At 36.1% G+C, this 269,540-nt stretch overlaps 1 protein-coding gene and 1 long non-coding RNA gene across 3 annotated transcripts; one reads left to right on the top strand and one right to left on the bottom strand.

Annotated features, from left to right (window-relative positions):
- The first annotated feature begins 12,947 nt into the window (after window positions 1–12,947).
- On the top strand, window positions 12,948–199,522 carry KCNH8 (potassium voltage-gated channel subfamily H member 8). 2 transcript variants are annotated; one of them, XM_021538123.4, is made up of 16 exons: window positions 19,208–19,607; window positions 75,476–75,709; window positions 90,145–90,276; window positions 108,146–108,273; window positions 110,558–110,798; window positions 125,397–125,554; window positions 130,737–130,944; window positions 152,859–153,056; window positions 157,739–157,938; window positions 159,675–159,924; window positions 164,253–164,467; window positions 178,424–178,462; window positions 180,161–180,516; window positions 184,355–184,461; window positions 185,530–185,606; window positions 196,948–199,522. In XM_021538123.4, the coding sequence occupies exons 1-16, from the start codon at window positions 19,532–19,534 to the stop codon at window positions 197,656–197,658; spliced, it is 3,330 nt and encodes a 1,109-aa protein (XP_021393798.1). In that variant the 5' UTR covers window positions 19,208–19,531; the 3' UTR covers window positions 197,659–199,522. The 2 variants fall into 2 exon arrangements, with proteins under 2 accessions (XP_085425097.1, XP_021393798.1); XM_085568971.1 differs by lacking the exon at window positions 178,424–178,462 and having other exon boundaries at window positions 12,948–19,607.
- On the bottom strand, window positions 102,294–108,151 carry LOC146768192 (uncharacterized). Its single transcript, XR_014951958.1, has 2 exons — window positions 104,481–108,151; window positions 102,294–103,257 (listed from the first exon to the last, which is right to left on the bottom strand). It is a non-coding gene; the product is annotated as an uncharacterized LOC146768192 (long non-coding RNA).
- Window positions 199,523–269,540: the final 70,018 nt, after the last annotated feature.

Below are 269,540 nucleotides of genomic sequence, written 5' to 3' on the forward strand. Positions count from 1 at the left end.
TCAAAGGCCGGATGGCGCTGAGCTTCGCCCGGCTCCGCGGCCCTGCGACAAGGAGCGGCCGCGGGGCGCAGTGCGGGCAGGCGCCGCCAGGGGGCGGGCGCGCCACGCCGGCCGCGGGAGCGCCGCGGTCGGGAGCGGCGCTGGGCTGCTCGGCGGCACCGAGAGGGGAAAGCGGTGCAAAAACACCCGCCGAATGTTATAACAAGAATATTGTTTGTTTGTTTGTTTGTTTTTCCTGGTCGCATTAACCCTGCCTAAATAAGAAGTTCTGCAACGAATTATTGGAGAAAATATTTCAGGCGTGTGCAACAGGAGTTTATTCGTCGTGAGGCGCAGTTTGTAACCCAGGGTTTCTGAGCGGGGTACTTAAATATGTGTTAGGCTTGCTGGTTCTCTGCTTCTGTTATTGGCTTGGTTTTGTGCTTACAGCGGAAAATAACATTTGTCAGTTCCTGATTGATAAATAAGGCTTGTGAAAAGAATGATACTACAGAACCAATTAAAACACTTGCTCCTTTGATTTAAAAATCAACACTACTGTACCTCTAGAGGGAGTTAACCCTATGCCTGAAACGGGTCAAAATATTTTTTAAGTGCTGGAATGCTGTATCTAAAAGTTAAGTCCAAATACGAATTTCTGATTTGGGATCATTTTTTTTATTTGTAGGATATTTGAAAGGCCATGCTAAGTAATAGGTAAGGTGGGTGGATGTGAAAGAAAATAATACAGTGAAGGGATTATCAAATAGACATCTAAAAAAATTCTGAGTTCTACTTCAAATGAGGTTATGAATGAAGGATTCAAAGTATAAATATTAGTGAAATATTCTGTCTCTAAAGAGCAACAATGTTGAAAATCTTCTTTAAAGCCTTAGAAAATCTTGTTATGGAGTACTTCAGTGTTCAGAATACCTAATTTTGCAAGGAAAACCATCTAACACTAGATAAATATATAATTTTCACATTTGAAACAGTAGGTTTTACAAGACAAAATTGGTTTTTAGGTAATGAGGCAAAGTATTAAAGCTTTAGGGTTTTTTCCACTGAAAATCAGATTTCAAAGGCTTTCCTGGAAATGGTTTATAATGTCCATTGGAAGTAAATGCATCAATTCATTGCCATAATGGCTGTTAATTTCAGTAATTAGGATTGTGCGATTAAACTTCTTTCTAGGCTTCTTCTTTCAGTCTTCCCTCTGACAGTCAATATTCAGAATTCTTCCACTTGCAATCTCAAAAAGTTCACTCCATGGGCTAACATAATGTCATGGTTTGATGCTGGCCAAATGCTATGAACCCAGGAAAGCCACTCATTCACTCCCCTCTGCAGCTGCACAGAGGAGAGAAAATCTAACAAAGGGTTCATGAGTTAAGAACCAGGAGCAATCACTCATCAAATACCATCACAGGCAAACCAGGCTCAACTGAGATGTGAAATTAATTTTTTTTATAACTAAAAAACTCAGAGTAAGATAATGAGAAGTGCAAAAGACCTAAAAAATACCTTTGCCTCCCACCCCTCTAGTACCTCCTGCCCCTCCTTCTCCCCTGACCTTGGTGTCTGCAGAGTTGTTCTCACTCTGCTCTTCTCTAGACACAATTGAAACTGAGCCACAACTTTTATTTTTATTTGTTCTCAAATCTTTAATCACAGAGGCATTGCCACCATTTCTAATTTGTCCAGCCTTGGTCAGCAGCCTGTCCATCTTTGGAGCCACCAGCAATTGCCTCTGCTGTACATGGAAGAAATTTCTAGCAGCTTCTCACAGGAGCCACCCTGTAGCCTCCCCTCTGCCAAAATCCAGGCCATGCAAAACCAATACACATAACTACCCATAAAAGTGGGTGAAGCACAGGAGGCCTGTGCTGAGTTTTTGAACTCTCACATTCACAGAGTTGTGACTTTTGGGCCAACTCTAGCTGTCACACATCAGAGTGGTAAAGTTGTTTCACTGAACAGTTTCACACAGTGTTTTCCTGTAGGTCACTTCTGGTCCCTTTATGCATGTGCTTATTATGGTGTTTTCTTGATAATATCATCAGAAGTCACATTTTTGAGCAAATTCTGAGGAAACACCTATGGCCAGCCCCATCCAACACAAAAATTAGCAGGCTGTGTCTGAGTAAGACATGGAATTATGCAAATGTTCCTTTTTTATCTCTGAAGGAAACCACTGTAGGCTAAAGTAATTCTGTAAAGAACCAGAAATATGAAGTTTAATTATTGCAATTACACTCCTGAAACAAAAAGTTCTCTAAATGACCTGGGGGACTGGGGGTTTGGTGGGTAGATGATTAGATGCTAGACTAATCATGGTCATGTCTTGGTTCCTTAGAGAGCTGATAATTGCAAAGTGAATGACTTTGCAAAGTGTTTGTTGTTGCATTTACAAGTTGTGGTGTGCTTAGACATTGCAGTACAGCTTGATCCTCACACAATTGTCTGCATGCTTTTGAAACTTGTGTGATTGCCTGGTGATTAATGTATGGAATAGATGGAAGATTAGACATACGCTTAATACACTCCTTATGTATAATGTAGGAGATAAGACTTTGTTTGTATTTTCTGAACCATGCTGTTGGATGGCTAGGAAGTACTTGGTATTACAGCCAGGCTGTAATGTGGTGCCTTTCTTCCCCCAAAAGAGGCTTTGCATTCTGCTTTTAAGGTCTTGATTAATCACACAAAACAAGCTGGTTATTTTAATATATGGTATGCTAATAAAACTTCATCCTGTTGTATCTGAAAAGTTAACTTGTACAGTGAATGATAGGGCTTTTAGATGAATTAAAGACATTCTTTCAATATCCATTACTTGCTGACTGTGGTATTTTAATTCCAATAAAATAAATTGTCTGATTTTATTACAAAGGTGGCACAAACCTAGTTTAAAACTAGTTAAGGGTAGTGGCAAAGTATTTTCCTGCTGGCCTAAAGGTGTGCAGGAAGCTCAAAATGGTCTCAACACCCTAAGAAAATCCATAATTTCATTCTCTAGCCTCTAAATCAGTATGTTTTTCCATTATAAACCATCATGTCTGAAAAATGCAAGTGCTGCACTGAGGAGTTGCATGCAGAAACACAAATGGAAGTGGAGGGTGCCTACGCTATTTGTGTTCTCTGTTCAGTACGTGTGAAAAATATAAAGCATTTGTCCAATAACTGCAGCTCTTTCCTGAATTGGTCACATGTAATTTAAATGCGATAGAAATGTCTTGTTTATTTCAATTTTTGAGCAAAGGATGACTTTAAGAAACTTGCAGACAGAAATCTTGTCACGAGACCTTCTGCTAGGGAACCATGTCCCACACATGGTGCTGACACAGATTTTGGCAGGGCTACAATATAACCTGAATCAGAGGAAATATACAGGCTGGAATAGGAATTTGATTCCTGAAGGTAACTCTGAATCTAGAAGAATTTGCTGATTTGATTCATTGAGAAGCTATTAAACAAATTCCACTGCCAAAAGTAGAGGTAGAAACTCTTCCAGGGAAGCTAGGAGCACCAAGGAAGGAGCTTGTTAAGTTGGTTTTGTTTGCTTTAGGTTTCTTTTTTGTTTATTTGTTTGGTTGATTGTAGTGGAAATGGAATTTTTTCTTAGATTATATGAGAGAAGGCAAATTTGATTATATGAGAGAATGCTCTGCAGGTGGGAACATTGGAAACATTTATGTACATTTCTAGATATGTTTCTAGCCAGGTTTGAAGCATAAGGTAAACTGCCTAAACTGAGTAGATAGATTACTTTTATTTCTTATATCCTTTTCCTTTTTCTCGCCCCAAACTGTAACAGACTTAGATATCAAAGCAAGAATCACAGAGTTGCCAACTGAGCAACCAATCCAGAGCTTTTGAGCCAAAGACTACCTCTGATAACTTCAGTAAACTGGAGAAGAACTTGGCAGACAAAAATTAAATTTATGTCACAAGGTTTATGCTACTTTCCGTAAGTATAACCTTAACTTTGGAGTGCCTGTGCTCTTTCAATTAACTGTAAAGAACTCTGCTCCTCCAGCAGTAGAGCACCAATTTTTACATTATAAGATGTATGTGAAGCTCTTTTCTGAGAACTGGACTTTTGCATCAGAATCATGAAACATTAGTCATGATTGCTTCCAGGTTACTTTATGTCATTAGGAAACTAGTTTCTCTTATATTTAATTCAGGCTATTTAGCAGTAGGTGGCATCCTACTTTAAGATTAGAGTGAACTGTAGACTTCCTAGCATGTGTTGTCACTCAGTCTAGAAAGTTCTTAGAATTTCTTTTCTATTTGTCATGTGCAGTATTACCAAGGAAATACTTTTTTTTGGCTTAAAATAAACGGGAATGTATATGAGTTCTGATGTGAGTACTATATACTGGAAGCTTGCTAGGACCATGCAGTGAAAGTCCTAGTTGAAACTGAATTTGGAATTTGTTTTGCAAAACTGGAGGGAGACCTTTATAAATCAGGAGAGATGAGGAAAATCAAATTATTAAAGGCTTTTATGGGAAGCTGGATTGGTTTCAGCCTTCTCGGATGCTCATTGTGTTCTGTCTGCAGTACCAGTGGGAAGTGAAAATAATTAATCCTGAAAATTAGATTGAACGGCTGTTCAAAGCAATAAAAGGAAGGAAATTAATTGCTAGTATTGATACACTATCCTTAAGTCATCTCACTCAATATCACAACGTGTCAGATTATGTGCTTAGGTAGAAGCTAGTGAAAAAATATAACTCAGATGTGTTTAATGGAAAAAAATCTAAAACAAAGTTTTGAAAGGAAAATAGTTAGTGATGGCTCTAAGTGATAATGCAGAAGGAAATTGGGAATGGTAAGAGTCTTGGGAGGTGGATGACATGGAAATCAATCAGTAAGTGAAGCTGGTTTTGTGGGATCTTAATATGCTTCACCAGAAGCCCTGTGACTTGGATTAGCTATTCTCTTTTCAGACTCAAAATATATTATCAGAACTGTTTTAGCAGCATCCAGAAATGTTCCTAACTTCCTTTTCCTTCCTCCTAATCCTCCTCCCCCGCCCTGAGGTTTTTGTGTATAGAAATACACTTTCAGTACAATTTAAGTATAGATTGCTGAGGTATTCCTGAGTATTCTTTGAAATGCCAGTGCTCAAGTTTGAATGGAAACTACCAGAAGTAGGTAACATTTGAGACTCAGTGTCCCAAACTGGGTGAGGTACCTCTTTTATTTTAGTATATATTTATTTGTGTGGATTTTGACCAGGACAGATTTACCTAACAGCTGCTCATTCTCTTTCTAATATGATAATTGTATCATGCTGAAAAGGAAGAATACTCAGTGCTTAAATGTTTTTGTGTATCTGGCCCTTGTGATGCAAATAAGCAGCTTTTGTAATATTCAATATCACATGGGTGCTCAACACAAAAAATATTTCATTTATTGTCTAATCTTTTCTCTTTAAGCTGATCGCTTGATTTTGCATAAGCGAGCAGCTCTGTTTTAATAAGTGGTAAAAGATTTAAGCCTTGTTAAATGTTCCATGAAAATGTACAAAGACATAAAAGGTTTTTAAACATTAGTTTGATATGAATTGTGTCTTTAACTTCATTATAATAACTCATTTGCTTAACATCATTCACGTACTTATGTAACCACCTGAAAGTGGGCTGTGAGAGACAGGTTTATGAAAGAATTTTTATGGCACACACTTTCATCTCAGTATTTATATTTCTGAAAGAAAAATATTTCAGTAACATGATAGGTCTTGGGCCAATGCACCTTGGGTATTGTTGTCTCTAGAGCCTTCTTCCTTACTGATGTATTTGTGAAATATATCACTTGCACATTTAATAATAAACAATAAAACTGAGTTACATGTAGTTCTGTATTGCAGATGAAGCCTTGTAATGTTAGAAATAGTGTTTGGTGAATGGGAATGGTACTCCTCAAATAAAATAATATCTTCCTGTTTATGTTGAGCTCTAACTAATTTACCATCCATAATCTAATTACAAAATAGGCAGATATAGTTAGAAAACAGGACATGGGATTTCAGTATGTGTAGGCTGTTTAAAAAGTGAGACTACTAATGAAGGAAATATAAAGAGCTTCTGTGAGACAACACGTGTGCAAAGCATATAAGGGAGGAAACACCCCCCCCAGTTTTAGTGTCAATTTTATGTTTAGATCATAGCTGGAAATATTATGTTTATCTTTTGTCAATTTCAAATGTTACATAACAGTTGTTGAAACACTTTCTTAAGGTTTTTAAAGAAAAAGAATGGATTATTGACTTAACAACATCTAAATGAAACTGCTAAAACAGATCCTTCTTTGATAAAAGTAATTCTGTGTACATATAAAACTTCATTTTTAAAGCCACATCAAAATAGCCAAGTGAATTAACTAATCATGTCTGGGTAGTATTATTTCAATTTTTAGGGGTTTTTTTAAATGTTCATCTTATCTGGGTTCATGACACCTGCAGTGAAAGCAATAGATCCTGTGGGATCTCACAAAATGTGTATGTTGTACAATGTTTAGAGCCAATGACTGGAAGCTGTGTTGTATCTCCAGTGCCATCAGTATAATTACACCAGCAGAGACCTTGACTTTTTGTCTATTCAGGCTTTAAAACATATAAATAATCAGGTCATGCTCTGGCTGGAGGCAAACATTGACCACAGTCCTGGAAAAATGCATGTTGAGAGTTTAATGCTCAAGTATGCTTATCTTACAAAATACACTGCAGCAAGTGCTAAAGGTATTTCACTAAATAGAGCTTAATGTTAAGCACATTACCAGTCCTATATTAGTATATGTTTTAAGTGCTTTGCTGGATTAGCTCTGGAGAACATTAAGCTTGTGCTTACAGTACTAGAGCATTGATTCCAAGTTCTTTTTCAGAAAAGTAAATTTAGGAAAAAAAGCATGTACTTACTTGAGCACATGTTGCATTCACAATATTTGCAACAGTTGTGTATACTACTGAATTGAAGTGTGCCAAAATATGCTCATACAAGCTCCCTTCCTGTAATTCAACCTGTAGTCAGTAAAAATACTAATTTGAACAAATTTCTGCTTGTTGTAATATTCAGAGTAGCATATTGCCTGACTAAACTAAGAAAATGGAGGCACATCTAGCTGTGAAAATAAAATCCAACTTCTTCTACCACACTTCTATAACCCAAAACCACATGAATGATGGAACTGGTTAACAATCAGCAGGTCGTTAACTTGTATTTTCACCTAAGGAAGCAGCTGGTCCAAATTAATACTTCAAAGCTTTTTTTTTTTTTTTTTACTTATTTTTTTTCCAGAATCTTTAATGTGCTTTTTATATTCTCATTAAAATTGCTTCATTCTTTGTGGTAAGGCTTCTCTTTTGGTGATGTAGCTACACTGGAGGATAAGGGCCCAGATTATGCATGATGCAAAGGCCAGACTTCCAAAGAGTTCAGAGTCTGACTGAACAGCTTCTTCTCCTTCAGCAGCTGCTGCTGGATGGCTGAAGAGGTTCCTGCCCCTAATCACTCATCTCTGCTCCCTGCTGACCTGTCCCACATTGCCTGGGATGGTGGTCCTTGGAGCAGCCTGCCTCATTCATATTTATCAAAATGGGCTGCGTAAGCAAAGGTGAGGGAATGATTACAGGGAGATATTAAGACTGGGAAGAAGGAGAATTGGAGTCCTGATGGCTATAAATAATTTGCTTCACGCACAGTGGAGGAGAAAGTGAGAACAACTTCTCATGCCTCCACTGGGACTTAAAGAAAAAAGCAAGTGGTCCTCGGGAGGCAAAATTACACAAAGCAATTGAACATTTTTGTAAATCCTCTACCTTTCCCACCTTCTTTTTTAATCACCTAAAAACCTTTTAAAATTAGATCTTTAATTGTTAGTACCTTGAACTTAGTTTTTTACCTGACCTTAATTGAAATTTGAACAGGCTGAAGCTGAACCTTGACCTTTATTTTACTCTATGTGATATTGCAATCTCAGCTGTGATATGACAAGATTCTCTATTATAATTCTTGTAATTCTCACCTATTAGTCACAAAATGTTTTAGTAAAGATACAAATATTCCAAAGACAAACAAAAATTAAATTGCAAAAATTATTTAATGACCTCTTCAGAGTAAGAAAATGTGTTAATACTTAATGTGAAATGCAATGCTTGTCCGTGTTTTGGTTTAAAGAATGTGAAAATCCAAATGCAATCTTACATTTTGTGCTGTTTTAGGTAGGATAAGAGGCCCAAATATCAGAGGTGTTAGAATAAGCTTGTTACTATGTGAAATTGAATGAGATGAACTTTTAAGAGAAGGACATCAATACTTAGCAGCTATGACAAATGTAGAATATTCATTTCAGAGTCTGGAAGTGTACTCAAATATGCAAATATTCCAAATTTGGAAGACACATTCAGAGTTTTGAAATTAATTGTTTGTGAAGGACAACAGGATTAGTCAAAAGTTATTACAATAAATCTGAGAACCACAGTATAAATTCATAAACTTTGTGTGTCTTGTCAAAGAGGAAAGAATTAATTCCAAAGGCAGATTGGCAGTTGTTAGATGACAACTTAGACATTGTATTCTGTTTTTCTCAGTTCTGTACAAGGAAAACACTAAATGAAAATGATAGAATAAGGCAATATGACTCTCCTTTTACTTCTCTAATAACTTTCTATGGCCTGTTGATTGTCAAATGCTTGTTTTTCTTGTTTACCATATGCTATAACAGTTATATCACTAAAAACCTTGGATTTTTCAGCAGGAATTTTCATGGACTCTTCACTTATTTATTATAATAATTCCTTTTGTCTTGTAACTGAAATAAACTTCCTAAACCCTGTTTTTTGCAATAGTTATGATTACGTTTCAGTTCTTTGCAAGTTGTTCAAGTGTTTATTCTGCACATAGTTTACCATAAAATATAAGCAAAAAAGTATATGTTTTGAAAATTAGGGAGGAAATAGCAAAGTGCTTATCTCAACTGCTAAAAGATTATCACAAACAAAAACTACTGTAACTAATTAATAAAAGATAATTCTCAGCCCAGGGCAGTAAACTCTAGAATGTTCCAGATGTAAATTTATCTTTCCAACCATTTACATAGCATAGATAATGTCTGTTTCTTAACTTGTCTAATAAATGCCTAAATTTTGAATGAAAAAAACCATCTGTCTAGATTGCAGGAGCCTAGAAGTATATATTTTAATAATATTAAATTTACTTAGGAAAATTATTAGCTAATAGCAATGAGATAACACCATAAACTGCATCTACATGTTTACCTGTGTATATATAGCTTCAAACAAATTGTATAATAAAGGTTCCCTTAATTTTCCATGTTCATCTTCTGACAGATGATAAAGAGTGAAAATAAACATAAAGGCCGGTTCATAATATTCATATATATCTTAGTGCACGTGATGAAGTCTGTGATGCTTATGATTGTGAGGCTTTTAATTGTTGTTTCCTGTGGATAACCTGGTAGAACAATTTAAGTAAAAAAAATGGTACCAAAAGGTGGGAAAATTAATTCTGTTCAAATCCTGAATTCCAACCTGAATGTTTCAGTTCACTTTGAATTTGATTCCACATTATTTGATCCCACTAAATCACTAGATAGAATAATTCCCATCTCTGCTGTTTGACACTAGATCAAATACTTGAATATGATCACAGGTTTCTGTTCCTTAGTATGAAAAACATTAATTTAAATCTTAATCTAAAGAGGTTTTTTAGTACAAGCAGCAGAATAAGATATTATTCCTTGGAAAATAAATGTGCTTCAGAAGAACACCTGTGAAACCATTTCCATGGCCATAGAATCTCAAAACAATACTTATAAAGTGCCCATGGATTTTATATTGTTCAGTTATTATGAGCTTGGAAGGAGCTGTGAGCTTTTTTCTGGACCATTATCTACTTTAATGTTTTAATTTCAGCTCTTCATGGGACAAAAAGTGCTGACACAAATTCTGTACTGAGCTTTAAACTGCACTGTAACAGCAAATGCCATCCTAGATAAAAGATTAGTCTTGAAAATTGTACCAAGGATATACCAACTAGTCTATGCAAAAAGGATAAGGATATTAATTCAACCTGACTAGGGAGTAGATTATACTATAAATAGTACTCTGAGGCTGCATCTACTGCAAGGCTGGTAATTTCCTACAAAATACATTGCATGTATATGTGCCCTAATCCTGTAATATGATTCTCAGTCTAATCCTTACATCTACCTCTTATGCCATTTTCCTGTGCATACCTGAGGCTTTACTTGCTTGGATCCATTGTAGGATCAGAGCACTTCTTATAGATGGAATATATGAAGTATAAGAAAGATTTTATATAGAAGCTAAGCTAATAGAGGACTGATACCACTGAAATCCCAAATTCTTTGAAATATTGAAAAGAAATTGGGACAGATCAAAATTGAAATAAAAACAAGAGTTCTTCAGGTTCAAAGTGTCATGCAGACTATTTTGCAGTGTATTTTGGATCTGACTGGAGGTCAAGATTCATTTCTTCAGATAAAGTCCAAAAGGAACCTGTTTCTCTGTTTCTGCCCTGTTGGGGGTTTGCTGAAAGAAGAGCACACAAAAAGTAGATGGATGTGATTGCAGTATAAAACTCCCCTTAATCCTGATTTTAACATTCTTACAACTGTTTCAGTTACAGACAAAAATGCTGTATTTTTATTTTTTCTTTCTTTTTTTTTTTTTTCCTGGCCTCTTTATGATTAAGCATTGCTTGAATCTTCCTCTTCATTCTTAGACTTGGTATGCTGCCCACTCTCCTCTCCCTTGATTTCATCTCCTCCTACTTAAACTCTGTTTTGCCTGTTGTCACGAGTGCTGCACAACAGATTTATTCCAAACCTCAGTCCTGTGCCAAACATGGTAACTTTCACCTATTAGATGTTTCTTTAACTGTTTACTTCCATAGAACGTCTTTGCCAATTCTTTGCCTTAGTCATTGACATTCTTTTTCTCTGAACAGTGAAACTTCTTTCCTGTAGTCTTTTTTGTATATCTCTATCCTTTTGCAGTGTTCCTCTTTACAAATGTCTAACTCGAAGTACACATTCAAGGAAGACACATCAATGAAAATATCTCCAAAACAAGGGAGTAAGTTATACATTTTTCTAAGAAGGGTGAAAATAGGGTTGTTCATATGATTTATTTGTGAAGACTTGGAGTATCTTCCAGACAGAGAAACATTTCTTCTGACTACTGAAATATCTACTGGTTCTTCTGTTTCAATGGCCTCATGAGAAGAACAACTAATGAAAATCTTATTAAAATGGAAAAGAAGTTGATGAGTTGGAGAAGATTAAAAAGCAAATCAATCAGTATTAAGGCTGATCTGTAACAGCCTTGATGGATCAAGTTAGACTCTTTTTCCTTAATTACTTACTGTTTAACTGCTGTCTTCTGAAGAACTTGTTATGTAGAAGTAAGATTTACTGCAAAACAAAAGGTTGTTGAGGACTTTTTGTGTTGTAGGGGTTTTAAATTTATTTTTAAACAGTCATGCAATTGACTTAAGTAGAAGAAAATTCAGTTATCACTGTTATAGTCAAAAAGTCATGTAACCTGAACTGTAGTTAACAAAGGTTTTATCTAAAATCTGTGGAGATGGCACTTTTATTCCATTTCTGAAAGAATGTATGTATTGCATTATCTTTACCAATTTTACCTAGTCTACTGATGCAAGGATTCTTGGAAAAACTCTAACCCACTTTAAATATTTTTAAATCAGTACTTCTTTTCTTTCCTTGTCCCCTTCACTCTCTTTCTTTAATTAGAAAAAGGTATTACTGCATTCACTGGCCTGACAAATTTATTATTGCTTCTATGAACTCTTGGCAAAGCATTTGATCTTGGTGAGTCTGTACTCATACTAATAAATCATCTTGGGGTTTTTAAGTGCATTTAAACTTTATAGACAAGTATTTTGGAACTATAGTAATATATTTTTGAGTTAAACACATTTCTCTCTAACAATTTGGGAATTTTCTTACACTAGTGCTCATGACATTTTAATGATACATCAAATATACTTTTTTATCTCTGTGCTCGTTGTAGTTACAATCTTCTATGGCAAAGATTAAATGCCTCAAGATACCTTAAAGTACATGTCAATTAAGGACACTTACTATATGTATTGAAGTAGAAGGTACATTTGACCAGCCATAAGTATTGATCCTGAATTATTTCTGTGTAAAACAATGCTGAAAGAATTAAGTTCACATCATCCAGTTATTGCTCAGATATTATGAAAGGTACTAAAAAATATGCTGATTACACTTACGTAATGGGAAGAACTTCAGTTTTCTCTGTTGGGAGCTTTCAAAAGCAAAAATTAGTAACTGACTTCGAGTTATTGCTGACTTCTGCAAAGCTTGCCAATTGCACCTTAGAGAAATGTGCTATTACTGTTAGCACCCAAACAAGCCATATAATTGAGTGGTATTCATATTTACCATCAAAACCCCTAAATATACGAGAATTTTCATCTATGTCTCTCTAGGAGGATGTTTTTGGTAGATAAATTAGATGTCAGGCCTAATTTAGATATTAATATAAAGGTCTGTTAAAAGTACATCATAGCATTAATTTCTGTGTCTTTATGATATGAAGTGATTAAAAGTACTTGTACATTATGAGCTTGGAATTTTCCAATGCTTTTAACTTGTTTTAAACATTAATCTTGTATTTTAATGTTAGATTTTTACTTTTTAAAATGCAGTAAAATCTAAGAGAAAAGAAGGAAGAAGACCTAGTAATGCCACTCAGGATTTTTATTAATGAATTCTCTGTCAAGGCAATTGCACTGATAAATCTGAAGATGACATCTAGTGAAGTACTATTCTATTTCCTTTTGAGTATTCTTTATCTTGGTAGTCTTTCATGACTTGCAGTGATTTATAACAAACAATGTTGCTCTCACTTCCTGCTCTCTTGTCATTTCATGGATGGTCACCAAAATCTTAATTCACATCAGCACTACAACAGTGCTAGGGACCAGCATAGCTGTACTGCTTAATTCTTTCAGCATTATCCATGGTGCTTTGCAGGTCAGAAAAATTAATAAAGTCAAACCAGCTGGTGTGTCTCATCCTGCTCTTTATTGAACTGGTGCAAATCGGGAAAAATATGGCTGAGTCATGCAAGTTATTTTGGAGATGTTGAAGATGTTTCAGCACAATATAAATTGTGCTCAAAATATATCGGGTAAGGTACAGAAGAAATTATTTTAGACTGATCTGATTTAAAGATTTTTTAAAATAGGTGTACTTATGAAGGGATTCTTTTCTGTCTTTGGAGTTGCTTTTCAATAATGACATTTAGAATGTAATCATGAAATTTAGATAGCTATTTCCCAGTATTCAGGGGATATCTGTAGAAGCATGGTAGCACAAATTCTAATTAACTTGGAGGGATCTGTGGGAGGAATCACTTTTTTCACCTGCATGTAGGAAGATGATGTTTAAGGCTTAAGAGAAAATCCCATAACTAGAGCTGTGCTTGCAATTATTCTGTATTCAAAGCATCCCTCCATGTCTCTTGCTCAATCAGTATCAACCATTAAACTTTTGGACTGAATTCTCCTTGGTTTTCTCTGAGTACAATCTTACCTTGCAAATAATTCCGGTATTATATTCTTTGAATTCAAGCAAATAAATGGTAATGGATTACATTTTATAATGAAAGTATTTTAAACTCTAGGTCATAAAAAAGAGAAGTTCTCATATTACTGCAAAGAATATTGTCAACAGCTATTTTGATATTCATTAAGTGAATTAATTCCTTTTCAAAAGGAAGAATTTGGAACAAAATTAACTGAAATCGCCACTTTTTTGAGATGTGGAATAATCTAAAACATCCTTTAAAATCAACATTGCCTCTAATGCCACAATGAGGGTGAAAGGCTTATGTCTTTCATACCCAGTAAATACAAAATAAGCAATTACAATGCCTCAGTCTCTTCTGAATTCAACTTTATTTTAATCTTTATTTTATTGCAACATTTTTAAGAAGAAAACTTTGTTTCTATTTAGTTAACTATGAGGTTTGTCACCAGAACTATAGTGTAGCTATTTTATTTCACTTATTATTTAATAATAATAGTATTATTTTGGAGGGCTTTGTTTTTAGTTTGCTGGGGGTTTTGGTTTTGTTTTCTAATGAAAACCAAATTCCACCCAAAACAGATATTGTTTATTCAGCTTTGGATGCAAATTTTGTGCATAGAGGTACATATCTCCTTTATATAGTACTTTTTTCTGATAAACAATGATTTTTTCCCCACATGATGGTGCTCAATTAATGTTAGAGCAATTGAGTGTCTTCTTAATTCGTTCTTGTTTGAAATATGATTCAACAACTTTCTGAATGCTATCCAATCTTTTCAATAGCAACTGCTAATTTGTTACTAACTTTATCAGAGCTTTTTGTGAAATTTTCTTGTTTTGTGAACATTAACAATATCCACATAATCTTTGGAGGTGAAAGTATGATCCTGCTTTTATAGAAAGGAAAGTGGAAAACAGAAATTTTATACTGTTATTAATTTTGAGGTCTGATAGTTTATTTATCATTGAATCAATTTTTTTGTTTGACTACAGAGCTACCTTTAGATCTTAATTCATTTTCTACTTTGTAAAAAATGAGACAGCATCTTCTCTCCTTGTAAATCCTATGGACACATGAAACCTGGGTCTGTGAATGTATGAAGAGCTTTCTAACCATACAAAACACAAATCAATATTGTATAAATCTTTAATCTATTTAGTTGAACAATATGTATAATGGAATTAAGCATCCATGATTACCTATATATATCAAAAGAAAGCAAAGGTATAAATTGCAGCCTAATATGATAGTGATATCAGTATAATTAGAACCTTGTGCATCCACCACAGTGCTTTTTCAGTATATTAGTGAATGGCATGTCTCTGAACATTAGGTTTGCATCCTTTAACACCAGTATTAAAGAGAAATTAGGCTTTTGCCAAAATGTTTAATGGGTGTCTGCCAGGAGCAAAGGAAAAGTGAGGTTTGAATCTTTAACTTCATTCAAAGTACCACCAGATAGGGATTCTTCTGTTTGTTTGCAACTTCTTCTGGTTTGCAGGAGTTTAGTCTCCTCCTGAGCCACATGTGCTGGCTTTGCATTGAATCTTCAACACAAACTGTCCCTTGTTTGTCAGAGTTTTAATTATGCAGCTGTATTCTTGAAAAATTTTCTTGTTGGCTTATGCACAACAAAAGGCAGGGGCCAGCATTTATTGAAGCACAATAATAATTTATCAGGATAATATTAACACACACTACTTCAGACTAACTTAATCTGTTCATTGCAGATAGCAGGAGGTTGCCATTCTTTGCTATTTCCTAGTGTTTTCAGGCTTTTTCATGATTCCTTTTTTTTTTCCACTGGACGCCAGGGTTAACAAACAAATAAGTGGGTGGCAATTTCAAGCACAAAAGTAAGCTACAGGCAGTCCTTGTTAATTTGATTTTCACGATCTGCTTTGATTTGCATAATTGTAGCAGGTAAGTTGAGCTCAAATGGTTATGCCAGGGAAGCAACTCCTGACTTCTTGCTTCATGAGGTAATTCATCATACTGTGGAATATTAATAACAAAATTTGGGAAAAGTTATATTGGTTAAATTGCAAATGAAGAAAAGTTATGAGCAAAAATGCTACAATATGCTGCTCCTTGCTTGTATTTTATGAAAAACTCTGCCCGTGCCCACATTTCTGGGTAACAAGCAATAATACAGATGATACCATGCCTCACAATGTAATGTGCTGTGTTGAGTGCCCAAGTAGCTGTGGATAAGTAGCGGGAAATATATGGTTGAGATTTTGTTAATATACTGTTGAGTAATTTGAAGTGGCAAACCTTATTTTCTTAGATAGTCCTTCTGGTCTAAACTCTAAGACCCTGAGAAAATTTAATTTGCAATCTCTGGATGCTAATGGCATCCTGAAGAATAGCAGCAGTGCTATCAGTACTTAATTCCTCAGCTTTGGTATTGTTTATCTGTAACTCTTATCCATATATTTTTACATATATTTATGCTTTTTAATTCAGAAAAATGCGCCACAGTGAAAAAGAAAGGAATATGGGGAGCGGGCTATTTACATAAATTGGATATAGATTTATACACAAAAATCAAAGTTAGATTCCAACTCTTGCTTACCTGTCTTTTCCAGCAAAAATAAGTATTCTATTAGGTACTATGTCCAGATATTCCAGATATTAGAAATTAATACAGCAAAATTGAAAGCTGGTTTCTTGAAACAAGATAAAAATCACCTGAGTTTTTAATTTAATTTTCCTTAAACATTTATAGATATAGATATAGATATAGATATAGATATAGATATAGATATAGATGATATAGATATAGATATAGATATAGATATAGATATAGATATAGATATAGATATATATGACTATTCAGAGTCCCTAGTTTGCTTTCCATTTAAAGGTGAAAAATAATTTTTTAGGACTTGACTGCAAACTTTCAGCTGCTCCTTTTACCTCCTTTTTACATATACTCAGCTCTTGTCTGCTTTTCTTAATTATTTTGTCTTTGCTCACTGAAATTTCAGCCTGTTAAATTTGTCTGCTTTGAGGAACTTCTGTGTTTTGCAGTAAACTTTCTGAAGTACCAGTTTGGATTAAGGAGGATTTTACTTTTATGAATAAAAGTCTCTAGAATGTGCTCAATACAAGTGCAAAATAGGATACTGCACTTTAATTTATCATCTTTTGTATTTCGAGCCTTTTTATGTACATTATTTTTGTAATATATTTTATTCTACTTCAGAGGCATTTGAGTGGTTGTCTTGTGATACACAGAGCACAAACACAATTTTTAGGAGCTTATTACTAGGTGTTCATGGCATGTAGCCATTTTCATAAGCAATTTATTACAGTATGGCATGATTGTGAGTACTTCTGAAGAACAGCAAACTTTCTTCCTCTTTCCTGAAGTTCTCAGTGATGAAGAGGCTTTCAGCAGCAATTGGTATCCTTCCCTCTTGTGCATCAGCAGAATTTCCCTACAGGTAAAGCTTTCACTGCCATGGCTATCACATCTCCCTGGCTAGTGTTGAATTACAATAACTAGTTTGTGTTCACCCCTATCAACATGGAATATGCCATGTAACTACTATGGCACTTACTCATTTTTTCTGAGCTGTGTGTTTGCACAACTATTTGGTATTCTTTGTTAAAGGTAACTCCTAAGGCTTTATTAAAACATTTTTGTCTCATGATTAAGAAATTTCCATGAGTTCTTAATAAAGCTCTGAACTTACTGAAGCTGTTACATCATACAGCCATTAAAACATGATTACAGCTCAGACTCAGTGTGGCCATTTATGGGCTTGCAGACTTTCCAGGCAACAACTTGACTCCCTTGGAAAATTGTCTCTTTTCCCTTTTGTGATGAGCAAAATTGAGACATACACTTATATGTTTAAATGTACATACGGGTTTGCTTCTCCTGACTGCCTGTACTAGGACTAAGAATTAATTCCTTTCTCTTTCACTGCATCCCTACTTAAATGGTGTTTGTGCAGGCCATGGAAAAAAATGCAAACTGAAACACAATTACAGCACCACAGGCTACAACATAGGCAAGTCTTTTGTAAGGTTTCAAAGGTTTGGATTTATCTTAACAATGTTTGTTGCTGAGCACTTTGGCAGAAGTAAAAACCTGATCATGCTTTTCAGGTTTTTCCAGGTATTGAAACAGAATTTTCTTTATTTCACTAATGAGTACATGTACCATCAAACCCAAATAGCCAGAGAGAATAAATGGAAAACTAAGACTAGAAATTAATTTTGTGACTCTGCTTATATTGAACTAGAAGATATTAGAATAATAATGAAAAATTTAAATTGCTGGCATTAAAAATTGTATATTTTAAGGACAAAGCTTCTGCTTATATACTTTAAGGACAAGGTTAACTCAAAATTGAAGATTATCAGGTAGCTAGAAACTGATAGTACTTTGAGACCTTGAAGACTTCCAAAGTACTGTACAGGCAGTCTCTCAGTTCATGTGCTCCTTCTGAAAACTGATCTGGCAGCTCTATATCAACTAGTTTGTGAAAGGCTTCTAGTACAAGGGCAACTGGACAGGTTCATGATCTCAGCAAAATACTGCTACATTCTCCAGAGCCAAGGTGAGGTTACCGTGGGTAGACTTTATATTGTGCTAGAAACCCTATGTATCAGCATTTTCTGAGGTTTGGGGGGGTGGGTGGGGGGGTGGGTGTTTATGTTTCATTATCTAAGACCATTCTTTTCTCTTTTGTAACCTCTCTCTGCTGCTTATGCTAAAAAATGAGAGTCAAAGTCTTCTAACCATCTGGAGAAAGAGAGAATCCTAAATAAACAGGAATGGCAAAATGCACAAATATCAGTACTCTAAAATAGCAAGAACTCAAAAGGCTTCCTCTGCACAGTGACTTTGTAGATTAGGGTGTGTACCCCCGCTTCTTTTCTCTAGGGATTTATAATCCTGAAAGAACATAGGGAAGTTTCCCATTGCTGCTACAGTAAGTGAAATGACTGTACTATGGAGTTATCTGACAGTATTTAAAGAACCATGGTATCAGTCTGAGCAGGTTACTCATCTGAATATGGAATGTCACTTCTTCATTACTATTGTTACATATTTATTTATTAGAATTTCCACCTTAGACCTTCTAGGCTAGGATATGTATTCATTCACCCTTTGGCTGGCAGAAAAAAAAATTGGGAATTTTTCAGGGAAGAATGTTGAAAGAATGCTATAGGATGTACTAAAAATCACAGAAAAATGCCTATTCCTTAAATAAATGAAATAGCCTAACCATGCAAATAATGCCTGGGGCCACACAGCTGGCGGAGAATCATCCATGTCCCAGACTCACTGTCCAATGAGCACCTCCAGAGGCATTTGCTATCTACCACGGGTGTTTCTTCTCCTTGCAGCAAAGTAAGCCTGTGCTTCACCCTGCAATATTGTTACTCATATAAGAAGGTCCCTGTGAGCTGAGATGCTTGGGACCCTTCTCAGATGCTAGAGCCGAAACGTGTCTGGGTCTGCCGGGGGCTGAGGACGCTCCGTAGCCCCCGGGGCCGCCAGTCCCTGCGCTGCCCCGCCCCACCCGGCTCGGCTACAGGTGGATAAGGGTGGCTCTTTCCCAGCTCCCCGCTCTCCTGCCGCCCGTCCTTCCCCACGGGGCTCTCCACAGGCGCCCCCCTCCCCCTTCCTTTGGAGGGGCGCGGGAGGGGGAGCGGGCGCGGCTCCGCACCTGTGCGCGGCTGCCCGGGGCGGGAGCGCCGTGCGGGGCCGCGGCTGACGAGCGGGGGGCTCCCGGCGCCGGAGGCGGCGCGGCGGCATCCCCATCCTCCTTCTCCTCCCCATCCCTCCGCCTCCTCCCTCCCTCCTTCCCCCGGGCGCCCTCTGCACTTTCTTCTCGAGCCACCCTCGTAGACAAACTTTGATGGGGAACCTCGCACCGCGCTGGAAAAATGCCGGTTATGAAGGGATTACTGGCACCCCAGAACACCTTCCTCGACACCATCGCCACCCGGTTTGACGGCACACGTGAGTCCGGGCAGGGGCTCCGGACTCCCGGAGAAGGGGATGCGCTGGGGGCATTGCGCGTACGGGGGGAGCTTCCTCCTCCCTCCGCCCCGCCGGGGTTTCCCTGGTACCAGAAGCCGGCAATGAGGAAGGCGAGGCGAGGGAGCTCTCTGCCTCTCCCGCTCGCCTGCCTGGCTTCTCAGCAGCTTTGCAGACGAGGAGGGCGCCAGGTCCCCCCGTCTTCGCTCCCCTTCGCGGGGGCTCCGAGGAGGCAGAAGCCCGGCTCCCTGCAGGAAAGTTGCGCGCTGGACTGGGGCTTCCCCCGCGCCCCGGGCAGCCGAGAGACCGCCAGGGAAAGGCACGCTCAAAGCCTGGGCAGGGCTTTGGTAGGAGGTTTGGGGAATTTATTTTGTTAAGTATCCCCAGCCTTGAGGGGGTTGGAAATCTCCCCAAAAGCTGAATTTCTGTAAATCGGGCTCAGCAGTGGCAGCAGCTGTTGCAGGGCGTTGGCGGAGGCAGGCAGCCGGGGAGGGAGCGGAGCCCTGGGCAGCGGCTCTGGCAGCGGCGGGGCCGGCTGCAGGACCACGGACAGGGACAGGTCCGGGCTGGGCGGGCCCCGGCCCGGCTCCGCTCCGCTCCTCCCGCTCGGCCCCGCCGCGCAGCTCCCCGGCCAGGCGCTGCCTTCCCCGGCTGGCCTGCTCCCCCTCCGGCCGTGCGGGAGGACCCGCCTGTTTCTTGACTTTTGTTTCTTCTTTAACGGGGCTCGTGCATAATAAAAAGAGCAGGGAGATAGCGGATTTGGGCCAAAATGGACTGCCTTCCCTTTAATTCCCTTCTAAGAAATCTAGACATCGATAGTGGAGAACAAACTCAGATTTGAGTTGCTGTTAGCTGTTTCTTGACTGAAAGCATTGCTATCTTGTTGATTATTGGCATTCTCTCCATGGTTCAATTACCGTGTGATTAAGACAGCTGAACTGTGATTACTGAATCAGCAAGTTCTAAAACGTCAAGAAAATGATGCAGTCACAGAGATCAATTGCAGAGAAGCACAGAACAGCATTGTAACTGCTCTGCTAGTCTGAGGATACACAGATAATTATGATCCAGGGTTGTGTGTAACTGATACTTCACTACAAAGCAATCGCTCATAAGACTACTTAGATGTACCTTTAAATTCCTTTAATACAGAACTCAAAGTCCTTTGCCCCGCATCCTCCAACCTTTTATTTCGACAAAGTGTATGAGTATTATTTACTGCATATTGAAGCATGTGGCTCTTATTGGACTTTTGTTGCTGATACTGCCATTTGCCAGAAAAGCAATTCTTCCCTTTGTGCTCAGGACCCTCCCCCTTCACAATGGTTTCCTTTCAGAGGATGGAGCACACAATCTGTGAGCTGCACACACAAACACTTCACATATTCTATACTGTTCTTCAACGATTCAATTTAGCAAGTAATATTAGTGATGACATCCAGGTCTCTTATTAAAGAAAACACCAGAAAAATGTCTAATCCCCATCTTCTCAGGGACACCAACAGGCGAGTGTGGTAGAAAGCTTATTTCTTAGCTGGATTCTACATCCATATTGAGCTACCCTTTTAAGCCAGTGATTTTACTGACTTCCATGAAGTGAAGGACTGACCTTTTCTTAAACAAAAAACAGACCCCGGTGTCTTACATTGAAATTTAATGCTAGCAACTAATCTACTTTTTCCTGGGATATAATTGAAAAAGAATGTAATTAGGTGTTTAAGTTCACCAGAAAGTACAGCACATTATCTATTTATTAGAGTCATTGAAATATTTCTTTTTAGTAAGCTTTCCAGAATCTGGCTTAAATATTAAACAGGTGTATTCTAGAAGTTGTCATTGTACAATTATTAGTATGTGAAATATTCCAGGACATTCATACAGAAAGATGCTTTATGTACTATGTGGTTTTACACCTAGAAAAACTTTGCAGAAAGATGCTATTCTATGGAAAACTGCTGGCATGTCTCTTAAAATACAGAATAGCGTAACATCTCCTTTAGAGTGTTAAAGTGATGAATCAACTTCATGTCATCTGAAACAAAGTTTCAGAAATAGAAAATAGTTCAGAAACAGCTCATCTGCTTTGTTGCTTTGGAAATGCTAAATTTAAATATAAAATTAATACTTCTTTAACTGCCCAAAAAATTAAAGAAGCACAATTTTTCAAAATGTGTGTACATATGTGACCATCAAGTTGAAAAATTAAAACTAATTTATCTTTCTTTTAAATTGCCCGTGTGGCTGGTATTCCTGAGCTTGCTCAGGTGGATAAAGCTAGAAGTAGTAGGCATGGCTAATCCTTGCAGGAATCAGTCCCATGCTTTACTAGTTTTACAGGTGATACAGCCTGTAGAAAGAGTAGGATTGACCCATGGCACCGAACCTGAGGCTATGTTTCACTAACTTGGACTTCCCACATGATGATATTTAAATGTTAAAACACGGTATCATATCCAATGTCCTTTTTTTTCCTTCTTTTTCTTTCCTGTTGTTTTAATACGGTCTGTAGTTAACAGACCTCTTTCCAGTTTAAGCCTCTGGGAAGGATATATTATGTTGTCATCAGCGATAGACTAATCCACCAATGCATCTTTAATCCAGAAGAGGGATAATTCTAATTCCGGGCAAAAGTGCAAGAAGGGATTCCAGATAATATTAGAAAATATGCTTTGCTTTGCACGAAATTGTCAAAATTTCATTGACAGAACTTTTTAAACTACACTATTGCAGTGATTTATGTCTAATTAGCACCTATAAATTACACTATGAAATACTACATATCTCGGAAAATGTATAAAACAAGTTCTTTGCAGGTGCTCGGAATTCTCCCAGTAGATATTTTTTTTTGCACTACGGTACACATAAGTATTCTTTACATATAAAACCAATAACATGTGCTAAAGAAAGCAATTAGTTTAATTTTGGTGTTACTATTAGTTGTGCAGGAGATTGCAGAAGTCTCCTGCAAATTTCCCACTACCTGTGTTGCACATGTGGAAGAGCAGCATTAAAGGTTTGCTTCTCTGCATTTCCAAATCAGAGCACTTGGCTCTGCCTATGTGCTTTTATGCTGACACCTTCTTCCAACTCAAAAATAACTTTTGTGCACCTGACATCACAATTTAAGTTAATGGTTTCTCACAATGTTTCCCTCTCTGTGCAAAATGTAAACACCAAGTCATCCAAAGACTTTTTGTCCCCTCTGTTAACAATGTGTTTATTGCATACTTGGAAAACAAACAGAAGTATTTTCAAGTGAGTGGTGTGTGGTTTAAGGCTTTTGCTTGGTTTAGTTTTGTTTTTCTTTTTATATTTTTAAAAAAATAGCATTTTCAAGTGTGGAAATATTTCAAATATAAACCTATAATTAACTCCACCACCAAATATTATGAAACTGAATGTCTGAAGTGAGTTATTTCACTTCAAATTTTGAATGGGAAATTTGCATGTTGTTGCTTCTTAACCCTGTTTAGATTAGGCAAAGCATTCAGAAATGGTTGCATGGTAAGAAATTATGTTCTATTGTTTTCACACACACACACACACACACACACACATATATATATATATATATATATGTACAAAAATATTCTGCATGCACTATTTATTTATTTAAATAGATTAAATATACACTAAGGTGGTGGTTTCTGAAAATTTGTGACTTTCTCAGGGAGAAAAGTTAACAGAGATTCAGTAAATAGCCTTATTAATTTATATTTTAAAAATAAAAACAATTCTGTATATGGTTATACTATGAAATGACAGCTGAAGTTCTATAATTATCTCCTGTCTGTCATATGTGATCAGATTCCAAATTAAGCATGTACTTCATATTTTTATTGACAATTTTACACTATCCATCTAACCTGAAGATCAAGCTGAGTAAATTCCTTCTTGCTCAGTGTCAATGGTGATAATTTGTTAATTCTCTATTTACTGAACAACTTCTACATTCAAATATGTTTTCCAATTAAAATCATGCTCAAGTACTATCAAAAGGATCTTTGCACCTAAGCAGCAATTTTCATAACTGGTGTTTTTTTCCTTCCTGATAAAATGGAATCAGTTTTCTGATTGTTTTAGTTACCTTGAGGTGTGATTGAAAGGTACCTGATGAGAACATACAGATTTAAGCATTCCAAATGTGATGTCAGCATACTTCTGCTGGCACTGGTGGGTAGAACCAGGTTGTCTCTTTTGCATCATTGTCAGTTGGTACAGACTGAAAGCCTTTGTATGCAGTGATCTTTCCAGATTGCAGGGTCAGATTCCTCCCCCACTCTTTCCCAGCTACCCTCAGCACTTGCTTTTCTGTCTCACAAACAAACTGGTGATGTCTGCTAAGTTGAGCCAATGAACTAACACTTTCTGCAACTTTGTTGTCAAATTCTGTCTCATTCAGGATGAATCTGTCCTCTCTACCCCAGTCAATGTGCTGCTTAATAGTATCACAGAAACTTCAAAAGCAGAAAAGTGCTTCTTGGCTGCCTGGGGGTTCTCTCTCAAACAGGCTCAAGAATTGCAGCAGTGTCAGATGTAGAAAAGCAACAACTGAGTTTCCAGGGGTGGGGGGAAAGCTTTTGATCAGACTCCAGGATCAGAATGGTCCACCTGACAAAGACAAAATATGCTCCAATCACAGACCAGGAGCAGAGTGACTGGAAAGCTGCCCAGCAGAAAAGTCCTTTGGGGTGCTGGGTGGCAGCTGGCTGAACATGAGCCAGTGTGTGCCCAGGTGTCCAAGAAGGCCACTGGCATCCTGGTCTGTATTAGGAATTGTGGGGCCAGTAGGACCAGGGCAGTGATCATAGCCTCATACATGGCACTGGTGAGGCTGCAGCTAAAATACAGTGTCCAGTTCTGGGCCCTCCAAATCAGGAAGGTCATTGAGGTGCTGGAGTGGGTACAGAGCAGGACAATGAAGCTGGTGAAGAGTCGGGAGAGAATGTCCTATGAGGAGCAGCTGAGGGAGCTGGGTTGTTCAGCCTGGAGAAAAAGAGGCTCAGGGGAGACCTTATTACTCTCTACAACTGCCTGAAAGGAGGGTGTAGCCAGGTGAGGATTGCTCTCTTCTTCAGGCAGTCAGTGACAGGATGAGAGGACACAGTCTCAAGCTGTCCTAGGGGAAGCTTAGGTTAGAAAGAAATTCTTCACTGTCCCTGGAGGTGTGTAAGAAAAGACTGGATATGGCACTTGGTGTAAACATGGTAGTGTTCAGTCATAGGTTGGACTTGCTGATTTCAGAGGTTTTTTCCAACTGAGTTGATTCTGAGATTCTGTAAAATCCTGTGACCAAGGAAGGGTGACTCAAACTATGATAAGCACTAATCAAAGTCAATGAGACTTCAAAGCAGTGACAGTGTAAAATCTGGTGGTCTGTCAAACTGTCCCTCTGAAGGAATAAGAGAAGGGAAGCTGGTCAAGTTCTTTGTTGTAGGGATGGGGTGAGTTGGCCAGAGGGAAATTTCCAAAGATGCTTCTGTTGTTGCTCCTATCTTAATGCAGAATTGTTTAGTGCTTTTACTCATGTCCTTGAACAAGTAAATAATGGGGTGTTGTGAATTAATCATTTGTCACTGGAAAAATATATGGTCAACAACTGGAAAGAATATTGCCTGTTCTCATCTCAGAGCCCCAAAAAAGCAGACCTTACCTCTCTCTACTTTTCTCTGTGAGATGTGACCAGCACTGCACCTTGCTGTAGCTCCATTACTAAAAAAGGCCAATATGTGTTTTAATACAAAACAGGGATTGGATGTTGGAACCTGTGTTGTGACGTTGCTCTTTGCTGGAAGTAACCAAGTGGCTAGATTAGGCAGCCAAATAGAAAATCTTCTTTTGGCACAAATTTTGGGGGTGTAGAACTTCATAATTTAAGGTCAGTTTATCTGGTTTTCTTCACTTTCAGCAGTTAGAGTAACTTCTGATTCTAACTTGAGCTGAAATTAGACCTGAAAGATGGAATTGGAAAGGTTTCAAGGCATCATAAGACCATGTTTTGCTTAATTTTTGAGTTCTAGTCCTAAGGATCTGATTCAAGCAAACAAAAATGTATTCAGGCATTACTTTTAATGTGCAATCACTTTAAAATAATGAAAAATAGTCATTACTGTATATTGTATTCAGAGTCCATGTTATTGCTAGAGAAAATACTGATGTATTCAAAGTTTTGGGTGATGTTGTCTTATTTTTTACTAGACAGAAATAAGACAGGATTATAATTTTGTAGTTCTTCCATTCAGAGGCTATATAATTCAGTAATCACACTAATCTTAGATTAGTATTATAAATATAAAGTTGGACTAATAGCACACATCATTACTTGAGAAATAAACCCTACATTTGTATTCAAGGCAAGCATTTGAGATAAGAGTGAAAATATTCTTTAAATAAGGGACTTTTTTTCCTGAGTGACAAAAGAATATTCTGTATTGATTTTGAGTAGAAACCTGATACACAGTGCAGTAATCAAATCAAGTCTGTATATTTGAAGTTACATATATTTGAATGAACATGTACTTTGTGTGAGTGGAAGAAATTTTTTAGGGTTTCCAAACCATAGATGATTATCTGGATTCCCATTAGAAAGTTTCTGTATATGTCCCTTTATTCCCTTCCCCAAACATTACGTTTTTCTCTGTCTACGCATTTCAATGAGTAAATAGGTTTATCCTGAAAACAGATTTCTCTTATTGTTATAATTACATTTGTACATTCAACTTCTATTTTATGAATTTTAATTTTATTTGTGCAGGTAGCAGTTTTATACACATTCCCAGTCTTTTTGGATGTAAAGGAAAGACACTCAGAGTATTTTTCAGTGCAATAAAGACAAAAACAGTGCCTCAAGCACATTTAGAAGTGTAATCAAATAGATGTATATGAATATGTTAAAATAAATGAGGTAAGATAGGGGTTTACAGAGCATTCACTGCTCTTAGTACTAGTCTGAGGAAATGAATTTTTGAACAAAAACCACAGTACATATATTACATATTCTGTAGCCTGCAAAAGTTTAACAAAGGCAGTTGCTACAGCAGTTTTGCATTATCACAAGCAAACTCATCTTACCTTGTGTTAAAGTGACTAAAAGAAAAAGCAGGTAAGGAAAAACCTGCTCACAGAGTAATTCTGTTTCTTGCCCACTCAATCTAAAAATATATAAATAAGAAACAAGGAAAAAAAGAAAAGGTGTCAAGGGAAAGAGGTGGAGGATGGGGAGGCACAGTAAAATAAAGAAACAAATGCAATATTCTCAAATCCCAGACAGCAGAGAGATTTTATAAACAGTAAAAAAATAAGTCTTCTTTTGGACTTTATCTTGCCAAGAGTTTCTGGCTCCTTCTGTTTTCTGGGACTGATAGTAGTATTCAAAGACTTTGTAACAGGTGTTGTTCTTAAAATACAAGCACATTCAACGTTGAATTTGACATTAAATATCGTCTGAGCATCCCTAAAGCTTAATGCTGGCTGTCAATCATTTCAGGGACAACTGAAGACAATTGTCTTATGGAGAAATATGTCGTCTTCCCTGTTGATCTTTTGAAGAGGAAACAGCTTCCAGTGTGCCAGCACTCAATTCACTTTCTCCTCAGGCCTTATTTCTGATGACTAGGAGTATAGGATTATTTTGCTTTTTTCTCTTTTTTAAACATATAGAAATACAGAAGGATTAATCTGAGCCAAATAGACCTGAAATTCATTGTTACAGCTTTTTTTGGTGGCCTTTTCTTTTTGCCTTCCATCTCACTCAATAGCTAGTTATGATATGTGACTAGGAATCTTATTCCAAAGGTATGAAAAAGAATTCCTTTTGTCATTTATTTGAGGTTTAGAATGAGAAAATTTTCCTTGGACAAATAGCTTGATTTCCCCCCTGCCTCCCCCCAAATGTCAGATAACTCCTGGACAAGTATTTATTTTTTCAAAAGTTCTGTCTTTTCTCATATTTTAGTTAGGAATTTCTCACAATTTAGTTTAGGAATTTATAGTGATAGAAAAATAATGGGGAAAGAATATTATTTTAGAGGAAAATATTTTTGCAGCAAAAACAATCTTCTTTGGGGAAGATCAAAAGAACTCTTGGAGAGTAAAAAACCTTCAAAAGTCAATAATAATCAGTGTATCAGTGACAAGCTGTTCTCTCTTCTTTTTTTGTGTGCTTTTTAATGGTCGAAATCAAAATACATGGTATTTTAATCCACATATTTCTTTTCACTTTATGCATTATGTTTGTGAGATGATAAGATATTCACTACATTTATTAAACTGGATTGTTTCTCTATTGTGTGGCAAGATCTTGAGGTTTGGAATTTGGACTTAATATTTTATTTTTTTCACTTTTAGAACAATGGGAAGAAAAATGCACCTCATAAAACCTGTAGTTATAGAATTATATGTTAGTGATTTAAATAATTAAAAGCTCAATGTAGAAAAGAATAGTTAATAAATATTAATGAAAGGTCTTGAGCTACACATTTGCCAAGATTAAAGAAAATTAACAGGATCCCTGATTTACAGGGGAATATATATATATAGCTGTAAGTTGTGTCTGCTTCAGTGCTGTAATAATTGGGTGATGGAATGGGAGGAAAAAGGTGAGAGAATAGTGTGGTTATGCACTATATTTTGGGGGCCTTTCAAGGTCTTACTGTAAATTAGTGTTTGGGATTTTAATGGCCATGGTTTTAATGGCCTTCTTTGAAGCAGAACTATGACTAAATTATCTTCTTAGTCATGCTCAAGAGTTGCTTCTGCACTGGAAACAGAAACCAGGATGCATTAGAAATCCTGACTGTCTTTGCTACCTCTTTGTATGTTTACAAGAATATTTACCCAAAGCTATTGGTGTGTTTGGGGGTTTTTTAGTTGACATATATGAGATGTTTAGACTTCACGAGGAGAGTGACTCTACTGCCATGCCTTGCAGAGCATGCACCTGAGAGTGGTTAGAGCAAGGCATGGTCCGTGCATCTGTTGCCAAAAACTTCTTGCCTGGAATTAGGCAGGTGATGCTCTTCCCTTGTACTGCACTGAGTACTTTCCCTAAGGAACGGGGTGGGAGGCTTGGCTACCCACATCAGTCGTGTGAACTCACTGCAGTGCAGTGTGGGACCACAGACAGGATCCACCCTTTACATGCTTATAGATTAAAGATTTTCCTTTGATAGGGTGGAGGTCTGCATCCAACTATTTTCAATTCCCTGTAAAAGCTTGCCATTTCCCCTTCTGAATCAGCGATTTTTTTTTTCCTCAAATTCATTTGCAATTACAGTTAATTTTTAATTAACAAATTTTTGTACATGTAAAGAGTAGCCATACGTGATGTCTGAATTTTAAAAAAGCAGTCTCTCATCCTTTGAGAACCTTTAAAAAACCCAGATTATAAGAAACCTTAAACACAAAATTGATTATTTTTTTAAAGTTTACTTACAGGATGAACTGCAGAGGTGATTGATTTTTAGAGGTAAGGGATAGTCCTGGGTGGTAAAGTGTGCAAGTGATGTTTGGCCAAGAAAGGAAAGAGGAGGGAGCAGCTGTGAAAAAGCAGAGATGGATTGACTGATGGGGTTGCTGAGTGAGCAGCAGGTATTGCTCTGGAATGAACCAAATGCTTCCCCATGCTGCTGATCGATCCCTGCAGCAGAGGCAGTGATCAGCAAGAGTCAGATGGACAGGTGGAAATTACTGCAGACATTTAAACACATCAGTCGTGATTCTTATATAAATAAGACAGACAGGTGTTGAACTGAGTTCATAGTGCTGTGAGCAGGATCCAGATGGGGATTTGGGATTTTGGTTCCAATTAGAACTCAGTTTTAATCATCAAATTAGATAGTGGGAGCAGTAAGTCTTGGAGAAATGCAGACACTGCTGCCTGCATCCAGTTGGAGCTATCTGAATTGCAGTTTTTTTTCTCCTGCTTTTGTTCTGATTAAATAAGACAGTTATATATCAACAATGTGCTTCCTTTTGACACCAAAGTATCTTCAGAAAAGCAATTATCTATCTGGACATTGCAACACTTTGTATTTCAAATAATTTTATAAATAGAGAAACATATAGGCAGGTGATAACCTGCTTTAATTACAGAATAAGTCATGCTTCAATAGGATAAATAGTTCATTTATTAATTTTTCTGCTGATGTTTGTCTCGTGGGAATGATTGATTGAACTGTCAGGGGAGATACAGACCTTCTGTTTGTGTCTTTTGTAGTGAATTATTGTAATTTTGCTAAGTTCTGCTGGGTTTTTAATGGGTATGCTTTTTAAAAAGAAATAATCACCACCTGATATTGTATCAATCTCACCTGGAATATATCAAATTACTGAAGCAATAACTTTATATATATAGATATGATCACTCAAAGAAAAAGGTGGAAATAAAACCAGCCACTTTATGCATCAAAAAGTCAGATGTGAAGTACAGGTAAATAATTCAACTGGCACTCTCACAAATGATGAGCATGAGGAGTGTCTCTTCCAGGGGAGCAGCAGACTAAGTTCACGGAAATAAAAGTAATTTAAATAAATAAATGATCTGGAATTATAGTAATTATTTTGCAGTTTAGCTTTATTCTTTATTTTAAAGCAAGTTTCCCTTTTATGAGTTCAGTGTAGGCAAGGTCCTCTCACTTCCTCTCACAAGGAAGACAAAGGCCAGAAAGCCCAACATTAGAAATACTGTGTGACCCACACCATGATGGATGGATCTTAATAAGCTGAGTTTTAGGAGCTGAGTGAAATAATTGCAAGTAAAACTAAGAGGTTAGAATTAATTGGAAGAATATTATTAGGTTTTTCCCCAGCCTGTTATGGTTGATATGTCAGTTTATATGAGCTGTCATTGAAAATAATGTTTCCAGGTGCTCTATTAAAGGTTATGAGACATCTTCTGCCACCTTTACATATTCTGTTTTATGGTATGACTTTCTAAGAGAAACAAGAATGAAGAAGGAGGAAGTTTTTTACATTTATAGAATTAAGACATTGGCTTCTAACCTTTTTGATGCTCAGAAGTCTATAAAATTGATTGTATGTAATTAAGATGTACATAACTATTTATTCAAGTAAGTATTTTTCTAAAGTGAAGTTAATGAGAAAGAATCCTTATTATGGTGTTCCATAGTTTGATAGTAGCTGTTTTTCTAGCTATTAAATTTTGGCATATTGCTGTGCTGAGAACAGTGATTTTATTTCATCTGTTTTAATGCTTAGAGTATTGTAGCAGTTTGCACAGCACTTGAATGTTTTTGTGTTCATTTATCATGTCTAATTCATGGTTTCCAGGGAGAATCTGTGAATGGCACAATAAACTAAATGTAATAACAGAATAGTTTCCTCTTGAAAGCAGGTGCTTCCTGATAGGTTTTTCAGGCTTGGCAAGCAAAGTTCGTGGCACCAAAATAATGCAGTGAGTGTTCTAATAGTTTGGCTGTGCAAAAAAATGGGATTCTTCCTTTTTGACAGACCAGCATTTTCTTTGGCACATAATACAATGCCATCTTGGGCCACATGATGCAGAATATCTCTGGGGGTGGTGATGAAAATTTGGCTATATCTTGCAGCCAGGCTCAGTACAACTGTAGGGCTTGCTGTTCTGCTGCAGGGAAGCACCAATACTTCCCTTGTTCTGGGAAACTCTTTTCCAGATAAGTCCTTGAATAAAAAATCAAGTATCAGAACTGGCATCTACATTAATAATTTGCACCCCTGACAGGAAAGGGTCTAAATTACAGCACTGTCTGATAGTCACAGGCCTGTGTGTTGGGATTATGAGGCAAAAGTCAAGAGTTTCTCTCTGTATTATCCAGAAAGTAAAATAGTCCCCAGAAATAAATCAAATTTTCTACAAAAATTTAATTTCTTTCTGGTAGCACTGCTGCTCCACATTAAGGGATATGTTTGTACATTTGTTAAATCCTCAATAGTGCCTACATCAATTTATGCTTGCACTTAAAATCAAACACGTGGTGTAATTATAGAAGATAAACTAAAACATATTTATAAAGCAAAAAAAATTCTCTTCAGTTTTTAATATCTGAAACTTTGGATCAATCCTGAAATTTTATCAAGTTTTCAGCTTTAGAAGTAATTTTTAGTCGCCTTTTAACATTTTACTCAAGAAATGTCATGACGACCAAAATAATTTTAAGATCTCTTGTAGCATCTAGGTATTATATGTTAAAATATAGTGCTACAGAACATAATAGCTACAGCAGAAGAGAAATAGAGAAGTAAAAACAGTGAAGGCTGTATTTTATTTTCAGAAGTCCAAATTACTATGAGAGTTACACTTCCTATGAGACATTCACCACTAAAAACCACTCTTGTACCTTATCTATCCTATTCTTGCCATGAAAGGGACAAGTTTCACACTCTTAATCCTTCCAGATAGTTCCTTTATATGAATGGATTGTTGCAGATGAGAAGCATATTTCCATCCTGACCCTGTGTTTCCAAAATTACTCTTATAAAATGATATCCTGACAAGACCAGACTAGCTGGAAATATTAAACTTGGCTGAAACTATACTGATGACAAGCAGGAAGGAACAAAGCATGGAACTAGATAGTCTAGGCCACAGAAACTAATCTTGCATTAGAAACAGAAAATATCTCACTTTTTCTAATCTTGTAATGGTCTCAATCACAGACTTTGAAGAAATGAAGAGGATTTTTCACCACATGAAATTTGTAACAACCTACACTATGATGAAACAGCATGTCTATAAAGAGCAATTCTATCTTTACTTGCAATGTGTATCTTTCAGAACATTAATGCTCAGTCAGCAAGACAAAAACTTTTCATCTAAATGTAGTTTTAAATGTCTAGGAGGAAAAAACTGTTCCTCTACTTTCCAAAAAGTTGTTCTAATGACACAGCTTTCACACAGCTTTCAGACCAAAATGAGAAAGAAATTGCATAAATGTTTAAAAAGAAAAAAATGCTTAAAAGTAAAAGAGGAACCCAAACAAACTTACATTGGTGAAAATGTGGCAATGATTTATGTGTTTTATCACATTGATATATTTTTATTTCAGAACTTCAGGATTGCAATATTGTGTTCTACCACATTTTGGGAAGCATCAAAAACAGAGTGGCTTTTGCTGGTATTAACTGCATTTTCTGAGGGACAGCTGAATTTATTTTCAAACTACTGAAAGTAAAAATAGAACTACTATGAATAATCTAAGGTGTCATGGTGTGTTTCCTGCTTTAAAAATCATCAAGACCAGAACCTCCTGGCACTTCAACCAAGTGCACTTAGCTGTTTCTTCAATGTAGTATCTTTCCCAATTCCTTTCATTCCAACTGGATGCCAGTGACCCAACCTGACTTTCTCTCAAGACCATTCTTGACCCAGCTCAGATCAGTAGGAAAATTTCTTTTGCCAAGTGTGAGAGAGTTGTCCTTGAAGTGTGGGGACATTGAGTTACTCCCTCATTCACCAGGCTAACTGTAAAAGTTCTGTGAGGTTTTATTTCCATAAATAATTCACAGGTTCCAAACTGTTTTGTGAGAACAGCAGCACAAACCCAAGTTTTTCTCCATAACCGAAATATAAAATCATTGATGAGAAATGAAAACCTGTAAGCCCTAGACCTGGACTGGTCAGCTTTAATATGCAGTGAACATGGTACCAATTGAAATGGACATCTAGAAAATTTCTTTGGATAGTCCTTTTCTCTTTGTTTTTAATTAATAATTTTTGGTTCCTAATTTCACATAGTGCTGAAATTCTAACATTTAATATTTGCTACAGTATCAGAGAAAAAAAATCTCTTCAGCTCTTGCAGTTGCAAGAATTATGAAAGGGATAAAAAATGATTCTATGTGCCAAAGAATCCTTGTTTACTCTTGCAGTTGAGCTGCTATATGAATATTCTGTAATCCAAGACTGTCAAACCGATGCTAAAATTTTGTGAAATTGGGGCACAAGTAATTTTTCTCCTGGCTGTTTTATAAAGCTTATTGTATCTCTTCTTCCCTGATAAATATTGCTGAAAATAGGCAGGGGATTTAGTGTTGAGAAGAGAGAAGATGAGGAGAAGAATCTGAGGTGTATGGGAAATGCAGTCACTTCAGTCCTGTTTGCTTTATTACAAAAAGCAGCAGTACATTAAAACTTCCTTGAGAGATTCAGCAAGCATGAGCAATCCATAGCAGCTCAAATATCACTCTTTAGAATACTCTGAAATAGACATCTAACTGATTCTGTACTGAAGCTTTCCAGTTTAAGGCTTTTTTGGCTTCAGGAACCTAAAGTAAATGTGATGCATTAACTCTGTGTCTATTGCAGTGAGGGAGAAAATAAATCAGTTGAAATGCTCGGAAGATAGTCATATATGCTATTTGTCCTTCTTACTATTTTAGACAGGAGGTTTTTTTAGCACTGAATACCTCTGAAAGGTATGGTGAACATGGCACTATTTTTCTTTGCTGAACTGGTTCAAGTTATTTGCAGAATGGAGTACAGGAAAGTGCTTTTCTTTCTTTTGTCTGCAGAGGGAATCTTGCATTCCAAATCTTTAGTGCTTCTTGGATGCACTCTAATTAGAGGTCTAAAATAGACTGTATAACTCCCCTTCATAACTGCATAAAACTTATAAGAATCTCATAATAGTGCCTCTCAAGTCTCTCATATCTGGAAATAGTGAAACCAATTATGTTTGAGAGTTGCCTTTTTCTGCTTTTATGGAAGGATCTTGCATAACACCCTGAGAAGCACACCTCTAAAGAACTGATGCAGAAAGTGAAAGAGTGGTCAAAAGCAGAGCTACCTAATTTCTTGTCTTGCATTTTTTTCCATGCAGATGGACTTGAACTAATTTCATCCATACAAATTACTGCCCAAGTGGAATAATTTATTTGCTTGAGACAATTTAGAAATAAATGACACTTAAATGAGTTTTCTAAAAACATTCATTTTTACACTGTTTCAGCTAAATCATATATTAGCACACAAAATGAAGCAGCTGGAGATAGTTCTGACATTTGAGAAAAGACCCAAATTTATAGCAATAAATTTAACCCGTCTGGGTATGATGAATATTTTTTCAGATATGTGTGATATCAGTACCAGTCTTAATATGCACAAAATGGTTTAATTATCAAAAAATACATTATTTGAGTATATATTTAGTTATTTAATATCTCTAATATTGCTGAATAGTGTTTTGGTTTTGCCAAAAAATGTACTTGGGGAGCATGAACTTATCTGGTTTTGCTATTAGAATCAAAGTCTGATTACTGTTTGCTTGGAGTTTTTTATATACTGAAATAATCACTAATGTAACTGCCAGTGAATCACACCTTGCATGATACTCCAAATCTTTCATGCAGTCTTTTGTGGTTTTCCCATGAAAACAATTTCTCCTTAAAATAACAGCATTATCTGGTATGGAGTCTCTGAATATCATGTACTTACTATGTTCTCTGCTGTTCTATGCAATGGTAAAGATTATATCAGAGTAGTTTCCATATAAACTGAACCATTGATTTATAATATTTTATGCCATTAAGTATTTCAAAATAGTTTCATCCACTGGTAGGAAGAGTTATGAAGTTATGCATTTATAACACAAAAATCAGCAGAACAGAAATACTTTAAAAAATTCATTCAGAACCAATGATTGCAAAAGGCCTGAGCTTTATCATTAACAATGAAAAATAACTCTCCAGTTTGGTTGCCTTGGCCTGCATTCATATTTCCATGAGTAGAAATTGGGTAATAAGGAACTAGGCCCCCTGACAGATATCAAAATACAGATACAAAATTATTTTATACGTAATCATCCAAGTCTGATGAGTCACCATGTTCTATATAACTTGCAGTGCATTATTTTTTATAAATGACTTCATTCTTGGAAATATAATTTTCAGATAAGTCTAAGGAATGAAGTAAATTTTAAACTAGAATTTGAAACTTCTGGATGACCAAATGTTTTAGTGTCTTTATTAGGAATACACTTACTAAATGGATTTCCAGACATAGGAAGGGGACAGGTGAGTCCAGATGGTGTTTTCACCATCTGAAAAGTGTCCTTCTCTCCATTGATTAGAATACAGAAATACAGAATAGATGCCTGAAATTTGATAAGACAAAGGGACCACTAGTGGTCTTGTTCCACTGTGTTTAAGTGGTCATAATGGCCACAGTTATGAAGTTCAATAATTGAAGACTATTGATCATTTTAAATAATTTAAAATATATTTGTATATATAAATATAATATACATATATATATATATCTGCTGTTATATATATCTATATAAACAGCAAGTCCTAATTGCTGCAGTGATTGAATTCAAAACCAGTTCAGAGATAAAATTTCTTTCTGACAAACCTAGTGTTGATATTTGAACTTAAGTCTACTGGCTATATTTATCATCACTAGTAGGTTACATCTGCAGAGCAATGTATTGAAAGCTATGTGCCAAATTAAAACTGGGAATGTTATTTCACAGGGTTGCCCTGATTTTACTCTAAGTCTGAACTTAATTCTGTTTTTAATGAAGCTAAATTGCAAATTAAAACTCTTGTATAACTCTTGGCTTTTGATGCTGAGGTAAATAGAGTAGATGTAGAAACAGATGACCATGAGAAGCTGCCCACTCTAGGTTAAAAGGAAACAGGCGAGTCAGGAGTGACTGGGTTGTTGTTTTCCACTTACCTCACATTTATTCATAATGCTGTAGGCCTTTGGGTGATTACTGTGGAACTTAACAGTCCTGTAACAATGCTTCACATTTGGTAGTAATCAGGAAAATGTTTCCCAGTAAGCAGAATGAGCTCTGTGCACCCACCAAACCATAATCCTTTTCAGAGTAAGCCCTCTCAAGCTGGAAATACTGGCTGCTTGCCACTGCATGCTCCCCTTCACTGTTCCTCAGGAACTTGCAAGACCAGATTTCAAAAAGGAAAGAGGGCTGAAAATGTCACTCCACAGATCAGATTGTTCACAGATAGATTTTCCATGGGAATGTTATCTTCATCTCTCTTGATACTGCTTGCAGCTGTGCAAGGTGTTTCATTGAATAATGGGAAAATGCACAGGCAGTAGGTCTATAGGAAGTACTTGAATTTGCTTTGTAATATTATTACTTTAACTCAAACTAACATACATCATTGCCTCTTATTAATGAGTTTGCATTAAAAATGAGGTGTGGTCTGAATAGCTCATAACAGTGGGGCTGGAACTTCAAGGTCCTTTTGAATCCTAATCATTCTATGATTCTAAAAATAGATCTCCCGTTTGTCCTTTAATTTAGATAAAACCTGTATATGTGATCCCTGTATGGTATCTGCAGCATGTTTCACATTTGCTGCATTGATGCATTGCACCAAGCACAGTGCCCTGCTAATTCCCCACAATCTGTGAGACAGGAAGAGTGGGCATGGAGACCTGGTTCATTCCTGGTCTGGAATAGCAGGAAGCATCACTGACACTGTGCATGATGTCCTGTAGCAACATGCCACACCCAGTGAGACCACAGTAATATGCACAGTAGACTGCATTTCTGCAGTTTTCCAAAGGTGATGATCCACATGTTGCATTGGTGCTCTGTCCCTCAGTAAAGGCTTTGCCCATTATTTCTGGGTGTCCCATGGTCATGCTTCCTTTCTATCATGTTCCTTCAGAATGTACTGCACAAAAATATAGGAAATTAAATACTTTCCAAGTAGGAAGACTGAGTGTGGTATGAGGGCAAATCTGAGGGGAAATTAAGATATGTGATAGTTCTAGATTTCAGTATAAATGTAGCATCTTGGATGATTTAAGTTATACCTGCATTCTGGCTCTTGAGGCAGTTACAAGGATGAGTAAATAACAAAATTCCCTAAATCAGTTTTCTTCCATCCTTGAAATAAGACTTTATGTACACTTAACTTGCAAGTGAACTCTGAAGAATAATTAATGCTTTTAAAATATCTTCAAGATATGCAATGATCTGCAAATATTGGCTATCATTCCTTAATTACTATGAAATTATTCATTTCTCAAATCCATTAGCACTTAATTTTTCTTTGATTACTGCTCTGAATGAATGTTTTTTCAAAAAAAGATACCAATTAAACTTAAAAAAGGGAATTGTTTTTACTCTGGTCCAACCTAAACTTCCTTTGGGGTGAGTGGCCAATTCCATGGAAGTCCCATCCCTGTTTGGCAGAGCAGTAAGGTTGTGCTAAGTTCCAGCTGCTGCTGGGTATGTCGTTCACCGAGTAATACTGACTTCATAATATTGTTTGTTTAACTCCAGCTTAACCAAAATTTTGGGTTTCTCAGTTATGATGCCAGTTTTGTTTCCAGAAGATTTATGATATCTGTGCAGTTTCATGCTCTCCAGATATCATTGCCAAATTAACTGAAACAGAAACATATTGTAGAAAAAAGGTTTATTTATATGTTCTTTGCAAAGTTTATATATAATGTTGCTATTTCTTCTTATCATTTTGTGCCTCAAATACTCCCTTTTTGTTTTCTTGTACATTTTTTTCAGTTGGAGTTATCCAGTCTTTCTTAATGCAATGTAATTTTTTTTGAAAACATCACAAGAAACAAATTATAAAAGATTCTTATTTTTTTTCTTCTTTTTTTTTCTAGGTACTTCATTGTCATTTTAAAGTTACAGTAATTACATTTTCTTCTTTTCCATGTGTTAGTGCTCCACACCCACTTTCTAGGAGTCAGAGTGGCCCATAGATGGGACAGATCAGAGAACTTAATAGCTGGAAGACCAGAGATTCTATTTGCTAAAGGCTGCTGAGTCTTAAGCCAAAAATGCATATATATTACTCTTTATATTACTCTTTCTGAGACTCATTGAAGAGAAATCCTACTATCATGGACCTATTAGAATGCCTGTTCTTGGAATTTCCATTTTCTTCCTTTCCTTGACTTCCGAAAGTCTCTTATTTTGGTTTGTTTTGGGTTTGTTTTTGTTTTTGTTTGTTTGTTTGTTTTTACATTCTTATAATGCCCTTTTTGCTTTCCCATAGAGACTGGGTGAACCTGGGCAATGGAGAGCATGCTCACAAATGCCCTCCTCTATGGCCTTCACCCTTTCCAGCTGCACAGCTGGCTGTCACTCCAGTTGTTCAGTTATCACATCCACTACTCATGTTTAGGAAGAACTTAATTTTCTACTGGCTCATAAAGAAGTGTACTCAACCCTGCTGACTCCTGACCTATCACGGGCCAGGGCTCAGTCTCTTCTCCTTTTTCGTGCTCTATGAGCTTTTTCAGGCTCACTCTTTAACTGTTTGTGTATAAATCACAAGAGTGGTAGCACTTGATCTTAATGCATTCTTTAAGATTTCACAAAAAATAGTCTTTGAAATATATCAAAACAAGGTTTTATGTAATCTTAGCAAGAAAAATATCTTCTGAACTATAAAGTAAATAATTATTTCATGGGGATAAATTCCAGAAGTTCACGTTTATTTGAATCTTAACATTTAAACCCTTGGGGGAAGGAAAAGTATCTACGGGACACTACAGCTCAGCAGTTGCTTACTGTTCAGACTCAAATATTTAAAAACTTCTATACCTATGTGCACTCAAAAAATATATATGATAAATGGTGAACCTTAAAGCAGATTTTTATTTACAAGATGATAGTAGAAAAAACATTTTTAAGAAAAAAACATTATAAGTGTTGCTTGCCATCCATTTTTAATAATAGATTTTCATGTTATGTGCTAGAGTTTGTGTTGTTTCTTGAACAATTTCATACAGACTTTCAGATCAGGATGTGCCATAAATATCAGAGTATAAATAATCTATCATTATACAGACATTTCATAAATAATGTATTGCTGTGACAAGAATGAGCAAGCATAACTTCTAAGGCAACCTTTTGAAACACTGATAAATATATTAACAAAAATTTGTAAAATTTATTCTCAGATTGTGACCGATGTAGTAAGGAGATGAAGTGAATGGTTAATACGCAGAAGAAAAGAGTATTTTCAGACACTGTTAGTTGTGAATACAGATTATAATTTTCTTCTAGGCTATTACAGTGTTAGGTGAGAATATTACTACACTATTAGTAAATTAACTAAGGAAAAAAGCTGATATATACCCCACTTCCAAACATCATGATGTTAAGTAATGGTGCTCTGTGCTATAGTCTATAAAAACTTTTTTGGATGTATTATCATCAGATGATAAACATATCAAAATGCAAAAGTATAATAAAAAATATTCTGCTAAACTATTGATTAAAAATGAAAATTCATTTTTCCCCTACTGTTATTGATTTATCACAGAAAATAATTTTTTCTTTTTGTGTGTGAATTTGAATCCTGTGTACTTCTTTGTAATTAACTACTTTGATTTCTTAAGCATATTTTATATGTAGAATTTCTTGATGAAAACCTTTCTTTTTCCTGTTATCTCTTCCAGTGATGATATGTTCCATTCACTTCTTAAATTTTATAGACTGTAACATTTTCTCCCTGAAAAGCTTTTGATAATTTTAGTAGTTTATCTTCATATTTTCATTTTTGCTTTGAAAAAATACGCAATTTAAAACTAGAGGCAGAGGGAAAAATAAGTGGGAAATTTATTATAAACTGAGTTGTAAGTTAAGTTTTCCTAAATATCACATATGATTATGTCTTAGGGTCTCTCAGCCCCATTAGATGACATGGAGATAACTGATTTTAGTAGAGAACAAGAAATGTTTAAATATCTTGCATTATGCATGTTGTTAAGTAGGCATTTATTACACTTTTATTTAATCAATTGCAGTTACCAGCAAATGATGTCATATCTAACTTCTGGTATAATACTATGAGGAAAACTATGATCATGACATACTTTAATGACATGCAGGGCTCCAAATGCTCCAATTGTTTATCGATGTTGGCAGGATCATTCCTCTTCCTTTTTTATGTGTGATTTAGAAGCAGTAGGTCAGATGTGCTTTTGAAAAGTGAAGCAGCACTAGGCACCTTCTACTTTCCTGTACAGTCAGATTATTAATTTAGATTAATTATTGTGTAGAAAAGACACTACAAAGATATTCTGTTTATTACTAGTTTTTAAATGCTGAAAGGAGTAACAACAACCAGCAAAAAGTGAAATTATCCTTCTAAGTGTTTCTAAAAGTTGTAGCAAAAAGTTGCCCAGATGTACATGTGGCTCCTGAATGTAACAGTATTTCTCTACCAGGGTGTGCTATGCGTGCAAAATCAATGTTGGGGGAACACTCATCTGGGATTGATTGCACTGAAAAGCACAGTGAAATCCTGCATTTTTAGGGGGAAAAAAATGGGGCTCTGATTATTTTGTCAGAGGATAAATTCTTTGCCTATGTTCTGTGTCCCAGTGGCTGGTTTTATATTCTGCTCAGCAATTTGGTTCCTTTGATAATTGGCCTTGTTATCACTGACTTCTCTCACAGAGTTGTTTTTCTTTTTGTTCTTGATGCTTTATCATCACACAAAGTATCTTCCAGTCTTCTCTCTGTAGGGAGTTTAAGAATAGGTTTCTGTACATATATCAGATCCCAAGGGAAAGGGGACATCTTTGGGATGATAAATCACTTTTTTTGTTTAAATTCCTTACCAAAACCCTGATTTAAGAAAGGACTGAAGCAGAAACTTGAGAGGAAATATATGTCCTGATCTAGAGTCTTTATTTTTTTATTTTCTCTTTGTTTTCTTTAATTTCTGCTTGAGTGGAAAAGGAAGAGCATTACATTAATTTATAGGCATGTTTCTTCTAATTGTGACTCAAGCTTTTGGTTTACTACTACTATAATGTCCACTCAGCTTTTTTACATTTGTTTTTTTGAAATGTGGAAATTCAGAATATAGGTAATGCATCCCTTTATTTCATCAAGAAAATGATAAATATTACTCTTGTGGCCATTAAGTCTCTATTTTTTACCCCACAAAATAGATGATCCTCCTAATATAGGTGCCTGATTTTTCTTTTTTTAACTTTTCCATATTATTGAACTCAATGACCTTGGGTGTTTCTCAGTTAGTCAGGGTTTGTATTGCTTTGACCACGATCACAATTTGATTCTATTTATTGTGTATAAGCCTATATGCATTATGTATAAGCATATTATGTATAAGCATATATGTGCATTTCATAACTTCATTTTGTATAACGGAATTTATATGAAACACTAGAAACGAGCCTATGTAAAGAATAGATTTTTTTATTTGGGGAGCCTAATAAAATTAAACAAAAAAGGAATTCTGGGGCTTTTTTGAAAAAGCTTCAGAACTATAGTTATCTTAAATGCTTTCACAATATTTTGAACAATTTTTGCCTTTTCAGTCATAATCTCTGGGATGAAACCAACAACAGAATTCAACCAATAAGTGGTGATAACTCATGAAAACATGGTTCAGAGGGCACTTGTTACTTAACTTACATTATTGTTTGTAGTTCAGTTCTTGTTCAGCCTGGTTTCAGTGACAGAACATGTCAGAACCAGTTTCCTGGCACATGCTTCATCCTAGGGTTATCTTCTGCACTGCGGTGTGTCTCAGTAATGATGGAATAACATCCCCACAGCAATTACACTAAGTAGTGTTGCCACTGTATTTAATACTCTCTTATCTATTTTAATAGAGTGTAACAGGTGGAAATTGGAGGCAACCTGCCGTCAACACAGCAGCCCAGCATGATGTTTTAGCATTTCTGTGAGAGCGACATAGATGGTAGACAGATCATAATAAATGCAAATAATTATAGGAAGTTTAAGAAACTCTGTCAAAGCGGAGATAAATCAATAACATGATGGTTGTTTTTTGCTTCAGATATGTTGAATAGATATGAAACTAAAGTGTCTTAAATGACAAAGGTCTCCTCAAGCAGGAAAAAATCTTATGATTTGGTTTAGTCCATGATGTATGATTATTAGTTTCATTTAGGTGTAGATCCAAAGATTTGTTTAGAAAATTAACATGTGTACTTATGAATATATAACTTGAATTAGATTATATTTTTATAATCTACTTTAAAACCCATATTTAATAGACAGTAGTCTGTCACAAATATTCTGATTTGGTTAGATAAACTTTAGAAGGAGGTGCAAAGTCTGTGAAAAACAGACTTTAAAAAATATAATCATGAATAGTGGTTATAAATTTGTATCTTTAGGAAGGTTCTAAATGCTGATAACGATTAATATTATTTTCTTTTCTATCCTGTCTATATTTTAATTCTATTTTCTTTTTTGTCTGAATATATGAAATTTTCTCATTTTGGAACAAAGTTTCCTTTAAATTATTTTAATTTGTTTTTTTTTTCTTTCATCCCCTTTCCATACAGTTCTGATTTTTGAGTTGTAAGCTAGCCACTGCAAGTCATTTACCTCAGCATGCAAGCTAGCTCTTTAAAGGTTCTTCACAGAACTTTCCCTGTCAATATGTGGTAAAAGGGGCTATCTCAGCACACTGCTGGTTGTAATTTCAGCTTCAGCTTGAAGCATGCATGGCATTTCTACAGAAAAGGACAAAACTTACTCTTCATGTCAAGTCTGCATTTCATGTACAATTCCAGCAAGCTAACTCTGCTGGAGAATGGTTTTAAATTAATTCCAATTTCACTAATAGTAACAACAGGGCCAGAGTCTGCAATTATTCCCTTCAGCCATGGTCTAATGATTATTTCACAAACATCCATGTTGATTTATAATGCTTGTACTCTCTCGGGGGTGATTAGTATCTTCACAGTGCAGCCAGTGTAATGGATATTATTAGTGTTCTTGATATGTTTTTGTGCAAAAATCAGCCAACATAGATTAATATAATTTCTGCCTTCTTTGTAGAGAGGTGGTGAGGAATACTCAGGAGAAATATATGGCAACTGAGGCCAGAGATCATGGTTTCACCAGGTGAAGACAGATTCAAAGAGGAAGGCAGAAACTGAGTACTGATCATCTTGTAATGACTGTTTACTACCATATGCCACTAAGAACTCCTTTAATTTCTGTTTTTCAGAAAAAAAAAAAAAGCCATTTTCAGGGCAGATATACCCCAAGACAGAAATTATGAGGATGGACAATGGCAGTCAATTATCTATGTGGGACTCAGTTTCTACCCATTGTGATCTCTTCCATTATTCCCAGTAGAATCCCGGAGGAAGAAAAACAATTGTTTTGCTGGTGCTGCTCTTCTTCAGCAGAGGCAGGCAGGCAGGTAGTTAGAGAAAAATAGTAAGGAGCAGCTGAAGCCTTGAAAGCTCCATTCTCTGTCATACATCATCAACTGTAGCTGAGGGAGAAAAAAGAAAAGGTTTGACTCCTCTTTCTTTCCTATGCTCCATTTCCTTTTATAAATCCCAAAGAGAAGAGGGGATAGAAACCAGGTTTTGTATACTGGAAGGAGCACTTACTAAGTTCTCTGACTTATTTGCTGTAGAAGGAAAAATGCAGAATATGGTCCACTGGTTTTTAATTTTGGGGAAATAACTAAAGTAAATTTTTTGTGGTTTTCACCCTTCTTTAATTACAACACAGACTGCTTCAAATGTAGTTGTTGCCAAATCTTTTTGCATATTCAGTGCAAATTAAATTAATCATCCTGATTATCGGACAAGATCTATGTACAGTGATTAGAAAATAGATGGAATATAGTATTAATTTTCTTACTATAATATGTTGACTAAAACAGAAGTGTTGTGGTCCCTGGAGTGATGTATGGGTAAATATTAATCTATGAACTTGATATTACTTTTCCATACCATGCTTGTAAGTCACAGGAAAGTACATAAAATATTTCCTTCTGTCTTTTTCAATTTTGAGCAGAAAGGTTATGAATCTGTCACTTGTCATTATGATCACTAATAAATGAAGACTGTAGTTAAGAAAGAGTTTTGGAGGAAAGTAGTCCTAGAATAGTAAGATAAACTTGTAAGAGCTTTCTTTAAAGAAAGCTGAAAATGTGAAATGAAAGACATATTGGTTACATACATATTTTAAGAGGATAAATAAGGGAATTACTCATTTTCCATCTAAGTGTTTGGATGTATCATCACAGAGAAGAATCTGGCTGTTGAATGATATAGTCATCTGAACTCTTCCTATTTAGATTCCACACAGTATTTAAGAAACTTAGCACTTTTTTTTTGCTTGTTTTTGTAACTTGAAGACATGCTCAGCATTAAAATAGTATTGCTGAAAATGATTCTATTGGGCAAAACAAAGCTAGTTGTGTCATTTTCAGCTGACTAAAATGCTATGTAAAAAGGGAAAATAATTATTTTACATAATGTAGATATTCTGATGCAGAAACTATGTTTTTTTCCCCACTGTCTTTATTACCTTCTTTAGTTCCTTCTCCATTTCAACCCAAATTTTTTTCCGAGAAGTACACAATCTAAATTTAAGGCATGGAAATATCTTTCCTCTATACCTGTCCTAAAATTATTGACTCAAAAAAGGTAGGAATAAGGACTGATATATCCATTATGCTGAACAGCAGACTATCAGCAATTATGTAGTTGCAAAAGATGAAGGAAGAACAGTGGAAAAATACATTATGAATTACATGCTTTGGTGAATCTTTCATGTCAGTTTTATTTTGGTACAACTTAATTATTTTTCAGTGGAACTTGTTTACACAGTATTAGAATAAAATTTATTTTAAAATTCTCTGTGAGTACTGAGTAAAGTGCTTAAATCAGCAAGCTGGCATGTAAGATGTTCACGCAAATGAGATTTTGTGTCTCTAAGTAAACACCTCTACACATATTCGTAGGTTTACAACATATGCAGCTATGGTTACAAGTATAATTAATGCAAGTACTAGACAAAGCACAGATATTCACAGTTCCATTGAAGAAAATGGGAAATCTGTCTGCTGTTACCAGCAGGATTTGCCTATTCAGATTTCATTTAATTTCTTGTTGGCAATGGTATCAGTCTCTGCTCCTCTTCAAATGTTAAACCATGTGCTCCTGGCATAAGTAGGGGAAATGAGCAGCAACTGCAATGGTCAAACACCTGCTGGCAATGAGAGGAAAGAGCTACTGGAAACTGCCTTGGTAAAAGCATCATGAGGTGCCTAAAACAGCATCAAAAACAGCATCATGAGGTGCCTAAAGTAATACCAGTGAGGCACCTTGAGATTTTGAGATAGGGCACTAAATTTAAAGACTTTATAAGGTGTTATGCTGAGATTTTTTTAAAAACTATAAGATTTACATTTTAGCTGAATTTTAGGACGTTTTAATAGGTAACTGAATTGTGTTTAAAGGATTTTGGTAGATTTTATTTAGCAGAAATTGCTAAATTCACATATTTGTCATTTTTCTAAAGCACTTAAGATTAAATATATATATATATATATATATATATATATATATATATATATGAATCTGTACACCTCTTCCTTCAACCAACAACATCATCAACCAATTCTTGCAGAGCTGCTTCATCAGGCACAAAAACATTACTTAGTTTAATGTGAAAAATCTGTTGTGCTGGTGCAAGGAACACTGAACAGATAGATTTGAGTTACTACATCTCCTACTGTGCTATTAGAACCGGGTGGAGAGAAAGAATTAAAATTGATTAATGTTTGCTCTTGGGGATAGTCTTTCTTAGCAGATGTTATATGACAGTGAATAGACATGCTAAACATTATTTTTGATGAAATTTGCATCGTAGTGTCAGGTAAATTGTGCTGGTGTCACTAGGAGATCTTGTGTTCCGAACAGAGCAATGGGCAAGGCTGACCTGGGTTTTGTTTATAGAGGTCCTTTCAGTCCTTTCAGAAGTTCTGTAGACTCAAGCATTGCCTTTCCAGTTCTGCAAGCATTAATAATCACTCCATTACAGATCTTATACCATGTCTTTTTTGCTTTTTCTTTTTTTTTTAGCATTGACTACTTAATTTAACATAACAAAATGCTATACAAACAAGAGACAAAACAATAACCATACAAAGAATGAAGAGTCTTGCAGATGTAAGTTTTGCTACCAGTCTTTAAAAGGTGTATTTGTGAGATTTTATCTTTACTGCTCCCTCTTCATAGATCCATTTTTAAAAATTACTTTGAATTCTTGTTAACCCTTCGAGAAATCCATAATTATAACCTTTCTTATTAACTAGTGTCTTGAAAGATTTAGTATATTGAAAAGGAGGAAAAATCCTTTGATATATTTTCACATTATATAAAAATGTCTTGGATTTGACTTGGAGAGCATGCTTTTCTTTTAAAAAAAAATTGTGAGTGACTTTGACAGATTACATCATGCAGAAGAAAGAAAATATTACATGGATTAGAGACGATGGAAAGTTTTCCCCATTGTAAAGATGAGAAATGTTTATAAAACAATAGTTTCTGCCTCTCATCTACATATAATTTAGTGACACATGTAGTAAAGTACTGTCCAGTGAAATATTTAGAAGTGGAAGCATTGGTCCAATTAAATTTTTTAAGAAAGTTTAAGTGTTGACAGACTGGTCAATTTTAGCTGTTGATCAGGAAAAGATGCATTTTACATTAAGGCATGGAAACTCTGAACCACTGTGGATAACTGTGATTAAGCAAATGCAAATGCTCTTGGAGAGGTTTGAATAGAAAAACACAAAGCCCAACAGCAACAAATCTACATCCGATTTTAAGGGTCAATCCTTTCCCTAATGCCTTTCTGTTAGGATAGCAGACCCATTTGGAAAAGAGGTGCTGACTTCCTAAAAGAAAATTGAATAGCTTGACTGTCCAAGATTGCACTACATCTGAAAACTCCTTTGGCTGGTGATTCAGCCTGTAATAAACCACTTAAAACAGATAAGATTAGGCTGTGAACCAAGAGTAATATTCCACCAACCCAGCTGATTGAATATGCAACTTGCTATAAGCATTTTGTGTTTATTCCTCTATGTATTCAAGGAAATATATATGGGAGAGAAATGTGAGAACAATCCTATGTGTTTAATATAAATAGAGAACAGGATTGGATCATGCTAATTGAACGTTCCAGTCATGTTCCAGACAGAAAAATGTTCAAATTGATGAGGGAAGAAATTTGCAGGAAATTGCTACCTAATAAGATCTTTCATTAATTTGTTCATTCCAGGCAAACCTTTCACTGTGCTTCACTTATTAGTAATGAATTTTTCTACCATATGCAATAGAATTTGGTCTGGGTTTAGGCAAAAGATTTACAACAGAAATCTCAAGTCATGTCTTTGAAGTTCTTTCCTTGAAGGTATAAAATGAAATTTCTTCTGAATCCACACCTCTTTCATAAGCAAAAATTCACTAAGGAAAACATTCAGTTTAATCTACTGGTGTCTATCAAACTCCTACATTTCTTCCTCTGTTGCTAGCTGATTCTTTATAGAGTGTGCAAGATTAAATAAAGTTTAAGGTATCTTTTGTAATTAAGTAAATTAACTTGCAAAGGAAATAAATACATTAATAAACTGCACAGCTAAAGGACTTTTCTTTTCTTCTTTCCACTATGGTTTTTGATGATAATGATCAGGTAACAAGGAATAAGGTAGGGCACTGTGGTGTAACAGTTGAGTATTGACTTGTGACTGTACATGTAAGTAAGATGAGCCTCTGTGTCATGTTGGATAATATCAATTTAAGAGCCACAGGGATAGAGAGAATCATTCCCTTTTAGAAAGAGGAATAAGGAGGGTTTATGCAAGTCCAGTATAGGAATGAGTCTGTCTTTTTGTCAAGAGGGTGAAATGAAAAGTATAAAAGTCAATGTCAGATTTAACAAATACAAATATTAGAAGCAAAACTTTTGTTTAAAGTAGATGACAAAATCCCTTCTGTCTATACATATGAGATATTAATGTGTCTTACTATGAGCCAAAGAGTGGTTTTGGATAAATATTGAGTTTGGGATCACTAAGTTAAAATACTCACTGTGACCCTTGGTATAAACTGCAATTTATACATTTGCTAAATTACTTTATGTTTCTAGATAGTTAAGATTTTTCTAATTCTTCTTCTTCAGAAAAAATTGTATTTCATTAGGATACTATGAATGAGAGTTTCGAATTTTCATCTTTCATCCTATATCAAACTCCTCTTCAAACTATTTAATTTTTTTAAATTATCATAAGTATAGTGAATTTTCCTGGTCATGTGTCTTTAGGAGCAAGAAAGGATTTGTCATACATGAAGAACGTTACATAAAATTGACCTATTTTAACATAAGTAATAGCTATGCAGGCAAGTCAATTCATAAATATGAAATTATAACATATTTCAATGAAGTATTTATTTTATGTGCTTGTAAGTAACTACACTTACTAGGAGATAATCTGTGACTAGAGAGGTATTTCCAAAAGTATAATTATTGTTAAAGTTTTTTTCCCAACGCTTAAGAGAAATAAAATTACACTGACATTCTGAAATAGGAAACTCAGGAAGCTATGACACAGCTATATCTTCAAATGAGTCTCCAGGACAGAAATACCAGCCATATATTTCAGTAGTACAGCATAATAAATTGGGAAAGATCTGTTGTATAAATACAATCCAAGCATATTTAAATGGAACTGGCATGACCCTGTGAAACTTGTAGTTTAAGCAATTTGAAGGAAAAAGAAATGGTATTATAAAAAGTTGAAATCACCTATGTTTGTCATCACAAAAAATATTTGGTCATAATTATCAGAATGGAGCAGTGGAGGCTCTTTTTGTCTTGGTTTGCCAGTTTGGCTGCATTCACCAACACTATCTCTAAAAATAACTCAGGAACAGTATAAAAAGACTTTAAAAACAAATAGAAATCCTCTTCAATGATATTCTGCATTATGTATTTCATGTAAGTGGTATAACATTTACTGTTAAAAATTCTGTATTTATATGAAAGAGCACACAACTACCCCTTTGTACTTCATGTGCCATAGAGTGGAAAATTCTGCAGGATGCTTCTGAGTTCTTAGCACCTGACAAGTTCCATGTTCAGTTTTCAGCATTGGATTTTAATGTTGCTGCTCTTGTTTCCAGACCATTTTCTGTCAAGGAAATGGAACACAGGTCTGTAGGTACTTGTTTGCAGAATCTTATCTACATTTGCTTTTATGTGAATTATATAATTACTTCACTGAATTGAAGGAAATAGGATTATTTTGGTTTTGATTTGTCACTTTATGTGCAGTTATTATTTTCCTGATGTCTTGTATTGTTTTGCAGGAAAATATAAGGCTGAGGAAAATCTTTCACTCATTTAAATCTGAATTTTCTTGATACATAAGGGTAAGAAGTAAAATGTCTGAGTATATTAATTTGAATGCATTAGAGTTTTTTCTAAATTACTTTTTCATTCATACTTTTTTGACATTTTTCTTTTCAAGATCAAGGAGTTGATTTAGTTGCCTTTAGGAGTTCCTCTGTGGTGCCACATAGGTGCCACTACTTTTCTGAACTTTGCTTAGGTCTTGTGGCTACTATCTGAGTTCAGGACCAAGGAGATGGATTAAGGAAAGCTACATGCTGACTTCTTTCATAATCAAGCTCACTGTAAATGTCTTAATTTAAAAGGATAGCATATAGTATTGTCCCATTGAAGTTTATGGCCCAATTCCCACTGATCACTTTCAATACAGCATCATCTCAAATACACTTTCAATTTACTTACCAGGCAAAGAAGTGAAAAAAAAAAAAAATCAAGTGGTATTAAAAAAACCACCTTAAACTTTCAAGGCAGCTATGGTCCATTAATGAGTCAGAATGTTACAGGAGGCTGAGGTACCTGCTGTCTTTTCCTCTGTTGCTGCTGTGGTCCATTTCAACTTTTGTTGGTTTACTCTTGATCAAGTTCTTCAGGGGCAGGTAAGACTGTATAGATTCTTGGACTAGGTATTTTTCTGATTGTTGAAGCTTTTTTTTTAATTTAGCATCTTAGACTATTTCCTAGAATGTCTCTATTTTTGATGTATTTGTGGGGGAAAAGAGATATCAATGCCTTTTTTCTATAAGTAATGCATTGGCCTTTCTTGTCATTAGAAATGATATGAAATTACTACAATAGTGTAAGAACATATTCAAAATAAACATAAACCAGAAACAGCTGAAGATATCAGACATATTCAGTTACAGAACCTTTTGCAGATAATTAAGGAAGATAAATTATCACATTTTTTGTCTTTTTCACTGGGAGTGGTTTAATCTGAAGATGGAGCAATCATAATTTATAAGCCATATGCAACCTTCTAATTCTGAAAGCGTTGTTTTTGTCTTGGTGTAAAATAAAGCAGTTAAAAGGATGTTTATGTGAACTTTACAACACCTGCTGAAAATTAACATCACATAGCTGCAATCTCCACTTTATGCTCCCTTCAAACACTTTTTCTGTCCAGGGTCGAAACCTGTAACCTATCAATACTGACCCTGTTAATATTTGCTTGAGAGTCAAGAGAGAAAATCTTGCCTGGCCAGCATTAGGCAAAATCTGGTATCTTGTTGTAGGCTGCATGTTAAGTAAACAGGGAGAGAATCTCATTCAAATATGAATAGGTGATGATCTTCCATAAATGTTTTAGTTGAGAAATTAAATTTTGAAAGCTGATTGTACTTAGGCTCAGTCATAAACCAGGAAATGCTTTCTCAGTGATTTTCTTTTAACACTGAAACCTTCTAATCCAGTTGATCTAAAAAATGGCATTGTTAAATAACACAGGCTATAGCAAACCTGTGGCAGGGTGCAGCCCCCAGTCAGAGGGCTGAGGTAGAATCTTTCTGTTCAGTTTGTGTATGTATATTCCTTAGGTTAATGGTAAACTTATGCTTTGTGATATATAACCAGGAAAATAGGAATTGAACATATATGCAGATATGCATGCCTCTTAATCCTAATAAACTTTACATGGATTTTATTTGCTTTCATTTCCTTTTCATTTTTGAACAGTAATATAACTTAACAGTGGCATTTCACTTCATTTTAGAGGATTCTTTATAGTCTTTCACTAAAATCATTATTGCTACTGTACTCTTACATTGAAAAAAGAATTGTCAGCAAATGTGGAATTAATTTCCTCCCTATAAATCTGGACTCAGGATGACATTAAAAGAAGAGTAACTTATAATAAGTAAGATTTTAGATTTTTATTTCATTGCAATATTTCAGTATAATATCACAAGCTACTACAACTGCCTTGACATTTTCAAATATTATTTTTATGGATGTAAAGTATTATCTCTAAGAAAATGTGTGTGAATCATTATTTCACTGTTTTTTTTTTCATTCTTGGTTTATTTTTTTTTGTTGTTGTTCTAGATTAGATAAATCCAAACCAAACCCAAAACAAACAAACAAAAAGCACTATCAAAAAAACCTGCCTGTATTTTAATCAGACTGCAATTAATTATTCCTCATAAGTATTTTAAGATATAGTTTATTTCACTAAAATTCCTGAAAGGTGTTATGTTCAATCATTACTGAAAAGCGAGAGGTTTCAGAGGATGGTACATAATGTCCTGAGCTAACTATTTGCTGAACATGATTCATCCAAGCTCTCCCTCCTCTTTGGTTTGTAGGTGTAGAGAGTTCTTTCCAGAGAAGACAGATCTTAATTCAGGATGCTTGGTGTATCTCACAAATAGCCTTATATGTTAAAAGTATTTGAGGACAGAAAAGGAAATGTGTTTCAAGTGTGTTCTCAATAGCCCATATACTCTCTAGACTGATGGGAAAGCCAAGATATTGTCAGTGAGCACAACCTGAAGTTTATTGCATGCTGTAGGTGACTGTGGGAATCCAAGGCATAAACCTGATTTTGTGTTGCTAATGGAATGTGTGATGCTAAACAAATGTAAGGCATGTTTTTTTTTTGTTCTCCTGTCTTCTTTTTTCCATATCTAGCTGGTTTATATACCAAAGCTCTAGGTTCTTTAAGGTCAATCTTTTAAATTAACTTATTTTCAGAGACCTTGGTCAAGATAAATCACAGCACATAGCAAACAAGGCCATATATAGCTAAAATTGAGTCCATTGCCTTTTCAGGCCTCATACTGCCTGTAAGAAACCATTTTCTGTAGGACCTGTTCTGCAAACAGTTTTACACAAGGGCACATTCAGAATTTCTACCCCTATTTATAAACAACCTGAATCATACGAGATGACTCATGAGAAAAGCTGCATGTGGAAGTGTGAGACTGTACTGGGTAAGGTTAGGCTGCTGGCTCTTGCTCAAGGCAAAACCCTAACTTGTAGATTATTTGTGTGCTCTCTTGGCAATGTGAAGCTGTGTGCTATGCCAGTGTGGAGTCTGCTGGACAAGAGGAATCAGGTATCCAGGCCAGACAGGCATTTTCTTTCCAAAATATCAGGAAATCACTATGAACCAGCAAGCTTGACCATGCATATTAGCTGGTGCATCTCTATAGATTGCATTGAAGGCTTGTTCCAGGACATAGTCAGATGTGACCTCAAGTCAGAAGATGTTTGAAACATTTTTGTGTTTATAGTGGAGTAGAGGAATCCTGAAATGATTGTGCAGGTGTCTTCTGTAAACAAAAGTAGGCACAAAATGGAACTTAACCTTTCAATGGATTGAATTAAAATTGCTTTTAAGTTTCAACAGATTTTAAACTATTTCACTCTTTAAAAATTTGTTATCCAGATTTCCATAGACCATGTTTTACCTTCTAAAAGAGTAGTAGAGTGGAATAATAAAAGGGAGGTGACTTCTGCATTTCCATGACTTTTTGGACTGTATCAAATATGTTGCTCCTCTTATCTAAATATCCACCTTAAGTTAAAGCCATCTTCTCCCTTTATAATTAGTGGACAGAAATAGACAACTTCAGGGCATTTGACCTCTCTGAGACATCTACATTAAAACAGATGAATAGTGACCAGGAAACACCCATCATCCTTCTAGATGTCTTTACTAGACCAGATGTCTAATTCAGATTTGAAGTATATCTTGACAGGTGAGACTTCACCAAGGTTTAAGGAATGGACTTTTTTTTAAAATACACTGAATATATACAGTCTACCTTTTCTTTCCTGTATGTGATCTGTTGTCTAGGTATCTCTGGGGAAAAAATAGCTTCAAAGACTCTGCTACGCAAAAATGTCAGAACATACTCTTAGTGGGTGGCAAGGGCATGGAATCCTGAAGTCTCTGTTCATAATACTTATTTCATAATACAAAAATTGTAAAAAAAATAATATCAAAACTAATAAACTCTTAAGTATTTGCTGTTTCTGTCTTAGATCTTGCAATCAATTTTATAGTGTCAGACCTGTGAAGGAGAAATAGGAGTCTAGATTGGCAGACATGTCACAGTAGGAGGTAATTTAAAAGAAAGATAGCTAAAAGTTTCCTTTGTTCCAATTAATAGTACATTTAAAACTATGGTGGTGTCCATCTTCTTAAAAAGAAGGCAGCTTTTTCTCGTGTACACTTTAAAAAATTCAGTCAGTCTATTAACATTAGAAAAAATTTCTGGAGAAAGAAGAGTTTGGGGTGACTAAAACCCAAAATGTGTAATATCCTGGGATATTGGTGACTGTGGTCAGCTCAGTCACTCTCTGACTCAGTGAATATTATCTTTCACGTGGGGTAGAAAGGACTGAGAGACAGAAATTGAATATGAAAGTCAATAATCTGGGTATTTACAGATTTGATCCATTTGGGATTAAATCCTGCATGCTGGATAAGTGTCCAGTCTTCTTAATTTCTGATTACTGGTAAAAAAGAAGGAAGGCAACAAGGACAAAGATGCTCCTTTTCTATTAGGAAGACAAGGCACCTCACATTGAACAAAATCTGTATTTCCAGACTACAGAATTTCTGATTAAATTGGTTCTCTGTTCTCAGGCTGCTCAGTTCCATGGGGCTGTGAGTTTAAATCTTGTTGCAAGCTTGCTAAAGTTATAATTGACAAATACTGCTGAGACTCTTCTATGTATGCCTCATGTTGCCACTCAAGTTTGTGCTCCTACAGTATAATAAACTTGAATCACTGCATCTAGAGACCACTTTCAAAGCATGCTTAATAAATGCAGCCCCTCCATAAACACTGCTTTTAAATTGGGACTGGCAGAGTAGAATACATAATAAATGTTTGCTTAGTTGATGGAATTACTCTGATTTCATTCACTCATAGAATGAAATCCAGAACAAATAAATGTCAGTTTTAGAGTAAGGAAGTCCTGTTTGCTTGCTCTTTATCCATAATGGGAAGTCTGCTCATTTAGAAATATGCTGCCTTGTCTGACTCAGTTTATTGATATTTCTGCTTATATCACTCATTTTACTTCAGATTATTGTTGCATTCCTACATATGTCTAGAGTGTATCCAAGGAAGGCCAATAAAGCTAGGGAAGGGTCTGGAGCACTAGTGAAGGATCTGGAGAGAGGCAGCTGAGATTGTTTAGCCTGGAGAAAAGGAGGCTGTGGGGGGACCTTATCACTCTGTGCAACTGCCTGAAAGGATGTTGTAGCCAGGTGGGGGTCAGCCTCTTCTCCCAGGTAACAAGTGACAGAACAACCAGAAATGGACTCAAGTTCCAACAAGGTTTAGATTGGTTGTCAGGAAAAAACGTCTTCACCAAAAGGATTGACAAGCAGTTAAATGGGCTGCACAGGGAAGTGGTGGCATTATTATCCCTGAAGGTATTTAAAAGACATGTAGATATGGTACTCAGGGACTTGGGTTTGTTGTGGATTTGGCAGTAATGGGTTAATGGTCAAACTCAATTTTAGAGCTTTTTTCCAACTGAAACAGTTCTATGATCTAAGCTTTTATTCACTGATTTGGAAAATATAAATAATTGGTAAGTAGTTGTTGCAAGTGACATAATGACTGCTTAATTAATACTTATTTTTTTCTTGTGCTTGAAGAAATATAAGTACACATTTTCAGTTTAAACCAACTTCCTTTATTCTAGATAGTATGTTTTTAATCTTGAGGCTGAGCACTATGTCTCAGCTTAAAGTAAGTTATAAAGTTCAGTCAGCTTTTCCCAGTCTTGGTGAATCTCTTCAAGATGACAATCTTCTTGCAAGTCAGAGGAGGAGGTTAGTATTGACAAGGAAAGCTGCCACATGTCCTGTGTCTATACCAAAGATAGTGGATTATAAAGTTGGCTGTCAGGAAGGCTACTTACCCTTTGCTCTCTGAAACTGTAATATTTAACATTATAACTGGCTGCATGAACAGGTCACAAACAATTAATTTCCAAGCTCAAAAATAATACACAAAAACTAACTCCCATCTTCAACCTTTTGTCTTAGTTGCAGGCAGCACCTTTGCATCCTTTTTCAGTAATCTTCTGACTGAGAATGTGGGACTAGAAATGGCTTGTACTGAGCTAGAGAAATTAGTCAGGAAAACATAAATGAGAAAAATTAGAGAGGAGAAAGGAGAGAGATGAGAAATCAGAGAAGTAAAATAAACATGAGAGGGAAAGATGAAGCATAACACTATCCTATGTGACAAAAACCCAGAACTATCCTTGTCCCTAGTATAATAATTCATATGAATCCAGTGAAGTGTTTTTGGGGAAGACTGAAACCCATTTTTACATAATTCAGTCTGTGCACTGATTCTCATTAACAAATCTACTATAATTGTTTCTGTGTTTTGATTAGTTTTGAATTTCATGTTTATTCAGGTTTGTTTTACTTAACTTCTGGTCAGATGCTAAAATTGCAAAATAATTTTTAATAACCAGACTTGTGCAATGAGTATTAAACAACAGTTTCTTCCAGCAGGCTCTGTATGCTGAATCAGGATCAACTCAGACAGCAGTTTCATGCAGAGGCAGGTCACATAACAAATCCATCAAAAGTTCTCTTTTCTTTTAAAAGTAATAATGAAGGTATTGTTTTGCTCTCTGAAGTCTCTTCATATTTCTGCTGTTAGTGATTTTCAGATAGATGCAAAATTGCAGAACTTTGACATTAATGAATCTTGAATTAACTTCTGATCTGGCGTCAGGGAAAATCCTGATTTTGTTACAGTTCTTATAGAGAAAAAAAATGGGGATTTTTAAGGAATTGAATCAAGGGAGTTGATACTCAGTATGCAATTCCAGGACAGACCTCAGAAGACACAAAAACTTCATTCTAAAATTTATATAATGCTCTGTGCATTTATTATTGGAAAAATCATGTTATAAATTAAATTTCAAAATTTGCAGAACACTTCTAATCTCTCTGGAATATTCTTTCTATGAAAAATCTTTTGAACGGTCTATTAATGTATTGTAAATGCAGGTGAACCCAATGGGAGGAAATGACGATGTCTGACTCAAATCAGAAGGCTGAATTATTTCTTTATTATAACTATGCTAAAATACATTAATATGTGATATAAAGGAAGATACTAAAACTACATACTACTTTCTCTGACTCTAACACAACTCATGACCCTCTCTCGAGAGTCCAGCACAGGTGGATTGGATTGGCCATCAGGCTCAAACAATCCTTACTAGAATCCAATCAAGAACTCATTCCAGGTAAACAGTTCTCCAAACACATTCCACATAGGAAAAACAAGGAGCAGAAATATAAATTGTTTTCTCTTTCATTTCTCTCTGTGCACCTCTATGAAAAGTCCTGAGAGAAGGAGAAATGTGTTGCCACATTAATGCACTTTTAGAGAGATACCATTGACATTGCTTTTCTTTTATAGTTTATAAATATTCTAATTGTATTAACTTATCAAGCAATTAGTCCTTTTGATATTATTGTAATATCTCTCTTTAACAGATAAATATGAAAAACCTATTAATACATGTTTCAACCTTTTCACATATTTTCATATTGACAGTTGAATGCTGTTTGGCACCCTTGTTTTGCAGGGAGAAATAATTTTGAAAATGAAACAACATCACACTAAAAATAGCAGGAGAATAATAATGTAACATCTGTTGTAAAGTGGAACAAAACAGTTTATAAAGGAGAGAATGTGGAAGTTTAGAAACAAATTCTATTTATTGACAGTAAAACAGCAACCTAAAATGATTATTGCCTTAGTTGGTGTTTCACTGGTTCTCTTTTATAACAATATTGCAATTCAATAAAATTGGTTAATTGCTAGATTGTGATCCCAAAATCATTGTCTCTCCTTTAGTATGCAGAGAAAATATTTTGTACAAAATGCAAATGAATATTATTGAAATCAGAATCTAATTTGCCAGCTGCCAGGGGAAAAGTGCTGGATTCAAATGAAATGTCTTTCAAAAATACTAAAACTTAATCCAAGTTTCCAGATTTCCATCTCTTCTACAATAAGATAAATTTATTACTGTTAAATGAGTTGCCCTGGAGATGTACCAGGGTAACTGAGAGCATGGAGAATGTGATTTTAAATATATATCTTTCTAAAGATGAAGATTTGAAAGTTAAAAAAAACCCATATATAGATTAAAATGACATTAATTCCTTCTCATTATGAACTGGTTTTTAGGGAATCAAGGAGAGGAAATTATGGTCCTTATCAGGAAAGGGTTTTAGTTTGGTTCTCCCCTCCCACCTTGATTCTTACCTTTTTATTAAGTAGTAAAGTACATTTCAAGTAGTACAGAGAACCATGGAACCACAGGATCACAGAATGGCTTGGGTTGCATGGGACCTCAGATGGAAAGATTATTTCATTTTAACCCTTTTGCCATGGGCAGGGTCACCTTTCACTAGACCAGGTTCTCAGAGTCCCATCCAACCTGGTCTTGAAGCACATCCAGAAGTGAGGCATCTACAACTTCTCTTTGAAATCTGTTCCAGTATCTCAGCACCCCTTAGCAAAGAATTTCTTTCTAATATCTAAGGGAAACTTACATTCTTTCAGTTTGGAGCCAGTCCCACTTGTCCTGTCACTACATGTCCATGTAAAAAGTCTCTCTCCATCTTTCTTGTGGGCTCCCTACAGTTACTGGAAGGCTGCAATTAGGTCACCTTGATCCTTCTTTTTCCAGGTTGAACAATCCCAGTTCTTTCAGCCTTTACTTATAGGAGAGGTGTTCCATCCTTCTAATCACCTTGGTAGCCTTCCTCAACAGGTTGATGTCCTTCCTGTGCTGGGGACCCTAGAGCTGGATGCAGTGCTCCAGGGGAGAATTGCCTGCCTATCCCTGCTGGACCCTGGGCAGCACCAATTGGCACAGAATTGGCTTTTTGGACTGTAAGTGCACCCTCCTGGGTTGTGTCCTCTCATCCAGCAGCACCCCAAGTCCTTCTGGACAGAGCTACCCTCGATCTGTTCATGCCCCAGCCTGTGCTGGTACCAAGCATTGTCCTGACCCAGGTGCAGTGCCTTGCTCTTGGTCCTGTCAAACCTCATGTGATTCCCAGGGGCCCACTTCTCGAGCCAGTCCATCTCTCTCTGGATGGCATCCCATTCTTCAGGTATGCCAACTCCACAGCTTGGTATCATCAGCAAATTTGCTTTATTCTTTTTTTGATAATGTGATTTTGGTCTGCGTGTTCATGACTCCAAAGAGGCATCATGGAAAACCAGAGAGGTTGCACTTGAACAAGCTTTTATCAGGATCCATTCAGGTGAGTGTTTTCAAACAGATTCAGAATCTATTAAATGGAGAGTAACTATGGGAAGAAAAAATATAGACTTTAACCTTGAGTTGCTAATATCACATTGACAAGAATAATCTTTTAAAATGTATATTGTGACAGAAAAACAAGATGATATGAGACAGCTTTTGCATACATTTGGAATCAAGGTAAAGAAAAAGAAAAAAAATGAGGGAGAAAAAATGATAATGGGAAATAAAGGGGACTTCGGTGCTTTCACAGCTCCTGCAAGAATCTTATGAAGAATTGTAACTACAATTTACATATCTAGTCAATAGCAAGCTTGAGAGTTTCTATTCTAGCTAACTACTTTTTAGTTATGGATATGGTGTCTTGGTCAATGGTATTTAGTTTTGAACAGAATAACCATCCAGAGGAAGAATTAGGTCCAAAACTTCACATTTAAAAAAGCAAACAAGAGACACCACCCACAAACAAACAAAGGACAAAAACCACAAAACCAAATAACAACTACAAAAAACAGGGAGGGGGTTTTGTCTAAAAAGTCACTGGCTAAAAAGCCCAGTGACTGAAATAGGAGAGCCACATTTGATTTGGGCTCTTCTGCCCAGTAAAACTACAAAAGTATATACACTGGACCATTATATTGTGCAAAACATGGTACAGCGGTGATAAATCTAACACCTCTGGATGAGCAAAACCAGCGTATTTTAACAATCCCAAACAAAAGTAAGCATACTCTTTATCAATGACTTTACTGAATCTGAATTGACCTAAATCTATATCAAGAAAACAGTGTTGTTTAGAGATTTTCACTTTCATCATTTTCATTATGCAATACCATTGTATCATCTTACAATTCTGAGTATTAAAATTAATATCATAATGCAAACACTTCTCTTTGCCTTGATTCCAAGAAAAAAAGATGCGTACTGTATTATTCTCTGTCAGTTCTCTTTCCCCAGGAAGTAATCTTGGGAACTTGCTGGATTAGTTAAAAATATTAAGTTTGTGCAACTGGCCTGCAGAAGAAACAATCAGAAGCAACAGAAGCAACAAAAAATATTCCGAGCCATTTGTTTGGCTCTCAGTGCCTGAAAAGTTTGACTTGGCTTACTCACCTTGAGATAGGGACCTCAAGAAGACAGGGAGGAGATGGGGGAATTGTTATGGGAGCATGTAAGAAAGACTGCAATAGAGAAAGAAGAGGATTTAAGTACCATGGCATAAGGAAAGGAATTAGGAAGATGTTCTTTTCATAGTGGACTGCAGTTGCAAATTCTGTGGCTAGGAGCTGCATATCCATATACCTGATGATCCTAGGGTCTTTTCCAATCTAAACAATTCTATGATTCTATTATTCTACATCCCATTAAAGAAAGCCAAATTTTTGTTTCACAGCTAATCATTAAGGAAAGTCTATAACTCACTTGCTATAACTCTATTGCAAAAGGCCACCATAGGATTTTTTTTCCCCTTGCAAATATTCCTGAAATTTGAAATCAACTCCAGGAAACACAAGTGCAAAGTAGAAAGTTTGCGTGGACCTCAGTTTTCTTTCAAAACAAACATTGTTTGGGTGAAAGCATCACTGATGGTGCAGTCAACCATCAGTAATTCTGTGTTCTGAGATGGGGTTATGAACGCAGTGGAATATCAGTGGGGCACATCTGTTTCACAGCTGAGAAAAAGGCTTCTTGTGAATTATCATGTTCCTGAAAAGTTTTATAGATTGCATATTAATCTTGTTATGAATGTTGTCTCTGTTTATTTGTGACTTTGCAGACAAAAAAAATCCTTTTGGACATGAAACACCTCAGTCACAAAAATAGGATGTCATGATCAATACAAATCTTGCTTACATGTCCATGTAGCAACAGAAGTGTTTGGCTAGATATGGATTTTTATTTTTCTCTAAGTTTTTTTTAGAAACAACTCATACCGGTTTGGAAGGGAAATAAAATAAATAGGCCATTTGTCTCTTCTAGTTTGGTTTGAGTTACAGAAAGTGAAAACTTACTCTTTAGTTTCAGCAGCTGAATAGGACTGAGTCAATTACCATCCGCTCCCTCTTCTTCAGCATAATTAAGACCAGTACTTGAAAATGTCTGGCATGTCAGTAAGAAATGGAGAAATTAATAATCAGAAATTGAATATTCAAATAATTGCAAACAAATATATTGAGAAATGTGAATGTCACTGGATTTAATTGAAAATGTTGTAACATGGTGTATACTTGTAAAGTGAAATCCTTAACATTGCCTCTTTTTACAAAGGAAGATGTTAAATGTAAGTTTTATAGTTTCCTTCACTTCTTGTGGAAGCTGAAATATGTACAAAAGATTGTTAGGTTACTCACTTTTCTACTGTGGGCATGCAGTTGACAGAATAATCTGGTTTAGTTGTATCTCTTGAGGGCTGGGATAAGATCAAGGGATTCAAACTCTGAGGCTATTCATTCTTTTCTAGGAAAGTCAAAATGGAAGGAAAGCTGTTCAGGAAGAACATTAGTTGTTAAATGCTGCAAAGGCAAAGGTCCACATGACTAACCTTTGTGTTATAACCTTTTAGTAACATAGATTGAAGATCAAGAACGTGTGATTCTCAGATCCTTGCTAAATTCAAGTTTGAGGCAAATGCTATTTCTGTTCCACTCTCATTATTTCCTATCTCCTAAATCCAGTCAGAGAGAGGTACCATAATAATCAACACAAAGCCCCTTTCCTAGGGATTCAGACCACCCAAAGAAATAGTGATAGTTCTATGAATTGCAGTTGTAGTGGAGGCCAGAACAGCTGGGTGAAGAGATTAGAAATAGGTTTGACCATTGTTTAAAGCAGAGGGCCTGGATGACCTCTACAATGGAAATAAACTGCTGAGGATTTCATTCCTCAGAGAATTCCATTCTCTGAAGAATGAAATTTAGTGCCTATGGCATTGAATTTGGTCCTCTAAATGCCATTCATACATTGCCAATTTTCTCATTCATTAATATGTGGGCATAAAAAGCCAAACTGAAAATCCTTTACTGAAATATTATCAATGTACTACTTTCCAGAGCTCCAAACATATTTACTTTCTTGCATGCTACAAAAATGTTGGTTAATGCATTATTGAGGCTATATCCTGAGAAGAACAAAAGCTTTGGGAAATGGTTTTCTTTATTTCTTTTCTTAATTGATTTTTTTTCCCTGTGTGCTGTTTTATATTTTCAGTACCATGGTGCATGAAATGGTAAAATCCTTATTACCTTTGGTTTCTTCTTATTTTTTTTTCATAAAGCCATTTTTCATAATAAAAATTCATTTTCTTGAAACTTTGATTAAATTTTTATTTCATTTAGTCTTAGTTTAAAATACATGGATGCATTTGAATAATTTTTTGAAGACATGCTCTTGCAATGTAGAGATTATATGACAAGGTATTTTTAAAAGCAAATTTAAATGTTAATTAAAAGCTAGTTAGTAGTACTTCCAGAAAAAATACATAATACGCTGCCTGCTTCTGAAGAACCCTTTAAAATATAGTCATTTAGTTGGTGGGCTGGAAACATGGGGAAACACTGCTCTGGGACAGGTCCAAAACTTAATCCTGTGACAGTGTTCCAATTAATTTTGAAGGATTCTAATCAATCACATATTTTTATATAGTGAAAAATAAACATCAAGATATTATTTAAAAAAAATACCTCTTATGATGGCTTCAATAATAAGAATATCTTAATTATATCTAAAACTCACTGTTTTTACACTTTCTCTTTGGAATATCTGTAATGAAGTGGACTGAGGAAGTGAGGCCAAGAGGTTAACAATCTGACCTGTGCAGACATCTGTATCTCACAATGTCCTCTGGAACTGGCAAGCCAATTATGTCACTAACATTTTTCCTGATTTCACCCTCATTTTTAAATAATTTTTCCCCCTATTTCTATTTTTTTTTCCCCTCTGTGTTCTCTTCTTTAGTGTCTCTTAATTTAAATTTTGGTTCGTGATTAAAGCCGCTCAGAAGACTTTTTTTTAATTTTTGTGTGGATGTGCTCATAAAGCACCCTAGAACACAAGCATCTAACAAAGTGAAGGTATTTAGTAACACTGACAAAGCAGCCACCTTGGAAAGCAGTGACAGGATTTATTGAAGAGCTCTGGGCAGTTCTCTAGTGCAGTGGTTAGCAGTTAGGTAGATTTTTCACCTGTTTTTTCTCTATTGCTATTCACTTTTATCAGAATCTTGTTTAACTCTCTCTTTGTGGTTATCGTTAAGTGATGGCATTAGTGCTGATTGGTGAATTAGCCAGCAGTGATGTGTATTTATTACTTCTTAAGTTTGTGCATGTACATTTTACAGGCTAACATTCATTGGTACATAGATCAGTATTAATTACTTGCATGTGCACAGTGTTTCAGTTCTGTCTAATAAACTGATATCTTACAAAGTGAGATAATGTGGTAGTTGGAATGGAGGGATCATTCTTAAACCACTGTTAGGTGCTTACTGTGAGAGGCCATAACTATTCAGCCTTGCAGCAAGAAGTGTGGAATAAGAACTTCAGTATGTGGAGAATAAAGTTAAAATAATACTACAGAGGCTGAAAACTGCCTCAGTAATGCAAGTAGAGGTTACAAATCCATGGTTACTGGCAAGGCTACAACTATGGTACCTAAGATACCACAAAATATTTGTTCTTATTTCTGATGCAAATCCACTGTGTCATGTTTTCTATGCTTGTGTTAAGGTTATTTGACTTTAAAGGTCATCCTTCATACCTTTTGTTTGTTATTTTTGACCAAGACTTGTAGATTTTGTGAAGTTTTGCCCAGAGTTTTCTTTATTGCTATTATAACTTAAAAAAGTTAGTTTATGCTGTTTAGCACAGTCTGTATAATTACCCTATTTACTTATATTTACAAATATGGAGTGGTCTGAAATCGAATAATTTTGCTACATCACAATACAAGCCACAAGTTCAGACTCCTACTTCACGCACTTTATTCAATTAGTATAAAAAGAAAATCACCAAAACCAGCAACAAAAATGCACCTTTTATCTATTTTCTCAGAGTAATTTCAAATCAAGAAATTAGTTCTTCAGTATCTCCCCTACAGATGAACCTACAGATGTTCTTTGACTTTTATTTGCAAGAAGGAAAGGCATGGGCACAGTCAGGTGCATTTACTCAACATTTAGATCCTAGCTGTGTAAATGTAGTACAGAAGTGTTCTGATTTCTATACTGGCTTGATGTTGATATTATCCACTTCCTGTGCTTTAAGATGATGCTAGACCTGAAGGATTTTGGGCATCACACCCTCCACATATGATAAATATAAGTACTTATTCTGAGCAACGCCTTGAAGATGTCACTTCCTACCATTGCAGTGGAGTTGAACCTCCTGACCCCAATACTGAGGTTAAAGGAGAGGTTTTACACTGCTTAGATGGTTTGGCCACCTGTTTTACAAATAGCATTTTTTGCTGATGTAGAAGATGCTGTTGGTTAAGTTCTCCAACTGATTTTTAGTCTCTGAAATATTTTTTTACTTTCAAAACAGTATTTAGAGCAGCAACGAATTTCCACATTTATAGCATCAGATTGCATAGGAAATGTGGCAGTATAATCATGTTGTAATTTATAGCTTTCTTCTACTTTTGGTGTTTTTAGTAAGTGTAATTTGTGGAACCTTATTTTCGTATTTTTAGTATTTTTCGCTGTTTGCTCAGTGCCACTTTTACTTGATGAGATAAAGATATGAATATCTATCTTTCTACAAATAATTTCCAAACACTCAGAATGAAAAAAAAGATATTCTCTCTAGCATGAAAACTTTGCAACCGGATACAAGAACCTGATGCCATTTGGAAAGATACTTTTCATCATGTTCTTCAGATTTGGCTCCAGAAAAACTAAGCAAGACTTTGAACTACCTCCCATAACAACACTGGAATTAGACAGCAGCATTCTTATACCTTATTCCTGTAGCACAAAAAAGTTGTGTTGCTTTTATATAGCAAGTATAGTGCCAGCAACTGGTTGTTTTTTGTTTGGTTTTTTTTTTACTTTAAAATATTTTGAACCAGTTAGAGGAATTTCATTAAAAACCCTAGTGGAATTTGTATGTTTTGACTGATAGAAATCTCAGAAACATTACCTGGTTCCCTAATTATACTGATTCACTGAAGTACAGTTAATAGATAACATTTTCCTGAGATTTTGGAGGTTTGGGACTTGCATTAATTATTGAGCACTGGCCTATTCTCCTGAGAGTCTCTTTCTGAAATAAGGTTTGGGTTTTTTTTGTTTAGGTAGCACTTTGGGGAAAAGAGGTGGGAAGGGGTATTGGTTTTTTTCCATGGCAGAATAAGACTTTTGCTTTAGAAATGCCAAAGGTTCTGTGATACTTAGTCTCTTTATTTCCTGTAAAAAATAATTAGAAATAGGACAAAGCAAGCAGACACAAAAAGGTCTAGATCTGGGTAACTCTCCTCAGTCCTGTCATTATTTTGGTGTATTTCTTCTCTTGTCTGCACTGTTTAAGCCCTTAGGAGTTCGGTTCATTGGGGTTTTTTTATAGCAATCTCTTTCTGTACCTGTTTTATTTCATTGAGAAAATACTTAGTCCAAAGTTGTTCTTTTCTTCTTCAAAGGTGCTCAAAACCCTTACAATTCCACTGTGTATTTATATAGGTACTCCTTTATTGCAAATAAGTCCCAGATGTTTTGTATCTTCTGATCATATTCATTTCTTCAGCCAAAACCTGGATTTTTCTCCAGACCATCTTATGGCAGTGTTCACTTCAAGACTTTCAGGTTCCCCAAGCAGCTTCTTCCATAGTTATTTGTGTATCTTGCATAAATCAGGAGGTCCAAGCTCAGGTACTCCTGATGTAAACTGTGCCAGTCCTTCAGGAGGTCCGTAGAAACTTTATTGTAAGAAATAATAGCCCATGTCTACTTCCCACATCTGCTTTTCCATTAAGGTTATTCTACTTGTTTATTCTACAACAAAACTCATCCTTCCACATATTTTCAGCATTTTTCCTCTGGATTTTTTATGAGATCATTCTTAGTTGAGAAATCCACTATAGGACAATTAGTTTTCCTTTGAATATGATAACTTAATTACATTCTCACCTGTAATCTCTCTCTCGTAATTTTCCACCTTCAAAGTACTGGTTTTTTACAGATCTTGCTCAAGACAATGCCAGTGATCCCTATATTGAAATTCTTAGGATATTTTTATTCAGAAAGGGTGAGTTTGAGATATACTGAGTAATTCTTTATTATGGCAGATAGTGCGGTATGCAGCTCTCCCCTCTGGAAATGGCATTTCCTGGACACTGTTCCTTATTTTATGTACCATTTTTAATATGATTTGTGTCAATTTTTCAGAAGAGCATTCTTGGAACGGGCTTTTTTTCCACTGCATTATTTCAGATTAGTATTCCTACTCTCTGTGTTCAGAAATCCTTGCTGTTTACAGAGAACTCATTTCGCTGGAATAGGCACAAGGGAGTCTGCTTTCTCTCCCCATTAAAATTAACTCAAGATTATCCTTTAATTTCAGGGATTGAGAGATAAGCATATAAACTACAAAGGTTCAAAATGGTTACTATTAAAGTTCTGACACCATAATATTGAAGTACAATATTTATAAGGGAAAATCAATAAGTAAAACTCACCACTACCTGTCATGAAATTGTCATGGGAGTCATAGGGGATTATAAATGAGACAGTGAAAAGCCCAGAACTTATGTATAAGGGCTAGTATACATGAAAATCAGCTTTGAGCCTCTTTGAGTAACAACTTCAGGTTATTGTAGCACTTGTATAAAATAGAAAAAAGTTTCTTATTCAGAGAATATAATAGCAATATATGGTATCTGAAAGATAGTGGTTTTGACATTTTCATTTCATTTTATCAGAGGATAATTACTATGTTTATGATTCGTGACTCACTGGAGTCTCTCCACAGGGGATAGCTTGGTCTCTTTCTTCTGTGGTCAGTTCCAGGGTTGCAAGTGGAATTTCTCCTCCTTCATTCTTGGGAATGGTGGCTGAAAATTCTCTTTGCTCAGCATATGAACAGTTACTACCTTCTGGCCATGCATGGTAGAAGCAAATGGAAGATATATATAATAATAATAACAATATTATAATTATAATATATATAATAAATATTTTCCAGTCTCTTTGTACTAATATCTTTTTATATTTCTGTGTTGAAAATATTTGCTTTATATACTTACTGATAACATTATTTTATATAGGATTTATAGAAGCCACACTTTTTTTAACAAGGTCACTTTAAAGGGGAAACAAATTTCCATGAAATCTCAAAACTAATTTCAAAACCCTGGCAATTTTGCTGTGTATTCATAATATGTGATTCTTTACTGAAAAAGTTCTGGACACTTTGAGTCTTCCAGACCATATCCACTTCAAATGACAAGATGAAACTTTCCCAATGATAGGTAAATAGTCCTTGAACTCCACATCATCACATTATAAAGAAATTTAGTTTCTGGTTCCAGTATAGATGGCATCAAGATATTTTCCAAGCCCCTTAGCTACCACTCCATAATTAACACAGTCTCATAAGAAGAAAGAAGCATTAGATTTCAAAGAGCCAGGAACATGATCTTTCAAAACTATTTCACACTGGCTTCAAAATGTCTAGCTTATGTTCTTCCTCTCAGTTGTGCAAGAATAATGACTGGTAAGTCTTTTTTCTTGTATTCTTCCACTGGTTCTCTTAGCAGAATTTGTGACATATGGCTGGTCATATATTGCACTATCAGTAGCAGTGCATACATTGAGTGCAGATATTCAAAGGGTTATCCACTGCAATTGCACTATAAATAGGTTCATCAGGCATGTGTGTAGTAAAGGCAAGTGTAGAATACTAAACCCACAAAATATTATGAAATGGTGAAAATTTAGTATGCCTATAAACTGAGCACCAATTTTGAGCAGGTGACATAGTACTTAGTACAGCTGTAAACAAAACAGCTTTCCACTCCTTATTTCATTTCTACTCAGACAAGTGACAAAGGAAGGTATGGACAGATCACAATAAATATATCTTGATGTGGCCCTTGACTTTGAAAATATTTCTATTCAGGAAAAGTATTGTCTGCACACCTTTTTCTCAGTTGAACACTTGGAAGCAAGTCATGGTCCCAGGCTCTTAAATCATTGGGCTATATGATTTGAGCTTCTGAGGACCCTAAGTGTTAATTTGATTTATAGCAATTCCTTTTCTAAATTCCAGGTAAATCTTAACACAATGGAACAGTTGGGAAAAAAACCAAACAGCAAATCAAATATAGCTGTGCTAAACAAATGGTTCTTGTGCCTGGGGGATGGACTTAAAATTTCCATGTATTTTAGTGGAGAAATTCCAAAACATGCTTCTCTTGGAAATGTGAAACTGTGCACCCTGCTGTGCAGTGGGCACTCACAGAAAGAACTGAACAGCAGCTGAACTCCCTCATGAGGGATATAGGCTTTAGTTCTGTCAGAAAAACAAGCACCCAGCTAGTAACTTCTGGATGACACTGTGCATTGTCACAACATGCTGGTGACACGTGAGTTGCTGTATCTCTTGATCGCTAATGTCTTCGTTTTTCTGTTTTTTTCCCCAATGCCATGTGCTGTTTTACCTGCAACATGTCCATAAAACTGGCATTTAAATATTTGACATCTGCAATATAGCATTTTTAGCTATATCTGCACAGTGCATATGCAGTCCCTACTCAATCAATAACACAAATAAAGTTCATCAAATATAATGTAATAGTCTTTTTACTGAAAAATAAAATTTTGTTGATATCCAAAAAGTTTAAGAATGGGAAAAGAAATATATTGTTGCAACCTTGATTTAGCTGACATATGTAAGTTTGTAATTCCAGGTAAATAAAAAATCAAAAGCAAAGATTTACTTTAATTAATATTGCCTTCTGAGAAAAAGATGTAGCTATTTGCTTCTGCTAATTGAGCTTAATTTTGAAGAATTTGAAAGTCATCTCTACTGAAAGTTTTTCTCCTTTACTATAGTCCACCCTTTACAATTGCACTGATTGTTTATTTGAAAGGTGCTCTGTGATGATAAATGAGCAGCCACAGCAATACTACTATTCCAACAAGTCCTTCTCATTCTTATAAATCAGAGTTTAGGTAGATTCAAATGAGATTGGAAAAGCAGTAGGAACATGCACAAAGATTTCTAATGGAGGAACAAATTATTTTTTTTTCCTCGCTAAGATGCCAGAAGCCCATTTCACCATGAGGTTCACTTTCACTGCTTTTGTTTTTCACTTTGTTTCTCTCTGATACAGTCTATCTTTTTGGTCTGCTTTCTTATAGGAGTAGGTAATTTTACAGGTCATGCAGAAATCTGCAGTCATTATTCCAGTATTGACCTGGTGCATTAATGGCAATGGAAGCTGGGTTGGAGATCGCTAAATACCAAGTCTCTTAAGTGGCTTATGATCTTGTGTTTATCAATAAGACTGGGAAATTATTTAGCAACCAGATGCCCAAAGTGCGCTTAGGTATCTCCATGCTGAACTGCATTGCAGATTAACTCTTGTAGCTATAAATATTGTATACTGTAAAGCATTTTCACTGTCAGACTAAATATTATTTTGTAAATACAAAGTGAAAGGTTTATTTCTTAGCTGCTGAGCTCAGAACTTTTTTACTTATTGTAAATTATTCCTGTCAGCTCAGGTCAAGTCGGAACTCTGGAAGCTCACCCCTTTAGCTGAGTCCATGGGGCTGGGTACTTCAAATACTGATTCATAACTCCACATTTGTAGCTATTACCCAATTTTATGAATCCTTATAATGAAATCAGTAAGCTAATTCAATCAATTATAAAGGTTACAATAAGTTACAGTGGTAGGTCTTTTGTTCATCAATCCATACTTGTACTTTATAATGCAATCGTTTTTCCTCTCACTGTACTACTATAATTTCATTGGAATATTAATTAATTTTCAGAGAAAAGTGGGAGAAAATATCAGTATAATCAGCATTTTTTCTGACTTAGATCTATATAAATCCTCACCTCACATTAGTGACCCAATCAACTGTACTGAGATTTTTCAAAAGGAATTTTAATGTCTAGAAGTGTATGCATTATAAAAATCATCTTGATCTTGATCAGATTCAAAGAAGATAGCTGGCAAATGATTTTGAGCTCTAATTAAATTCACTTGCATCTAAATGTGCTGACATAAAGCTAAATGTTTTCATGCACTTTAATCATTCAATTAATCAGTAGTCTTAACTGTTAATGTGGTTGTGTTCTCTGTCATGGTAATTTGAGTGAACCTGGAATGAGGTTTCCCTTGTTAAGTGGACTGTGTACAATCTGTGGAATCAAATCTAAGTGTAGTACATGCTTTCATCTAGAAGAATTGTGGACTGTTCTACAATATGTAGAGTAACTATGTGAGTCACTTGCTTATTTAATGCAGCTCTTTCGATTACTGAGGATTTTTTCTTTTGTAGGATTTTTTCTTCCTCTTTAATTATTAAATAATTTAACATTTAAATTTAGAATGGTTGTTGGCTTTTCTCAGTTGCAAAAGAAGTCAGGTGTTCTCTTCACGAAAACTTCTGGACTTTGAAAAGAACTGTAAAAAGAACTGGGGAAGCACAATTATGAGATTTATAGCAGACATAGCCACAGTATTAAAGCAAAAATCCTTTTGTCATTTTTTGCTGGATGTGACAGTAGGATTCATGAAGGGAGTGCAGAGTATAAATGTAACACTGTCATTACAAACAGTCAGATAAATTGTGGACATTAATTAGGAGGAAGAGTATTGCATAAAGCATTTTTCTTTATCTCATTTCTAAAACTCTATCATGGGATGTTTGCTGAATAAGATTCTCTGTATCAGATGTCATGAGATCTAAATCTCTGTTGCTCCAGTTATGATTTTTGGGTATCACATCATTGAAGCAGGACAACATGGTCTAAGCCTGTGATTGAAGGTATAGTTGTCATGGTTCTGGTTTGCCTTATTTGATTGTCTCTGGCTTTATGCTGTGTTTCTGGCAGAGATTTCTGAAAACCACATGAGTCTTCCATTGATCAATGTCCTGTCCTCTCCAGTATGTTCTATTTCTGAAATGAAGGCAGGCATGCAAGCTCCTAATAGTCTTCCTTCAAACTTTCATGTGAAAAAGTAACTTGATCTTCATGGAAAATGAGCTTAAAGTAAAATAATCACAATTGAAAGAAATCTCCTTTTAAGTAGTACTGGCAAGCCAGAGACCTCTTTCATATTCCTCCATCTTTGCTGATTTGGTGCTAAAGAAAAACCTCGTGAATGTTGGATATTTTGTGTTTAGGCTTCTTTTCTCATCTTAGCAGAAGCACTTTTAAATCATCCTTCACACTGCTCTCCCAGGCTTGGACAAACAATCAAGAATTTTTATCCAAAGCTATTATACAAACATCCAATTTGAATTTTTAAAATTTATTTTGCAGAGACTTTAAACACTTATTTTCTGAGCTGAAAACCTAGAATCGAGTGGTTAAAAAAACATCCAGTCTGCCCATTCTCTGGAGTCTCTGTCAGTCTCACTCCCAGCTCAGAGAATTTCACTGCTGGCACCGCGGCCCCTTCCCTGTGGGTGGCTGCAGTGACCTGACAGGTGCCAGCTTGACTCCCCACACGCCCACATCCACACAGCCAGACCAGGTTTCCCTCCCAGATCCACCCCAGCTTTCCCAGAGCAGAGCTCAGCTGACTCTTTCCATAAAGACTTTTATTCATGGCACAGCAGCACAGAAACAGCCCCAGCTGGTGCCTCTGGGGAGGACCCTGAGCAAAGGAAACCCAAGGATTTTATATCCTCACAGTCTCTTCTCACACAAGTCTCTTTCTCCTGAGTCCTCTGCTCCTGCTGTGTCTCCCAGAGTCCATCCACCCAGCTGGCACCACCCTTCTTTACACAAAGGGTTGGCAGCTCATGGTCTCTTGTTTCGAGTTCCCACCTAGAGCTCAATTTGCATCTCAGTGTGCAGTTGGCAAACTAAGTTACCTGCACCAGATTTATTCCTCAATACTCCAAATCCGTTCTTTCTTACACAGATTTTCAGCAGCTCTACTCTGTTGTTGTAAAGGCTCAGGGTTACATCTTTCTCAATAGGTCAAATATTTTGCTTTGATGTATTTTCTTATCTTAAAATAAAATTAAAAAGAAACATTCACCAGTAATCTAATATTGTCTGCTGATCAACCAACCTGATCAATAAAATAACTTAAAATTCAAGCCAATGTGCTGAAAGTATAATATGGAATTCAACAACTTCTCTATTATTATGGAAGTGTTGCAATCTACACACAAACATATACCAAAATATATACACCAACAGGTTTGTATCACTCATTGCAACTGTCCTATTACAAGTTCAAAAATAAAAAAATGTGTTGTCTTCCAGTCCATAAGTTTCTTATAAATTATTCTCAAGAAAATGTAATTTATTTTTCTTTTTGAAATATTTTATAGCATTTTACATATATGAATAATAGCAAAGGTTATTAAGGATTTGAAGGCATAAAAAATTACAGAACTAAACAAACTTTTAACAAGAATATTTTAAGGTATGGGCTTATTGGGCTTTTATTTAAATTTGCTTTATGTAATAGGTAAATTTTAATTACTTTATAAATGTTACTGAAGAATTGGATGATACATGGAATTACTGGGCATAATGTTTCTTGGTCCTTTTTAGTATGACAAAAAAATTTTCAACAATTTAGATATGTCCCTTAATTTGGGATTATAGGTGCATCTCTCATTATTTTATTTGAAATTCAAGCTCAAGAAGAGCAGCAAATATAATTCTGATTGTATTTTCCTGTTTCTTTGCTGTTGTACTCAAAAAGTTCAGTAAAATTAGGCTTACAAGTCTTATCAGACACGTGGTGATATTAAGAGAAAGATTGGCTGTTATTCTAGCTTGTACTGGATTGGCATTTATAAGTAAACTGGTTTATTCCATGATTGTTAAAGCAACCACAATTATTCTGGGTTCATTTTGGTGTAACTGACAATAGAATTTAGCTTCCTTATATTTTTCATCGAACCATGGTATGCTTGGTAAGCTCCAGTGTGTTCCTGTTCATAATGACATTCATTCACAACTGCACATCCTCCCCACCTTTTGTGTACTTTTGGTGTTCCTTATTCTGCTTCATATATCTCACAACAATTAGAATTATAAAGAAAAACAAAATCCCACAGCAGTCTTTGCATCACATAATTGTATTGTAAACAACAAGAATCAGAGAAGTAAATTAATTTACTAGCTACAAATATATTTGATATGAATGATCTGCTGGTCTTGCACCGTCACACTTTCATTATGCACTGCAAGCATATGATTTTAATTCTTTTGGCAGTGTGGAGATTTAGTTTTGTGTTGACAGGGGGAGCAGCATGTTAGTGCATGAATGGTAATGATACTTATTCCCCAGTTAGGCAAATGAAAATGACAGGCTAAGTCAAGCACTGCACTGAACCAGAATGCATTTTAGAAACACATTATTTGGTAAATTGGAAAAGACTCTTTTAACATAACAATCATTTATTGAAAGAATTTAATTAAATTTGTACAAAATGTGGATAACTAAAGGAAAGTCTTTATAGAAAAACTGATCACTTAATAAACCTCCATTGTCTTTAAATACTGAAAGCAGTATAAGACATAGTATTTTATCCCTTGGGTAATTAAAGAGTAACATAGCTGGTTTTTGGGATTTCACAGATGTAGAACTCTGTGACAGTTCAGATTGAAAAACAGACTTATTTTTCCTCTATTTTAGTGTATGGATTCTGTCTCTCCCTTCCCAATAATAGATAATATATCCCTGTATGGGGATTAGGTATAGCAACCTGAGTTTTCCATTAAAATAATTCATTTCTTTCTCTTTAAATTTATGAATATTTATCAAGGGATTACAGGTTAGTTAATAGTATTTCCCCTTAATACCCTTAATACATATACATGAATTCACTTGCACATAAGTCTGAAAGATGAGAGGTGTCTGTCTTGGGACTACACTTCTCCTAAGCTCCTGCTAGCAAGCTGCAAGGTAAACATTTCTTAATGAGCAATGGACAAAAAATAGTTTTTCCTCACTCAATGTGAAATGTAGACAGATTCTGCCCATAAAAGGTTTTGGTTTTTTGTTTTGGGTTTTGTTGTTGTTGGTTTTTTGTTTCTGTTTTTTTTTTTCACTTCAAGACAAGGAAACACAGGCAAAACACCTGTATGAGAAGTTCATATGTTATCTGGAAAGGGTGTCCCTGAAAACTGAAAAATACTCTAAAGGGTAAGAGCCGTTGATATGGGTTGAAGATGAAGTTCTGAGGTGCAAAGCCTTCAAAAGCATTTCAGAGAGGGATGGGAATAAGCTATTAGGCTGCCAATAGGTTAAATTTTTAGATTTGCCAAACATTTGAAATCAAATTAGGACACTACATTTATTTGATTGATGTCCATGTCAATATGCTACTCTTGAAGGTATCATACATTATAGGTGCAACTTAAACAGACTGAAAAAATATAGAGCATTAAGTATAACAGAATGGTGAATCTTTGATGTACCTGTTTCATATGGGAGAAGTATGGTGTGGCTCCAAATGACAGGGACTGATTTTGAATGAAATCTTTTTTCCTCAAAAAAAAAAAAAAAGGAAAAACAAAGAAAACAAGAAAAACCAAACAAATGGACAATAAATAAAACAAACAAACCAAACAAAAATACTGTAAATCAACCCCACCTCCCATAAAGGACAAATAATTCCTTGTAGTTTAGAATGTCCCTAATTACATGTAGCCTGGTGTGTCACTCAACTGTGTTTTTAAGGATTCGCTTGCAAAATTATATAGAATAAATTAGTTTGTTGACATATGTCAACATTATCTTATTGAGACCATGGAGATTTTTGTGTTTTTATGATGTAGCTCTGTCTGTTCAGACTGCAGAGTAGTCTGAGTGACAGCATAACTTTAGAATTTTTTCCAAAATTTAGATATATTTCACCAGTCTTTGGTCAAGTGGTTGTTTTAGTGTGTTGGTATCCATCACAGAGGCTACTATCAAAAAGTATTCCTTGAGAAGACAATGAGGCAAACTGTACAAAGCCATGAATAACTATTGAATATGATCTGTGGACTAGATCCTTGACTTAATTTCAGAATACTAGTCTGAAATCAGAAGTTGGATCCTGGTTTGCAGGCGGCTGGGACTTTGCTTTTAAGTATCTGTCTGGTTGCATCTGTCTGTGATGCTAAAGAAAGTACTGTGTCAAGCAGTGTAGATTTTATACTTTAATTCATATTTTACTTTTGTGTTCTTCTGCAGATAGTAACTTCATCCTTGCAAATGCTCAGGTGGCTAAGGGATTCCCTATCGTTTACTGCTCTGATGGCTTCTGTGAACTTGCTGGATTTGCACGGACTGAAGTCATGCAGAAGAGCTGCAGCTGTAAATTCTTACTTGGTGCTGAAACAAATGAGCAGATGATTCTTCAAATTGAGAAATCGTTGGAGGAAAAGATAGAATTTAAAGGAGAAATCATGTTCTATAAGAAGAATGGTAAGTCTTTCTTTCCTGTTCTGTTAGTCATAAAGAATGAAACAGCATAAATGCACATAATATATACTGATAATTTCTAAGTACTAATTTAGTGTGTCTATCATCAAGTTTAAAATAGTAGATTTGAATAATGACAGTAGGCTACACATTACGACCATGTTTATATTGATGTTATTGATTTTATATAAATATGTTACAAAGCTGAATAGATGAAATTCAGGGTGTTAAACTGCATTGTGAGACTTTTTTGCAGTCAATATGACACTGCTTTTTCTGCTTTTTCTTATACTGAATTTTTTGCCTCTTACTGCTAAAGCTGGAATGAAAATATTCATGTTCACCACAAGAAAAGCTGCATAAATTTTTCAATGACATCAGTAAAATGCTCAAATATCTGAATGAGCCAAGTGATTTCTTCTCAACAGCTACTACACATAAACATAATAAAAATGTCTTTCAAAAAGTAAAAAAAATATATTCAAGTAGGTATTGTCACATAAAGAAAATTTACAGGCATTAAGCAACTCCATAGACCACAGGAAATTTCAAGTTGCGCCAGCAAAGTTTTCACTCCTATGGTAAGGCATTTATAAGGACATTTTCATAGTCAAGATGCATGAGGCATGGAAGAGAGCAGCCCATGATGCAGACTTCCCAGCTTCTTTCATTTAAATCAGGCTCCTTCAGTCTGCCTATTCCATATATTCCTATTGCCACATTCATGTGATCTTCAAACAGGTGACACTGAGATAATGGCAGGATTTTAACCAGGGTAACAGAAGCAGAGTGATCCACGGACTCAATGGATCCATGGGTGTTGAGTATCATTTTCTCTTTTATTATATGGCTAGAGTTTATAGGCATATGTCTAGACCACATCTCTCTCATATGTCTTCTCTTCTTAATTATTTATTAATGAAACATTTTCCTTTCAAATAATATTAATGTAATTATATGCTTTAAGAAGTTATTATCTAAAAGTGATAACTGCATAATGACAACAAAGTGATTTGGAATGTTAGGAGAAGGCAGCTTCAGTTTCACTAACAAAGAAAAGGAAGAATGTTCCTTAGCTGGCTGGTGTTGCTTGCTGCTCCTCATAATATGAAAGTTTGAATTTAATATGGAAACTTCTGCTAAATGCTTCCTTGCCTTGACTTTTTGGTGAGGTTTAGGAGTATGTGAGTGTGTTTGGTTTTGTTTATTAGCATACAGAAGAGACTCACACAGTTTCTTGAAATGTTTTAAGGAAGGTTATTCAAATAAAGTAGTTCCAAGTTGTAAAACATGTCTGAATATAGGGGGGAAATTGTTTTAACCTGGAAGGATAAGAGCTGCTTTTTTTCCACTTTTCTATAGTGATAACTGGGTATGATAAGAGGATATTTCAAGGTATTTAAATTAAAGAAGCTAAGACATTCATTTCATTGTCTTTGTCCTGAATGATAAATTGTGATTACATTTTGAAGGGGTGCTTCAAATCTGTAATAGGTATGATTAACACAGGCAGAAAGAGATTGCAGGTCAATTATCAGAGAAGTAGCTGAATCACAAATAAATAGATAAAGAGAAATTGTAGAGGCAAAAAGAATTCCCAGTATACATCGTACATGCATCCCTCTGTATAATTTAACTGGAAGCTTCCCCAATACATTTTCTGAATAAGAATAAATTTCTCCGACTGCCCATTATATTTTTCATTTCCATGTGTTTCTGTACTACTGGGAAACAGAAATGAATAGGTATTAAAATAACGTGAGAGTTTCTTATATAAAAGCTAAATTTATCCTAAGAAATAATCTTGGTTTTTCAACAGAACTGCAAAGAGCAGGCCCTGAATTTGACAAATCAGCCATTTTAGCTAAATGTCTTTTGGGTTGGGTTTGGGTTTGGGTTTATTTTCAGAGGAAAAATTGAACTTCTGGATCTGTTAAGCTTATCCAACTTTTTTTTTTTTTCCAGAGAAAGTTTTAAAAATATTTTAAGACATAAGAACTTTGGGAATAATATCCCTGAAAAGATAGTATGGATACATTCCAGTATATCCAATATGGAAAATTGTTGATTTTTTTGGGCTGGTATAATCCCAGGAGCATGGGTCAGTGGGAGACAAGTTGCTACTAATGCCTAGTTATCACAGGGCCATATTTCAGTGTCCTGTTAGGGCCTTAGGGTGTCAGAGGGGAACCCCCATCTGCCTTTAATCTGCTATTTAGAGCAGCCTTGGTTTGTAGGCCTAGCTACAAGACCAAACGAGCACTTCCAAGCCTCAAGGGTAATTCTGAGCTCACGAAATTCTTCTTGAAATTTTAATAGTTAGTAAAACATTATCATGAAAAATTACTATTAGGGACATGGGTGTATGAATACAATAATTTATTCTCAATTTGTTTTTCTGGATTTGGTCATGCATCTATTCCTCAAGTGTCACAATTTTCAATATTTTAAATTTGATTTAAACTTATTTCAAAGCTGATTCAGTTTTTATCATTAAATTAGACTGTTCATTCTAAACAAGCAGCTTTGATATGAATTTATTACACTTGAATATGGAACTTTCACAGCTATTTAACCATCATTAAAGAATTCACATAGCACCTTTGCTCAGTAATTGTTAATTAAAGGAATGATTGCTATAACTAAAGCAACCCCAGCAGTCCACATGCAATTTCATGGAAATTGCAATCATGCTTTGAGCTGATTCTGCAGCAAGAGTGGTGTGCAAGGAGTTGCATGAGAATCTGAGTAAAGTGGATTTTCTGTTTGTGTTGGATGAACCGCAGTATTTCCTTGTCTTTGTCATTTGGGTGTAGATTTCAAGAGGAGAATGATCTTAAGAAGTTGTGCTCTGACCAATCCTTTTGAGACCACAAGTGGATAAGAACTTTTTTCTATGTGTGTCTCATTTGGGAATTTTAATGAATTCATAGTACAGGATAAACTGGTTGTAACTCCTCATCCTGAACATTTTCTGCCATACTAGCAACAGAGCAATATTAGAACCATGGCAGCAGATACAGCAGCTTCAGAGAGGGACGTCTTTTGAAAATTCAACTCAAAATATACTTTTCATCATAGTTTTAGTATTTATTTTGGTTCCTCAGAAAGTTTCTTGCTTTTTCTTTGACAGAACTATAGTAGTTTCTTGAAGACAATCAGAAAAGGAGACTATTAAAAGACAAGGAATTTTATGATTTCTGCATTCTTCAGAAAGTTTGAAAATTATATTGCTTAGGAGTTGATTTTTAAACTTTTTTTCTCTTACTATTTCCTCATTTTCTTTAAAACATCTGCAACAAATTAACTTGTCAATTATGATAATAGAAATGCAAATTAACCTTTTGGAATTCAAATGAGTTGTGAAAAAAATGCTCATTCCTAGAACTCTTGTTTAGAACAATCTAAATGCAGTTGGACACTATGCTGAGGAGCTATATTTAAATAAACCCTTCTTTTTCTCCCTGTCAGACCTCTTCTGAAATATGTCAACAGCAAGTACAGGTAGTTAAATGAGGTCTTCACATTCCCTCAAACTGAAGTACAATTAAGCAGCTGTGTGGAATTTTTCCTTTTCTGTTACAGCCTAAGATAATGCTACAATAAGCCCTATAATCAGTGACTTAGTCCAGTCTAAGCTCTCCATCTTCAGTCACTGAGAAGGTCACAGCTTGGGTCCCCTATGACCCCATTAGATCTATTTTCTTTGTCTCAACATTACCTTTGTAGTGTTTGAAAAGAGGTCTGTACTTACACACAGCCCTTTAAAACATGCAATAGCTCCACAGCCCTCTTTCACTGAAAGGAAATTGGCCTCTTTCTGTGTATGTCTAAGCTGTGTGAAAAACAGTGTAATCAGCAGTGGCCACTTGTAATCTATGGACATTTAAGAAACTCCACTGTGTCGACCATCATATGTGTGCATCCCAGAAAAAAGGCTGTTTGCACAAGCCTTTGTGCACAGTTAAAAATCCCCACTGTAAGAGGGCTGGAGCAAGTGGGTATTGCTGGGACTATCTTCACAAGGTGCCTTAGGACTTTGTTGGAAGAAGAGTTTGCTTTGTCTGTGACAGTTAACAGGACTCAAGGGACATTTTGTCAGCTTCTATGTGTACAGTGATTTAAGCACTTTCTGGGTTATGTCTTAGGCATGTTCTTGGTCCCTAAAGGTTTGGTAAGTAAATTATAAGGTCAGGAAGATATGATTTCTGCATTTATTTATTTATTTCTTCATTTATTACAAGTCAGTAAGATTAAATCAAAGTATTTTATCCCTTCTCATCACTGCATGAGAATATTTTTGATAAGGCTGTCTCCATATCTGGAAGGTCGGGATTAAGGTATTTCACATAGGCAGAATATGAGTAGAGAAAGGGTGGAAGTCAGACCCTCTTACTGAGCTCCTGGATTCATCAGGCTGTTTGAAGTCTGAGTGTTCTCACATGAACAGCAGTGACAAACATAGGTAAATTAAATAAGGCTCAGGCCATGAGACATCATCCATTGCCTCTGCCATGTTTGTGGCTGAGTAACATGGCTAAAGAATAGCAAAGGCTACACAACATCATTTATATTTAATGCATTTCTTGTGTGAGGAAAACAAAAAAGGTGGTTTTTTTTAGAAAAATAATTCAGTGTTATTTAAAACTGTAGAAGAATTATGAAGACATTGAAGAGAAATTAATTTCTTTTAAAAGGAAAGAAAATCGGGTTTTCCTCAAGCTTCCCTACAGAAAGTATCTGCCTTCTTTAATAAACTCCTGAAATACACCATGTCTTTTGGAAGTTAAGCCCAGCAGTAAGAAAAGAGGCATTTATTGGAATTTTCTGACTGTAAAAAAAAAAATCTGTACAGACACCTCACTTTTTTTTGTGACTACTTTCTACTATTTTTAGTGACAATTCTCTACTTACTAATGTAGAGAAAGCCCCTTGACAAGTTGCTTGACAGAGCAGTTTGTAGCAATGTGGCCTCACTGCTGCTTCACTGCTTCTCTGCCTTGAAAATCTCATCTAAAAATAAGAAAGCTAAAAAGCTTTTGTGGTTGGCTTGCTAAATTATAGTACGAATACAAGAGGAGGGAAATAAAAAAAAGCAAGTAAGACCGAAAGATTAATCTGGAGGTAATATCTAATTGCAATTAACTGAGCCATAAAAAAATTTGTAACTTTATAAAAGAATATTTTATATTTTCTTCTTTCTTTTTCTCTTTTCTTTCTCCTTTTCTTTTCTCTTCTCTTTTTTTTCATTTTTTTCTTTTTCTGTTTTCTTATTCTTTTTCATTTCCCCCTTTCATTTAACTCATTAATCATTAAGAAATTTCATTGCTTTTTGGGAAGTCTTCCTTGTTAAAAAGCCTCGTACCTTATATAGACAGAAGACATGTCCTTATTTTCCTCTGTTTCACAGAATAGGGAATTTTTGTCTCCTTTTCTCTCCAAACCCCTCATTTTCTTGGCCCATGGCTTCTGATGAGAGGCAATGTGTATCTCTGAAACGTTTTGATGTTTTAGAAACAGACCCAGCTTCTGCAGCACAAGAGGAAGACAGAGCAGGCTTGTGCTCCTCTGTGGTGCCCTGGCTAAAACTTTACAGAGCCTGGGTGAAGTGGTCAGCAAAAGCCTGAAAGACAGAACAAAGGGATAAATTTCAGTAACAAGAAAAAAAGAAACGCAGCAAAATTCCATGTGCAATGTGATCTAAGCCATCTGAGAACCTTTTCTAGAATCTAACAAGACATCAGAAAGACTCACTGACAGTGCTGATACTTCGTTCTGATACATTCACAGTGATATTGGCTAATAGCTTCTTTCAGCAGCAACATGATGCATTAAAAGCATAATTCACTGGGACAAGACTTGTTCTTCTAGAACCACATTGATATGTAAATAAATCTGTATGAAATTTTCCTGTTCCTTGTTATATTGCTACAACTTGATGCCCTTCACTGCTAACAGATGCAATTAGTGTTTCCACACAGTCTCCCTGGGCTTCCAGCTGCACCTAACATGAATGGCTGTTGGTACTTCTGAATGCTTCTTTTTTTTTTTTTTTTTTTTTTTTTTAGATCTTTTTTTAGTTTTTAAAAGACATTTCATTGTGCTACTTCTTATACCTCCATTTTTAGTAAGGGATAATGGTATTAATTTGGCGGTAGGATGTTCGTAAGACATTTGACTAGTCATGTTTTTCTTTGAATTTTTCTCACAATCTTATGACCATACTGAGTCTGCTGTCTTTTATTTTTTTATGAGATTTAAATCAAGCTTTGACCAGAAGCTGACTTGGGTGCCTGTGCTTCACCGTGAGTTAGGCTGCTCTTGGACAAAGAAAGTTCGAGGTGTCATTTCTCAAGATGGCCATATGCCTCTCTTCTGCTGCCATTTCCTTATTTTGTCCCTGATCCCTAAATCCACCTTCTGGATTATGATGCAGACTATTTGCCACCTCCTGGGCTGACCACCATGATGGCTTCTTGATTTAGCTCCACAGTTTTTTTGGAAGGTGATGGGAGGCTCACCTTAGCACTGCCTGCTGAACCCTCTCACTGATTTGGGCAGGGAATTGCAAAAGCAGCTTGAGTTCATAGAGCAGTTGAATAACTAGAAGGTTAAAACCTGCTGCTTTCCAGCTAGTGAGGTTACTATAATTTGTTTCATTGGCCAGGCTCAGAGACTGTTTACAACAAGTGCTCACATGACTGAAGTGGTGAATTGGGAAGATTAATCCTCTCTACAATGTTACATAATTGTTCAGTGTGTGTTTCGAAACCCTTCTGTACAAAAACCTCAAACCTGATAGGATGGAATTATCTGCTCATATCCATGACTCAGCTCCATCTCAGGTCCCAGCTTTATCTCCCTCTTTCCAGAAAGGTGCCCACAGACTGCATATGAAGTACAGGTTCAAGTTCTTGAATCACAGCCTCAACAGAAAATCTCTAAACTTGCTGAAATGTTCTGAATAATATTAACAGATAGGACAAGGATTACAGACAAGTATTATAAAGCAAAATATTCTCTGATCTAACCCTGTGGGAGAAGCAGTGTAAAATAAATTGATCAGTTTCTAAAATGTAGCCTTTCAATGTAAGTGGATGAGTAACCAGCAGAATCCCCGTTTTCTCCATGTCATGCCTTTAGAAAACTTTATGAATAAGCATGAGGTTGCAGCCAGCATCTCTTCCAGTGCTGGGTGATCTCCCATTGTGCAGACTCCAGACTTCTGTTTCTAGTGGCTGCCACTGCCAGAGACACTAAAGTGAGAATCACAAAAATATTTTGCAGATATTATAGTTTATATAATTATCACTTGTTTTTTAAACCTGAAAAAGTGATTTTTTTTTTTTTCATAGGTGTAGTGGTCTGTTTGGTGATTGCTGGGTTTTTTGATTGCAGTAAATGTCACATAATCTTTGAAGTCTCTCTTTTCAGATTATAAAATAATGAGCCTAAAAGCAAAAGAATGTAATTTGGAAACATGGCTATATTTAGGTGAATGTGTGCTTTAACTCCTTCAGATGTGAAAATATAAGATGAAGTTTCAGAATAATAAATATGTTTTTATTTTTTATATTTATATTTTATTTTATATTTATATTTTTATATCTATATCTATTTATATATATATAAATATATATCCAGATATACATAATTTATATGAGAGATCATCCTGTTTTAAAAAAAAAAATTCTTGCCTTCTTTTCAGAAGTGCATCCCTCCGTAGGCTGAGAAAACATATTTACTGCTGTGTTTATATCTACATGTTGACTCTGAAAGTAATCAATGGAAAGAAAATTTGGCTTATTTGGAAATTGCTTGAGTGAAAACAATGAAGTAAAGATTAAACTGATCAGGAAGGATCAAGCCTGACTATTTCTGAAGCAGTCTGTATAAAGCTATTGAAGAAAATGCATTTTGTTTTGTTTTCTGTTGCTTTTGTTTGGTTGGGTTATTTTTCATTTTAGCCATAGATATTGTATATTTGTTTATATAAGTACATTGTCTCAATTATTATTTTCCCATGAGTTAGTTGACAAATGCTGAATGTCCTGTACTAATATAACTGTGACAAAGTAATTATCATTGGAAGGAGAGGGAAAGTAAGTTGCAGACTGAAAATGTTTATAAGTCTGCCCTGAAGCTTTTTGCACTTAAACAGAATACATCTCACTGACTTAACTTAGTTTTTAGATAATCCTGTGTGTTTTGCTAATTGTCATAACTGCAATCCAGTAAATGTATTGCATCAGGGCAGTACTTATTTCCCTAAATGTCATTTTTTTTCTAATCTGGATGGAGATAGGAAAAGGAAATTTGGGCAGACAAAAAGAAAGTGGTACGCTTAAGGAAATGTATCTCATAAGGCATTAAAAGCATTGCTTAGTTCTCTGCTTTTGTTCAAGGAAACTCAGGGTAACTAGAGGATTTTGAAATGGTTTTATTAACTGGGGAAGATAGTGGAGCTATACAAGGAAAGACCAGAAAGCTGAGTAAACAAAGCTGAAATGTAGATGTGCTGGAGCTCATAAATCAAATTGTATAAAACATTCACTGCAGATTGTACTAGCTGTTGCATGCAGAGACTGTCCCATTAAGGCTGGAAAAAACACACACTCAAACTAGGAGCTGCCATAACACTGACAGTCTATGTCCAAAAAGTGACAAACAGAAACTCTGGGGGTGTGAATTAAGCTTCTCTCAGCTTAACATTGGCAGTTAGCAGGAGAGGCAAGGATAGGAGACTGCTGTGTTGAAAGGGGTGTTCTCTTAGGGCATCCTTTCCCTCTTTTCATCTCTCCGTCATGGCAGCAGTGGAAGAGAAAGTTGGACATGCAGGGCAATGTGAGACATATGGCACACGAGGCACTGGATTACCTGGGAGCAGAAGGGACAGAGCATAAGTTGAAGCTAGGCACAGAAAAGGCTGGGGAGATATGGAGGGATGGATTTGTGTATCTCTGATGAGATATAATAGATTTGAACAAGTGCACATGGTACTCCATAGGGTATATTATCTGATTGGGGAGCTATTTTTAAATCAACTCCACAGGATTATTAATTCCATACTTATTCATACTGAAATAGAATTTTTGCTTCATTATTACAGAATCTTACTATCATCTTTCATTTACCAAATTCTTGGGACACAACTGTATTCTGCTTTGAGAAATAAATTTTCTAATGAATCCATTTTGGATGCATTAATAAATTAAAAATATATTTTGGAATAGATCTACATTGACTGTTCAAACTTGTAAGGAGACTTATTTCCAGGATACAAGTGTGATCTTGTGATCACACAGAAGTAGGGGAAACAAGCTCTTGAGTCTTCCTTACCACTCATATGAAAATGTTAACACAACCACCTGTTCCCATATAAGTCAGTTTCATCATTGCCCAGATGAGTTCTTAATTTTGCAATTTTTTCTGATCAAAGACTGTCATTAGGTGTATCAGATAAGGTAGCATCTGCAATAGCAGAATTTAAGAAAAAATAAATAAATAAATTTTGTTAACTTATAAATTTGATTTTTGCAGAGATAATGGAGAAGAATGAGGTGATCATTTTTGCTTAAAGCAGCAGAACTTTGCATTAGCTGTATTAATTAATCATAGTTAAGGTTATGATATTTACAAAATAGAAAGTACTTGAATGTATAGCTATAGTTTTTGCAGCTCATTTCCTTTCCTGTTCAGTCCATTTGCAATTTTTTAAGCATTGTTTTCTTTGCACTTTGCTCTCCTCAACAAAATGTTGACATCTTGTCAAAAACACTTAACTTTCAAAATTATATTTTATCAGTGAGGCTGGGAATTTTTGGGTAAGCTGATAAAAGAGAGAGTTTGGTTACCTTAGACAAAGTCTTTGGCATTCTAGTCTGCCAGTCTTGAAGTGCACACTTTCTGTCATGGAAAAGTGGAAATGATCAGGCTCAAATATCTCTGGTGTTATGATGCAGGTTTATTTTGCTAATAATTAGTAACCACCAATGAGACACCATTGTAATGCTGAGGATTTAGCATCAATCTTGTTGACAATTTATTACAGCTATCTACATGAAAATATCTTTATCTTTGTCTTCTACATAAATCCCTGGAAATAGGTTGATATGTTTTAATAATTTTCTTTAAGGCTTGATTTGCATCTCCCTACAAAAGCATTTAGTTTACTAAATCACCTACTTAAACAAGAAGAAATATTACAGATTTATGATGGCTTGTGAAGCCTAATTCTACCCTCTTATGCATATATATAATTATTCCTTGAAGAGCTATTGTTTTGTGCCACAAGAATTTTACATCTAGTATGCAAACCATTTTAACTTTCTTTCTTCAGATATTTGGGCTCAGTCTAGGAACCATTGCATTTAGTTAATTTGATGTATTATGTGCAGAGTCAGAGCTTCTCAAAAGAGCATAATCCCTCTTCCTTGTGCCACAGAGAAATGGAGATAAATCACAGAAAATTGTGTGTTTCTTATTTCTTACCCTGAGTGATGGAAGGGACTGCATAAAATATCTCAGTGTCCCTCTGGAGAGCAGTGGGGCAAGAACATCCTGAGGAACTGAGGGTCTAGAAGTGGATATAATCACACCAGTAAAAAGAAGCCTTAAGCTTTTCTTCCTGGACAAAACTACTCCCAGACTGTCAAGAGCAAAAGCAAAAGGAAGCCACAGCTTGGGATGAGTAGCATTCACTCCAAGTATTTCTTAGATATTTGTATCATTAAAAAAATATGAGGTAAAATTTTAACAAGATGGGTGTAGAGTTTATTTATTTTGTTAAAGAATTACATAAACTTTGCAACCATCATCCCACATCATATCTCTATTATTAAACCTATGCGATACCCAAATATCCACCAAAGATATTTCTGTTCCAAGTATTTCATTGGGCTCTGGCTGGGGTGGATCAGATCACCTATTATCATATGGTGAGTGCACACAGCTCATCAACAGAGCTAATGGTCTCAGTCTGTCCCATGGTTCAAGCAGGCTTTATTTTCTAGTGAAAAGAGTGTTTGATTTTGAAGGCTACTAGCATCCTAATGACAGGGTTTTGTATAAAATCTCCCTTTTAAATGCCTTGGTCTGTTGACCCTTGTTTTGATTTCAGTCTGAGGACAGACTTCTAGCTGTCAAAACAAGGAAAGGTAAAAAGGGTGGTTGAGAGAGTGACCATAAAGCACTCTCTTTTTTTATATATATATAAAAGGTGGACTATGACCAAATTGCCTTGTGATAAGATTATGCTTCATTTGGTTTCTTTTCTCCTTCCCTATGATGTGCTTATATAAGCCTTGAGGATATTAAAATATATTTTGACCCTTCATAATGCAAGATAAAGATTAGACTCTTTCTCCAAGAGTGGTGGCTTGAAGCAATAAAAATAGTCTGTATATAAATAAACCTCCAAAAGAAATTTCTTTGATAGGCGACTCTTGAAAATACAGAAAACCTTTGTATGCACCATCTGAAGCAGGGAAGGAATTTCTGTCTCACAGACAAATGGATTCAGAAGAACTGTAACAAAATAGGGCAGTACTTTTTTTGATGAGGAGAAAGTTCTGCTTTTGGTTTATAGAATTATGTGATTCTGGCTTTTAGTAAAACTATGTAACAGATTTCATTGCAGTTTATTTTTCTGAGGATGCTCCTCAATAGTGAAAGAGAGAGAGCTCTTCTCTTCCTGACAGAATGGAATCTTATATTGGCCTAGTCCTGACCTAAAACAAATCATCTCACCCAGTCTAAAAACTTCATATTCATTTGCTCCTTTCAGAGAAAAGGCAGGAAAACCAAATAAAATTAAAACACAGAGAAACCACCAAACCAACCAGTTCTGATTTAGAACTTCTAAAGATTCAGTGTATAAATACAGCCAGAACTGACAGCCCACCACACGGGGTGTTAGCCTGGAACTCTTCACAAGAGAAGTTGCCTGTGCATGTATTGGATGTGTGTTTTCTTTAGAGGCACACACCATATTTTACACATATTTGCTTTGCTTAGTCAAAATATTTTCAGATATATTTACAGAGAAGGAGAATAAGAAAAGAAAACAAAAGAAAATATGATTGAGAGAAACTAAATGATGACAGGGTGTGGAACAATTTCAGTAACAAACCTCTAAAGAATTCAAATGCATTTTGATTAATCAAAAGAGCCAATGCATTAAATAATTAAATATTAAATTGATTTTTCTCTAATGATTAAACATGTTGTAATAGCTCCCTTAAACCTACAAATTACCATTTCTGACAATATTACTGTAACTGAGTCAGGTTTGTTTGAAATACCTGATGTCTGCAACTTTCTTTCAGGCCTTAATTGCTAATGTGTGTATGTGTTTGTAGAAAAGACATGTAGCAGTTGAAAAGAGTAAGATATTCTTCACTTCTGGAGGAGATAGAAACATCTTCTTAAAAGACCATTGGCCCTCTTGGTGGTGTTTAGAAGAAGGAGTAGAGAGAGATTTCTTGCCCACTGAAACAACTGCTAGAATGCAGCTGGGTAGAAAGTAATTTTACCAGTAGGAGTTTGGACAGTTTAGAAGTTATGATGTATTTAGTAAAGATTTATGTTTCTATTTTTAAGCAGCAAGGTTTCTTAATGCTTCTTCTCCTTGAATGGACCACTTCATATTCGGAGAGTGTGACTCTAAAACATTTCAGTAATGCCACTGAGCAGTTTTTCCCAGAATTTTTAATAGAGTCAAATCTGTACAAAAAAAAAAAAAAAAAAAAAAAAAAAGAAACGGACAATGGAGAATGGGAGAAAGAACAATAGAAATGCCTGGCTTCTGATTCTGACATGTGTTACCTTCTTTCAAAAGAGAATCTTTTCTTGCTTTGTCTTCAAAATAAGAATATTTAAACCCAATACAAAGACAGTCTGCTTCTTTCCACTGGTTTTTCTGTCCTCTACTTTTCCTTTCTCTTGTTCCAATTTCTCCATGTCCATTCTTTAAATACCTTAAGTGGAAGTGCTGCCAGATTGCTGGACTAGTAATGTTAGTCTCCAAGGTGCCTGTGTGACTCTTGGAAAGTTTGATCGGGGCATAGAGGGCCAGATGAATTTCTTTTGAAGCAAATTTTTTACCTTTAACTGTCATGGTCCTTCAAAAGAAAAGCTGCTCTTTCACCTATCATGCTCATCTACAGTGTTCAAAAGGCAGCCAGGGAACTTCCACTTGAAAACCTAAATTATAAACTTAACTGTGATCTTACTGTGCCCAGTTCTTTTTCAGAACAGGAAACTTCAGAAGACAGCAGAGCAGGAAGTGGCTGGTCTGCTTGCTGTTCCCAAGGAGCCCCCCAAAGCTCAGCTGATCATTTGGCAGTCAGCTGGGGCAGGAGTGGTCCAAGGAACCAGTCCTGGGCTTTTTTATGAATTTAAGTAGATTTTTATTTGTAAATTAATGCTAAGAATAGGATGTTGTGAAGCAGCAGATTGTGGAAGTGTAAAGATACACAAAAATAAATTTTAAAACCTCTAGTAGTACTTTAAGTAATATTTGTGGGCTGATGGTGGATGGAAGTAGTTAGACTTGATACCTAAAACCTGAAAGACACAAAAGTCTGGTACTGGGCTGAGTTACCCCAGAATGGATGGGAGTGAGATCTAGGATGCTTGCATTTAGGCATTAAATATTTTCTTCTTCCAAGTGGACTTGATAGGAAACTTATGAATATTGGAATTGAACAATATATCCTGCAAACAGGACATGTGACACAAACAGTAAGAATTTATTATAAACTGCATCATTATGTAGCAGGCGTGGACAGAGAAAAGTTGACAGGAGTTAAAAATATTGTCAAACTCAGTTTTGCCCAGCTTCAGTCTTAAAAAGGTGAACATTATGAAAGTAGATAGCTGATATTAATTTTAAAGCTGATGTGTGGTATATATCTCACTGTCTGTGCAATGCGTTTATTTGAGTTTATATGAGTTTGTCTATTCTAGGTCTGATATCTAATTAATTTTAATATCTTTGAATTAGTGAAATGATGCTCTGACTATCAGGTCTTCTGTCAAGAGGTTTTAATGAGTATCAAGTCAGATGATTAAGGTAGAATGATTCTATAGCAGGCATGAATGCTTTAGATGCCAAGTTAACAAAGTGAAAGCTATTCCAGGAAATAAGCAAAATCAGTTGAGAGTTCAAAGGAAAGCATGGTTTCACAGGAGTAAGCAGCTTCATTAAACTCTATTAATGATCCCTGTAGATAAATTTTGCATTTAAATTAATGTCTTGTGTCTGAAGAAAGCAGTATTACAGAGCTTCAACCAATGATGCAAAGTGATTTACATGAGCTGAACATCTGTGATTCCCAGACTACTGACCTCCTAAATCAGTAGTTCACTTCCCTCCCCTCCCCCAACCTCTGCTAAAAGACAGCTGTTTGAATTAAATTCATTCTTTATCCTTGCAGGGTCTTCATTCTGGTGCTTACTGGATATTGTTCCTATAAAGAATGAAAAAGGAGACGTAGTGCTCTTTCTGGCCTCTTTCAAAGATATAACAGACACAAAAGTGAAGATTGCTGCAGAAGACAAAAAGGAAGGTTTGTGAGAATTGCAAAAACATAGATAAGAACCAATATTTATATGTTTTTAAGAATTGTGCCTGCATGAGCATTCTCTCACATATACACTATTCAATATAGAAACCTCCTAGGCTTTCCAAAAAATAAATTAATATATGACATGGAATGATAAATTATCTGTTTGGGTTTTTTTATTATTTACATACTGCTACAGACTCTGTAAACCTGAAGCAGTATGTAAATTCAGGAGGCATTTAGGAGACAGAGTATTTTGTCCTAAAAGTTAAAATTGTTTTCATGTACCATGATTTAATGTATTTATTTTCTGGATTTACAGAATTATTATTTTGGTATTTTGGAGAAGCTTTGGACCTTTACAAAAGTTCCATCTACAAATCTGATTTCAGCATGGCTGAGAGTAAATGAATGTATTTTTTCATGTTTTCCAATAAGCAGAATTTAAAACAGCTTTAGAAATTATTTTGCCTATTGACAAGGATATATTTTCTTGTGTCATCTCATTTTCATTACACTTTAAGTTATAAGACTTGTTATGTCATCAGAATTACCCAATAGTATAGAAAATAATTTCTCAATTTTGTTTGCTTCTGAAAGGAAACACTGCAAAGATTCTGTTCCATGAATTTGGAAAATTGTTTTATGGTAATTGCTCACAACTGCCATAAAATAATTTTGACTGTATAGTGTAATTAAGGTTTGCTAAATTTTGCTAACACAAAACAAAGTCAGTGTAGGGGAATGAAAGCTGTGCAGTGAGCATTGAGTTGTGCATCAAAAGCAGTGAACTTATTTCAGATTTGCATTTTGTAAAAGTATAGTGAACCAACACTTTAGTTTTGTAATTTTTCAGTCTCTAAGGAGCTGCTTAGAAAGAGTTTATCTGTAGACAACAAGAGTGGGTCTCAGAATTCTTTAAAATGCCATTTATGTTGCATTTTCCAACCTGGTACTGCTCTGGGATTGATTGAAGTTTTTCACCCTATGACAGCCATTGATCTCTACATAGCTCAAAAACTACACAGTTATGGCCCTTAGAACACATTTATCCTCATGGATTTCTAAAGTAGGGGAACAATTAGTATTCAACTTTTTCAGGTTTTAAATGTTCATTTATCAACAAAAAAGTTATATTTTAGTTACAGAGGTGTGTGATTCAGTATTCTTTTATGAAATTTTAGTACTTTAAATGGTAAAATATTATGCTCTCTTGTGCTAATTAATACTTATAAATTAACATTTATGCTTATGATGTCTGCCTCTTGTGTACATTTGGACAAATAATTTCTTCTTTTACTTACTTTTCAAGCTCTGAATATTATAAGGTTTTTTTTTTTTGGGGGGGGGGGGGGCGGATTTTGCATTCTTCACATTTTGCACTGAATATGTTTGACAATTTCAAAGCTGGAAGACTGAAAAAGGGTTTTGAAATAATACACAAGTACATTTTACTGCTTTTCCTTACACTCAATTTCAACAAATTGCTACCTCTTGAAGTAAGAAAGATATTAAAAGTATGAAAAATATTTTACTTTTTTTCTCCTTAAGCCTCAGAAAACCTTACTCTTATAAAAGTTTTAGGAAAGTAATTTATTAAAACCTGATATATAGAACCAAGTAGGAGAGAGATTGTCAGAACATCTGTGCTCTAAAGGCTGATGATTTACTTACAAGTGATATAAATTTTCAGGATAGATTCAGTGAGAAATCACATTAAGTATGCCAGTGATGACTTGAAATAGGTATGTTGCTGATTACTTGCAAAATGACAGCTATTGTTTATCTGATAAACATTTTGTAGCTGCGAGTTTATTTTAGGATGGATTAAGATGGTCTTTTGACGTGGTTTTATGTCAAATTATAAATCTAAGGAGATTTTAACTCCTGTTTCCTGTAGCACATTTACAAATTAATATGATTCTGCTGTGTGCTGACACAGGAATGCACTTGTGCAGGGCTGAACTACACCAGCAAATGCCCATTCAATTGCCAAAGAATGAATATCTATACTTGGCTTTCTTCCATGATATAAGTTTTGGAGCACCATCTTGAAACTTGGTTGTTCCATCTCTTCATCCTAATTTTAAAACCATGACAAGCATTTCATGTTATTAGCATCATGGAAGCAGAAAGTAGCACTTAGTGTGGGGCTTTGACAATTATAGTATTTTATTAGAGTGAGAAAACAAATAGAATTTAACCATTTATTCAATTTTTTTCTGTTAAATTCAGCATTTTAATTTTATGTACATCTACTTGACTATATAAAAATAAATATAGGGGTATACCAGCTCTTTTTAAATAACATTAAATTTCTTCCTCTGCAGAGTGGTTTACTAATCCTCCAGTCATGAATATAATCTCATTATTTTTAGAAAATAACTCCCAGTACAATCTGTGCAACTCATTCAGTAACTGAAATTTCAGAATGTTTAACTTCTAGAAGTAATTGGTGCTTCTTTACTTAGACCACAGCTACTATCAGAAATGTACAATGCACCTTGCATTAACAAAAACTTGAGTTGGTGTTTTGTTTGGATGTATGAAAAAGCCTTTTTAATGTTCAGAAATTTATTTCCTTTTTCAAGGATTACTGAATTTTTCCTTTCAGATATCTAATATTTTTTTTAACTTGTAGCTGAAACTGAGACATTGCTACAATGTAATTGCCATTATGCACAGTTTTGTATTGCCTTTTTAGCAAATTGGTTGAGGTTAGACTGTGTATGGAAGGAGAACTTAGATACAAACATTCTCAGTGTGAAACTATTCTGCCCATGCAAGGCCCCTTACCAATGTTTTTGTTTCAGGCTCTCTCTTTTGTTTTCTGCCCAGAACTGACTTTTATAATTTACATGGGTCTTTAATAGTTATATTCCATCTCACTGTAATTTCTAAACTCCTTAGAAAACTTATCTAACACAATTCTTTCATGTTCCTCTTCTCCTAAGTCTGCCCCTTTGACATCCCACCAGCACTTTATGGTAGCACACTGTCGCTGGTTGTGCCTCCCAAAGCCTTATCCAGACTCCGACTTCCTCAGGTCTTTCCTACTTTTGAAATCACCTGTTTCTTCTATAAAATCTTGTTCTCTTTGTACTTTTACAATGACATCTTCCTGAACTTTATCTTCTGATTTTATGGCCTCTTTCTTCTTGCGCATTGTGTATTTACTCTTGCAAATCTCAGGAGCCAATTCTGTCTGATTTTCTGCAGACATTTTCTTATCAATTTTATCTTATCTGTTCACACAACTTCAGTTGGTCCTTTGTGCCAATGTGCCTTGCAATAGTCCACTTTTTTACCTTATTTTCCTTTACCCAACCCAAATGTCAGATGTCGTCTGTGACCTTTTCTTTTGAATGTGTCATTCTAAATACAAATTTAACAGGGTTTTTACCTGCTTTTCTTCTCTCTATAAAAGTTTCCAGTGAAAAGAGCCCTATCAACCAATGAGAGAAGCAGACTTTGTTCTAAGACTTTCACATAAGAAAAATGGAAAAAGAAGTTTGACAGTCATTAAGAAGTGCTGTGACTGTCAGCAACTTTCACACTACTTTGGTTTGGGTTGGGTTTTTAAGTCAATTTAACAATATTCATAAAGGCTTTGGATTTTCAGTATTGCTAATTTGTCTTCAACAATACATGTTTGCCCTACCTGTTAGTTTACTGTAGAAATATGCTCTGCTTTCCATCTGCTTAATAGTACCTGTAATCATTTTGCTGTTGTGAAAAGCAATTTTTCTTTTCTTCCTAAAACTGTGCACTTTAAGCACAGTTGTCTTTTCAATATACAGGAAAAGGTTTGTTTGGTTTTTTTCTAAACTGTTTCTTAAGTAGATTTATGGGAGTTTTATTTTAGCATCCTAACTTACAATGAGCTACTTTTTGGTAAACTGTTTTGAAGTTCCATTGTCCTTTTGGAGGAAAAGTGATTAAACTGAAAATTCTATTCTCCAAATCTGGACTCCAATGTGGCATGGCTGGGTCACTTCTGCATATGACACTAGAACATACGCAGGAATTTAGTGGGAATACAGGAATCCAGGTAAGAAAATAAGAAATTATTCTGTGACTACTTTTAGCCCTCTTCTCTGTGTGCTAAGGTGGAATAATTTAGATTACATGGATGTAAAGTTCCACTGCAATAGTCACTGCTAAAATTCCCCTGATTAATTTGATTTATTTCACAAAGCTATTGGTAATCTATTTGCTTTTGATTTATTTTGATTTTTTTATTGTGAAAATTTTGAACTCTTTGTTTGAAAGCAGTTATTTTAGGACATATTTTCTTAACTTCATTCCAGAATTATTATAAAAATGTGTGCAATATATAGTAACCACAGAATCACCCAATATTTGAGGTGGTAATCTGGAGATTATCTGGTCCAATGTCCCCTTCTCAAAGCAGGGTCAGATTGAGTGAATTGCCCAGGAACACATGCAGATATGTGCTCAATAGCATGAAGGGTGGAGATTCCACAACTTATCTGGGCAGTCTGTTCCAGTGTTTGACTCCTGATAAAAGAAGAAATAATGTTTTCTTAAACAGAATTTCATGTTTTAGATTGGTCTGCCTGTTGGCAAAGATGCCTTCACTCTTGAAATAATGTGAATTAAAAGTTGGACTACACCTTCTGCCACAACAGATTCAGCTAAGATACATGTTATGGTTCAACTGTCTGGCTTTTTTTGGCTTCTTAGTAATCCTTAGGTCCATATGAATTTCTGAGGAGACAGATTTATTTTGATTATAAATCATTTGTTGGAGGGAGGAGTTGTTCTTTTTAGCGTGCCAGAAGTGAAATACCATGTGCCAAACATTTTACATTCCAGACTTTTTATATTGAAAATGTCTATTTGGAGCAGCACTAGTCTCTTGTAAGAAATTCTGCAATGTGCACTTTGATTTATTCTGCTTAATTAATGTCTCAGCTACTTCATGATTGCTCAAGCTACTGCAGTGAATATTCAGGAGACAATTTTTCATTTTAAAGCTTGTTATACCTGTCAGTATGTTGGGATGGCGAACATAACCATACAGTCACCCAGACTTACAATAACCAAAGCAGTTAAAATTGTTTTCAGGATGCACAGGCACCATTCAGTTCTAGGGATGGAGGATGTGGGATAGAAGCAGAGTTTTACTCCAATATTCCTGCTGCCCAAAGGAAGAGCACATTGAGGAAGGTTTTATTCTGCAATGACTCAGTTACATCCCCCCTAGGATGACTTTGCTCCTGGTTCACCATCACAGTCAGAAGGGTCTGATACACTTCTGCCATCATTTAAATTCCTTTCCTCCTGGTCTGTGGGCTATAGTTTTAATAATTAAGGGACAAAAATAGAGCTGCCTTTCTCTCCCTGTTCCTTTTTGCACATAGATTCTCTCCCTCTCACCTTTTCACCTTCTTATCCAAGCAAATAAGTTTTATTTGAGCCTTGAATCTTTAGAGATGTATCGATCTTTGTAGCTCTTGCTTTAGCCTTGCACCAAGTGTTAAATGCAAGTGGTAGTTCCATTCCAGCAGCTCTCAGAGAGGCACAGGGCATGCTCTGGAGCTAAGGGAAAAGTGTCCTTTATGATATATGGAGAATGAAAATGACAAAAGACAAGCAAAACCTGATTCTTGAGCAAATGCAAAGCAGCAGACTATTCTGGGATATCCTGGAAGGTTGAGAGAATATATAAATATTAGCAACCAAAAAGTTCCTAGATAAATTTATGCCATTGCTTCCAGATTTTCCTTAGAAAACAAGGTTATCAAGGTGCAGGGAGAAGGGAGAAGTTTTTTTTAGGTTTCTGTTTTGTTTTGTTTTTCATTTTGCTGGCAGATTATTGAAAAGTATCTTCAGACATTGCTTTTAAAGTTTAAAAACTCAGCCATGTAAAACAGACCAAAAAAAGCATGGAAGAAACAGAGAATATCTTCAGTACATATGTTGCTAAAGAACTTTTCAGAGTTGTGTGTGTATGGTACGTGTTTTTTTTATTGAGTCAGACAGTTTACAACCTTCCTACACAATTTACAACCTTTCTTATTTCTATGGGGAAAAAAATTTGAAAAGGGAGAAATATCTTTAAAGAGTTTTACTGGCCTAGACACAGTCTGGTATCTTACATTTTATTAAGAGACCATGAGGACTAGAATGCATATTTCATGTGTACTTTGTGTTCAAACACATTTAGAAGGCCTTGGGCCATTTGCAAAATTTAATTGTAATTACAGTTATAGGGCATGTAGTTTGTGCTGTAGCTCCTCAGAGCAATTCTGAGGTCCTGTAATGACACAGCAGGTGAGATCTCTTACAAGTGAGTTTTACATAGCTGTAGAACAGACAAGTTTACAATATCCATCCTAAATTTTGTACTTACAATTTTAAAACAGGTTGGGCTTAGGGCCAGTCACTCTCAGAGTCTGAGAATATAATTCCTTGAGGGATAATCAGAGATACTTGCTGGGTCTTCAAATGACCACTTGCAACATATACACATACACCATAGGATTTTGAACTTATATATTTCTTAAGTTTAAAAATTATTTTTAAAAAATCTATTCCATTTCCCCCTGCTCTTTTAACTCAGGGCAAGTTACATTGACCACAAAATATTTTTATGAGTGACTTATCTGGTTCTATATTGTAAATAAATCTATTAGGAACACGTCTTCATTCTCAAAAGACATGCTGCCATTACAAGATAGGAATTTTTCGGGTACCTATATTACTATTTCTGCTTAAGTGAGCAAAGTGTACTTTAACATCATCACCTGTGTAATTTTTTAAAATTATTTTTGCAATTAATGACTTTGAAATTATTATAATCTTTTTCTGAATATAAAAAAGGGGAAAATATCAATAGGTAAAATACATTCTTGAATTTTATGGAACTAAAGGAAAGAAGAAAACCCTCAGGTTCCATGAGAGTATGTGCTAAAATACTACACACTTGCAGAGGAAGAGATAGTAACACTTGCTGAAGAGAATGAAAAATTTCTTGGTGACTTAAATAGTTGGCATTATTTCAGTTCTAGGGGTTCTTGAAAAATACTTCAAATATTCTCTTCATTATTACAGTTAAGTTTTTATTCATAATGATATATAAGCATATCATTGTCCCATGAGCTTTGTGGGAATTTGGAGGAAATGCAAAATGTTCCAGGAAAAAACAGTCACTTTAAAAAGAGCTGGAAGTGAGCGATGACCCAGCTGTAAATTCAACACTACACTTTATTCTGTAAGAATAATATATGACCACTCACCTTAGTTGAATCAATAGACATGTCTCAAATTTGATGACATAATAAAAATTACAATCTTCCAATTTGTGAGAAAATTCTAGAGTAGTAACAGTAGAAAGCTGGTAAATAAACTACTTTCACACAATTATAAAATAGCTATTTTTGAGTTGGAATATTTTACTTCATTACAAAAATTATGTAACTTTTGGCAGTACTGTTGATAAATGAGAAAATAGTTTAATTCACTTTCAGTGTTCTTCTGGTGAAACTATTAGTAGCAGTTGAAGCCTATTGGATGCAGTTGAAGAAAACATTGTCTTTTGTAAATTTTTTCCCAATTCTTTGTATGAGTTTTATGAGATAGACCCAAATACAGGTATCTAAAAATGAAAACTTATTTATTTATTTAGGGGTATACACCCATCAACCAGCAAAATGGAAGAGGAGAAAGAACCTTTCATTTGACTTTGCGTGTCTCTTTCCTCACAGCTTTTTTTTATTCATAGTGGAAGAATCAGCAGACCAAAATGTGGTTAAGGATTTTTATCTCATAAACTGTTTAAAGGTCTTTCTAATTCATAAAACATTAATAGTTATGTATAATATTCCTTCTTTTCTTTTTCTGTTCAAAGCTGAATTTTCTCTGAAGGCGAAATACTAAAATTATGATAATCATACCATTGATTCTGTGTAAAATTTGCCCCTTTAAATAATGTTCTGTAATAATGCTTACAGTGTATAGCTGGTATGTGTGTTAGGTACATCTTCTTATTGAATCAATTAATCAGTTAACAGAATTAAAGAAGCAGCTAGAGGCTAGCCTGGATCCACCATACAGTGAAGAATTTTGTGAATTGTTGGCTGCTGTTGACAGTGAGAATGTGTCATACAACCAACAGAACTCCTACAACCTATTGCCCATGGTAGTGCTTTTATTCTGTCATTAGAAGACTTTTATCAGTTTTCTATTTATTGGCAACTGCTGATGTGCTGTCCCCTGAATAATAACTGAATTTTTTTCTAGATTTTTTTAAAGCCTAGAAAAAAATTATACCAACTTTCCATATAATCTGGTTTTAGTGGGGTTTTTTGTGTTCATTCAGAGTTGCTTTACCCTACTTGTCTCCTTAAGAATTTCCTTGCTGGTCTGCTTTTCTTGAGGGCTGCCTATGAAATGTCTTTTGTGTCAATGATAGTGGATATGTTTCAAAACCATTGTGTTTCCTGTAGACAACATTTTATATATTTTATTGCTCATGGGTTTTCATGGGGGCCTATTTGAAGATCACACTTTCTGTTGGGCTATTCCTTACTTTATGATGCAATTGATGAGGGTTTCTCAAGACATATTAAAAGGACAAAAAATCCTTTATTGCACTTCTTATAGGAAGCCTTTTATAAATGGAGTTGTAAGACAAACAAACAATGGACAAATTCTTTAACAAATCATTCACTGAATCTAGGTTCAAAAAGAAACAATTCAGTATTTGTAAGATACTCCATGTAAAAACATCTCTCTGTGTGACTGGGCTGTGTGGTTGTGACAGCATAAAGATATACACAGGAAAAGTAATGGGAAGATTTATTTCCCTGCCTGATTTCAGAATAGAGCAGCAGGAGAGACCACACAGGTATGATAATATACCACTGTGTCTTGAGCAGGGAAGGGTCCAACCAGCATTAAAAATCACAACATTAACCTGGTTACTATGCATTTTCACAGTGCTCCTTCTAGCGTGTACAGGGAGCAGCATCATGGATTTCAAGTCTGTCTATATCTGGATACCTTTTAGCAATGGAGTCCATTTGTCCTGTTTTACTCTGTTGTTGGTGTTATTGTTCAAAAGGAAATCTAGTTTACACACTCAAAATGATGTTATTTCTATGATAAATTTTCTTAGGTGGGAGTTGGCATTACTTGCTGTTTCCTCTCATAATTGACTTTAATTTTGTAAGCAATGAAATAAATGAAAAGTTCTTATCTACTATGCCAACTTACCTAGTCCTTTGAGTAAAATGCTAATAAAACAAAAATTTTATCTTTTTATTCCTCATACTCTCTCCTGGCTTAGCTTTCAAAATAGCTAAAATGGAGTAATCTCATTATTTTATGGAATATATTTATAAAACTGTACACCACGCTGTTAAATAAACATAAAATTTAGAATTTTCACAGAGAACACCCACTATAGAGTCCATGTAAATCTGGAACTTGCTGTTTTTCCTCAGGACTCAGTGCAAAATATTTAAAGAGATCTATATCTATACTGCCTTTCCTACTTTTACCCAGTCAGGGTTATTGAACCTCATTACTTCAGATGGTCATATTTGCACTCTTTGAAGGGGATAGTCAATGTGCCTGAATAAGTCTTGCTCTAAGCCTAACAATCCCACCTGCCAAGCAAACAGGACAGTGGTGGCAATCAAGTAGTTGGGGCTGGAATATAATTTTGAGCATGGAGCTAAAATTCTTGTGAAAATATAAAAAAAGCAGTGAAGAGTCACGGTCCTGTCACTTAGTGGCATCCCTTTCCTTGGCTACTGTACTGCAGAAATACTGCTTAGAGATCCAGGTCTGCAGCCTCACAGCTTTTAGGATAACTCTGTCACACTGGTTATTGGTAGAGCTGACATCTCTGAATAAAGTTACTCAGTTATGCATGTGTTTCCATAACTAAACTCCCAAACTAAGCTTTATGCATGTGTTTCCATAACTAAACTTCCAAAACTAAACTTTACATCATCCCTCTCTTATTTCATTCACATATTGCCAGTATATTGTATTCTGGGTTAAATTTGAGAGGTGCAGGTTGCTTTTATTCATTCTCTATGTTTTAAGTAAACACAGGCAAATCTCTTGGATTTTCCTGTGTCATATGAATGAAATGATAGGTCTTAATTTTCTGTTTTGTGTCCATGCACACTTGTATTGAAAATTTTCAGTACAAAATCATGGGTAATGATCCATGATCAGACTGGGAGATGTATCCATACAAGAGTATGTTGGGTATGTATCACACCAGAGAGAACTATAGGCAGTGGTTTTAATTAATGCATAAATGAGAAAAGTGAAAGGAGTTCTTTTGAAAGGATACAAATGAATGCTATGAAGAATAGGGAAAAACTACCAAGGCTGAGACTTTTTTAGTAAATAAAGTGCAAACCTTCTGACCAGAGTAGGTTAGTTCATTCTGGTATTTGGAAAAAAATGCATTTCCTGGTCACTCTCATGCCAAGGGTTGTCTGCTATGGAGTGAGCATAGTGCTTCTGGGTCATATCACGGTTACTCAGTCTTCACTAAGTAGGTGGGGAGGCATTGGAACAGCTGAGAACTGGAACAGAGAAGTGGTGAATGTTCCATCCCTGGAAGTGTCCAAGGCCAGGTTTGATGGGGCTTTGAGCAACCAGGTCTAGTAGAAGGTGTCCCTGCCCATGGCAGGAAAGTTGGAACTAGATGATCTTAAAGGTCTTTTCCAACCAAACCATTCCATGATTCTGTGATTCTATAAATGTGTCAGACTTTACCTGGAGAATGAGAACATTATAAATCATAAAAAATTCTGGACTCTCTCTAATGCTATGCTCTGACTATTCTTATGTTAGGAAATAATTCTTCACCAAAAGTGCTATCAAGCTTGGAACAGGCTGCCTAGGAAGCAGTTGAGTAACCACATCTGAAAATATTTGAAAGATGCATCAGAGTGGCACTTGGGGACATGGTTTAGTGGTGGAGCTCACAAATTAGTGATTGCAAATTGGTGATCCTGAGGGTCTTTCTAACCTAAATGATTCTATGATTCAATGAACTGCTTAGAAGGAGAGCAGACAAGCATTTGGTCTCAATTTAGTCAGTAAAGCTGATTTTCCAGTTCTTCTGCATTGCTAGAGCAGCATATACCTATGAAAGCTTGTCAAAAGTTGTCAAGGTTTATATTTCTGATTTATAACTAAGAAGTGGATCTTTTGTGTTTTTCCAAAGGGACAAGAAAAGAGTTATGCCTCCCCTTTCTATTAACCTTAAATGGATGATTGAAGCCTCATGTTCTTATAAAACACAAGAAAAGACAAGCATTACAAAGACATTTTTGTCTGGCTGTGCTTTCTTTTACTGCAACCTTCCCTCACAAGAAGTCTTAAGCTGTTAGGAAGCTAATGTTAAGCTTAGCAAAGTGTTATGTATTTTCTTTTCTTAGAAAATATTTTGTAATTTTTATGTCTGATGGCTGTGGTACTATAACTATCTTCATTTGAAAGAAGAACAACCAGGACATCAGTCAGAGTTGAAAAAAATATTATCACTTCTCTGATAAAAGGGAGATAAGGCTAAATTGCAAGCATCCTTTTTAAGAGCTATCTTGGGGAGGGGTTTACCATTACACAGGGAGGCGTGTGTAGAAGCACCAGGAAATAGACCCCAAAATCTGGGATTTTTCTAGAACAAGATTTCTCACTGTATTTGGGTAGATAAGAAATCCTTTTGATTTTAAGCATAAGGCAAAAATAAGCCAGTTGTATTAAGGTGACTTTTTGTTTATGATTGATTTTATTCATGGATCTTTTTTTCTAAGATCAGCCATGGGAAAAAAAAATTGAGTCTGTCAGGTACCTAAATTTTTGAAGAACTGAGAGAAACAGATGGGAGTTTATAAAAAATGAGCTGTCTCTTTGTCATGTTTTGACACTGGCACAATGCCAGTGCCCCCATGAAAATGTGATTTTTACTTTGAATGCTGTGAAGTGGAATCTAGAATAGAGTAAAGCAGGTCTAAGCTTAATAACAGGAAAAAAACTTTATTAAACTACTACTACTAAAGAAAAGAGAAAACTAAAGAAGGGGGGAAAAAAATTACACAAAGATTAAATGAAAACTTTGCAAAACATTCCTCCCCCTACCACCCAACTTTAACAAACCACAGTGAGATACAATTTGGACCCTAATCAGGTTTCTACCCTCCAAGCAATCGATACTCAGTCCATCGAGGGAACAGAGTCTTTCTTGTGCTACAGACCCCCCCAAGAAACACAGCTCTACATTCTGTGTTTTCATGTCACACATGGCACTGCCCGGAGAAAAAGTTTGCCATGGTGACCCTTCTTTTTTCCATGTACAGTGCTCTCACTACTAATGTATGGATGGTCAGACTGCCTTTAGGATTTTTCCTTTCAAGGATGCCCTGCCAAGAGGGGAGAAAACAACAGTTCAGTTTTTTATTGTTTGGGACCACAGTCCCCCCCATTTTCCCCTGGGGCCGAGGGCTTAAGAACAGAGATTTTCTTTTCTTTTTTTTCTTTTCCAGGGCAAGGGGGCGCTACCATAAATCCCCTAACCTTTTCTCTGTTCACTCCAATTTTGTCTTTTTCTCAGCTGAAGCAGGTTTCTTGACTCACTGGCATTCTCTCAAAACACAGTCCCTCTTGACGGAGAAGATTTGGTTCAGGTTGTGGCTAACACGGAAAAGTCCAGCCAAAGCCACTCTTTGTCCCCTTCCCATCCAGAATTCTTCCTTCCAACATCCCATCCCAGGGTCTAAGGTGTTCCTCTTTCTCTCTTTCAAACTGAGGAGGGGAAAGGAAAATTTACAAAGCTTTTATTTTCTCAAGAAAGGGTTAAAAGTTCGAACTTCCAGGATGGCTCGATGCCCGGACATCTAGCAACTCCCACACAACTGGGCACTTTGCAGCAGCTCCCCCCGCTCCTCCTTCCTTGCGGCTTTCTTTCTCCCTCTCGGGAGAGGAACTCTGGGGGGGGAAATGGAGACATTTCAGATTTCTTTCACCCTTCCATCTGCAGGGGCCAGCCCGGTTCCAGTCCTTTCACCACCCTTGGGGCTTTCGGCCTACCTTTCTCAGGCCATGGGCTTCCCCTCCCCCACCCAGCTCGTGGCTGGGCGGGGGAAGGTCTGCACTGCACGCTGACCGGAACTAAAGAGAGCGAGTTCTCCTGGGAATTTTGCTTTCAACCCTTCTGTGTTCTCAGAGGCGTGTCTACTTTCAATTGGTCAATATTTAAATTGACCCCTTCCTTCCGGAAAAAATTATCTTTCCGTGTCAAACCACGACATTCTACCCTTCGCCTCTGAGAACACAGACTACAAAAAAATCATTATCAAAATTACATTCAACACATTCTACATAAAACAGAAACTTACACTAAATCTCTACCCCAATTCATCTCAAAACCCAACACATGCTTTGTTCTTATTCCTCCTGATCCTATTTCACAACATTCACCTTATCACCATTTTATCTTATTTTATCTTATCTGATCTTATCTTATCTTTTCCCGGTCAGGGAACCAAATGTCATGTTTTGACACTGGCACAATGCCAGTGCCCCCATGAAAATGTGATTTTTACTTTGAATGCTGTGAAGTGGAATCTAGAATAGAGTAAAGCAGGTCTAAGCTTAATAACAGGAAAAAAACTTTATTAAACTACTACTACTAAAGAAAAGAGAAAACTAAAGAAGGGGGGAAAAAAATTACACAAAGATTAAATGAAAACTTTGCAAAACATTCCTCCCCCTACCACCCAACTTTAACAAACCACAGTGAGATACAATTTGGACCCTAATCAGGTTTCTACCCTCCAAGCAATCGATACTCAGTCCATCGAGGGAACAGAGTCTTTCTTGTGCTACAGACCCCCCCAAGAAACACAGCTCTACATTCTGTGTTTTCATGTCACACATGGCACTGCCCGGAGAAAAAGTTTGCCATGGTGACCCTTCTTTTTTCCATGCACAGTGCTCTCACTACTAATGTATGGATGGTCAGACTGCCTTTAGGATTTTTCCTTTCAAGGATGCCCTGCCAAGAGGGGAGAAAACAACAGTTCAGTTTTTTATTGTTTGGGACCACAGTCCCCCCCATTTTCCCCTGGGGCCGAGGGCTTAAGAACAGAGATTTTCTTTTCTTTTTTTTCTTTTCCAGGGCAAGGGGGCGCTACCATAAATCCCCTAACCTTTTCTCTGTTCACTCCAATTTTGTCTTTTTCTCAGCTGAAGCAGGTTTCTTGACTCACTGGCATTCTCTCAAAACACAGTCCCTCTTGACGGAGAAGATTTGGTTCAGGTTGTGGCTAACACGGAAAAGTCCAGCCAAAAGCCACTCTTTGTCCCCTTCCCATCCAGAATTCTTCCTTCCAACATCCCATCCCAGGGTCTAAGGTGTTCCTCTTTCTCTCTTTCAAACTGAGGAGGGGAAAGGAAAATTTACAAAGCTTTTATTTTCTCAAGAAAGGGTTAAAAGTTCGAACTTCCAGGATGGCTCGATGCCCGGACATCTAGCAACTCCCACACAACTGGGCACTTTGCAGCAGCTCCCCCCGCTCCTCCTTCCTTGCGGCTTTCTTTCTCCCTCTCGGGAGAGGAACTCTGGGGGGGGAAATGGAGACATTTCAGATTTCTTTCACCCTTCCATCTGCAGGGGCCAGCCCAGTTTCAGTCCTTTCACTACTCTTGGGGCTTTCGGCCTACCTTTCTCAGGCCATGGGCTTCCCCTCCCCCACCCAGCTCGTGGCTGGGCGAGGGAAGGTCTGCACTGCACGCTGACCGGAACTAAAGAGAGCGAGTTCTCCTGAGAATTTTGCTTTCAACCCTTCTGTGTTCTCAGAGGCGTGTCTACTTTCAATTGGTCAATATTTAAATTGACCCCTTCCTTCCGGAAAAAATTATCTTTCCGTGTCAAACCACGACACTCTTCCAGAATAGTGAGCTGTGAACTGAGTATGACAAGAAAGAGGAAAGTTACAGAAAATGATCACACACATGTAGATGCACACCTGAGCAATGTAGTTTGCTAAAGCTCAGGATTGATTCCTTTCCTAAAGGCATAGGGAGACCAGAAAGCAGGAGAATTCACAAATGTCATTTACTTATTTATAAACTACTGACATGCTCTGAAGGCATCTTATCTTTACAATAAATTAACTTTTTTTTCACTTCTAATAACAATCATAAAAACTTTTTTGCCATTTCTGGTAAATAAGAAAACTACTACTTCATAATTAATGTAATACTTTTCTTATTGATGCATGCTTTTCAGTCTCTAGGATTTGACTCCAAATATTAACACAGAGGTAGCATTAATCCTTTGCAAATAGTGTAATCAGCATGTGATGGAAGTCACTTGCTGTGAAACTATGCAATTGGTGTGATTCTAAGTGCCATATCAAGTCCCACAGACTGCAGGTTAGTGACTACAACACCTTAGTGACTGAAACTCTGAACCTAGGTAGGAGAGATGGAATCTGTGTAAAGCCAAAAATTATCAAGCTGCTGGCACATAAAATTTAAAAACTTACAAGGAACCTGTCCTCATTTAAAGAGTGGATAGAAAGTGAAACTCTGTGTCAGTAAATATATGGGGGGGGAGAAAAGGAAACAGTAACTGAGTATGTGTACATTGACTGTTTCCGTAGTCTCAGGGCATTCAGAAAAGAGATGGAATTGTGGACAGCTTTCAGCTCAGCGCTCAGCCTATGAGAGAAAGGCACATGTGAGGCTAGGAGTTATAAAGAAAAAACCTGAAGGCAGGAAACACCATTGTACCAAGCAATCATGTATGCATAACTTGAAAGCTTCATGTTCTGCAAATAGCTACTGAAAGGATACATTTAAAGAATATATCTTAAATGGCATGGGTGATCTAGCCAAGATAAAGAGAAGACTTCCAGGGTTGACCAGAGGTAGGGAGATCCACTTCTACACTGGAAGGCCTTGTATTGCTGGGGATGCTGAAAGAATTCAAGGAAATTCCACCTGAAGGTACCAGGCCTGCCTTCTGAACACAGCTCTGTGTGGGTCTCACAAGAGATTCACACCACCAAGGCTGTTTTATCTGCCTACCAGGATGGACCACCTCAGGCTCTATAGGCTAAGGACAAGGACAGGTTTTAGATATTTATAGCATGAGGATGAAGCCTTTAGCTAAAGCATCTCAAAAGCATTGCTGGCCAGAAGCTCAATAAAAGTCTTTTCCCAGTATGCCTCCTAGCAGATCTGAAGCCTCTTTTATTGACTTATTTTGGATGCAGTAGAGTGAACAATTTGCCTTGTACAACATGGCAATTTAGGTTGAGAAAGGGAAAAAAGAGAGGCCTGTAAATGCTTTTAAAGATAATTTCACACATATGACAAAAACAGGCTACTATACCTGAGCAATTCTACAGTGGAGACCCAATTCAATTGACAAATTCATTTTTCCTCAGAGAAAGAGATAGGCATTTTGTTCTTACCCAGAATTTAAGAAGACTAAAAATTTATTTTGATTTTAAATAATTTGATGATTGAGAGAGTTATTTTTTTAAAAAACATTCAGTTGGATCTTTTCTGAAATCATGCTTTTTGTTCTATCTCTCTTCATTATGGCTGATACCAATATGGGTGAGAGATGGGAAAGTATGAGGCTTCTCCATCTGCCCCCTTCAACTTTTGAGTAGCTATTTGGCTTTGCAGTACAAGGATTTTTCCTTGTTTTTTTTACTTTTTCCCCCTTCTCTTTGCTGACAAGTTAAAAAAAATCTTCAACTAGAGAGTGCTTTTGCATGAATTACATGAAAACTTCTTTACTGAAAAGTTTGGAAAACTTTTCCTCCTACACATTTTGTTATGTATGGTTCTGTGCTGTTGAGCCAAAAATACATCAGTCTCGTATAATACAAATCTTTCTTGCTTTTCTAGGCAGGTTTCAAAATGTAGATATTTTCCTTGCTTCCAAATTCTGGCTCTGCTAATTAGTTTTGTGTTTTGTTAATTTTTTTTCCCCTCAATTTGTATGCATTCAATTGACTTTAATTAAACCTCTTTGACAGACGGCTTCTTCCTTTAGTCCCATAATTTCTTTTTTCTTAATCCTGACACATCACAAAAAGTCTGCTTTCATTTACTCTGGCATCAATTCACTGTAATTCCACCAGAGTGACTGGAATTACTTTGAATTTACTGCTTTATAAGCAAGAACAAAATTTGTCCCCATGAGTGACAATTACAGACATCTGAGTGGAGGTAAAAAGCACAAACCTTTCCAAAATAATGTTCAGTCTTTACTCTTAATGGGTTTCATGTCACCAAGGAATATGTCACGCGGTCTTGCCAGTGGCCATGTGGTGGGAAAAAAGAATCCAAACACATTAATGCAAGAATTGGTTATTACTAATGAACAAGCTTACAAATTAGCATATTCTGACATGATGGAAGCCTCATACAAGTCAGATTCTCTGTTTTTAAAAACTACAAGGAATTTTTTTTTTTTTCTTTCTGTGTTTCTTTCTGTGAAGTGAGAGAGAGAGCAGGATCACCTCAAGGATATTTTCAGTGATTACTTCTAGACATTCTTCCCTCTGGTCTGAAACAGTAGAGAGTACATTTATCTTATCTGTGAAATCAAATGTTGCAATTACTTGCTTCTGAGTTGTGTGAAGGTATTTGGCAATTAAAACTTTACAGTGGTTTTTATTTGCCCTTCAGGAGAGGAGAGTTTTGTTTCTTTGCTGCAAAAGATTAAGCAAAAGAAAAAGTGTGCATAATATTTACATTTCTACCAATGTCTGAAATGTCAGTAGTTCAGGTCCCAAAGCTTAAAGTGTTATTTCCTGATCTTTAAAGCAGTCTCACTTCTGTTCTGCAGAAAAATGGAAAGGAAGAGGAAGAGCAGGATCGCACTTTGAGTCAGCACGCAGACGGAGTAGAGCTGTCCTTTATCATATCTCTGGACATCTACAAAGAAGAGAGAAGAACAAATTAAAAATTAATAATGTAGGTGAAATTCTTTTCTTCCCCTATACCCACCCCAGAAAAAAAAAAACCAACCTTTGCACTAACTTTAAAAAAAAATTGAAAGTGCTATAAAAGGTCAGGGAGTACTCGAGATGTATCCTGATCACAATTTTACAGCAACAAGGATTAGAATGCTTCTCACTGAAGCATATTTCTGCCTGCTGTGGGGTTTGTTACCATAGAGCAAGATAGTGCATTTAATCATACTGTAAACAAACAATTAATGCCATGAAAGCCACATTATAAAATTTCTCGGAATTTTAGTTCCAATTTACCTTGTCGTCATCACAATTATTTTATCTCAATTATTACTATTTGCCTATTTGCAAAAAAAAAAAAAAAAAAAAAAAAAAAAAAAAAAAAAAGAGAGACTCAAGGTTTTCCTCTAGCTGAAACTCTTAATCCTGTTATGCTCCATAGGTCACACTTCATTTAGGCAAGTTTGCATGTAAATTTCTCCAACTTTATGCTGTGATATTAATCTTTTAATTTCCTAATTGAAGTAGTAATGTTTCTGTCTTCAAATTAATTCTGTATTCCCCCAGTAACTATAAATAATGAGTAACTTCACAAAACATGCTGTGAATGTTGCTAACACTAAATCAAACCATAGACAAACCAACAATATAGCACAGAATGACTTCTAAAGAAATGTTAATGAGAAAAAATAGCTCTCCTGCTTTGTGCAGTACAAATTAAAAGAGGAATAGACTTGCTATATATTGAGGGCATGAAAATACACACCTGGCATATATGTCATAGGGCATTCAACCACTTCCATTGAATTTAAATGCTTAAAAAAAAATTAAATGTTGAAACAATATTTTTTTTTTTAAGTTACAAGTCTTTCATGTTGAAGATGCATAATAATTTAAAAAACCCTAAAAAATATGGGTCTTCCAGGGATATTTTCATTGCATAGTAATATGAAAATATTTTTTAGGAACATGACTCTTAAATAGTGTTTGATGCCTTACCTGTACTCTCAAAATGCTAGTGCAGATGTTATTTTACCATGTTAAAAGGGTTATACTGGTTTAACAGGGTAAAGTAATATACTGAGACTAATTTACTAGCTTAATACATGGAATTTTGGAGCTTTGGATTGGAATTAACATGAGGAATACTTTTTTTTCCATGATTAAAAAATGGGCTGACTCTAAGAACAGTGAGAATTCAGCTGCTTAAATTCATGAATAAGAACCAAGAATAGAGAAGACAATGACATCAGTATTTCAAAGGAAGCACAAAGAGAAAGGCTGTGACAGACAAGGCAAATGTAGTTAAGTCTATGGTTATGCAGGTTTTGTCTTTTTAATTTCATAGTGAATAACTCCAAGATCAGAAGTGCTCTTAGCTTGCTGAATGCACTATATTGTTTTGGGAGGCTCTTTGTTACTGGAACAGCATCAACCAGAACATTAACAGTGAGCAAGAGTTTTGTTAGTAAATAATGCAAGATGGGTCACATCCCACATGCTGCTTTTGGGGGAGGGTAGGTGTTTTTTCTTAAAGCTATGATAGGTGAAAACTAAGAATTTCTATAGCTTGACACTGAAATCTTGGTTACATAAAACAGTGGTAAGACACAGATTCAAGACAAAGCTAGTCTAGTGAGAAAGGTCTGGAGCCATATCATGGTAGATAAGTATTTTGACTTAGATCAGGAGTGCAATTTTAAAGAAAAACAAAAAGGTATTCCTACTAATTCTGCTTTCATTCATGTGAACTGGATTCCTGCAGATAAAATAAACCAGGAGAGGTGTTCCAAGTACTGGAGCTGTTCAGTCCATAGGACCAGGCTAGAGATAGTCTGAAAGAACCTTCTCACAACTCTGTGTATAGGATGTTTTTCTTCAATACCAGTTACTTCTTTCTATATGTTCCTATTTACAGTACTATGTCTTTGTGTATACAAAGATCTCACCTATCTGTCCAGTAGAATAATATTGCTTTGCAGTGAGAATTAGTTCAAAAGAGGAAGAAAATGTTTGCCAGATGCAGTCCCCTCTTCCTCCATTTAATCTGTAACTTATTAGTCTTCTTCCTGCCTCAATTTTCACAAAATTTATTCCATGAACATCTGTATAAATGAATGTGAGGTCTAGGTTAGAAAGAAAAAGTAACATTTTTTTTTGCCTACATATGTTATTATGTGGGGTTTTTTTTACAAAAACATCAATCACCTAAAGGCTGTGTTGCAAGAAATGCATCTGTGTAACCAAATTATTATTTTGTCTCATTTTCTTTCTCTCTTTTTCAGAATGTTTTCGTAGATAAACCAGCATTTCCAGAATACAAAGTTTCAGATGCAAAAAAATCCAAATTCATATTGCTGCATTTTAGCACTTTTAAAGCTGGCTGGGACTGGCTTATTTTACTGGCAACGTTTTATGTTGCTGTGACTGTACCTTACAATGTTTCCTTTATTGGCCATGATGAACTGTCTACAACTCGAAGCACAACTGTCAGTGACATTGCAGTGGAAATTCTCTTTATCATCGGTAAGATTTGTTTGGGAGTTGTTTGGGATCTCTTTTCTGACATTTAGGATTTTCAGAAAATGAATAATATTGTAGAAAAGGAAATAATTATCCCTTTAATGACTTTAAAGAAAATCAATTTTAGCTGTATGGCATATTTTATCTGATCACTTTTTTTATTTTTTTTTTTTTTTTACTTTAATTTTTTTTGGGTATTTCTGCTGTTATTCTAAAGGGACTTTTGTTTTCATGGAAGATTGAAGCCCATTGTTTCACTTGTTTCACCCTTGGGATTCCTCAAACCTTCCCAATATAGGGATGTGCCCTGGAATTGCTACAGATTTTTCACAATCTATGGGGTTATTTTTCTATTTCACACTTAGAAGAGTCATGGACCACAAGCTAAACATTTTTTTCTTAAAAAACAATATAAGATTTAAACTTGCCAAAAAATTTAAAAATTTAAGCCAAGTTGGGTATGTCCTTCTTGAACATGAAAAGGGTTCGGATGGGTTTTGAGAGAAAAAGTGTCTTGGTTTGAAAAGACAGGTGTCTGCTAAGGAAGGGCAGGTGCCTCTCTTGAAATAAAAGTTGTAAACCCCCTCCCTCCAAATTATAATTTTGAAATTAAGGGGCTCCCAGGTAAAGATATGAGAGTAGGAATAACAGTTCTTTATTAGGAAAAATGAAAGGAAAAATAAAAATTAAAATGCAGTAATGCAAAACAACACTGACAGAGTCAGAATACCACCTGGCGCCCTGTTGGCCAGGGTGTTGGTAGCAGTCTCATTAAATGGTGGCTGCAGCCCTCCTGGAGTGTCAGGTGTGGTTCTGTTGCAGCAGTGATCCTGCAGAAGGGTGTAGTTTTCCTCTGAAGGTTCCATGGTGGATTAAAAGGGCCTGGTCTTCCTCTGGGAATACAGTGGAAAAGGCTGCTCTGGTGTTCAAAATCTCAGATTATATCCAGGAAGGAATGCTTGGCTCCTCCCTCTGGGCAGAGCTTCTCATAGTGGGATGATGTAGTTTTATCAGTCATGCAGTGAGATTCAATGACCCATCAATAGAAGATATCTCCTTGGAGGGAGGATTGGTTGTGGAAGAGATCAAAAAAAACCCTGCCTCATCTGGTTCTAACAGATAGCAATAGAATACATACCCCTGGCCACATCTTGCATTTGCAACCTAAGACAGAAAGATAATAAAAAAAAAAACCCAATAAAATAATTTTCAGGTTTGAAACTTCTTACCACTTTAATCTTCCTTATTTTTTTTATGAAAAAATACAGCTTAGCTCAAACATTAAAAGCAATGTTACAATCTTCTCTAGAAGAACTGAAGAAAATTGAAACACCATAAACACTTATAAATAATTCAGAAGATTTTCTTATAAAAATTTTGAAAATTTTACTCCTCTTCTCTGTCAGCTTTATTGTAGACAGTAAGACTGGTAGGTGATATGGCTGATGGAAGAATCAAATCTTATGATGAATAACTATTTGTATGTTCCTTTGGTCATTGTTTTGTCATTAGACCGAAGGTCTACATTTCCATTTTACCCTCACTATTTGATCTTGGTGGACTCTTTCACATTAATCCAAACAATTCACATTTAAAGATTCTCAAGCACTGCAGTAAGAAACTTGCATTCTGCAATGCAGATCATCAAGGATCATGCTGTGTCTTGCTTAAAAAAAGTGAGGTTATGACTCTAGTCAGTCATAAATTAATGCTATATTAAGAATATTAAATCAAATAAACCCACTTGATGTACCTGAGTGACTTTGTAAAAAGGGTAGACTCAAGGTTACAGTAGGTTGATAATGGTGCAAATAACTGGTTTGTGTTATAAATGTGTTCATTTGAATATAAGGACAAGAGAGTATAATCTGTATCTAACTGTTTTATCTGCTGTAGTATTAATTTGAAACAAGAAATAATGCGGCCTGAGGCACGGGGTTCTGTCTGACCCCCGGCTGCTGCTGCTGTGGGTGTCCCATTATAGTGCTGGGCTGCTTGGCTCAGCCTGTCTGCATCTCTCAGGCTAGCTCCCAGCCACAGGCAAGTTAGCAAGCACCTCTGGAGTGATTTCAGCTCCGGTAAATTCAGCTCTGAGTGATTTCAGCTCTGTGCTCGCCAGTTCCTCAGCAGATGCATAGGGATAGAGAGAGGAGAAGTCTGTATGCGGTTCCACAGCGGTGCCCTTTAATTTTAGCTCCTGTGAAGGTGGCAGTGACAGCTCTTCTGCAAAGCTGGGCAGAGATGGGGGTTGATATAGGGTACAGGGGTGTTGGAAATTGTCCAATGGCCAGGGTTGAGGAGAATATGACCTACAACCTTACAGAGATAACAAGGGTCCTAATGCGGAAGAGGGGCTTCTTTGGTGCAGTCATCATGACTGGGCATTTCTTATCTTAGGCGAGTGACCACCAGGGAAGCCTTGCAGGGCCTCTGACTGTTACAAAGAAAGATGGTGAACTGTTCAGTGTTGCTTTTCTAGTTACATATTTTGCTGGAAATATGGAATCTTTATATCAGTAAGTCAAAAGCAGATCTCTATGATCAATGGAATGGCTGAGTAAGAAAAATAAAGCAAAGAAGATTTTCTGTAAATTTTACTTTATATTTTCTAGTAAGATTTTTAGGTCTGTAGTCCAGGAAATGACACTATGGCTGTAGCTCAATGCACTCAATGAAATGCTCATGGAGCACTAGAAGAGACTTTGACCAATCATGTTACTGGTAACCACAAACAGTGTGCTGTAGAATACCAATATTCCTCCCCCAGTTTGAATAATATCTCAATTTTCCCCAGAATATTTTTTTTTTCCAGAGTTATTATCTGATTTAAATCTCCAGCTCTGAGGAAAGGTTTATGGAGTATTTTCAGGAAATTTTCATACTGCATTTAAATCCCTGCAGTGAATTTAAAGAAAATAATGTGTTTATCATCATCTCTCCAGGGTCCCTTGTCTGTTAAAATGTTGAATTAATGTGTCTCAGAACATGTATAACTATATTGAAAGTAGTAAGATTGACAACATAACTTAAATTTAAGCATAAGTTTCTGGGCATTTGTTGCACTGTGGCTCTGACAAGCATATCTTTGATGGATGATCTAAGTGCTCTGAGAAAAGTCAATGAGAAATGTTGAGAGAAATTCTTTGTATGATGCCACTGCCTCAGAAATACAGTGAAGAGATATGTCTGACATAGGATCATCAGTTTTATTACAGCTTTGTAGCCATGGATTGAATGAATAAGGTCTATCTACTTTGATTTTATTCATATTTCTGAGAACATGGAGCAATATTCCTCTTATGAACATTATTTGCATAAACAGTCATTTAAACTTGACAAGGTCTTTGTTTTTAGCTGTGTTATCCAAGTCTGACTATATGGTGTGACTCTAGGATGGTTCTATGGATGGCCTGGGGACCCTTGCGGGTCCATTGCACCTCAGCTTAATGAGTGACATTGTGATGTGTGTTAACAAATGCTTAAGAATTATAAAAATACATATGGAAGTGTTCTTCTGACTTGGGGTGCTTACAAGTAAGAGCATTGATATGAATTAAGTTATTTATGAGAAACGCATCTAGCTAGAGGTTTAACTGCTTTAGCCTTTAAAGTTCTCTAAAACACAGGCAGGAGATAAGCAATAATAACAGCCCATTTTGTGACATCTTCAGGGAAAAGGATGAAGGGAGGACATAATTAGGTTTTCTCATATGAAACTAAATTTTTCACTTGATGTTTCTTGTGATAACTTCTGTGATGTTGCATTTGAATGTACTTCCATTATTTTTTCCTTTGTTATGTGTGCAAACCTTCTCTAACATCCCTCTGTAAATAAATCTTTTGCTTCCTCTCATCAAAGATAGTTCGTCTAGTTTTAGTTTTGTTTTTTTAAAAATTATTGAACATCTTGATTGAAGAAAACAATAATATCTGAAAAATTATCAGTACTTTATTGTCTACTCACACGATTATTTGAATAGGAGGCCTTCAACAGGAATTGAGATCAGTGCAATGGTTTAGTGAAAATACGCACAGGCTTTCTGGGTAATGGTAATATATTATTTGCTGAATAAGATCAAAAGGGTCTGAGTATTTAGTATCTAAGGTGGCCAGGAACAACTAGAGAGAGAAGAGCTCAATTTTCTATTTGTGGATCATTTAGTTTTTAGTGGAAGACAAATACTGGATACTAATTATGGCTATAAAATTATACTTTTTATGAACAGACTGGAGAGTTATTTTAAGTGATTTCCTGCAGTATAGTCCTTTGCCACCTGTGGGGGAAAAAACCCATTCCCATCCCTTCCTCCACTCTGCACACACACACTGGCATCTGAAGACTTGATCTGTGGTTTACACTTTCAAGAGAAAAAATAGATCTCAATTTACACTGAGATCTCTTTCTCTTTGGATGTATATTTCTCTCTCTCCCATTAAATATTATTTAACACAATGTTTTATGAGCAATTTAATTTTTTAAAGCAGTATGTTTAACAGTGCTAAAGCTCTGATTTGTGTGGCATGACACTGTAGACTAAGGGGACTTGTGTGGCCATTGCTATCAATCACAAATGTAAATGACTCAAAACCTTTCAAAAACTGTTTTAAATCATATGAAGTCCTTGAACCTCACACATTTAATATGTAGAGATGTAAAACTATGGTATAAACCTTGTAGTAATTAATATAATCATTCATGACTTACACAGTAATTCAAGTATATATATTGTACTGAAAATACCATATGTTGAATGAAATTTGTTGGCATAAGATGAGGAAGTATTAAATGCTATAAATTTTATTAGATTTCTTTAAAATGGAAGACTTGTTTTATTTTTTCTTTCATCTTCCTATTCATTATTATAATGATGATCATTTCCTATCTTTCCAAGTGCAGAGAAGTAAATTTAAAACAATTTCTCTGTCTGGGGGACCTCACATCTAAGAAAACTTTTGTATTTTCAAAGGAAATGGCAGTGTCTTGAAATTTTGAAGGTGTGGTTTCAGATTGTAATAATCTAGAATTCAGGAAAGGACCAAGGGAGTGGTTTGAAATTATCTCTGGGAATTTATTTCTAAGCAACAAATGATCTCATCTGTGAATGCACATGAGCAGAGTATGTGCACAGGTAGAGTTACATTGTTGATACAACTAATGTTTGTAAGAGAAGTTCATAAGAAAGTGTTCATGCTCTATGGATTACCTAGCAATGTGAAAAAACAGTGCAAAATATTTATGATGAAAAGCAGTAGTGAGTTTCCTAAAGATATCAAACTCAAACTCTATTTCCTCAAAATATCAAACTCAGGTGGGCAAGACCACTATAATGTTAAAAATTATTCCAGTAACCTTCCTTGGATATTTGTAAGGAGAAGAGATGTTGTCTGCACACAAAATGCTGTTTCGAAGCACAGAAACATCAGCCTCAAACTAAAGGAGAAAAGTGTAAGCCACAAGTGATTATTTCATGGAGGTATTTCTGTATCTGCAGGTAGATGCAGATAAGTGTTATGGTAATGGAGGCACCCTGAAAATTTTACTTATATTGCTTCTACTAACTCCTCTTTATTAGAACTACAATCACAAAAGTATTTTTCATTTACTATCCCATAATAGTACAGTGGTAATACAGTATTGTATTTTTCAATAAAACCTAGAGGTAATCTAATCTAGGCAATTTCCATGGAAATTACATAATGCTTAGTAGATTACCACACTTTTTGTGAATTAATATGTTGTCTTTTCTACCCTTATTTTGGTATGATTTATGGCTATTATCCATATGAATTGCTGCCAAACTGCACTGGGTAAGTTCTGAAAAAGATAGTTCAGGTTTTCCCTTGGAACTGGTCAAAAATTGGAAATGAATGAAGCAGTTATGCCACTGCCCACTGAATATTTTACTGATTTGATCTTTGCTTTGTTTCCTGCAACATTTGCGTGAATTAAAATCTGTTAATTAAATACTCAACACCTATGTCTTCTTCACATAGGTTGAATTTAGTGAAAAGCTACATCATATGATTGATGCTTCTCCACTTTTTGGAATTACTTCTTTCTGCCATATTTCTGCAGGTTCTATTAAGAAAATTGTCCAAGTAGAAATTTTCACACTTCTGCAGTCATACCTACTAGCTTCTTTTCAAAGCAGAGCTAAAAGTTCATTTTTCAGAAATATTTCCAGTTCCTTGCTTTTCTTTCAAGACTCCAAAGTCTTTCTTTGTAGAAAAGTCAATAAAATATATTTTAGTTATTCAGTATGTTCTGGGATTGAGTCTGTTTTCAAAAGATACAGCATCATTTATGAGAAAAAAGTCTTTACACTTTAGTGTGCTATTATAATGGTCATGATATATGATGGTTTTCTGGTGTGTCAGCTACTATGGGACTGAGATTACCTAATAGCAGTTAGGCATCCTCATAGTCAAAGAAAGCAACTGAAAAGGGCAAACCCCAAAGGCTAAAAATCAAAGAAGCAGGTAAAAGAAATACCCCCCCTGTCTTGCCATTGGGGTGCTGGTCATTCATGCCTACAGCAGCTACAGTATGGAGTTTGATAGAACATATTGTGTTAGTGCATCATCACTGACCATGTCCTTCTGGAGGGAGTGACTTTTTATTATAAAAATACACTCAGAAGACGCCTTCAGATTTGTTTTTTTATATATACGAATGGGTAATTTATCCAAGAAAAAACAGTATTTCCACTTGGATGCAACTTCAATATTACATTACTTTCTACTGTAAGAACAAATAGTAAGGAAGAGCAAATCAGACTGTCAGCTACAGATGGATTTTGGGAGTCAGTTCTGCTATGATCCATCACACCCAAAAATGGATTTTCTTCTATTAAAATCACTTAAAATGTTGTTTATTTGACAAACTTGAATGAATCAAGGCTGAAAACATACATCATGGCACTGCCCTAGGACAGGGGCCGTGCCACTCTTCATGTACTGTGCAGTGACAAGCAACTTGGTGTCAAATGGTAAATAAACTCTTCTCCCTGGAGAAGTTTACCTGGTAAAACAGCTCAGTGTATTCAAACGTGACTTTAGCTGCAAAATCTCTGAATTATAGTTACTGCATGCTAGCAAAAATCTCTTATTCAGAAGTCTATCATGTTCCATAACATCTTGTGAACTGGGGTAAAGATTTCAAGGATTTGTAGCTTTTAACCATTTCTGCTGTCCATCTGAACTCTAGACATCCAGCTAAAGCCACAAAACTTCTAAAGAAGAGCTTCTTTCAATTGAGGTGTAATGTGGCTCTAAAATGTGTTTTCCAAACTCTGTGACTGCCTGCACAAACTAAATGTGGTTGTTTGCACAATATTCTGAAGTGCTAGTGACCAGGAGAAAATGGTATTTGGGGTTGTACCCAAAGGAAAATAAGAGGGAGAGGTATATTTGATAGCCATATTTTATATTTTTAAATGTATGGTTTCTTAAGGGCTAATTCTAATCCATTTCCATAATTTTCTTGAATGATAATTATTCTCAATGAGATTTTTTTTCTGTTTAAGCAGTGGAAGAGAACAAATTTTCTTACTTAACAAAACACCATCTTGATAGTACAATGATGGGTATTGATATACCATTTTAGATATCAAGTTCATTAGGATCTAGACATCATATCTTGGGATAATTAATTTCTTTAAGTTCCAGCAGCATATAATTTGGTCCATCTTTTTCCTTCTTATTGTTTCCTACATCAATGCAATATACCTGAGACTTTAGTTATATGTAGTTTTGTATGTTCTTTCAGTTCTCAAAGATTCTGACAAGAGCTAGAAATTTTTACCATCTAGTTGAGTCTTAAATAGAAGATGTAATATTTAACCTGTGTATAAAGACACTATATTTGGGTAAAGAAGGTTTTCCTGAAGGACCTCAACTCTTCTTCAAAGATCTTAAAGAATCCATAACTCTACATACTTATGGCTCGTAAACCACATATTTCTATATTTGGAGGGTTTTTTCATCAACCTGCAGAAATGACATCTCTTTAAGTGTTTGGCTTTTAAATTGTTGTTACCTCCTGAATCTTATTTTGGGCACACTGGCTTTTAATGTAACATCTGATATGACACAACTTTGCTTTGCTGCTTCATTCCAAAATTAGATAAGAAGTATGTATTGAATACATCTGGATTTTCTGTGAGATTACTATTAGCTTCTCTTGTAATGACATGAACCTATTTATCATTATCCTTACTATTTACAAACGAATTCAAGTTTCCTATTAGTGTTTCTTTCCTAAAACTGTAATTTTCCTTCATCATGGGCACTAGTGATTTCTTTCTCTTTCTCAAACAGACCTAGGTTTTCATTACAATTTTTCTATAGTTTATATCGGTTTTTACTTAATATCTGTTCACGGTTTGATATAACTTTCTAAAAAAGAAGAAAAAAATACTGTTCCTCCACCAGCTGCAATAGGCTTTTATTAAAACATAATTTTGATTATATTATTTATGTAGTATGTGTTTTATTATTTTTAATATATTTATTGCATGAAATTCATACATTTTAGTACTTAGTTTATTGGTGCTTGACCTCTGTGGTACCATTTTTTTTTTTTTTGGTTGCAAGCTTTATTTGATTTCATAATGGCTCAAATATGATCCAAAATGGTATAAGATGTGCATTACTTTCTTTTCCTACATAAACCCAATTCCATCTCCCTCACCTGATCATGTCAGCCTCTGAAAGAAAATCATCAAGTTAATTGTGTGTATAAATGTTTGGAAAGAAGATGCTGAATTGAAAAATCACACTTCCATTTGAATAAATTCTTCCTAGGCAATTCACTAGGAACCTCTATGTTTATCTCAGGAGTAGAATGAAAAATAAGACTGTATATAGGGACAGATAAATTGCTATTCAAACAATATGGCAGTAATATTTCCTGGAAACTTTCCTAAAAGCTCTCTGGCCAGATTCTAATATCATTATCCTTGTATCATTAAATAAAATTTGCTAAAACAATCAGATAGATGAAAGAGCCTGGACTTTGGGGTAAATATTACTAGCTAAGGACAGTCAATGTAAAATCACATAAAGGAAAAAAATACAAGACATTAAAGATGAGTCAGTCATGCCATCAAGAAGAGGGAGATAATGTAGAAAACTGTCTTCTCTGAATATCAGTGGGTTTAACATACCTAAGCCATCTAGTTCTCAAGCACAGGTTTGAATGACTGAAGTCTAATAAAACATCATTTCTTATATGTATGCCACTTGCCCTAAAGGCATCGGGTTTTTTAATTTCTTTTAGTTTCCAGTGAAAGACAATTAAACTGAGGTATATTACATGGCCTTTTCTAAAATTTAAGACTGTGTTATGAGCAGTTATTGAATCATCTGCCTAATCCTGAAATGTTATTCTGTTATAACTTTATCATACGTTTAATCCCAGCAGGATTTATTTTTTAAACAATCAAGCCTAAAGAGAGAAAAAAAATATTGTCACAGGGAAATAATCTGCTTCAAGTAAAATAATACTGTTTATGAGTAGAGTGGCTCAGCTGGCCTCCAGGTAGTGATTTTTTTTTTTAACAGGGATTAGAAATTGAGATTACACAAAACACATATTGCACTTTTAAAATTTTACAAAGGGAAAACATCTTAATGATTAATAGGTTAGTTTGATGACTACCAGCTTGTGGCTTTTGTTCCTTTTATATCATTTAGGAGATAAATCTGCATTGTGCCCTAAGTAGAACCTCCATTTTTTTAATATAATTTTTTCCCTTTTTTGAACACTCATTTGAATTGGTGTCTTCATACTATTCACTGCATGAATGTGTCTGTGTGTGAATGTGTCACATAGTAGAAATCTAGGAAGAGGCAATGTGGCCAAGGATGTAGCACATCATACAGAGCTTTAACCCAAGAGAGGTCACCAGTTTCCAAACCTTATGAGCTTGCTTAGATTTCCCAGCTCTTTTATGCCCAGCTGTGAAATAAGTTGCCTTTTCTTAGGAATTGAGCATTGCTAGGGCATGGATTTCACACTGGAAGCTTGTGATAAAGCAAATAGTCACCAATAGGTGAGTAAAAGCCATTAGAACACTCAAATAATGGAAGTAATTGTTTAGATCTTTCCAGTTATATCATGTTATTGGCTAGAGGTATTTGGAATGGTAATATCACAGACTCACATAGACATGATAATAACAAACTTGGAAGACATTCCAGGACCATTATTCCAGGTAATAATGGTCCCTGTGTTCTGGTGTTTATTCCTGTGAATACTGTGTAAGAGCTTAATGGAAGCAAATTATATAAATAAATTAGGAACTGCAACTTTATATAGATTACAATTTTAAATTCATTTCATAGCTGAAAAAGCTAAGGTTTGTTTTATAAAAATGCATTTTCTATAATCTTTCAGTGTATCTTTGCATGAGTTTTAGAGATATCATATCTATTACAAAATTTTCTTTAAGGGATGTGTGTCCACCAGTAGTGGAAATAACAGACTGAGGGAATCCATGCAGATGGAGCTAATTAGCTGTGGGATCCAACCAGGTGAAAAATCACAGTCATGGTTTCACAAATTCACTGTTTATTATCTCTGCATGCATCTTAAGGACTTAGTGCCTAAAGGGGCTTCTGGTCTGTGTTGTCTTGGGTTGGCAGGGAAAGGTGATCAGAGAGAAGAAGGACTCAGAGGAACAGGACTCAAAAAAGCAGAAAGTAATTGCATCAGCAGGGAGCTGTGAACAGAGGGTGTGTGGAGCAGAAGCCCATTTTCCTACACAGTGTGAAAGGGTGACATCTTTCTTAGTTCCAAGCCTCTTGAAATTGGAGATTTTGGGTTCCCCCTGTTGGGTGCTTTCGGGTCAACTTTATCTTTGTGTTCAACAGACAAAAAACCCCCTCACAGCTTGGAAGGCTGACACTTTTCTCAAGGTTCACACACAGCAGTGTGTGCAGAAATGAGTGGGGAAGGAGGAGATCATGGCTGGTTTAAGACACATCGGTGTTTGTTAGCACAATGTGTGTCTGTGTTAAACACAGTATAAGTCTTGTGGAAAAGGCCATGTAGTTAAACATTATTTAAGGACCTTTCTTTAAGTCAATAGGAAAGTCTAGATTTTATATTGAGCTTTAATTTGCTTGAATCCTGGGCTTTTGAAATTTGAACTGAAATTAAATTATGTAACAAAATAAGAACTCAAATTTTTCCTAATAAACACATTTCACACTTCTTTCCCTCTCTACATCAAGAAATATATGGTACTTTAGATATGTGTGTGCTGTGCTTCAAGACAGGTGTAATGTCTAAGCAGTTTGATATTTTCTGCTGTTCTTCCTGCTTTAGTTTTAAGCAAATTTGTAATGATATTTCTCATGTCAGAGACATTATTTAAATGCTCTATTCTGCTTTCCTGAGCCCATGACATGTGTGGCTCACAAGACCAGTTAAAGTGATCCTTTCCTAGCGCCCATTAAAAAAATTGCAACAAAATAAATTCAGACTTTTTTCTTTAGTAATAGTCTTTGTTTATAATGTTTGCTGAGAGCTGCTAAAGCAGAAGAGAGATTGCAGTCTTTGTCCCAGCCTGAAATATTCAAACACGGCTTTAAATATGAAGTTCACACAGGCTGAAGTTTTTGTTAGAGCATACTTAAAGATAGTATATTCAAACGTATCTCTTGTAAAAAAAAATAATCCACTAATTATCCAAATATATTTGGGTCACTTAATATATGATTTAAGAATCAGCTGAGAGATTAAACCACCTTCTTGCCTGGTTTATAGGCATAAACTTATAACTGTTGTCCTTTATGTTGTAGGAAATAATTAAAACTCACCTCATCTCAGAGCATTTAGAACAAACTCAGCACTAGAGAAAACCATTAGTTTTGAAGCTCTCAAGTTATCTAGAATCTCCAAAGCTTTACATTATTGATGCTTGTGTTGAATTTCAGATTGTTCTTTTGTCATCAGTTTGTAGAAACTACTGTACAATAAGATTAACAATTTCTAAAATATTAAATAGTGCATTCATATTTACTATTTTTGCATTAGTAAAGATATTATTAGTGATAAGAAAACATTTATTCAAAAAAGGAAAAAGTAAATCTTTTTTTAACAGAAATCGCCAGAAAACTGTGGAAGATATTATTCCTAGAAATAATACAATCTCTCAGATTAAATGATCATTTCTAAACTTGTGTTAAAGATTTAGTTGTGCTCTTAGAAGTTTTTTGCCTCAGGAGTTCTTTTCTTGTGTTTTCCCTTACAGGTTTCTCAGTAAGTAGTTTAGCACAGCAGTTAAGCTGTAAATAAGATTGCCCAGATGAAGAAACTGTTTACACCCGAGTATAGCTCAGAAAGTTGTTAAGAAAAATAAGATGGATCACACTTACTTCCCACCTTCTGGACTTTTATCTAATAATCTGGATGCAGAAACAAGCACTTAGCAGCATTTCCTTTTTTTTTTTTTTTTTTTTTTTTTTGAGATAGCTATTATCTGGGGCTGTTGCCTTAAATTGCTTTGATAGGATGGCAGAAAAGAGTGCAGAGCAGAAAAACCTCTAATCTCTTCAATCTTGAGAAGTGAATTGCATATGCACATCAATAAGCCTTCGGTGTACTGGATGTACTTACATTTAAAGCAAGAATTTATCTCCTTTTCTATTAAAGCTTTAGTTGTTTCCCAGACGCTAATGGGTAATAAATAAGAAAATACTTTTTCTAACTTTGATAACTATACTTTTGAGTTTGTGACACAAATGACAATTAGCAGTTTCAACATACTAGTGATGCAAATATTTTTATCTTTCTTATCTCTATGAAACAAATCTTCACAATGGTGTTCTGTATGTGTCTGATGCTGCCATATTGATCTGGAAATGTGGCTAGTAACCAACTGTCTCTATAAAGCACCTGTGGAGTCAAACTCACTGCCTTGCTCATGAACCATGTGAAATTATGCTATATTCTCATCTTATTTGTATTATTGAAAATTTCATAACATATTTGTAGCTTTAAGAATGCAGGGACAGCTGAGACTACTTCATGAGGTAATCTGAAATGATTATATCTCTGATTTTCCTTATATGTTGTATTCATTTTGAGGAGCTGGTTGAAGGAAAGCATTAGTTCATAAACTGTGAACTAACCTGCAAGACCTCAGTCCATGAACCAGATACCTGCCCTTGTGTGTCTTTACGGTTTTGCACTAAATCCTAAAAAAATTGCAGAATCACCACTGTGCCAAAAAAATGGAGAAATTCCCCAAAGATTTCATTAGTTTAGGAGACTTGACTGCACTGGGTCAAAGGGTGGGAGTGGCCAAGGTCAAACTGTTAGAAATACTATAGGTTTATTACTAGCAAAGTACAGGTTAACTAGTATGACAAATGTTCATACCTGGCTGTCTAGCTTCCAGCTACAGAAGAGAGCATAAAATTTTTCTGCTAGTAAAACCTGGCAAATTATTATTTTTCAGACTCATAACATGAAGACTTGCAAAATTTATCCTAAATGAATCTTTTCTGATACCCCAAAGGAATGACCCAGGATGATTTTCTCTGTGTGCTGAGCCTCTCTCTTCTCTTTGTCCCCAGTGGGGAGGAAAAAGATTTTTTCCTGTCTTCTTACATATTATGGTTAGCAGGCTTGAAGAAAAGGTCATGCTTTATGCAGTCTTAGTGTAGCCTACCTAAAGAACTTCTAGGGAGAAATGCAAATCAATCTCTTTTTTTTTTCCCCTAAAGTTATCTTGCTGTAAAACACCAGTCTTAATGGCTGGCTGCACTCTATTCTGACACTGTTAAAGTTGCACAAGTAGTTCTCACTAATGTTAGTAGAAACGGGGTGCATAGCTTGAGGACAGATTATAGTCTTGGTCTTGTAGGACATGAAAATAATTGTTGTCAAGACCTGAGTTTTTCTTCAAGTGCAAATGTGTTTTGGCAAGACACGTCAAAATTACATCTCATACTGAAAGACACTCATCCTGGAATGTTAGATGGGAACAAAGTACACAAGTCACCAAGCAATTCATATCACATTTATGATCTCCACCATAGCCCAAAAAACCTTTTGTTCAAGTGTGCTCAGCATTTTTCAGTTGATAAAAAAAATGGTTATCCTTGAGGATGACATTTGTCATCTGTGCTAAGTAGTTATCACTAAAAGAGCTTAAATCACACATTTAAGTAAAATAATGAATGATTTTTTAATTTCAAAATAATGTAACTAAATTTTATGGACAAAAATAATACCCTTTTTTTCATTTAGAAAAATACCAATATTTGTACCATTTAAAGATCAGTGTGTGTGGATGTTGGTTTTTAATTCAGTGAGTGATAAATGTGTGAGTGATAAACTCTTTTAAGTCAGTGAGTGATAAATGTTTTAGACATTTTGTTTACTCCTTGAAAACAATAATGCATTCATTGAATTAGCTCTGTGTATGTGCATCTCTTACTACTATGCTTTTTTGTTTCTGTATTAGAATATTCACCTGGTATTTATGATGCAGAAGAAAACCAATCAGTATTATTCTGAATTCCTGGTGTTGTGCCCAGGAATTAAGAAATCACGGTCTCTGATTCTGTTCATTCTTTGTCAAGCAGATATTATTTTAAATTTCCGAACAACATATGTCAGCAAGTCTGGCCAAGTGATATTTGAAGCAAGATCTATTTGTATCCACTACGTGACTACATGGTTTATCATTGACTTAATTGCTGCACTTCCTTTTGATCTTCTTTATGCTTTCAACGTCACTGTGGTAAGTAATAACCTCTCCTCTTAATTGTTCTCTTTTTTTCAAGAGGGGTTTGTTTATATGGGGGTTTTTTTCCCCAGATCTGGAGACTGAACCTAAATTAACTAAAATACCTAGGTGTCTTTTACAGCTTTGTGGTGTATTTTCATCCTGGATGTACCAATTTTTTAATTGAATTATCTTTGCTTTGTAAAAATGCATCTATGTTAGCTTCTTGTTTAATTACTTTACTCAAATACAGTTTGCTATTAATTTTGTTCTCTTATGGGGCATAAATTCAGTCCTTAATTTTTCAAGAGTGATACATTTTTACTGTGGTAAAGTAAATCATTGTTATGATCAGCATGTTTATTTAGCCAGGAATCCTTTTTGTCTTTACTTGTGGGAATTTTCATGCAAAAATTACAGCCTGACCACTAATTTTTTGTATGTTCTAACATGTATTGCTTACAATTATAATTTACTGTGACTTTGGTTCCAACTCATCTTTTTTTTTCTTTTTTAGGAATATAATGACAAAAAGCTTAATCTGCTTTGAAAATATTGCTCTAAAAATGTTTGTTCTAAAATAAGGTGATGTCACAGTCATGATGGATTACATTTGCCTTGGCTTACTTATGCTAAGACAAAGGTTTTTATTCTGCTAGCCCTATTGGATTTTGTAGTGTAAGGATCCACAAAGTAAAATTGCAATAAGCAGCCAAGCAAACAATCCCCCCCCCGCCTAAAAAATGCAAAAACCTCCTAGTCCTCTGAATTGAAAAGTTTAGTTTTCGAAAAAAAGTGTCAGCAGAGGTTTCTTAATTTTGTGAATTTTTGCCATAAAAGACTAAGGCTTTCAGCTGTCCACTTTCTAATTCCCAGAATTTTGATCTTTCATTAACAGATGCACTCAATCTCAATTTCATTACAAGTGAGTTACAAACAAGTACAGAAATGACAGGATAAACACATATCAGGAAAAAAATTAACCATAGAAAAACACTAGTCAGGAAGGGTCGCATATAAGGCACCATGTTTCATTTTGTAATTTAATATCAGTTCCTTCAATGAACTCCCTTTTCATGTCATTTATTACATAAAGAACCATCAATCTAATACTAGTGCAGATGCTTTTTAGAACCTGATTGTTAGTTGCACATTGTTCACTGTTTCTTTATAAAAGCTGGGTAATCTATTTAAATATGTTACTATCTCAGTTTATCCCTTACACTCAAACCAAACAGCCAGTATAGTGCTATTGGTTTAATTTCTATTAATTTCATTAAATTGGCTGTGTTTACTTTCTGTCAAAAAAAAAAAAAATTAAAAACCTGAAAACAAATTTTTGTCCCCACTGGAAGGGACTGATAAGATTTCCATATTTAATTGTGGAAAAGAAAGTACTATCCAATGATTATTTTTACGGTTAAAATGTCACATTATTAAAAATACTGCCATAATATGATTAATACACATCTCCTGTTGTACTTTTAAACTTTTTCCCTCAAAAAGACCTCTGTATGATTCCTTGATGGGAACACAGTGCCTTACTGTATCATATCTCTTGTCGTGACAAGACTTGGCAACTGTTAATATAAACCTCAAGATAACAATGACTTGTCAGCTGTCTCAAGAATGGGGGGAGGTGTTAATCACACGACACTGTTTTCAGACTTCATGATTTAATAAGCCATTTCCTCATGTCTATTCTCAGATTTTCACTTCATCGACTTTCAGATGTTGCCTCAACAGAACGGTGAGAAGGGGCATCAAGGACCATCTCAGCCCTTTGCTCCTCAGGCCCCGGCACAAAGGCCAAACCTTTAGGGATGCTCTAAATTCTGCAAGCCATAGGTACAGTGCCATACATACCTATGTATGTATGGCACATATATGTCATACCCCAGCTGGAAGTTGATGGAGCCAGAGTGCATGTAAATGCTGTGGAGTCGTTTGCTGGTTTTGTACATATTTTGAAAGAAACAAAAGTTAAACTGTATGAGTTGGCTCTACTGCCTTTACACCTTACCTGGATTCTGCCCTAGCATTAAAATCAGGGGCTCTTTGGAGATCTGAGACCACAGGCACATTCCTGCCTATCCTCAGTGCATGCCAAAACCCCAGCTCCTTCCATCCTTGTGTTCATCTGACATAAAGGTTCCCTTAATTTGGGACAATATGGTTTTAAAAGTTGCCATAAAACCCAGGCCATTAAACACTAGTTATAATGATTGAATTGCTCCTTTCTGAGTAGCTATTGATGGTTATAGAGCACAAGTATCATCATTTCAGAAAAAGCAAACAACCAGGTGGAAGAAAAAATATTAAAAATCTCTTCCACTAGTCATTTCTTAAAATGTATCCTGTTTCTTCATTAATTCGTTTTTTATGTAGGAGATGATTTGTCCAAGCAGAGAATTTAATTGCTGGTTTGTAGCAACTTTATTTTTTGTCAGTATTTCTCAGGACTATGCTGATTGAGTTTGTGTTAGTCTCAGATAAAATTCAGTCCCTGTCCTTTTGACAGAAAAAGGTTAACCCAGCTAGTCTAAAATGATTAACAAAATGGAAATTTTTGATGATTTTATATCTGTGGGCAAAGGAAAATCTATGCAGGCACAAGTATGAGTGCTGACACCTTATTTTGTCTTCCTAAATTTGTGACATAGAAAAAGAAGCTGCCTGATGGCATTTTAGATCTTCCAATGACATATTGGGCACAATACCAGAAGAGCATTTGGCATGACTAATGAGAAAATTCAGTGCAATAATACATGATTAACTACATCTGTGTTCAATTTTATGAAGAAATTATTTTGAAATTCGGGAGTTCTTAGGCCTTGAAATGAAACCTGCTTCCACATTAAAAAGAATATTTATGATATATGATTCACTGTTTTTATATTTGTAGCTTAACAAAAATGGTCCGAATTTAGGCAAGACTGATAACTGGCAGGGCACACAGAGAATTATAACAGTCATTTTGCAATTTCTTATTTGTAGGAATATTTAAATAAAAACTATTTCACCAAAGCTATCATTATTTAATTGTGATGTTTTAGAACACAGACTCTCATGGGAAGATGAAGGCTCCAAGGTGTAGGCCATAGTACATATACAATAATTATATACAAAATCATTATACAAATGTTTGTATGCTACTGCTACACCTTAGTCAGTCATTAATAGGAACCCATTTATGTTATAAATGCAACAGAACCATGTTTGGTTCAAACAAGCTGATGAGAGAGAAGAAAAGGAGACTTTGTGAAATTAATTTCCACTGAAACAGAGGCAGTTGGTACAATTTCATGGCGATTAAAGAATAACTATAAATTAAAGTTATATGACTGTAGTAATATAAACATGGCAATTACTTCAAATATTTTGCAGCCTTCTGTCCTAGATTTGCACTTATTCTTGGGTTTAAGGCCACAGACAAAACTAATTCTCTGGCACTGTAGATGGAGAATGACATAGAAATGAAATGCAAGAAATGACCTTGTAAATGTTTGTGTGCTCAAATATCAGATCTTATTTTAGCAATGTATTTTGGAAAATGCCATATTTTTGTTGATTTTCTTTTTTTTTCCCTTTTGTGTACATGAAAAAAAATGTAAAGGTTCTTGAGAAGAAAAACCCACACTAAATAATGAGCTGCAAATATTGCCCTTTGAAGAGGCTCATGGGAGAATTACTTATGCACTACCAAAACTGTAGTGACAAAAAAAAAAAATAATGCTTGTAGATTTCTTATTTTCTTCTTTGCAGGTTTCTCACATAGTTAATTCCGGAGAGTGGAATATAATCAATGAGTTGTTAAGTCTTTGAACAAATAAAAAACACCTGATGTTACAGAATATATCAGTCACGTCAAATCTAGCTGTTGGTGAAGGCACACCAATAAAATTTAGATTTCAGATTTTTAGCTTTCGTAACAAAAAGGCTGAGCTTCAGGATATTCTGGATTAGCAAAAACTAAAGGATATTGATTGAGCTGTATTTTTAGACTTGTTTTTGAGACAGCTCTATACTGTGCTCTGGGAGTGCTGTGGCAAGACACCTCAAGTCTCATGTTACTTTTCCAGCTCATGTGGATATCCTGCATCAACCTTAGGCCTTAATCCTACTGTCTCATTAATGAAAGAAGAGAGAAAGAAAAAAAGCTTACTCTTAATAAAAATTATGGCTATCTTATCTTAGAAAAATACAATAAAACTGTTTGGATCCTATTCTGTATATTGTTTTCTAAGTCTAGTCAACAGCTGAACACAAGCCAAGCACATTCCCTGCAAAACTGTAAGCTGTGCATAATAAATATGGTATGGATATAGGTTGCAGGATGCTCTGGAAGGGTTGGGGTCATCTAGAGACTGTTTGTTTTATGCTGGAACTCCTCTAAAGCCAGAGCCATATACTTCATAAACTGATGCATACTTAGGGTGCTGAGCAGATTAGGTGCTACTTTTCCCACATAAACTTGAAAGGCAATAATATTTTAGTTAAGGAATTTAAGAAGCAGTATTAAAAGTTTTAATGAAAGCTTTTATGGAGTACTACTTAGTGCAGAGCAGTAAAATATGCCCAGATCCCTGAACACAGGGTTAAATCTCAAGAACAAATATGAGCCTCCTCTTAACTTCTCTGCTTTATTGTTCTGCAAAATATCTGATATTTTTTATTGCCTCTTCCATGCTAAATTATAGGCTGGTTTTATCTCATACATATTTAAATTAGTTATGCTGTTAGCTGAAGCTGAAAAATCATTGTGTGCTTGGAGATACTTATTTTGTGGTTTCATATTGCAATCAAATGATCTTTGGTCAGTTTGACAATTGTGTTTCTCTTCCAGAGCTGGGAAGAATCAATTTTTTGCAAACACAAATTTTTAAGCTAAATCTGAAAGAAGACTGCATGGAAAAAAGATAACGTGAAAGATCTAGTATTTCAAGTTTGTTTGGTTTATATCAGAACTAGTAATTGTGTGTTTACACATCAAAATTTCACACTTTTTTTTTAAGCATCTTCTTTGCTGTTCTCTGCTGTCTTTAGATTTAGTCTAGTCAGCTGTGCAGCTGAATGAAGAATGGGCAACAATTCATAGAGCTTTAGAATTTCCTTTCTTGAAACAAGAGAACTGTGTGGTAGAAGCTGACAAGCTGTTTAGATGCTGATGAGTGGTTTTCTCTGCCTGTTCTCCCAGGTTTCCCTTGTCCACCTTCTGAAAACCGTGCGGCTTCTGCGCCTCCTGCGTCTCCTGCAGAAGCTGGATCGCTACTCCCAGCACAGCACAATCGTTCTCACACTTCTCATGTCCATGTTTGCCTTGCTTGCTCACTGGATGGCCTGCATCTGGTATGTCATAGGGAAAAGGGAGATGGAGCAGAATAACCCCCTTACTTGGGACATAGGTAAGTTCTTCCTTCCCGCATGGACATATACACACATGTGTATATATCCATAAATGTATGTAAATATATAAAAGCGCGTGTATAAGCCGCTCAAAATGTTAGGTTCTATTCAATCTTATACCACTATTTAGTGCTGTTTGTAGAGAAAAGGAAGAGACTGGCACTCTGAATTTCTGATCAATCTAAAGAAGAGGGTTAAAATAAAAATAAGTTAGAAAAAAATATTAAATAATTATAGATTTTTAAGAGTGATTCAAAGTTTGGAAAATTCAGGATCTGTATAGGAAATTACTAGATAGACTGCATAGAAGAATAGATTAGACAACTCATCCTGGTTTTGCAAATTAGGATCATTCATCAACCAAAACATTCCCTCAAGTGAGCAGATTATTTCTTTCTGTGCATTGAAACAGATAGGCCCTGAAATGTCTTCAAGTGAAAAACTCCCTTTGAAATTATTGTTTAGAGGATCTGCAGGTTTAGATTTTTGCAGAGCATATGAGGTGTTTATCAATGGAATGCTCATCTTTTGTCCAATCTTTAGTTTCTACCCCAACCCCCATACTGATCTGAGTGTTCCACATTAACTCTTCAGAGTTCATGCTTTTCATTTTTTTGTAATGAAACATCTTCCATAAACAAAGTTTATCTAAAGGTCAAATAGTTCCCCAAGAGAAAAAAATGTTTGGCATGGGGGAAATAATGCAAACACCTGTGACCAAAGTCTCAGTGATCTGCATTCAAACTGCAGATTGCCCTATTCTTATTTCCTTTAATTTTTTGTTTTCTTTTATCCCTATTATCATCTGTTTAAATATTATCTAATTATGAGAAATTGAAAGGAAAAACAACAATCTTATAAAGGTGCTTAACCTCAGAGAAGTGAGGATGCTGGGTCAGGAAGAGAAAAAGTAAAAAGAAGATAGTTCAAGAAATGTGTTTCTATAGGTTACTTAAGGATTTGTGGAGTCTTCTTATTCTTCTAAATTGATTGTTGATTTATCTTTTCTTTTGCAAACCAGGTCTGTGACCTGCTGCTGAACTCTTTATAGAGAGCAAACTTCTGACAGAAAACACTGCAGCTCTAGGGGAGAATATACAAAGAAAGCCCACTGTTCAAAAATTGGTAAAATACCACTAACAGAGAAACAAATCCAGATAATAATAATAATGATGATAATAATGGCTCTCTGGTGGGAAGTAGCTCGGAAGGCACTTTGTCAGCTTTTGTAGGCCACAAACAATAGCTGCTTTCAAAGCATGCATTGCAGTCCAAATGATGATGGTGGGCTGCAGCCTTGCTCCCTGGGTAGGGCTGTTGGCCACGCTCCCCATGCTCCCTTTTCCCCTGAATCAAGGACATGTTCAAAAAACTCTTCTCATATACCCTGGGGCTCTTGACATTTATTACTACGAAAACATTAACCTTCACCCATCAGTTTTATCCTTCCTTGGACAACAGTAGTAATAACCAAATGTCCCAACAACCTTATAGAACCAATCCCAGTTTAATTGGAATGGAGACATATCCCACAGGTCCCATTTGTATTTCAGTGCAGAGGGTTGTATCTGGGTTATCACAAACTGATCATCTTCCAGTGGGTTTCCCAGGCCAGAACTGTTCCTTAACAGCCCCCCACCACCAACTTACCTTAACCTGTGAAAATTAGAGGCATTCCCTGGACAGCTGTAGGTAGTGCGTTTCCACGTTGGATGGGCCAAAGCGCTTAGTGGTGTGTGATCTCAGACTTTCACTTTCTACATGGGAAAAGAGCTTTTCTATTGTGCTTACAGACAGGGAATTTTTTGGAATCTTTCTTTCTTAAAGGTGTGAGTCTGCATTTTTGCCTAGAAGGCTCTTCCACCACCTTAGTGGATGGTCTCTAAAATATTTAGATGCTATAAATTTATAATAAAAATTATACTGCAATGACTCCTGTAATGCTCTTACAGATATTAGTTCTAGAACTAAGTTAAATAATTTATAGCTTTGGGGATTAGTTTGGATTTTTTTTTGTTTGTTTGGGGTTTTTTAAAGTGAAATGGTTATAAAATGTTGAAGTTTTAAAATGTTAAAATATTAGATACTGGCTTAAAGAAAAGAGCTCCGAAAATTCCAGATATCTGTCATGAAGCTGTTGTTTCACAGGGACCAGTCCAGCACTGACAAAATTTCTGGTTAAATTTATGTGTCACATATATGAGCACAAAAATTTAGATTATGTAATTTTTTCAATCAGTACAAATTCTATTGCTCTCCACATGCAAATTACTTGCTGATGAAAGACAATGAAATTAAGTCTTGGTCCTCTGTGTATCTTTTGCTATTCTTATAATTATATGTAGCCAGCCTTTCTTTGTCATTTAAGAGAACTTCAAATGACAAGTTCACTACACCTCATAGCATCCACACTGGGGGTATTATGAGGGGAGAATAGTAGGTGTAATTTAGAGTATTAGGGATTAAGCAAAGTAAAATGAGGTCTGGAAATCATAATAAATCATAAGCAAATAATGCACACAGGAGAAATCTTGTTTGGAGTATAATTAAGGTAGTATTACTGTAAGGCACTGAGTACATCCTGTTCTCCTAAAGGAAGACCTCAACTGAAAAATCTGTGTTGTTTTGCAGAGTATATAAAAGAGGTTTCTTACTCCAGGCAAAGCAGTAGAATATGATCCATATGAGTGTCAAACCATGATACTCTTATACTTACAGGTTTTAATTTTTTAACTTTTAATTTTGATATATTAATACCAGAACTGGAGACTCAAGTTTCCATCAATGCATAATACTCAGAGTTTATTCCAGCCATTTCTAGTGGAAAATATTAAAAAAATACCATGCAAAATATATAATTCCTATACTTTTTTAATTAAAGGAAATGTTTCTCTTCCTTGGAAATTCTACTTTTTATTCTTCACTGGAATGTCTCAGGTGATGTTCACTTGAAAACAGTATGACACCTTGTATGGATGCTGCAATGTATGGAATAGCTGAAATATAGGAATGGGTTTGTTCTAAGAAAGGAAAATTATGTCTGGAATGAAAATATTAATTTGCTTTTTATGTTTACTGCTATTTTTGGGGGTAGAGGCAGAGGGAGAAAAAGGCTGTTAGCTTTTACTATCCCATTTAGTGCTTCCTCAGAAAGCCTGTAGCACAGATTTCAAGACTGAGGTTTGCTAACAGTTAAAGCAAACATTTTAAAGCTGCAGTACTGTTAACATAATACTTTGAACCTTGCTGTGCCATCAGATATGCACCATGGCCCAGATCTAGCAGCCTTTGCGTCTGTGTATCTATTTCTCTAGCTAATTTAAACAAATGTGATGCTTAATTTGCATTTGAATTGGGGCAATGGGAGTGATAACATTGTTCCTATGAAAATACCCAGAACAGAAAATGGTATATTGCTTTGTTCTTACTGGACCTAATTGTAAGCCTTTATTTCACTTTTTGTCTTTATTCAGGCAACATTCCCATGGCAAATAATTCAAAAATATGGTTACATTCACAAATTTAGCCACGTGGTTGCACAGTGAGAAAAGTGAACTGTCTGGGTCTAAAATGATGAGCTTTCATGATGTAGACCCATTGGGAATATTGTTAAAAACTGGACCTCTTGCTTAGCTCTGGTATTGCTAGATTTAATTGATTATGTGATTGGAAGATAAAGAGCATGGGCATTGGTTTTAGATGCTGGAAACCTTTACATCAGCAAGTTCTCTCATCTTAGGAAAGCGTTTTTTCATGTGCAACATTTTAACTTTAGTGTCTGATAAAACCATGGCTCTTGGACATATCATTCTCACCCACTGAAGACAGTGGTACAGTTCTTGTCCTGCTTTTCCCTTCTAGCATTTTCAGGTCCCTCTCTGTTACATTTCACCTTGTTCCTCTCATTTGTTTTCATTGGTGAAAAAAATGTTTCCCTGAGATATGGCATGATCTTCAGCAACTTGTAAAAATAAGATTAATTTTCTGTTAGCTGGCATGGAGTAGAGGCTAGAGTGTGTTTAAGTTCCTGGCTGATCTTAACAGTCCAATTCCATTGGCTCCCATTTCTATAGTTCAACTGGCATCAGATTTAGGCATGGGCTCTTTATTTGCAGGTTGCTGTTTTGTATTAATATATACTGAGCTATATACTATACCCCTTAATGATCTTATTAAACATGAGAAAATTATTCTTCTACCTGTCTCTACAGGAAACAAGTAATATTTAAAATATTTCCTGTTGCTGAAGGCACTCATTCTGTGAGTACCATGTGAGTTGTTGAAACCCAGCTGTCTTGAGTGTAGCAAGGAGATAAGGAGAGAGCCAAGAGTCAGGATGCTGGCTCCCTTAGATAATAAAAACTGTCAGGTATAATTTGTGGCACTGTCTCAAAAAAAATTCCTTCCTGTCCACCAGAAATTTAGCTGCAACTTTTTGTTGTTCCTACAATTCTGGATATGGGGGAGTTGTTACCCATGCAAAATACAGTAAAAAAAAAAAAAAAAAAAAAAAACCCTTTGTTTTTTTATAGTTAATAAATGTTTTCTTTAGAATAAGCTTTAAAATCAAGCCTGTAAAGGGCATTGTTCTTCAGCTACTTAAATCTTTATTTCAGGTGAATACCTCGAGTTTCAGCTCAGGTTTTTACTAATTTTCTATTAGCTTTTTAATGTATGGCACTTTTGAAAACAAGAACTCAATTGTGACTGAACCACATACTCTGCAATATAAAACTTAGACACACATTTTGTTTATCACACTCTTGCAATCAGAGCCTTTAAAAGGACTTGGATCCTGACTCCCAGTGAACACCCACAGTTAGCTGTCAGTGTCAGGGTACAGAAAAAGTTGCTCAGAACCTGAGTAATGCCAGTAGAAAATGCTGAAAATAAGACTGTGCCTTTCACTCAGGTGTTATATGTCCCATGTTGGACTGAAGTGAACAGCCTGAACTGCAAAAACTATCTTTCCCTCTGAGTTCTTCAGTAAATTTAGGTGCAGAGACAAGGTGACTCAAAGATCCCCACCTGGTGCAGATAGGAGGGAATCTCCAAGTGTCTTAATCATGTAAAGATTTTGGTGCTTCTGGCCCGATGCAGAAGTTGGCTGAAGTGGGTTTTCCAAAGTGCAGGTGTGCTACATCTTAGATGCAAACTTTAGGTTAAAAATCCTGAGTTCAGGTTCCTAAATTCTGCCTAAATCCTTTGTGGTCCCCAGGTAGCTTCACTCTTATCAGAATTTTGTAAGTCAGCATCAAGCTGGAATACCCATTAAGACAGACATTTACCTGAAGTTCTCTTGAGATTCAACAGCCTGGAAAGTTTTAGTGTCAGGAAGCTTTTTCCTAGTTAATGCTAAGAAACCAGATGCAGGTGGTTTTAGTTTTCACAAGGTCCTGAGCAATTTTGCCAGGAATTCTGAAGGTACAGATTAAAGCAGATCCTTGACAATAGATACTTGTGGCATCGGTATTATTCAGGTTAAGACTCAGGCTATCCTCTTTTCAGAAGAAAGACTATTTTTAGGTATGCGTGCATCTGCTAGTTCTTCCACAAATATTGTAGGTCAATGAACTAACAATTTTCTGGTATTCTTAGACCTGGCATAACCATTAGGTAAATAACAGTAGAAATCATATTGGAAAAATCAGTGCCATTACTTCCATTCTTGATCAATACAATACATAATTTGTCAAAGCAATAATTAACTTCTGAATCCCAGTGTTTTCATATTATAGGAAGTCTCAGAATGTACTGTAGAAGCAGGCAAATGTGAATGTGTTTTTGCAAAGAATAATTACTTAAATGGATAGACATGAGAGAAGGCTTGGTATGAAAGCTGAGATAGAGGCTTGTTGTTTATTTTTCTTTTTTTATATATGAATTATCTTCCCTATTAATGATCCTAGATCATTCCAGCTTTGTCCCAGTAAAATACTTCCTTCTGCTAAAGGATTAAAAACTTGGGTTTGAACGTGACATGAGCACTTTTTACTAAATCTAAACATTCAAAAACATTTTAAAAATATGAAAAATAATGATATTTTTTAAATGTGTTAATATCAGTCTACTTTTGAACCCTCTGAGACTGATGTTTGCAACATATTCTTAGCAACATGGTGACCAGGAACTTAGATTCAAAAAAAATAAAAGAAAACTGAGATTTTGTGTGATCACAAATCTCCAGGTAGTAGGGCTGTCAGGAAAATCAGCTAACAGAAGACACGTGGTAAAACTGTCGTGCTAAAGAATGATGAGGTTTTGGACGCAGATTATGGAAATATTTGGTGCATGCGGGTACGTGTACCTACTTCTGTATTCCAGACCTACCTTCTGGAGTTTGAGCCTGGACCTACATCAAAACAGCTTCCAGTAATTTCAACAAATGTTCAGCTTATGAAAAGCTGGTTCTAATGAGCTACAACTGGAGTCTTGGGACAGGCTGCAGCTGGCACCTGCTCTGGTGCTGTCTGGCAGATGGCAGGGCTCAGCACAGGTGCCCAGCACACCCTGGTCTGCTTTAGTGGGAACATCAGTTCAGTTTGTTTTGTGGCGCTGTAAGAACTAAGTGAATCCTCCTCACTGCCAGAAAGAGCACTTGTAAATTTCCAAGGATCTCAGCCAAGAGAACTGTGTTCTACTGTAAAATATTGGTCTGGTTTCACCGCTCCAAACACACATCCATCAGGTTAGAACTGACACGTGTAGATTTATGAATCCTTGTGCAGAACAAGAAAGAACATCATGCTGACTACACTGCACACACTGTACAGATATTATAGCGTATAAAATATTACAGTGCTAGCTCATTCGCTAGAGGTGATCAATTGCTCACTTCAGTCTGTCATCTCTCTACCTGAATGTTTGATTTTAATTTCTTTTCCAGTCTCCTTCATTATGTTCTCAATTATTGGTTTTCTTCATTTTCAGTCATTAGTAATAACAGAACCTGTTCCTCTGGAACTATGGTTCTGGTTTTGAACATGAATCTTTAAAAAAAGAGTTTTTAAAATATACTTATGTCATGCATGACTGCTAGTATCTTCAATTTAGCAAAATTAATCATAATGCTCTCTTGACCTGGGGTACCTGCATGGAAGGTCCGTTGTTGTATGGAATAGAAATATCTGTATACTCACCTGTCTAGTTTTTTGGTGGTTTTTTTTTTAAGAAGCAGAGCTGAAAATTCACTTTTAATTAATATTTGAAGGAAATTGTTGATCGTTACCAGTCTTGTGAAATATTTGGGGTATCAATATCTGGGAGACAGCCAACTAGTTTGGTGGTTTCTTGCAGTATTATAGAAAATAATTAGCCCCTGGAGTGTCATATAGAAATAATAAATAGGAATAAAGCAGACAACCAAATGATGATCACTTTGAAGCTATGAAACTTTTCAAAGTACTCATCTTACGAATTTCCTCAAACTGTACTTATTGCATTGCATGTACTTTGAAAAAGACAAGGATATACTGATATATTCTGAAACATTACATGGTGATGAAACACTCTAAAGCAGTTCAAACAGAAAATTTTAATCCCAGGAGAATATCCAACATTGGAATGCTTTTAAATAATTTTATTGACATTTTTAATCCTTACAAGTTTTAGTCCTCTGTGAAAGTAATGCTTTTATTGTATGCAATGTGTACATTTTCCATTAATTATTTGAGTGGTGAAAATAATATTTTATGTAAAATACTATATATGAGGCCAAATTTGGAGAAGCTTGTGGTGTGAAATATTAATGAAAGAAAAAAAATTTTTTCTGTAATTGGGTTAGACTTTTGAATAAGGAAAAAAATGAAACTTCATCTGGCTTTTGAATACATCCTATTTGCAGATAAATATAGTTATTATTTTTAGCACAACAAAAGCAAAGGCACATAGTATTTTCTGTGTCTGTCAGTCAGTTAAATCAGACACAGATAAATTTAACTGCTGCAAAGGAGATTCATTTGCAAAACTGGAATCACCAGACCATGAGTAGGAAGTATGTGTGGAAACCCATCTACCCATGGTAAAGGCCTACACTTACAAATTAAGGTCTTGGAAGGGCTTGGCCCTGTTTCTCTGTGTTTTGTATGTTAGATACATATTATATAAACAAATATATGCCATATATATCAATATACTTTCTACAACAGATTTTCTTTATTAAAATCTCTCTTTTCAAACCAGTGTATACTAGATCTTACCAAGATCTAAAATATTCATAGAAATTAAGTTTGTGGGAATTATTCATTTTCTGTTTGTAAACCCAAACCAGTGTTTTTGAGGTGCAGGTGTGTGAAACTAAAATATCATTTATTAAGCTGAACTGAAGCATTCCTTTTGCATTTAGATTAACATCAATTTGTATTTTAGCTGTTCTGAGCCTTTGTAAGTTTTCCCTGCTGCTCTTTCCTATAGGCTTAGTTCCTTGATTAAACTGTGTTTTCCTTTACACACCATACTTTGCCTTCTGATTGAACCATTTTAATCAATCACCAAACACCCCAGGACGGAGATACCCTATTGGATTTGTAGCCCAGAAAAAAGCAGTCATGAAAGTAGCTTATTAAATGGAGTGTGATGTTTTTGATATCATTATTAATACACGTCCAAGATTTTGTAACTAGTAAAAGAAATTTTGGACAGTTTTTAAGTCAAAGGTAAAAATCTGCTGCGTGGACAAAGCCCCTGAGATTTAACAAAGTGTCCTCCTGTGTTGAACCACAGATTACCTGGGTATCATTTATTAATTCTACAAAGCAGTTTTTATCTGCGTGGAAAAGCTGTATCTGGACCAATTTCTGCAGCCATGATAGAAATTCTCAGTGCCACACGTAGGGGAAAAATCTGCCTCATAAACACCTAGAGGAGGGGATGGTCCCAAGAGGTAAAATAACACCAGCATCTTTCCACGTGGCTTCTGTAATGGGAACACCAGAGAGTATAATTAATTGCAAGTTGAAAATATTGTGTACAGAAGCTCTGTTCAATCAATTTGAAGTTACATCAGAGTCTTTAACCCTTAACTGTACTTGGAGCTGTAGATCTCTTGGCTGCAGAGAGCTTCTGGGGTTTATTTAAACCCGTCAGATAGCTGAAGCAGGACTATCACATGCAGTAAATTGGGTCAAACACAGCTTGCTCCATCCTAGTCCTGAAAACATTGGCTGGGTAGCTTGTACTAGGGTTACACTACCCTCCTCTGAGAGCTTTGTACAATTTGCTAAAACATCAGTGTCTCCTACGCATTGGTGTATTAGGACATTCTGTTAGGACTTGGAAATTTCTACTTCTACTTTAAAGCTCATGGCTTGGCTGTTCAAAATATCTTTTCAATCCAGTTTAAATCCATAAAGCCTTTGCTATGTATTTTGAAATCTTTCCAGCAGCTGCTTCAATCTGCGATTGGACTGCCTCTCAGCCCCATCACATAGGTAGAGATCCTAGGGTGCTAGAATGCCATGTTGCATTCCAGAGACATCCCATGACTAAAATAACATTTCTTTTCTTTTGTAGCACAAGAATGCCTCACATGTTTAATGTAGAGATGTCCTTTGTATATATTCCTATATTCTATTTATTTATCCTCTTTTCCCTGCCCTTTTCCACAGCAGGTGCTTGATAAAAGAAGGATTTTCTGCTGCCAGAATAGAAAACCATTTCTGTACAGAAATGAAGAAATTATTCAAGAGTCTTTTCTTTCCAGTCCCTCTTCCATTTTCCTATACCCTGAAAAATGTTTCAGTTCATTTTGTACTTTCAGGTGATAGTGCTTAAAGTTACCTAGCATTTACTTTCAGTCAAAGAAGCCAATGTGAAGCTGGGAGAGTATGTCAATGAATTCTGCAGCATGTAAAGTTTTTCACAAGTCACATTCTGTAAAAGTAATTATACCTAATTATTTTAAATTGTTTTTCATTGTCAGGTTTAAGAGAGCTGGAGGTAAAAACACTAATGCTTAGGGTTCCCTTATGTCACACTTCAAAAAGGCCTGTCATTTCTGCAGACACAGATGTATTATTTCAGAACTGCGTCAGCTTTGAAAATGTAGTATACTTTTCCATTCAGACACCACTTTCTTCCTTACTTTTTACTCTTTCTTTGCATCAAGCCTGTATTACACTGCAAATTCTTGGGGCTTTTTTATTATCTTTAGATATAATTCAGAGTAATAGATCTCTGTTCCTGATCTCTCTCTCACAAAAGCCAAATATGTTTGGATCTAAACTTCCTTGATTCAAGTGGAACATAATAAAAAAACTAATTGAAAAATGTTACTTATGTTGTAGAATCAAGAAATAAAAAAGCTAAGAAAAAAAAAAGCAAATAAAGTGCTAATACCATTTATCATAGGGCTGCTTGTCAGAAGCAGGTCCCTGTAGAACACAGTGGCTCCTTAGATAAGAACACAGAGGAGAATATTTAGACAATGCTGTAAAATCTATGGAGCAAGCAGGGAGAGGATTGTAGCGAGGGTTAGCACACTTAGCTGTTATCTAACCAGCATGGATGTCAGCAATAAAGAAGACAAGGAGAAATGGATGTCATGTAGGCTGCAGCGGTCTATGCTGACCCAAACTGAACCCCATACTGTCATTACCATCTCCTGTGTCATCATGCAGGCCATTCAGATGGAAATTAACATGGTTTTATTGCAATTCTGCAATTAACCTTTCATTTCATTTCATTTGCAGTTAGACCTACAAAAGGAAACAGGTTCTGTGCTGAGGCTTCTGCCCCTGCTTCAAGGCGTCTGCCCCTTTTTTGCCAAACTGGGAGACTGCATTTGAGCAGGCAGTAGGTGCTGAGAGTTGGCTCGATTTCTGGAGTGAGGAGGTTGGTAGGAGAGGGGAAGGTACCACCTGTCAGTGATCATTTCTTGCATTACTCAGATTTAAAAAGCAGAGTCTGGAAGTAAACAACTCTACTCTTACAGGCTGCTGGTTGTTACACAGAATGAAAATATCAAATATGTGTAGTAAATTACACTGATTTTCTAAAAAATATAGTCCTCTTGATATCTTGCTCTTGCAAATAAACAATACTTTTTTTACAAAGGTTTAAAGATATTGATTACCACTTTCACTACCTCCATGAGAATTTATTTGCAGAGTCTGAGTCAGAACTTTAATATATTAACTCTTAGGACTGAGAAATAGTCATAAGAACTGAAAGACTTCATTTTGTATTTCTCTGACGGTGAGACCTGAGCAGGTGAGAACAGCAGGGTGGAGGTGAGATTAATTTACTAACTATGCCATGCTGCACACACTTAGACTCAAAGTTTTGCTAGCAACTTTAAAACTTACATTCTGCAAGGCTGTGTTGTGTGGGAGATTTTGGCATATTTTGATAATGAAGCTTTCATTTTGAAGTCATCTCCATTGCTTTCGGAGGAGAGTGCTTATTTCTTTAAAAAGATATGAATAGCCTGCCTGTAGTAGCTCAAAACCTTTTTGGCATGATTTGGACTCCAAATACATAAAGCTGCAAAACAGGATTCTAACTCTTTAGCTGACACCATAAAAAACACTCCTCATTACTATAAATTATATTGCAGGAACACCTGGGGTGCTACTTATGGGTCAAGGCCCTCTTGTCTCCATTGCTGAATTAAAACAGGATAAAAAGGCTGTTCTTGCCCAAGAGGATATTACAGTCTAAATATAAGATCAGAAAAGCTCCAACAGATGGGTACAGACTGATGGAGCACAGGGAAGCAAAGAGGGCATAGATGGACGTGCTCTTTGCACTGAATGGACGGCCAGCACAAACATGTCTAGCTCCAAACTTAGCTGCAAGGCATTTAATAGTCTGGGAAAGGACAGTAACAGCCAGTTTGCCTAAGGAACAGTAATGTTAAATACTGAAACTCTTTCTGCAGTGACATCATGAGCATTTCCTTAAAGAAGACAATATTCACTTTATTTAAATGCTTCTGATTATGGCCTTAAAATTTTATCTCTTAAATTGCCTATATGTTTATATTTGTATGGTTTACCTATAATCTATAAATTAAATTAACATTATACTATATTACAAAAAAAGTAGTTAACTTACTTATGCTATTTTTTTTTAAGTGTAAGAACACCAGGAAAATATAGTGGGTAGAACAAAGCAAGATAATTTTCAAAAAATGAAAAAGTGTTTTTCTTCACTCCAAATATGATAATGGCATTAGAGCTGTTTGTAAACTATTCCTCATAAAAATAAAGCTTCTAATAAAAATAGTTAGCTATATTAAGTGCTTTGCATGTATTGCATTCAACTCTTGCAGAAAGTTGATATTGAAAATTTCCCCATCTTGTCCTTTCTTTGGACCTCATGATCTCCAAGGTCTTTTCCAACTTATTTGATTCAGTGATTCTGTGATTCAATGATGTGAGGAAGAGAGACTTGCAAAAGCAAGAGGGATTTAAATCTGCCATATATTCAAACACAGTCATCTAACAAATTACTATTGAGAAGAGCTGTACTAGCTTATCACAGAGAAGAGTTTCAAGAACATTCCTCTTCTAAATGTACTGACTCTTTGATAAAGGAGGCTGAAGGGAGTAATGACCTAGTTTCTCAGGAATGCAGGTGCACTGACCATGTATGCTGGAGCTTCTTGGCAACAGTAAGTCTAAATGTTTAGAGAACTGTCATAAAATATCAAGTGGAATGTGTTCCTTTCAGATCTGCTGAGTCAACTCTTAAAATCCTTATACATAGCTCTTATATGTAATATAGATAGGTTTCTACCTTGGAATAAATGTATCTCTACTGTAAGGGGAATCTTTATTACATTATACTCTGAGACTGGGATGGAGGTGTATTGGAGTCTTCCTCATAAATATGAGGAGCAGATCTGTCTGATTTGTTTAGCTATGCACAGAATACCAGCTGCATGTTCCAGAGATGCAATCTGCAGCAAGGCAGTGTAGGGGTGAGGAGGACAACTCACCCAGAGCCTTTTGGAGGTGATAACCTCTGTGTTCCTGCAGAGCATTAGCTGGCTTTTTGAAGACTGTCTTGGAGCTCTGCCCAAAGGGCTATCTTCCCCCAGTACCACTCCTTCCTTTCTTCTCTCACCAGAATAAGCTCAACTTGTAGTCATGAGGTAACTTCTCTGGAAAGACAACATTTTGCCACATGGTGGAGAAGAAATGTAAATAGATGATTCACACGAATTATCTACCAACGTTAAGCATCTAAGGGCTCTGACAGTGAAACTTTATCTGGGCTCTTCCTCAGGGGTTTCTCACAGTAGAAGAAAAAGTTCAAAACTTTATTTTGCAGACAAAAGAAGATAGGATATCATCTAGAAATTTTAAGATTTAATGCATCAACTATAGCTGGATTCTGGCTAGAAATGTGCAGAGCTTGAAATGTGTGAAGCTGTTGGTAATTCATGTACACTGTGTTTTGTAGAGTGTTTATGTAGCATTTTGCATTAGATGGAAGATATGCCAAACTCCACAGTGTTCTAACTTGTTGCTAACTAAATGTTCTAAAATACATCTTTCCAACATTGTTTTCTAATAAAATGCTATCATTGCAAATATTTAATATCAGGACTTTTGCTCTACTGTTTTTAAGCCATGAACATGCCCAGCAGTGATTAATCAGAGGCTTTTTGCATTATAATTCTTATTGTGCCTTTACTGGAGTGGATTGCAAGCTTCTCATAGGACATACCTCTCCTTGCACTTATGGCTTCCCGAAATGAAAATGTATTTAACAGACCACACCTTGGCAATGACAACAAATTATTTCCTACAAGGCAGTTTTGTCTATATCTCAAAGGCGGCAGCAATATTACCATGAGAAAAGAGAAATGCTACTTTTTTATTCTAAAAAGAGATACTTCCAATTCAGACTTGAGTTTTATCAGATAATTAAGGCCTAATTTTCAGGTTTTCAGCACTTTTGTGGGCTCAGCTGTTTTTCTTGTTATAAGGAACATTGCAATTAGATGTTAGATTTTTTTTTTCCTATTTTAACGCCTTGACTGAGCTCCTCTTCCTACTGAAACTGATTACTTCATGGAGTATTTATTTCACCATGAAGGTTTCATTTTCAATGAAAACAATGGGTCAGTATCTTGTTATGACTTTGTCAAATTAGATGAGTTAAAGCTCTGCAAAATGTTGGTGGTTTTTTTATGCTACCTTCCAAGCATACATTCAAGTAGAAATACAAAAGCCAATTTATTTACAAAGAGTATTCTTTAGCCTTATAAAAAAATTCATGTTTCAAATCAAATTAACTTTTGATAGACCTGACAGAGGTTAGGCTTGTATCTAAAAATGCTCTAACACAACAAGGAGTACACATTTAGTTTGGAAAGCTCTATGGGTTTTGAAAGTATTTTAAAAATATCTGTCTCAACGTACATCTCTAAAACTTTCCCTAAGGATCTTTGGGATGATTGAGTTTCCTCTAGGTTATTGTACCTGCAAAGGGTAAGGCAGGCATTCAAAAGGAACCAGATATGAAAATATTAATGTCACCTACCTGCCTTGGACTGCAGAGGTTTGTGCATCTTTAATGTCCAAGCCTCATGAGCAATACAGGAATCTTTAATTTTCACCTTTGTTTTTGTCTTCTGACTGAATTAAGTCCAAGTTCAAACTCTCTGGATGATGTTACAGATGCTCAAAAATCAGTGGTAAAATTCCCCAAATCAGCAGAAGATTACAATTTCATCTGATATTTGATCCATTTAAAAAAAATGTAGATGCAAGGGTCTGAATTGTCAGCTTTATTAGGATGTGTTTGTGCCTTGGATTCTGGCTCATGATGATCTCTCACTTCATGTGCTAGTTTGGGAAGCGATATAATAAAAATTCTATCCAGTTTCTCTACAATGGAAATCAAATGGCCAATTTATTGAATCAAGATATTCCTAATGTTCACCTGAATTCTAATATGACGATGATCCTCAAAGTTGCTACTGGTGGATCTATAATTTTGTAGAGATGTCTCATCATGGTTTGTTTCTGAGAATGATGTGGCTTTGCAATTCTCAGCTATTTTACTTGTAATTTTAAAATATTCCATTTTGTAATTTTCAGTGTTTGCAAGCTCCGCAAAAATATGCTGTTAATATTTTCACAGGGATATTTAAATGACATATATAGCACCTACATGAAAGACTAGAATTTTTCTTTATGGATTAGACTTTAAAGAAGTTAACATCTGAGATCTGAAGTATGAAATCTTATAAAATTTGTTCTCTCAGCTCTGAAGATTTTATCTGCTGAATAGAAAGAAGCACAGAGTACTTTATGCAAAAGGGATTATCTTTCTCCTCTTTGATTACATATTAAAGGAGTTTTTGAGGTGTTTGCTTTTTTTCTTACATATTGTCCGTAATGTGCACATTCAGCAAATAAATGTATATAACCTTCCATATATGTCTCACATTTTGGCACTTGAAAATCTAGCAACAGAGGTTAAGTATAATCTGCTGGAACAAATTCAACATAGCCCTTCATTACCTGATTAGCTGATGTAACCAATACACCAGAAAGTTGCCAGGGATTATGACTTCAACATAGAAAAATGGGGGAAAATACTAAAATAGACATAAATTAGATGTAAAGGTATACAGATAATGGGTTTCAAAAGTAAGAAAAAAGCAATGCTATGATGTGTGGAGGGCAGATACCCCTGCCTTGCGTTGATCCAAAGCACTAATCCCATCCTTGCTGCACACATGGCAGTTCCAAGTCAGCACAGCTGGTGTCTGGGCTCTGCTCCCAGGGTCACACAGGGCAGCCTTGAGAGTGACTCTACCACAAGGACTTCATTCACAGGCAATGGAGATAAAATTATGCTTCATATAGGCCAAGTTAGACCTGTTTCTTTTCTGTGTTGTAGCAAAAATTTCCCTCCACAAAATTTGAATACTGCAGTAGTGTTCCTTTACTTCTGTAACACTACCACTCTCATTCTGGCCATGTTACGTCTTTCTAGTTTAAGGATAAAACAATCATTAAATTCATCATAATAAAGAATATACTCTGATCAGTTAATTCAAAGCTAAAATAAGAGGTATTTAGAATAAATTCTTTTGAAACTTACTTTAATAGCTTTAAGCAGTCTCAGTACTTGAGAAATGTGTTATTTTCTTTAGCAAATTAGTTTTCTTTCTCATTTTAGGTGTCCACTCTTTGCAGGAAAGTGTGTTGGCAGAATAAAGATCAAGGGAACTAGATTAATGCTAATCATTTTAATTGTCCTGCAGCCATTATGGTTAGGTCTGTTGTACTAATATTGAAATCACTCTAGTTTAAATTTCATGCATTGCTAATCAACTTTTACTTGTCTTCAATACCAGCTAATTTTCTTCAAATATAATTCTCTTGGTGAGAGCTGTTCCTTTGTACCCTGTACTTGTTGGCATATCATATAGACACACCTCTGGTTTCCTCTTACATGCTTATTTATTGTCTTCATTTTGAAAAAAGCATAAATTCATGTCCTGTATTTTACTAGTGTGCAATTCTGTCATTTGAGTACATGTGCTGGAGCTGTGTTTACACACTCTCACAACCTGCAACTGTGTCACATGTTCAGGACTGTGTCTTGGTCTTGGTTTCTTGTTTTTTTGCTTTGTTTTGGACGGGGAGGGAAAGGTTGTGTGTGGGGGGGTGGTTAGTACCTTTTTTATTTTCCTAAATTGTGAAAGAAAAGCCCAATTCCTATTTTGCTTATTGACCCTGTTCAATAAGATCTGTCACATTTACTGTCCTCCAGAAGCAATGGTATGATTGCTCTTGCCCTCTCTGGGGTTCTTTAATCCTAAAACCATCTGCTCTGGTACCTGAGAGCCTCCCCTAACATGACAGGCAAAGGCACCATAAATCAAACCTGTAAACAAATGATCAGGTTTTGTGACAATGAAAGAGTAACAGTGATATTCCACAGGGTGAAATAGTAGGAATGGTGCTGTTTGGTCTATTAATAGCCTGGGGAAAAACTACAAATGTTTTAGCAGGGAGAATTTGTACATGTCAAAAACATTTTGGCTAGATAGGGATAAAAAAGGCTTTGAAACTCTTGTGAAGAACCTGAGTAATCACCATGAGAACAGAGGCAATAATTATTCAATAATGCAGTCATACACACAAGAAGTAAAATTATTTCCTCTTCTTATACACCTTTAGATCCTGAATGTACTATATCAGTCATCAACATCTAGGGAGTAATTGTGCAAAATTTTTTGCAAGCAATCTTAAAAATGAAGCTACTGTTTTAATGTCTAATGAATAATAACTGGGATTTGATATGGTAAAATGTATTCATTATGCTGTTCTAAAAAAATCTCATCTCAAATACAATATTAGCTCTGGCGTACTCTCTTCAAATGAACTTTAGCTATGATACATTCTGAAGAAGCCACATAGTTGAGGGAAGTGATGTGGACATCTAAAATCACAGAAACTGTAATCACAGGTGTTTTTACCTTAAAAGAAGGAAATTCACCTACTTGCTCTCTCTGTTCTGCCTTAAGGTTTATTTTTGTGGAGGTAAATACAAAGAAACATACAGATGGATACAGCTGAGAATCTTGGTTCGTTGACATCAATAGAAACTTGGACTATTTTCCCCCATTCAGAATGGAAATATGAGGTGTTTATTTGCAGATCAGAGGGTGCTGCTATGTGATGAAAGGGAGGTGTGCTTTGCTGTGCAAAACTATAGCTTCTGGCTGCCTGGCTCTAGACGTGAAATTAGGAGCTATCAGCAGTGATCAGGGACTACTGCAGTGGGAAACAGCACAGCTCTCAGGCTACAGAGTGATTTTAATTTAAATATATATTCCAGTGATGAAGGATCTAATTTCTCTTGTATAGTTTTTATCTTCTCCTTAATGACACTTAACAACTGTTCACTGCAACACACATTAGTAGTCATAGGATAGCAACTTCTGTGTTGAAACTTACAATCTATTTATATCAGAAGGCTGCATGTGCTCCAGTTCAGGACATTTTTCCATTATTATTTCTTTTCAGTTGAGTCAGAAAAACAAAATTCAGCCTCAGACATACTCCTTAAATATAATCTTCACTAAATACAATCCACAGTGTCCTTTATTTAACTCCAGCCTTTCTCACTATATATTCTCTTTTTCTACTATCAGCTTAGTATTGCTTACTCTCTCCTCACTAGCATGACAGGGCCAGGTATGTTCTGGCCCTGAATAAGGTAGAAATACTGTTTAAACATCCAAAAAAGTGGTTATGTGAGAGCAGATAGGCTTTTATACCTTCACATTTCTCCTAGGAATACTTGAAGTCCCTAAATTTGGTATGAAATCATAGCTGAGAGAAGCTCGGCCTTTGTCTCATACTTTTCTCTTTTAGCATCATCACTGCTATTGCTTTCAGTCATTCAGGGATGCTCTCAGAGGTACTCCTTATCCACACCTCTTTATTCTTCCTGACACTGTAGTGTAGAATAAACCAAAGACTTTGGGTCTTTTTTTTTAACAGGTAAAGAAAATGTTTCTCTTATTTTTTAAATAAGCGCTGTAGTTAGTTAATGCATTAGAAAATACAATTAATTTCTAAGTTTTTGAAGTACCAGACAGTATTTTGGTATGTTAAGTATCTGGCATAAAAGGAAAATCTAAGTAGTAGTATAGAATAAAGCTGAAAATTATAGGGAGCATTGTACATACTCAGTGCAGAGAAAGCACCAAGCCAGGGGAAGGACTGATTTTCTGGATGTCTAGTAAATGAAATAATGTTATTTCCATCCAGTTAAAATGTATGTCATCTATGGAGGTTTAAATGCTTTTTTAGGCTTCTGCTGATACTTGAGACTTCCCAGATACAAGTAAATGAAACTCAATACAGATTCTTACAACAATTTTCAAAGTAGCCTAATGGAGCTAGATATCCAATTCCTATTGACTTTTCCAATGGGACTTGATTACTTAAGTGCTCTTTTTCCCTTTGAAAGGCTTTCCTCTTAATTATGCTAATTGGTGCTTTAAAATGTTTTCAAAGTCGGAGTGCTGTGCCTAGACAATGCTAAGTCTGAACCAGACAAGATTCATAATGCTAAATTCTAGGAAGCTCCCTCTGGCTACAAGGTATATTTATTTTTCTCTTCTTCCCTGAGGGCAGAAATTAATTACTCAAGCTTGCCAGAGAATCTGCTGAGAGCTGTTACCTACGCGAACTGAAAAGGCACTAGTCAGTGATGCTACTTCATGACTACTTCCATTGGAAGTATTTACTGATGGAAGTATTTACATGCAACCCCAACCCTACCTCTACCCTGAAACTGAAAAAAAAAAAAAAATACAGTGGTAGCAACAAATAGTACTGTTGGTCTGGACAATATTGCAGCATTTAAATAGTCTGGCTGAAACACCACTTTATATAATTTTTTTCAGAAGTTCCTGATTAGGATAATCTCTGCCAGCCAAAATAGAAATGAGGAGGTGTAAACATGGTCTTATCTACAAGTCAGTGAAATATATTTTTGGGGTTTTCCCTTTCAGACATATATTTTCTCTTCTAAGTCTAAATCTCTAAATGGATTTACTTCATAGCTTTTCTTACATTGTGGGCATTATTTTAGCAATCATTAAGGATTGCTTATCATTGCTAACTGCTAGTGGTTTAGCTTAGTGATAAGCCATATATCCTACTGAGGGGATGATTTGTCTGACCTTCAGTTATACCACAGAACTAGACAATGAATACTAAACTCATATCAAATACTGGTATCTTGGCCAGAAGTGTTTGCTAGAAATTATAAAATTATTATATTGGTATTTTGGTAGTAGAATTTTTGTAGAGATATTATAGAGACTTCTGCTGATTGACACAATATAGACACATATTTTTGTACCTTACTTTTACTAGCAGAATGAATCCTTTAGGAGCAATAATGTTTCGGTAGGGTTGGATGAAAACCTTGAACATAAAGTGAGCTGTAAAGGAGAAACCAATTCACATATATATCTCAGTTAAAGAATGCAGCCATCCACCTTTCCTGGGTAGCACTGGAAATGCATGAAAAGTGAGAAAAATGGAAATGGCCTGAGAATCAGTGGATTTTAGAACACTCTGAGGCAAGAGATTTTCTCCTAAAAGGCATATCAGTTACACTTCTTTAAAATAACTTGTTTCAGTTTTGCAACTGAAACAATCTTGAGCTGATCTTGAACTTTGTGATTGTATTGCTTTACACTAGGTTTAGATAGACCTTTTTTAACTTTGTCTCCTCTCTGCCAGATATTTTATTAGGTTTTTATTCTGTGTTCTTTAATGTTTATGATTACATTCCTTACTACAGAAATATAGGAATTAAATCTGCCATACAAAGGACCATGCTACTGTCGGGGAAATGTAGTGTAATCTCATAATCTCAGAAAAACAGTAGTGCACAGAGTGCTGGTATTGACTCAGCTAGGATTTTTTCTTTTTTTTTTATTTTCCTCTTCCCATTTTGCTCTACTTTTATTTTAAATAATTGAGAGCCACAAATATAGAATAGCCCCACTTGATTAATACCATCTATCCGGGCAAAATCAAGGGGATCATCATATGCTTTCCTGTCTGTTGGCAAGGTAAAACAATCCTACTCAGTACTGCCATTGTATGGCAATGCAGATTGCTTTCATTTATGCTTTTGATAAAATTCCCTGTCCTGCACAGACTGGATCAGTAGGGCCATGGCCAGACCTTGCTGTGCCATTTCCCAGCCCTTCTGGCTGAGTTTTCTTTGGAGAGCAGCATGCCAGAAAGCATGGAACTGAGCACAGGAGCAACCATGGTTCATCAGATCTACTCTAGGTGCTAAATTTGTACAGATTTTTTTTCCAACTTGATTGGAAGTGCTGGGACAGATACTCTAAATCTACCCCCTACTTTTGCAGACATTCTGTGCAATGAGATTTCCCCCAGTTCATATTTGGATTCACCCAAATGGATGCTGACTGAAGTAGATAGAGAATAATCTTCAGGAGGTGATTCAGTCTGTCAGGTCCCAGCTTACAAAAGGTGACCCCCAAAGAATTTTTACAAAAATAACACTCTGTCTGTCAGCATTATTTTCTTTTGGCAGTTCTCCCTATATACCCAAGAAAGATTCCAAATCTCCCAAGCAAGCTGTTCAAAAAGCAAAACTGGGCACACAAATAGATTCTTATCCTTCTTTTTTCCCCAGTCTTGATTTTTGTGAAGCATTGTGTTTATATAATTCATTCAGGTTGTGTTTTCCAGCTGGATATTCTTTCCTGCATTGTTGCTTTGGGGTCGTTTTGTTGTTTTTTTCAAATATCTGAGGCAGTAGCTAATTCTGCTTTCTGTGGCACACATAGACCTGTTTATCAAAATGAAAGGAAAAATTTAATGAACAATTTAGAAAATACTTACTGAAGCATGTTTTGAAAATTAATTCTGGTTTGTAAGTTATGTTTAGTTCTTTGAATCTTTTCTACTGTAAAAAGAAACATGTGAAAAGCTCAGAATATGTAATTACTATTATAATGATTTAGTCTTAGAATGTCAAAAAGCTTTCCAAGCATTAATTAATGGAAAGAATCAAATGATGTTGCATTGTTACTGCAGTGCTATTAGGTGAAGATTTTTTTCTTTTTAGTGACTTAATAGATGCTATAAATTATATAATTAGACCTGTAATATGCAATTCAAAACCACTTGATTTCAATGCAGAAATGCAATTCTTATCATAAAAAAATTGCACATAAAAATAAATATCTCAGAGACACAATACTTAATGTGTTGCATAAATTCCCACAGTTTAATGTTCTTTTTATTCTTGGAATTGTGTGAAGAATATAATGTTTTTTAAGTTGATTTTGGGGTTTTTTTTTAGTATAATGTGAAGTTTTCACAGTGTTGTCAGTATTATTAAAAAGTAACTCTTTTTATACTTTCTTTTGCAGGTTGGCTTCATGAGCTAGGAAAACGAATTGAATCTCCTTATTATGAGAATAATACACTTGGAGGCCCATCAATCAGAAGTGCCTATATAGCTGCCCTGTATTTCACTCTTAGCAGCCTCACCAGTGTTGGCTTTGGAAATGTTTCAGCCAATACCGATGCTGAAAAGATCTTCTCCATTTGCACAATGTTGATTGGGGGTAGGTACAATTAAGTGTCATTTAAAACCTTTTCAAGGAGTAGGAAAAAGTCAAATAAAAGCTGAAATTTTGATAGGTTTCTTTAAAGAAACCACGAACCAACACAGTGGAAAACTTAATAAATTCAATTTAAAATAGCAAAAGAAGGAAACTACTTTGTTTGGTTTACACTAGATAAACTCTCTCAGGCAGATATATTTCTTTTGTTCACTTATGATGATGAAAGATGGTGTTGCCCATTGAAATGCAAGTTCACATTATTAACAGTGGAAGTGGCCCAGCCATGTGTTGGGGATTTCAGTCACTGGTGACAGACACTTTTCCAGACAGTCAGGTATGATGTGCACACCAGCTGCAGCTCCATCCCCACAGCAGCCCTGGGAATGGTGATGAGGGGAGGTGGGCAGCCCACAGGACAAAGTGTCTGTGAACTGGTGTGTATCCTCAGCTGAAGGACCAGACCAGAGAGAGGGACAGAACAGAGCCAGGAGACTGTTTGGTGAGCCTTAACATTAAAAAAAAAAAAAAAAAGAAAAGAAAAAAAAAAGAAAAAGGCCATTCAACTATCATTGATAAAAACTTGTTTCAGAATTGAATCAGAATGCAATTTTTTTGTCATATTTGGAGCTCTTAGTAACATTTCTGTTTATGCTGATTACCTAGTTGTACTGTTGGAGTAAACCACATGCTCATTCATGGCCCCCTTCCTTCTGCTGAGGCACCTGGGTACAATAAACAGAGATTTGTAAGCCAAGTTCTTTAGAGAAAGCACCAGAAGCTCTGTCTTTTCATTCATCTTCCACAAAAAATCAGATGTGCTATTTCATGATGTGTACATAATACAGCTCAAAGATGTCACACTGGCCATGAAGGGTAAAAGCAAGTCACTGCTAGAGTACTCTGTTCTCCCTTTTTCTTTCTGCTGGCTAAGTTGTTCTGGAAATACTAGTAGGTGTTTCTCCAGGGTTAGTCAGTAAAACCCTGGGTGTCAGCTTTGCATGATAAATTCTCCTGGCAACAATAAATTGGAAATTTGACACTTGAACATCAGGAAACATGATGAATTACCTGTAAGCTATATATTTGCAGCATCAAGTGGTAAAATAATTTTTCAATGAATTATTTTCATTTTCCTCAGTCCTGAAAATGAAAGGCAATAATATAACAAACTATCCAAGAACTAAATAATTTTAGTTTTCACAATGTCACAAAACCACAAGCAGCTCATTAATTTCTTTTGGTGGTTGCATAAAATTATAGTTTTAAAATACACTGTGGTCTCTGTTCTTTGGGGATTTCAAGAAGTTTTCATTTCTATCAAGAAATCAAGATAACTCTTGTATAAGGCAGTGATGAATATTTAATTCACTTTAATATGGCAGAGCTTTCATAAATATAATAGAGTAGAATATAGAAGTATCCTATATATTTATTTAGTCCAGTTATAACAATTTCAATTTTATTTCTTGCAATATGCTTGTACATTGAATAAATTGTGAAGAACTAGTCAGGTGAGTGGAGTAAAAAGGAACTGATGACTGAAAGGTGAAGTTGCCTAAAGGCAAGCAGGTAGGAGAATGGATTTATATCTGCAAGGGTACAGTGAATAAGATATGTCCAGGTAAAGAAAGCAGAGCAGCCTGATCTGCAGCTATTTTCTTGAGGAATTATATTTTAGATACTATTGAGGAAAATCAAGGAAACATGAAAGAGTAGAATGATACTGTAAAGATTGGTGAGCATGCCTTAGAAAACTCTGTTAGGAATAAAATGTTAATCTGTATAGTTAGGGACATTATGCCTCATCATTTCTTAAAAACTATTTTAGTGTATCTTTTTGGCTGATATTTAATTTTTAAATTTCCTAATGGAAAGTGATGTTCTGAGAAAAATTGGTGTAAGTTTTTCAGACTTTTTGATCATGCCATTGGTTATTGAAATTTCAGGTGTAATGGCTGGGGTGAATTAGTTTAATGGCAGGGTTTTGGTTTTTTTAACTCTTTAATGTATGACACTACAAACTGAAAAAATTAAGTAATTTACTTAAACCTTGAAAAAGTTAGAGACAGGAAAAAAAAGTGTAAACTTAGCAAATAAATTATATATAGAATACCTTTTTCATATTTACTGGCCTCTTCACATTAATTTTTATTTTGCATACATTTGAAACTTAAATTTTTAACAAGTCATATTCTGAAGATAAAATATCTTGTTCAATACACAGTAAGTCTTCTTAAAGTTGGAAAGAAAATTTACTTATTAAAATGTAACCGGAATTCCTAGGACACACAGCATTTCTAAAATATTGATCAGATCTGCCCTCCAGCAGGTGATTATACCATATTCTGTCTTATACTCTCCATGTTCTTTCAGCAAATAATGTGTATTTTTGTATTTAAGAGATGGGAGGCCCACTCTCATAGCTCTAGTCCTATATGGAATCAGAGGTGTTTCTCTGTTCCCTAAGCAAAATGTGATTTAAAGTATCTATTAAAATAAAGGCCACTGCATGAAATACATACAGTTCCTAGAAGTTTTGAACTTGTCCTACTTGAGTTTAGAGAGAGGCATAATCGGTTTCTTACAGAAAGTAGGGTAAGTGTATGATTATTTGATAAAGAATTCTAATGCCTGTCACTGCCAAGAATAGCTTGTCGTTATGAGAAGCAGTTGCCTTCCAATGTATATAGGCAAAGACAGAATCTACCACAGTGATAAAATTCTAGATTATATTTGTGCCTATAGTAATGTCACTGAGATCTCTACACTGTCCAGCTCCTAACCTTGGAGTCTGATGAGGGACTTAGATCACAGGTTAGTCTTATATTTGCATTCATACACCACTTACCGCTTTATTCCACCACCTTTTTAAACTGATTATTGCATCCTTAAAGAGGTTACACTATTTCTTTAACCTATTTATCTGTGTCTGGCTGAATTGTTCCAGGCCTAGCTGTCATATTTCTAATATAATATTCTGGATCTACTATTGCACCACTCCCTCACATTTTGTTGCTCTAGCTTCTGACATTAATGACTTAGCAATTCACTGCACCATCATGAGCAGCACCTAGTTGAAATAGCTGATTATTTTTAGAAATAAATTTCCAGTTAGCCCTACTATTTTTACTACATCCATAATCCTTTTTTTCCCTGCTATTTCTACACTGCAGTTCTTTATCTATTTTTCTGCACTCCCTTCAAAATAAGGGCATAGATATTGATACTAGCTCTTTTGCATTTTTCTCAGCCTGTAAAAGTTTTCTAACACTCCAAACTACAGAATTTTTATATTTCTACCATTTAAAAGTGCATCCTTTCCTCCTCCTGTTCCCCCTTGTTTCTTCTCACTCACATTGGATTTCTGTAAAGAGACATACAAGGTCAACAACCTGTTTGTCTTGTTTATAAACCAATTCCTTTGTCACTGTGAGAAGTCCATCTGCTTTCTTTCAAGCACCTTAAAGACAGATGTCCCTTTAGAGAAATAATCAAGATTTCAGTATTTTTTTTTAATAAACAATTTGTGGATGTGTATGTTCTATACATCACATATATACATGTGTACGTTCTAATATCACATGAAGACAATTTAGCAGTAATTCTTCCAACTCAAATAAGCAAACATATTTCTGCACAGACAAACCCAGATGACCTATTATCTGTAAAAATTTCTTCAATCTTTCTTCTGGTCTTTTTATTCCCAAGCCAATCACTAATTGTAGACAAACTCCAGGATGTCAGAATGATTTTAATCATAACTAACCCTACCAAGCAACATAAGAAATCAGATTGTTCCTTTGAATATTTCTTTTATCAAGAATTTCTGCTTTATATTTTTTATGGAGTTTTTTTCTGAACTTTTTAAAAATATCTCTCCCAGAATATGATACATTTTTAAATGTTATTTACAACCTCATTCTGCTACACATGGTCCCCATTAGTAACTGCTTTTATTTATATGAGTTCTCTGAAAATTACGCTCTGTGTAGTTTCCAACTGACCACTTGAGTCTAGTTTCCATACTGATTATTAGCATCTCATTATATTCTGAGCATACCTGCCTACATGTGTTCCTTCCTGTGCCTTTTGCTAGGGCCTGTGGTGACAGCACAAGTGGGAATGGTTCAAACTGAGCGTATGTTTAGATTAGATATTGGGAGAAATTCTTTACTATGAGGGTGGTAAGGCTCAGAAAGATGTTGCTCAGGGAAGTTGTGGATGCCCCATCCCTGGCTGTGTCCAAGGCCAGGTTGGGTGAGGCTTTAGCAACCTGGTCTAGTGAAAGGCAGTGACTGAAACTAGATGATCTCAAAGGTTCCTTCCAACCCAAACCATTTTATGATTCTAGGATTCTGTGCTCTGTTTTCCTTTTCTCTTAGACTATGGAAAATCTTTATTTGACTTAATTCTTTTGCTAGGTACCCTGACTAGATAGAATAGGTTGTTGTTCTACCCTGTCCCATTATGGTGGTTTGTAATGTCTAAAACACCAGAAATTGATAATCATATTAATACCACAGTATTAATATACTATTACTTAAGGAGTTTTATATTCAAAAGCTTTCTTATAGCTCTCAGTCAGGAAATTTTTGCTCTGTGAAGATGCTGTTTATTTTCTGTGTTAAGTTTTGTTGATCAACAAATCACTTCACATTGTATGTAATTTCTATGCTTCTTAGCTCTGATGCATGCCTTGGTGTTTGGCAATGTGACTGCCATAATTCAGAGGATGTACTCCAGGTGGTCCCTTTATCACACAAGAACCAAGGATCTGAAGGACTTTATACGGGTCCATCACCTGCCACAGCAGCTAAAGCAAAGAATGCTTGAATATTTCCAAACCACGTGGTCTGTCAATAATGGAATTGATTCCAATGAGGTAACCAAATGAGGGGGGATTTGTGTTTGATTGTTTTGACTATGAACTATGACTATGAGTCAAGGAGGAGGGTAATTTTTCTTTTATCGTGCTGTGTTTTGTGTGGAGTTACATAGCAAAGAAAATTGTGCCTAAAAATAAACCTGGATTATCCCAGGAAGAGTGTATACCACTGAAAAAGCAGGTTTAAGACATCAAATAATGTAGTAAAATTCAGTCCTCTGTGATTCTTAAATGCTTAAGAGGCATTCATCAGAACCTTTTAGATGATGCCAGCAGAAATGCTATAATGAGTGTTTCTGTCTTTCACTAAACAAAATATCTACATGGTCATTTTAGGTTCTTTTTAGGATTCTAGGAGGGTCTATGATGCCTTTTCTTTCCTCCTGCATCTTATTTATTGCAATACTGTAAACAAATTATTTAGGCTGATTTTTTATGTTATTTATATCACTAGATTTTTAAATATTTCACAGTGTAACTTGAGTGTGAAATCAAAAGACAGATTTCTGGTGGTGTCTGTGCTTGTTTGTTTTAAATTACTTATCCAGGTTATGTGTTACAGTACTGCAGGAGAAATAATAGCTTCTCTCTGCTGGAGTGTTATTTGAATGGAGCACTCCCTTTAGGTTTCTTGTTATCTGTGTTATAAAACTCACTGGTCTCTAAAGATAATGTGGAAATAAGCAGAAAGATTTGGGGCTTGGAACCTTCTTTTCCTGATAAATTCTTTTTGTGTTGTGCACAACACAAAGAATGGGATTTTCAACAGCATCTTAGCAACAGAAGGAGCTTAGTAAGATTTACAAAGATACAAAAATGAGTTAGATGTCAAAGCTTTCCCAGATGTGGTTAATGATCACCTTCAGCTTTTGTACCTTCTGTACCTTTAGTCACACTGAAAGTGAGTGACTGCTGTACTACAACGACAGCTCCTGGAGAGGCCATCAGTCTTCCATTATTTCCCTCCTAGGGACAAAGCACCTTGTCTGAGCCCCCCTGGTCAAGCATTGGCTGATTGCACTGTTCAGATGCCACATGGCCTCAAATTACAAAAAAATCCTATATTTGTGAGCTTGCAGCTTGGAAGGAAAAAGTGAGACCTCGTGGTCTTTTAGTTTACATAGGTTCTTCCATTGAACGTGCACCTTGTCTCCATTCCTTTCCCACCCCTCCTTCAGTGTCCAGTTACATTATTAAAAAAGGAAAATAACTAGAAAGAAACACATTCAAGGTGGGGTTTGATTTTAGTCATTCCTCTTGCAGTGGTTTTACTATAGAAGAAGTAATATTACATATTGGTGAATTTTATAGAATTCTCTGTTTTCATTGTATATATCACTGCATACAATTATATATCTGAGCAGCTTACTGTGTTCTATCACAGAGAAGAATTTGGAAAAACTTAAATTGTGCATTAGAGGGAATTCATACAAACTGTATTGTTGACTTTTTTTTTCCTGTGGTTTTTTTTTTTTTTTTCTAGAGAGGCTTTTTGGGATTTTTTTTTTTTTTGGTAGTAAAAAGGCATATATTTATTCATGTTTTTCCTGGAATGTATCAGTGTTAAAATTTCTCAAAATAGCACATCTCATCAAGAGGGTAAGAAAAATCAAAGGGAATTATTTCCAACAGTAATGTGGTGCTCCACTAAATCAGGCCACTTCTGCAAAAGTGGAAACAAATAATTTTACGGATTTTCTCTTTTTCAAAATTTTTTTCCTTCTTTCGGACAGCTTTTAAAAGACTTCCCAGATGAGCTGCGTTCAGACATCACCATGCACTTGAACAAGGAGATTTTGCAGCTTTCCCTTTTCGAGTGTGCCAGTCGTGGTTGCCTCAGGTCTCTGTCTCTGCACATCAAAACCTCCTTCTGTGCTCCTGGGGAATACCTCCTCCGGCAGGGAGATGCCCTGCAAGCGATCTACTTTGTGTGCTCAGGTTCCATGGAAGTCCTGAAGGACAGCACTGTGCTGGCAATCCTTGGTATGTTCACAATCATAGACTCAAAGAGGAAGAATTGTCCCCCAGTGCAGGAGAACCTTCACTACTAACTGGTGGCTTAGTGTGTCCTAATTGTCTGATGAGAAAGAATTTGTTTAGTTTTAATCTACAATACCTATTCTATGTACACTATGTACAGTTTTGTGTTTTCTTTTTTTTAGTTTGAACTTCCTTATATTTTGACATAAGGAGCATTCAATTGCCAGATCATTAGCTGTGCAATATTTCACTTCTGATTTCCTTATATTTATTCTCTCTTCTTTTCATGTAGACAGGTCCTTGTAACCTTTTCACACAACTTGCTGCTTTCTGCTATATTTGGTGGTGGTACTGACAGCTCAAAGAACATTGGTCATCAGTTCTTAAATCTTTCATGAAAATTAGTGGCCAGACAATGCTCCCACTAATGGTCCCAAATGAAAGAAAGTAATAAGAGCCATTCTTAGGCACTTGCCAATGAGCACCCTTTGCAGAAAAGCCATGTGGTGAAAAACAAGCATTGTTGGCTCTGGTCCCCAATTTACTTCATGCTAGCTGATGCTGCCTGCAGTTATCTGAGTATATGGGAAGTGAGAAAGGCCAGAAATTCTGTTTTAATACATTTTTAGTTGTTGTTTGCAAGATTACTGTTTTTACTTATTAAGGTTTAAGCATCTCTACCTATAAATTTCTGTGATTTGCCTCAATCTAAGTCTTACTAAAGAAATTATCTTGATCTTCAGCTAAAGGATGATTAGACCTGTCTCAGTTAATGTTTATGAAGCTTTTGGCAAAACAAAGTATATATTTTACTCTAAAAGTAAAATCATATAATTATTTTATTATGATTTTGATATCTGTTTAGACTTAAATGTATTCTTTTTAAAAAAAACTTTTAATATTCTTCTAAAACAGAGTTAAAAAGAACATTTCCTTTTTTGCTTTCCTTCTTGTTTTGTGGGATTGCACTAGACTGTTGATAATAGAAGCTTCTGCTCTTCTATAATTGAATTTCCTTTATTTTACTAGAATGCATTTGATTAGTCTTTTTTAGAAAATAAATGTGATACAGGTCCTATTTGTTTCAGAACTTTTAATTATATTAGATTGACAGTCCACATCACTCCATCGCTTGTTTTTTTCTAGGAAGTTTAAGAATCTCTTGATTTCATTGTATCACATAGATCAAAGATATAAAATATGACTTATAATAAAACATAAGAGAAAAGACAGCAAAATTTCAAGAGGTAGTCCCATTGGAACTATGATTTCATTAATGATTCCATCTTCAGGTACTTCTGAAAGTACTAATTAAAGCATCATTGTGTAATGGTGACAATCAAAACAATAAGATATTAGTGGATTTCTGAGAGAAGTTAATGAAATCATAATGCAAAAACCATAATCATAACTGTGAAATAATATTTTGTTACAGTGAATGGGACCTTCATCATTTAAATCTAATTAACACCAGCAGAAGGTGAATGCATTAAACACGTAGGTCCCTATGAGAAATTGTGTTGCTGATGTCATGTAAATTCTAGACAGCAGTTTTTTTCCTGACAATGCTGAGTTACTTGCAGTTCCCAGAATATTTTATAATTCTGTCCTGATTCTAATTCTAGTGGATTAGTTTTTGTTTACTGAACCATTCTCACTAACAAGCAATGCAGCGACAACTCAGTGAAATGCTCTCATTAAATACATCTTCGCTTCCTCTAGAGACTATTACTTTAATAATGATGATTAGGATACATTTTATGGTAAAATACGTTTTCATATGATTTATGTACTATTTGAGCATATAGCTTTGATTTATTGAAAATATTAGCTATAAGTTATTTGAAAAATATCCATAACGAGAACATTCATAACTTTAACTACATGTCCCTTATTTACTGAAAAACAGATGTGTCTGTGAAAAACATGTATATATAAGCTTGTTATCCAATTAAAGAAAAAAGAAAAGAAGTACTAAGAATAGCTGAAATGTTATGTAACAAATGTTGGCATTCAAGGTAGAATCATTTACTCACTTCATTAATTCTTCATGAAACTTCAGGTTACTACCTACTTCATGATTTTAATTTGAAAAATAAACATATATTAGCACTACCAGATCAATTTTGGCATTTCAAGCCTGAAAATACTTCAAAATTTTAACTACAATCCAATAAAAATCTAACATTTTCCCAAAATCTTTATGCAATATGGATACTAATACAGTTCATATATCTAAAATGTTTCTAATTAAGATGTTTAAGGATCAGTTTTGGTATATTTGAAATATTCTTTCCCTAGTCCACCTAGACAGACAGCAATAAATTAACACTGACAGCCCTTTGCTTAATATAATAGAAGAAATGTAAGAAATTGTTGATATTTGCAGTAAAATGTAACAGTGTATTACTGCTTAACTTTATGCTATATTTTATTACGTAGAAATACATGTTGTATTGAGCAAAGACAGATGTTATTACCTATCAAATTTCTCTTTCCCAGACTGACCTAATCTCATACCAGTTCTCAATCATACTGAGATTTTTAAGAGACAACAAAGTAGCATTAATGTGTGTATATTCCTAGCATAAGAGAAAATCCCTCCCTACCTTGAGTTTATAATAAGTATTTTTGAGAAAGTGAAACTATTCTATTTGAGAAGGTTCAGGGATGGCTGACTGATTTGTTTAACTTACTCTGCAAGCTGACAATTTCCTGTGTAATATATGGTTGGAATCACATGCTGGGTGGATTTTCCAACGTGACAGTCTTATAATTAATCACAGAATAATGTAAGATTGAAGGGAACTCCAGACCTTCAGAAACTACCCAACTTAAACCTGCTTAAAAAAGAGCAAATTTATCTCAGAGTCATAGAGGCTATGTCCAGGCAAGGATGCTGACAATTTCACAGCCTCTTTGGGCAGACTGTTCCACTATTTCTTGATTTTCATTTCCTGATTTATAGTGAGAATTTTATTACACACTGTGCCCAGTACATCTTGTTGCCCCATGTACTCTGAAGAGAAGTTTACCCCTGTTTTCTCTACAATTTTCTGCTGGGCTGTTGAAGAGAGTAATAATAGCCTTCCTTTGCCTTTTCTTTTTAAGATGGAGCAATAGCCAGGTTTTTCAGCCTCTTCTCATAAATTATATTCTTTAGACTCTGATTCTTGGTAGTCTCTTTTTGACTCACTCTAATATGTCAATATTATGTCTTCTATTGGGAAACCCAATAGTGGACACGGTGCTCCAGATGAGGTATGACAAATAGAGGGAAAGAGTCATTTACTGGACTTGCTGGCTCCGCTCTTGCTGATGCTGCACAAGAAGTCCTTGAACTTCTTTGCTGCAAGGACACATTGCTGTCTCACATTCAGCTTGTCCACAAGGACTCCCAGGGCCTTTCTTGCAGATCTGCTGCCCAGCTGGTCAGTTCCCAGTCCATACTGCTGTAGGGAGGGTTTTCATCTGGGGTACAAGACTTGACATTTGGTTTTGTTGAACTTTATGATAATTCTAGCAGACATTTTGTCTTTCATTGAGGTTCCCCTTGCATGGCAACTTTGTCCTTCAGCGAATCAACCAATTCCCCCAGTCTGGTATTGCCCATGACTTGCTGACAATGCACTCCATCCCACTGTCCAGGTCTTTAATGAAGACCATCTCCTATAACTTTTGGGGAAAACCTATGGTTCAATGACTACACTGTGGAATTTGTAGCTCAGCTCAGATGTTTATGCAAGCTTTTAATTATGAAATTTCTGTGCTCCTCAATATGGAGCACAATGGTCAATTGAGGATTTTATTAATACAGCCAGTGTTCTAAAGCAGTCGCGCTCATAAATGAAAAAAAAAACAAAAACAGCACAAGGATTCTGTCTTAAGCCATTTTTTCTTATTGACAGAAACATTAAAGTGCTACCTTAACAGAAACATTAAAGTGCTACCTTAACACCAGCATGTTTTAAGACACACACAAAACCCCCTGACAACATATTTTTTGAAAAATAATTGCACCTGCTATTAGTTACTGGTGTAAATCTTCATTTTATGCATATTTACTTCATCTCTCCCTTAAGTCAAGCAGCCAGTTACCTGTCTGGAAATTAGTTTTTGTACCTCCAATGAATTGTGTATAAGTTTGCACCTGCAAAAAAGAGAGGGGGAAAATTGACTATGATTCTTTAGCATGTTATTAATTAAACAAGTCATTAGTAACAATGGAATTTCAGGTTCAGGTATAGCAATTATATTAAACAGCTTTATGATTCAGAAAAGAAGTAAAGAATGTATGCTTTGAAGATAATTATTTTTGTATTCTCTTTTAGGTAAAGGAGATTTAATTGGAGCAAACCTATCCATTAGGGATCAAGTTATTAAAACAAATGCAGATGTTAAAGCTCTAACATACTGTGACCTCCAATGTATTATACTCAAAGGTCTCTTTGAAGTGCTCGACCTTTACCCAGAGTATGCTCACAAGTTTGTTGAAGACATCCAGCATGATCTCACTTACAATCTAAGGGAAGGCCATGAAAGTGATGTAAGTATCTTTAAAGGTCTCTGCAGTTATTGTAATCTTTCAGGTGTTTCACATACCTCAGTAATTTCCTATAATTTTGTCACAGTAAAGAAATAATACACAGATTATGTTAAAAAATTATACTGATTCCATTTGTTTGATAATTCAGATATTACCTACATGAATTTTTTATCAGTTGGTCAGATCATAAATATCAAACAACCTCTCTGCTTCTAATTTTCCATAACAAACATCATCCATGAAAGAAAATTCTTTGGTTTTTTAATATTTTTGTTTATGTCTAAAAATAATTCATAATTACGTAAGCTATGTTTCCAAATAGAGGTTTTTAGACATACCTTTTCTAGAAGCTCATGTGCCAGCCTAATGAACATTCATTTCATAGATCATTGGTTATTGCTTTTAGGAAAGAATGTTATCACACTCACTAAAAATGAAAATCAGTTTTTTCTCATACACTGCAATTAAAATGTGCTTTTCCACTTAAATGAATACTTTATTTTGGAAAAAAAATAAGGAAAACAAACAAAAATCCCAAGGAAAAACAAAACAAGAAGAAATTCCAGATAAAGCATTCCTGAAAGGCTTCAGTACAGACTCACCAAAGTACTTTCACTGATATTATATAGAAAATATGTATATTCGGATTTTAATAGTGAAAAGATTTTATGACAGCTCTCTTTTTCTGACTTTATTGTGTGCTCAAAGACAGTCATAGACAAACTTTCAAGTTGGTGGTTAACAGTTCAGGTGTTTGTTTTGTTCTTCTCCTAACAAAGTGAGAAGTAATATTGGAGAAACATGAATTTTCACTAGGATGCACTCAAAGCAGGGGACAAATATAGTGCCAAGGAAGAGTGCACCAAAGTACTTTTCAGTGCAAAACCTCCATGAGTTTGAAATATGGGCTGATTTTTCTACATAGCTTCCTATTAGATGTACTTTGGCACCAGTGTTTCCACAGCAACACTCTATTAAACCATTGCAGCAGAAAGGAGTCCATATATAAGTGTGTACTTCTGGAGAGGAAAATAACCAGGATATCTCATTTGTTTGTCTCTTGAAATGTCTCCAAACTTTCTGCTGCTAAAAACAGCAGCTGAGAGTACACAGCTGTTTTGAGAGTGTGGTGATCAGTTTGTATAACACTTTTCCCTCAGGGAGGAATGTTTGATCTGAAAAGGAGTAAAACTCCATGAGTTTGAAGATTATTGCATTCCCCACTATAGTTTCGTCATGGAACTTGATGGATCCCCTTCATGCTTTTCTGTATGGTGACAAATCTGGGGATCACCCTCTCAGCTGCATTCAGGTTTTATAAGTTCAGGGACAACTCTGCCCAATTAAAGTCAGCTGGGTGCTGTACAGACCCTCTGCTGAGAGCAAGCCTACGGCAGCCTTGAAGGCGAGTGTTTCTCAGGCTGTCTGAGGAGGATGGAATAAAACAATGTGGGACACATCCAAGTAACTTTTCTGCTTTAAAGTAGAAAATATTTAGAGCGTTTTTGAATATATGTCATATATTCATTGTCTAATCTGTTATCTTAAAATTAAGGAAATAGATATCCTGATATGTAATACCATCCAGTGTCACAGACAGATAAACAGAATCCAAGAGAGATTATGAGTGTTGCTTTTGCATACATCCTCTGCTTAACTATGCCCTCTGCTACTATTTCTCTTGCAGTACAACACCTCATTTTTTCCCCAACGATTTTACTTACCAATAAGGATAAACAGCATAAATAAGGAAGCCAAAAATTGTACCACCACAAAAGCAGGGTTTGAAAAATGAGGAGAGATATCTATGTCAGTAGCAAGTGTGCCTGGTCAACCACTCACTTTGCTTCAGCAGGAAAATACTGTGTCTTTGCTGCAGCTGGAATATACTTGTAAACAGAAGTAATTGGTCTTATCTGATGGTTGCTCTCAGAGAAAAGTAAGAAGGAAATTTTCAGATGTACAGTTTGTGGGTATGTTAATGTGACCCTTTGCTTCTTTTTGGTTTTTGGTTTATTTTAAATATAGCACTTGGGAATGGTGTTATAGGAGAGCTTGTCAGCTAGGCCTCTGTATCTGGATTCCCTCTCCCGTACAGGGAGATTTTACTTTTGAGAGTGTCTGTGACTTCTGCAGCTTTATGGGATTTTTGGGTTTGGAGAACTTTTCCATAGTTAAACAGTAGAGCTATTCATTTGAATAAGCCTGGTTTTCACTCTCTTTTTCTTGGCTGTTCTAAATGACTGTAAATCTGTAGCTGAATGTGAATTTAATACTTATGAATCACCATCAGTATTTAGGGTCAGGTGAACTGTAGGGTGTAAAAACATTAAATTCTCTACTATGACTTGTGAGGTCTCTTTCAGTCTTGACCTAACATGTTATTGCATTTTCAGCCAAAGTCCACAAAATCTACTGTAGGTTGAAGATTTATTAAAACCTTAAGCCAGCATTAAAAAGCTGAGAATGAATAAGAATTTATTCCTAGTTCTTCACTATCCCCTTTCCACCTTCATTATTCTAATTAAAATTGAATCAGAGATTTGAACTGAATTAGAAGCACATGGACAAAAAAGGGGTCGGAAGTCATCTGTAGTCTCCTTCTCTAGAAATGTCAAAATTGGATACTTGGAAGATTACATATCTTCCCTACACAAACACAAAAAGGAAGTATTTTAAATTTGTTTTCTTGGTTCATTTGCAAGTCTAAGAGGGTATATAATGATGTGGTTCATCTGCACTAAACTGCAAGTAATGACTGTGGAAAAGGCTCAAGAACTTCCATAGTTGTGTCTCTTTCCAGTAAAATGAGATGTATCCAGCTCTCCCAGTAGCAAGTAGAAATCTGTAGCTGTCTGGTTATAGCCTGATTGAGAGAGCTGTTTAGCAATCTTGGGAGAAAAACCCAGATTTTAAGCATAGGAGCAGACAACTATTTCAGGCTCTAGTGACTAAAAGTTGGAGAAACAGACTCAAAATCAGAGAGATAGAGTTTGAACAATTCCTCATGATAACTCTTAAACGAGGAATTACTAAGTGATTTATTATTAAAACCATTAATGTGTGTGTTCAGCCACATTGGCAGTGCTACTTTGCCATCTTTTTATACATTTTCATCACAGCAAGATATGAATTAAGGGAATAGACTTTTTGTTGATTTTGCATATTCTGCCCCTTGGTTTCCTTGCTCCCTTTTGATCAATAAACCAATAACTGTATTTGTAAATGTATTCAAATATTATGGACAGTTAGAAAATACTCATTTTTCAGGTAGCTGGAGTTGACATTAAAACAATTCAGCCATTTCAACCAATTTTTCTAGGTCTGTGAATATGTTGTCATAGTAAAGAAATAGTTTGCTGGCACAGATTTTGACATGTGCCTCACCCTATCTGTATAATTTTTCACTATGAATTACAGATTGCATATGTATTAGGCAGTGAGAGTGTCCCATATCTGATCTGATAAAATGGAGCACTCAGAAGAAGGTTCTTAAAACATATGTGACTACATCTATGCCCATACATTAATATGAAAGAAACTGGAAATTATTTTGTTATCCACCATCCCTGGAAAATGTGTTATTTGATGCGTTTAGAGAGTAGCAGCAGCTGTTCATAACCCTGAATTATCCTATGAATATCTTATGAAGAACTCGGAATAAGTAAATGTTTGGACAGTATCTTTGTAGGCTTTGGAAGAGTTTATTGTTTCTGATTATCTCTTATGAACACGCGCAAAATAATTTGCAGTGTAGACAATATTTTTTCAGATTAAATAAAAGGCTGGTTAGAGTCACACTGATAAAAAGAGCAAGAAGCCTCCTTGACACCTATACCATCAAGCTATAATTAAGTCCCAAAGGAAGACAAGGCACATGCAGGCACAATCTTTGCCTCACTAAAGCTCTATCTATGTGACTAATTTTCAAAAAGAAGAGGTTATATTCCTGAAGAGTCAAAAATCTCTGTTTGTAGATAGGACTTGTGGATCTACTTTTCTGTTTGTAGACTTAAAAGTAGTGTTCTGGCTCCTATAGAAGCTTTCCTTCCCCTCTCCCCAAAGAAGCTGTTCTCTAAAATGAAAACATGCAGTTTGTGAAACACAAAGAAGGGTTGATTCCATCAATGTAAATGAAGCTTAAGGACAAAGTTTCATGAAAATGTGTTAAATTCCTTCTCCAGCAGGGAACATGCAGTCTTAATGCACCTTAGCCAGGCTCCTTGATAATAAAATGAATAAATAGACAAATAAATTTTAAAAGGCAATCTAGCAACCAAGAAGCTATAAAACCAAAGAATCTGCCCACATCTTCCCTCTGGAAGGCATTGTCTGAGAAAATAGGGATTAATTCTTGTCCTTTGAAGAGGCTGATATCTGAGCTTTCTGGTTCATTCCAGCTAAGCCTTAAGTAAGTATTTTAAAAGCTTGTGAGTAATTCCTCTACATGTCATTTTAACTGCTTATTTGAAGACTTTTATCTTTCTTTGTTCTGACTGTTGTCATTGTCCTTGTAGTCATAAAATGGATAGCAAAAAATATTTTGAATGCAAGTACAAAATTCAGATTAAATCCTGCCCTGCCAGTGTTTGGTTTTCAGTTAGTAGATTACATATTTGACATTAATTCATTCTTGCCTTTTTAGTCATCCTTTTTCTACTATAGATCATCTGAATTTATGAATGCTGCTTTCCAATATAGCAATAACACCTATTACATATTTGATTATCTATTATGCATCAGCATAGAAAGTAGTGTGAAATTTCTGATTTTTTTAATGCATTGATTGTCTGCATAGCAAATAGTATTTCACTTTAAAGAAACAAACAACTTACCATATTTGCTACTCTGTAAATAGTAAGGAAAAAAATAAGGTTTTTTAAGAGTTGTTTTTAAGTATGGCAAGTTTTGTAAAATAAGAAAACTTGATAGAAACCATTACACAATTACTTATTGATGAGTTTAACTTCCAAAGTAAAAAAAAAAATTAAAAAAAAAAAAAAATCTCATTCCATGGGTATTCTCTATGTGTTTATAATAAAAGTCATGCATTGAAAAAATGAATTTCCAAATCAGCTCTTATTGTACTGCCATACTTAGTCACTATTCCTCTACTCCAGCCTAGACCACTGTTCATCCGGCACACTGTAGGACAATCACAGGTTGCAAAATATTTTAAATAAGTAATTTTCATAGAACATTTCCCAAATAATTCCAACCAACTTTTTAATAGAGAAGAGTTTTTTTCACACCACCCAGCAGTTACATAAAATGAAGTAGTTCACCTTAAAGTAAATCAATCTAACTGTAGGGCTGGATAAATTTGAGGAAAACTTGCAATTTTTAAATATGCTTAGAGCACATTAAGCACCCATCATTGTCAGTAGCTTGTCTGGTGGGGGATCATGTATTATTATTCCAGATGTAACTCACTGGTGTTTATTGTCAGTAAGTATAAATCTTGCAGAATCAGAGACCAATCAATGCCAGTTTTTGTGTTTCTACACAATTATTACAGCAGGTAGAATATAGAATAGAATAAATCACCTAAAGCAATGTATTATCTGTATGATTAAAAAAAAAAAAACTATAAAATAATTTTTAAGCTGTGAACCAACAGTTTATGATCTTTCTCTTTACTTAACGTGCACATGGTTCCCTTTGCTCTAATTTTTCTGGTAGAAGCCCTAGGTGACTGATGGCTGAACAGCCACTGCTACTGCCCAAAAGACACCATATATTAATTTTTCCTTTATACCTCTTGATATGAAGTGGAGTCTATAAACTTCTCAACTTCTCAGTGATTATAGTGTAGGAATGAAAGTGTTTCTCATACTGTCAAAAACTAAACTAATTTTAAAACTGGTAACATATAATTAACTTTGATTTCTGATATGTTCATTGGAGTAGGTCTCTTACCTGCCTCTGTGCATGGACTACTCTCCAATTAGGGTTGCTGTCAAATATAACTCAGGGCTCTCACATTTTACAAGCTACTCAGATTTTTCATTTATACTTCTTGGATGATCTGGAATTTTTTTTCCTTCTTCCCTCTCTCTGTCTCTTCCTCTTCACAAAAAAAGTTACTCTATTGCTGAACAAGGCAGCACTCACACAATGTCATTCACGCAGCTCAATTTCTTTATTCCTATGGAACAAGTAATGCAGCTGTACATGGGTGTGAGCACTGGCAAAACCAAACAAAATCAAACCTATTAATTTACCTGTTTTATGCTTCATTTTCAATATTAAATGGATGAGATGCATTTTGGGAATGAGCTCTGTCCAATAGCTCTCTGCAAGATATTCCACAGATCTCCTACTTGTGTTCATGACAGTAATTATGTTTCTGTGGATCTTTGGCTATTAAGTTGGGTGCTAGCTTCAAACAAGGAAATCTGCTGCAAGAGCCTCCTCCCTGTGCAGGGCTGCAGTCAGTCCTTTCTCCAGACCCTCAGCCTGGCAATTAACTTTTTCACTTAATATGGAGCAAGGCTGACCTGGAGCTATAGTGTAGGCCAGGTCTGATGCCTTTTTTTGTAGTCTGGTAGCTCATAAGGATTTTTTAGTAGAAGTTAGTGGTGAGCCTGATGTGTGGTGCCTCTGAGCCATCTCTCCCCCACAAGTACCCCTCAAGGTAATTGCCTCTGTTCTGTTTCTAATATATTCTTCAATATGGTACACTGCTGAGAAATAATGCAATGAAAAAACATAATTCATAAAAGACTGGTTGGCCTTTTTATTTTCTTTCCTAAAAAATCTTTTTTCATTTATAATCTCCTGTTTCATTTCTGTAGCCTTCAGTTATTCTAATATTTATGAAAATAAGGACACAGACACCTATATTGTCTGTTTTTGTCTCTAGTAATTTATTCTTCTGATCTGTGGTCATTTTCCAGATAGAAGATTCATCCCACCACAATTTATTTGAGCAATTATGAAATCTTTTCCATTAATATTTTTTTTTCATTCATTTCTGTATTTTTATAAATCTTTTCCATTTTACACCTAAAACAAGTGGCCAATTCACTGTAAGGGTGAATCACACAAGATACTGAAAAGAACAGAGGAGGGGAGGAAATAAACTATTTACATTAGTCTAGGACTATGTTAGGTATATGTGACTCATCCCCAATTCCAACTCTTTTACTTCTGTGAATGGATTAAGAGACAGAAATTATGAGCTTTACATTATTTATTAAAAGCTTTGCATTGTTTATTAAAAGATTTTCACAAGTAAACCTTAGCACTTTCTTGACAAATAGAAAAAGATTTCATTGTAACTAAAATTAACATGTTTAAATAAGTGATGAATTTTTACTTCTAATTTTAGCTTTTGAGTCTTTTTGAACACTCTCCATTGCCATTCATTTCACTTCCTGGGATTATTACATTCTGCATCAGATTATAAAGCTTAGCCCGAGCGTAACATGTTGAAAAAAATCCAGGCAAGCAAAGCAGCTTATTGATGTTTTTAGACTGTTGTATCAGGAGGGTATAAAACACTGTGTCAAACAATTTTAGACAGGAAAAACTCCTGACTTGCAGGGTATTGCCTTGGAATCTAACTATATTTCTATTTTAATTATACAGGCATGCTAGAGGATAACGTTTTTCCAATATGTCTCAGTATGCCTTAGGGAACATGATAATATTGCTTTTACAATATTAATATTATCTTTGTCCCTACACTGTGAAAAATGGAAAATAGAATTAATTCCTAATATAGCTAAACTTTAAATTATATAAATTTGGAAAATTGATTGATTGATTTTTTTTTTTTTTGTTGTATTATTATTCCTTTCATTTTGTATTGATAAAGCACTGATCTGTTGGGGACCTTAAATTTAGAAGCTCTTTTTCAATAACTTGTCCTTTTATTATTCTGGGTAATATAGGACTAATTAACAAAGGAAATTATAGTACCACAATGTCTTCTATAAAAACATTCGTTCTGAAGGCATAGACTACCTTAAGACACAATGTTTATGTTGGAGTGGCTTATGTGGTGAAGTTTCTACATGACTTGCAGAAAATAACACTGAAATGTGTAAACTAAATGTAGGTAGTCTTTGAGAAAACCTGAGCAAGCTGTGTATCAAACATTACATTTTACATTGATACAAGTGTGCATTCTCAATTTTGAGCTGGTAATGTTTTTAGTGAAACTTTTCTTTACATGTCATAGAGCAGTAGAATAGCAGACCTTGGAAAGGACCTCTGAAGGTTATCTAGACCCACTATTCTGCTCAAAGATATGAAAGCATGTAAAACCAAAAATTATTTATGTAAAAATGCAGTTTTACTGATCTCAAAAATAATACATCTGCACACTTTCTTTTTAATTACCTATACTTTCATCCAGTAAAACTAGAGCTATAAAACCTGCCTACATAAGTGCAAATATAGTTATGCTGAATATAGGTTTGATACTCAAGACATATTTTACATTATATTATTATAATCATGTTATTATTTACCACATCACTGAAAATTTTCAGTGATGCGGTAAATAACAATATGATTATAATGATAAATATATACATACATTTTATACACATATACTTTGTATACATACAGGACTGCATAGATACTAATTGTTCAGAGACAGATTCTATTGCTAATTCAGTGATCATTCCATCATTGTCCAAAATTTATATTGGATTTCTATGACCATGCTTAATTCTATGTCATGCTGCTTCAAGAAATTCAAGTTGTTCTTAAAAATTCTCCATTAATATGTTGCTGTACTCTGGGAGGCACTTGCTAGCACTCATCCCACTCATTTGTGCTGTGAGTGCTAACAAAACACCTGGCCAACATTGGGAATGTGTACAAATAGGCAGTTGACAGTGATAAATTTAATTGGAGAATATTCTTCAATATCCACTTCATTGTCCCTCTCTATTTTTCTCAAGAGGCTCTCTGAAGTTAGCTATACATATTTACATAAATACTAGAAAGAAGTTTCATTTGAAGATAAAGCTAACATTACAAACACAATTCCTTTACTGTATCTACAGCCCCAAACTGAGGAGTCTAACAGAATATCAATCAAGGCCCAGTCATGCTAATATTTATGAGCCAGTTTAAAACTTTGGAGCTGCTTGAAGTTAATCATATAAGTTTTATTACTTTGGTAGGTGTTAGCCTTTTTTGTAGTTTCTATTATCTAAGTCTTTACTTGACTGTAATCAACCTGTAGGAGTATTAACAAGGTTTCTCAACTATATCTTTTTTCTGCAGTAATCTGAAAGCTTTTCCAAAAATACAACCTGCCAGACAGTACAGTCAGTGCCAGGCTTATTGTCTGCTTTAACAATTCCTTCTTTTGTTTTCTTTTCATCTTATTGATAGAATATTCTTTTTTTTTTTCCCTTTTTTTTTTTAATTCTAACTGCTTCAGTGCTACAGATTTACTGTGAAAGATTCTTTTTCAGAGCAAATGAGACCCTAATTTCTTCTCCTGCTTTGGGGTGGGGAAGAGGGATGTAAACATAGAGAAGTAAAAATTACTAATTATACCATCCATGTTTCCCATTTATTTATTCTTAATATGGCACAAGTGGCAGAGGTATTAGTTTTTGCTTTCTGTATTATCTTTTTAACAAGAAATGTAACACATCCTGTATTGCTAATGAAACAAAGTATAATTTTTTAAAAATTAATGAATTCAATGAGGTTAACATTCAGGTTTTTAAAAAAATATATGAAAAGTAAACTTTTAACACTAAATATAAAAGCTCACACGAGACTTTTGCAACAAAGAAAGTATTCAATTGCAAAAAAAGGAAAAAACCTATCCAAAACTAACCACAAGCAGCCTGTTACAGAACATTAGTACCAAGTTAATTGCAAAGAAACAAAACACTCAGGACAGCAACTTAACAGGAGATTGCAGAGCTCATGGTAATTCACAATTACTGTCTGCCTAGGACAAAACACCTGTGACAGATCTGCAGTTCAAGTTTTGCTGCTATTTCAATGTACTCTGTATTGTGAGAAATATCAGAGAATGCTGAAAACATCTGCTTCCACAAAATATGCTTTCTTTATCTGTCTGTTAAATGGGAGAGATAAAAATAACCCTGAGAAAATATAGTAACAAGCCAATGAACAATAGAAAGTCTTAAAAAGAAAATCAAAACAAAACAAAACAAAAAAAACCACAGAGGGTGGGGATGGCAAATTGTTCAGTATAAAACAATTATATCTAACAAGCTCTTTGTGAGTGATTGAGTCTTTCGTGATTTAGAAGACGTGATATTTCATTAAAAATTTCCTAATTACAGAAACTGAGGCCTGAGCACATGAGGCATTAAGTTTTGCAGTAGTACAATAATCTCTTGTTATGTACTTGTGTCTTTTCCATTACCATACAGTAAGTTTGCAAAGAATAGAACATCTGGCATGCATTCTTGGGGTTTTTTTCCCACACTGCTGGTGTTCCAAATGGGCTTTTCCCATTTCCAAATGCTGACTAAGGACATTAATACTCCACTTTGATTTCAAATCCTTTCCTGAAAATATATTTATCCTTTTGACTCCTCAGTATAAAGAATTATATACTAAAACACATGTATTTTAGTACCAAAGATTACAAGAAAATAAGTGAAATGATGTTTTTATTTTTATTCCTACTTTTTGTGAAGGCTTCAAGGATCAGACCTGCAAACACTGGAAACATTCTATTGAGGCCCAGCAAATAAACTTACTGACTAGGCATATAATGTATTAGCCTCCAATTTAGCTGTGTATCTACATTTTTCTTTTTAGGATTTTATCATTTGAGTTCATCTTGAATTATTATACAGTTTATTACCTGGGTTGGTCCCAATTCCTGGAGATTATTTATAAATGACTACTGCCTCTTGACATTGAAAAAAATTTTCAGATCATCAGCTTTCAACAGCAAACTACTAGTTTTCAGATGGAGAAATTTTATTTTTGTGCTTCTAATAAGCAATGTTAAGGATTATTGAATTTTTTAATCTGTGTATTAAGATATTAAAAAATTGGAAGAATGTAGATTTATGATTCCATACATGGAAGAATTTTATATGAGTCTGCTTTTGGTACATAATCTATTCTTTTGTCTTGCATAATTAAATGTAATAGCTGGTTTCACAAGACATAAAGAGATACCAGGGCTGAAATCAAAACTTTTAATTAGACTCTTTGGCTGTATTTCACATAATTCATGCTAACATCAATCTTTCTGGCTTTTTTTCTCAATGCATAGTAAGTTAAATATCTGTACTTTTTCTTTCAGCAGCCCTTATACTTTGAGAGCTGTACTTCTTTTAAAAGACAGGCATATGAGGTATTTGGCACACTCTTTGCATAAGGAAAAAATAGAGCATTTTGTAGAAGACTGCACTAGTGTGTTGCCCTAAATAAAAGGTTTTAGTGTCCTAGAAACCTCCTAATTATTTACTCTGATACTACATTTTTGAAAAGATAAAGCTATGTGTATAATAAGAACTTCTAATTTACTGCACTTTGACTGGCTTTGTCCAGGTTCTTTTTCATCTTTTCTCTTTGGGACTGGAGCGAGAGACAGAGAGGAGGTGCTGGAACAAGTATAAAAGCAAAATTCTTGAGAATTCTCTCTGGGCACAGATTAGTTTCTTTTGCCAGCTTTCAACTACTAAGCCATAAACTCAGTCCCCTGTTGGGTGTGCAGGATGGGCAATGAGTATGGCCGCAGTGTAATTTTACAGAAGCAATTACAAGGCTCTTTACTGGTGATTTTGTTCTATAGGAAAGATAGCTTATAGGTCCATAGTTTATTGTTCCATAGTTTATTTTAAAATATCAATATTTTCAGACTGAAATAATCCCCAGTGGGTTAAAGGAACTAGTCTGGGGGAACAGGAGGAGTCTGAGAAGCAGCTTCTCACATCATGTGCTCTGTGTTCGTACTTACCCTTATTTTCTGCTGCACGGCCTCCTGAGAACACTCCCTCCCCTCCTTGCAAAAAGCAACCTGCCTTCAAAAATTCCTTTACCCTTCTCTTGGGTAAGGTCCCAAGGCAACAAAGTGCTGCTGCTCACCCTGTTTGCTGTGCAGCCACTTTCTCCCTACTGCAGTGACCAAGCCAGGACTAATAATAATAATAATAATAATAATAATAATAGTAATACAGGACAGACAGGGATCGGTGGGTGGCTGTGGCTCCTGTGCTGAGGAACAGCAGGGAGGTCCAGAAGCAAGGGCACAGTGCTGGCAACTGATCACACAGCTTAAAACCCACATAATGATTTCTTTGTGTTTTCAAGATGTACAGTCAGGATTAGCGAGTATTCAGGAGGGAAAAAACAGCAACATTAAAACAAAAAGTGAGGGAAATCTTCACTCACATTACAAATTACAAATGACAAGTCACTTCTAAAGCCTTCAGCAGGAAAATGCATACTTTCTGAGACGTTTTTTGTGAAGCTGCTAATATTTGGATTTGCCTGGAATTTTAATTAAGGCTGCTATTTAACATTCCTACTGTGCCTAGAAGCCAAGCAAACTAATGTCCCAAAATTCTGGGCACAGTTTTATACTAATATTTTAAACATTTGTGCAAAGCAGGCCAGTAGTAGTTCCTAATTCTGACTTTAATATTTTAGCACATTTCTAGTTTCCTCTTATCCTGAATCGTGAAGATACTGGTTTTTCAGTTGGCATAGATTACAATGCAATTATGTGATTTCAGTACTTGATATCTCATTCTCTGCTAACTCAGTACTCTGTCTAGCTTGGTAAGTACAGAGCACTTATTTTGTTTACATAGCCTCATTATTGCAGTTGCTCTGTTTGGTAGTTGTTAGAGTGCTATTGCTACATTTAATGATACACCTGCTACTGGCTTGGCTGTTATGCAGTAGGATTTCTGCTAATAAAAACTTAGAATATTCTGTATTTGTATGTTATACCACTACTAGTACCCTCATTACAGAACAGTTTTTAGGTTAACCTGAAAGACTTGGAACAAAATAAAAGATTATAAAATAACACACAATTATTATTTTTAAATCTGTGCCTAAAGTTTAAATATTTAGGAGTTCTGAAGACATTTGTCAAACAAACTGAGATGTTCAAATGACTTTCAGAAATGCCTAACTTCTACCTATGTTTGGAAAAAAATAAATTGACTGATGGGTTAAACATTTTTTGCCTTGATATGTGGGTTTAGGAAAGCTGAAAAAAATCTCTCAAAGTTTTACCTGGCAGGCTAAATTATTCATATAAATACAGTATATAAGCTGCCAGAGACTTGCCCATGATCAAGATGTGGACATTCAAATAAAAAGCAGAATTTTCATAACAGATATTACACAGCAGTTCCAGAGGATTTTATTAGAAGTAGTTACTCTTGAAAGTGGCATAATTTTTTCATTTTCCTTTTGCTTTACTTTCTGTGTAATTCAGTTCAAGTTAGACACCTCTCCCTCAAGACTACCTTGCTCCTACTTGTTTGTCCCACCACTGCTTTTGCAAATTTCTCAAAGATGCTGGGGGTGCTTAGTTCAGCTTCACATACAGACTAGGCTGGCACAAGAGCTAAAGTTAAGCAGGGCCAAAGCAAAGCACTTGTTCCTGCATTTCCACCAAACCTGAAAGCACTGAAATCTACCGGGCATGCTTTCATACACATCTACATTTATTCACAGGTTTGGAATCTTGATCTACTTTTTTTATTAAAGTAAAATATTATTTTTTTCATTAACTCACTTTTTATTTAAGATAAAACAACTATTTTTTTTTTTTACTCTCACAGCACCTGTTTGCAAGGATTATCCTTAGTTCAGTGTTATGTCACCATTTAGTTTAATATAGCCATTTTATCGTGAGTGTCTTGTCTTTAATTGACATAAATGTTTTGGTTTAGATGTTTGTATCCCATTGGAAGCCAAACTGTGCAGATGTACATACTTCCTACCTCTTTGGTTTGTTTTTTGCAGGTAATATCAAAATTATCCAACAAGCCTACACTATCCCAGGTATGTTGATCCCATTTTAATTATGCCAAGCTTCACTTTGAATGCGCACTTAATTATAACCACAACAAACTCCTTCCATTCCTTCTTGAAAACAGACTTCAATTTTTTCAGACTGGGAATTCAAATAGCATCCTGCAGATAGTTCTGCCACTGCCCATTTTATGAGTAACAGCTTATAATCTTTTTTCCTAGGTGCTAAATTTGAATTTCTTCCTGTAGCAACTACATTTTAGATACATGGCTACCCAAGCCAAATTTTTGAATATGGGTAACACTCATTCTCTATAGAGTATAGGCAGTATCAGTGCCAGGTTCTGTACAATTTAATCATCATGACAGCCTTTGAACAACTACTACAGATGACAACAAGGCTTTCCTATTTTATAAAGACATGCCTTCTGTCACAGCTTGGAATTCTTACCTTTTCATATATACCTCAAAATAAAAGATACCAGTTCACTAAATCTGTCAACACCTACCAAGAGAAAAGCATACATTCAATGAAAGTGTGTTGTAACAAAATTAAACCTATGCTGCAGAACATTTAGACAGATGCTCATAGGGGCTTAGACTATTTGGATAAATTCCCCAAATGTGTATTTCCACCCAGCCAATCTGACTTGGCCTGAATGTGGGATATCTGACTATGCGGGGTCATCTGAGGTTTTCTATCTAAAGCTAACAGTACCTTAATTATCCTTGATTAAGAGGAGTAGCCTGTAAAAAAAAAAAAAAAATTAAAAACAACTCCTCCCTTTGAAACCATGAAGTTACATTTGGTTTGTTAATTTTATCTGGAGCCTGAGTCTACCTTAGGCCATTCACCTACTACCAATAAAGTAAATTGTACCATGGGAATAAATGGAACTATTTATGAGTTAAAGTCTGACCCTGTCTATGTTGGCATGTGTTGACACTCAATCAACATACTTTTTTACCACAAAAAAAATAATATTGATATCCTATACTGTGCTTTAATTAGTACATAAATTACAGAATCTAGGTCTATGTTGCGTTTAAATTTCCATGGTTCCAACATCAAGCATCTAAATTGCATTTTATTCAAAACCAGACATAGCTCTGCTTTCTGATGACTCAATCCTGAAGCCAAAACTATCTCACTATTGGTGCACTAATAATGAAATTCCAATTCACTTGGAGTGACATGGAAAGTCTGTCTATCATCCCGGCAATTACTTCAGTTACAAAAATTTAGAAGGACACAGAGACATTGGGCTTGACCTGAACTGGTGTAAATGCCATTTACACTTCATATAAGGTTCCATGTGAAAAAGTGGTGTTATTTGAATTACCAGCCTCAGATCTCTTCTGTGGACTGCCAAGATTCTGGTAGCATAACATTCAAGAAATAATGCCTCAGCTAAACAAAATTAATCTTTTCATGTGTACATATGACAAATGACTTGTAAAAACTAGTCATGTACCCTTCTTGGTAACAAAACATACTGCAGTGAGTTTGCTGACCATGTCACAAGTGACCTGTTTTAATTTGTTTGTATTTTTCTTCTGTCTGCAGATATAGCTGAGGCTATGGATAAGTTCCAAAAGAGCTCTCTCTAATGAGAAATGAATGCTGTGTTAGATCTGGGTTTGCTCCAGAATGAACAGCAGAAAAAATGGTGTTCTGCAACATCAGACTTGGAATTTTACGCTAATATATATTATTTGTTATTTTAGACAGAGCTCAAGGGAAATGGAAATATAAAGAAGAGACTCCCTTCAATTGTAGAAGATGAAGATGAGGAAGAGGAGGGAGAAGAAGAAAGCAGCACTCTTTCGCCAATTGATACGCGAAGCACAAACAGCTCTCAGCAAAAGAAGACTGCAAGCAGCAAAAGCCACCTAGGGAGAAACTTGAAGCAGCTGGCCTCAGGAACGGTGCCCTTTCACTCCCCCATCCGTGCTTGCAGTTCAAACCCCTCAAGAGCCAAACATGAAACAGAGCTCCATTACTATTCCAAAAGGAAGGAGAAAAACCTTAAATTGTACCTGTCAGCACTGACCACCAGCGGCCCACCAGATCTGAGCCCAAGGTAATAGCTATGAATGGTCATTTTCCTATCTATCATGTGACTCATATTAAAAATAGCATTATTTTGACACTATAAGAGTTATTCTTTAATAGTTTATACTTCTGTTCATCCCACATTATTGTAGAAACCATTGCACACTAGGCAGAATGTTATGGCTTTAGAAGTTTATTGCAAACTAAGGTATTTTTACCCATAAAAAGGGCAGTAAAAAAGTGAGCAACTGCAAAAATGGCTATTCAAATAGTCTGGCCTTATGGTATCATTTTGTCTATAATATTCATTCCCCCAATAGCACTATGAAACATTCTGAGACCATCAGAGATAGAAAAATTTAGAAAGCTATGAATGAAATTATACAAGCCAAGAAAATACAAAAAATTACTGGAGTATAGAACTGTAATGGAAAACAATTGCCAAGCAATTTTGGAAAATATTTAGAGCGTTTTTTCATTAGAGACAGGAAATCTGATAATGGAAGTTATACAGAGTTAGCAAATGTTCTGCTGTGTCTTTTAACACAAAGAAGCATCATATGACAGTTTATTGAAGTATTGCTAGTGTAAAATTTAAAATATTTCAATTTCTTAATTTGTACACTACTTGAAAGTGGTTTATGTAACCTGTTGCTAAATTGCTGCAGTGCAATCCTAGTTTTAGTACCAGTTCTTTAGAGAAATCACAAACATATATATATAAAGAGATGCAGTAGTTCATCTTCCAGTTCAAATATTGTCTTCTATAAACTGAAGTGGTTTACATATTCAAGCAGTTCCTTCATTAGAGGCAGAGTGGAAGTTTCAGGAATTTGCCATTGCAAATATGAAATAGCCACAGTTTGAACAATATTTGTTTGACTCTGTCAAAGCACCACTCTATAGAGATGCAATCATAAAAAGGACATGGACGATTATATAGAACTCTTTCCTCCTCATCGTATATTTTATCACTAGAGACGCATTTCAAATAGTACCGGGATACAAAACAATTTTAGTTTTTCATAAAATCAGAGAAATCACAAAATTATTTAGATTGGAAAATACCTCCAAGATCGAGTCCAACCTTTGACGAACCACTATGCCAACAAAACCCTAGCACTGTGTGATATTTTCTCATTTGTTTTCTAGATCTCATATTATTTGGTTCAGTCAGCTATGAGTAAAGGTCATTATCATTCACATAATAAGTGGTAATTCAGGGAAAAACTATTTTTTATATTTTCTGCTGAAATGTAGTCTTGCTCATTATTGCTATGAACTTATGCAGCGAGACATTGGCACCCAAGGCTATTAAAAAATATGAAAATGTATGTTTACATATATGCTTTCCTGTTTCCATTCATAATTTTATAACTGTAGACTAATCCTGTTAATAGGCTGGAAAAGTGGCTCAAGATGTATGTTTTTCAGTCTTCTTTTTTTCCAGACAAAACATTTTCATGTTATCTCCTAGAAGGAATTCATATTATTAGGATATTTAAACTGAGAAGTTAATACCACTTTAAAAAAATAGTCTTAAGTGTTTCCTTGTAAACATTAAGGATAAAATAATATCTTAATTAAAATTCTCATTTACATTTGGTGTTGGCAAGGGAAAGATAAGAGACTGGTTGAAATATCCAGTCAGTGCTGTTCAGAGGTGTATAACCACAGTTTCTCAAGAAACTTCTGTTGTGGATGTTTCTGTGAGGAAACTAACTAGAATTCTTTACAGGTGCTTCAGGTTCTTTCATTATGCCCCACAGTGAAAGCAATAAAGCCCACAGACTGGGTCAAATTTTTAAAGAGCTCTTAATGCAAGGAACAGAGGCTAGAATTCTAGTTTCTAGAATAGAGCCCTGGTCAACTGCTTTTTGGGTTCTGCCTATGAAGTGGAAGAGCATCAAAAGGAAGAAAATACAAGTGGTAATAAAGGCAGCCCTAGGAGGAGGTTTGATGTAATTGAATCCCCTTAGAACCATACAGAGTGGGGCCTAATCCCTAAGCAACTGGATAGAAGACGTCACATGTTAAACTCTTCTGACTTTTTTGGCTTCTAAGAGTGGATTTTTCTGTCTTCAGGAGAAAATTCAGGGCTTTACAATAGCTGATTCAGAGAGGGGTGAGACTTACCAATTAAATTTGTCCCCTCATGTTTTCAATTTACCAGCTTATGTAGCTCCCCAGCCAGATCATTTTATATGAATAGGAATATTGCACATTACATGTTTTCCACATAGAAGCCTGGCACTCTCAACTAAGTATTTGTCCTAATATAATTTCCTTTGAGTCTGAATCTTTAAACACTATAAAGAATGTAGCATCTATAAATTCCAAGTCACATCTGAGTAAGCTTTCTCCTGTGTGCTTTAAAGGCAGTTAAAATGTTAGCATTTTATATAATTAGAAACCTCTACAAAAGTGATATTGGTGTTTAAAATTTGCCTTTTGAAGCAGCAAGGCCAAATTACAGTAAACAGGTTTTATAGCAAATTTCAAACAAAGTAATAGTTCTGGTTCTCTGCTGCAGATAGCAGTATAGGCCAAGGCTGCTCAAGCACCACATTTGAGTCTCCTCTTCTACCAGAGGCTGATTAAGATTAGAGTCAAGTCTAGCAGCATCCAGCTGGCATTGTGAACACAGACAGAGATCTAAACCCACACAAAGAGCTAAAAAGGATGAGAATACATGGTCTGGATACAGAGGCCTGAGTTACATGGGTCTTTCAAGCCCAATACATCACAGATAGCTCTGTGTTCTCCGTTCTTTCCTTCCCTAGACATTTCCAGTCAAGAAGCTTTTCTGAAAACATCTTTATTAGATAAAAATTCTAATGTCTATCATCACAAATTTATCCCCAGTGACTGAGAGGCTAATAACTTGCTATCTTAGCCCTTCCAGATTAGTATTTAATTCATATGTCTGCTGTAAGATAGAATGTGAAGCTTGTTCCTGAACAAAACAAGAAATTGATGCTTCATATCAATCAACTGGCAGTTGTATGACTCTTTCATTGACTTTAATATAGTTCTCTTTATATCACAATTTATTTTATTGGAGAACAGAAAATATTCATAATTATATATATATTTTAATACTGTGTATTCATTCCTCCAATACTTGTTTTCTTTGAATTCAGAATTGATTATTGTATAAAATACCACTGCTTTTTTTTTCCTTTGGCTTTCTTGACACTGCAATTTAGAGATAACTGCTATGTATGGGTGGAAATAACTGGCAAAAATACCTTTTCTAGTAATCAGATCCAATACTATTATTAATGTAACTGGTACACTGGAGACTGGTGTGCACATCTTGCCAACAAGATTTCCCTGCCTGAACTAGTTAAAAAGAAATTTAGAATAACTATTTGCATGGAAATGGCACTTTTGACTGAAGTTTACAGAGATGTTTGCATAAATATATTGTGTTCAGGCTTAGGTCTAGGTAAGCCTAATATAAGAGCTTGATTATGTGCAGGGAGATTTTAGCTTCACAAGAGCATTGTGAAGCCTCTTTTGGTTGTGCAGAAGAAAGAATAGCAAAAGATTACTGTAGATATGAGAAGCAAACTATAGTCTGTGTAGTTTTGGATTGGACCCAGAAAATACTGTAAAAGTCATGGAAATTTTGAAACCTCAATTAATTATACTTGGCCTCACATTCCTCCATTATCAGTAATTTTAATTTTTAGTGACTCACAAGAAGTTATGCTAATATAATAGGATCTGCTTTTCTCTAAACTTAATGTTGTGAAAAAGTTACCATTGTTTAAAAATGTGCCTTTTAGGAGTAATTTTTGCAACATAATAGGAACGTGATGTTTATTAAACTGCTCCATTACTCCAATTTTTCTCAACAGAATTGTTGATGGGATTGAGGATGGAAACCATAATGAAGAAAGCCAAACCTTTGACTTCAGCTCTGATCAGCTCAGGCAGGAATCCAGGTTATCTCCTACAACTGGAGGTGAGCGTTGCCTGGGAAAATCACATTTTAGAGAAAACAGTTTCATAACTGCTTTTTGTTCCCCTTCATTTCTTTCATCCTCACTAGTGGCATAAATATATTAAACATTTATTTGTACTCTGAGTCTCATTTCAGTACCACAATTGTAAAAAAAAAATACAACAAGGTCCCAAAGGTTGTTTGCTGTTTTCCTACCAAGAGACAGTCATGATAAAACAGTTTGTGGAGGGAACTGGTTTTTCATGCATTATGCTTTACCAGAAGAATTGTAGAATCTGCCTCATGCTCCCAAAGCTTTGGTCATAGAAGGTGCTAAACAAAAGGGCAAAACTGAACATAAAAACATTCTAATACCAAACTGAAAAAAATACAAGAACAAAACAAAATTTAAAAAACCCACCAAAAACAAAACCCAAAAAAAACCCCACACCCAATTCATTAAGGGCCATAAGTAAACCTGGCTCTTAACATTTTTAAAGATATTTAGAGAAGTGGAGGGGTATGGAAGTATAGAGATTTTTTAAAAGAGTTAAAACCTTGAATAACGAGGGGTTTTAGGATTCCTTAAATGGCCTACACCCTGAAAAGGTTGGTGAAATAGCACCACAAAGCAATATAACTTGTCAAGATAGGGGGGGAAAGATTTTAAAAAGAGAGGGAATGTTTGCAACATCCCCTCTTTTAGAAGTAAACAGTTCCAAATAGCTAAGTGCCTTTATCATGGGGGCAACTAGGACATATATTGTTTCTCTTAAAGCCAAGCTGGAAAATAATAATTAAAGTTTAGTCATATTTATGATTTTTAAAAAGTGTCAAGCCATCACATGGATGGCACCAAGGTTATCATCTTCCTTCCTTTTAGGTCCAGAGTGAAGCAAGCAGTATGGACTTTATTAATTGCACTTCTCTCAAACATTATAAAATGAACATTAAACACATGGTTTAATTTTCATTCTAGACAACTGAAAAACAGGTTTAAATTTAAAGGATTGGTTAAGTGCAAGAACAGTATTATCATTTCTAAGTGATCATACTCTTCTCATTTACATGAATTTGAATTATTTTCAGAGGCTGAAATTGGTGCTGCTGTGCTCGTTATCAAAGCTGAAGAGACCAAACAGCAGATCAGCAGGCTTAATAATGAGGTAACAAGATTTTGTGGGGGTTAAAGGATATTATGATTCAAGAAATGCTGGAGAAAACTTAGGAATATTATAAATGTGTTATAAATGAGCTCACAGAACTGGATGAAGTTCCTACATTTAGGGCAGTTGGGGGCTTTTAACTCATTCTCAGATTAATTTTCTACATGAAACCTACACAAAAGTTTGTGTCATGCTAGGGCTAAAACCAGAGTGAGGTTATTGTATCTGATTTTCTTAGGATTTGGTCTCTTCTGGGTATGCCTCTATTTGTCTCATTCCTCTCATTATTTCCCCAAGTTCCTTCTCCCAGATTTTCTTCTCTTGATGCCTGTTGTGCTTTTAGAGAATTTCCTTGAAGGAAATGCAAATCCATTCATGTTCAAATTTACATAAAATGATTCAAATCACTTTAGCTGTGTTCTGATTAGGATGAATGAGAACTTCATCCCTTCCTGCTCAAGCAATATGGCCTGAGGAACGGAGGGCCAATAGTGTTCAGTTGCACTTTCTATTCCTCCCTTTCAATAACTTCAAACCTGTAATCAACTATTAATCCAACAATAAGGAGATGTTCTGTGGCTAAACTGTTTCATTTACACAGCCCTGGCAGTACTTTAGCTAACAAGATTAAAGCATCAGACTAACTTCACAGTTGTACTGAAAGACTAAAATCTGTTCCCAGCCTACTCTGTCTTTCAATGTGAAAAGATTAGAGACAATTTCTTATACTTCCACATGAGGAAACATTTAAATAAGTCCCACCACACAGGTTCATTTCTTCCCTGAGCTCTTTGGTTACCAGAAATGTCTTTTTTTATTATTTTTCCCTCTTTATTGTGTACATTTAATCTAGTTATTATTTCCCACTTACAAAGTATTGGGCCTGTAAATCTCTTTCATCCTGAGTCAGCTTAAGTTGATTAGGTAACTTAAATATCCTAAGCATGTGTGGTTAGTTAGATACTATGAATGCATCATCTCATTTGTATGTCAAACTGTAGAGTTCAGACAAAAGTCTCATGACCCATTGATTATGGGTTAGGAAAAACTATGGGGTTTTATAGGATTTGGTCAAAGAACTCAAAAAAAATCCAAGATGTTCATTGACAGCACCATCATGATAGAAAATTATATTTCCTATATATGCTTTTGAAACACACAAGTCATATTGATTCATCCCTTTTGAGGATGAATTTTTAAAATAGGAGGATGTATTATGTGACTACCCACAAGAGGCAATTGGAAAATATATCATGGTGACAGATGTTCCAAGGCAGGCATCTTGTGGATTAAACAAACATTTCAACTGGAACAGTTTTGGGCTTCTCATTGCTTTTCTGGTGAAAAGTGATAAATAAATCTTGGAGCAGGGTAATATGTTAATCAAAAAAAGAAAAAAACCTCCACATGTTCAAGGTCATCGCTCTCCACATAAAATTTTAATTTTACCCTAGTAATATTATCTGAACAAAATGTTACGCAACTTATTTGTTCACATAAGCATAACACAGGCAGTAGGACTAGATCTAGATTTTATAGGTAATATTCTGGACTCAAATCCCAGAGATGGATGGGTATTCTCCAAGTCCTCCTAAGGATTAAAATTTACATTGGAAAAACTGCATGACTGAAAGGCTGCTTAATTGCATATTCTACATGTACTCAGACATGCCCCAGCTGGAGTTTCTGGAGTGATAGTACAGAGTTGGTGCTTACCCAAATGAGCCTCTGGGTAGCCTTGCTGATCCACAGTAGCTGCTGCTTGGAGTTTTTTTAGAATATTTTTAGACCCAGTGCTTTCATCATTCCATCATTCAATGATGACCAGTAATGAGGCTTAGTGCTGATGCTGCAGCAGTCTACTAATTAGTTAAAATACCAGCAGAGTAAGAAACAAATTCTCTTTTAAAGACATGCAGTCTCCTCCTGGTAAAGAAAATATGAGAAAAACAGGTCACAAGTAGCCAGCAGCAGTAAACACTGTCATTAATACATTTTCCAGTGGAGATGAGAAATCAATGGATGAATACAAAAACAACTGCTTTCATTAAACGCAATTGTATTACAACAGTTCACTAGTTAGCTTAGAAACATTTCAGCTGGTCTTGGGGGAGGGGGGAAGAGGATAGATGTGTCTTTCTATTCAGACTTTCAATACAGTCTCTTGTTAGCAAAGCAAAGCAAAAAGTTACCCCAGAGAAAAATCTATTAAATTAGCTATACTGAGTTTAGAAATACAGCTGAGCTCTTGGCAGTATTTTAGGTAGACAGCATTCACAATATAATCCAAAGGCCACTTAATTTACCTAAGAGAGTAACAGAAGTCAGTGCCTTGGTTTCACTTCTCAGAATTGTTAACTTTAGTAGTAATGGATGCACAGACTTCCTCTAAGGAGAGTAGTCTCTAGAGTCAGCACAGTGGATGTGAAACAAACTTGAACACACACAACTGCTGTTGTGCAGTTCCATGGTTTGGCTGCTCAGCCAGTTAACCACCTTCTTCACTTCCTCACCTAACTTCACTGCTCATTGAGCATTCAAGCTGATACAGGAATTTCCTTCCAGTTCACTATTGCAAGGTGGAGTGGAATAGGATGATTTTGTCTCCTACTGTGTTTATCCCTTCCTCTTAGAATAAATAGTCACTGAATAAAGCAGGCATGATACCCATTATAGTTCAGTAACTTCAGTATATGGTAGGTGAGAACTAAGGTTCAGGTTCTTGCTCTGGTAAAAACACAGTTATTTAAGCAATAGTTTCAAGATTAGGTTACTGGATATTTACCAGCATTGTACATTTGCTGAGCTGGGAAAAGCTTGATTCAAAGACCAGTTCCAAACTAGCCAGAGCAAGAATTCAGGAAGAGTATTCTGCCTTACAAGTCTGTGTCCTTCCTTAGCAGAGATCTTTACAAGTGACCTGGTCTTTCCAATGCATTTGTCTGCAAAGGCTAATCAAATGTGAACATTTAGCATATTTTCAGAGGCACCATTTACCTGATGCAATCATAGATAAGAAGCTCACAAAGTAAAAATAGGAAACCACAAAGGAGATTTTCGGAGGTATACAGGTGGACAACATATTTAGATTAAAGCACCTGCCTGTCACTGTCCCATTGCCTGTATCCCATTGGGCTTTTAACTCTCTGTCATTTGAATGCCACTGTATGAAAAGAGCAGAGAAATACTTTTACTTTGATTCAGTTTGAAAAGCCCAAACTTGAATTATTTCAAACAGATCAGTTAAAATAAGAAAAATACCCAATATTTAGTCATATTTCCCCTCCCTAATTACATGTACACATCCTCCACTCAAGAACATGGGTACACGATTTTGAACCCAGATAAAAAAGCCATCTCATACAGTGCATAAAAACAAATTCAGATTGCTTTGTCATGTCCCTTGGTTTCCTCAGATGCAACCCAGCTTCAGCACAGTCTCCCTCAGCTTCAGAAATCTGGGGGCCGATTCCATGTTTTACCACATTAGTAGATCCCACAATTACAATACTAAAACAGTATAATGAACACAGTACTCACATTTCTCCTGTTCAACTGAAAAACAAATAAAAATGAGGAAATATGAACAGGGTCAGGTTTTGAGCTAGATAATTGACTTCTATTTAGTTCCACATTGGAGCACTTAGTGGAAATTCAGCTATTTTAAATTTTAGGTTTTTTAAATGCAAGTACTTAAAATAAGAATCTGGCACTTATGCAGAACAGAGAAAATATATTCACGGGGATATTTAACTTTCATCCAACAAAAGGAACAATCATAAATAAATATGTTTGTTTTCCAAGTCATAAATTTTATGCATATATTATTTTAAAATGTATTTCAATTCCAGCTGCCAAAAATCAATCCCATTCTCCTCTCACTACAGAAATAATGCATTTTTAATATTAAAAATATATGCAAATGATAATCAAGACCACTAAAGAAAATTTGGTGAAGCCAGTCAGGCTTCTAGTTTTACATAGGGGATATATTGTTAAAGTTCAATTTGCGACTTGAGAGTTCATATAATGAACCCACTTGACTTAGAGTAATTAAATACATGTTCTTCTTAACAAGTTCATAACTATATCATCACACAAGAGAAATTACTTTGAAGCAAGGCTATCCCAGTGTTTTGGTTTGTAAAACATCTTTCAATCAAGAATAATGTGGCAAAAAGTGAACTAATGACATTTCTAGATCATGAAAACTATTAAAAATAATCTATCCATTTTGTATTTTAGCCATGTAAATTTCACATTAAAGCAAAAACATAAAACCAAGTATCATTTGTATGAAGAAATAAAAGTTTTCTAAACAATTCATGCAGACTAAATTCACTTTGCCTACTGAAAATTTTAGAAATACATCTTCTCTTTTAGCACTGGCTTTCATGTTTCCAAAGAACATTGTAGTTTTGTCTCTCTACTGTCATATTTTGATAGCTGTAGAGAAGCTGTTCCAGCTAACTTTTTCCTCTTTTAATAGTAGTTTAATAGGTATTGGCTGATGAAGGCAACAAAAATAGCTGATTCTCTAAACCTTTTATTATATTATTTAAGCAGAACACACTGCACTTACATGGCATAAGCCCCATATGCTATGATGTGTCCCTGGCACTTTTCCTTGGTGGAAAAGGAATTAACCAAGAGGCAGCCATGCAGTATACAAATCAACTGGACACAAAAAGCTGACTTCAAATTTGAATAAAAAATATTATTACCATGATAGAGGATGACAGTTGTCCAGTTAATATATAACAGGAATTTCAAAATGTTTCTTTCAAAATAGATCATCAGATCTATTTTCCTAACATCTAAATGTCAACACCTATGATATGCAAGTTATGCAAGTTCATAAATTCACTGCTTTTTCTTTTTTTCCTAGCAGATCATAAGAAAAAGTTGATTTGTGATCTCCTTCTAAAGTCAATTTATTCTGGAAACATGCTAGTCCAGCAGATCTCAGCAAACCAAATTCCTTTTGACTTTTTTTGCCCATTGCATTTGCTAAAACCCTTCACTCTTATAATTTTCTTTTGAATTGTCTTTACATCTTCGAAGTCACTGGCAAAATGCACAATGTCAAGCAGCCTTAGTCATTCCTTGTGAAGAAAACCCCCTTATAGAGTTCAATTAAAGAAGATATGCTGTTTGTATATCCTGGGAATATGATTAATGCCCACAAAGTGTCATTCAGCAGACCTCAATAGACATTTTTCTGTAATACTCGCATAGGCAGAATATTATATTCATGCCTCTGACATCTTCTTTTCAGATATTCTTTTCTTGAATTTCATATTACTGATATTTAAAAGTGAACATGAATTCCATTTAGAGTTAAAAATAAACATTAAATAAAAACAGACCAGGATATCTTGGGGTCCATGGTGTCAAGGTGACCCATGCCCGTGCAGCCAAAGAAAGAGTCTGAAATGCATAGGGTCAGCTTCTCAAGGTTGTCTATTTTTCCTTATCTATAACATTCTTTCTCTGACCTGCTGAGTCCATCTAGCAAGTTGGCCATGGCATTCTGTCTGTCCTCCAGGGCAGTGTTTACATTTTATACTAAAAATTACATGTACTATGTTTACAATAATGTGCCAATGGCTATCATTCATGTTAGTGTGTCTCTACCTTAAACCTATAGAAAAGTGTCACCAATGCACCAAGACATGGAGGGCAAGAAGAAGGAGAAGAAGGTCAGGACATGCCCAAATCCCTCCATCTTCTCCCCTTGAACTCCATTCTAAAAAGACCCAAAATTCTACTTTTCACCATGTGTTAATTCAACTATCACACTACTAAAACCTTTGTGGCTTGTAATTCCTCATACAAAGTTGGCAGTTTTCTCCATGGACTAAAATCAAAGCCACAGGTGCTTTGACTACATGCCAGGGCCTCTGAGCACCCTTCCACGGTCTTGAGACAGCCAGGGCAGCCAGAGGTATGTCCTGGGTTCTGAAAAGGATAGGGTGCTAAAAAGAATATCTTAAAATGTCCATGGATAACAGCTAGCTATTAGTCATAAATCATTCCAATCATTCAAGAATCTAGCTTATGGTGATTATGTCCCCTTCACATTTTCATGTAGTTCCAGAAGAATGTCAGGTGGACAGTAGCATCTTAGAAGTCTTCTGACAAGATGTCAATTATGTTTAAAGTTTATTCTTATATTTTAAAATAGCTTTTTCAGTTAAAGAAGAGAATTATAGTTTTGCCATGGTTTATTCTTAAGAAAAATAATGTTGCCTGTTGTCTTTTAACTATTCCTTTAAATACTCACAGAAATTGTCTGCTTAATATTTTTGCCCAATATCATATATATTACCTCAGGCTTTCTTTCATCAGTACATATTGCCAGCTTCTTCTCTCCCAGCCACCTGGGATTTCCACAATCCTCCATTTTCTCTCCATCAATAGCTAGTCAGTCAGTTTGTCCCTGGTATTTTTTAGTTCCTTGAAGTAATAATTTCCAAACCTGATTTTCTTATTGCCACCATTATGCTGACACCGTCCTGATTCTTTGCCAACCTCAAGGCAGAGTCCACATCCAAAAATCATGGAATCATGAAATGGTTAGTCTTGGAAAGGTCCTTAAAGATCATCCAGTTCCAACCCCCGCCATGCGAAGGGACAGCTTCCACTAGACCAGGTTCCTCAGAGCCCCATCCAGCCTGGCCTTGAATGCCTCAAGAGATGAGGGCATCCACAGCTTCCCTGTGCAATCTGTTCCAGTGCCTCACCACACTCACTGTAAAGAATTTCTTCCTAACATTTAAACTAAACCTACTGCCTTTCAGCTTGAAGGCATTACCCCTTGTCCTGTCGCTACATCCTCTTGTAAATGATCCCTCTCCATCTTTCTTGTAACCTCCTTTTAAGTACTGGAAGATTATTTCAAAGCCTTCTCTTTTCTAGGCTGAAAAATCCCAATTCTCGTAGTGTTTCCTTGTAGGACAGGTGCTCCGTACTTCTAACCAACTTTCCTCTTATACCACTCTGCCTCCTCTCTCCTTCCCACCAGATTCACTCCCAGTGAAGAGCCACAAATCATTATTAAAACTGCAGTTTAGGAACCCCTTTTCTAGACTGAATTTCATGGGACCCTGTTAACTTGAATATATTTAAATACTCTAATCCTTTATACTTCTCTCATTTATCCTTATAAATGAATAAGGGTATCCATTCTCTCATCTATCTTCTATCCTTAAAAGTGTTTAATAGCAATAATCTTGGTGTCCTAATTTACCCAGACAAACTGCAAAATGGTCACTGGAACTACCAAAGAGCTGGCTAGAAAGTCAACAGACAATCAAATTTCCTACTCTTACTCAGTAAAGCTAATTGCACAGCCTTCCACATTCCTGGATTTATTTCACTGAAACCGAATCATCATATTATTGCACAAATCCTATAGATTTAATCTGAAGTGAGATTAGATGCACTGATTTTTTTTTTCTTTCTGCAACCAGCTTTGCTTCTAAAGCCATTAGATCAGAAATACCTGTCTCCACAACACCAATGGCCACAGACTGGCTGATACATGATCAGTGAAGAGTCTGTCTCTGCTCAGTTCTCATTTCATTCATTAAACAATGCAGTCAGTAAGAAACAGAATACCAGCAGTTAGTAAATTTGAGCCTTCAAAGACTCATCTAGCTGAAAAGCTCCCTGACTTAGTGAAAAACCAGAATAGAAGAAGCAATGAAAGACCAAGGAAGGGAATAGAGAAGCTGCCATACGCAGTGCAAGCCAGGCAGTTCCTCCACTTTGCCAAAATGCAGCTTCCGTTTCTCAAGAAGCCAAAATTCATGTTCGCTTCTTTGGCTGCTCATAAAGAGTCAAAGAAGAAAGATATCTGGGTCTGAAATTTGAATTTCAAAGGAGAGAAAAATATATATGTACAAATGAGAATCTAATCAGCTTCTAATCAGAAAAAGTTATTTTATCCATTATTTAAATTTAGAGTTCATTATTAAAGTCACCCCAGGACATTCAGATTTATCCAGGAACAGTGGTGAGAACTAGGCATTCCAGTTGAAAATTTGTCTTTAAAAAATTAGGTATTGGGATATATAATGGAAAAAAAAAGAAATCTGCTTAGCCATTTAAATAAAAACAACAAGCAGCAGCATCATCTTACATCACACCATTCCTACCTAACTACATGGAACAAAATATTCAAACTGCTAAAAACATTAATACTGGTAGTAAAGAAAAATTCTCTTCCTTCTGACACTGTCAAAGTAATTTTAAAATACAAAATACATCTACTAGAATTTGTATTTTGACCTCTATTTTGAATATATTCTTTCCTGATAACATAGTCTACTAAAAAGGTACCAGCACATTGCTTTCAACCACTTTGAGAAGCACCTCTTGCTGCTTGAAGCTAAATCTGTATAAAACCCAGTTTCTACATCCGGAAATATTGCAGTATCTTTTTCAAGTCCTAGGAAGTGTTAAGGCAGCATTTTGAGTATATTTGGGATCTCAGAGATAATTTTAAAGCTGTCTGCCTGGCACAGCAGGAACCATTTGTACCAGTAGCTGTTTTGCCTAGCAATAATCAGGGAGGGCCTGAAAAGAGTGCAGCCTTACTGGCATGCCAGGAATTAGCCCTTTTTCCTCAGGAAGAAACCATACTGCTTTCAATTTCTCTTTCATAGACTTAAAATTCCTTTGGCTTTTAATCTCTATTCCTTTGCACTTTCTCAAACACTGTGAAATAGCTAATAGTACTGATAACATTTTTTCCTATGCAACACCTTTTTATTTGCATCTGCTCAGAGATCTCTGAAGGGTATAAATATAATAGTATAAACAGTGTAACATTGGTGGGAATACTAATAATATATAGAACTATGATAATATAGAGAAAGTTGATAATTAATAGTGATATAGATACTGGAGGTTTAATTCTGTAAATTTGTCATTGTAAAATCCTGAAAGCTACTTTTTTTTTTTTTTTCTTTTTGTGTGTGTGTATGTAACATGCAGAATGGATCAAAACAGATCTTACTAACTGGTAGTAGTGAATTAAGTTTGGCATAACTACTCTATCATAATACTGGAAACCATTAAAGCATACTTTATAGGGGTTTATCAGGTAAATTCCTATGTTGGTGCAAGAGCAAGTTTGTGAGAAGAAAACACTCTATGAGCTAGCTGATATATCAAAAATAGAGTATCTGGGCACTAAACCAAGTTGTAATGGACAGAAATTCAGGGTTGTCACAAGTGCTGATGCTGGGATTGATTTTTGCTGTATTTTCTTAATGATTTGAGAAAAGAAACATGCTAAATTATGATTAAACTTCTAAAAAACTCATAAGTGATGAGAAATGGAAAGCAAAAACATGGATCAAATCAAATGACATTTTAAAACTGTGGATATTTTCACACAGCATTCATAGTTTAGGTAAGGTACACCTCATAACGTAGTGTCAATATTTCTATTTGCACACCTGCAGAAAGCCCTGAAAAAATGATGCAAGTTGGGAAATTAGGCACAGAAAATCATTGCTGTATCCACTAGGTGCAGGGGCCATTGATGGTCCTAAAAAGAACTGATGACCAGTGAATCTATATATCCATAACTTTGATTGCCTTCCCCCATCCTTCCCAAAAAGCTTTTGGAGGTTTTGCAATATCATCTCCTAGGGTACAACAGAACATAGGAGTTCTTGTGAAGCTGATTTGTCCAGAAATCCCACTGTATTTTCTCAGAGTCTGATGGTAACCAGAACCATCACTGGGTGCTCTGACCCCACAGGAAGCCTGTTCACAGAACACTTTGGCAGCATATTTTACTTTCTCACATTAACTGAAGTTACGAGGCATTCAAAGCTTAATCTCTGCTGGCAGAAGAGGATCTCATGGTATTTTCTATCTACCGTGACTCAATTAGATGACAAGGCAGAAAGAAAGAGAAGTGCAGAGACAGAGATCCTTTCACCTGCCATTCAAGAGTCTCCTCCCTTGAAGGATTTTTTCTCCAGAGGAAGTGTGATCATTACAAAATTATTAAACAATATGTTGGGTTTGACCTCTAAGCTCAGAGAAAAATAAATAGATCTATAGGAGCTTCCTACTTTCTTCTCTGAATTTCTTTATTATTGTTGTGCCTGTAATAATGCAATCAAACTGAAATGTATTTCCAGCAGATTTCTTCAGAACTATCTTGACAGAACAATGAAAATTAGTCTGTGTAAGTCATCTAATCAGTGGTGTCTCTACTTGAGGTCAAAGAAAGGCTCCCTGAATTAGCTATTTTCTTTTTGACATGTGTCTTGAAGATGAATGTGCAGTCATGTCTTTTTTTCGACAGAGTAGCATCAGTATGAGAAACTCTGTTTTAATGATAATGATGGTGCTGTGACCTAAAATAGATTGATAACTATCATGAAGATCGATTTACTTTCTACCCTTTAAAAGGATGAGTGGTTTACTTTTATGTTTGAGCTAGACTTTTCTGTGCCCAGAACATTCTTACAAAGGCCTAAAAAATGTCCCCATTAATGTTCAAATTCCAGTCAACTTTAAAACACAAGTTCAGAATTTGCCAATCTGATCCCCACCCAAAACAGCAGTGTTGAGGAAAGACTTCGTGTGCTTTATGAAACCAAATGGATGCTATCAGCAGTTTCAGCATTTAAGAGAAAAGGTCTAATAAAAACTCTGATTCTTCCTTTTGAACATGCACCAGAGAAATCTATGCAATGAAATATTGTCTGTTATATGTAGTACCCTTTAAAGCATACACAAAAGTCCATGGAAACAAACTGTTTCACATTCTTTTATATTTTTTAAATAATTACAGGTAACAAGTGGGTTTTAGAGTTTTCAGTTTTCCCTCCTTTTTTTGTTTTAGTAGTAGTGTACAGGATTTTAATATAACTACTCTTTGCATCTAACAACTGAGAGTATGGATTTATTTTGCTACGAAGATGGCAGTAGACTTCACACATATTTCTAAACAAGATTTCACAAGACCTCCTTTTTATGTAATTCATCAGCATGAAATTGTTTAATAAGAAACTTTTATGGTTTGAAATATTTAGCGATTGATCAAGAAAATATTGATGTCATTCTGCATCTGGAACTCATCTCAGTTCTGACCCTATTACCATTTTTTATATACAGAGAATCATTTGAAATCAGGTGGATTAAAGTAGCTGGATGGACTATTTTCCACTAGCAAAATGCATCTCTTTAGTATAGTGACACTAGGCCAAAGATGAAAGTTGCTATTGCTAGAAAGAAAGGAGGGATGTATGTACATATTTTAGGCATGGTGCATAAATAAATACTGTGATATTTTGCCTTTTCACAACAGATGACATCTTTAAGTCAAGAAGTCTCACAATTACGTAAGGATATGAAGAATGTGATGCACCTTCTGGAAAACCTGTTCACGTCCCAGAAGCCTCCAGGATTCTGTGCTGTGCACAGCATATCTCGAAGTCCCACACTGGATAGTCTGCAGTCTCGAATGGCTTGGACTACACATCAGCCTTGCTCACACATGCAAGCTGGGAACTTCACTTGCACCAAAGCACAACTTTGTCGTGGAAACACACTATGTGACATTTGGAATACAAGTCTGTCTTCTGTAGGCAGCAGTCCCCAACGGACTGAACCCAACGTGCAAAATTCTATGGATGGTGAACTTTATTATACAACAGGCCTTCAAAATTCCCCTTCCCAGTATCACGTAATTCAGAAAGACAATCTGCAATTTTTGAGATGCACTTCTCCCCACTCAGACACTACCCTGACTCCTCTTCAGTCTATTTCAGCAACTCTTTCTCCTTCAGTTTGCTCTTCATCAGAGACATCACTACACCTAGTGCTGCCCAGCAGATCAGAGGAAGGGAGCTTTAGCCAAGGAGCAATTAGCTCACTGAGCCTTGAGAACCTGCCAGGATCGTGGGACCTGGAAGGAACAGCCAGCGTAACTTCTGCACTGACCCCAGATTTCCCAACAGACATTGTGACAAGCACAAGGGATGTTAAAGATAAAGACTGCCAAGCCATAGATGTATGAAAACCAGGGAAGTAGTACTCAAGGCATGTTCCACAGCTGCCAGTTTTAAATTTAGAGTACTGCATGACTGCTTTATTTGATTCCTGTTTTGGCGATCACGGAGACTTACAAACATGAAAATTCAGACTCATACAAAGTAAGAAAAGGTAATGGTTCATACTATAGGAAAAACAATAAATTTCTAGATTCTAGAAGCATGTTGAAAAACATTTTGAATACAGATATAACTTGTCTGTTTGACAGACTTTTGTGATAGTCCAAAGACCCTGAGGGTCAGAGCAGCTGGAAGTCTAGCACAAAGAACTGTCAAGGGTGGCTTTTGTTCATTGAAGCAAAGGTTTTCCCTGAGTGTCTGACTGTTGTTTCCAAACAATATCTATGGCACTATTTGCTTCAGGTGATCGTGGGTCCTGCTGGTCTTTTTGTCAGTTCTGTGAAGGCAAAGGACATTCGCTGCATGTCATCTAGACAATCAACCAAATAGAGCTGCTAGAGAGTGCTTAGATGTTGCACGTTATTTGTCATGTAAATGAAACCTCTTAATTTATCTAAAAATACTATTTTTATATACTTGATATGAAACATGTACCTAAAAATTATTTAAAATATTTATAAAGAGAATAAGAGTTGGGCTTCATTTTGGTAAAAGCTTGCAGTTTTAACAAGAAATGCACTACCATCGTGTATTAGATCAAATACTATTTATTGTTAAGATATCATGTAGTTTACAAATGGCCTCCCTTTTATGTGCATGCAATTTGCAATGGATGTACTCATTCTGGTGGAATACAAATAAATTAAGGTATTATTTTATTTAAAAAGATAAAAGAGCTGGAATGTTGTATCCTATAATAAGGTATCACTACTTAAAAAGTGAGTTGTTATACTGATAACATTAAGTACTCTTGGTTTGTGTCTTAGTATTGCTTTGTCATTTGTAAGACCAAGTCAACATTTTAAAATACATTCCTGTTTAGGGGCTATATATCTGGTTAACAGCATTAAAAGGGATGAAAACCAATGAGCAAACTGAGGAATATTAAAGGAGGAAATTACAACTTTAGTAAGTCTGAATCAAAAAATTAAGATTAAAGTAGCTACTTATTAATTGATCCTTTTGTTTCATCTCTAAAAACTAGCTTTGATTTTTAGTCAGAATTTTTTTAAAAAAGAGATACTATAGGTTTGGTGAATTATATAATTCAGAATCTGACTTAATGCCCCACCACCAACATTTTTTTTTCTGGTATATAATGTACTAGAAACATTGCTACAGTGCAATCAAGGCTATAGATTTGCATTGGAATTTTGATTTTTATATATAAAATGTGCAGTGAGCATCAAATTTACATATCCTTTAACAACCTTTCTAAAAAAAAAAGAAAAAAAAAACAAGCCAAAATAAATGTCCTAAAATGGATAAGTAAACTAAGTTATATTTAATAATTCATTCAAACTGCATGGTTATCAAATTAAAATTTTTACCGAGGACAGATTTAGGTTTAACTTCCTTAGGAGATTATTTTGGTGGGATTTTTAATGGAAACTTCAAAGATGGAATATATTTTAACATTTAGCTGTGTGTAGGAATACAAACCCCAGCTGATACTCTGTGCCCAACCTACATCCTTTCACAGCCATTTCCCTGCTGGTACAAATTAGGGATGAAGTGTCATTTCCCATTTTGGGCTACATGAATTTTGCCAGTGTGTCTACACCTCAATGTGAGTGTTTATACAGGGTTTCTTACTTTCCCTCTCTTCCAGTTTTTACTTAGTTTAAGGTTAAATAGAGACATACTGATTAAATAAATAATATCCCAGAAATCTTAAAAAACAATAAAATAATAATAGTAGCAAATACAGTAGCAAGTACAGTTCTGTGGTATTTCTGTAAAGAGTCCTGGTTCACCTTTGGCTATCTGCTGTCGCCACCCCACTTCAGCACTGGGCAGGAGGCTGGGGGAGGCTGCCTGCTCCCCTCTCCCAGGGCAGGAGCCCCACCTCACCTCAGCACCCTACAGCCACTGTCCTCTCCTGTCCTCAGCCACAAGGTGCAGCTCCTTGGGATGCATGGATACATGCTGCACAGCTGTCCACAAATCCTGATTCCTCTCCCTACTGAGAGCTGACTTACTGACTGAGAACGCATAAACACACCATGCCTAGTTCCTAATGGCATTTAACAATTTCCATTGCCCATATAAATTGGGAGAAGCATTTTCTTTCTCATTTTATGACATATAAACCATTATGTATATGCATTAAGGTTTTGACATTGTTTTGTTTTGTTTTGTTTTGTTTTGTTGTTGTTTTTTTTTTTTCCACTATAAACACTGGTGTCATGGATTAAAACCAGATATTTTTTACTGGAGTTTTTGGGTCAGTTTTGTACAAAAGTTTAAAAAGATCAGTGGAAACACAAAAAACCCTCTTTGCATACACAGCTTTAGCTTTAGTGTTGTACATTTTATTCTCAAATAAAAATTCTTAAAAAATATGTGCAGTAATTATGAAGAAATAGCACCAGGATATCTGTCCTAAGTTGTTCTTTGTTTCTGCAACTGTCAAGAACATCCCAAACAAAGCTGGCAAGCATTCTAATCTTTGTATTGGCATAATTTCAAGGAACACACCAGAATTGTGGAGATTCTGTAAGATGGGCATCACACAGGTGAGTGCACTGCCTTCCAGGGAAAAGCTCAAGGACCTGCAGAGAAGGCAAGAATAACAGCAGGTTTAACTCCAGCCAGCACCCAGCCCCATTCCACTACTCACTCATTTCATTCCTGTCAGAATAAGCAACAAAACTGGAAAAGTAAAAGCTAGAGAACTCATGGGTTGAGGTAAAGACAGTTAAACAGAGAAAGGATGTGCATGCAAGCAAAGCAAAGCAAAGCAAGGAATGAATTCACTGCTTCCCATGGGCAGCAGGTGTTCAGCCATCTCCAGGAGAGCAGGACTCAGTCATGCGTAACTGTGACTTGGGAAGACAAATGCCATCACTCCAAATGTCCCTCCCTGCCTTCCTCTTCCTCCAGCTTCAATATGCTCAGCATGGCACCATATGGTATGGAATGTCCCTTGGATAAGTTGGGGTCAGCTGTCCTGGCTATGTCCCCTCCAACTTTCTGAGTACCCCATGCTGGTGGGTGGGGGGAGGAATAGAAAAGGCCTTGGCTCTGTGTAAGCCTTGCTCAACTGTAGCAAAAACTTTCATCACCCTGTTTCAGCACAAATTCAAACCATAGCCCCATACCAGCTGCTGTGAAGAGCTGTGTGAAGCAAATTAAAAATCCCAGTCAAGACCAGCACACCTGGCCAAAATCAAGTAAAGAAAGAGGAAGGTCTTGAAGGGTTGTACTATTTTAAACTCCTGCTACCATCACAGTATGAAACTCTCAGGAAAAGCATTCCTCAAGCAGCTTTTGTTAGAAGGTATCTGCAACCAGTGTAAAAATTTCACTTTTGAAGGTGAAATGACAATTCACAGGGACAAATTTGAAGGCATATACTTTTGAAATTGAACAATATCCAAGAAAGATTACCATGGACATAATAATTCTCCACACAGATTGGCCATTGAGGATATCTGGGATTAAAGCAACAACCACTGTAATATTTACATGTTACCTTCAAAAGACTCTCAGTATGAAAATCAATGCAAGCATCCCACACTCTAACATCCAACCACCCAGTTCAGACAACTGAATTTATTCTTTTTTACACTAACCTTTACAAAAATAATAAAAACAATTGTTAAAAATTGTTCTTATCTAATTCTGCATCAGTTTACCTCCTAAATTTGCGCCATTTCCTTCCTTTCTTGCATTTACTAGCACTGTCCATTTCTTCTTCTGTAGAGTAACGATTTTTTTCCCCTTTCTATTTTATTTCTCCATCTTTTTCTCTCACTTATTCAGTTTTATAATCTCTTTCTAACTTCATCAAACCCAACCATGTCTTTCATTTCCTGGTAATTTTTCTGTTAAGAATCATCCTAAGTCTGCCACTAATAAATGAAATAGTTACTGAACTCTTTTGTACAATAGGACACCATATTTGGACTCTGTCAAGACTCAGGCAGTAAACCACTGGACTTTAAACCAAACTCTCCTGCACTGTTATATTCTCACAATGTTGTAGTTGCTTTCACTGAGAATGGAAAAAATAATGGAAAACATGAAAAAGATGCACTGGAAAACAAACAAATCAAAATACCAAAAGTAGGCAATTTGTCCTCTGCCTCAGATGCATCATTACAGATATGTACTCGTCCTGTGCCCATGGTACCTACTAGATTCAACTTAAGAAACACAGCTTATCGCTTATCACTTATCATTTTTTCACAAATCATAACCAGCTCTTGTGATAAGCTTGCTTTGACAGTTGGTTGGTTATCTACCACAAATAACTTACTCTAATTAGTCCATCTGCTATCTGCACATTAGATTTCAATACATTCCCCTTTATGAGGCAGTTTTGTAACATGCTTTGTCAATAACCTAGTTGGTAGCTTGTAAAAAAATCCTGTGTTTCACAAATGAAACCTTGGGTTGAAACAAACTGATCTCAACATTTTCTGCATCTTCTTTCCTTAACTTAAAAGCACATAGTTCTCTCATGTCACTCAGTGGGACACACTTTAGGTATTTTCTTTGTGTGCACAAAAAGTGCACAGTCACATTCCTATGTTCTATAAATATTTACTTCAGCTTTAAAAGAAAGAGGTTATTGCTGATAATTTAGGCAGCAGTGGAGTAAGAAATAAGAAAAGGGCTGGTGCTTGATTTTTCTGGATCACTCTCCTATCTCAGTAACAGGAATTTGCCCAGCTGTCATCAATTCCAGCAGCCTACATGGTACTGAGTCTTTGCTTCATTCATAAAATCAAGTAGCTTATCTCAAGAAATCTAAGCTCATCTCATTCATTATCTGCCAATTGTCAAAATAGTTAGATACTAGTAAAAAATAATTCACAGCTGCAGGTTTGTTAGATAATGCCACATGCAAAATCAGTTTTAATCCTTTCAAGATGAGCATAAAAATCACATAATGATTCCCAGATCAGCCACTGATCTCTTGTGTATTTTATAAAATTCTCTTCCTTTGTATTTTATAAAAGTCTTTTCATTTCTCCTATCATACATTGTCAGTAGCAACAGCAATGACAGGAAACAGCAATTTCTGGTTTCAAAACCACAAAAAAAATGCCACAGACCTGATCCTTTCATTTAGAGAAACTGGATTATGAAAAGCAAATTTTATCTATGTACCTTGATACAGTAATTTCCAAGTATCTGTAAATCTCTCAGAGAAGCAAGCCAAAAATGTTTAAGACTTGAAAGACCAGTGTCAATAAGAACTTGGAACCACAAAAGTTGTACCAGGAGGAAAAGCAGCACCTTCCTCTTTCAAATTGTTTTAAATGTTAAGATTTAATATGGATCCTTACATTTGTGCCTTGGGGTGTGTTTTAAGTCTATGCATTTATTTCCAAGCAATTAACACTTGAATTTGTTCTCTCTTCACAGATCTTCTGGAACCCATTTTGCTGGGTAAATCCAAAGGTTTTTTTGCTGTGGTAAATCCAAAGGTTTTATACATTACCAAGAATTGGAAAGGTAGAAAAAGTAAATAGTGAAGGTCTTTATCTTCAATTACACTGAATTTTACAAATTATGCATTACAATTGTAAATGGCTAGAATGTATTTAACCATAGAATAAAATACCAACATAATTAATATGACATGCAATAAATGCTTCCACCAACAAGCCTCTGGGAAATATTTCCTCAGTTTTTAAATTTTATTTATTATCCTAGATGCTGTGTTATCAACCTCAAATACTCAAAGATCCCTGATAGGGTCCCTGAAAGAGCTACAACTTCATTCAACTGCTTGAATTCATTCTCCTTTTCAAATGCCTTTGATCTATTACATTGATTTCTCTCAAAATGCAAAGTGGTGCAAGGGTTAACACTGTTATAAATGACAGCTATAGGAACAGCTGCATAAACTTGCAGTTTTGCCTGTTGCCAAACAGTTTCTTTGTAACTCTTGTGATGCCTCAGGGTCCTTTGTGCAGAAGAACCCTAGGGTCTTAGAAAACAATGGTGGAAATTTTAAGTAAATCAAAGAGCAGTAGAAGACTTCTCAGGGAAATGTGCAAATATATTGAGGAATTTTTTTTTTTAATTAAAATCTCACAGGCCTTCACATTTAACATCCACAAATCCTAAGGATTTTTAGGACAGTCAATGCAAATTTCCAAATGTCTAAGTGCACTTTATCTGCACATAAATTTCACATTTCATATGTAGTGGGTAATGTATATATTCACCCTGACCTGGCCTACATAGTAACTATTCTGATTCTTTATTTTTAGTGTAGTCCACCCCTGACTTCTTCATGGAATTAAATATACTATGTTCTTCTTCTGCTTACCCTAATACAAAATAACTCATGGCTAAAAAGCCACATATTTGGAGAGGTTTTGCTTTCACGAGGCATTTTAAAGAGTTTGCTTCCTGTTCAAAAAAATCAAAGCTTCCTTCAAGAAGAAGGAGACTAAAAAAAAAAAACCACTCAGTGTTAACCTCCCTATGTACAAACAATCAAATCCCACACAGCAATTCCTTCTTGACTCTGCAGTCAGACACAGAACAAAAACAGCAGCACCCTGAGACAAACTGGAAGAGCAAGCCTCCACAGGCAGTAATATTATAGACTAATTATACCTTTTTAAAGGCCAGAATTGTCAATCATTTACTTCCTGGCTTTCCTTACATGATTTTTTTAACTTAACATATATATCTAGTGCTGCTGGATTTCATTTCCCCACCCCTACACAGCACTGATCCACAAAAATACAGCTGGTATTCTTACTAGAAAAATGCCAACATTATTTCAGGAACCATGCAAATAGCTTCTAAGCAGTATCTTAAAGACTCTAGATGAATGAAGGGATTTCTTGCATTTTATTTGTTTATAGGAAAGGAAAATGATAACCTCTTTAACAGAAAATATTTTTCATTTCACCCATGGTAGTCTGAAATTTTCCAAAAGGAAATAGCAAAAATCTCTTCTGTGTCTTTGCTTGTAACGCAATTGTGGGAGGCAAGGATATGACACAGGATGGACAGGAGCAAAGCCAGCAACACACACGTTCTCTGAATGCTACACTATCTCATAACATCATTTTTAAATGTTACTGAGTCATGATTGTCAAGCAGCTTAAATGTGTTCAAAGATGTGCAATCACCTGCTTATTTTTTCCCATACAGAATTATCAGTTTTTATTACGGATTGTGCCAGAGAATCTCTGATGAATGTATATATAGAGCATAAAAATAGTTACTGGCACTTGTACCAGTACAATCACAGAGAAGGCAAAAATTCCTTATTACCAATCTCTCCAACAACATGAAAAGCTTTTTTTTTAAAAAAAAGAAAATTACTACCTGGTCTTTTGTAAAACATTATACATGTATTAGGTTTGCATGGCCAGGTTTTGGTAGCAAGGGGTGGCTTCTGTGAGAAGTTGCCAGGAGCTTCCCCCATACCCAACAGAGCCAATGCCAGCCAGCTCCAGGATGGACCTGCCAATGGCCAAGGCTGGGCCAACCAGAAATGGTGGGAATACCTCTGTGATAACAGATCAAAAAAGAAGGAACAAAAGAATTCTGGCATAGAGGGAATTGTGGCCAAAGAAAAGCAGGGTAAGATACGTGAGAGGAACAACTCAGCAGACACCAAGGTCAGCAGAGGTGCTCCAGGAACCATAGCTGAGGTTCCCCTGAAGTCTGTGGTGAAGACCATGGTGAAGCAGCCCATGGAGGTCAACAGGGATGCAGAGATCCCCCTGCAGCTAAGGGAGGGACCCACACTGGAACAGACTCCTGGCAGGGACCTGCAGACTCAAGGACAGAGGAGCCCACACTGGAGGAGGTTTCCTGGTAGGACTTGTGACCCTGTGGGGAACCCAGGCTGCATCCAGCTGTGCCTGAGGAACTGCACCTTATGAAAAATGACCCACATTATAGCAGTTCATGGAGAATTGTTACTTGTGAGATGGACTCACTTTGGAGAAGTTCAAGGAGAGCTGTTTCCAATAGGGAGCGCACGCTGGAGCAAGGGAACGATTCCTTTCCCTGAGCAGCAGCAGGAACAATGTGTGGTGAACTGACCATAACCCTGCTTCCCTGCACTGCTGAGGGGGAGGAGGTAGAGCTGGGAAGATGTTTTAAGGTCTGGTTTTACTTCTCATTACACTGCTCTGATTTTCATAGTAAGAAATCAAATAATATGCCAAAAATGAGTCTCTTTTGCCCTGACAGTATTTGCTGGATGATCTCAGACCTTATCACAATCCATGAGCCCTTCATTATGTTTTCTTTCCCTTGTCCAGATGCAGAGGGGAGAGACAGAGAAGCTTTGGGGCACTGTTTGGCATAGAGGGTCACCTCACTAGACTTTTTGGGGCCGAAACCCAGGAACAAAAGGTTTTTGATAAAAGAATGGTAATTAGGAGAGGCAAAAAGGAGCACTGCCACAGCCAGACCCAATGAAATCCTTAATATTCTCCTCCAGGACCAAATTCTCATCAGAAACAAATATAGGACATCCAAGGTGATAAACTGCCTATTCCTGATGCACACCAATATGTAAATGTTGTGTTATTTCAAATGCTGGTAAGAAAAGAGTCTTCGAGCAACCAGCTGTTATGAAAAGCTGGTGTCTATATAGCTAATTACTAGCATAAAAATGAAATATGAGAATTGTAAAAACTCTCAGGAACATTTGACAATATCCTTACCAGAGCCATAGCACAGCGCAGTCTTTTGAAGCATTGGTCACCTTTTGCTTCAATAAGAAAATTGTATTTGAAAATAAATGGCATCATATGGAGTTTAGTTTAGCAATTATTCACATTGTGGTAGAAACTGGAGCACCTAAAGGAGTTCAGGGGTCTGCTGTATTCACCACAGTGTATGGAGATAATACAAAGTTCAGAGAGCTTTCAACCTAACAAAAAACAAAGAGACAAAGGAGCATTAAAAATTTATCCAAGGTCCCACAATGGCTTGCAGGGAGGCAGGAGCAGAACAGCTGGCTGCCTGAGCATGGGTCCCTTTGCCCAGCCTGGAGGCAGCAGGCAGGGGTGGACTCCCTGCCTGCCCTCTTGCCCAGCAGTGGAGGAGCACCAGGAAATAGAGCCCTAGGAGAGCAGACTGTATTTCCAAGCATAAATGCTAAAGGATTCCCAGGACTGTGCTCTGTAAAAAATAGAGTACCTACAAACAAGACATATGGGAGGGTTGTCTGTGGTGAGGGCTGTATAGCAACAGCAGTTTTTGTAACGAAACTTCTTAAGTTTCTGGGAGCAGGTGCTTGAATTATGACAGCCAGTTTGATAATTAATTAGCTTTGTGTGTGCAAGGTAGAATAAAAGGAAGTCTCTGAAGGCCTTGCATAAGGTAAAGATTGCACCTGCAATCCCAAGGTTAGCAAGAGCATCAGAGCAGCCCCTTTCCTTAACCTGCCATCAGACATAAAAATCACATCTGAAAAATACTGACCCATGAGGATAAAGTTTGCCTCAGTCAAGTATTTTCAGGGGCAAGAAGGCAGACAGTGTGTAGCAGCAACATGCAGCACATCTGCTGACTCTGCATGCACAGCTGTGTGAGCCATACTGCTGCTACAGTCAACCTTGCAACCACAGGCAGCCAAGTCCTTGAGAGGCATTTTATATCCTGTATTTTCACCTCTTCTATACCCTTCTCCCCAATCATAGTGCAAGCAGTAGTCAGAAGATCCCAGGCCCTCTCTGATACCACAAATAAAAAAAAAAATAGGGAAACACTGTAATAAAAAATTGAACTTTTTTCTCTGGGAAAAAAAAAGAAAAAAATACGTTCAGTATTGCCTCTTAGCATAGTCTTTGTATGACTTAATAACCACTGAGACACTCGACAATGTAAGGAAAAACTGGCAGCTTTGGGAATGGGAACAAGCTCTCCCCACATCAGTAACAATTAGGTCCTTTACAGTTATTTACAGCCAAAATTCAAATTTAAAATTTGAATAAATCCCATATTGTTAACACAGTTGTATAATTCAATGTTTAACTAATTTGCCAGGTGATGTTGAATAGGCCAATGTAGAGACAAATTCTTGTGTGGATGAAGATGTTAAAACTGGAACCTGCCACTAAAAAACTGGTTTTTTTTCTAGGAATAAGGAGTTTAGATATTTTGCTGTATCTTTGATTTGAAGAAAAGCAAAACCTCCTCAGCATTCATATCCTTAGAGCAATTAGGTTCAACTGACTTCAGATTGTCATATCCATACCGTTTCAGACTTTTATTTTCCATTTAATTTAAACTCTCTACATGTGGTCAGTTGGTCCAAGGTTACCTTCTGCAATGCCCTGGTTAGAAGTCCAAAATAGACCTAGGTACAGGACCTTCCTCTTCGTTTTTTCCAGTGACCATTTGGTGATTAAATCTGCAAGCTGTCGTCTCTCCAACATGTTTTTTGCCTACCACTGTTAGTGGCATTTGTTCTCCAAACTATATTTGAGAAGTGAAAGTTTCCAACAGTGAAACAGTTCCCAGTTCTCTTTCTCACAAATAACAGCACTGAACTTTTCAGACACATCCAAGCTTTGCCTAGAGAGCTTATGACAATATCCTAATGTTTTTAGGGTCCCATGCCAGCTCTAATCTGAGTTCTGCAGGGTGGAAGAACATTTAAGGGGTTTTATCAGTCATAAATGCCAGTGGTAGAAATTAATCTCTTTATTTTTCTTAACTACAGCTTTATTGTATTTCTTCAGCCAGGGTATGACTCTCACACAGCCAGAGCTTTCCTGAGTGAGCTCTTAATTCTTAATATTGATGTGAACCCATTCTCACTTTCTACTTTCCCACTATTGTTTGGTTTAAACCAGAATGTAGTGACTTGGAAATAACCTTTTTCCTCTCCACAGGGAGAGCTCCTGAGTTTGTTTTGTTTTATCTTGTGTAAACTCTGTCATGTGAGCAACATTGGTATAAAATAAATGGCTTAATTGCAATATAAAAGGAATTCATTTTCCTATTCAGATTCAGCAAAATATTCAACACAGAGTCTAGATCTATACTTTTTAAATCGGTGCCAAATGAACGTTGGTTTTAATATTCATTGTATGTGGGTTCAGTGGCTGTTACAGGCTTTATTTATGACAGAGGTGCAAGGTGGCCTGGAACAATGTACCTTGCAAATAATGACTATGAAAAAGACATGCATTTCAGTTTGCTATTGTTCTTATTAATAAATAAAGAAACCCTCAGAGCAGTGGAAAGCAGATAAAGTAGCACAAAATTATTCACTGCTAGCTGGAAAATATTTAACAAAAAAAAGCTGTAAAACAACAACCAAAGACGGACTAACTGCAAGGGAGGGGAAAGAATCGCCAACACACAGGAAAAGGATTGCAAAAGCCTATAAATGTGAGGTTCACTAGAAATCTATGGCATTGTCCTAAGCTGGGATGGATACAAGAGCTGTCTGAAATAAATGAGGAACATCAGGGCTTAAGGTTTTAGTGCTGAAGTCTTCTCTTGTTAGTGTCAATAATAAGAATCAGACAAAAATTCTGACACCCTTGTTTTCAGCTAATGACCCAAGGAAGGCAATAACAGAAACCCAGGACCTGCCTTAAGTTGTCTGGTTGTTTAGGGTACTCAGACTGCAACTACTCAGAAAGACTTTCTCCCACTAGACCCTGTTTTCTTAATCTTGGGTCCTTGTTTTATTTTTTCCACACAGGTTCTTAATCTACATTCCAATTTGTTAGCTTATGTTTTCAAAAAAGCATTTCTGGGGGTTTTCTATTTTTTCTCTATATGTTTGGTTATTCCATTTTTCTACCTTCAGCACACATTTCCCTTTCATGCTGGTTGTTGCCCATAAGGGAAAAAAATTATTGTATATACTTCAGCTAATCAAAGATGGAACATACCTAACCATCATATTAAAGCTAACATAGCCTCTGCTTCACATAATGAGAAAAACTGATATTTTTAATCTGCTTTCTACTTATTCTTTTTAGGGTGCAAGGCTGAGCTAACATTGGCATTGATGTGACTCAACAGCATACTCGAAAACACCAGAATTAGGTGTCCACTCAAACTTGTGGGCCAAAAGCTGTAGGCTATTAACTTAAATACATGTACAGCAATGTGTTTTATGTATTCATAAATTATGAAGGTCTGTCAAACACACTTGCTACACTGGGAATTTTCAGATGAAACAAATTTAACTGGAAAATTTAGAATCACTGAGCCTGAAATGCTTTCTTAAGTTTCCACTGATGTTTAACAAAACCAAGACAGGTTCCAGATAATAAACCTGATAGTCTTTGGGCTTTCCAAGTCTGCTTTTCCAGGGTAGCCCCTGCTATACACAACACTGTGGGTACACTAGAAATTTAGATCATGCATATTAAAGAATCCTAAACCCTAATTTCTAATTTCAAGGACTTTGAGAACTCAGCTTTGAAGTTTCAGAAACTATGTCATTTGTACACTAGTAAATAATTCCATTTCAAATAACTACATAAGAAAAGATTTTGAAAAGCTTTAAAAAATGTCCTGTTTGTTTCAGATGTTGCTAAAACACCAGCTGCTGATATTTCACATTGAACAGAAGTCCCAGCATTGGACCACCACATCTCAGGTATCTTGCTAAGGTGTACTTTGCTGATGCTGCCTCACCAAATAAGTATCCCTCTTTGTTATGCTCATTCTATCCAAACATTTCAGAAAATTATTTTGAGCTGTTATTTTTCCATTAGTAACTACTATAGAATACTGGAAATCCCCTACCCCTTCCTTTCTTGATCTATTGTGAAGAGACCATTTTCTTCCTGCCAGTGCTTTCAGCTAGCTGGGTGTGTGAAGGTCAAGGACGGGCGTGTTCTCTCTGCAAGCAGAGCCAGTCTGCAAACCACAGATACCACTTTCCTATTGTCTTCTGGTCCAAGCAGAAGCATGCATTTCTCATCTATTACAGGAGTCAGAAGCAGCTCACTGTCTGAGCAACAACTTTTTGAGGACACCTGAAAAATTATATTAACCCATTGTCTAGGGAGGGACATTTTTTATAGACCTTAGATCCAAAGAGAATACTTCACTCAGATGGCTGCCAATTAAGGCATTATAATATGTAATCAATCTCTCTCTCCTCTACATATACAATCAGCATGCTACCAGAAAAAGCTTTTCCACATGATTCTCTAAAACTGTTTTTAGATCAATTTCTAATACATCATATATTATTAACAATTTTCTTTCCTTTGGTAATTCCTTGCCTTTCACTTAACAAGTGATGTGCTGTGGGGATGGGAACACAAATTTCCAACCTGAAGGTAGTTTTCTGTTTGCCTATTTATACAATACTTTTGTCATCAGGTGCAGTCCCCTGAGAAGCCTGAACTGTCTCAGCAGAGTATTTGATCAGCTAAGGAAAGAATCAGATTCCACCCTGGCCAGACCCATACAACAACAATAAAAAACTTCACCTCTCTCACCTCTGTCCCTGAACTTTCTAAGGAACCACTAAGCATCACATGGAGAAAGCAGTTACTTGAATAGCTAGTAAATGTCATTATAACTGAAAGATAAAATTGTCTGAGGTAGTCTCCACTTCAGGTAATATCACTAAGTAACACTTTCCAGCAAGAGAAACAGGACTTCTAAGACTCCAGTGCTGTATCAAACATATAGCTGTGCTGTTAAGACAAATTTCATGGCGTTTCAACAATTTCTTTCCATTAATTTTAAAACCAAGCATAGAAAGCCTAAAAGCAGAACACTGCACATCTACTTAAAAGTCAACTATTTTCAAACTTCCAGTTCAGAAAAAAATTTCAAAATTTGGTTTTGTTAAAAGTGAGGTATCCCCCAACCCAGCATTTACATTTTCAGTGAACTAAAAGCATGTTTCTGTCTTCTGTGTACTTCTGCAGCTAATGATAACGAAAATTCATTTAAGTTACAAATAATTCAGGATTAGACTAAAATCTGTGTCTGGAAAGTCAAGCCAGCCTAGAAAAAAGAAGACAGAATTCAAAGCAAAATCAAAACAAGCAGCCCAGCTGGAGCTGAAATTTCTTCCTACCTATCTTCCCTCACCTTCATTTCACTCCACACTCCATTTCACAATAAGGAAACAAACAGCCCCCAAATTAAGATTTCTTAAGGAAGCCCATTAATAACTGGATCAGCTTCCATCAAGTTAACTCAGACTCAATGGCTCCTTTGCCCACAGAGCAAGTCTTGTCATTCTCATCTGAGTACTCCAATGTCCAGGATGTAAAGGACTTTGGACATTCTTTGGCTGCCATTTTAATTTGATTCCTACCCAAAAGATTGTTAGTGAATTATAATAATCCTTCAAAAGCAAAGTCACAGCAGCAGGTAAGAAGCACCAGCAATGAACCTCCAGGGAGGGAGGAACTTCGGCTTCAAAGAGGAGAGGAACAAAGAAAACCCCATGAGAAGTTATAAGTAAAAAACTGGAAGGAGTGTATGTGTGTTTCTGTGTGTGTGTGTGTGTGTGTGTGTGTGTGTCTATGTGTGAGTTAAAAAATAGTGGCAGTGGAGCTGGTAATTGCAGGGAATGGAAAGAAGTAGGCAAAAATCCCAAACAGGAATGGACAGAATGGCCACAGCAAAATATTCTGCCAGAAAAATTACAAAAGATTTTGACAGCTGAAAATTCTCTGGGATTTTTGACAGCTCACAGCAGTGCCTTGTGACAGCAAGGCACAAATGCATAGTGCAAGCTCTGTGACAATGCATAGTGACTGGACAGTCTGTGACAATCTATACCACCAAAATCTTCCTTTTTAGTAAAGAAGATACATAAACTGCCAAAGCAGCAACATCACAGACAGGAAAAACAACTTGCCAGTGAGAGATACCCAGCAGTCTGGCAAGGAAAGCAGAAGCAGGCATAAAGTTTCTGGATTCAGAGGACAGACCCCCTCCAAACAGCCCATACCATCTTCCAAACATTGCTAAGCACTTCACATGCCAACTTACATTCAACCCACCTTGGGACCAGTGCACAACCTGCATTTTTTTAGCAACACGCTGGCCACCAACACCAACAGGACAGTCCCCTGACAGCTTGCACAAGCCATTTAAATGCTCAAGAATTACATGATCCATATGAAAATTGTACCAGTCCCCATCCCTGAGTCCCTAGTGACACTCAAGGTGAAAACTGTGGCCTCATTATCTTACTCAATTACAGTAAGAAATGGATGCAACCTCTCTCTACTGCTTTCCAGGCAATTTGCACATTTCCTGAATGTAATTTTGAATGCTAGTAACACCCAATCCCTGCCACACAGAAAGCAGCAGGTAAAATTTAAAAAGGCAAAACCAGTCAAATACACAAGTATGTGCCTAGAAGGACAAAAAAAGTTATGAGTGTCTCTATCAATATATGGATAACAGGAAGAAATGTTAGAGTGATAAGAAACCCTGAAATAAAATAAGGGTATTTAATAGGGTCATATATATCTAGATAGGCAGATTTTTTTTAATACCACATAATTCATAATATGATGGGAGCCTGTTTCTCAAGGTATCTGGTTCTGATATACATAGATCAAAAGCATATGCAGAAACTTACGTGAGTATATGCAGTGCAAAAACAGGTGATATCATGTTTATAGCATAACTTCAAACTTTTTGGGGGTTTGTAAGCAAAGACCAAGTTAATTAAAGTTAAAGCCATCACTGACAATTCTTTTTCATCCTGACATGAACACAGTGTTAAATCCAGGTTAAATCTACTTTACAGCCTCTCTTGAACACTGTAGAAGAAAACTTGCACACATATCATAGATTAGGATGAGCATTTACTCTTCTTAACACAAGTTTCCAGAATCTGCTCCTCTCCTGGCTGATGTTGTGAGCACTGTGCCCTCTTCACAACCTCCAGACTGCCACTCTCTGAAGGCCATGATGCACTGCATTACTGGAGTCATTTGCAATCTGAATGACATCCACATGACTTTTATTTATACAACTGAACTTTCATTTTCACAATAAACGCTTGCTTCTTTTGTACTAGAAGGATAATGCTGAGGTTCAAAGAAGTCGCACATTTCTGTCATGTCCCTTGAGAGGTACATAAACTTCAACAAATGAATAAAAATAATGACCATCTTTTATATTACTTTTCCTGCCTTTAGTACCCTCCCTCTTGCCACACCCTTACTACAGTTTTTTTATATAGTTATAGTATTCAAATTTTAGCATAGTATATATAGTATTTATAAATATAAATAGTAATATAAATATATATACTATTTCTTTTACACGTTTCCATTTTTCTTCCTCCACATTTTTTATGCCCAATGCTGTTTAGTATTTATTTGAATAGCAGAAGTTACCAAGAGGAATAAGTCATGTCCAAAGCCACTTTTAACTCACTCATGCATCACTAGCAAATGACTTGTAATAGTGGTTTGTAATAATACTGTGTACTGAAGCATTTTTGAGTGGTTTTCAAAAGGAACACGTCTATTTATCATCTCTCATTGTCATAGAAAATCCTGGATAAGAAAATTCTCATTTGAGTGTTTGCCACTTCTCTTAAGCTCTCTGAAGAACAAAGCAATTACTGCATATTGCCTCTGACAATTTTACTTATTTTTAATCTGCTGCTGAAAATCTATTCCAATTATCAAGAGAAACAGCACATAAAATCACTACATGAACCATAAAGGCACAGTACAAGGAATGCCAAAGCTTTTTCTTCACAGAAAAAGCAACTGGGCTTTGGAATGGACTGCCCAAGGATGTGCTAGAGTCTCTGTGCTTGGAAGTGTTTAGGGAAAGACTGGATGTGACACTTACTACCATATTATAATTGACACGGTGGTGTTTGGTCATAGGTTGGACTTTTTGACCTCAAAGGTCTTTTCCAATCTGGTTGATTCTATGATAAAAAGGAACATCCAGAAAACATATCCAGGCTAGCATATGAATAAAAAAAAAAAGAGCCTAAAAACTGAGTTGTGATGTCCTCTTACCCTTATGAAATTATTCAGAGAAATTCAGACACAGTGAAACCATGTAAACGACCTGGGCCTGCATACATAAAAAGATTTTTTATGGTTACACCTGAGACATAGAAATCAGTTGGCTGAACACAGTATTTAGATACAGCAAACAAGAAAATGCTTCCAAGGACCAGAGGCAGGCTTGGTTGCAGGCCATGAATATGTTTGCATTGTTTGATACTTTTTGAAAAGACTTTTTCATTTGTTTGAAAAGTAAATGTATTTGGCCTTCATATTAAGGTGAACTCTGCTATACTGGAGCTTCCTCCAGCAGACTGGAATGCAAAGTCAGATCAAGGCAGCACCAAACCAGACTCCTGGGGCACCTTGAACACAGGACCTCTAAATGTCTGCCCAAAAATCTTCTTCCCCATTCTGAGAAAAGTCATTATGACACACTCATTCATAAGCGTGCCATGTGCAAAGCTGCATTCAAAATAAAGCTTAGGATGCTAGTCATGAAAGTGAATCAAAACATTTGTTGACTTTTGAATTTTTTGCCAAATTTGTTTCTGCTTTCCCTGACAAATCTTCCATCTTTAATAAGGAGTAAAGATATGAAAAAGTTTTGAAGTCAATTTCCTTAAAAACTTCACAGTCATTTTTCCTTCCATGCGAAATGCAGTCTTGTATCCATTCTCTTTTTTAGAACTTCCTACATTTCCCTCCGTATATGTTTTCTTTCCCCTTTATATCTTTCTCGTAGAAACCCATCCACCCATTTGCACTCCACATGCCAAATTATTTCTGTCATCACATTACACAAATGACTGCTATAAGAGATAAGAAAAAAGCCAGAAAACCATGATGACACTCATTTCCTCCTAGCACCCTTATTATCTCCATCATACTCTATGTTTCCATATTGCAAGGACATGATTTAACACTCCCCTGTCCCAAGACCCAGTGTGCAATGTCATGTACCACAGCACACATGCAGGTCATGTAGGTCATGTATGTCATGAAGAAAATGACCAGTAGACAAAAGGAGGACAAAACAGGAAAGGTGAAAAGTGCTGCCTAGGAGAGCAGTAGAGGTCCAGCCCCTACCACTTCACTGCTGTTTCCACTCAAACAATTCTTCATGTGCCAAGCCAAGTCTTGGATCATTACAATTTTTTAATCAATTTGTGCTGCATCTAGATATTTTTAAATAATTGTTAAAGGGCAGCTTATTGATGAAATGTTTTTATAGCTGCAAGACATGCCAAACATTCAAAAGAGGCATATGCTTCAGCAGAGGCAAAGACAACTATAACTTAGGGAAGAATCTTGACTCTTGCATGACAATTTTTTACTGGATGTAATTGTGGTTTGAAAACATCTGGCTCATAACAGATAACTACTTTGTTCTTAATAATCTTTATAGCATAAATATATCTCTTTGAGCTGTGTTAGTGCAATCAGCTGAGTTACAGTACTTGAGCACATTATACTTTCCTAAAGCTTCTAATGATTGATTGTCAGAGTAGTTAGATAAGATTCTTCTGTAAACTTGCAGACTACATATATCAGATACTCAAAACTGAATAATTCATGGCCAACAAAAGCAGAATTACTTGCAATAGCATTTTACACACTGCATTTAAGCCTAACCTAAGAAAGTTATCTTGAAAGTATTGAATACTCTGAGCTGAATACCTTATCTCTTTCTGTTCTTGACATCATTTGCAATAAAGCGATTACTGACTGTCTTAAAACAGATGTGTTTGTTTATTTACCTTCTGTTGTCAAAAACATCTAGTGACTTGCTTTAGAAAACATGTTTTTAAATATAGCTTGTCTCCCTTCAATGAATGTAATCAGATTATGCAATGGAAAATTTGCTAATAGGATAGATTGAAAAAACACGTTCTTGAAATCCACAGTATTCTAATGGTGTTCAGGTGTTATTTTTAACAGTATTGTCAGGAGGTGCCATATGGCATTTGCATGCAATACATCACCCCACTACGTTGCGACCTTCTAATAGGAGACAAAAAAATCTGCCAGCTTTGGCACTCCCCACAGTGATGGCCTGTCTTCCTCATCTGTGACCAGCACCAGTGCTGCCCATGTGTGTGACCTCCAGGATTCTTAGCTCTCATCTCCCTTCAAGTAACTCTTCCAACAGGTAAGCAATAAAGCTGAGAATCCCCCTCGTTCCTCCCTTCCTTATTATACCATGAACTTCAATATTTACTCACTGACCAGGACTCACTAAAAAAATTGTTTCAGGACCGGGTGGAGTGTTTTACTTTGGAGAAGCTGAAGCCTTCAGTCTGAGTTCTTGGTAAGGCAAAAGACTGATCTCCTGACACCCTTCAGTTGCTCTTAAAGACAGATAAAAAGTCAGCCTCGCTCAATAATATTTCTGCTTTTTGTGCACCCATTAAACGAGAAGTAAATGGACATGTTTCTTCTGGCCTGGCTTCATGGCACTGTCCTCCTCACTCAGACTAGCAGAAACTCCAACTGCAAAGAACACATCAAGTTCAGAATCCACACTAAGGAAGAGAAAATCAACACACAGAAGCTACTACCATATGAAAGACCACATTCCACAGATTTTAGGAATATTTGAAGGCCAAATTTGGAGAAAAAATGAAAAGAATAAAGAACTTAACTAGAAGACAAGCCAAAAATACCTGAACAATGTCAGTCTCATACGAGCTGCTGAATCAGTCTTCTACCTATGACTCCATATCATTATTTCGATCTATGCATCCTAATCCAAATTTTTAATTTACAAGCAGATTATTTTACAAATTATGTAAGTCATGCCTTTATTTAAATTTATTAGACTGTTAGCAATTATTTTATCCAAAACTGAATTTGATACCTTTTTAACTACATGTATTTTATCTGTATAAACATACTTCTAACACCAGTTCATATTTGTAACAGTAATATAAAAATATGTTTTTTGACAAAAAAATACACCAAGAACTGTCTTCGAGAAATTTAAGGGGACTTGTAGTAGTATCTCATTCAGCTGGTTTGAGGAAAACCAGCTAAAATATATAACCCTAAATTGCATGTCTGCTCTTTCACTTACCTGCAGACAAATATTAGATTGCAGATTTAGATTTTTTTATTTGACAGAGGCATGCTGTCATAAGAAAGGACATTGCATGAGCCTACTGCATTTCCAAACAAAAAGGCAAAATCCTACTGAAACAACTAAACACCTGAACTCCCACCTTGCTACTTAGTTCCACCATGTTAAGATACAAAACACACAAACCAGAAAACTAAAAGCACCCTTCCTGCATTACTGGTATTACTGTTCTAAGAGCTGTTAATACTCATTAATTAGATGGATGCAGGCCTTTGAGGGCATGGCCTTTGTTGACTTTGCATATGCATTACACTTCCCCACAAGCCTTTCCTTTTGCCTCCTTAATGTTTCTGGGTACTGCTGACATTAGTATCAGCTTCCTTGCATCTTCCTGCTTCCCTTCAGTCCTTCTGTCAGGCTGAGAAGCAACAGCCTCTCTTTGGCACCCACAGCCCTTCATTGTCAAACACAACAGCTGTTTGTTTTTTCAGTCTCACAATCTTAGTTTGTTTTCCACAAGCAATTTTGCTCTCACATTTTAAATGCTCAAGACAATTTAATAACCATGAGTGATAACCTGACAAACTTTTTCCTACTGAAAAAGAGAGTACACTTAGAGAGTACAAGTTAGACTTACCAAAATCGAGCAATGTTTCTTCATCTTCAAAACCTATTTGCTTTACTCCTCAGATGATGAAAGCAGCTCCAGTCGCTGAGTGCTGGACCGTGAAGAAAACCCACAAGAATGTGAAAGGCCCATATATTATTCAAGTTGCTCTGAGACAGACTTGTGGTGAACAGACCTTCGTCTCATTTAACACAAACCACAAGATAATGAACAGTTAGTAACCATCCAGCAGGTGACCTATAAGTATAGAGCCCTTGAAGTGGTAAATGAGTTCAATAGAAAGTTACTCTCCTATCAGCCATCCCTTTTGTTAGCATGTGGGTTTTTTAAAGAGGCAAGTACTTTACAAATATTATTTCTTTTTAAAACCCTACCAGAAGTACTTTCTACAGATTTTATATGATATACAAATCAGAAGTTTCCTTCTTGCACTGAGAAGTGATGTATGGCCATGCAAGAGGAGCTGAAACAGCATGTGCTTGGCTCTACAGTTTTGATTTATTACATTAAGTTGTGAGAAAACAAAGGTTACCTCAAAATACTGTAGCACATATGTTCATAGAGTTATTTTTAGACCTGCATAGATTTCACCTAAGAAGACAGGTTGGCTTATGCTGTGCTGTGTGTAAACAATACCCCGTGGGCCTGAACGTACCTGAAGAGTCTATAAGCGGTGTGGGTTCATTAAAAAATTAAATGATACAACAGGGAAAGATTCATACTTACTGCTGCATTGCCAGCATCTGCCAGCAACTCTTCAATATTCTGACAAGCATCAAGATGGTATTGATGCTGTTACTTTTAATTAAACTTAAATTGATGTGTGCCATGTTTTGGAAGATGATTTTTACTTTTTAGCATCAACTGTTTGTGCTTTTGAAATCAAAATATTCCAATTTAATTTTTTTTTCTTTCATTATGGATTGCAAATGTCTAGTAAACATTCATTTTTCTTCTACTAAAGAATTTTATTGTGGAAAGGAATGATAGACTAAATAGCTTTTCTACTAGCAAATTTACTCAAGGGTTGAAATAGTGAGGATATCATTACTGAAAACATTCCATTCAATCATTTGGTAATAGGATCCAACCCCATTTTCCTTCACTGATCTAATAAAAATTTGTGTCAGTGCCAAAATTTTCAAAGCCTTGTGTTTCAAATAAAATGTATTTGTTAACTTAAGATAATACCATGAAACAAGTTCTGTGATTGTCCAGAACAAGATTGGGAAGTCATGTTTCTATGGCTTTCTCAGATTGGAAAGCTTTTCATCACAACTGAGTAAAACTTTTATTATTGAAAGCAGAGGCAATGCACATAATAGTCAAACAAACAAGTACAACTCTAAGCATTCTAGGAAAATAACTTCACATATGATCAACAGAGGCTGTTGTGTATGTGATCTCAATAAATTCTTTTTATACTGGACTTGTTCCAGTGCAGTCTTTTACAGTTTCCCCTGCATTTGTTCTGTGAAAGAAATTAAATCCAGAAATCTGCTTTCTCAATGATTCAAGCTCAAAAACCACTATTCTGGGACTAATAGAGACAGAGAACTTATGGAGAGCAAATATTGTGACATGATGCATACTCATGAGAGCTCACATGCAACCTAAATCTTGGCTTTTTCCAATTTTCACTGCTTAATTTTCAATTTAAATTGCATACTATTATATTATAGCAAAGGTTTTTTTTCTAAAACATGATCATAAAAGCATCTTTTTACCTACCTACACATGTACTTTTCAAGTTTTGCCAGCTGTCTTTATCCATTTTTTTCAGCAGTGACTCCAATAGTTCTAGCTAAGTTAAATGAGAAACTAAGTTTAAATCCCTAGTTTTGTAAATTCAGTTGCCTGAGAACACAGCTGTGTAGGCCTGTGAAGTGCCCCATTCACAGATGTGAACCTGATGTTTAGCCAACATCTAGCCATGTTCAGCCAGTTAGCCTTGGAAAAAATGAAGCAACTTTCCTGCAGGCTCCACAGGGAAGTGCAGGAGCTCTGGGCTGTGTGTTTCTTGCAGGGAACCTCAGCCTGCCCCCAGGCAGAGCAGGCAGTCATCCATGGAACACTGCAAAATGCTGCTAATGATTCCAGCTGCAGTCTCAGCCCCACCAGCTGCTGCTAGGCTAAGCAACAAACTGGGTGAGACCAGTGGAGTGATTGTACCACTGTTTTCAGTTCTTTTAACATCAGCTTGGGGATATCTACATATCATTTACAGAACACTTTGATACTATGGAACTTATTGAGGATAACATCTAATTACATTAATGTTTGAATATCTGATTTAAAGGCAATGTACCTCAAATATAATCAAAAATGTCTTGAATAAAACACTTAAACATTTAAGATAGCAACTGTTATCTTTCTTCATTTCAAAATTTCACTTTTCTGCCATTTAATTATATATATATATATTTAACGTCTTTCTTGCTCACAGAATTTCTAAACAGTATTTTCAGAAGTCATTCTCCACTCTGATTACGACTACATGATTACTATCATTTGTGAGATGGAATATTTTAAAGCATAGAAGTGTCATTGATGGTGGTATTCACTTGCTAGGAAAACAGCTAGCTTCCCATTATTTCTCCAGTGAAAACATTTGACTAATGAAACTGGTGATAGATCAGTTGTAAAGGCTCCTCTGGGACACATTTCATGGCAATACAGTGTGCTTCCTTTCAGCCCATTACTCTCCTCTCTAGATTTCAGGATGAAAATAAACTTGAAAGGAGTTCCAAGCCTGAATCTCATTTAAAAGATTTTTGGATCTCCAAAAGACTAGCAAATGTGCTTGTCTGTTAAATTCTCGCATCCTCCTGCCTCTAATAAAGAATTTTATCAGGTTATTAATTGCAATGAAATATAAATCATTAAATAAATATTAAAGCATTTTACAAGGCTTTAAAAATCTGTACATTCTGTTCTCCTCTGCCAAACAGTAACAGATGTTGAGCCAGCTTTCAAACAGATCAGTGACATGGAATCAATGTTTGTTTATACATATCAGTTCCTGAACACAAATGGTGTCAGACTAGTTTGGTCATGATCTTTTTGACAAAATATTTTAGGTCTTGTTTCCTTTTATTTTTGGTACAGATGAGGGCAAAGTGTAAGAAAATATTAATTTGTCAAAACCAAAACTGTTGGAAAGACATTACAAACTACTAATATCAACCCCCTAAAATAATTTAACGTAACTGCTTAAAATTCTTTTAGGTCACACATGAAAGTAAAATATTTGAATTAGACTGATAGGGCTTAGACACTACAATAAAACTTGTAGTGCAATTATAAATAGTTGCAGTATATCAGCCACATCAAATCATTATCCACGAGCCTGTTCTTCCCCAATTTTTCATCAGAGCAAGGAGAAAAAATTGTGACTTTGGACCACCTTGCATTTGCCAAAAGAGTTGTCCTGTATTCATCATTGTTGTTGAACCTCCAATACATAATTTACTCAGGTATCACAGTCTTTAGATGTCACTTGAGTTTTATTTACCACTTTAAAACTCCATTAGATAATTTAAGTTCCTTTTGCATTAGCCACAAAAACTGTCCATCATAGGTCAAAAGCGTTGAGAGCTGCATGCTGCAGGGGTACTTCCATGCCCCATGAGATTTTTCACTTCAGTCTACTTACTATTCATACTTGCAACTGCATAGCATCTCTCCCTCAATTATCAATCTGGCTGTCTCCCACATCACAGTGCAATGAAAATCCTGAAAACTACTTATTTTCAAATTACACATATTAAGCTATAAATATTTTTTTTTAATCTGAATGTTTCCAGCAATAATTTGTCAACTTAGGTTCCCACATGTTCTTTTAGTTTACCCAAAGACATAGTCAGTCTGCTCCTTTTTGAGATAACACCTAGTGGCAATACCTGATCACTTCACAGCCCTTCTAGTACACTCAATGGGAAAGCATGGAACAATTTGCCATGTCTCAGTATCCTCACTTTCTTTCTCTGAACCAGAAAAAATTTCTATCTGCAGCTTGGTCAATGTTGCTGATTTTACTCTCAGCAAAACTTGTGTCAGGACCTAAACTGAAAGCTACTTACTAAAGCATAGGACAAAAATTATTCCCTCAAAACCAGGAATTTGTTCAGGATACATGTAGCACACAGCTGGTCTCCTTCAACAGATCCTCTGTTGAAATATCAACAGTTTTTATTGCTGTTTAATACTCTAAGCACTCCTCCCTCTGTGATTCCCAGCATAAATGACCTCATCCTTATGGTACAGCTAGACAGGAGCTCTGGTGGAACACATGCCTGTGGTCAGTCTCATGGAGGTAGCCTATGAGCCTGCTGGCTTGGCTCAGCCAAGCCCTGGGTGCCCTTCCCAGCACTTCTGGCAGTGGAGTTTCATGTCCAAAATCAGTTGCTGGGGATGACAATGCATCAGCAGTGGAAGCTGTCTGTTGTAACAGCAAAAACTTAGATGCAGCTAGATGATAATTTTAGGTGAAAAGGACATATTGTGATCAAGGTATCTGTTAGATCCTAGCCTATAACTTGGTAGCGGAATGTGGAATACTGAATGAAATATTATTATTGTTGTGATAAGTTGCTGTAAATAAAGTTTTCTGTTCTGTATGGAAAAACAAAGCACACTATAATGATTACTGTAAACAAAAAGTGATACTTTTACTTGTACTACCTTGGAAAGCTTTCCCAGGTGAACTACAAGAAGGCATGCTATAAACCAGACTGATTCATTTACACTCTGCTAATGGAAAATTGTCTGTTTCTTGTTAGTTGTCTGAGACTGAGTTAGGTGTTAGAGGGTGCCCCTGAAATTATCAGTCCCTTCATATCTCTGCCATGGAGGTCAAGAAGCTTGCTGAAAGACAAGGTCCCTGTTCCACAGATTCACTACACAGATTTTCTTTCTAGTCTCCTCTCAGAAACTGTGATGTAAGCATTACACCATTTTCACTCTTATGGAAAAGCATCTTTTAGACTATGCAGTGATTTTAAATTGTTCCTACTTGCACCATTCTAAAAATAATTTTCTCCAAAACAATTTTAAGTTATATGATTTTCTTATATTGCTCTTTATGTTCATTATACAGCTTTTGAGATTTACATTACAGATTAAATAATTTCTCTCCTAAAGAAGCCAAACTTGTACTATGTTTATGGCACTCTTCATCTCAGATTTGTATTGTATGTGAATGAATCTCAGGCAACTTAGCATGGAAATTTTATTTTGACTGGGTACAGGAACAGAGCTTTCAGAAGCTGTCATAAACATGAGTCTTGCTATTAAGTCCTTTTTTTTCACATCTTTTCTCTCTATAGTACTCTGCCAATATGACTGCTCATCTGGATAAAACAGGATATTAAAATTGCAGCTAGGTTCTTTAAAACTTTATGTAAATCTTTAAAACTTTCTTATATCAATTTTTATTCTTCTTGTAATCCTTTTCTGGGGTATTACACTAAAAAATTATATTCCTCCTTCCTTAGATAACCAAGACCTGGATCTTTTCCCTCATTCTCCTTTGGGTTGTGTAAGAAATGCTTTGTAAGCATGTACATGGTTAATATGGACATATTTAGGGGGAATTTAAGAACCATAGTAGTCAGCAGGGATAAAAATTATTATCATGCAAGGAAGTGTTTAAACATCCCTCTCAGAGATGCTGAAGTCACTCTGCTAGATACTATAAATTTCCATTCTTTTATTTATTCACTCTTCTAAAGAAAGAGCTTAACTTCAGTTATATTTGGTTTTGAGTCTTTCCATCACTGACAAAAGATAGCAGAGACAAGTTAGGCAAGTGAACTTTAGCTAGGCAAGTCACTCAATGAAATTTATTTCTCTCCAATATGATAATTTTGAAGAACATATTTTATTAATCTCTAGTTTCAGAAAGCATTGTAACATCAGTTGGAAAGGATCCTTGCAATTCTATGACAATACAGACAACAGGAAATACCTAATTGCTATTTCACAGTATCTGGAACAGTCCCACCTTCAGCAATGAAGAATAATTTTTCACCAAAGAGGCAGTGCTGAGGAAAGTACCTGACAGAACTTAGGCAGACAATGACAGTTAAGTCCTCACAGGTAACATGTTGAACTGTTCACTCTTGTCTGAAATGCCAGGTGGGAAATTTTGGGTGAAATTTTGAGGTTAACACAGACAAGGAGATGGAAAACATATGTGACAGACCATTTGAAAATGGAAAATGGAAAAGTCTAATAGTAGAGATAAGGTTTGCCACTCATAAGCATTATAGCCTGTGCCAACCATCCTCACCTCCATTTGCAAGAGGCCTGTATTGTATAGTCCTTTCCTTGCACAGCCTTACCCTGATGCCTTTTGTTTTATTTCATTCAACTTTATTCAATTAAAACCACCCCACTGCAGATCTTACAGTTTCTGTGTAGAAAATCACTATTAAAATTAATGGATAATAAAGAAAATCACCTTTGGATGGAGCAAAGCAAAATAAGAATTGCTGTAGCAGAAACTCTCAGAGTAACAGAGCTTTTCTGAAGAGCTCTGGAAATCAGAAATACAGTCTCCAAACAGATGCTGTCACCCATGCCAACACTATTCTCCATGCCAGAAAATATGTACTGAAACAGAAGTTGTTTTTTAATGTATCCCAGGGATGAGACATAATATAGCTATAGCCTGAACTTTGAACTTATTTTACCCCTGAAGGACCTCATTGCCTCTAGAATGACACTAAAGGATTACAACTACTCTTTACTGTTGCAGAGTTTTCAGCTTTATGCATTTCCATTGACAGATTCAGTAGAATAACCTCTGGCAAGATGGAGCCAAAGAAGAGAGATTCCATTCAACCAGCAATTTTTTGCAGGAAAAAAAAATAAAAGGGTTAAAAATAAATCCATGTGATAAATGCAGTTAAAAAAAAAAAGTCATACAGAATACTTAAGTATGGGAAATTGTTCAACAGCAGCCTGTGAAGCCCATAAAGGAGAAAACAAGAAGGGTGTCAAAAGCAGCTGTCAAGTATGTGCAAAAAAGACAGAAACACCAGCCTGTCAATTGAACAAGCCTTCAGAGAAAAGAAAATAATTTGTTTATATGGTAAAGAATGCAAATTTTTAAACAGCTGTGTATAATTAAACTTGAATAATTTTTCACAGAAATTGTACACAAATTCCATATATACTGGCAACTGAGAAAGACATACATTAGCAAAACTTCTTTAAAATGTGCCTTCTGCTACAGTAACAGAATTGCAACGATTCACAGAATTTGCTAAGCTGGAAGGGACCCACGAGGATCATTGAATCCAGCTCCTCTCCTGCAGAGGACCATTCCCAAGAATCACACCGTGTGCCAGGGAATGCTTCTTGAACTCTTTCAGGCTGGTGCTGTGACCACTTCCCTGGGGAACCCATTCCAGTGCTCTAGTTTTCACAGGAAGAGTAGAAGCTTAATTTTCCTGGATAGCTTTACTTCTCTAAAGTACGGCTGCAATTGGCCATATTTGCAAAAGCCATTTGAGAAAAAGTGAAAGCAAGTCCACATAAAACAGGTGTATACAAACAACTTACAGCCAAAAGAGTCAAATAAATGGCAGAGCAAATCAAACATAGCAGGTTTATTGGACAGGAATGAGGTAAAGAGAATTATATGAATGAGCACTGATACAAAAAAAAAAAAAACCAAAAACAAAAACAACAAAAAAAAAAACTTAGCAATGATCAAAAGGGCAAGAAACAAAAATAGCAATGCATGAGGAAGAAAGAAATTGCTGCTGCGTGCAAGGTCAGCACAGGCATCCAATCAAGCAGCAGGAAACATTAGGGGTTCACTGATAAAAAGCATAAAGTTACTCACAAAAATCATAGTATCAGGAACACAATCTACTTTGCAGTAGCAGAAAGATAGAAATATGGAGGTGAAAGGAATTAATCTGGAGAATTGGCAGGGCAGGAAGGGCAATAGGAGCTTATTCACAGGGACACTGTAGCAAAGGAGGACTTAGAATAAACACCAAGATTCACAGATTAAAAGCCTGGAACAGACTGGGACAACAGCTTGTACCAGCAGGAGCAGGGATGCTGAGTGTAGTAGGTGGAATAACACAGGACAGAGAAAACAAAGTTGAATAACTACAGATGGAAGAATAATTGTGTTCATAAAACTTTCCTCATCACCAAGAGTAAAGGAAAAATATAACAAGTATTGTTATATCCAAGACAGACACAGTTGTAAAAGTTACAGACTGAACTTATACTTGGTCATCAAAACACTGTGACAGCTTTAACAGCAACACAACACATGATTTAACCAAATGGGATCCCAGGTGCTGAAAACTGGTTTAAACATACAGAGACACAATTCTTCAAAGACTCAAATGAAGGCGGAGTGTGTTCAAGTCCTATAAGAACTCAGATTCATACCATAAAGTATCTACAAGTAAAATATTTTGCCTTTTCCTATTTACCTTCTCTCTTAATTTGCTGAGGAAGAGGCAAGGAACCAATTTTTGATGCAGATACATCGGACATGTTAAATAACCCATCTTACAATTCATACTTTGAGGCCTGACAGAATGTAAACACAATGACAGCATGGATTACATTAATGTGAAGGAGATAATGCTCTTCCTTCATAATGACCTTTCAGCAATGAGAGCTGAAAGAACTAGCAAAGTCAAACATGTTTTCAGAGTATGAAAACAGGTGTCTCTCCCCAGTGGTCACTGCTGCCTCAAAGGAAAGCAAGATTTTAGCTCACATGGCACTGCTAACATAAAATTGCCTGTGCCTGGCACCTGGACAGCTGAGTGCAGCTTCCTGCATCTTTGAGAGCTGGGGGGACAGGTTATGCTGCTCTGCATGCCTAGCAACTGAGGCCATTGATGGGCATTCATGTAAGATCAGCATGAGCAAGGCTGCCCAAGCTCCCTTCTTCAGGGGGTGGGATGAGAACTCAAGACTGATCTTTACTTTTCTCCAACTCCACTCTCAGAAGTATCAAAAGGTGCTGAGAGATTTCACATATTCCAATTTGCAAAACAGCTTTAATTTATCTACATCAAGCAAGAATTTCGTGCAGTGCCACCTAGACTTAAGGTGCCAAATTAAAGCTTGGGCACAGAATCTCTGGTGGAAAGCACTGAGTACATCTTGCTTATTCCTGAATTTAATTTCTTCCAGTCCCTTGATATCTCTTTTCTTAATTCTGTTTTACCAGCATTTTTTTATCTGCCTCAACTGTTCTTCTTTGCTAGTTGCTGCTTTCCCTTAGTGCAGGTACAGCACACCCATGGTGTTTCCTCTGCAATTAAACTGTAAACTGCAGTACTGCACAGCCTGGCTAGCCTGCTGTTTACTAAACAAGAAAGCAAGCTGCTCAACAAAATTTTTTTAATCATTCATATCTTTCTGAGCAGCAGCGAAATCCCGGCACAGCCTCTCCTGTGGGCTTGTTACCCACTGCAGGTTCAAGTGCTGCTGGCACTCATTAAGAAAGAAGAATTTCATTGCTCTTTGGCAACAAATGAAAGTCATAGTTCCTAGTGTAAGTGATTCCCTGATCCAGCTGGTAGACTGCCCAATCCTCCAGTTTCACATCAGAAGCAGCTCGGAGGGTTAGCCAGGTTATTGGAATGATGAGGTACAAGCACAGAACACTGGGAAGTTTAACTTCATTTACTTCCCTCATCACATGACAGACAGATTCATCTGCTGGGCTTCTGCTGACCCAAACACTGAATACCCCAGCGGCAGCTACCACAAATAACTTTTTATTATTTTCCACTCTCTTGGGTTATTTTGCTATATCCAAAGTTCACCTGTGTACTAAATTCTTGATAATTAAGGTCAGAGTTTTTAAGGAAAGTCACTAATTTTTTTGGTGGCACAGTTAAAAGTGTGGGTGTTTTCATGGCAAGCGGTAGCCCTAAGGGAAGGAGGAACAGCAAGTAAAGGGAAAACTAAGTCCTGAGTGCCCGTTACGTAACAGGTATTGGAGTTAAAATCATTAGCATACTTTAAAACCTGCCTATAGTGAATAGAGATAAATGTTGTGGAGTCACTTACACCCTCTATCCTGAACATTCAGATCACTAAAACAGCAGAATCCAGAATTTGGGAGCTGCTGAAGCCTAAGTGGATATTAGATAGTGAACACTCTTGATTGTACTATTTTGAATCATTGTTCTATTTATTTTGAATTACTGTGGTTTTTAGCCTACCTGTACTATTTTGTAGGCTGCTGTGATTTCAAGTAATTTTTCTTACTTTACAGCTGTGAAGAGTGAGTAAAAAATGTCACTTCTAGCCACCAGTGACGTCATTTTTGTATAAACAAGGATAAGAAATAATTGCATACCTAGGATTCCTGCTCTGGACTATCCCTATATTACATTGTGCTGAGTGAAAATCAGCATAGTAGTTTTTGTTATCATCATAGACCAAGTTTCCCCATGTGCGACTGCCACATCATTCTCATTTGCTGGGCCACGATTCTCTCCTAAACCAAAACTTGCCACCACATTCCAACTATCCTTTTACCAATGTTCAGAATCTCACTTTTTTCCCAACTCCTCCATTTAATTTACCTTTTTCCTTCTGATAGTTTGTGACACTGTGAGCTTCTGTTCAGGCTCTGATCCACACTACCTCCCAGATTTTTTAGTGAACTGCTACCTGCACAGTTGTTCCTCAGGTTAAAATCGAGGGAGCATTCTCAATTTTGACATCATAGCAACTGATAAAAACATTGAACTGTATTTCTGACAGGATGGATCCCTTAAGCATCCTACTTTGTTTACTCATGCAGTCTGTCTTTTTGTCCAAAGACTACTGGAATTCTTTTTTACTAGTTACGGTTAAATGTGTTAATCTAGTTTACTTGTGGAAATATAGTGCATATCAACAGGAAAGCTTTACTAAAGATATTCAACATCTATTTCTTTTTTCTATGCAAAAGCCAGTTACCTCATCACTGGAAAAAACTAGATTGGTTTGACGTGACTGTTTTCAACAAATACGCATTGACTGTTACAAGCCAGAAATTTCCCACGCATGTCACACTGGCTAATAAGATGCCTGTGCAAAAATGACATCAAGACCTTTAGCTTTTATCTAAAAGGTAATTAAAGACGTTTCCTTGGTATTATGGAGGTAGCATCTTACTCATGTTGCATTTTAAATAGCTTTTCAAATGGTCCCAAACAAACATATGAAAGAAAAGTCTGTAGGGAGACAGAGATTAAGAGAAGCAAGCTCAAGTATTCTCAGAATTTTAAATAGTACCCGTAAACAACAGTGATCTTAACAAAAATGTCCAGATTTTAGGGCATGCAACTCTTTCTTGATCAGAGGAAAAAATATATATGTTCTCAAACAGAAAGATATTTGAAATCTGAATGCTACACCTTCACCACAGTGGACCCTAGCTTTTATTTTGATAAGCATCACCTCTGCTACTCAAAGTCACTAAACTTACCCAAATTTTAAATCAACAATGGGTTCCATTGATATCAGTGGTCTCATGGGGATTTGTAACTTGGTTTTATAATGGGCTTGATTGACCTCTGGATTACTTAGCACTCATTTTTATATTAACTGTATCAGAAAGTTTGACTGAAGCCGTTTTTGGCTGATATTATATTAAAGAATGAGAGAAGATATTTATGATTTTTTCTGAGATAGTCAGTTCTTCCTTTGTGTTTCACAGAATTCCAGAGTAACAATGGGGAGGTTGAGGTAAATATTATGTGATCTCCTAAAGCACGCATATAACAAATCAATAAAGCAATTAAAGACTTAATTCTTCTGATGTAACTGAAATATTTGAATCTTCAAGAAAATTTACTGGGCCAGATTTCCATTTCTAGAACCAAACAGGCTTTTTTACCAATTATACCACCAAAAAGACCTACTAGCAAATCCCTCTTGATACAAAGTTCAACAGTGGCATTGAGGTTAAAAAGTGGGAGGTGGGGATCTAAACAAAAATTAAGCACTCACTTTCTTGAGTGCAAAGTATTCCTAATGATCCTTCTGGAAGCACATCTGAGCATTGCAGAGGAGCCTGCTATCAGAGATGTGCATAAGCACCTTTATCTCCAAATGCAACCATGGAGGTAAATCCAAGCAATTTTCTGTGCAAGAACACTAAACCAGTCCAGATGACAACGAAAAACCCAGACAGCTTTGATTGTACGGCTCATGCTGTTGAGATAAAAGAATTGGCTCTCACTCCACTTTGCAGTTTATACACAGTAGTGAAATGGCTTCCAAAGCTGTTTATTTCTACTCCCTACTGCTCTCTCCATGGGCTTTACTGCTGCAACCAACACCTATGCCATTTTGCCTGTTCTCCATGACAACTCTTCCTTTGTTTTGAAATCAAAACATGCTTTGGTATATATTTTTTCCAGGTCTGGAAATTATTTTGTTTTAATGAAAGATTCATCAGAATGGATAGTGGGAGAGAAGGGGATACATTCATGTCTTTGCAACTAAATATAAAGGAAGATTGCCTTTCCCTCCACATCTCATCTCTCAGTCAATACAGGAAGATAAGCATCCCAGGAGAATAATTCAGAGCACCTCCTTCTCTGAAGGGATTATGTAGGTGTGTAAATTAAAACCAAGGCTTAGTTAGATACAGCAAATCTCACAGTACAAATAACTCTCTTTCCTCTTCAGAGACAAAAGAGCGTTTAGAGCTGGATGAACAAGAGGAAGACTTGCAGCCATCTTAGGAGAAGGCTGTCACACCTGTGACAGATCTGTGTAGGTGTTCAGGTCTGCTGTACCTATTCTGTGCTCCTGAATGCATCTGACTCTGCATTCCTTGCACTGAAAAGCAGAATTGTGTTAGAGCCATGTAATCTATTTAGACAGCTCTGTATTATTAAACTAGACTATGTATTCCTCTGCAAGATCACATTATAAATCCAGCTGCTCAAGAAGTGAGATTAATTCACCTAAATTCACTAAACTGTTTTAGGAAACACACTCATGGGATGTTATAGGGCTGAGGGGGAGCAATCTGCTTTCAGACTCTTAATACATAAGGGACATCCAACCAATCTTTTTAAGTTTCCCTCTATGAGCATATTTTTTCCACTCCTCAGCTGCTGCCAGATGAAAAATCATTTGCACCTGGTGGGTTAATACAATGCTTATTTTTCAAAAACCACTAGCCTATGGAGCCACACAATACTCATTCTGTAGGAAGAACTGGGAAGCAACCAGACCAGTTATGCCAGCTTTTACCACCTCACCAGGCAACCAGATATGACTTTGGGGTCACCAACCACCAGGGACCACCAAAGAGACCACCAGGACAGAAGAACACATGCACAGAGCGCAGGGAACATATGTTAATGTGTTCAGAAAAAACTATGAAAACCATGTAAAATATACAAACAGGACCTTTTTCTGTACTTAGCAGGCATGATATTTCAGAGGAGATACTCCCTCGTGCATCCAGCCAAATAAAGAATATTGGAAAAGGGAGTGTCTCCAGGCTGGGGGAAAGTCAGACAGGAAACCTAAACCCAGCTCTTCAAGCAATCAAATCCATGACCTTTAATGAAGATGAAAAAAGGGGTCCAGGGGAATCTTCCTCAGCTGATCCCCTGGTTACATTACTGCTGGGGAATGAAAAGGTAATTTTTTTCCAATTTATACAGAAACAACTTATTCAGTATTGAGCACCTGCAGAGGAGAACATAACTCAATATATATTAAAACCTACTAAGAAGCAATAGGGATGGTGGACAGCCAACAGGTTATAGTTCCACCTACTGTAATGAGGAAAATAATGGAAAAAGAACACAACAAAACCCACTGGGGCACTGAGTCTATGATCTCTAGTCTCCAAAATTTTGTACTTTGTGTGTGAATGACTGAAATAGCAAAATCAATAACAGTGAAATGTCCAATTTGTTTAAAAAAAACATCCTATAAATCGGAAAAGGTCACCTCCTGCAACAGTAAACAGGGAAATTCACCTGGAGATTACTGGCAAATCGGTTTTTCTGAATTACCTAGACAAAAAGGGTACAGGTATCTTCTGGTATTGGTAGGTACATTTTCTGGATGGGCAGAGGCCTTTCCCTCTCATACAAACAAAACTAGGCAGTTGGTAAAAATTATGTTTAAATCATACCAACCTGGGGATTTCATATATGTAAAGACTTGGAACTTTGAATTCTTGAAGGAAAAATGGAAAGGACTTTTCCAAGTCCTCCTGGTAACCAACACTGCACTCAAGGCAGAAGGAATTGAACCCTGGGTTCATCACACACAGGTCAAACCAGCAACCACAGATGAAATACAGCAAAAACAAGACTGACACTGTGGAGACATTTTTTCTTTTAGTTCTTGTGGGGTATTTCCATTGCTGTGTTTCTGTTTAGAGACATAAATTCTATTTATTGTTTTAGGTGTAGAATATATTTCTCTTGCTGTTTTCTAGCTCATGTTCCTCCCAGGGAAGGCACCATCAGGTAAAAGAGATTTTCAGTAAAACTCCAAGAATTCCACACAGTGGCCTTGACTCACACTGTTTACAAAGCAGAGATCAAATGCGAGTGACATTCTTAAAAGGAACAAAAGTGAAGAGAAGTCTGCATTGGATGTTGCTATATTGCAGAATGCCAAAGCTTCAACAAGTGTACCTTTTCAAGGGGCTTGAATGTTATTATGAGTGACATAAAATTTCAGTTTCTGCAGGGGGTCAAAGCAGTTTTTCCACTTTCATTCTTCTTTCTCTGAATTTTCTCCATGTCAGAAGAAAGGATAAATCCTCCTTTACTTCCATGACTATGCATGGAAAAGTTAAAGTTTTTGTATCAGATTATATTGCAGTAGATAATAGAAGAAAAATGAAACACAAGAGTATTCTCCATCTGCTAGTAGTGTATGCCAAATAATTTTGAACTACAGGTTCAGCAAGACAAGCCTGGAGGCTGACAATAAATTTATGTAAACCCAGAAACTTAGATTTCTATTTTAATAAAGGAGAATGCCAAAGGAAATCCCTTCCTGAGATGAGCTATTGAAAACAGGAATGTACGAGAATGAGCAAAGAGAGAAAGCCAGTGAAAAAAGAATGCATCAAGAAAGGATGGAGCCAAATATTTAAGACTCCACTCTTTCACTTAAATCAGGTGTGAACTCCCTGCTTTTAAATTCTATGCACAAGTGTGTTTGATTTTCTGGAAAACAATAGCCCAGTTTGTGAAGTTTATCCCTCCTTTCCTATCTCCTCACTTCCCTGTAAAAGCTACCACCTTTCTCTCATTCAAGGTTTCTTTGCCTCTTTGCCTTCACCAAAGCAATAACTGTGATCTTATTCAGCAGTTTTTACACTGCTTACATGAAAAGGCAACCATGGTACAGCTTCACAAACTGTTCAGGTGTGTAAAAACATTACACAGACAGCAACAAGCCAGGTAGCCAAATGCAGAAGTTGACTGATATTTTTAATAACATTTTGCAATTTTCATTCATCCTGTTATTGTTCCATTTTAATAGCTGTGATAGAAAAATATGTGTGAAAATGGCCCTGAAGATGCCAGAGAACTAGCTTTGCTGCCATGGCACTCTCATATACATTGAATTACAAGATCAAAGTTGAAGTTGCTGTCCTTCCTGGTCACATTTAGAAATGTATTCTCAGAAACATTTCCATCTTAAAATACCACCTGCAAGACTCTGCACATTATAAAGAGTTTTACGCACTGTAGCTATTATATGCATCTGGGTTTTATCAGTGATTTTAAAAAATGAAACAAAACAAAACCAAAATCCCTTGAAGTATCAAATATTAAATTTCAATCTTAGCTATGGAAAAATTGCAGGATCTAAGTTTTCAGACAAATGTACTTGCAAATACACTTGTGCATAGGTGGAGCACACAGGAACCAAAAAGCCGCCATATGATGCAAACCAATGAATCTATTTTTTCAATTTATACAAATGGTTGAAGACACAACAGTAAGCCTAAAGGAACATACTTGTAGTTAGCATGAAAGGCTGAAGGTAGTGATATACTGTAAATTAAAAATTCCAGCACAAACAGCAAAGGTTTCTCACACAAATAAAGAACAAATTTAAGCAGGAATGTTTTGGTTTGAATGCTAACTTGGAGAGATGTCAACCTTGTATTTCTGCTCACTGTCCACTCCCCAGATAAACCAGAAACAATTTTGTCAGTGGAGTAATATATTGCCTCTCTTCCCTTCACAGCATGAAAATAATACTTTTAAATAGTTTCTAAATTTGAGTCAGTTCAATTTGCATATGCCCCCTGCACCCCTCCTGCTATTCTTGTATAGCTTCAGAGAATGGGTGGGAAAGGCAACACTTAGGCCTTTTCTACAACCAAACCCAGAACCTTAGGTGTGAGCAGAAACAGATTGAAAGAGCATTAAGGCTAAAAACCTTTTAGGAGCATCAGTAATTTTTCAGTATTTCCCACACGCTTGCAGACATTACCGGAAACGTACACCTATCCCCAAGTGCACAAAAACACAGACATACTTTTCTCGTAAGTAAAAGCAACTCAAAATGTGGGAACAGGGCTAAAACAAAAGGTTCTAGGTGATGCAGTCAGGGGGATTTGGTACACCAAACACACCTGCTGAGCAGAAATCTCTAATGCTTCCCTCCTAATTTAGCAGGCACACTGCCAATTTGTCCCACATCTCCTTCCCTTCTCCCAGTCAGTGCCTGCCAGTCATTGCCAGCTTCCCGTGGCATCCACAGCAACCATTACTCTGCAGTGTGCTTAAAGCAGCAACACTATCCTTCAGGTAGTCCCCAGGGGCCAATGTTAGTCAGAAATACAAACAGGAGAAATACACATGAAGTACACCTTAATGAGCAATATCCACTCTAGCCTCTCAGACATTAATTGCTTCATTCTTCTCAAAGCTTTAGGAACAGACATTCCCACAGGATGGAGGGTTGGCACAAGGTGTTTTCTCCACAGTAACTTCTTGTTTCTATTTTGTCCTTAGTGTGGTACAGGTGATGGGTAATAGCTTGCTCCTAGGTCAAAGCTGAGATATTAAAATGGCTATCAATAGCCATTTGCGGTGCTTCTGCATCTTTACCGTCCTTCCTCGCTTCATTTCATAAGAGAAAAACACACAAGTGTTCCAGGGGGACACTCTCTGGCAGGAAGTGGGAGGCAGTAAGACTATTCTTTCTTTCCAGCTCACAAGATATTCTGGCAAAAGCAGCTGCTGGAATTAAACTGGAAAAACAAAGCAAATGTGTCCATATAGTACTGAGTAACTTCTAGAAGCTCACATAGGATGAGAGGCCAATGCCTTTCTGTAAGGCCTGATTTGTTCACAGCAGCTCAGCAGCAAGCAATAGATTTCAATGTATATTTGAATTGCCATCGAGCTAAACATAAGAGTTTGAATAGATGCATATCACACTCCAAAGGTAATATTCACACACCGGGCAAGGTTTTGTGAGTTGGTTTGTTCAGTAGAGTGATTTTCCTATTCCTTATCTCATCTATATCCCATCCTGATCCAAACAGGGTGTGGGGGAAGTCCTCATTTGGGTTTGGAATCAGTATTTGAACAGAGGGTACTGGACTGCTGGGGACAATATGTGAGAGAAATTGTCAGAAATTATCTGAGGGCACATGTGATGGTTAGTTATGGGAGCGTTGCTAAGCCATCCCACTGCTCTGGGGTTATACTCTTTCTGTTATGCCTGTGACTCTCCATAAACCCTACTTCCATAAGACACACTTGATGTCACACTGGAGCCCTGACACCTCAAAGTTACAGTAGCAAGTTTATTCACAAAGAGACTCTAAAAGCAGAGTTAATCTCATCTCTACATTGCTGTCTAAATCAGTTAATATCACTGTGATGATTTCATTTTTAAGAAAATCCGTAAGGGAAGAACTCATTTTGTCATAGAGGAATGAATGCAATTACATAGTAAAGGCAACAAGAACTCCTTCTTCCTTCCACACACACTAAAAACACTAGAATAGAATCAAGAGCTGGAAAAATTAATTTCAGATTTTGTGGAAGAAACAGACTCCTGATTTATCAAGATAAATAAAGGAGTCCTGAAAAGACAATTAAGCTATTGTTCTTTCAGTTAGGGAAAAAAACCCCAGCATATAACACCTCTTTTGAATTACATGCTTCCTTCTGAACAATTTGCATATTTTTCTATTGAATTTCAAAAGAGTTAAAAGCAAAATTAATGTGATTCACTGTGAATGCCAGGAATACAATTACAGCCCATCAAACCTGCACAAAAGAAGGGCAGAATTGATGTGCACAGTAATGCAGACTTCTTTTTTACTTCTTTTTTAAGGCTTTCTTTAGATTTAGCTAAGCACAAAACTAGAGGTTAAGTCTTTTTTATTCATGTTCTAACCCAGCTGTCCAGCTGTCCTGGTGTTATCTTACAATGTGTTTGCTAGCCTGACTTTCAGAGATCTTACATTAAAGGGCAATAATCTCTTCTTTAGCCCATCCAGACTGAAGCAATTATTTTCTCTGCTTGACATTCCTTTAATAAACATTAGTCTAAATATCCTTCCTTCTATGGATTTTTAGGATTGCAGTGCTTTGAGTAGCATCATATAAACTTGCTCAAGACAGCATGCAACTGGTTCAGGAAAGGGGGCAACAGAGTTTGGACAGTATGTTCTGGCTGTGACAGTATCTCAGTACTTTACTGAGGAAGGAACACCTGATAAGCTCATTTTAGACACCCATTCTGTCCACTCACGGGATCATTTGCACCCCTGTCTGCGTGTGGCTTACAGCACATATGCACTAATAATATGCACCCTACATATAAGTAATTTTTCGTATGTGTAACAGTCACTAATCCACCCCAGAGGTAATAAAAACATTTTCCACACTTCTTTTTAACAGAGCCACCCAACCTAGTGCATGTTTTATGGCAAGAGAACTGTTCAATCTGAGATTCTAGAAGTGTGGGCAAAGGAGAAACACCGGGTTTCTTGTTCCTGTAGCCAAAGTTTTAGGATAAAGTTCCTGTTTCTACTACTGAAAAGTTCATACAGACAGCATTAATAGACAGGTTCCTATTACCTTGATGCTTTCTTATGTTCAAGTTGTTTCTTTTATGTGAATCACTGTTTTTGACCTTGTCTATAACATTATTAGTGATCTGGTAGATACTTCCCTGCCTGCTTGAATCCTCTATTGAACACAGAAAGTATGTCTCAAATGTCTCATTTGAGGAAAAGGTGATATTCTGTTTGGAAAAAAAAGGAAAACTTTTACACAAAACTCAAAGAGTTCATCATCAGACAGCCCTCTTTTTACTTAAAACATGGATCCCTTCTTACATACTGAATCAAGTTTCCACTCTCAGCCAGGGAAACTCATCAATTCAGCATATGAAAATTCTGCTGCTGTAATCTTTATAACTCTTGCTCCAACCGGATCCAGTTAGTTTTACCAGAATGTTGCTCTGGCTGACCAATATCCCACATGGCAGCTGACAGCCTTCATACAGAGGAAGCTCAATTATTCCCATAGGGGAGGATCACAATTGGGTAATATTTAGGGTAATATTTATCTCCCATTTACAAAGCACCTGACCTTTTTTACTTATCCTAGTGCTAATAAAGGCATAAATCAAGTCAAAAACTTGCAAAAAAAATCCCTCCTTAGTTACTGGTCTGAAGTTCTCTGCTGTTTTTCCTTGTTCCAATGTTGAAAAGGGAGACTTGATACAATATGGGTAGATCATGTCCAGGTCTTTAAAGTGTAGCAAAGATTAAACTGAATTCTCTTCTGTCATTCAAGAGCATTAGTTATATTTTTTCCCCTTTAACAAACTAGTGCCATGTAATTCGCCATTTTTACAGAAGATCCATAAGCAAATTTCACTGCTGGAAGATTTGTCTATGTTGATCTTTAACCCAGTAACAGAGAGTGGAATGCCTTACCTGTAAGTAATGTATTCCTCCATTCACTTTCAGTTCCAAAAATAATTGGGATTTTTCATTGGCTATTTTTGTTAGCCTAAGTGAAAAGTGAAAACACTGCTTTTACTTACAGCATTTTTAAATGAGACAACTAAAAAAGCTGAAGGAAATTTGGAAATAAAAATTGATTAAATGTAGTCTTTCCATTAAATGTAATCTTTCCATTACTTACTACTAGTTAAGAATCTAAATTAGGTCCCCAAAGTTCATGTTTTATTTAGAGTAAGCATTTGAAAATTAATTTTCCGCTCTCAGAAGAAATTCTTGTCCTGATTTGGCTCTAAGATATTCTGTGGCGTATCTCCTTCAACAACATGTTTTTAATTTTTTCCTTTCTATACAATTATTAAATACTTAGAGACCTGTATTCACTATGTCCCTCATGGCCACAGGCATCTTATTTCTGTGGCTATTCATAGAGCCATAGAAAGTTAGAACTTCAGACAAAAGTACAAGATTTCAGTGAAGATCTTCTGTAATATACTTGCTGAAGGCAAAAAAGAGTTTGGCTATACTCTGTTACTTCTTAAGTTACAAACAAAGAAGATATTATGTAAACCAGAAAATGTAGAAATCATTTTAATCAAATTTTCCCTGGGAAAATTCTAGGGTCAGATTGCAACCTGTAATTCAAATAGCTAAGCAGTTTGAAGCAATATGTAGCTATTAAAAGAAAAAGGGTATATGGTCCCCAGTCATAAAAGGATTTGGTGATTTTCACAGCCCTTCTAGGTTTTACCCCATTAAACAGTAAAGATTTCAGCCATCACAGCAAGATAAGATATTCATCATTGCAATAACAGGTAAATTCTTGTCATGTATTACATCAAAAAGTAATAGAGGATGGCAACTCTTCAAAATGGGGGAAAAACACATCTTCCTTTGCTCTCAATAGGTGTTTAGCTGTGTTAGACAGACAGTTAAGGACCACTGCTACACACTACAATAGCCATTGTCCCAATTTTCCATGCTGCTAAAGACTCACTATTATCCTGATTTCTGATTGCTGCAGCATTAAATATCTGATTAAAGAAAAGCCTTTCCAAAGCACTAACAATTGCTTTGTTAAAATGCTGGATAGCTTCACAATCCTTGCAATGAAAACTTCTATTCTTAATTCTTTATCCTCTGAAGCATTCAAAGAAATACATTAAAAATAAAATAAAAACCCCTGAAGACTGAAAGGGCTTAAAAGGGGTGTTTTTCGCATTTTGAGAGTATGACAATAATATTTTATGCTTCTAAAGGAAAAAAATGCAAAAGTAACCTTTTAAAAACAAGCCTGAAATATTAATAATAAGGATAAAATGCCTACCCTAGAAACAGCTTCAAAATACAAATTCTGTTAAGCGTTTGCATTGGTTTTATGCAAACACTTTAGCAATAAATTTGCAAAGACTTTAAAGACATTTTACTCTTTCACAAAACACAAATACATTAACTCCCTCACAAAAATATACAGAAGTAGATTTTTTAGTGGCAAATGCCATATATAGTACAGATCAGAACAGATTATTTACTGTGTGTTGAAGTCTGATATGCATATTGAAATATAAGATTTACCCCAAAAATAATTTGATATATTCAGCATAACAATTCAAAAAATAAGAAGCTAAAGTTTTATATTCTTAAGAAATACAAAATTATTTTTCTGAATATAAAATTCTGACAGCAGTTTTCTTTATTTCTGGAAAGGAAAAAAAAATTAAAAATACACATACACACACACACAAAGAATCTGTCATGTCATAAGTCAAAAATCAACAGACTTTTCTAAGCATAGTTTATTAATTCACATAAACAGGATGAAAAAAATAAAGTTGTGTGTTTCAGATGGAAGAGCCCATAAAATAAAAAGCAAGATCTTTATCTAGCTCCATCTGTACCACTCCCACACAGCACATATAGAGTTGAACAGAACACACAGAATACTGTGTCATTCCAAAACTGCATATATTTAGGAAATTGTACATCATCATCTCAGGGCTTTGGAAGAATACTTAGCTAATACCTGCTTAAATACTGAAGTACACAGACATGTGGCTCTAAAACCAAACCATTTCCCTGGATGCCATTTAATCCCCTTCTATCCAAGGAAAATCAGAAGCATTTGAGCCATATTCAGGCTGAAGAATGGCTCTAATATAAGAAGGAGAAGCAAAGCAGCCTTACTCTGTGTCTGCTGGTGTGTCAGCAGCAGACCCAGGCATGCTGTGTGATAACACTGGAGACAGTTTTTCTGCCTGTCCCATCCATCTCATTTTTCCTCACTCACTGCAAAGCCTGCAAGAGTCACAGAAAGGGAGATCTGGTACTGACTGGTGGGCTGGTGTAACACCCACAGACCACCATCAGTGTCTACATTTTCCTCCAGAGGAACCTTTACAATGCTCTGCTGGAATCCAGCTCTTACTCTAGGAGCATCCCATCTCTGTCTGACAGCAATCATCCCATAAAGGCAATATATGTGTAACCCACCATGGGGAAAGCTGTGATGTCAGCTCTATTCAGAATTCAGTACTTTTTAACTGGTCACTTAAAAACAAATTCATCCGTTTTTTGTCACTTTCCACATCAAACAGAGTATGAAGGAAAGATAATTGAAACACACTTTTAAATAACCAAAATTAACACCCAAACTAATAAATCATTTAGGATATTCTTTTACCTTCTTTTACTACCTGCTACTTAATATGATTCAGACAGAAAATCAACTGAAATTCACACCTAGAAGTTTTTCTAACTCACAGTTAGGAAAAATCCTATTTTATTTTGCCAGTCAAAATGACCATGTTTCCTGTCTGCCTGCCTGTGTGATAGAAAGTCATTATAAAGAGAAATGGGCAACACATTAACCTGGATCAACAAATTCATAGTGGTTTGATTGTACACACCTTACATCAACAATTGTTTAGGAGATGAATTTGACTTTTCTGTATGTATACATCCACATTTCCTTGTGAACTGGCCAGAAAAATGAATCCTCACTGACCTGAGAACCTGAGATTTCATCATTCAACACCTAAAGCAGATTTCTCACCTGAAACTAGCAATGTACTGGAAGAGAAAAGCTGTTTAAGAGCAAAGGAGCAGACAGCTCCTCATGTCTCATACCATATCCTACAGTTCAGATTCCCAGGGAGTTTATCATGCTTTACATGACACAGATAAGTATTTTAGTGTAATCAATGTGTCTTATTCAGATGAAGATGGAGGTCTGAGATAGACATGCAATTGTCTGTGCTTTTCTAACGCCAGCATCAACAGTTGACAAATACCTATTACATTCTCTTCAAGGGAAAGGAAATAAAGAGTACCCAAAATTAAATTTCAAAAAATGTTAAGAAAAAACCAAAAGGGATGGAAATAAAATGAGTTTTTTCATATTGTGATAAAACACTCTGAAACTGTAATCTTGTAGTCTGATTATTTTCACCTATGAGCTGAACTGTTTTAATATGTATAAATTATAGTGCTTGTATGAGAACAAGTGGAGAGTATCAGGCCTGGAAGCATGAATTAATTTTGATTTCCTCTTTATGGAAGTTTAAAAGTCAGGTTTGCTACAAAAACAAAAGAGAGAAACAATCCGGCACCCATGGAAACTAGAGAAGGCAAGGAATTTTATAGAAGTAAAATACCCTAAAAACAAAACATACTTTCCAATCACTAAACACTTCAGGTTTTTATGGGTTTATAGATTTAGTGTTCATGTCTATCTTTTATATTCGTTATTCAAGTAACTTTGCTCAAGAAAAGTTATTAGTTCAGCAAATAAAAAAGGAAATAACTTCAACATCATTTCATTTCAACCTCTTTATTTTTAATGCAGCTTTCAGAGCTGCACATGTATTTCTTTCTCTCACTTCTGCTTCATTGGCCTGAAAGGAAGAACAAAGGATAGGAGAGAGAACAACCAGAAACACATAGTAGAAGACATTTGTTACCAGCAGGGCACAAGGCTCCTACCCACCACTCTGTCTCACTAGTTCCCTATCCTGCCAATCTAGCATTTCCTCTAAATTCACCAGTCATAAAGAGGCCAGCTTATGAGATAGATGCATTGCTCATACAAATGATACACAAGGAAATTTTACATGAGCAAGAAATTATTTATTCCAAGAGTCTCAGTTCACCAAGGCAGTTGCCCAAGACCAATACTTAAATCTTCTGCCACATGGATTACCTTTTGTAATACCATTTAACTTTTAGGCTAACTGAGGGTTGGAAGAAGGTGAAAATTAAGTTTTTCTTTTTGTGAATTCAAATGCCCTGCTTGCAATCTGGCCTAATATTGTGAGTGGAAGGACAAGAGAGGAGAGAGAAGATGGAATTTGTCCTCCAAAAGTCTTCATTGCCAGAGGCACACTGCTCTCTCAGTACCTGGATCCAAATCCTTCCATAAAATACATAACTCCTGTCTTCCCACTCTCTCTCCAACTCAGATCCCTTGAGCAGAGCATTTCTCTGCTCTGTCACTTATGCTGTGGTGGCAGGGAGAGGGATTCTGGCCAGATACAAAACAAGAAGATGGAGTAGGAAAAAAGAGCAAGAAGAGGGTAAACACATTTCACCTCCAGCTCACTTCCCTCTTCTCCCTATGGCCAGAGCAGTTTGTTTGTGTATTGCAAGAGTGCATTGCCCTGGGTACATCTGACTCAGAGAAGACAAAACTCCACAGGGCAGGGGACTATATAAACATTATAGAAGTACTGATGCTTAGCAAATTTTACAGTTTTTGACTTCACAATTCAAACATGAGCAATGGTACTCAAATATAATTTAGTATTGCTATAAGCTATACTATATTGTGTCTTTGTGAAGGGTTCTGCAGTGGTATTTCTCTGCTATTTGGTCAGTCATAAAAAGTACCTGATTATTAAATTGAACTGGTTTCCCCTTCATACCTTTTTTTTTTTTTTGTGTTACCTTTAATCATTCCAGACAGGCTTTGTGCCTGCTTACTTAGTAGTGATCCCTTTACCTGCACTCCCTGACTCTCTAATAAACTTAACTTAAAGCTTGCTCCTCTTATACTTCTCTCCTGTGGTTCATCTTTATCAGCTTCTCAAAAACTCCTTTACATGCCCATTTGTCTCCTATTTCCAGACAGTATGGGTTTTATTCTCATTTTTAGAAAATATCTCTCTTCCTGCTCAAGCTCCATTTATCAGGTTTTACTACCTGGTTGACTCACATGATGATGAGCTGCAAATTCCTTTCAAAAATTTCCAAAATATTTCCACAATACCTGCACAATTCACTCAACTGAGCAAAACCAAGGAATCCTGGGAACCTATGTATCCCTTATGACAACTGAAGTGTAGCCTTTATCCGCATATAATGACGTCCCTCTGAAAGCAGAAGACTGAACAGTGTCAATTCCAGAAAAATTAATTGAATTGCTTATGTTTGGAAGCAGTCTGAAGCTGAAAGGGAACTGAGGAAACACCAGAATGAAAGGAATCCTGAATTCCAGTGTCTAGCAAAAACATTGTTCTCTTTTCCCCCTACAGTCTTCATACATTATTCTGTGCAACAGTTGGGCACATGTTCATTGCAATATTTTGTTCTCTTGTTGTTTGGTTAATGTGAGGCTCTAATTTCCTTTATTTCATATATTCAACTTCAGTCCCAGGCCAGACTTACAGTTCCATTTCTACCAGATTTCTAGTTGATGTTACAAATTTTATAACTACAGCATTCATAGAATATACATATTACATTATCCAACTTTAAGGTACCCATCTCTACTGTCAAATTCTAGATACTTGTGGTTTAAGGAACCAAGGAGACCAAGCCTTCCTTGCACTTGTGGAAACAGTTTAAGTGGCTCATTCTGGGCTCCACTGCCAGCACCCCAAGTCACCTAGACTCTTAACAGTCCTGAGCTCTTGACTTAAAGCTCTTCAGCTACATTTTCTCCCTTTCAAACAGTATATCAAAAGACCTGGGTATCAATACACTTGAAATTGTGATTTGCTCAGCTACTCTCAATTATTCCTCTGGTTTTTAGAGGCTCTTCTTGCTTGAACTGCTGTCTTAATGCTACTACTTACTAATCTTTCCTGATTGTCTGAATTGTCCTGATTGTCTTGATTCCTGCTTGTGCAGGAACAACTTTCCTCAATGGAACTGTAAACACTCCAAATGAACTTGCTACAAAGAGCCAGCCTTTTAATTCCTTCAATTGCTGATGAATATCCTGAACATAAAATTTAAGAACATATTGGGTTAATACTACATGTGGACTAATTAAGAGACAGAGAAAAGATCCCCTACTTTGCCACACTCATAAAGACCAGTTTCATTAATAATTTGAACAAAGGTGGTTGTTTGACTCAAGAACTTCCCCCACAGTGTGTCAGTTCAGACACTGAAACTTCATCTTTGAAGGGAAGGATGCGTAAAGTAGAAAAGGTGCATCTGGATCCAGGTGTTACCAGATGCTTTCACAGGTAATTCTCACACTTCATTGGCAATTGCAGTTGCAAAACAACTCCACTACCATCTTCTAGAGCACAGATGTACTACTGATGCTGAAACCCACTCACTGCAAAACTTACTGCAGTGCAGATCACTGACCTACAATGCTCTGTACTAGTTTATCACAATAGGAACAGTAAAAAATATAATGTTGAAACTAATTCATGCAACTCTAGTAATTAGAAGCAAACAGCAAAGACAAACATGAGCATTAATCTGGCTGAAAGAGAAAGGAAAAATATGGATTATATTTTGTAACTAAACCAATATGTAAAGATGTAGTTCATGTAAGAGGGGAGAACTGTGAAAGAGAAATGCTCAGTGGCTTATTTTAAATGCAAAAGTTTTGGGTTTTTTCATTGAATCCAAACCCAATTGTTTTTCTAGTACAATGTTTCAGAAATAATCCAGTTCCTAGCAGGTGACAGCTATCAGGATAGGGACTGAAGAAGTGTGGCAAACCAGGAGAAATGTTCAGACCGTATGCTACTCCAGGACCTCAATTTGATCACTCCTAGTCATTTTGTCTAGATATTTTGAGACCTAGTCTTTTGCAGCAACATTTCAGGATGGGATACGTCCAAGTTACTTCACAGACAGGACATAGTGACTCTGTCCCTCTGACTCTTTCCTTTATTAGGGCCTTAGAAGGAAGAGGAGAGACACTCATTATCAAATTTAGATTTTTTTTAGCCTTCTCCTACCTCCAAAAACAAGAATACACCTGGTAAACCATAGACATCACAATTCCTCTGAAGCCTTTTTGCTTGTTTAGATGCTTTCTGCACAGCACTGTCATATTACAAACTTCAGATTTAAAGTTCTCTTCAGGCACCAGTATAAATGTTCTAAAACGTTCCTCATCCAAAGCCATGGGCACTAGCCAAGAAAATAGAAGGGCATTGGGTCAAAGGCGTTCTCCATGGACACCCTGAAATGCTAGAATTGTAAAATGATTGTGTAAAATTCTGAAGGTTTCATCTGTCATGCTGCACCTTTAAAAAAGGATTAACAAGTACTACCAGAGAAAGCTTGAACATGGCATTTCTTCATACTTTCCTCTGTTTGCAGGTAGCCAAAGGAATTTTATTTCTAATGATGCTATTATGCCAACTTTCTCAAAAGTCACAAAACCTCTGCAGAGCACAGAAGTCTGCAATATATATATAACTGCCACTGTGCACATTGCTAACTCAATGATTTCTTCTTCTATTCAGTGCATTGTACTCCTGACATATACTTCTATAAATAGACTTTACTCTGATAGTTTCCCTTTACAGTTATTTTGATATCACCACTGAACGTGCATTTCCCAGAGCCTTGACTTGGTGTTTCCTATTTTTTTCTTTTTCTTTTTTTTTTTTAATCTTATATGCCAAGTAGCTTTGCCTCACAGGAGTTTATCCATGATGCATGAAGAGTTTTATAACATACAGGTTTAATCATTATAAAACCAGGGAAGACAAGAGAATATGCAAAACGGAGATAAAAGCAAACTTGCTTAGGTGACTCTGACCACATAAAGGGATGCTGGCTTATGCTCGAGGGATTTTGTACCACTATGTAAGAGTGAAACTGTATTACAAGCTTGTCCTGGTTGCAGAGAAGGGGTAGAGTGTGTACTCCATTGCTGTTTTGCTTTCAGTAAATTGTTATCTCAACACATAGTCTCTATTTCTGTCCTGCTCTTAGCAGAAAGATCAGGGGAAAGAGATGTGGCTTATTTGGAATGCAATTTCTGGCCTCTGTTAAACTACCACAAATATGTTCACTTTCAGAGAGTAGGGCATGCTCTTTTCTCCAGGGGCATATTTTTGGAAGTAATATGTAACAAGGAAGTATTAATATCTGATTCTCTTTAATTCTACAGTAGGATTATATTTCAGTAAATCTTGGACCTTATTAAAAAATAGTAGTTTTCTGCAATACAAAATTAGTACCATAGAAGGGATCCAATTGTGGTTGCAAGTGTTTTTGACAGCTCAAAAAATGAGAAGAGTTGACTAGTTTGAAAAAAGAGCACAAACTTCACAAAAGCTTAAAAAATTATAGCACCAACTTGATCAATCACAATGTCATGGTCATATCAGAACGAAAAATCATTTTCAACTGTGATAAAACATTATACAATTGTTAGTCCTTAGCACAGAACTGTTTAAATTGTAGATTAGGATACCTAGGAATAGACATCCTGTTTTAGAAAATAGTTTATCCATCAAAAACTACAAATGGCTGATTCAGAGTTTTTTCAAGAATGTGTTGAGTCCAGTTCAGGAATAAATTGATTGAATAGACATGCAGTGCTATTGAGATGACTTCTGATATTCTTTCATGTAATATTTATAAAACTCACAGAATTAAACTGATAAATTAGCTAACCTCTCTCTAGCTCAGCGCATTTTCCTGCCATGAAACACATGGTATTCATGTGTTGAACTCCCTCTAGTTCATTTTGAATCAAATATTTGTCAAATTCAGAAGGAGAACATGGGATTTTAATCCCCATTTATCTGAGTAAACTTGCATTTTGGTCAGTGCTCTGACTTAGACAACAAAAATCTGTGAACCAAGCTGATCTGCACTTAATCTTGAGTGTCCTCCAGTGCTGGCTACAAGGGAGAGTTCAACACCACTGCTGCCATTGCATATGAGTGTATTCATTGCATTTTATTTAAAACTCACAGAACTAATTCTGTTTCATGAGAAAATTGAGTGATTTGACTTTTCAAGAAGGAGGAATTCCTCAACCTATTACATATGCACACAGCTGCTGAGTGCAACCCTGAGGACAACCATGACTCAGAGACTTTATTCTATTAAAGGGTAGCTGAGCAACTCAGCTGCGAACAACCTGAATTTTACAAGAGTTTTTCCTTATGAGTTGCTACTTGGAAGGAAATAAGGAAAGCTCTAGGAATCAGTCTCCAGATACCCTTCTTCCAGATTTAATCCAGACAATGTTTATGTGATTAAAAAGCTTACAAGTTTACTGGCACATGTAGCATCTAGCACAAAAATAAGTTATCAATAATCATACAGTAGATGTTTCTAGGATTCTGATGCTGCAGTCCATCCACAATGTCATAAAGGACTTTTACTTGTTTTAATTTTAATTCTCTCCTCCTTAAAAAAGGTATGACTTTGCTTCCATTGAAAAGTAGCTTTTCTGTGGAGTTACTAAAAATTTGAACATTTGTTTCAAAATACTTAAGTAGCCACTTTTTGTTGTGCAGTGCCAGAGCCACATTAGCTAAACATTTGTTCAGGAAGTCTCTAGATAATGAGGTAAGACAAGATAGTCTCAAAAGAGAATAACAGGTGGCTTTGCTGGAGAAGGGGAACAAAAGCTATCCCTTGGACCTCCTCAAATAAGTGGATGGTAAAAGATAACATTAAAAGAACTTACACAACAGGTCTATTAAGGGTTAGGTAGACAGGAGGGAAGGTGGCCTTGCTAAACATTAGGATTTGTGATGCTCTTGAATGAAAGGTTAACTTCTTATTTGGAATCAAATTTCAAGAGATGTCAGAAAATGCATCTCTCAGAAGAGGAGTCTCAGAAAAGGAAAAGGAAAAAAGGAACTGTCTAAAACCATTCAAAATAAATTTTTAGACAAACCATTGACCCTGCAAGCTTCTGATTGGAGTGTTTTGTTCAGACTTGTACAATATTGATTCTTAATCATAAGAATATTTGACTCTTCTAAATTAAGAAACTGAGCAGGATACAGAACATATTTGTCTGTCTCCAAAGCAACAGGCTGCCATGCATAAAGTCCCCTGTTCCATGAAATTCTGTAAGCAAGTTTTCTGAAGATTATATCCTGTTTTATCCAGATTTTCAGCTGTGAAACTCATGGTGATACAAGAGAGATCATTATAAATTTTCAGAAAGATAAATGAGGCATACAGGAAGGAGAGATTTCCCAAACATCACAGAATTGCTGTATGGCAAGAAACCAAACTTTTCTGCATTGCAGCCAAGTGCCCTACTTTGAGACCATACTGCTTGACAAGAACAGGATCTCCTTTGTTTAAACAGTTCCAGCCTTTCATTAGATCACTTAACCTCTCACAAGGCTCTCATGGCTTTACAGATTAGAATAAAAGTTATGAATGTAAATCAAAATTTTGCTGAGCATATTATTGCTATGTAGGGAACCATTATTTGTTTCAAAGGTTAAGCACAAAGGAGTTTTGCCATGGATTCAGTCTTACGAGACCACTTCCTCTACTGTGCACTTATGGGTACAGAATGACTGCTCCAGGGTTATGTGCAGTCCCTTCACAGCTGCTGTAAGGTTTTCCTCACCTATAAAATGCTTCCAGAAAAGAACTTGCTTGTTTACATGTGTATCCAGAAAACAAATGCAAAATGAGAGATAAGAATTCTGTAAAGTGGCACAAGGACAGATGTACTTTTCTCTCCATTATACTGTCTAAGCTCATGCCTTTAACTCTTGAGTATCTTTGCCCCAAACAGCCTTAAGTAAATATATGAAAACATGCCAAATCCATTCTTGGTATAGTTTCACAGTCCGTTGGAAACTCCCCCTTGCCTTTAGAGCAATGTAGTACTTAACCATGTTCATCTTGATAAAATTCCAATTAAATTCTAATGAATGTTGTTAGAAAGTGTGTTTAGTTGTGGGTGCTGTTTCTTATGTTCTTTTTCTAATAAAAACATTCTAAATATTCATTACCACCCACACTGCCACTCCATTCTCACAGAAAGAAAGGAAAAAATTGCTTGGATATTTCCTGTAGGCAACTATCCACAAGGCTGAAATATTATTTAATGTAAATTAAATTTGTACAGCTAACAATGCTGTTTTGAACAAGACATACTATGAAAAACAGCAAGTACATAGGAGTGGACTTAACTGGTATGCAGTTAAATCCAACGAAGCTATTGATGGCCAATATCAATAAAATTACTGATGCTTATTCTGGGAGTTAGAGTCAGTGAAACCTGCCCCATGAGAGACAGCACCACTGATTTAGCACCACTGATTTACTTTGTCATACCAGTGTCTTGTCTCCCTATTAAGAATCTCAACAGTTTAGTCCTACAGTTTATTGGGAGCAGTAAAAATCACAGGTAAAATAGGGATTGGAAAGCTGAAATGATGATTCATCTACTCCTTTATTTTCCAGACTGAGGAAACAGCTGGGGGTGGGGAAGGTGGAATTTATTAAAAAAAAAAAAAAAAAAAAAAAGGAAAGAAAACACAAAACAAGCAAAAAACCTAAAACAAAATCAAACAAATCAACATCAGCCCTCCAGAAGCACACCAGAAAACAACACCTTTAATCCTAGGGAATTATCATTCTCAAAAGGAAGGGGGGGGAGGGAAATCCTACTGCACATTTGCAAAGATCAGCTGCCTTTGTTGCAGAAAGCTTTTGACTACAAATAGGCTCCCCAGGACCCTGATCTTAGGACCAAGAATCTTTTCAGGGCTCAACTCCTACTGAGAGAGCTGAGGCTTGTGTTGCAGTGGCTGAAAAGAGATTGAAATGCAGTTTGTACTGAGAGGTGCAGCAGGATTCAGATAACCAGTAACAGGATGCAGGAACAGCCCTGTACCGTTTGTGCCCACCATTTTCTTCAGTTTTGTGCATTGTCATTGCAGAGAAACTGTTTAGCTTGAAAAATTTTCTGAACAGAGTAAAAATCTTTCGAATGGTGAGTAGAGTGTTCTTCACACTGTCCTCACACAGTGTGGGGACAGCCAAATCCTATTCAAAACTGTTATCTGGAAATGCTAAAAAAAAAAAACAAACCAACAACAACAAACACTCCCAAAGCCATGCAGAAAAACAAAACATGCAGTGACTCAGCCTACCTGAGGGGTACAAAACATCACCACAGAGAGCCAATTTTTTTTTCCATCTTCCTCTGCATAAAATCAATCTGTTAATTTGAGTGGATTCCCCATCAAGCCAGTTGACAGGTAATAAAGATCCCTCTCGTGTCCCTCCAAGCCTTGTAGCATATCATGGAGACTGTTTTCAGGCTGGCCTGGATCTCAGCAGAGGTTCAGTAACCTGAACTATAGCACAATGCAAGAGAAGCAGCATTTTTCACAATGAAGAAATCTCCAGTGGTGATTTCTTAACATCTATAAGGAACAGTAGTCTGAGAACCTTAACCCCACACTACTACCTTCAAATTACAAAGAGCAAAAGGCAGAAAGAAAATCACCCTATTTATAAATATCATAAGAGCAATGACAAAAAATTAATGATTCTTTCAATGCTAATTACCATTTTTTAAACACAGAATGTGTCACCTCAGATGAGGTAGATGCAACATCAAATATGGTAGAAAATAGCCACATTCCCAATGGAAAGAAAAATTGGAAAAGTCTATTATACTTCTAATTTTGTAGCTATACATCCATATCCCATTATTATTAAAATCAGCTAGACCAGTCTAAGCCATTGGAAAAGCATGGTTTAAGCTAGGAACATATGTCATTCCAATGCAGAAGGAATTGAGTTAGATCATATGGAGATTCAACAGCAACCCTTTCGTTTACAAATTCCAGAACTTTTGCCCCCATGAGGACATTGCTGAGTTAATATTGTGAAAAAGTGATGGATTTAAAGGTTACCTCTCTTTTTACAGACATGTGAAGCACACACATAATGTCACACAAAATCTTGAGCAAATGGATTCTTAAAGCCATTCTAATGAAAGAAAATAAGAATAAATGTCAGCCAGCAGAAAATATCTATTTTGCCTTTTAGGTGCACTTGATGCTCTGCTTCATCCTCTGCACAAATTCTGAACAAGCCATCAAAAGACAAGGATTATTTTCTTTAATCACCAGATCTTGCCTGTTGGCAGCAGTTCCAGTCCACAGGATTTCAGAGAATTTCTTTTATGCAGCCAGGGATTTACTGAGGAATATGGATCTGGCCCTTTCCCTCACCCCTACTCACTGGTCCTGCTTGATGCTGTGCATGAACACTTCCATGCCGCGGTCAAACCACAGCTGTCCCCTCACCACCTCATTTCATCAAAAACCAAAAGCCATTCACTTTTCCCAGGATGACTAACACTCCGCAGTGTGGGATAACAGAGGGTAACAGAGCCTTATCTTCATACACTTTCCAGTTAAATCCATCCTGGACACTACAAGTGATAAACATGTGATAACCAAGTGATTGCCATGGAGGTCTCATACTTATCCTTCTAATAAGTTTGACCTCTGCTACTTGTGTAAAACCTTAGCTGCAAGAACTCCTGTAGGTATTTAATCTGCCTTGGTGTTATTTAGATATTAATCACTTCCTCAAAATCTCCCACTCTTTATGCCACTTTTTAAAATTTTTATTTTAAAAAAAAGGCTGATTAAAATCACAAAAAACCCCAAAACATTCATGCTAAATATTGTGGGTTTTTAGAGACTGCTTTTTGAAATGCAGTTGTATGCAATTGATACTCTGGGGATTTTTCTCAATTAAACATTTAATACTTAGTTGTCTACAGGAACATATGGTCCTGCTCACCAGCGTCTATGAAAAATTCTATTCAGATTAATACCACATTTCTGAAGTAAAACATCATTTAGGTTTAGTTAAGTTCAGGGAAAAGGAGAACAGAGGCTTTAAATTGGGCACTTTCTACAAGGAACAGTGGAAGAAAATATAATCAGTCTTGTTACAGTAGTTGATAAAGTCAGAGGTTTGCCTTTAAGGGGGGGTTTGCTCTTTGGTTTGGGGTTTTTTGTTTTGTTTTGGAGATTGGTTTCGGAAAAGTAGCATAAATTCATTTTCTAGGAAGTTTCATATTAGGCCAGCCCTGTCTCCTGCTGCACCCCACCTGCCAATCGTCTCTGCTTCCTCAGAGAACCACTGCTCACAAGTAGCAGCTTCCATTTGTCCCACTGCTTGTGACTGTCAGCTGTCATTCTGTCACAGCAGTAGCTGGCACTGGGATGGGTTGTGTTCTCTCTTACTGCAGGAGCAGGCCAGAAGGGGTGTGGAAAGAGACAGCGACTGATGCTGCAGCTGCTCTTGCTACCATCTGAAGGCCACAGTTCCTTTATAGGTGACAGACCCAGCAAAGCACAGCCTTTCTCAAGGCAATGAAGGGCCCTGGGATCATTTTCTTCAACCACAACTTCTCCAGGCTGTAGCAATCTTGACAATTTCAGGGAGTTTCACATTGCTCTGAAGACTGGTGTCTGCAATTTATTGTTATGAACCATATCATGTGCAAATACTTCTGGAGATGCTAATAATAACAGTAATCATAAATAACCAAAGATGTATTAAACCAACCACAATTAATACCAGCATTTTACACATCAGCTTTACTGGGAAAAAATTGTTTTCTGTAAAATCCAGTTTTTAACCTTTAAAGTTTGTCATCTTCCTAAAGCAATAACAAAGCAAGGATTTTCAAGCTAGGTTAAATCATGCCTTGTGATGTTCACTTTTTTTGCAAGCTGTCTATATTTTAAGCTGACTCTTGTGGCTGTCTTTAAGAGCATGTCTCCACATCTCAGAAATATATAATTAAACTTCCTGATCCCTATGAAAGCTTAAAATGTCAATGCTTAGTTGAAGATGTTTATGGACATTATATAATGAGTAAATTCAGATATGTAACATAATCTCATTCACCCTCTCTCCACAATTTTTGAAAAAGTTCAGGCATATGTGATCAATTTAAGAGCCACACAGAAGTTTATTTCTATTTTTTTCAGAAAACAATTCCTACCTCCCTCAAAGCACTCTCAAAAAGAGGATGTTTATGTAGCCACTTCCTACATTCACTGCATTCATTAAAAAAAACCAAATATATACCATAGTCCAAATTCTTCCACATTCAGGAAACAGAGGCATACTATAATTTAGTTTTCCTTATTCCAAGGACCTTTCCAGAAAGCACTTACCCCAATGACATTCTGAATTTTTTCCCCCAAGGGCCATTTCTACAGTTCTATGGTTTTGACCATATATTTTGTTTTCTGCAGCTTCTCTGTGCTATTATCTATATATCTATATCTATATATAGATATATAAATATATATCCTTACAGGTCTATTTCTGGACAGGGTTTCAGTGCCCTTTGTTTGACAATATATTTAGAACAAAGTAACTCAAACTGCTAAAAAAGGGTTTAACTTCTTCATGAACAGTCATGACACCACCCTTGGGGAGGGTTTACTCAGTCCACAGAGAGCTGAGGAAGCCGCTCCTACTTGAAGCAGCCACAGTAGAATTTGAAGATATTTTTATCAGGCAGTTTCATTGAGGATACTACCAACCTTTTCCACATGGCTTTTGATGGATTATCATGATTTTCAGTCTACAACTAGTAACCACTCAAAACCCAATTTTGAGACGAGACTGAGAATCTGAAGCAAAATCTAAACATTAAAAAAATCCCCAAACCAACAAACCACAGAGTGGAAGGGCTGGCAGGTAACTTATAATGGAGATGTTTTCCCTTAAAGAATGAGTCAACAATTTCAGTAAGCACACAGCTTTTCTTTCTCCAAAGTTATTTTTGCTCATTCTCTGTAATGGAAAAATGTCTCTACTATGGCTTCAGTATATCTGAAAGCTTTTGTACTTCCTTGCACAAATGTAACTATATAAATTAGATATCCAATTTGTCAGCAGTATACATTATTTTCTGTTGCTGTTTAGTAAAAATCACAAGACAAATTTAGGCACTTTTTCTCTGAAAAGTATCAATTAAGCTTTGGGCAGCAGAGATGTTTGGTTTTGAGTCTTTCTAAATACAGCAAAAATTGTCTTGAAAAATAGTGTTATGTTTTCAGAAAGAGATAAAACACATGCTGCAGCTGAAGGCTCTGAAAAACAAATAACTCATGTTTCCCTGGCTTCTGCAGGAAGATACTGTGAGACCATCTCCCAGAGACTGATAAGCTCCAGAGACTGATGGCCCCATTGAATCTACAAGGACTGGAGAAATCAGACCACAAGGCTGAGCCCAAGCTGTACAAGGCCACTAGCACACACCAGCAACAGCAAGGAGCTGTGCAAAGCAGATCAGGTGGGGATAAAGCCACAGGGATATTTGTGTGCCTGCTGGAAACAAGGTCTCTAACATCTGGCAGCCTCTGGGCATCCAGCTTGGGTTAGCCCACAAAGAGTACTAGAGAGAAGGTGTGAGTGAGTTAAGAGTTGCCTACTAATTATTGTCTAATGAACAAAGGCTTTCTTAATAATGATGTTGTTCTGTGACTTGCATGCCCATACAAATGGGAAAATGAAAATCACATTGCATGCCATAATAACATATTGATGTCTTTATAATGAGAAACTTTGATCAAATATTTGCCACTGGTGGTTTTATAAACACATTTATAGGTGTACCTGGAGACTTCTATTTCAGTGTAGCACATGTATTTAGTCTCCAAAAATACCCTCTTAAGTAATTATTATTGCTAATACACTGCATCCCTAAACCTCACTGCTTTCAAGTCCATTTCACTGTCCATTTCAGAAGCACACAGGGCCAGCTTTTGTCATTCTCTCTCTACCCCCTTTAAGCTAGCAAACACATTTTGCTTTCACAACAAAATACCCATTAAAATTAAAGGAAAAAGTCCTACTTGAATACTCTGATTTGAAAAATATCCACATTATTGGATGCTTATACATCTTATTTTTATATACATTGACATAATTCCAATTTGTTTCATATCTGCTGTCAGTACATATGTTGCTTCAATAAACTCACATTGCATACAAGCTCCATTTCACACGTGAATGTAAGCAAAGACTGTCTCACTTAGCACCTCCAATCCAACTCAACAGAAAATACAACAGGCAACCTGCTTTCCATAGCACCATGCTGATTGGCATTAGCTGTGCTAACATTACTGTCTGATTGCATCCCATATCAGTCTCAATCATCTTGTCTAGTGGCGGTGTCCAGGCAACCAGCCCAGTTGCCGAGGTTATTTTGTCTATTTTGTTTAAGTGCTGATGAGATCTTCCCATTTCCTGGAACTTCTCCAGACTTGCAAGACTTTTATATAAAAGAAAATCACAAGCAATATTAATTTTTTTCAGCAGTTTTTAGTAGAAATTCTCTGTGAACATTCAGAAAAGCTTTAATAATAGTAAATGAAAATTCCTCACAGCCCTGTGAATATCTCAGTTTGATATACATTAACAGGCATCTACCCTTACTCCTGAATAGTAAAAATATGAATATTACAGATGCAACAAGCCGGTAAATAAGGTTGTGGTTGTTTGTTGTGTTACTCTCTGCAGCTCTTCATTCTGTGTTTTACACCTGCAGTTGCAGTCCTCATAACAGGAGTTAAAAAAACCTTAAAAAAACCAGAAGCAGAACCCAGAGCCCAGCTGTCACACTTCACAGCCTATTGTTTTAGGCAGCTAACATCCATTTACACTGAGTACAACACTGGAGTCACAAGTTTCTCCTCTTACACTGGAGAGGGTATGTGAATTGCTGGAGGAACACAACTATTACAAATGCTTACCTTGTGGGACCTTTGCAAGAGGCCAAGTAGAGAAATGGTGTTCTGAAACCACTAGCTGCTACATGTGGCCAAACAGCTTTTTGGTCCCCATTTGCCCCCTGAAAGTTGTTCTGTAAGTTGTCACCTGTTTAGATTTGGACATTTTGTTCATTTTGTTTTGTTCTATTGCAAATGCTGAGAGTGGAACACTTTTTTTTCCTTTTATAAAGTTTAAAGTCTGTGTTTTGACTTTAGTGGAGCATCAAAGTATTATTATAAAAGAGTCAGGGAATTTAAAAACTTTTTTCTATATCCCATATTAACCTGAGAAAGCAAAACAGGCAAGTTAAAATGCCAAACTCTTAAAGGAACCTAAATAATTTGAGTAATATTACAGGTGAATTGTGTATTCAAAAATGCAAACACCATTCCTCTGTCTTTAAAAAGAGCATCACTAAGCAAATGCAAATTGCTTGCACATGCTTTAGCTACAGCTGCTTTTTTTTTTTTTTCTTTTGTACAAAATTTGTGGCAGGCTGCTGGAAACCCTGGCAAAAAATACATTTGTTTCTGTTTGTACAAGTTATTTCTCAGTGACAGATAACACTACATGAAAGAAAGAGAAAAATTTAATATAAACTAGAGACTGACAATCCCAGTCTCACTCTAATATTTTTGTGATTTCCAGCATATTTATTCTCTTGGATGAGCAGTTAGTCTTCCAGTTGGATTTGCTGAGCTTAAAGGCCCTTTCCAACTCTAGTGGGCTGACCCTGGCTGGATGCCAGACCTACCAAAGCCTCTCTATCACTCTCCTCCATAGCAGGATGAAAATAAAACAAAAGATTCACAACTTAAGGGCCAGGAAAGATCACCCACCAGATACCATCACAGGCAATGCAGACTCAAATTTGGGATATTAACTGAATTTAGGACTGACAACATCAGAGCAGAATAATGAGAAGTAAAATAAACCCTTAAAAACCCTTCTCCCCCACCCCCCTCTCCTTCCCAGTTCTTCCTCCTCCCCTCCAGCAGAGCAGGGAGATGGGGAATGGGGCTTGTGGTCAATCCATTCTGTGTTGTTTTTCCCACTGCTTAGGGAGAGGAGTCTTTCCCCTGCTTCAGCATGGGGTCCCTCCCATGGGAGACAGTTCTCCATAAACTTCTCCAATGTGAGTTCATCTCATCAGCAACAGTTCCCCACAAACTGCTCCAACATGGATCACTTTTCCACAGGGTGCAGACCTTTAGGCTGCTTCAGCATGGGCCTCCCATAGGGTCACCAGTCCTTCCAGGAAACCTGCTCCAGTGTGGGCTCTTTTCTCCACAGGTCTGCAGATCCCTGCTAGGACCCTGTTCCAGCATGGGCTTCCTTCCCACGGGGTCAGAGCCTCCTCTCAGGCATCCAGCTGCTCTAGCTTGGGCTCCTCCATGGGCTGCGGGTGGATCTCTGCACTCCCACTGAGCTCCATGCACTGCCAGGGCACAGCTGCACCACAGCCTGCTGAGGAATCTCAGCTCCAGTGCCTGGACACCTTCTGCACTTTCTCCTCCACTGACCTTTGTCTGCAGAGCTGTTCCATGCAGAAAGCTTCTGGCAGCTTTCCACAGAAGCCATCCCTGTAGCCCCTCCAACTACAAAACTTGGCCACACAAACACAATACACCAACCATTTCTACCCTTGAAATATCAGGTAGATTTTCTTTTGTGAGTAGGAATTTTAAAACACTGACCTTTATTTTTAGAACTGTTTCAATACTTGTATTCTCAGTATTCCCCTTACTACAGAAAGATGAATAGTTCAGCAAGCTGGACTCTGAGCTGTAGCTCAGATCCCAGAATGAAATCCCCAAGTTATCACCCATTATTCAGTGAGACCCCTCTCAAGTCACTAAGGGAATAAAGGTCTATAGAGATGTAGACAGCATATGCCTGCACCTCTGACTCCAGGCTATAAGACAGGTTAAATTCCTCAAGAAATGTTAAAAGTTCAGTAAATATCAGTTTCAGAAATGACCAAAACATATCTAGTGAAAAAAAAAAAAAAAAAAAAAAAAAAAAAAAAAAAGAGTGCAGCTCACAATGCTATTTAAGCAGTAAATTAAGCAACACTGCTTCTCATCCATACAATCTTCTCTATTTTAGAAGAGAATGCCTTTTGTTATCTATTTATTGAGTAAACTGTCTTGGTTTGAAAACAATAGAATACATGCTTATCTTACAAGCCAGGACATAAACTTTGGTTAGTTTTCTCAGAGATCTCAGAGTTACCTTTCTAGGAGATTTAAGTATATGTAAGTGCTAGGGAAAACTTAAGTAGTCATGGTGTCCTCTCCACATTATCATTCATGTAGGAAATATTTTTGAAACATAAGGGTTAGCCTCTAGACATTGAATTGGGTAAAACAACAATCAGGAGGTTTAGGAGCCATTGTGCATAAGTAACATCAGTAAAACCTGCAAGGAAGATCCAGAGATAATTCCTGGATGGGCAAGATGCAGCAGATTCCTTTGCATGAAGCAATGGCTGCCTGCCTTTCCTGTCCACCTATGTGCAATGGCATGGGAACAAGCACTTTCATTCTGTTCTCTTCTGTCTCATGGGGCACTGTCAAATCACAGGTTTTATCACAGCAGTGTGACATCACTTTCCCTCTGAAGCATCAAAAAACCCATAGTAACAGCCAAAGCCTTGAGAACAGACCTAAACAAAACAAAACAAAACAAACCATAAAAGGACTCCTAATCTTTTTCTTCTGAGAGAGAAAAACTATATAGAAAAGCTATAGCTACAATAGTTTGTTTTAGGAAGCTTGATGTAAGAACAGGTGCACCATTTCAGAGTATTTGGAATCAATTTCATTCTTTCCACACCCCCCTTTAGGGAAAGGAGGCATAAACAATAATGCCTCTGTCATTTTCTTACCTAGAGAAGGCCAATAGTAATACTTTTTTTTTTCCTTTTAGATAGAAAGATGGTAAAATATTACATAAATATGGATTTAAAACCTAAGGCCATTAGTGACATTGACTGAAACATTTACCCTTGGTGAGAAATATCTGGTGTTACAGGAAAAAATTACAATAATTAAGGAACATTTCAGGAACATGTCAGCTGGATTTCTGCAACCTCATCTACAGGATGCTCTGCAATCACTTTATTCATGTGTTTACTGATTTCTCCTCATTACTAAAAAAATCTGAGCTAAAAAAATCTGAGCACCTTCTGTTCATTTTATATTTATTCATAACAGATTCACTGTTTTCCTGATATGAATGTTTTCAGCAGTTTATAAAAAGCCATGGCAGCCATTCAGTTAAATTATATTCCTTTCTCTTAAACTGAATAACCAGTGCTCAAATCTCCTAAACATATGGGGACCAGACACTGAGCTCAGAGGCACTAAATAATGAATTGTCATCCATCCTCTATCTCCTAGGATCAATCTGAAAATCATAAACTGTTATCATTCTGTACAGCTGAACTCCTCACCCAGGACACCACTGAGGACAGCAGCACTGGCTGGTTTTGCACCAATCCAGACATACTCAGCATTTGCAGCACTTGTATCATGCTTTTGTTTTAGCTAGATTTAAGGATTAGCCCTGCTCTCATATTTTTGACAACTTCCTTAAATTGTTTAGTTTCCTATAGTTTACAACCTGTTTATAACCAGCATTGCTAGAATCAGAACCAAATTCCTGACCTGGACAGCACTGAAGTGCAGAGGATTTGTAACTCAGCAGTTATGAAGGCACTTTGAAATCCAGATGGCAGCATTTTGTAGTGCCACTTATGGTGTGAGGTTGCAGAGAATAGGCAGCTGAGAGTTTCAGAAACATTGACAGTAAACAAACAAAACTGCTTAGGCGAATGAACCAAAATAAATCTTGATGAAGTCTGTTTTGACATTTGCTAAGGCAACTTCTTGGGTCCCAGTGGGAAAGCAGAAACAAGGAAATACATATCCTTGAACCTGAAGTTCCAGGCCTTTGCCTCAGTTCTATATCCTAGTTTCAAGGGTTGTTTGCCTGACTTTGAGATCCTTCCAACTCAGAATATTCTGTGATCCTGTGTGTGAATTTGATACATTTCATAGCATATTTTATAAATCATTATTAAATCATTAATTAGTCTTAGGAAAACTCTGCAATACAGTATCCATATAGCATATCACAATAATCCTTTCAATTTTTTATTTAGGGCTATAAGAATTTGAAATGCCTTCATTTAAAGGAAAAAAAAATGTCAGAAGTAAAACTTCTAGGTAAACACAATAAAACAAGAGGTGACTGGACACAGTGTTAAGTATTGCAGCTAGCCCATAAGTTCATTTACTATGGATTTCTAAAACAAAATTGGAAAAAATGTGTTGGAAAATAACAAATAAAAAAGCATTGTAACAGCCACATGTAAAACACAATAAGTATTAAAGAAATTAAGACAGAAGTAGCTTCTTATTAGTCTCAACATTTACAATATTTACATGTGTGAATTAATACTTATCTTAGTCCACTGCATCTGTTGATGATGCTTGATGTGCCTGGGTAATTAAAACCTAAAGGAAGGACATGCAGAGATCTCAATAGCAAATGTTGCTTAAAAGCATTTCAATGGAGATGAAACAAACAAGCAAAGAAATCCAGCTGGGAAGTTTCCCTGAGTTTCTGAGGTTTCTTTATGTTTTTGGCATTCTTTTCTTTGGCGAAACTAACAACAAATTATTTTGAAAAATAATCATTTTCTCCCTCATTTTATTGGGCACAGATGCCTGACTTATTCACTTTCTATTGTCTGTCATAACACATACAAAATATACATTCAAGTATTAGACAAAGCAGACACATTTTTCACAAAGAAAGATCAATGAGGGTCTCATATGTTCTACCCTCAAGACAGAGAGACATTGGTCACTCCAGTAATATCTACAAAAGCCTAAGCTCAACTATTTAATTACTTCATTATAACTTACCAGTTTAAACCCAACATTTCAATATATTTTATTCATCTTCATAATTTTTTTATCCAAAAGCCACAGTAAGCATGGAAGAGAGGATTTAGAATTATTTCCAAGGACCATACGATGACCAATGACTCTGATGCAAGACAGGCTCAAGGAAGGAAGAAGAAAAGTCCTTAGTAAGTTGGTAAATTTGTGCTCTGAGGAGAGATAGCAAAGTGAAAGTACAAGAGTAGTTTGAGAGGGAAGACATGTAAAGACAAGTCTTCATCCTGAGACCATAGTTTTGGGATACATGTAAGGGATCAAGAGTTTGCAGAAAAAGGGAAGAACTAAAATTAAGAATTAAAGATGTTAAAGATGATAGCCTTGGCAGCAAATACTTAACAGCAAAAATTAGTGAAAGGCATCATTTTACTTGTTCCAAGAGAATGGTTTCCATTTCACCTAATCAATTATACTTAGGAAGGCATCTGAATTTTCAGCAACCTTATGAAAACAGCGGGCAGGTACATAACCCTCAATAAAATCACTTCCATGTACAAGCTCACACATGGAACAAAGGATGAAGCGTGGTTGGAGTGACTTGTACAGTGGTGTGACCATGAACCATTTGTCCACAGACTAATGCACAGTGTCAGCCTGTCAGCAGCTTGTGTGTCACCATCGTCACTTTCTGCAGCACTGCCAGCGGCGAGAGCTCCTGCTAACGCAGAAACTTCTCTGCAAGGGCCACAGTGTTTTGCTGGCAATGTTTTGCTTTGCTGGATGGCACTGGACAGGATATGCTTTTGCAAGCAAAGCATGATTGCCAGTCAACCCTAAGGGTAGATATAAACTTAGTCCAAATACACTTACAGCTGTGTTTGCTCTTTCAGCTGAAATTTTAGAATTTTCACCAACCTTTAAGGAAAAAAATTAAAATATCAGGCAACCTGACAACATCAGGACCAGGACTTGATTTTTTCCCTACATTAATCAGGAAATCTAATTCACAAGTAGAGAATTGCAATGCTGGTTCAATTCCTCTGTCATTAGATGAAAGTGTCATAATTTTATTATTGCTTTATATTCACTTTTTTAAAAGCAGAATTTAAATTCAGGATCCCTTTAACAAAGTTAGAGTATGACTCACTGGAAGATTATGGATGAAGTAATATTAAGACATATTGCTTTGCTTGTAACATCTCCTGCCTACGAGTGACAACGTCTTGTTACTCTGTGAGGAATTTTAATGGCCTTTAGTTTTATAAAACACTGGTAGCCTATCATTTCAAATACCAGAGTTCTTAAAAGTAATTCAAGTAGTCCCAGAAAAAAAAAATTGAAAGCAGGTTAAATCTCCAGTACTTAAAAAGCCCCTTTGTGAAAGAACTCGTTAAACTCAGATGGGTTTTCTTTCTCCATCTCTATGCAACCTTACAGAAAGATATCTTTTGGCTTAGAGTCTGGGTGTTTGTTGGAAAAAGGAGTGTGAGATGAGGATTTAAGAGAAAAAAAACATGTACTCTCTCAAGATTTGTTTAATACAGGAACAATTTCATTGATTTTCAGCTCAATTTGTTTTGGTTTCATTTTGCTTTCTACAGAGAAAGACTGATAGGTTTTAATATAGTTCCATATCAAGAGCTGGAGATGTGGCATTTCCCAGTTCTGATCCCATGTTCTGCAACAATTCTTGGGCCCAGGTGTTTGGAGTGAACCTATTACTGTTCAAATTGGAGTATATTTTACCATGAAGAAAGCTTAGCATTGAGAAAATATTAAATATAAAAAATATGAATTATATTAAATAAAACAAATATAAATTACCAATCTGTGTTCAAGCAGCAGAGTGAATGATTCACTACTGAAAACACCATGTTTAGCATTACAGAGACAAATGCTTAGTTCAAAATATGTTTGTTACCAGTCACATCACTAATAAAATAGAAATAGTGATTTTTTAAAGTACTTTTCCATCATTTTAGTCCAAGAGTATTTTACATCATCAATGCTTAACAAATAACAAAAAAAACACAATTTTTTGTCTTTTGATTGATCAAACCCTGTATATTAACACTGAAGACATAAGTATTCCCCTAAGACATGCACTTACTAATTAATCTTTTTCCATATTTATTAGGCTATTGTAAATTGTTATTGCATTACTGCCATAAAACCTGCAGTTGCTTTTGAAGAGTCTTTTCTGGAGTTTCCCTTTTTCCCCACTTTAATTTCCATTCACTGTGGCTGCTATAGTTGTGAAATAAAAATCTTACCATTAAAGGAATAATAACTTTTCACATAACTTATATATTTCATAGATATTGAAGTATGTATCTACAGATTTTCATATAACTTTCATTGTCGCTTGCATCGGTGCCAAAATGTGATGTTTCCTGAGGATCTCTGAGCGATGAACAGTCTGCTGCAGAGAGTAGCTATGCTAACCTAACAGAGAAAAATATTCTGGAAATATGTGTGTTAGTTTAATACTTATTGAACTTGCCTGAAAATCTTCTACCTGTATGTTGAAATCCAGTCATATATATACTACAAAAACCATCATGATTACTTACACAGATGTATAGCAGGGGAGGAAGTACGATAAGATATTTATTTACACATGACAATTGTCCAGTATTAGTGAATCGCATTTCTCGCAGGGAAGGTTACACAGACCCGAGTGAACACGCAACATTCAACATCCCCAAATTACTGTCCTCCCCTTAGAATTCCATGCGGAGGAAGAGGCTACATTTACTCTGGGCTTCGGCAGAATGAGGAAAACACCGTCTGACGGCTCCGGCTTTGGAAAGCACAGCGTTAGGCGATTCCCTCCGTCCGGCAGCATCCCCGCATCCCCGCGGGTCCGGCGCTCCCCGGCCCGGCTCTGCAAATCCTGGAGCGCCGCCTGCCGCTGGCACAGCCGCTGCCATGGAGAAATAAGTAGACTGAAATCGCATCAGCCACTAAGAGCTGAGGCAACATCGTGCTACGAGACAAGCTTGTCTTTTTTTTTTTTTTTTAATAAAGTTGTAAATCAAACTCACAAATAATTCTAAGGAAAACTACTCTTTCCACATGATAATAAAATGTACATGGAAATAGAAGGCATAAATGAAGCCTAGGGACTGAGGAAGGTAAATCAAGTGCTGAGTCCAGAAACATCATAGAATCATGGTTTGGCTTGGAAGATACCTTAGAGACCATCCAGTTCCAAACCCTCTGCCACAGGCCGGGACACCATCCACTAGACCAGCCTGGCCTTGAACATTACAGCGATGGAGAATCCACTGCAACTTGTTCCAGTGCCTCAAGACCCTCACAGTAAAAATTTTCCTCCCAATATCTGATCCAAACCTGCCTTCTTTCAGTTTATAGCCACCACCCCTTTTCCTTTTATTCCATACTCTTGTAAAAATCCCTCTCCAGTTGTAGGCCCCCTTTAAATACTGAAAGGCTGCTCTAAGGTCTCCCTGGAGCCTTCTCTTCTGAGAAGAGAAACTGAACAGCCCCAGACATCCACCAAGCTCACGTTCTTAATTTAAAGAGATTCTAAATCTCCTCTTAGTCTTTGAATAGTGAGAAAAATATCTGAGAAATTCAACTACCACGAAACTGCACATCCTTCCTTCTGTTTCATGTGAAGGAACCTTTAGGAAAGTTGGTGCTTCAATAGATTGTCTGCAGTTAAGGAGAAAGACGGAGGGATCTTGTGCTTAATATCACCAATAATCCTATCACACAAATACATATCTCAATTACCATAATATTTATGTTTAAAATGAAATATGTTCTTAAATGCTGGGTAAAAAAATTTTGCATGACTCACCATTCCAGAATACCATTACTAACTTGGAATCCTGGAATTAAAGATGTGAATGACATCTAGAAATTCAAACGGGTTGCTTGTCAAAAATGCAGTGGTTGCAGCTCTCAATTCTGACAGGAAAATGGATTTGAAGCAATACAACATATCCTCCCACTTGTAAGAAAGACTACAAAATATTTAGGCAAGTATATTTTCTACATCACCCCAACAGCAGTCACTCAATAAAGTGATAATTATCAATATTCCTACTGTTTCCAAGGAAATTAAAGAGAATAATAAAGTACCCTACTTCTACTGAATGACTAACAACTTAGGGAAGAATGGTGATTTATTATTATATTGATAGAGTCATTCAAAATAAAGAATCAGGAACACACTGTACAGGCACACTGCTGTCATACAATCCAATACATGACATTCCTCTCAATGTTTCAAAATATCCTTTAATACTGCAGAACAACTTCCACTCTACAGACAGCTACAATATGTTTTTCTCTCAAACCCCTTGATGTATTTCAAGGCTCAGTGTCCTTTCAGGACTTTCCCTTTAGGGAATCACAGCTTTCTTACACTTAGGCTCTTTGGCAGACATGGATGGAGTTGACTGAAAAGTCTTTTTATACTTTTGTTCTTCTTATCAAAAAAAAGCCAAGCAAACTCCTTTTGATGCTCACCTTTCTTGAAAAGAAAAATGTGCCTTTTCATACGTTACTCATTTCCAGTTTCCCAATATTCTCCAATTTTTTTATTGTGTTTTTTTCTACTTGTTCAGTGGAAGAAAATTTAAAAGGAGACACTCTTTTCCCCTACATTCTTTTGTGATTGGTTGGTTTTCCATTCCATTCCTTCCATTTGAGAAGGAAATAACTCACAAAAACTGTGTTACAGCATACAAAACATTAATTTCTTTTCCTTTCATTCCAGAGTGTTTTCCCTACCAATTCTGTTAACTGTTAACCGGAGGGAGAATTGGACATGACACTTGACATCTTTCAAGCCCCAGGGCCAGAAAATCTTCAATTCATGCAAAGCTCTTTCCAGGATAGCAATCTGCTTCCCTAATTCTCCAGTGAAGCAGCAGTGGAAAGGGAAACACACCTCATTCATCTGAACCATGCCTAGTTTTATGAACAAATGTTTATTATGCAGAATTTTATTGAGTAATTTCTCAGTTCCTTTTGTTCTCAAATAATAAGACCAGTAATCATGACACTGGAACATTGTTAGCACATCTCTGACCACCTGCAAACACTATTAGGCTGTGTGTTCCAGCAATGTCAATCTCACAAGCCCAAAGTAAATTGTCTGAACAGAAAAGCTGACAAACATAATAAATGGTGGGAAATGAAGCAACAAATGAGTCAGTAACAAAGTACCAGCACTTTCTGTGACAACATACTCAGGCTACTGATATTGTTTCCAGCAATACAAAATAACAAAACAACAACAAACCCAACCCAAACAAACACAATTTTAAGAACAACAGCTATTATTAAAAAGATAAATACTTGGCAGGATATCTAAGCTTTTGGTCTGAATCTTATCTCTGCTACTGGCATTAGGTTTTATATCAAAGCAACTTGAGAGGCTCTCTTAGGCAAGGATGTATTTAATCATTGGTGATGGTGGTTTAATAAGGGTTTACACTGGTTTAACAAGGCTTGACTTAGCCACCTGTGTGATTAGATTAGAAAAGAGAACCAGGTCTGTGACAGACAGTTATATGCCTGCATGTACACAGAGACAATTGTCTATTGTTTTAGTAGATGGCTGCACAGCTACAAATGCATTTAGCACTTCTCAAAAAAATGGTAATACAAGTCTTTGTTTCCCCACCCATAGAATAAGGACAAAAGAAGACTTGAAAAAAAACAATACCAAAACAAACCAACAAAAAACCTTCAAATCCTACATCCCTATTCATCATGTTGCTATTTTAACTTCAATTTAAGCCTAGTTCAAATGAGGTAATTAATCACCAGCTTGTTTTTTCTCTCAAAAAGTCATTGTAATGCTTTCCTTTCTAAAGTTGGTGCAAATATGGAACTTCAAAAGACATTCTTATTGAAACATCAGAAGTCTTGAACCCACTTACATTTGGCTTTCAGCTGGACTGTCCTTTGAGCAAAACGCTGTATGAGGGATATTTTGTTATTGATCTAAATCTCCTGGAATAAGACCAAGAAATATAGATATAGCACTAGTCTACATTCCTACTGCAACTGGACAACAACAGACTATTTATTAAAGCAAAGCCATTTTATTTTAGGTTCCATCTTCCAATCTACACTTCCAAAGCATTTTACGAAAGAAAACACGTAGACTGTCCAGGTGTATAAAGGGGACCAAATTCTGTTCTCCAATCAGCATGCAACCTGGAATCAAATCTACTTGACTCAGTACATAAGAGCAAAGCAGGTCATGGGGAACTATCTTTGCAGTAAGCATACAACAATATATTACATGGTTGCTGCCCTCAGCAATGACTTCTGCCTCAGTGCAAAATCCTTGCACTCCTTTGAAACTGCCCCTGCTTCCATGTGTGAAATGCAGTGGTTATTCCTAATACTGTTACTGGGGGAAATCAACTGAGAGCACAGAGAGAGATCCTGTGGCCACTTCTAAATCCATGTTCACGGTACCTCAGAAAATGTGCTGCAGAATCAGAAACATCTCAGAAAAAGATAACCTGTCAAAAGAAGACTTAGGAATAATTTCTATGCAGGCAACAGATAAGCAAGCAGACTTAGGAAGGATGTGACAAAGGTTTATGTCTGTATCACTGACAGCATTTGGAAATTGATTTGTTTGTTGTTTCTTCATACAGCATGATCTTCTTATATCATATTAAGACCTTAGAAAGGAGGTTTAAAATAAGCAAAGGAGCTAGGTTTTCTGTTCAATATATTTCTAAAGCTATGGAAATCCATGATAAAAGATGTTGCAGAAGCTAGAGCGTCCCAAAGTTTCAAGGGTGCACTGGGGAAGTTCATGAAGAGAAATGTGTTTAAGATCTTTGAATGTTAAGAATGCTTCTCAGAAAAGTTCTTCCTTCCTTTCAACCACTTCAGGCTCAAGTAGTTGGAGCATTGTGAGACTGCTTGGAACAAACCTTGAAACACTTGCCCTGATGGGTTACTTCTCCATCAACATGTTTTTGACCACTGTCAGATGGCACACTGGGCTAGATAGAACCCCTGGGCTGCCCTGTGCAGATACTCATTACATTTTCTTATTATATTCATTGCTCACAAGCAAAAAGCTCTAAATTTTGTTGTGCACTGGGGAATACAGTTTTAGCAAAGCAGTCATTTGAGATTCTGTATGTTTGTTCTTAAAATCTGTTGAAAATTACTTAACAATAAAAAAAATTAACTGGTGACTAACTGGTACCATTTGAAAACCCTTCACTCTTATTTCAGTCCTTTGTTCCACCCCATATTTCACTCCAGGTCTGCTAGAACTAGAATAATTCTAGAAAATTCTGAAATTTCTAGAATCTGTAGAAAATATCAAGGCTTATAGGAAAACTGTTTCTAGAAGTACATGTTCTTAAGCTCCTCTGTCTACTTTTGATCTGATTGTGTGGTAGAACTTTATCTAGTGAATACACACCATACACATGATTTTTTTTTTTTTTTAATAATCAGAACATATGACCCTTATTATTGGAGGAAGAGAACCTTCACAAAAGCCATGACCAAACCCTGTCAGTGGTGCCCAGGACCTCTTTTCTTTCAGATTAAGTCTTAGTTTTGCCATTTTAATCTATATCTAGGCCCTGGAATGAGAAGCCAACTTTGAAAACACACAGAATACAGCAGATTTACTCTTCAGTTTTATTACAGAATTTAACATCTCATCTCTTAGGGTTTAATCTCAAAATACAGCTGTGCATACCTGTGTCCCCAGGAATATATATAAATTTCCCTATTTGGAATAAAGAATGTGGACCCAGGATGCACAAGTTCTCTACATCATCCAGGCTTCAGAGAAGCCACACAGGTCTGGCAGAAATCAGCAAGCACCTGTCTTAGAAAATCAGAGCACAGTGGTGACTGTTTTAATCACCTTTCCCCTTGCAAATTAGTCCTGATCAAAGATTCCAAAATCTTTCCTACAGGTTTGTATAATATATGATGACATCTTCAAAATTAGTAGGGTATTAAAGAGTAGTAAAAAAATAAAGACCCTATTGGAACTACTTAACCATGATAGAATTTAGTGTTTTCTGGCATGCCTGAGCCTGTACCTAGCTGCTAGAAAAGCACTCTGGCCATCCAGCAAGGTGAAGCCACACAGGCAGATGGTGCTCTGTGACAGACTGTCAA

This window comes from Lonchura striata, chromosome 2 (assembly GCF_050655825.1).
Source record: "Lonchura striata isolate lonStrDom1 chromosome 2, ASM5065582v1, whole genome shotgun sequence".
NCBI classification, from domain to species: domain Eukaryota; kingdom Metazoa; phylum Chordata; class Aves; order Passeriformes; family Estrildidae; genus Lonchura; species Lonchura striata.

What these genes read in the sequence shown, in the direction of transcription:
- KCNH8 (XM_021538123.4), top strand. Translation starts at nt 19,532, where the DNA reads ATGCCGGTTATGAAGGGATTACTGGCACCCCAGAACACCTTCCTCGAC. An exon ending in ATGGAATTGATTCCAATGAG is followed by an intron (nt 157,939 to 159,674) that starts GTAACCAAATGA and finishes TCTTTCGGACAG; the next exon opens with CTTTTAAAAGACTTCCCAGA. An exon ending in GTTATCTCCTACAACTGGAG is followed by an intron (nt 184,462 to 185,529) that starts GTGAGCGTTGCC and finishes AATTATTTTCAG; the next exon opens with AGGCTGAAATTGGTGCTGCT.